At 45.1% G+C, this 288,358-nt stretch overlaps 1 protein-coding gene across 1 annotated transcript; it reads left to right on the top strand.

Annotated features, from left to right (window-relative positions):
• Positions 1 to 67,092: 67,092 nt before the first annotated feature.
• LOC119159896 (uncharacterized) lies at positions 67,093 to 217,433 on the top strand. Its single transcript, XM_075890662.1, has 13 exons — positions 67,093 to 67,172; positions 82,663 to 82,733; positions 88,341 to 88,382; positions 92,310 to 92,422; positions 129,177 to 129,248; positions 129,314 to 129,453; positions 147,888 to 147,934; positions 158,104 to 158,215; positions 161,929 to 162,078; positions 185,587 to 185,740; positions 189,864 to 189,959; positions 207,088 to 207,228; positions 217,233 to 217,433. Exons 2-13 carry the CDS (start codon positions 82,691 to 82,693, stop codon positions 217,257 to 217,259), a joined length of 1,137 nt encoding a protein of 378 aa, XP_075746777.1. The 5' UTR covers positions 67,093 to 67,172; positions 82,663 to 82,690; the 3' UTR covers positions 217,260 to 217,433.
• The last annotated feature ends 70,925 nt before the right edge of the window (positions 217,434 to 288,358 follow it).

Raw genomic sequence — 288,358 nt, forward strand, 5'->3', positions numbered from 1 at the left:
CGACAGTAACGGCCAAAACATGGGTTCTACGCGCGAGCGGCGTTCTTTTTGGGCAGACCCACTAGAAAGCACATAAGAGTTCGACCCACTTCAGTGTTCGGCGGCTTCTGTACAATTACCCCGGGGTCAAAGAGGGAGCCACCTGGCGACCTAACAGCTTGTCACTACGAGCGGGTCATACTAAGCCTTCAGGCGCTCCACGTTGACTACGTCGCGCCCGCGGCGGCGCATGTCCGAAGATTGTTCAATTGGCTCAATAAGATAGTTGACCGGAGCTGTGCGCTCGATCACACGGTAGGGACCTTCATATTTCGGGAGTAGTTTGGAAAAAAAGGCCCGCTACAGAGGTCGGGATTGAGAGCCATACAAGGGAACCAGGAAGGAAGGTGGGCTCAGAAGTGGCGGAGCCATCACGAATACTCTTCTGCCGCTCGTGCTCATGCGTCGTAAATGTCTTGGCAAGCTCGCGACACTCTTCAGCAAGCCTGGCGGTCTCGGAAATAGGTGTACACTCAGATGGATCCGACGTGTACGGGAGTATCGTGTCGATGGTGTGTGACGGGTGCCTTCCGTACAGCAAAAAGAAAGGTGAAAAAAATTGCCCGCAGCTTTCCTCGGGGGAACACTGAGGAGGATGCGGAGCATATAATTGGTTAACGGGGTGTTAAAGTGCGACTTACTTGGGTCGATGGCTAAATTGGTTAACGTGGTTGTGAAATTGGGTGTTAAATTGCGACTTACTTGGGTCGATGGCTAAATTGGTTAACGTGGTTGTAGGAGGGGGTGTTAAATGAGTGAACACGTACACACGTATGCGAAAGGGCGGCGCGAGTCGAAGGGACGTCGATCATTGTGTTTGTGGATTCGTTGGAATTCATTTCACCGCGACCTTGGACGTCGACGCGCCGTACAAACCAACCGACGAGCGGCAACTGAGCGAGCGAGCGCCGACCTTGAGTATATATACAGTGCGACGGCGCATGCACTGTCAGCTGTCGAATATTCTCGAAGGAGAAGCGCGTGCGCGGCACAGATGGCGACGGCGCGACGGCGCATGCGCTGTCAGCTGTCGAATGTTCTCGAAGGAGAAGCGCGCGCGGCACAGATGGTGGGTGACGGCGCGACGGCGCATGCGCGCGCGTCAGCTGTCGAATGTTCGAGAAGCGGTGCGGACGGCGCGGACGGCGCACTACAAGGCGCGAGTATAAGATGCTTCCGCATCTAAAACCAGTCGTGCTCTGAGGGGCGGCGTTGTAGGCGTAGGTGACGAAGGGCAGTATGGTATCCTAACTCATGTGGTTGGCGGCGACGTACATCGACAGCATGTCGCCGAGGGTGCGGTTAAAGCGTTCGGTCAGACCATTCGTGTGCGGGTGGTAAGCAGTAGTTTTACGGTGGACAGAATGGCACTCAGTGAGAATGGCATCGACGACTTCTGACAAGAAGACACGGCCTCGATCGCTGAGAAGCTCCTGGGGTGGACAGTGGCGCATTATAAATCGATGTAGTAGAAAGGACGCAACATCACGCGCTGTAGCCGCAGGGAGAGCGGCGGTTTCGGCGTATCGCATTAAATGATCTACGGCGACGATGGCCCAGCGGTTGCCAGTGGACGTCAGAGGAAGTGGTTCGTACAAATCGATACCTATGCGCCCAAACGGACGGTCAGGGCAAGATAGCGGTTGCAGACCGGCTGCTGACATGTGTGCGGACGGTTTGCGGCGTTGGCAAGCGAGACAGGAGCTAACGAACTGCTGGACGTAGCGGTACATCCCGCGCCAGAAGTAGCGTTGTCTAATGCGATGGTAGGTTTTGAATACCCCAGAGTGCGCGCACTGTGGATCAGAATAGAATGATTCACATATCTCCGACCGCAGACTGCGGGGTATCACGAGTAGCCACTGCCGGCCATCGGCGTCGTAATTGCGTCGGTGTAGGAGGCCGTCACGAATGGCGAAATGGTGAGCTCGACGACGCAAGGCACGCGTGGATGGCGTTGCGGACGGATCAGAGAGCAAGTCGAGCAGTTGGGCGATCCAATTATCTTTTCGCTGTTCGGTAGCGATGATGTTAACATCAATGGCAGAAACAACAACCGAGGATACTGAGCAGAGCACGTTAGCTTCAGGCAGAGGGGAGCGCGAGAGGGCGTCGGCGTCAGCATGCTGGCGTCCGTTGCGGTAGAGGACGCGGATGTCGTAGTCTTCTAAGCGAAGAGCCCAACGGGCGAGGCGGCCTGAGGGATCCTTCAATGATGACAGCCAGCATAGTGCATGATGGTCAGTGACGACATCGAATGGGCGACCATACAAATAAGGTCGAAACTTTGTAAGAGTCCAGACGATCGCCAGGCACTATTTTTCCGTGACGGTGTAGTTTGTCTCGGCTCTTGTGAGCGTACGGCTTGCATATGCCACAACATAATCAGGGAACCCGGGTTTGCGCTGCGCCAGGACAGCGCCGAGGCCTACACCACTGGCGTCTGTGTGCACTTCTGTTGGGACCGTAGGGTCATAGTGGTGGAGAATGGGAGGAGACGTCAACAAGTGGCGGAGCTTCAAGAACGCGTTGTCGCACTCTGACAACCACGAATTGAGGGGCCCGTTACTTCCGAGGAGCATCGTCAGCGGTGGTATATTCGTGGCGAAGTTTCGTGTAAAGCGTCGGAAGTATGAGCACAGGCCCACGAAACTACGCAGTTCTTTGACGGACGCAGGTTTTGTGAATTCGGCCACGGCCCGAAGCTTGGCTGGGTCAGGAAGAATGCCATCCTTGGACACGACGTACCCTAGGATGGTGAGTTGGCTTGCTGCAAAGCGGCACTTCTTCAGATTTAGTTGCAAGCCGGCATTGCTCACACGTGCGAAAACTTCTTTTAGACGTGGAGATGGGTGGAGAAATCTGGAGCGAAGACAACAACGTCATCGAGGTAACACAAGCACGTGTGCCATTTCAAGTTGCGCAGAACGGTGTCCATCATGCGCTCAAATGTCGCAGGTGCATTACACAGACCAAACGGCATGACGTTGAATTCGTACAAGCCGTCGGGTGTGATGAAGGCAGTCTTCGGTCGAGCGTCATCAGCCAGGGGTACTTGCCAGTACCCCGAGCGCAGATCGAGAGAAGAAAAAAATTGAGCTCCGTGAAGGCTGTCAATTGCGTCGTCGATGCGCGGTAGTGGGTAGACAGCCTTGCGAGTGATCTTATTGAGCCGTCTGTAGTCCACACAGAACCGCACAGAACCATCTTTCTTCGCAACAAGAACAACAGGAGACGCCCATGGACTGGCCGAGGGCCGAATGACGTCGCGTCGGAGCATATCGTCAACCTGCTCGTTAATTTGCCGGCGTTCAGCAGGCGACACGCGGTATGGACGTTGCCGTAATGGTGGATGGGCACCAGTGTCAATACGATGCGTAACAGTGGACGCGCGACCGAGAGAACTTCGCCCGACATCGAAAGAAGAACGGTATTCTTGTAACAGGTCTAGAAGCTGGGAACGCTGTACTTACGTAAGGTTGTCATCAATGAATGGGCCAAATACATCAGGAGATGATGGGTCAGAAGTAGAAACAACACTGATGGTACGTGAATCGGGACAACGCGAGTCTTCGGGTACGTCCAGGACTTGTGCGTCGTCGACTGGTTCCACTCTGCCGAGACATTCCCCTCGAACCAAGGTAACAGTGTACGGGGATGGGTTGGTCACAAAAATAGCGGCGTTGCCCTGGGTGATTTGCACGGTCGCGAAAGGTACTAGCAACCCTTTCCTCCTGTAAGCACGGTAGGATGGCGAAACAAGTGCAATGGTGTCGGAGAGACCGGTGCAGTAGACCGATACGCCCATCGTCGAGCTTGGAGGCACTATAGTATCGTCTTTCACAAGAATCTTGTTCAGTGTCGAGGGATCGTCTTCTGGCGTCAAATGCGAGAAGGGCGAGAGTTCAATTTCGGCGGCGGCACAATGAATGACGGCGTCGTTGCGGGAGAGAAAATCCCATCCCAAGATGACGTCATGAGAGCATGCAGGAATGATGATGAATTGGGCGACATACAGAACGTCCTGAACGACAACGCGAGCTGTGCAGCCTGCTGTAGGATTAATACGATGTGAGCTAGCAGTACGAAGGGACAGTCCAGAAATCGGCGTCGTCACTTTTCGAAGCAAGCGGCAAAGGTTTTTGCTCATAACTGATACCGCAGCTCCAGTGTCAATAAGAGCAGATGCATGAACACCGTCCACAAGCACGTCAATGACATTAGATGGGCGGCTCTGGGGGCTTTCACAATGCGACAGCGTCGCAGTCCTTGCTTCTGGGACTGCGACGACTAGTTTTCCCGCTCATGAGCAGAAGAACTTGGCCGCATAGGAGACAGAGACCGACGTCGTGGAGACGGCGACCTTCGAGCAGACGGACCTGGGCGAGACGACAGTGGCACAGACGGCAGTTCCTCGTTATACGAACGGCTAAGGTGGCCAGCAACAGGAGAAGAAGTGGGAGCCGGCTGTAGTCGAGAGCAATAACGGGCTACGTGACCGGCGTAACCGCAAGCAAAGCAGAGGAGCCGGTTGTCGGGTGTGCGCCATTGGTTTGCCGGGGTGGGTCTCGCCCGGAACGGTGGCTGGAAAGGCTGCATGGTGGGCTGAAAATGAGGCTGAGGGGTTGTGCCAACATACGCAGCCGGCATACCCGCTGCAAAGGACGGAGGTCGTGCGGCAGCTTCGGCGTAAGTCACTGGTGCAGGCGCTTGAACGACTGGAGGCGGCCTTGCGACCACTTGGGCGTAACTTGGGGGTGCAGGGGCCGGAAGTTGTTGTGGGTGGTACGCAGGCATGACCTCCGCTATTTCCTGCTCAATCGCTCGGCGGATGGGTGGAAGAATTGTAGTGGCCGATTGTTGAGCAGCCGGTGGGTGGGCAAAGGGCAGGAGAGAGAACTGCCGCGCGATTTCCTCACGTATGAAGGACTTGAGATCTGCCAGCAGTGACACCTGATCACAGCTCGCTTCCAAGCCTGCAAGCCCTGCATCTCGTGGTGTGGAGCGACGGGTCATCGAACGCATGCCGGCGGAGCTCCTCGTAGCTCTGGCACAGCGTGATGACCTCAGCTACTGTGCCCGGGCTTTTGGCAAGCAGCATCGTGAAGGCGTCATCATCAATGCCCTTCATGACGTTCCGGATCTTGTCTGATTCGGACATGCTGTCGTTCGATTTCTTGCTCAAGTCCATGACATCTTCAATGTAACTGGTGAATGACTCACCGGCCTGCTGAGCGCGTTCGCGTAAGCGCTGCTCGGCTTGCAGCTTGCGAACGGCAGGGCGGCCAAAAACGTTGGTGATAGCAGTCTTGAAACTGGACCAGGTTGCAAACTCGGACGCGTGGTTGGTGTACCACAAACTTGCAACGCCCGCAAGGTAGAACACCAAGTTTGTCAACTTGCCGTCCTCGTCCCATCTGTTGGGGACGCTCACGCGCTCGTAAATGGTGATCCAGTCCTGCACGTCAGTGCCATCGGCGCCCGTGAAGATGGGTGGATCGCGGATCCTGGGGACACCGGGACATTGGGGTGGCATGGGAGGAGGCGTTTGCTGAGAGGCGTCGTGGGACATGGTAGATTGCAGCTTACGTGAGCGTAGTTCCAAGGGCATCGAAGGGGATCATAGCGCTCTCCACCAATTTGTTATGGCGTTTATTAGCCGGCACACAGCGAGTCTACACAAGGGCGACAGTGACGGCCAAAACACGGGTTTTCTCTACAATATATATATATATATATATATATATATATATATATATATATATACAGTTAAAAGCAGGCGGAAAAAAAGAGCTGAAGCGTAGATCCCTAGAGAGATGAAACGAAAGTGTAGGCAACTTTAATGTGTGCTCAGGCTACGATAAAGTATGTTGTTCCAGCGCAGTGGCGAATGTTTCCCTGGACGCGGCTACATTTTCATGAGGTAGTTTGTTCCATTGCTTAATTGATCGCGGAAAAAATTGAATATTTAAAAAGGCTAATTCTGGTAGCGAACTCGCGCACTTTAAGGGGGTGATCAGTACGAGCAGATATATACGTAGGATCCCATATGTAGTTTTCTTTGTGAATACCCGTTAAACCATGGAGTATTTTGTGAAATAGAGATAAACGTAAGAATTTGTGCCAGTCTTCAAGAAGAAGCCATCCTAAAGTTATCCTGAATTCGAAAGATCTTTTAGAAAAGTTGTAATCACCCGTGACAGTTTAAAATAGGTTGCGACAGTTTAAAATAAGTTAGGTATTCCCCATTTTTTTCGAAACTAATACAAGCAGCGTTATCAAACTTGACACTCTTTAAGAGTATAGTGTGTTCATAAGGTACATAAGTCATTGCTGCCATAGGGCAAATGTAAAATTATATATAATGGCTCGAAGTTACCATATTGGCGAAAGTGTACTCCACTGAAATTTGAATAATAAAAACCCATCTTCGATTTTTCTTAAAATCTTGTAAATACACAACCGAAGGCCATCATACAGTAATATAGAAAACATGTTGCATTATTTTGTATTTAGCGAGAATATTTGTGGTACGAATAAGAGCTTTTCGGGAATTCGCTGATAAGTTGAGAAATCTAGAAATCGGAATGGAAAAGCGGCAATGAGCTTCAAACGCGAGTAAACATAACCGCATTTGGTGAAAAAAGGCTGTTTTAGCACTGTGACAAATACGTACCCATTAAGGCGTATTTATGCTCCTGACAACACAGCTCTAATGGAGAAAATCATCGACACTGTAACTTAGTTGCAATGAGTACCTAATGAACACACTATAACGTTAAAACGTTTCAAGTTTTAAAACTCTGCTTGCATTACTTTCGGAGAAAAAAAAATGGGGAACAGGTAACCTATTTTGATATGAAATGATATGTGGGGTTTAACGTCCCAAAACCACCATATGATTATGAGAGACGCCGTAGTGGAGGGCTCCGGAAATTTCGACCACCTGGGGTTCTTTAACGTGCACCCAAATCTGAGCACACGGGCCTACAACATTTCCGCCTCCATCGGAAGTGCAGCCGCCGCAGTCGGAATTTGAACCCGCGACCTGCGGATCAGCAGCGGAGTACCTTAGCCACTACACCACCACGGCGGGGCTACGTAACCTATTTTAAACTGCCGCAAAATTAGACATTTTTAAAAGCTATTTTCTTGAGGTCTGCAATTTTGAAACAGTATGAATTCATTCATCATTAGACATCATCATCATCATCAGCCTGTCTACGTCCACTGCAGGACAAAGGCCTCTCCCATGTTCCGCCACTTAACCTGGTCCTGTGCTTGCTGTTGCCAATTTATACTCGCAAACTTCTTAATCTCATCTGCCCACCTAACCTTCTGTCTGCCCATACCCCGCTTCCCTTCTCTGGGAATCCAGTTCAATTCAGTTTATTCCGACATCACAGGAGACATTACAAAAGTCACAACAGTGATGCTGTGGGGCGAAAGCAAAAAGCCATTAAGGCTTGACGAAGGCTTTCGCACCATTCGACAACATAGCAACAGCAACAGCAGCATGAGATCATCAGTTATTATACAATATCAAAAACATGTACTTCAAGGTCATGCCGATTTGCATTTTATTAACACGTTGAAAAAACATTTACAGAACGGAGCAGTATAAATGGTTTATTGTAAGAAACTGTTTAAGGTTAGTGGCAGTAAGTAGCTCATCATCTGGCGACCATAGTTAGTACGTGTGTAAGGAATTTTCCAGTCATCGGTGGCTCGTGTGCTATAGGGGCAAGTATAGGGTGTCAAACGCGCTAAATCAGTAAGAAAAGAGTCGTGATTCTTTAAGGAAGTACGATATCGCTTCATTAAAATTGTATTGTATATCTCAGGCATTGGTTGTAAATTAAGAGCTTCGAAAATGGGTTTGGAATGTTCATCGCGAGGAACACCTGTAATTATGCGCACAGCCTTTTTCTGTAATCTATATATTCGGCCTAAGTTCTTTTCCGATGTGGTGCCCCATACTAGATAGCAATAGCTTAATGTAGATAAAAATAGCGAATTATATAGTAAGAGTTTAATTTTTTGTGGCAAGAGAAAACGTAAGCGCGATAAGATACCTACAGTACGAGAAAGTTTAGCATGGACAAACTCAGCCTGATCCTTCCATAGCATGTTTTCGTGGAAAAAAACTCCCAGAGTTTTCACTATCGGTTCAATCCTTATAGATTCTGAGCCAATCACTAATGATAAATCGCAGTTTACGGGCTTATTTATTGGACGAAAGAGCACAGATTTTGTTTTTGAGGTGTTTATAATTAGCGAATTTCTTATGCTCCAAATGTGCAGCAGTTTCAAGACACTATTTGCTTTGTCAACTAGTTTATGCAAATCGCAGTCTTTAAAAAATAAGCTGGTATCATCTGCATAAATAATAAATGTTGTATTGTTATCGATGTTTGTCAAGTCGTTCACATACAGATTAAAAAGCAGGGGACCCAGAATACTTCCTTGGGGCACGCCATGTGACAGTTTTTTAAAACTAGATGCGTAGCCATTAATATCTACTTTTTGCTGTCGGTATTTCAAATAGGTTTTTATGACACTTATAAAGTTCCCCCGAAAACCATAGTGTTCTAGTTTTTTAATTAATGTAATGTGGTTGATTCTGTCAAATGCTTTTGAGAAATCTACAAAAATTCCAAGTGTATATATTTCCTTTTCAAATGCATCGAGTATGATTTCTTTTTGCATTAGTAGGGCAGTTTCAGTTGAGCGCTGCTTTGTGAAACCAAATTGAAAAGGCGTCATAATGTGGTGCTTGGTTAAGAATGACACTATTCGTTTATGTAACAACTTTTCAATTACTTTAGAAAATACAGGTAAAATAGAAATTGGTCTGTAATTGGTCATGCTATTTTTGTCACCACCTTTGAAAATAATAGAAACTTTGGCTATCTGGAGACGACTAGGAAACGTGCCCAATGAGAAGATTAAGTTAATGATGTATTCTAAAATAGGAGATATGACATGAATAACATGCTTAACTGGACGGATTTCTAGGCCGTCTACGTCACAACACCTGCTATTCTTCAGTGACATGAAATCTGCCGTAACCTCCTGTGTAGTCACTGGAAATAGAAATGCACTTTCGCCTACTTGCGAACCCATGAATCGCGCAAAATTATTGTCGTGCGAGCTCTCTCCAATAGAGGTAAAGAATTTATTGAAAGCTTCAGCAAGGTCATCACCAGTTAGAACGCGGTTGTCTACAATGAGTTTAGTCGGGTATGTGCTATCATCCGAGTGTGGGTGGAGCAACATGTTTAACTTTTTCCAGATGGCTTCGGACGTTTTGGTTTTTTCAGGGCTGAAAAGGTTGCTAAAATATTCAAGTTTGCTTTTCCTTAATAAAGAGTTTGTAGTATTTCTATGTTTTCTAAATGTCTTCAAGTCTTCTTTGTCTCTAGATATTAGAAATTTCTGGTAAAGTGCATTTTTTACTTTTATAGCTTGAAGGCATTCCGAAGTAATCCAAGGCATTCCGAAGTAATCCAAGGCTTTCTTGCCTTGCGTGGTCTGCGTTTTGCTTTGAGCGGAAAGCACTTGTTGTAGGCTTCACTAAAACGTTCGATGAAAACATTATACGCTGTGTCTGCATCAGTTTCACGGAAAACAGCGTCCCATTTTATCTTGGATATATATGCAGCGAACATATCAATTGTGCTAGGACATATGTACCGGAATGGGGTAGGCGGTGGCTTTGCATCCCTAAGTTGAAGCTTCTTTTGACTTAAAATTGAGTAAACAGGCAAATGGTCGCTAATATGTGTCTTAAGGACACCCGAGCAAAGAGGTGCACTTGTGCTATTTGTTATAATGACGTCGATAAGTGTGCAGGATTGGGCATGAAATCGAGTGGGGTGTTTTATAACATTTTTAAATGCGTTTGATTCCATGATATTGCAAAGTTCAAGACGTTGGGGGCTGGAAGTTAGCATATCAATGTTTAGGTCACCCCCGATAGTAAGATTGTAACCATTTTCATTGACCCACGACAGGAAAGTGTCTAGAAACGTAAAAAAGTTGCACATGTTACATTTGGGGGGGCGGTATACCACAGAAAAAATACCCGAAGAACATTTTACAGTCATAATCTCGTAATCGTCAGTAACCACAGAAAAAGCCTCGAGTATTTCACACTCAAACACATCTTTGACCAGGAGCATAACACCACCACCTAATTTATCACTGCGGTTCAAGAAATACGTGGCATAGCTAGGTATACGAAGAACGTCGGATTCATGGCGATACCAGGTTTCAGTAACCATGATGACGTCAAAGGAGAACTCAAACGATTCAAGCAGTATTGCTATCTCATCTGCCTTGTTTCTGGCTGATTGCGCATTTATATGAAGGTAGGAAATGTGGTGTTTTCTACCAGATACCAATAGGCTCAACTGGTGTGGCGTTAAGCAGTCTGCAGCCATTTTCTTTTTGCCCTGTTTTTCTTCTAGCTTTTTTTTTTTTTTTGCTAAAAGATGAAGCTCAACAAATTTAAACAATCTTTTCGAGATCGCTCTCAGTAGTTATCTGAAGCACCCTCGACTTCTCATCCTTTCGCGCAAAAATTTTGCCGCCTTTCGTCCAGGCAAATCGCCATTCGGCTTCCTTCTTGCGCGCTACAGTTTGTCCCAGTAGTTTTTTTAACTGTGGGCATAGGTGTTCATTGACGTAGACAAATGTCTTTCCTGGGAAACCAATATCAGCTGTCGTTAAGCGCAACTTTTTCGCCTTTTCCAGAACTGCGTCTCGCTTAGACCGGTTGTTGAACTGCACAACAATATGAGGGCAAGATGCATCCTTAGCAGTCACGCGATGGCAAATTTCTATGTCATCTTCTTTCACTGATTCGCCGACAGCTTCACCAATCTTCTGAACGACCCTGGTCAACCGTTCACCCTCCATGAAAGGAACATTTTTCACTTCAATATTTCGGTTTCGCGAGTACTGTTTTAGGGCGGTAGTCCTACGTTCATTGTTGAGAACGACCTGCTTCAGCTGACTGCAATCAGTCTTCAGAACATCATTTTGAGCCTTTAGCTCACCGTTTTCTTTTTCAAGCCGCGAGCACAGAGCCGAAATTTCTTCAAACTGCTTATTAAAAAAGTCTAGACTTGTTTTCACATCACGTATTTCCTTACGCAGCTCTCTCTCCAGGGCAGTCCGCATTTCGCGAAACTCTTGTTTCAACTCTTTAAAATGTTTTTCCATTTCGGCTGGCGACATCAAAAAACACTATGGCAGCAGCAGCAGCAGCAGCAGAAAGCAACAGAACACTAAGGAAAGAAACAACGATAGTACTGACCTGTAAAAACAATATGCAATGGTTCAGTAGGCTGTGCGCAGATCCGCTGCTGCTGCCAAAGTGTGGTTCAGTACACCCGGAGATGCTCCGAGCTGAACAGCTATCCAGGTGGCGCTCACAGCGGGGCACAACAAAAACACGACCACGATGATCACAGCCGTGCCCTGATATGATACGGGGCGATGCGTCGAGGCTATTTGAAAGGTCAGCAGTCACTCCCACGATGACCACCGTATTTCCCTTGACACGGGGCAGTGCACCGACGACATGCGCTGCGCGTTGAAAAAAGCACACGCAGCGATGAAAAGCGATGTCAACCTCCAAAGCAGCTGGGACGTTCCGTCAAGAACCCACAGCAACAGCAGTGAAGAACTTTAGTACCTGTAAAAACAATATGCAATGGTTCAGTAGGCTGTGCGCAGATCCGCTGCTGCTGCCAAAGTGTGGTTCAGTACACCCGGAGATGCTCCGAGCTGAACAGCTATCCAGGTGGCGCTCACAGCGGGGCACAACAAAAACACGACCACGATGATCACAGCCGTGCCCTGATATGATACGGGGCGATGCGTCGAGGCTATTTGAAAGGTCAGCAGTCACTCCCACGATGACCACCGTATTTCCCTTGACACGGGGCAGTGCACCGACGACATGCGCTGTAAAAACAATATGCAATGGTTCAGTAGGCTGTGCGCAGATCCGCTGCTGCTGCCAAAGTGTCTTGCTGCCAAAGTGTTGGTGACCCTTAATGACCAGCGGTTATCCTGTCTACGTGCTACATGCCCGGCCCATGTCCATTTCCTCTTTTTTATTGCAGCTATGATATCCTTAACTCCCGTTTGTCCCCTAATCCACTCTGCTCTCTTCTTGTCTCTTAAGGTTGCACCTACCAACTTTCTTTCCATTGCTCGCTGCGTCGTCCTCAATTAAATTGAACCCTCTTTGTGAGTCTCCAGGTTTCTGCTCCATAGCTAAGTACCGGCAAGACACAGCTGTTATATACCTTCCTCTTGAGGGACAGTGGCAATCTACTTGTCATAATTTGAGAGTGCCTGCCGAATGTGCTCCACCCCATTCTTATTCTTCTAGTTACTTCAATCTCGTGGTTAGGCTCTGCGGTTATTACCTGCCCTAAGTAGACATAGTCTTTTACAACTTCAAGTGCACTATTACCTATCGCAAAGCGCTGCTCCTTTCCGAGGTTGTTGTACATTACTTTTGTTTTCTGCAGAATAATTTCAAGACCCACCTTTCTGCTCTCCTTGTCTAACTCCGTAATCATGAGTTGCAATTCGTCCCCTGAGTTACTCAGCAATGCAATGTCATCGGCGAAGCGCAGGTTGCTGAGGTACTCTCCATTAACTCTTATCCCTAGCTGTTCCCATTCTAGGCTTCTGAAAACGTCCTGTGGGCACGCAGTGAATAGCATTGGGGAGATTGTGTCCCCTTGCCTTACACCCTTCTTTATTGGTATTCTGTTGCTTTTTTTATGAAGCACTATAGTAGCAGTTGATCCCCTGTAGATTTCTTCCAGAATGTTTATATATATTTCATCTACGCCCTGATTCCGCAGTGTCTGCATGACGGCTGATATTTCTACTGAATCAAACGCCTTCTCGTAATCTATGAAGGCTATGTATAGTGGTTGGTTATACTCTGAGCATTTCTCTATTACCTGATTGATAGTATGAATGTGGTCATTTGTTGAGTAGCCTGTTCTAAATCCTGCTTGTTCCTTTGGTTGATTGAATTCTACTGTTTTCTTTACTCTGCTAGCAATTACCTTTGTAAATAGCTTGTATACTACAGAGAGCAAGCTGATCGGCCTGTAATTCTTCAAGTCCTTGTCATCTCCTTTCTTATGTATTAAGACGATGTTAGCGTTCTTCCAAGACTCTGGTACTTTTCCCGTCAGGAGACACCTCGTAAATAGAGTGGCTAGTTTTTCTAACACAATCTCTCCTCCATCTTTCAGCAGATCTGATGTTACCCGATCCTCACCAGCACCTTTGCCTCTGTGCCTGCTCTCCAAAGCTTTTCTGACTTCTTCTATCATTACCGGTGGGGTGTCGTTTGGGTTATTGCTAGTTCTTATAGTATTAAGGTCGTGGTTGTCTCGGCTACTGTACAGATCTCTGTAAAACTCCTCCGCTATTTTAACTATCCTATCCATATTGATAGTTATTTTGCCTTCTTTGTCCCTTAGTGCATACATCCGCCTTTTGCCTATCCCAAGTTTCCTCTTCACTGCTTTGACGCTTCCTCCGTTTTTCAGAGCGTGCTCAATTCTCTCCATGTTATACCTTCTTACATCGCATACTTTACGTCTATTAATCATCTTCGAAAGCTCTGCCAGTTCTATTTTGTCTGTTGTACTTGACACTTTCATGATTTGACGCTTCTTAATTAGGTTCTTCGTTTCCTGGGAAAGCTTTCTGGTGTCCTGTCTAGCTACCCTGCCTCCAACTTGCACTGCACACTCCGTGATGATACTCGTCAGATTATCATTCATTGTATCTACGCTAAGGTTGGTTTCCTCGCTAAGAGCAGAGTACCTGTTCTGCAGTGACACTCTGAATTCCTGTACTTTCCCTCTCTGTGCTAGCTCATTGATTGGCTTCTTGCGTATCAGTTTCTGTCGTTCCTTCTTCAAGTCTAGGCGGATTCGAGCCCGTACCATTCTATGGTCACTGCATCTTACCTTGCCAACCACTTCCACATCCTGCACGACTCCTGGGTGTGCAGTCATTATATAGTCTATTTCGTTCTTATTTACGCTATTAGGGCTCCTCCACGTCCACTTGCGGTTTTCTCGTTTTCGGTTGAAGGTATTCAAAATAAGCAGATTATTGCGTTCTGCGAATTCTACTAGTAGCTCTCCTCTGGCGTTTCTAGTGCCGATGCCATAATCTTCTACTGCCTGGTCTGCAGCCTGCTTCTTCCCTACCTTTGCAATAAAGTCGCCCATTACTATAGTATACTGTGTTTTCACCTTACTCATTGCCCATTCCACGTCTTCATAGAAGCTTTCAACTGAAGCGTCATCATGGCTGGATGTAGGCGCGTAAGCCTGTACTACCTTCATTTTGTATCTTTTATTCAGTTTAATTACAATGCCTACCACCCTTTCATTAATGCTATAGTAATCCTCTATGTTGCCAGCTATGTTTCTGTGAATTAGGAACCCTACTCCCAGTTCTCTTCTGTCTGCCAAGCCCCGATAGCAAATGACGTGCCCATTCTGTAGCACAGTATAGGCCTCATCTGTCCTCCTAACCTCACTCAGCCCTATTATATCCCATTTAATGCCTTCTAGCTCCTTGAATAATACAGCTAGACTTCCCTCACTAGATAACGTTCTAACGTTAAACGTTGCTAAGTTCAAGTTCCAATGGTGGCCTGTCCGTATCCAGAGATTCCTAGCAACCTCTGCTGCTTTGCAGATCTGACCGCCGCCGTGGTCAGTTGCTCCGCGGCTGGTGGGGACTGAGGGCCGTGAGTTAATTAACGAATGCCTACGGGAGGGGGTGGCCAGATACTGCACCAGGGTGGCCAATTCTTCTCTTTTGAGATCATCGGTGCGTACCGGCTTTAAGCCGGTACGATCAGACAGTAGTGGGAATGCTCCATGCATGTCTTCCTTATTGTTGTTCAGCAGCGTTGGCGGCCACCCACCATGGAGCCCAACGAGGGGACGTTACATGTTTACAAATGCTGAAACCTGCAGACGCCAGCCGTACAACGCCACTATAACCCAATGCGCCTAGACCAAGGTAGGCTATTTGCACAGGGTTAACCCTAGCCGCCAGGAAGTTTGGAAGTAAAGGAAGAGAGTAGAAGACAGGACAGATAAATAGTAAGAGATAAAGACGAAGATGTAGGGAGAGAGAGATAGGAAAAGGCGACTGCCGATTCCCCTGGGTGGGTCAGCTCAGGGGTGCCGTCTACGTGAAGCTGGGCCAAAGGGGTGTGTTGCCTCTGCCGGGGGGCCTTAACGGTCCAATCACCAGCGTCGGCTCAACCCCCAGGATTCCCTTTTCCTCGGACACGGCAAAGCCACGCACGGCTAGGCGTGGGAGGGAGTCGAAACTCCCCCGTTAGCTCGGGTTCGTGTTGTCGCTACACACCAAACGCCTACTTGCACAGGCACCCCTGCGGTATGTTTAAACATGACTAAACTAAAGTTATTGACTGTTGAAAATTGTGAGTGAACTTCCCGCATAAAATTAAAATTTGTTCATGGATGTTTATTACAACTTTACTTCAAGGGGATGTGATAACATCGGTGTTCAGTTGACTTTATAGTTATTAGTCCAAATTATTATGATAGGCTTATTTACTTGTAACTATCCAAGTTTAGAAACTTCTTGCTCCCAAAAGCACATCAAAGTTGCAACATGGAATCAATAAGGACCCTGCAATTGAAAGCTCGGCAGGCTACCATATTGATAACTATATTATTATCGCAGCAGTTCCAAGCTCCAGTCTATCTTATTTAGCCCAAGTCCGCACTTTGTACGAGGATGACTGCAATGCAGGTGATGTGTCATAGTCACATGTAATCCCCTGTAAAGGCAGTTTCACTGCAGTAAATGGTGTACCAAGTCTTCAAAACACCTTTTTAATGCATATTAACTTGCCTTTAACCTTTTTGTTTAAAAAACATTTCTGGTAAAAAACATCTTCCTTAAAACAAAAATATTTGTCTTTTTATAGCATCTTCAATTTTCGAAAATGACAGGTGACAAAATTGGTGCCTCCGAATTGGTGTAGTTTGATATTTTTTTCTCGTAAGTTATGCCGTTAATCATAAAACGAAGTTGAATTTCTGGCTACTCGGTGAGAGGTGCACGAAATATAAGATACTCAATGAAATGTAAAATATCAACTTATGGACCCGTGTCGAGCTCTCGTGGAATCAGCCTGCTATCATGTTGGAATGACTAGCTCTACTACATAGCATTACTGCAGCTACGAAGAAACCATCGCCCACCTTCTATGCGAGTGTGCACATTTCAACGCGCCAAGACAAAAAATTACTAAATTTTGGATAGACTAGATATTCGACCTTTGTAGGAACAAAAGATTATGGGTCATTGGCCGAATACATCCTCAGCCCAGAAGGCTTTGAAAGCTGTTACGCTTTTTGCGGACAATTGGCCTCAGAGACATACTTTAGTGTGTTATTCTCCAGGATCTTGCTTTTTCCTCTTTCGCTATTAAAGACGATAGTCTTTCTTGGGGACACTAAACGCAAGAACTTTGGTCTGTCTGTCTGGCCGTTTGTCTCTTTGTCCACCCTTAACGCAAAACGGGTACTCTAAACAAAACCAGCCGATACTCTGAACGGCCAACCCCATCCACAGCGCCCACCATTGTTGCTCAAGACTCAGCGTTCATACTTCTGCAATTGTCAATAAAAAAGCAATTATTGCGCATATCTGAGGCACCATAACAACACGTATATATTCTGCATGGGTGTCTTTTACTTCAAAAGGCATACATAATTAATTCTAAGGACCGTAGCGTTCATCACGCTGCGCTGACCATGCAACGCTATCACGAAGAATCGAGTGTTTCCAACGCTTTGCTAAGACAACATGGTGGTGGCATCTACCCGTCGCCTTGCATTCTGTGCCTTATCACGACTTAGACGGGCACGCACGCCTGTCTCAGCGCCACACGCTTCGTTTTCGAAAAAAAAACTGCCAGATGGCGCTCATGTTTTACGTATGACGTGACATGATGCGCTCGTTCGCCTCCGCTGTACGCTCGAGGAACACTAACGCAGCACCTCCGGAAAACCATTCACCAATTTTTTTTTCGCGCAGAACATCAAATAAATGTTTTTTTCCCTCTCTCCACACGAAAGACTATCGTCGTTCGACGACATTTTCAGATTACATGCAGATGCGGGACCAATTTTTTTCTCTCTGTCTTTTTGTGAAAATTCTCTCTTTCATCTTTTATTCCCTCACACCTTTCTCCAGCACAGGGTAGCCAGCCGGTCTAAAAACTGACTAACCTCCTTTTCCTTCCGCTTAATTTTTCTCCTTTAAATATTACCTACTGATTTAGGATTCGCATGACCTTTACCGCTATATGCGATAACTGAAGTGTCGAGAAAACAATCGGACATCTCTGTGTCTAAGCCCCCTGAGTAAAAAAAGAAATGGCCAAGGCCGTCATATAGGCTCGGCAAGCGCCCTTTGACGAAGCAGATGGTCACGGGAAACTGGCCTATAACGTACTGAACGTTAAATGCTTTGTACGCGTTGTCGCCCTTGAAACAGCTCTTGGAGTCAGCCCTTATGTTAAGTCATTTTCTTTTAGAGTGAAGTAAGGTCATCTAGTTGGTATCGACTCACGATAAAGGAACAGGATGCGCACACACGGCCACAGGACAAGGCACACGTCCACTACCATAAATTAAAGAGGGCTCTTTGAGAATAAAGAGCAGAAAAAAAATTTATCTGCGAATTCGCAGGCATGCTGTACTACCTGTCGATCTGGACCTCGTAGTAATTTTCGCGAGATATCAGTATAGCCTTGTGATTCAATTCTTTTTTATGCAAGTTATTTGACGGTAGGCTCACGCACTGTTGCGGCTACTATTATTATGCTGTGCTTCTGATACCAGACACGAGTCTCTAATCTAGTGTCTTCGCTTAACGTCTGTTTTTGTTCCATCTTTGTTTGTTAACACAAGTGCGCTTGTGCTCTACTATAAAAGGCCACAGCTAAAAGACACTTCATCTACGATACTACATATATACGGTAATAAGTAGTAAACTTATTGGTGTGGTGTGCGAGGTGAATATAAGTTTGCTTTTTTGTCGAATGCTGGCATATTTTCTTGCTGCACAACGGCGCATATCTTATCTTATTAGGAGTTTTCATAAACTGGGATGAACCGAAGCATGTAGAGAAAGCAGTTTCCGTTACAGTAACGTCATCGGACACCGACAAGCCGAAATAGTAACGTGCTTCGCACCTACGATATTAAGGATATACTTACTCCCACGTTTTTAACCTTCAGGAAGAAACTTAATGACACGCTTCTTTTAAACAAGCGTGTCATAAGTGATCTTTCCAGAAAAACGTCGATAATACACACACAAATTTAATGCATCGAAGAAGCCGATTGTAAACAATGAAACAGTTCGCGAATTAAGCGATCCGGGTGGTGTAGTCGAACAGGCTGCATGCCAGTGAGGCACAGGCGCTGAAAGTGGTCTAAATAGAGAACTGGACAAGTACAAAACAAGTGGGTCAGTGTCACATTGCAGATTCCGTTGTAGTATAATGACCAAGATCAACTATGAGGGCCACGTTACTGTTACACCTAGAGAACGGTCATGTAGAGTTAAACACAACCTCAAAACAAAGCCTCCATAAAGTAACCTCTTCTCTACCAAGCTCAACTACAAGGAACATGTAAATTATTGGTAAGAAGTCAAATAAGCCTTTACAACGTTAGCCAGGGCCACTCGAAGCAACCACCTAGCACGTACCACTAGATTTGTTTGGACAGCAAGTAATGTTTGGAAACATACTATAGGATATCGTGTGCTGCACCTGTTCGGTTAGGACGAAGGTTTAGCCGAAAACGTTTACAACAGCTCCAGCAACCAGATGCGCAGAGGCCATTCTGTTCCACATTGTGACAAGCTGGCCGAGATAAGCTGGCGGTGTATGATCAACAATTAACTAGAATGTCGGGTTGGCGCCGGGTATTAATGGGCGCATACACAGTAAACTTACGTACACCCAAAAAGAGTTAAAATAAGGTGACGCCTAGTTAACTCGTGTCTATTGTAGACCTAATTAAGTTGTTTCACTCGCAACCAAGGGTGTAAAAAAGGGTGCTTTTACATTAAAGTACTCTTTGCCACTCTCTTTACAGCAATGGATGGTCGATTTTGAAAAAAAAAGCACCATTTTATTTGGATGATTGCCTAGACAAAACCCTAAAATTAGCTCCAAGGGTGCTTTTTGGGCCTGAAAAGGGTTGATTGATTGATATGTGGTGTTTAAGTTCCCAAAACCACCATATCATTATGAGAGACGCCGTAGTGGAAGGCTACCGAAATTTTGACCACCTGGGGTTTTTTAACGTGCAGCCAAATTGTAACACACGGGTCTACAGCATTTTCGCCTCCATCGAAAATGGAGCCGCCGCAGCCAGGATAATATCCCGCGACTTGCGGGTCAGCAGCCAAGTACCCTAGCTACTGGACCACCACGGCGGGGTGCCTGAGAAGGTATCAATGCATCAGATAGAATATGCAGGAAAAGAAGAACACACAATAGTATGTGAGGTTCATGTTCCCAAGTCAAGATGTGGCTATGAGGGACGCCGTAGTACACGTCTGGAGAAATTTTGACCATTTGGTATACTGTATTGTGCGCTGATATCACACAGTGCATGAGCTTCTACAATTTAGCTTTCATCATATTGCGACTGCCACAGCCGGGATCGAACGAATGACCTTCAGATCAGTGGCAAAGCAGCATACACGAACATGTGAATCTTGCACTAAATGACCGCATATTTCACTTATCTTGAGGTATGGCGCTCTCCGAAGACGGAAGAATCTCTGCAAGAGCAAATCGCGTTTCATATGTATTGGTAATTAACTGCAATCCATGTTAAGAGAGCTCTTCTGGCTTTATTTTTTTGTCGTCGATAATCTGCGAGCATGTGTCCTCGAGACTGCTTTACGGTAATTAAATATCACTGTTCAGCATAGCGGTTTGTTTGCCTCCACTATTGCGTTTTGCCAAGGTTGTATTACGAATTGGAATTAATGTTCGATTACAAGAGCGAACGCCATCATGCTCGGCTTGCATATATCAATACGCCATATAAATTGAGGACAGGAAAACATAGCACTTTAAAAGTTCTTAATATATATATATATATATATATATATATATATATATATATATATATATATATATATATATATATATATATATATATATATATATATATATATATATATAAAGGTGACTTCGGCAGTTACTCCTGTGTCATTGAAACACGACCAAGCAACACAAGCTTTCTGCTCTTCTCTCGCTCTATTTTCTCATTCGCTCTAGGGGCGTACGACGGCTATGTGCGAAAGCTGAATGCGGATCATAAACATCAATGTCAACACGATTTATTCGTGTAGAGCTTTCTTTTATTTGAAGGTCCACTGACGACGAGGAAGTCTAATAAATGTCGTCACATGTTAGTGTATCTCACCTTTTACCTGAGTAAATACCAATGAACTGTCTAAAAGATTTACCGCGAAGCCGTAGATGGTTAGGCAAATACAAACTTCGCTTGTCTTATGTGCGCGAAAACTGCTAGCACGTATCAGCCTGAGAAATTGTGAAAGCCCGCCCACTATAAACTGGTTCTTTAAGATGAATACACAAACGCTACGAACACCAATACAATTTCGGCGCATATAAATTCAATAACTGAGGAAGACGTTAATGGGCTGGCGGATTTACCGAGTACAGACAGCGGGGGTGTACGTTTCCATTTCACTTTTTGATGAAGTGTACTGACTGCTTGACTGGTGGTAATTGTTGTATTACAACTGCTTCGTATTCTGTTATCTCTTCGTCACTCGTTATCTCTCCCACTTATTTATTTATTATTTACTTACTGGTACCTCAAGAGTCCTGAGAGACATTACATGAGGGGTGGGTATCATAAGTAAAGAGAGAACGATAAACGATATAACAATAAACATAAATAAGACTAAAATACAAGATGTAGATACAAATGGCGGTAATAAAACTAAGACAATCCATTTCACAAAGGCAAGTCCAAAGGGATCAATTCATGTATGGTCGAAAGTATATCGGAAGCGTGTTGCATCACAGACAAGTGCAACATCTTTTGAAAGGCCATTCTAGTCTCAGGCAGTTCTGACGAAGAATGACTGATGGAATGTAGTGGTGCGGGTACGGGGTAGAATTACTACTCAGTGCTTCACCAGAATCATACTGTAAGGGGACAACCATTAACTGGGCTGGTTAGTTGGTGTCGGTGACCCATTTCACCACACTTGCGAAAATATTACTTTGCAACCAGGTTCAAGTATAACCGTAATTATGCCGACTCCGGCTTAGTTTAGAGCATCCGTCTATCAATACCCGCATATGACGCTCGTGATTTCGGTAATTTTCTAGCTGTCACTGATGCCACGCTTTCTCCAGCAGTGCACTGACCGCAACCAATATGCCCTATTCCATTTGGGTGCTCAGCCGACATTTTGCGATGGGTGTGGTATCAAGATGGCCTACGCTACACTTCGAGTTACTGGCATAATAGTGCCCGCCTCTTCTTGGTGGCTGCTAAGCTGCGGGCTATACACGATCGCGTGAACATCAGCACTTGTTCGATTCATTAAAAGGGTATAATCCTGAGCTTGTAGGCATGGCTTGATCCCGAATAACAGCGTGAATACTGGGCACAAAAAAGTTAACACGACATACACCGCTGAGTCCTGTTGTCTTTCTGGTGCCATATGGCTACACTGTTTTTTTTTACAATGGCGGCATATGTTGTAGGCCCATGTGCTCAGATTTGGGTGCACGTTAAAGAACCCAGGTGGTCGAAATTTCCGGAGCGCTCCACTACGGCATCTCTCATAAACATATTGTGGTTTTGGGACGTTATACCCAACATATCAATGAATCAAATCAAATCAACAATGGAGACATGGCTTTTAACAAAATATACACCCCCGCTCCCCATCGGTGTTGATTCTAGTTGACTAGAATGCGATGGCATATTCAAGAAATATTCATTGCTATTACATATATGTGGATAGTCAAGGCACGTTTGTGCCATCATTGTTGCCATCGTCGTGAGGTTCCGTATGATGCCCAAATCAGTAGCGTTGCCCCGGATGTTCTGTGTGAATGAAGGCATGCAAGGCACCCATTATTCTCCGCCCAAGCGCAGAGGAATCTGCGCAGGTTGTCTTTATCCCGTGAAAGGCGCGCGCGCACACGTTTGTGTGCGTGCGTGCGTGCGTGTGTGTGTGTGTGTGTGTGTGTGTGTGTGTTTGGAGGGGAGTCTAGGAGATACTTAGCTCTTCTGTCGCAACTGCGACTGCGCCCTTTGGCCAGCCATGCGTTGTCGCCACAGGCTGCGCGTGCCGTATCTTTGCCTGGATGAGCAGTTCGTTAAAACGTTAAACCCTTCGCACATAATCTGCCATTTCAGCTTTCAATATCTTAGAAAGCACGAGGATCACTTCGCTGACTATGCAAAGCCATGTGGACGCACAGCAGTGTTTGTTGAGCTACGCCAGGTCACATGCGAAAACAGTGCGGCACTAGTCTTGCTTCGTATAACCTTGAAATTTGTTGCTATCGCATTGGTGGCTGTAGTTGTGCCACGTCATCAGAAATTCCGAGCTTGGGCCGTTTCCTTTATATTGTTCGTTATTGTACCTTTCTGATTCTGCAACTTCTACGCTCTCTGGTGGCTCATCAATAGCCTAACCTCACTCACGGAGTCAACTATTCCTATTTTCTAGAGGCTTGCTGCGGTGTAATGACTGTTCCGAAGAAGATAATCACACCAGCCGTTTTTTTGACCTAGAAAGAAGTTGACATCAATCAATTGTTCGCAAAAATAGAAAGCATTAGACGACATTAGGGAGTGTGCAACCACAATTGAAGACTATGTTTTTCTGCAGGTGCCTCCAACGCCAAAATTACTGATGTCGCTGCTGTCGTAGAATAAAATACACAAAATATAGGAATATATCATCAAACTCTATGCGTCAGAAAGCAGGACTGGTCGTTGATACTTTGTACATCTTGACATATTTAGGTGCGAAGGTAAGATCAGAAGAACTCAGAAATAAAAGGGCATTGAAGAATTCAATACCGGAATAAACATCACTCTTTACGTTGTATAATTATAGTTCGGACTCTCGAAATGAGCCGTTAGATGGCTTCTTGATATCGCTTAGATATTGGTTAATTAACTTTTATAAAAATATTCAAGACAACTAACAGAAAAAGATGCAAACAACAAGTAAAGGGGACGCTCTTAGAAATAATTCTAATCCTGCTGGCCCCAATTACATTTTTTCCCATTTTCCTGTCGTCACATTTACATAGGAATTACTTATAGGATTGTCACCTATAGTTCTCTTGACATATACGTCTGTTGGTTATTTTTATTACTGTGTAACAAAAAATAATTTCTTAGGTTCACTCTTGTTTTCTTTATTCATAGCGATAATCTGGTTCTTGTGAACTGGATGCCTTCACGAGGTATGTGAGGAATCATTCGAAAGCTTGCATATTGCAATAAGGTAACGTGTTACATGACCCCAACAGGCAAAAAAAAAGATTGTTGCGCATTCCCCGTAATACCAGGAGGCGCTGAGTGATGCTCCCACATTTATAGGTTCATATATTCTCTAAATGCACCTATGTACCCCCTGGTTCTCCTTTAAAATAAACTACAAAATATCGATAAAGGAGGGTGTCAGACAAAGGAGTATACTATTTCACCAATGCTATTTACCGCGTGCTCACAGGAGGTTTTCGGAAATCTAGAGTACGCAGAGTTAGGGATACGATGCCGAGTGCCTTAACAACCTGCACTTCGCCCATGGCATTGCTTAGTAACTGAGGAGACAAATTGTAATTCATAATTACTGAATTAGACACGGGGAGCAGAAAGGTAGGTCCTAAAAGTATTTTGCAGAAAACGAAAGTAATGTACAAAAACCTCGGAAGAGAACAGCGCCTCGATATAGGTAATAGTGGACTTTAACTTGTAAAAGACTACGTATACTAAGAACAGGTAATAACCGTGAAGCTGCACTACGAGATTAAAGTAACTGAAAAAATAAGGATAAGTGGGAGCGTGTTAGCCAAGCATTCTCAAATCATGAGTGCTAGGTTACCCCTATTCATCGCAAGGAAGGTATATAACAGCAGCATCATACCGGTAGTTGCCTGCGGAGTAGAAACCTGAAGGCTTACAAAGAGTGTTCAGCTTAAATTGAGGACGACGCAGCGAATGGTGGAAGGGAAATGATAGACGTAACCTTAAGAGACAAGATGAGAGCATTGTGAATCAGGGAACAAACTGGGGTTAAGAATATATTAGTTGAAATTGAAAGGAATGAACATGGGCTGGGCGTATAGCGCGTAGGCAGGATAAGCGCTGGTCATTAAGGGGAACTTACAGGATTCCCAGATTGATTGATGTGTGGGGTTTAACGTCCCAAAACCACCATATGATTATAAAAGACGCCGTAGTGGAGGGCTCCGGAAATTTCGACCACCTGTGGTTGTTTAACGTGCACCTAAATCTGAGCACACGGGCCTACAACCTTTCCGCCTCCATTGTAAATGCAGCCGCCACAGCCGAGAATCGAGCCCGTGACCTGCGGGTCAGCAGCCGAGTACCTTAGTCACTATACCACCGCGGTGGGGCTACAGGATTCACAGAGAAGGCAAGCGGGTGATGGTGACACAGAAAGTTAGGTGGGCTCGCCAGATTAGGAAGTTTGCGGGTATAAAGCAGGAGCAGCAAGCACTGGACCGAGTTGACTGGCGGAACATGAAAGATGCCTTTGTCTGCAGTTGTCATCGTCAGGCTGCTGCTGCCGCTGCTGCTGATGCTGCTGCTGCTGACGACGATGATGATGGTTTACCCAAACAAGTGAACGCATGGTTGATAACTACCGCAGCTCAGTAGTAGTCTTGTAGACCATCGGGCGCGTTATTTGAAAGTCACCGTTCGCATCCTGCCGCTGGCAAGTTATCTTTTTGTTTACTTTTCTTTCTTTCCATTTGCATTACAATTACTCCTAAGGATGTACCATATACTTTTTCTTGTTATTGTCGGCACAATATTCACAGCGTTTGACCTTAATCTTCTTCATCTGTATATAATCATCATCACGAAAAGCGTCTTCTTCGTTCGAAGCGTTGATCAGGCGATTCGGCCTAATAAACGCCGTTGCGATCCGAACGCTGCTACTGTCTTACAGAGTGGTGGAGGCTGCTTAGATCCTCAAGTACTCTCCGACGTCACGTTCCCCTGGAGTTTCGTTAGGGTCGCCGCTTGCTTTCCCCGTCCGCTGTTATGGCTCAAGAACCGCTGCCCGGAACATCCAGCATCCCTGTCCAACAAACCATTCCTGCGTGGATCGTCAACGCCCGGCAGCGCGACCCACCCATCTTCTCTGGTCTTCCATGCGACGACGTCGAGGTATGGCTGAAATGGTCATCTTTTGCTCCACAAGTCCGTAGGATTTTCGCGAAATGGAACATCCATTCCAAAGTGTCGAAATGAAAGCTCGTTGGGCGTAACCAACATCCCGGAGAAACGTACACTTCGTGCTTGGAAGACGTCCTTGCCCTTTGCCACCGCGTGAACTCGGCAATGACAGAAGCTGGTCATGTTCGCCACATTATCAAAGGGATAGGCCACGTCACGTTTAACTCTCTGGCTGTTAAAAACCCTACCATCGTTGAGGACGTCATCACCACATGTCAACATCTTGATGAACACCAAGCCATTCGATTGCACCCAGGCTACCCAGATGCCAGTGACAGCCGGCCTTCCTCGGATGCGAATTTGCGCACGATGATTCGCATTCTGATTCGAGAGGAACTTGGTTGTGATGTGCAGCCGCCCCTCGGCGTCACTCTCCATCTGCTGGTCTGCGCGACATCATCAACAAGGAGCTCTTATCCATGGCTTGCGCTCTTCCATCCAACACTCCGACAACACCAACGCCGCTCATGACGTATGCGCAAGTCGCTGCCATGCCACCCGCCTTGGTTCAGCACGCACATCCTGTTCCTGCGCAACACAACCTAGCAGCAATTGCACCGCACCCAACTCTCCCAGCGCCAGTACCAGCACCTGTCACAGCTCCAGCACGCTACGCCTCTGGTGCTCGCCTCGGCCAATATGTTACTATTGTGGCATTTGGGGCCATATTTCACGATTTTGCTGCAAACGCCAGCGGGACGAACGCAGTGTCTACGACGCTAATGAAAGGGATTTGGAGCCATCCTCGAACCAGTACCAGCGCCGCCCTACGACACGTTCCTTCTCTCCGACTGCTCCATTCGCCACACCTCGCCCTTACTATCCCGGACGCCGCCGGTCCCCTACACCCCTGTGAGACCAGCTGCACCTACTTCTGACACTCACTGATAAAACTAGCTGGTGCAGTTTTTGTAGGGAAAGCTGCATCACTAGAACAAACACCGATACCTCCAGAGGGCCCAGCCAATTAGTTAATAGTGTATGCTGAAGGGGTACCATTTCAAGCATTGGTGGACACGGGGGCTGCTATATCGGTTAATCATGCAGATTTGTGTTCTCGTCTACGTAAAGTTACCACAACTTATACTGGCCCTCTGTTACGTAGCGCAAATGACTCGCAGATACGGCCATCAGCACAGTGCACCATTAGAGTTTTCATTGATGGGATCCAGCACCATATTCAGTTTGCCGTGCCGACTTCTTGTGCTTTTATGCTTATTTTAGGATGGGACTTTTTTCTGTTGCTGCTGCTTCTATATCTTGTCGACAACGACTCATACATATGCTAGAGACGAATGATATCTCCCCAAATTCATCACGCAACCGGCGACGAAAAGCCAAAGACTTTCTTGTGCCACCTAATCGCGAGTACATTATCACTGGTATGCGTGACTCCATTGACCACGGTGACGTCGTAGTCACTCCATCAGCCCGTCATCTATTCAAAAAGATTTAATTTTCATCGAGTCTTGTCCGCTTCTTCAACAGCACCGCCTTTGTCGCTGTACTGATTATCACCAATGAGCCGATTCTGCTTACTGAGGGCACTGTTGTAGTTTCTAGCGCGGATACATAACCTCTCTCTGTAGCGGCTTTGGATACCAGACTGGTGGAACCCCGTGCCAACAGGCGCTTCAGCTACTACGGCTCTCGTCACTGCCATCAGCAGAAATATCACTTCCCCGCAAGCAGATGAACTACTGGCGTTGTTATCTAAGCATAAATCTTCTTTCGAGGTACATTCCACTGCTCTAAGCCAGACTTCTGCGGTGGCTTATCGCATACACACCGACGGAACTTCTATTGTCCGTCGTCGACCATACCATGTTTTTTCCACCGAACACGAGATCATCGACAAGCACGTTGCTGATATGCTCAGGCAGAATATCATTCATCCCTTCTCAAGTACTTGGTCGTCACCTGTCGTTCTCGTGTGAAATAAAGACGGCTCGGTGCGATTCTGTGTTGACTACCACACATTGAACAAAGTAACCATAAAAGACGTATACGCCTTGTCTCGCATTGATTATGCCTTAGATTCCTTATAAGGAGCGGAATATTTTTCTAGTCTTGACCTGCGCTCCGCTTATTGGCAATGCACGAGGATTACAAGGAAAAAACCGCCTTTGCCACACCCGACGGACTTTACAAATTTAACAACATGCCTTTCGGTCTCTGCAATGCACCAGCAACGTTTAAATAAATGATAGACACAGTATTGCGGGGCCTCAAGTGGAAAACATGCTTATGTTACCTTGAAGACATCGTCATACTTTCTTCAACATTCTAACAGCACTTGCAGCGCCTAGATGAAGTTCTGACGTGTCTCGCACATGCTGGCCTTCAACTAAACGCCAAAAAGTGCCACTTTGCAAGCAAAAGTAATAAAGTACTCGGACATCTCGTCAGTAAAATTATAATCCGGCCTGATCCCGACAAGATTACCGCCGCTACTCACTTCCCGGTGCCTCAACGCGCCAAATGCTTCGAAACTTTCCTGGCCTTGCGTCGTACGTATGGCCTGACGAATGCCAAATGACTTTTGACACCTTGAAACGTGCCCTCGCGTCTGAGCCAGTGCTTTGTCATTTTGATAACGCCGCACCCACTCTCCTCCTTACTGATGCCAGCGGACATGGACTCGGCGCTGTACTTTAGCAACGAACAGAGTGTTATGGTGAATGTGTGATCGCATACGCTAGTCGCACCCTCACCGCAGCAGAGAAAAATACACCATCACCGAGCAGGAGTGTCTCGCTGTTGTCTGGGCCATACAGAAGTTTCGACCATATTATCACGGCGGTCACTTTACCGTCGTCCCTGACTACCATGTTTTGTGCTGGTTGTCGACGTTGAAAAATTTGTCTAGACGTCTCGGTCGCTGGATACTTCGTCTTCAAGAATACGAGTTCGACGTTACCGACCAATCCGGCAAAGAACACAACGATGCCGATGCTTTTAGCCGCTGTCCTTTACCATCCTCATCAGGCACACCTGGCCTGTCGCCAACTGTGAGTGAACTCATCAAAGCGTTTTCGTCAGTTCATTCCCTCGCCGCAGTCGACTTTCTTTCAGCCTTCGGCAACGAGACTTTGCACCCCACTAACGCAGCAACACTTACTACCGCTATATAATGGAGTGCCTTCAAGGCTCCTCTCGTCCTCCCAACGCCCGCGCCCATCGGCAGCTGCGGAACTTCAAGACACAAAAATGAATCCTTTACCGCTTTGTCTTCTACCCCGAATGACAGCGCTGGGTTCCTGTCACTCGTCGTTCCTAAGGGCGCAGATTTTAGAGGCGTTTCACGATGACCACAAGGCTGGTCATCTCGGTTTTCAAAAAAAAAACCTATGAACGCATCCGCCGTCGTTTTGCCTGACCTGGGTTTTCCACCTGCATAGCGCGATATGTTGCGTCATGCTCGCTCTGCCAACGCCACAAATGACCCACTTACTCCCCGGACGGTCTCCTACAACCTCTCTTGTGCGCTGACGCTCCCTTTGATGTCATCGGCATTGACTTCTATGGACCGCTACCAATATCAGCTAGCGGCAAGCGCTGGATTGTCACAGTTGACCACTTGACAAGGTACACCGAAACAGGTGCACTTCCTCCAGAATCAGCAGAAGATATTGCCACATTTTTTCTAGATGCAATCTTTCTAAGATATGGAGCATCACGCATCCTGTTGAGCGACTGCGGCAAGGCGTTTCTCTCGAAACTACTCGAGCACGTCCTCCACGCATGTGATACAATTCATAAGACGCCTTCCAGCTACCATCTCCAGAATAACGGCCTGACAGAGTGCTTCCATCGAAATTTGACCGATATGATATCTATGTATATCAACGCCAACCACACCAACTGTGACACCATCCTGCCTTTCGAGAGTTTTGCGTACAATACCACTACTACATGCACCACGGGCTATTCCCCCTTCTTCCTCGTCTATGGCCGTCAACCGACATCTCCACTCGACATCTCCTTTTTCTACGTCTCTGTGAACTCGTCGTCCTCATCGAGTGAGCAATTAGTCTCTCGCCTAACCGATTGTCGCCGACGCGCCCACTTCAATACACAGCAAGCCAACAAGGGCGGAAGACTCGCTACGACGACGTCCACCACGTAGTTCACTTCAATAGTAGAGATGAAGAACTGTTGTGGACCCCAAAGCGGGTTCCCGGCCTGTGTGATAAATTTCATTCACGTTTCATCGGCCCCTACGTCATAGCCGAGCAGACGTCTGTTAACTACCGAGTAACTCCTATTGTCATGCCTTCTAACGGCCGTTTTTGTGGTACGGAGGTTTTTCAAGTGTCGCGCTTAAAACTGTTCGTGCAATGTACACCACCGTCGTAAACAGCGGCCCCGGTGGCCGCTTCCGCGCGAGGAGGAAATTAGTGTAAGCACAATGTTCACAGCGTTTTACCTTCACTTTTTTCATCTGTATATAATCATCATCATGAAAAGCGTCTTCTTCGTTCGAAGCGTTGATCAGGCGATTCAGCCTAATAAACGCCGTCGCGACCCCAACGCTGCTACTGTCTTACAGTATTATTGTTTGTTAGTTCTCATGGATATTGGCTGTAACAAAAAAACGACTCCTTGAACTTACTGCTCTTTCCTTTCTATTTCAAAATGAAACAAGACAGTCTTTCACACAACATACAGCTCTGAAACACTACGAACAGCGTACTCAGGCAAAGTTGGGCAGTTGGCAGTGTATAATAGTGGGATCAGGGCCCACAATAGTCAGAAGTGTTCGTTTTCCAAGCTCTTTGTTTAAAAATTCTGCGCATTATTGTAGGTCACCGATTGTGCAAGACTTATTTATCGGTTTGGACGATATTACTTTTATAAGTATATACCTTATGGGTATATCACTTTTATAAGTATAGTATTTTGGTCATATACGCAATGCCTCTTCGATAACATGAACAAATGTGATTTCCATCGATTTTGTTAGCACAATGGTCACGCATACCGACAAAATGTGATTCCAAATTTTGAGCGAGTACAAATGCGTCCTTAAGGAAGAAACTTGTGCTGCTAAGCACCAGTTGGCATTACATTTCGTGTTCGTTTAGAATCTTTCTCTTAACCTGAAAAACCGTACACCACGATTTGTATTTTGCTTGCACCAAAAATAAATGCCTGTTTTTGATGGGCGCCATGCTTCACAGCTTGTTCGAGAGCACGAAGTGTAAACTTGCTTTACCAACAAGAAAATGGCTCCCAGTTCAATTATCCAATACATGAAGCTCACTTATATTTTTACTGATTCAGCCGTATTTAGGCGTGAACGTGAAACGATAGATGAAGGTGGCGTTCTGATGGCGCTCTATAAGAGCGTGTGGTGCGGAATCGTTTATATCGCTCACACCTCGCAAGTTTGTTTCGTAACAATTTGTGCCCTCAAACCGTTATTAGTCTATTCTATTCGCGTACACTAATTATGGTTTAAGGGTACAAATTGCAAACTCTTTTCCCCGCCTTCATTATTGATTTGTCATATGATGTTGTGCTTTTTCAGAAACTATAACTTTTATCACATAACAAGGTCCAAGCCAGCCCTGCTACTACCAAGCAATAACCCCAAAACTTGCTTCCTTAATATGCGCCTCATTTTCAAATTACCACAACTATTATCGGCCCAACGCGAACAAAAGCCCAATATGCAACCACATTCAACTCAGTTTAACATCTCGTCCAGACAGCGCATCGCCCGTAACACATTTACGAGGATGAAGTAACCGTAATGTTTAGTGCCCACTAAACTCACTTGTCTGCTATACGCCAGGAAAAAGTATTAAAAGGCAAACGAGGCATAATGATCAGACTGCCTATTATAGCATTAACGTCACGTTCACAGACTTCTATAACCAGAATATACCATAATATCTGAAGCGCAATAAATTAATAAACTGGAGACTTCATAAGCACAACAGACGCGTTCTCAGAAAAAGCTTCATCACAGCCAATGCTGAAATAGAACGATAATGGCGTATTTGGTTGGTCGGTCTGGTTCTCAGGCTCGGAGTCGCGATATGCCGAGGCAGCTTGCAATCAAAGCGCTAGAGGCAATGTACCAAGTTGACCTAATAAATCAGCGATCTTTGAGCAGCGCGCCTGTAGCTTCACCGGGCAGCTGGCGCGAGACATCACCGGGTAAACATTCTTGCACTGCATCGACAGATGGCGACCATCAGTTAGGTGCCCATCTTCAACATAGTTGAACGCTGCGAAAGACTTCCTAGCTCAGCACATAAATCTGGTGATCGTCATCGTTCAAGCCGCTATCTTCTAGGCAAAGCGTTGCAGTCTGAGATCTGCCGTAACAACAACATTGGCATTTCTTCCGCGTTTGCTAGCCACCACCTCCTCTTTGACCTGGTGGATAATGGCTTCGTAGATGTGAACTCGCCACTCACACATGCTCGAACACTCGGCTAACAACGCACGTGCACGAAGTATTACGTGCCCGGTAATGTTTCCTTCCGAGAGAGAGAGAGAGAGATAAAGATGCAGAGAAAGGCAGGGAGGTTAACCAGACGCACATCTGGTTTGCTACCCTGCACTGGGGAAGGGATGAAGGGAAGAAAAGAGGTTACAGAGAGATGAGAAGGTACACACGATCACGAGCACACTCGTGGAGCACACACAGTCTACAGGCGGTCGCTCAGGTTTGTTGACTTTAAGTAAAGTAGCAGTGCTTTAGTCGCTTTCTGCGCAACTGAGGCAGATGCCCAAGGTCCTAGTATCTTCCGCACACAAAATGGTCCGGGGTCAAGTTGATTCAAAACCATCCGGAGCTGACATCGCTGTTTGTCGTAGGAAGCGCAGCTTCACAGGACGTGTTCGATGGTCTCTTCAGCTCCGCAGTAGTCGCATGTAGGAGTGTCTGCCATACCAATGCGTAAGGAGTACACCTTTGTAAATGGAAATCCCAACCAAAGGTGGCATAACAGTGTCGCCTCGAAGCGGGAAAGTTGTGATGGTAACTTTATCTTCAGCGAAGGATCCAGTTCATAAAATCGACACCTTTGGAAGCTGGTAGACGACCAGAACGTGCGTGTGAGATCTCGAGTAAGCAGGTAAAGTTGTCTTGCTGCATAATTCCTTGATAGAGGAATCGGGACTACACGGGTTCCTTCATGGGCTGAGCGGGCTGCATCATCGGCTAATTGATTTCCGGTAATACCGATATGCCCAGGCAGCCATTGATATATAATATCATGCCCTCGTGCTAGAGCTTCATGATGGCAATGTCTTATTTCTCGTACCAATTGTTCATGACTCCACCTACGCATGGCAGACTGCAAACTCTGAAGCGCTGCCTTCGAATCACTGAATATGACCCATTTTCCTGGACGTTCTTGAACGACATATTCTAAAGCAGCCCTTATAGCATCAAGCTCTGATGCCGTAGATGTAGTCATATGCGACGACTTAAACTTGATTGTCATTGCTGCAGCCGGAAATACAGCGGCACCTGATGAGCTGCTAGACGAGACGGACCCATCAGTGTATATCTGCGTTCGGTCTAAGTACAACTCATGTAATAATAGCAGTGTTCCTTGCTTCAATGCTACTCTACAGTGATTGCTTTTCTTTTCGATTCCCGGAATTTCTAGACGTGCTTGAGGCTGGTCGAGGCACCACAAAGGACATGCCATTCTCGCAGCTGGCGTATATCCTGATGGAATGCTGTTTAGGTGCTAGGCTATGACGTCTGAAAACGTAGCACGTAGTCTTCCGGGGGGTGGAAGGGCCAAGTAGTGTTCGGGGACACGGCTAGCATGTCGATTGTGCGCTCTGAGGCAATCCACAACTCTATATGTCCTGACCGGATGGTCTTTGGCAAGCATGATTGTGGAATAACTAGAAGCGCATCGGGGCAATCTTAGGCAGATACGCAGTGCCTGACCCTGCAAACTCTCCCATGAATGAGTATTGGATTTGCAAGTGTTAATCAGTACCGGGAAGCTGTAGCGCAATAGACCCAGAAATAAGGCCCTGTACAGCTGTAGCATGGAGGCCACAGAAGTTCCCCATGCTTTCCCGCACATGAATTTCATTATATGCACAATAGATAGCAGTCTCTTCTTCAAGTACGCACAATGAGGGCTCCACGAAAGACTTCTGTCAATTATTATGCCCAGGAAACGATGCGTCCGTGCATATTTCACACTCTGCCTATTGATGCAAACAGGATATGGCGTCATTGGTTTGCGTGTAAACACCATCAACGCGCACTTCACAGTTGATATAGTTAGACCTTGTTTCTGAAGGTAGGCTGTTGTAAGGGTTGCTGCCCGCTGTATTCGTGCACGCACCTGAGGGCGAGTAACTGCAGCACTCGAGAGGCAAATATCATCGGCGTATATGGATAGGCACACCGACTTTGGCAGAACCTTCACCAGACCAATGAGGGCAACATTGAACAATGTGGGGCTTAAAACACCTCCCTGAGGTACTCCGAAGTAGGTGTATTGTTCAGCAGTTGTACCCTCATATGTTTGCAAAAAGAAACTCCTGCCAGTTATATATTCTTTTATTCATTGAAACATCCGTCACCAATGCACATTGCTGCGAGAGAAGTGAGGATGGCATCGTGAGCTACATTATCATATGCACCCTTCACGCCAAGAAAGAGTGCCACTGATATGCGCTTGCAACTTTGTGAACAAATGTCAATAAATAAATGACACAGTCGATGGAGAAGCGGCCCCGACGAAAGCCTGCCATGCAAGAAGGGTATTTGGTGTATCGTTCCAAGTACCACTCGAGACGAAATAGAACCATTCTTTCCATCACTTTTCCGTGGTAGCTTGCGAGGGCAATAGGGCGATACGCTGTCAAGTCCAATTGTGATTTTCCCGATTTCAAAAGTGGTAATTATCGACTTATTTTCCATTCTCGGGAAACACTGCCGCTGCGCCAGGAGTTGTTGAAACATGTTAAAAGTTCTTTTCTGGCTTTTTGTCCAAGGTGTCCCAATACACTATAAGTAATACCATCAGGACCTGGCGATAACATGCGTTTAGAAGCGACTAACGCACCTTCCAGTTCTTCCATGGTGAATGGAATGTCCATTTCGGGTAATCGCGTCTCAGGAACGATCACGGCGCCGATGCTCTCGTTCATAATATTCCCGGCAGCTCTCGTGCCAAATTCTTCAGCCACCTCGAGTTCTGTTTTTTCATGATAGAGTGCCAAAGCTTTAAAAGGGTGCCGTTGTAGCGGAGAGGAGCGAAGACCACGAACTGTTCTCCAGATATATGACAGCAGTTTATGAGGGTCTAGAGATTCGCAGAATGCTTTCCAGCGTTCGCTCTCCAGCTTGTAAATGCGTCGTTGAATCTTTTTCTGGAGCCGTCTTGCTTCCCTCAAATCGTAAATTGATCTTGTGCGTCTGTATCAACGTTCAGCACGCCTTCGTATAGCTCGTAATCTTTCCAGTTCGATGTCAAACTGTGTTATTTAAGACGAAAATGGTAATTTACATTTGGTCGCTTGCATAGCTTCCGCTATGGTATTTTCCAGGCTGCAGGCGAGGCCTTCTTGGCAAGCGTCCTCAACACGCGATGTAAACATCGACCAGTCAGTGCCAATCACAACACCGGAAGATAATTTTTTTATGATACCATCGACCGTCACGTAAGTGGGCATGAGATCACTCCCATGAGTCTCAATATCGCAAAACCATTTAACTTAGTGAGAGAAGCACCTTGACACCAATGTCAGGTCAAGGCAACTGCCATACGCGAGACCACGCAGGTATGTTGGGGTACCATCGTTCATGATGGAAAGGTCGTAATCGGAAGCGAATGTAACAAAGTTCCGGCCCCTGGCATTCATCCTAGTGCTCCCCCAAAGCATGTGATGGGCGTTGAAGTCACCGGTGATGATCCAAGGCCCATCGGTCCTCATTAGGATGTCTTTTAATCTGTCGTAGTCAAATCGCGATGACGGAGATATATATCCACCAATAAGCATGACCGAAACTGCATTCTTCTTTACACGAAGACACACGTGCTGATTGTCATCATTTGAACTTATTGGGTGCGAAAGATAAGTCAAGTCTGTGCGAATGTAAACAATTACTTTGCTTCGTTCTTCGTAAGCGGCTGAACAAAAAGCTTCATAACCGAGATGCACGCTTGCGCTATTGGGGCTGTTCACCTCCTGGCAGCCACCTGATTGGCCGGCTTGTGTCACGTGATGCGTCCACATGGTCAGTTTGTGCCATGTTTTAATTTCAAATTCAGAGCGATTGAGAGCGCTCTAAGTGGGAGGCTGATGCTCCGAAACAGTTCGCTGAAGGTAGTCAGGGAGCTCAAATTCTACTAACCTAATGCGCTGCCTCATTCAAGAGTTATCCAGAGCGCTTGAAAGTGCCCAACTAAATACCCCATAAGTAATAAACTTCTCAGACTTCTTCGTACACATCAAGGGGTGTATCAGTATTATCTTTGCTCAGTGTTCAAAAAAGTGCATAATGTGCAGTAATGTAATCAAGACGTACCCGCAATTCGGTAGAGCGACTTCAAATACTTGCCTCGAAGCAATTACGTGCCTGCCTAGATGCGGGGCGAGGGACTTCGAGCTGCCTTGTAATAGCAGACACTCACTATTCAATTTTTACCATCAATGAAGACAATAGCAACATGACGCCATGTTTTCGCAAAGTAGGCGCACCTCAAAGCGATTTGATCTCCAGACATTAAGAGGATAAAAGCAATGTTAATCAATATATATACAAAAGAATTTCGATAAATCACCAAAATTAATTTCTGAAACTCTGAATTTTACTATCCTCTATGAATCATTACAACGCCGGTAAGCAAACTGATGGTAGATGGCATCAGTGAAAGACACCTGTTCATTCGAGCTGCTGAACAATCAGAGTTTTACAGATATGTATGTGTTACACAGGACACATGCGTGTCTATACAAATGTGTCCAGAAATAGCGCCTCCTAATCATCAACTTTAATAAAAACACACCTCAATACTCTTAGCATGACCCCGTCTCAAAAGCTGACTTATTCATTATTCTGTCTGCTATACAGCAGACGCGATAAAGTGAGCAGTTTTCAGATATCCACAAGGTGCACTAACATCAATCACCGGCACAAATGTGACACTAATCATTAATAGTTTAACATATGAAACACTTAAACGTTTCAGAAAATTAAGCCAGCTGAAACGCCAGACAAAAACCCAATGAAATGCTGTACAATATAACATTCCTGTAAACGCAGCTGCTCATGAAGTGTCATGACACGCACATCGTAATTGTGTTATTGTTTATATGCTAATCTCAAAAAGGAAATGCGCGATAATATAAAGGCAACATATTTTCTATTGGTCAAAAATCCTTGTTTTCTCAAAGCTCCAAGAGGTGCGAGCTGTACCACACTGATCTGCTCACTGAATTCAAAGATACGATAGCTCTAGTTGGAACTCTAGTTAAGGACGCTTTTGTGTATGCACAGCATACTGACAACATTTGTTTACACAGAATTGGCTAAACTAGGGCTCCCTATACTGCATATTTCAACACTTAAAAGCCCACTCCGGCAGTTTTTGGAGATCAAGGAATATCAGAGAAATTTCCTGGGCACGTTACCTCGCACATTACCGTAGTTTATGCCAAATTACAGGCTTGAGAGATGCTTTGATTGTTTTCAAATGAATTTTAAACATTGCCTTGAAACAGCTCACATGGCTTGCCAGACTTACTGAGAACACTGTCTGTGTGTCGTCACGTTTGGCAGGTCAACGAATATGACGCAGCCGGTGGCATCGCTAACTTTGGGCGCTGCAGCGTTTACTGTGCTGACCACAAGGCGGCGGCGGTGGTGTTCGGCTGTGTTCCTCCTTCCTCCGTTGTGTTTAGCCGGCGTTTCGCTGATTTCGCGCAGGATTTTCTGTTCCTGTGGTCGAGTGTGCGATGAGTGGTAGTTGGTGCTGCTTTGGGTGCTGGACAAATCACTCACGCAAGACGCAGAGTGTTTGCTATCGCGAATTTCCACGTGACAGTGCCCTCCGTGAGAAGCGGATTTGCGCGATCAGGTGGGACACCTGGTTACCGAGCAAAGCGGTACGCGTGTGTTCCGATCATTTCTTGTCGCAGTACTATCAGGACAGCGTTCGGCTAGCGTTTGGCCGGCGTCTATCTGTGTATTTATCCTCTGGGCATTCTTCAGTCAGTCTGTGTGTCAATGCGTCCATCCGTCCGGGCTTTCGTACATGCGTCCATCTGTCCATCTGTCCATCTGTCCGTCCATCTCTCTGTCTGCCTGTCTTTCCATTCATTTATGCCTCTATGTATCTGTCCATCCGTTCGTCCATGTGCACCTGCCTGTCTGTCTGTCTGTCCGTCCATTCATTCGTGTGCCTGTCTGTCTATCAGCCCGTCAGTGCATCCGTCCATCTGTGCGTGCATGCTTTCGTTCATGCGTCCATCCGTCCGTCCGTCCGTCTGTCTGTCTGTCTCTCTGTTTGTCTGTATGTCTGTGCGTCTATCCGTCCGTCCATCCGCACACCTGTTTGTCTGCCTGTCCATCCGTCCGTCCGTCTTTCTGACCGTACGTCTGTCCATCCGTCCATCTAGTGAATACTCCAAGTGCCGCTATTTCGCATCTTTTTATGATATATTCATCATGTCAGCAAGCGCAAGCGCACATATTATAGAATAAAGAGAGGCGGCTACCAGCTACTACTACTACTACTACGACTACTACTACTACTACTACTACTACTACTACTACTACTACTACTACTACTACTACATACTACGCGGACGCACGACCCACAGCATGAGGAGCTTCACCCCTAAAACGGCGCGGTAACATCATCATTTTTGTAAGCGTCGCCGCTCTCAGACACATCTGACACCATGTCAGTCTCGGATATGATAGTTGACGCTCGGCGCGTTCACCTCTGCTTCGAGCTGAACTACGGGCGTCTGCTAGGGCCGGCATTCACAGTTTTCATACACCACACCAGCAGGAACAGCATGCCTTGTAGGACATCTGGTTCTAGGATTCTAGCAAACATTACCTCATACGTATCTGTGTGCTCGGTTGGGCTTTGGTTCGCGACTTTTTGCTTATTAAAGTTATTCTCATAGTTGCTGAGCATTTCAGCTATCGGGCGCATGACCTGAGTGTCTCAGAAGGAGAGAACCACCATTACCCTGACACGGTCAAAAAAATCAACGGAGTTCGCCTTTGAATGAATAATAACTGGCCACATTATGACACACCAAGACGTCTCATATAATTGGAACTAAAGGTATTAAACCACAAATTGTTCAGTACAAAGAAACGTCTGGGCCCGTGGCTAACCAGAGCATTACAGACGTACGCTTGAGAAGCGTTAAAATGCTTTTTATGAGACTGTGCCATTGCTGCCACTTATCAGGAAGCTTACATTTAGAGTACATTGAGTTACACTTCTTTTTCTCTTTCACATGCCATAAGGATTCTAAACAGGCAGGTTACAGTAAACGAGGTCAGCGTGAGGTTCTAGTGAGCTAGATGTGCACTGGTTAACAGCAACAAAAATGTAGCAGATAATAAAGAACACTAGCCCTTACAAAATATATTTCGTTTAAACATACAGATTTTAGGAATGATAACAAAGGGAAATCTTTGGAATACAAACACAGCGGGGTATCAAAAAATATTCGTATGATCCGAGATTCGTATCATCAGAAAACATAGAAAATCAAAATACTATATATGAAACCCAGCGTGCGTTTTAATTTATTGTTTCACATTTGCGGGGCGACATCTTGTACAACTCTGAATAATGGCCAGGAAAGTATCTAGACGTCAGTGATGATACTTGTAGTCATATATAAATAAACGACGCGTTCGCGGAACCAGATGTGTTACAACTCTTCACCACTAACAGTGCCTTCCTAATCTTAGCCCGCCTTTCCCCATCAGACCTGAACACACGATGGATGAAGCCCAGAAAATCTTAGAGCGGATGTCCTTTGTGTTTTTTCTTTTATTGTCGGAAGTTTTTTTTTTTGCAGGAAGTTTTTCAGGAGGTTTTTTAAACATTGCAGTCTCTCTCGTGTCACTCGGAGAGTTGGCTTATGGGCGCGTCCCCGAACAATCGTGCTTGTTCGTGGTGCGGTATCTAGATCCTTCGCCAAGTCCTTCCTCTTTCAGTTCTCGTCTACCTTTCGGGAGATATTTGATTTCGAGGACATGGCTTGCGTTGACGTAACTACACGTGTAAACAAAGCAATAAACATGGCAGCCTCAAACACAGCAGCAAGCTATGACCATAAGCAAGTGTTGGGGTGAAAAAAAAACAAAGAAGTGGCGACGCCAAACCCATGTGCAAACTAAAGAGGACGACACGTGAAGGAATATTAAGGCCTCCGAAATTATGCAGAGTTTCCCGTGCCTTTCCTGGCAGCACGGCCGTTACCTATTCAAACCTTAGCGGTAGCCTACATTCGTAACTAACTTTGAGGTGTGAAAAAGGTTCAGAAGAACCGGACTGTAATACACTTTAGGCTAATGGGCCTTGGCTGGTATAGAACCTAAAAGTCTGTACCACCCTGAAGTTAGTACGAGCCGTGATCGTATTAGTGACGTTCCATTGTGATAACTTATAGTATGACATTAAGCGAAGTGTTTAACATTTCTACAAATGCATCTCGATTATTTTACAGGCACAACATCTTGTGGTAGAATATTTAAATAATGAGTGGCACACAACTGCAAAGAGTTTACAAGAAATTAGTATGCGCATGCGATGCTGAAACTTGAAAGGGGTGATCTATAGGCATGGGAAATAATGAGGGGCTGACCATATGTAAGTGGTAGGTGATGACAAATGATTATGATAATGCTTTTGGAAATGACGGTGGTGTCAGCGGTCTTCTTTTGTCTAGTGATAGGAGTTTCCCGATGCTTTCATCATAGTGATGCTCGAATGATATAAGTAGTTTCTCGTCATATATCACGCAGCTTTATTGTTGGATAGATTAACGTTCTTTAATTAAGTATATTTGTTGAGGGTGTCAAATGAATGGGGCATATATCAATTTTAGACCGAAAGAGTGAAGTGTATGCTGCTTTATCGTGCAGTTTTCTTGGTTTAAATGGCGTTGTATGAGTCGAAATGCTTTAAATGCTTCACATGTTATTGCGTCAGTGTGGAAATTTTATGTCAAGTCAGTGGAGTGGTCACACCTAAATAATGTTTTGATTAATCGTGTTTTATCGGCATTGCTTTAATCAGCTAGGATTACAGTTGAGATTGAAAGTTGCTGTAAACGTTATAACTTTTGATTTAGAAGCGCCAATTTTCATTTTAATTTGATTGAAACAATTGGAAATGTTGTTGAGCTCTTTTTTGTAAAGCTCTGTACCATGTGTTCAAAGTTAAGCTTTATGATACTTAAAACAATAGGCACTCATAGGCACGTGAGAACTACTTGTGCAAATAGGTTAAGCGGCCAAGAGGACGGAAAGATAGATGATAAATATTGCTTTCTGCAGCCAAATTAACTTCCATTACATAATGAACATTTTACTGTATGCGGTAAGTTGGCATGTCTATATTGAAAAAAAATGTAAGCAGTGGTGCTTGTACACAGCTTCAGTTGGAATATTGTTTCTAGCCCACCGGTGCTTCGAGACATCCGGCTCCAAAGTTTAATTGTCTTTTGCATGATTACGCATGCAAAGGGTGAGGGTCCACGCAAAGCTCCTCCCTAAAGTGACGCATCTGTTGCGTGTGGTGTTTGAGTGTGAACCATGTGATTGCGATTGTTGGAGCGTATTCACAATTTAGTAGCAAGAGTTCCTCGTTAACTATTCGCCCATTTTCATTAGTGTCATAACAATCGATATTGGTGAGAAAATGATCAGAAAATTGAAAAGCCGCACCAAATCTGCTAGACATCAGCTTGTTTGTAGTCATGCAATTATTTCTGTTTTTCTGGCTTTACCACGTTAATCATGGCAACTCAGTGCAGAAAAGTGTGGTCACTAACACTATTTCTGATATGTCGATGTGCATATTCTGGAGTTTCGTACTGACCAGTCACTAAACGACAGAACTTCCTTGCTGGGGAGGAGAACCTTTTTGTGCCTGGAGAGTTTATCGAAAAATTACATTACTACGGGGTGTCAGAGAAGAATGCAATACGGAAGCAAACTATGTTTAGCAAAGTGCTGTGCAGACTAGACTCCGTCTTCTACGCCTGCCTTCGAATGTAAGCATATTCTTAAAGACATTTTTCCCCGTAACATTTTGGTGAAGAGTCCGGGTGCTCCAAGAATCAACGTCCACGACGATAATACGTAGCGGACGTTCTTTGGCTGCCTCTACGATGCCTGATCAAGAATAAAACGAGGATTAATTAAAAACTTCACTAACCAGAGCTCATTGATATTTCTTGTACCACCGAGAAATGTGCATTTCCGCCAGCCTATTCCTGGTTAATAAAGCCTTATGTAATAATATTCAGAATGTTGAAGGTTTGCACTGAACAAAACTGAGCGAGTCATGCAAATTATTTAGCAATTCTATAGAAGCGTCTGGCAGACGATAGTACACTCCGACGATACAAGTTACTTTTCGTGACAGTTGCAATAAAAGCCACAAATTTTCAAGTGTGTGATTGTGTGTAATAGTTGTGTATAAAAATAACTCTTTAGTTCAATCATTATGCCGCTATTATGCTAGTGTGACATGGTCTTTCTAAACAAATTGAAATCAGAGGACAAATTAGGTGTGCTATTAGACACATCCGCATTTATCCACGTCTCCATACCGAAAACAATATCCGCACTGCAGCATTGAACGAATGTAACAAGCTGACCTTCTATGTTAAAAAGGCCGCGAAGATTTGTTACAAGTAACATTGAATGCGCTTAACTATTCCTGTGTCATGCATTGTTTTCACGTGGTTTGTGCCTTGGTATTTCAACAGTGTGGCTGTCGTTAGCATTTTTAAATACACGCAGTCTATTTCTTAAAATAACCTTATGAAAGAGCAGCTTATACTTTTCGCCAGGCTGTCGTTCTACCTTTTCGAAACGGCGGTGTTTTTTTCTATGATCTGTATTCTTGGTGAGAAGTCCTCCTCTAGCTAGAGTCAAGGTCACGATAATTTTCGCAGCTTGTAGGTGTTTCTCAAAAGGCCACTCGAATTTAAGCTTCAAAATGTTGTTAGAAGAAAAAGATAATATGTATGTCCTATATATACTTGGCACATGTATCATCATATGACATGTATTATACGGATCTGCTCAAGTCTGTGATTTGTTGAATGTTATGCTGCTTGTCTTTGTGAATTCAATTCAAGATGAACAGAGAAATCGCTCCAGACATTATTATTGATCATTCGAATATTTTCTTTTACGTTACGAGGTCTCGTTGTCTATGTGTGTCTATTTTTACATATAGCTGCTCGTGTGTTTATCTTGCATTTACTGCTGGTTGTATATTTATGTCAAGCATTGGAAGCTTAATCAGTTGAATAGGTAAAGAATATTCATCGCCTTTTTTGTGCGTAAACATCTCCCATTGCATCATATCAATAAAAAAATGTGCTTCATTCACACGGTTTCATAACACACTAGAACATAACTTCAAATACTTAGCGCATGAGACACTTAGGTGAAAGAAAAGTAGCCAGCACAAGCAGTAACGTTAAATTAAATTTATTTGGGAACACACAAGAGTACATACTACCGAAAATGACAGCAATCACACACATCACGCGCGTATATGACAGTAAAAGTTCCTTCGGACTACCAAAAAACCATCAATAATACTGAGCAGAATTCGGCACCAATGATTCCCGAAAAATCAATATTAAATAAATAAATAAATAAATAAATAGATAAACAAATAAATAAATAAATCGTCACAGCAAGACAATGATTTAGAAAAACAACGAAATACAAGTCACATATCATGCACGATTTCTGTTCCAAGTGCGATATCAGTTGAGCGCACGACATTCAACAAGTGATTGTTGCCCGAACCAACTGACTTTATCATAACGAGGGCGATATTAGGAAGCTATGAAGCTATGTTAAGGAGTGATAATTCCTTATCGTGGAAGTGTACAGACAGCTGGCTTACGTAGATGGAGTCTTGCCTCCGAATCATGCCAGTCTTGCTTGTGAACCCCAGCTCACTTGTTCAAAAAGCTAGAATCTTAACAACTCTTTGCTGTTCATGAAAGAGAACCTTCTAGAAGATGCAGATTTTGGTGGGGGTGCATAAGTAACCAATTATGCTGCCACCGCCAAATAGTTCTCTACGCAACAAAACAACATGGTTGATCTTTTCGTTATGGGAATCGGTAAAACACGAAAGTAAAACGGGTCCTTACAGAAGTATTTGAATGTCCGCTGTACATTCGGATAGTAATGCTTGTACAATGCCTATAGGTGTTTGGCAGATATAGCACAATTTAACGCAAAGAATCACAGAAAGTGGCATGACAGCCAAAAGAGTTCATTCGTTTATTACGTACCTCAAGGGTCCCCAGGGACATTACATGTGGGTTACAACAAGATAGATGAAACTAAAGAAAGCGAAGCCGCACTAAAATAATAACAAAACAGAAAAACAGCGGAAGGTCATAATTACAAAGACGGTCGTAATTATGACCTTCCATAATTACAAAGAAGGTCGTAATTACGGCGGTTTTAAACTGGGCAAACTGAGGTGACATGCCGATGTGGGTGGGAAGGTCGTTTCAGTCTTGCGCTCTCTGAAGAAAAAATGACATCTGGAAGGTTTTTGTTCTTGAATTTAGGGCATATACACGTTAGGGTGAGAATGAAACGCTTTCAGATGTGCAGGTCTGATTAATGCTTTGCGTGGTGGCAAGGAATGAAATGGCTTCAGAGGCACAAACGTAAACTTTACGGCGAGACTCAAGGTGAGGACGATTAAGTTGAGATTTGGCTGCTTACACACTTATGTTATACGAGTAATTCGAAATTCGAGATAGTTGAGACTCCTTCGCAAACTGGCGTTAGGCAGGCTTGATGTCGGGAGAGCTGTCGCGTCAATATGAGTAATAAAGTGTTTTAGAACAGCAAAAGAGCAACCAGTTGTCACACAATGCAATAGCGCAACGAGTGGGTCGTCGGATGCTCCAACCCATTACAAAAGCTTGGTCTTGTTTATCTAATAACTATGGCGCATACACCATGTAGGGGATCGTTGGTTTCCTTGCTTGATACTTTGTCGCGGCTCTCACCCACTAAGGGGAATTGGCCAAGAAGCCAGCAGTGAATGTAATTCAAAACCCCAAGCTTATTCAGTCTAGGGAAGTAGGATTACTTTGTTTTGAGTTGGCGGGACTATTTTGGCACAGTGTGAAAAAAAGCGAAAGAAAAGAAATATTGGAATTTTTTTGAATAATTGAGTTGTAATCGTGATGTGAAATTTTTCTGAAAATTACGTCATTACAGTGTAATAGCTAAATATAAAAGGTAGACTGGCTAGTAAAAATTGAGAGCTGATCAGGGGCTTAGCAAGGTAATCTTCTTGTGCCGCATATGATTTCGCAGAGAGCCCCGCAGATGTTCCTGTCGCTGGGTCCTAATGAAGCAGCCTCAAAGGACAATATATTTCGAGTAGTAAGTGATCATTCTAGGTTTTAAATAAAAGTTCAAAACAATTATTTCTTTAATTTTTAAAATGGTGTCATTTTTAAGAAAATGGTCAATATTTTCAGGTTCATTACAGCTTGAGCACAGAGGGGATGGCACCAGACCAGACCTGTTTAGGTTGAGCAGAATACAAAAGCTTCTGGCATAATTCTTCATTGTCGTTTGGCAGGCACAGGATAACAGAACAAAAATTGCACAAGTTGCATGCAAGTGTGGAGCGGGTACGAAACTTTTTCGATGGAAGGAAGGAAGAAAAGAAAATATTTTTATTTATCCTGCGGAACATGACCAGGTCGGTTCTCCGAAGATTGACGAGAGACGGCACAGTGAATGCCTGCCTACTAAACAATGATTGATGGCGCGGTGTCTCAGCCGGTACCAGTCACTGAGTCGGTCTACCTTTTCGTAGCCTCTTGTGTGAGGCCCACGGGACGGATTTATTCGCTCCCATAGTAGAGCACCAAATACTCTAAATAATGAACTATTTCTAAACACGCTTCAAGTGTGCTTGCAGCAGCAACTAAAAGCGTGTTGAAAAGACTCGAAAAGGCCGCTCTTCCAGCTTTTTCTGTGACAGTGCTGCGTGTTTCATGCCGGCCTGATGGTGGTTGTTTTGCAAAGCTTTCGCTATCATGTTTCTTCGTCCTGTTCTGCAACTATGGCAACTATAGTACTCAAAGCGAAGTTAGCGGAGATCGACTTGGTTTTTTGTGGTGCCGTGAATGCCGAGTGTGTCTCTCGTTTCGCCGTGCTTGGCGCCGTGTTTGAGGTAAACGCCAATGCCTCAAAGGCGTGTTGCTGCAACGAAATAAAAACGCGTAGCGCACCTAACGTTTAACAGAGGGATTCATTTGATACTTTGTCGTTACTTTCCTGCTAAATCAATGTGCACTGCTGAAATGGCGGTGGCTAAAAGCTGTTGATGAATTATTTTTCGTTTCCACAACTTGCACTGTTGTTACCATTACTCCATCAGCCCTTGAATATTCAGCTTTCTCGAAGCAGGACTCAGTCTTCCTGAAACAGGGGCCGATGCCTTGTAAAAGTGTGTCTGTGCAAAAGCGCCATGCAAGAAGGTTCTCTCTTTCCTGCGGCTGCCAGTGAATTCCGTGCAACTTTGCTTTCACAGGAGAGTGCAATTCATTCTTTTCGTTCTTTTTTATGAGAGTCAACCTTATTATAGAGAAATTATAACTACGTAATTTGTGCACGCAATACGACAAAGTGTGAAAAACACTCTAAACAAAAATAACAATCTGTAATCACATATTGTTATATCTAATACCGTGCCTTAAATAACGAAATATTTTTTCTCGCACAACAATAGTCCTAGCAGCGTCATTCAGTAACGATCACAGCCGATGCAATTGATCGTGATTGAGCATGATCACTGCATTTATCACAATCAACGCAGTGATATTACATAGCTCGTGTTAATTCTTGGTTTTTAAAACCTCACAGGGCATATTTCATGCATGGCGTTGGCGCATCGATCGTGTGGAAGCACTTACGCGACAGGCACTTTAATCTGGCGCATAATTTTGGGCTGGTGGCAATCAGTGCCTTTACGATGACACAGTTGCACCAATACGCACACGTCATGTCATCACACACACACACCGGATGACCACAGTTTGCTTTCTAATGTACGCACTACTGCATATTCTCCCAGTGTTGTTTCAAGGGTAAACGTGAAGACTAGGCAAGTTTATTTACTACCCATCATTTCCTTGGTCACTGAATGATCGCGGTACCAGAATCCGCTCTAAAAATAGAGAAAACTCTATGCTTTCAAAGAAGCTTCTTTCTTCGTCTTCTGATCATGTGACGAACTTCCGTGACAGAAATACGTCATTGAAATCTTAGTGGACCTCAGCATAAAACACTTTCGTAGTAAAATAGGCCCTCGTAGTTGCGCCGGCCACATGCGCATTCGTTTGCGCGTTTCTAAATCAATGATGATCATTGCTCTTTTCATACCAGATTTGTCGGCAATCGGCAGTTTACCTCATCTTTTATCTTCATTATCGAAGTTGCTTGTCATTACGCGTCACCGTATATTATTCTTTGCAAGGTGTTTGCGCACGACCTTCGTTGTTGCCTGAAGCAACTGAAGTGTTGCGCTGCTAACGCGTCGACGACCGCCGAATACCTGCCATGAAGGAAGAAAACAGTTGCGAAAGAGCAATACGTAATCTGACCAATAGAAAAAAAAGCAAAGTAACATACGCTGGAGAGACTCCCACAATAAGCTTTGTTTGCTGCAGTTTTCAAAATAGAAGAGGCGCTTGCTTTTTTTGTCTTATATGGTGCTCGCTTGTTTGTGTTTTTTGTGTCAGTATACATGAGAATATTTACATAAGAACTTGTCACCTACTTTATTAGGGGACAATTACCCACGAATGCAAAATGTCTATAAATATCCACCTTACGCATGATCTGCTTACATAACCGCAGGGTTTATCACTCTGCAGCAGCAGCATCCTCTGTAGGAATGACGAAGGGAACGCCAACCTTCATCAATTTATAAAGTTAAAAGGAACACCTGTGAGCGTTCATATTTCTATAAAAAGGCTTACGCTGTCGCGAATAAGCTGTTTGTTTAGAAAAAGTTATTAACGACTTGGAGTGATTGGTACTCTACTACGGGAGAGCATATCACCGTCCTGTAGGCCTCATGCAGATCATAAATGTCAAAATATAAGCTTCCTTTTCCAAGCCTCAACTTTTCTTCATTCCTATATTATCTATGTCGGCCTTCTAAGTGTTCTCCAATTGAAGCTATCTTTATGGGGATGAATGCAAACAACGAACTAAAACAGCACAGCCACTCGCGCCGGGCATTGCTTCGTGACAGGTGGACAGAGAAGATCACCTTGTTTTTGTTTTGTTTTTTACTTCACTTGCTGCTCATACTCACTGGGGGGATCGGGCCAGCAATTGAGTGGTCTTTTAAAGTCTTATTCTATTTTAAAGTAAAAGATATTACAAATTGAAAATGTTACAACTACTAGAATCAACTTTTGATAATCCCTGATCTGTGCTTACTATAAAGTTTTCTATTAGTAATAGATAATAACTTAGATCAGAGCCCAGCTTAAAAGAAATAAAAAGGGAGGAGTTATGCGTATGTCGACACAGAAGTATAATATTAGTCTGTTAGTCTTTTCGTTTAATTCAGATATTGACGCACTGCCTCGCAAACTTTCGCACTGGCAAACCCAAAATTAGAGGCTCTAAAGAACTGAATCACGGGCATGGATAAATTCATTCCAATAGCACGGATAGGTTTTCTAACTTGGTTCTATAAGCTGTAGTCAATCGTCTACATGTCGAAAAGTAATGATCGATAGTTTCTGGCTCACCACAGAAAGCACACATTAAAAAAAGAGCCTGACCAGACCTGTGTTGGTAAAAATTTAGTTTGGGCGCCCTTCAGCGTGATCTTGTAATTGCGACTTCTAGTTTACGCGTGTCACAAGAGGAACGGTGCCAGGAATATTCTAAGTTCCGACATTCAGTCGAATTTGTGAGTGATGTACCTGTGGAGCTTTCTATAATAGTATGCCTGTGAAATCGCGCAGCCATTACGTAAGCGTACGGTGGAAAATATGGTAAAATTGGCCCACTTATGGCTGACTTGGCTAAAGAATCCGCCATCTTGTTTAGGAGAAACACTTTATGGTCCAGCACCCAAACTAATCTAACTTTTCTCAAATGGGGGGTGATTAATGCACGAAACGTCTTCATTATATGCGAATCAGCACCAACTGAAAAGGCAGTGCAAAGAGACCGCGAATCTGTAATTATAACAGCCGATGAAATTTCTGTGTTTAACTTTAGTACGGCCAGTACCACTGCCAGAAACTCAGCCACAAAAACAAGTATGAAATCAGGTAGTCGGATGCGAACAGGACCAATCCAAGTTCGAGCTGAATATACCAACAGCTGACTTTTCGTCACTCTGTGATGCATCTGTAGCAATGATTACACTTGTTTTGATGCTCTGGAAGTGTTATTGCAATAAACCATCTAGAGTGTGATGGGGGAGCAGCTTAGCATTATTAGGAGAAATGTGGTTAACTTGAATATCAACACGGGTTGAATTATCGCTAGTGGGCCTTATCTCGTTGATACGTACATTCTGCGGGTCCAGTAAACTTTGTACAAATATAATTTGTGGGGTGTGAAACCATGGCTATCTAACACCAAAAATAATTCCGGAGAGGATATGACTATTGTCTGTGGCGGCTGGAGTGGCGACTCATAAATTCTTAAAAATGTCCGAACGGTCAAGGTACCAAATCTGCACGAAAGAGAAGGAAGTCTCGATTATAGGTATAAAACGCAGTTAGAAACTGTTTTAGGAAGACTAAGGCATAAGCGTAGCGTTTCTCTTCCTGAAGGAATGAGAGGCCAGATCTTGTAGGCTGGAGTACCAGACAAACGCACGCATCAAAATTCCAGAAGAGGACGAACGTACATTCGATATATTGTCGCGGGTTATAAATTACAGGGGGTTTATTTAAAAACACGGACAGTGGTACTTGTAAAGACGCTCTCAGAGAAGGCCGCTAAGATTGTCGTCTTCTTCACTCTGCTGCGCTGCGCCTCTCGAGCAAATCCGCGTTCTTCGTTGTCGTTGCAATCTCGCCGCTAAATGCAGCTATGCACGCGGCATTACCCTCCCGCCAGAGCGAGCGTCGTCTCGACGCTCAAGAAGTAGGGATGCGGCCATCGAGTGTTTACATCACTGAGAGTGGTAAAGTTTTATGCGGACCACGTGCACTGTCTCAGGCAGATGCTGGCGACGTTTGGAACAGGAGGAGGCGTCGGGCACAACTTCGTACGTCACGTCGCTAAGACGGCGCAGAACCTTGTAGGGTCCGAAGTATCGGCGTAGAAGTTTCTCTGAGAGGCCTCGTCGTACAGGAAACCAAACCCAGACTCTATCTCCTGGTTGATAAATGACGAATCGATGGCGAAAGTTGTACCGTTGGGCGTCAAGTTGCTGCTGGTTCATTATTCTGACGCGGGCAAGCTGCCTTGCTTCTTCGGCGCGCTCAGTGAAGTCTGCGGCGTCTGTTCCTGAGTCATTGCAATCGTAAGATAGCATGGCGCCCAGCATTGTCGTAACTTCTCTGCCATGAATTAGTGCGAACGGCGTCATTTTTGTTGTTTCCTGGCGCGCCGTATTATACGCGAATGTGATGTACGGCAATATTCGGTCCCAATTCTTGTGTTCTACGTCGACGTACATGCAAAGCATGTCAGCGATTGTCTTGTTAAGTCTTTCTGTAAGCCCATTTGTTTGTGGGTGGTAAGCAGTCGTCTTCCTATGCGCTGTGCCACTGAGCGTAAGCACAGTGTGCAAAAGCTCGGCTGTAAACGCGGTACCTTTGTCTGTTATGACGACAGCTGGAGCTCCATGTCTCAGAACAATGTTCTCAATGGAGAACTGGGCCGCTTCAGCTGCAGTGCCACTCGCGATTGCCTTGGTCTCCGCGTATCGGGTGAGGTAGTCCGTCGCCACTATAACCCATTTGTTGCCGCTGTCCGATGTTGGGAATGGGCCCAGCCGATCCATTCCGATTTGAGAAAACAGGGTTTCTGGCATGGGCACAGGATGTAATAGACCAGCGGGTTTGACAGGTGGTACCTTGCGCCGCTGACAGTCAATGCATGTTCGGACGTAATGTTTAACCTCTGCCGCGATTCTTGGCCAGTAATATTTTTCTTTGATGCGTGTCAGTGTTCTTGTGAAACCGAGGTGGCCCGCAGTGGCTTCGTCATGGCAGACTTGTAAAATTTCCCTGCGGAGAGCTCCAGGAACTACCAGCAGATAGCTTCTACCTGTTGATGAAAAGTTCTTTTTGTAAAGAATTCCGTCCCGTAAACAGAATGATGATAAGTTCTTCGAAAACACTCTTGGTGCATAGGCGGCTCGTTCGTTCAAGAATGCTATAAGCGAGTTGAGCTCCCGATCATCTTGTTGTTGCCGAGAAATGATAGCTGCATCAACAACTCCTAAAAAACCTGGGAGATCATCATCCTCTATAGCCGGTGATTCAATCGGTGACCTTGACAAACAGTCGGCGTCTAAGTGTTGCCTTCCGGACTTGTAAACTACCGCCATGTCGTACTCTTCGAGCCGTAAGCTCCATCGTGCTAAACGTCCAGATGGGTCTTTCATGTTGGTCAACCAACAAAGAGAGTGATGGTCGCTTACGACTTGGAAAGCGTGGCCATATAGGTACGGGCGGAACTTCGCAACTGCCCAAACGACGGCCAGACACTCCTTCTACGTTGTTGAGTAGTTGGACTCGGCACGTGTCAGCGTTCTGCTAGCGTAGGCAACCACTCTCTCCACACCATCTTGGCATTGGACAAGGACAGCACCTAGGCCCACATTGCTGGCGTCTGTATGGATGGCTGTGGGTGCATTCTCGTCGAAGTGAGTGAGGACAGGTGGAGTTTGTAGACGCTGTTGCAGCTCGTTGAATAAAGCTTCTTGCTCTTCACCCCATACAAATGCAATGTCTTCCCTTGTAAGGCGGGTGATGGAGAGGCGATGTGTGCGAAGCCTGCTATAAATCGCCGGTAGTAGGCGCAGAGACCCAGAAAACGCCTGACCGCTTTCTTATCAACAGGCCTTGCGAAATTTGCGACGGCTGCTGTTTTATCTGGGTCAGGCTTCACACCTTCGCGACTGATCACGTGTCCCAGGAACTGGAGTTGTGGCATTTTTCCGGTTTGAGTGTGAGTCCAGCGGACCGTATGGCTTGAAGGACTGACAGTAGCCGCTTTAGATGCTCCTCAAACGTGGCCGGAAAAACGATCACGTCGTCGAGGTACACAAGGCATGTTTTCTATTTCAGGCTGGACAGAATGGTATCTATTAGTCTCTGAAACGTGGATGGGGCAGAGCATAGACCGAAAGGGAGGACTTTGAATTCATAAAGCCCGTCTCGCGTCACAAAGGCGGTCTTTTCTCGGTCACGCTCATCTACTTCTATTTGCCAGTATCCACTTTTAAGGTCCATTGACGAGAAGTAGCGCGCATTCCGTAGCCTTTCCAAAGAGTCATTGATCCGTGGTAATGAATAAACATCTTTTTTCGTAACATGATTCAGCTTACGATAATCGATGCAGAAACGCAAGCTGCCGTCTTTCTTTTTCACGAGTACCACTGGCGATGCCCAAGGACTCTTTGATGGTTGGATAACGTCATCCTCTAACATCTTCTTGACTTGCTGCTGGATTACCTCACGTTATTTCTGAGCGACGCGATATGGGTTCTGTCGGATCGGTCTTGCTGTGTCTTCCGTAATTATGCGATGCTTTGTCAGAGGCGTTCGACCTACTCGTGATGTTGATGAGAAGCAGTCCTTGAACTGGTCAAGCAGCTCAATAAGACGGTATCTTTAAGTCGGTGTTAGACTCGGACCGATGTCAACTGGTGGTGTATGTGGAGGTGATTGAGCTGTGGCTTCGCCTTGCATTAGAAGACAGTCGTGAGAGTAGTCGAGCTCTTCGAAGTACGTCACAGCCGTGCCTTTACTGATGTGCCGGCGCTCATTCGTGAAGTTGGTCAGAAGCACGTCTGCGCGCCCATCCACTAAGCTGACGATACCGCGAGCGATGGCGATGCCTTGGCGAAAAAGAAGGTCAGTGAGGCGTTCGGCTATGGCGTCTTCATTATAGTGCATGGCGCAACACACGGAAACAAGACTACATGACATTGGTGGCACGCAGATGTCGTCGTCGACCACGTCTGGATCAGTGGTCTGGATCAGTGGTCTGGATCAGTGGTCACAGACTTGTCAGCGGCGAATGTGGTCACACCGTCGCGTATGTTGACCACAGCACCGTACTCTCTTAAGAATTCCATTCCCAGTATCATAGGTTTGCAGTACTCCGGTAGGATCAGAAATGTGGCTACAAAAGCCACATTCTCAATAGTGAATCTTGCTGTACATTTTCCCGTGGGAGTCATTATCTGGCCTCCAGCAGTTCGGATATAAGGGCCCGTCCATTCCATCCTGACTTTCTTGAGTTCATCTGCCAATCGTTCACTCATTATGGAGAAGTCTGCACCCGTATCGACTAAGGCCGTCACTTCAACGCCGTCAATCGTCACAGCGAGGTCGGCAGTCACAGTTTTCTCGGCGAAGTCTTCATCGTCGTCTCTCACGTGTTTCGGCAGCAGTGAGGGATTTCCGGCAGTTCGACGGCTTGCAACCTTCCCCCCAGAGGTCGCTGCTTTTAGTTTCCCCGCCGTGGGCTGGGAGACCGACCTCTGACGGCGTCAGCAAAACTACGGCGGCTTGGTGAACCAAAGCGAGCCGGTGATGGTGACCGCGTCCGGAAGGTAGAAGAGCCTTCCCGCCGGCCAGCCTGGTCGTCGTTGATGGGGGCACGGCTTTCGTCGAACTGTCGGCGCGTAGCTGTAGGTGCACTACCGCGGTATTCAGCTCGGCGATGTGGGCAAAAACGGTAAATGTGCCCTGGCTCTCCACAGTTGTAGCACAGTGGTCGACGATCCGCAGTGCGCCATATGTCGGTCTTCCGCATATAGGGTCGCCTGTCAGAATCCTGCTGAGCCCAGGCTGCCACATGATACGGTTCGAGGTACTGCGGCGCTGGCATGGGCGTGGGTCGACGAACAGCGTCTGCATAGCTGTATCCGTTCGCCTGGTATGATACTTCTGGAGCAAATGGACGACGCACAGCGTCTGCATAGGTACACGAGTTTGGACGGTGCGGTGGAGCGGAATATTGCTGAGGAGAGGCAAACGCTTGTCGAAGTTCATGGCGAATGACTTCAGCGACGGAGGCTACCGTGGACTCCTGCTGCGGGGGCGCCTGTGACTGCAATGTGTACTTTGCGTTCTCCTTCGCGATCTCCTCACCCACGATCTGTCTAATCAGGTGGCGTAGAGAAAACTCGTCGTTTTCGGTAAGTGCGTTGGCGCCTACAGCTGCGCCGGTGGCCGGGCGATCGGACTGTCGGTACCGTTGCTGTAGCGCACGCTCTATTGCGGTGGCCTCCCTGGTGAACTCGTTCACTGTTGTCGGCGGATTGCGCACAAGACCAACAAATAGCTGCTCTTTGACGCCCCTCATGAGATGGCTTAGCTTTCGAGCCTCGGGCATGTTGGGGTCCGCGCGGTGGCACAAGCGCACCATATCCTCAGCAAACATGGCGACGATTTCGTGCAGCTGTTGGGTGCGTCCTTCAAGAAGGCGTTGTGCGTTTTCGCGTCGGTCCGCGTTACCGAAGGTGTCAAGAAAGCGACGACAAAACTCCTCCTATGTCGTCAATGTTGCCTCCCGGTTTATAAACCACGTCTTCGCGCCGTCTTCAAGGGCAAAGTATACGTGGAAGAGCTTTCCATCGAGACTCCAGTAACTCGATTTAGCTACCCGTTCGAACTGCTCAAGCCAGTCTTGTGCATCTTCGTTCGGCCGGCCATGAAATGGTTCAGGAATGCGCATATTCTGGACCGTCACCTGTGCAGGACTCCTTGCCATTTCTTGAGTAGGGGTGGTTGTCGGAAGTGTTGCTCCCTTTAAAAGGCCAAATTCTGGTTCAAGACCTTGAAGGCGACGGCTTGAGCGATGCACAGGCGTCTCCACGCGTGGCTGTCTCGTAGGGCTGGACTCGGGGCTTCTCACAGGGGTGCTGATCATGAGGTGGTAGAACCCAGCTCCTCCACCAGTGTCGCGGGTTATAAATTACAGGGGGTTTATTTAAAAACACGAACAGTGGGACTTGTAGAGACGCTCTCAGAGAAGGCCGCTAAGATTGTCGTCTTCACTCTGCTGCACTGCGCCTCTCGAGCAAATCCGCGTTCTTCGTTGTCGTGGCTATCTCGCCGCTAAATTCAGCTATGCACGCGGCAATATCATTACTAGTGTATCTCCTCTCATGCCTCTTTGGTAGTTGCTTATCCTACTAACATGCCGACGGCTCGTGCACACTTTGCAGTTATGTATTCAATGTGTTGGCGCCAGTTTAGAGATGCATTATAAATTACCCGACGATATTTAATCAATTACACCTGAGGTATGTCCTCAGATTGGTAACATAATGAGATGTGCACGGAATATTTCAAGGGGAAGACAAAAAAAAAACACATTTTCTTGGATTTAGTAAAAAGTGACTGTCATCGAGCAAGTTCTCCAGAGTGCTAAGATCAGACTACAGGTGGTCATATAACGTCTGAATGGTGTCTGCCGTGGCAAAAAAGGTGATATCGCCTGCATAAACATAAGTTATGTCCTGGTGACGTGGAATGGTGCTCATTAGCACGATAAGTAACACTAGGGACAGCACTGCGCCTTGCGGTATTCCTTTCGTTTGTTTGTGCAAAGCCGATGAAAAGCCGCCTTTGAAGCAATAGAACTTCCTGTCCGAAAAGAATTTGTGAATCCACGTTACTCTGTATGTCGGAAAATTTAGGGATTCCAGTCGATCTATCAGAATATCATGCTCTACAGTATCGTATGCTTTAGTGATATCCAAAGTAACTAAAGCTGCATATTTGTTGTCCCGTTGGGCTAACTGAATACGACTTTCTAAATCAACATGAGCATTTCATATAGAACACCCAGCCCTGAACCCGATTTGGCAGTGGCTTAGAATTCACACTTTGTCAATAAATCTATTAATTCCAGCATAAATATTTCTCTCAATCGTTTTGACCCAATTTAATGTCAAGGAAATCAGCCTTATGTGGTCCAATCTGCCTACCGTCTTGTTTTTTCAGCAACAGTATAATTTTCGCTAGTTTCTATTTTTGCGGTATTCAAGAGTTCTTCAACGAATAGTTTACAATATTTAAATGAACATTAGGCGATTTTTGAAGTAAAACTTTTAACATGAAATTTGTAATTTCATGTAATCCAGGGGCAGTAATTCATAAACAAAGTACAGTCTCAGTCAATTAAGATACGGAAATTTCTGTGAATTCATGCATAGATACCTGCATGTTGCGAATGATGGAGAGATAAGTCCTAAAGCGACGTTCTAAACCTTTATCTATCTCTTACAGAGAGGCGGTCATCTCTTGTGGCGTCAAGATACATGACTCTAAAGTTAAAGGTGTTCGCAGTACCTTCATTGACCACAGATACGCAAATAGAGTATGCCTATTGTTTGATTTGGACAGGTAATTGAAATGCCGACTGTCATATTCTTTCGCCCGTTTAACAGTGCGCTTGAATACGCCAGCAAAAAAGAAACTGATATTTTTTCCAGCTTGTTGCGCAGTAATTATGCAGAAGCTTCTTCCGAGCGGCTTTCCGTCTTCTGTGATCGCGCGGACATTCACCAGTTTACCGACGAGAGGATGGCCGTTAACTCAATGGAATAACAAACTCTGAATTTTTCCGACACCCCTCTAGTATGTAGCCAATCTTCGATGCAATTTCCTGATCATCGTCATTCTGAAGTTTTGCAATTACCAAACGCAAACAGGTTTGAAATTTATTACGGTTGACATATACTCGAGGTTGTTGCTTTGAAGTCATTCTACATACAATGTCAAAAACTACCGGGAGATGGTCGCTGTTATTTGCAGAGTCAACCACTCATCATGACAAAACAATAATCGCGCTGGTACAAAAAGTCAAACTTAACACTGATTGAGTTTGAGCACGAACAAATGGTACTTGTCCTTTATTTAAACACGAGAAATTTTGGTCAATGGTCTGCTCCCACAGCCGTCTACCACACAGGTCTGTCTTTCTGCCCCAAGACAAATGATTAGATTTAAAGTCACCTGTGAGAATCATTCCCTGTTGACAGGCTGCCAAAGCGCTGCTAAGGTGACTTGTACTCTGAACACCAGTGGGTAAATAACAATTTATAATTTAAAAATGATGGTATCCTGGAATGTACAAATCTAACGCAATTATTTCAAAATTAGAGTCCGACATCCTGAAAGCAGTTTTCGCTTTATGACATAATTTACTTGATATTAGTATCATTGAACGACCACCACGTGTTTGGCCATGAACTTGAAAAGAACGGAATGCTGTAAGATAGTTTTTATTAGCAGTAAGTCAAGCTTCTTGTATAATTATAATATCGGGGTTAAGTTGGTTAGAGAGGCAATGTAAGTCAGTTTCGGCTGAGAATATAGAACGGCAGTTCCACCGAAGTACCTTTAGTTGACTCATGGTGCTGAGCGCACCACAGAGGCGCATGCCTTGTCCTCCTTGGTATCCTTTCTCGCAACCAACAACTCATTCTTTTTAGTTTTTGACTTTAAGTCCTCAGAGATAGGCGGTCGTATACGTTTGTTAGCTCGTATCTCAATTTCCATATCTGTTGCAATACTTGTGCTTGGCTGAGGTGTACAACAATCTGGCTGCACCTGTGGAACAGGTTTCTTAGCATTATGAACACATTCAGACAATTTATCCAGCACCATGCTATGTAGTTCAGTGGCGTCGATGGTGTCTAATTGTTGAGGAACTTCTGGAGCCTGAGCTTGCACTCCTTGCATCATCTGAGTTGAATAGATTTGCGTTAAACTGTCACTGAGGTTAGATATTACCTTATTCATTGCCTTAGCCATTGCCTCTTCAACGGCAGACTCAATGGCTTGTGAATGGTTGATGTCTAGACTAGACATGTTTCGTACTGTGGCACGAGAATAGCCGAACGCCCTGTCTTTAACTATAACAATAGCTTCCCTTCGTGAACAGCGGCGGTGGTCTGTAATCTCTAGGATTGGTATTTCCTGAGAGCGAGCAGAGCATTCGGAATTTCTTATCGGCAAGTTGTGTCCACAAATGTAGCAATGACGGATTTTGTTAGTGTCCCCTCTTTATTAATCAGGTGACTGCAACGGTACATGGAAATTACGCCTGCTCCCAAAAGCCTGTATAGGGTCTCTTCTAAACTCAGTTTGGCATCGACGCCCCTTACGAGGCATTAAGTACACGCAAGGTGAGGCGGAATGAAAGCGTTCACTAGGGTTGACGCGAACGAAGTACACGTAAGCAGATCCTACACACAGCTCTGGTCCGGTGACCTGCACACTATGCCACCTCACTCAAATCGGCGCACGTCGGTGATGATCTGAAAGTGGCTCGATGTGGCCTCATAATCTTTTTGAACAGCCTCAGGGTTCGTGAGCCTGATGAAACTTCCATTTGTATGCATCAGTGCGACAGGAATGTTGCTTACCCCACTGCTAAAGAATAACTCTGACGGCGGTTCATTAGATGACAGTGACGCTGACCAGGTGGTTCGCGCCTGGCCAGGAGAATTTGTCGACATCAGCACAACAGATTGGGGTAGATTCAAAAGCAAAGAAAATGAACTGGAGACTCCAAAAAACACAAAAAAACCTCAGAACTAATACCACTCAATACCTAGGCAGCAGCCCCACAGTGGGACCCGGCGACAGCAAGAGCAAGAGGTGATCACAGCGGTCCTTGATGTGACTCTTCGTAGAGGAGCAAGCTGTTTGTTTGTTTTCCTGGACTCGTGGCTCACACCCACTCAGGGGGATTGGCCAAGAAGGCGTAGTGCATTTTTTCTGTGAGCTTTATAACTATGCGTAATGAATTTGAATTATAATGTGACTAATGTAAGGAAAACAACATAAAAATAGAGAAAACGAAAAAAAAATGGAAAGCCAATTTGAGAAATTTTGAGATTTCATGTGTTTTGATTACCACTCAGTTGCGTTTACTTCACCTCACCATTTCAAATTTTTCTAGATACTAAATAATAAGTATTTGATTGAAGATCACTACGGGATACGTTTGTATGCCTGAATATAATTGCAAACGGCATTGCTAGTGTCCCGAAACTGAGGCCCCAAAGCTTAATGCAGTTTCCGCCGTGAATGTAGCGCCTATTTTAAGAAACGAAATAACCAGAAGTATTTTCTAAGTATAGCGTATCGGCGATAATACAAAAAATAATGTTCAATTGATTCCATTTCTGTGCAGAATGCGCAGAAGGGTAATAACGTCTGACCAGCTCTGTGTAGATACAGGTTTATAGGGGCGGGGGGAGGCACGACATTGAAGTTTAGTAAATAAAACCTTGAGCTTTCTGGACTAACTTCATTGGGGACGCCATGGAAACTTGAGGTGGTTATATTCTGTCCATGTAGTTACTTTTTCTATTATATCAGAGAAGATTGCTGATTTTCGGTATCTTATTGCTGTATTATATTGAACATTTGGTAGTACGGAAAACAACGGGTCATCAAGTGCGACTAGAGCTAAGGAATCGGCCAGTTCATTTAATCCTAATCTACAGTGTCGCGCAACCCATAGTAACCTTAGGAGTCCCAACTGTGGTGATATTAATGTTCTGAATGTCCTTAGAATTCCAGAGTTCTCAGAAGCTGTCAGAGCTGCACAATCTGAAAGAGAATCTGACATTATGACAGCGTTGTTTTTATTTGATTGAAGCCTTGAGCTCAGTTTCACAAACTGGAGTAAAATCATGCAGTCTCACTGAGAAGGACCATTCAAGCGAATCAGAGGCAGTGCCTACACCTGCCTTTTCAATACTTACTTAAGCAAGCTGTTTTGTTTTGTTTTCCTGGGATGTTGGCTCATACCCACTCAGGGGGATTGGCCAAGAAAGTGTAGTGCAGTTTTTCTGTGATCATTTTAGCCATGTGTAATGAATTGGTATTATACTAAGACTAATGTAAAAATAAAAACAACATAAAAAGAGCAAACGAAAAAAAATCAAGTTGAGCAATTTTGAGATTTGAGGTGTTATGATTACCACTCAGCTGCGTTTACTTCACTCTTCCCTGGGGAATAATAAATAATTTTTTGATTGAAGATCACAAAGGTATACGCTTGGTTGCCTGAATATAATCGCAAACGGCATTGAAAGCATCCCTGAGGCAATGTCCCAAAACTGAGGCACCAAAGCTTAGCGCCGTTTCCGCCGTCAATCTAAGGCCTAATTTCCGAAATGGCATAACTAGTAACCTTTTTCTAAGTATATTATAGCGGCGACAATACAAAAAATAATGATCTAGTGATTCCATTTCTCCGCAGAATGCACAGAGGGGTGATGTTGTCTGACTAGCTTTGTGTAGATACAGGTTTAGGGGGAGGGGGGGACACGACATTGAAATTTAGTAATTAAGACTTCGAGCTTTCTGGACGGACTCCAGTGGGGTTGCCATGGAAACATGAGGTGGTTATAGTCTGTCCATGTAGTTACTTTTTCTATCGTATCAGTGGAGATTGCCGATTTTCGATATCTCAATGCCGTGATATATTCAACATCTGGCAGTATGGACAAAACTGGCCCATCAAGTGTGGCTCGTGCTAAGGAATCGGCCAATTCATTTAATCTGAATCCACAGTGTCCCGGAACCCATAGTAATCTCAGGAGTCTCAACTGCGGGGGTACTAATGTTCTGAATGTGCTTAGAATTCGAGAGTTCTCTGAAACTGTCAGGGCTGCACAAACTGAAAGAGAATCCGTCATTATGACTGCGTTGTTTTGATTTGATGGACGTTTTCGAAGAGCTAAAATAATCGCCAAGAGCTCCGCTTCAAAAACTGGAGTAAAATCAGGCAGTCTCACTGAAAAGGACCAGTCAAGCAAATCAGAGGCAATGCCTACACCTGCCTTTTGATTATTTACGGAAGCATCTGTGGCTATTATATTTTTAGTTTCTGCATGCTCTAAGTTATCTAATAATATGTTATTTAAAAATTTGAGGGATTGTAATTTGGCGTTTCGGGGGAATATTTCATCATACTCAATAATAACTTGACAATTCGAGTCATTAGTCTCAATTACATTTCTAATGTTCACATTTATACTTTATAGATTTTTTTGTACAAACATTATCTGAGGTGTGTGAAACCGTGGCCAATGAGCAAGAAAAAAGGCGTCTGGGTTTGCGATAAAAGCATATTGAGATCTTCTTGCCGGTAAGCTATAAAATTTTAAAAATGCTTGTACGGTCAAAATTCGAAATCGACAAAGTAGTGTAGGCAGGCGCGCTTCCTGGTACAGTACGTTGATAGCCACAAATCTAAGGAGTCCAAGACACATTCGCAGTGCTTCTCGCTCCAAGACAACTAGAGGTTTCGTTTTATAAGCAGGGTCACCCGAGAATAATATGCAGCCGAATTCCATGATGGGGCGCATATAAATCTTGTACAACGTTATCAAGGTGTGCCTCCGTAACCCACATTTCTGGTTACTTAGCTTGTGTAGTAAGCCTGAAGCCCGCTGCGCTTTGGTAGTTATATACTCTATGTGTGGACTCCAGTTAAGTTTGTCATTATAATTGATTCCCAAATATTTTATAGAGTCTACTTGCTGGATGAGTTCCTGTTGATATAGAATTGAAATTGAAATTGGTTCTGCAAGCGGAAACGCTATGAGCGCGCTTTTGTTGACATCCAACGATAACGAAATCGACTGCAACCAAATTTCTAATATGTTAATATATCTTTGTAATTTAAGTTGTAGTGAGTAAATACCACAGTCAGCAGCAAAGAGTGCGATGTAATCGGCATAAATGTAGACAGTAACTTTTTGATCTGTTGGAATTGTGCTTATTAAAGCATTAAATAATATTGGAGATAAGACTGCTCCTTGGGGAACTCCGCGCGTTTGTTTAAATCTAGATGAGGAACATCCATCCTTGACGCAGTAGAATTCTCTTAATATTAAGAATTCTGCCACCCACTCTATAAAATATTGTGGGAAGTTCACTCTCTCTAGCGTATTTAACAATATAAAGTGCTCCACACTGTCATACGCCTTAACTATGTCAAGCGTTACTAAAGCAGCGTATTGCCTTCTTTTACGCGCGAGCTGTATTCGGCTCTCTAAATCAGCATGGGCACACCAAATTGAGAAATCACTACGAAAGCTGATTTAGTTCGGTTTTATTACTAAATTGTCTGCTATCCATATACTTACTCGGCTATGTAGGACCCTCTCTACTAGTTTGACCATGTTGGATGTTAGAGAGATTGGTCTGATATTATCGACTGTTAATCCTACACCCGGATTTTTTAGTATAGGAATCACCTTTGCTATCCTCCAATCCTGCGGCACCCATGAGTTTTTTAAGGAGTAGTTAATAACATTGGCGACGTCTCGAGGCGATAAATTGAACAGAAATTTAATCATGGGTACTGTGATTCCATCTGGGCCAGGAGATGCACAGGGTAAATGTTTAATCACGTTGGATACTTCAGTCTGTGTCACTTCTTCAAAGTCAGACTTTGTCGTAGACTTGTGCCAGTTGTTGGGCACTGCTGAAGTGAATCTGCTTTCCAGACCTTTACCGATTGCCTCTAATGTAGTGGTCATTTCTTGTGCCGACAGATTATCACAAGCTATATTAACTGGTGATGGCAAGATTTTCCGAGCTCTCATATATCGGAACAGTGCTTTCATATGTTTAGGCTCCGACAGGTATTCATAATGTCTTCATTCATAATCTTGTTTAGCTTGAACTACCGTTCTTTTAAAGCCCGCAGCAATGAATTTATAATCGGCCCAGTTTTGGGGCGATCGATTATGTAAGAGCTGCTTCCAAGCTGCCTGACGTCGTCGGTGCTCTCTTGTACATTCATCATTCCACCAACGGCTATATAGTCTTTTTGTGGATTCAACAGTGAATTCGGCTCTTTTGTAGGATCTTTTAATGACTGCGTTTATTTTCAGTGCTTTTTTATCATTGCTCTCTTCCGAGTGAAAAGCCAGTGCTGACTTCAGGTCATTCCCAAATTTAGTGCAATTTACAAATACTCTTACATTTGAACAAAATGGAATTATCGGACAAGAAATTTCAAAACTTATCGGTAAGTGGTCACTGTTGGTGCCACAGTCCAGCGCTTTCTAAGAAAAAGTAGTAATGGCTGAACTGACAAAACTTAAATCTAAGGCCGACCTGGAGTGATTACGAATAAATGTGGGGGTTCTGACGTTGAGGCACGTCAGGTCATTAGCCATTGTCCACTCCCACAAGCGTTTCCCACTAAGATCAGTTCTAAAACCCCAATCCGTGTGGTGAGAATTAAAGTCTCCAACTAAAACTTTGTCTTTGCACCACGATTTCGCAGCTAGATCCAAATTTCGCGTGTCTTGAACTCCATCCGGAAAATACATATTAACTGAAGTGAAAAGAGTGCAGTTGGGCAGTGTAATGTCTACTGCCAAAATTTCGCATTCTGGCGACATATGTTTGTATGAGCATTTGACTTTCATACTAATTCTATTATTAATAAAAAGAGCTAGACCCCCACCTCTCGATGAACGGTCTAATCGAAAAGATTGGAAGTTATTTAAATGGAACAAATTATGTACAAATAGCCATGTCTCTTGTAATGCTATTATATCAGGAGCGAATTTAGAAGTCAAGTATACCAAATCCGTAGATGCAGAATGGATTGATCGGCAATTCCAATGGAGAATCTTAAACGACCCTATGGTTTCGAAAGAACTGCTTCCGCTATAGCTTTCTATAGAATGCTTTCTTTCAAGAAATACCTCTTTGAAAGGCTGTTATTTTCTTTCAGATACATTTCGCTCTTTGTTTGTTTCGGGGAGTTAGTTTTCCTTGACACAGGGGATCTTGATCTCTTCAGGGACCTAGGGTCCAAATCCATGTCATCGGAATCTATTGTATATGCAGCTTTGTCCTCACTTACACTCTGTATATCTACTGCAGAGCGTGCTGTAGACGGAGAATACGATGGTGCGGTTTCAAATTCCTCATTTTGGCTGTGGACGCCTATTGCAGAGGCTTCTGCGGGCGGATGATACTATGGTGCAGTTTCAGATTCACCGTCAGCTATTGGTCGTGAACTCTCAACTTGTTGGGATACTAGGCCTTACTCTCCCGTTGTACCAAATATGCGAGTCATCTGGTTAGCCAAAATTTGAGATAGAGAATCGCAAAGGTTAGAAGTCAGTAATTCCATGGCTTTTTCTAGAGCCTTTTCTATGGCCTCCGCTATATTCAGAGAAATCGACCCATTTATTTCCGAGAGATGTCGTGCTGCAACACTGGCATACCCCTGAGTTCTAGTCTGTATTTTCGCTAGGGCTTCTCGTCGAGAACAGCGCCTACGCCCTATAATTTCAAGAATTTGCATATTTGCATTTCTCGAGCCTTTGCTGAACAATCAGGATTATCTGCACAGTGTTGTTCGTTGCAGAGACAAAATTTCTCTTCTTTAGCTTTGCAGTAATTTGTTTCGTGGTTATCACCACACACTCGGCATCTGAGTTCTCACCTGCATCCTTTAATAGTGTGATCGTATCGCCAGCACTTCGTACACTAGAGTGATCGCGGTGATAGCGGTTCCACTCTGTATATTAGTGGCCATGCCTTGATTTCACTTGGGAGATTCGCTCCAGCAAAGGTTACAATTACCGACTCAGTCGGCGTCTTCTGCTTCTCTACTAGTCGTGCACAACTATAAACGGAAATAGCACCAGTCACGGCAAACATCTCTAATACCTCAGACGGGGTCAAGTTGACATCGACACCGCGAACAATACCTTTCACACATGCCAGATGCGGGAGAATAGAGGCGCTCACCGGATTGGTCGCAAAACTCGAGCACTTCAATAGGTCTTGGACACAGAACTGATCAAATGAAAAACATGGAATACCACCTCTGCCGCACTGGCGGACCTCTGTGATGCTGTGAAAGTGAGACGTCGCAGCTCTAAGCTCCGCCTGGATCACTTTCGGATTCTTCATCCGAATGAAGCCGTCATTACTAGGGACGAGGGCCACAGGAACTGCGGGAATGCCGTTGGGTAAAAACTGATCCACTGGTACTTTTCTGTGGCGGAAGTGAAGCAGACCAGAGGCAAGCCCCTGGTCCAGGTGAAGAAAACTGCATCTAAGTGAACTTTCTAGCGCTAAAAGCGCTTACTTAGCTGTAAAAGCACTGTTCTATTCTGCCTCTTCTTTCTCTGAAACGTGCTATATTCATTGTTCTCGTTCCCTTCAGTTTCGCTCCCAGAAAACGCGGGTGGATTTGTGTGGCATGGCATGCAATAATTCTGATCGACGATAGGACGAGCACAGGCTGACAGAAATGAGAAAGGGGTAAAAAAGAAAGAAAATGGTTTTGACGAAAAAAGTCACAGCTTGGCTACAAAAACGAAGTAATGAATGCGATAGTAACAAATTGAAATGCCACGCGAAGAATGGCAAGCAGATCTAAACGTGCTCAAAGTTCATGGTGTAAGATTCAAAAACTTTAGGTGGGGACACTCGCGAGACGCGATCAACCAGATAAAGTAACAACAACGCGCGTCCGTCGGACCTCTGCCGGCAGCGTGCCTATCGGCGAGTATACGCAACTTGAAGACAGAAAGAGGCGTTGCTATAACAACCGGTACATCGCGGGAAATGTGAATTAAGTTGCACATGAGTGTTGTTCGTACCAAAGGGTGGAAACTTATTACTGTTTCCTGCGATCATGACGGAGGCTTGAGTCGCGTGAAAAGCATGATTTATATGCCTCTCTACGGAACGCATGGCCATATTTGAAGTGGTTCTCGAACGTACTCCAAACTTGATACTGCTTGGGGCGTAACAGATACATAACTAACACGTATTCAAAAACCTCGTATCATGCGGTTTCATATTTTGATGCCTTTCTTCGTACCGGCAAGCTGTACCTGCGAAGCTCGCCAAAGGTGTTTGAGGCTTTTGATGACGAGTAAAGAAGAACTTGAATAAGACCACGTGACTGTGTAAAAGGGGAGCAACCATTTAGATACCTTGACCAATTTGTTGGCATGCATTAGATAGATGCCATCCGGTGTTGCACCGTATTCGATAACTAAACGGCAAAATGATGACTGTGTGATTACCTGCTGGAAGACAAGTTTACGGGGAAACCTGCGCGTATCTTCTCACTGATTTCACCAATCCTTCTTACCATGCTCGGAAAGAAGATTACAGTATCTTTTTCGCATTGAACAATCAGCGGACCTTTTTAGAAATGCAGCGCCTCCAGAATACCATTCACCAATTTTCTTGCGCAGAACATCAAATAAACGTTTCGTTCATTCTCTATAGTCTTTCGATGACATTTTCAGCGTAACATGCTGATACGGGGCGAATTTTTTTAACTGTCGTTCTCACCTTGAATGTTGCGGTGAAGCCCACCTATAACTCGATAGCGGAGTTGTCGGTGTGTCGTGGCATATTCTGTAAAGTGGTTTAAATGTTGATGAATGCGTTCACAACCTGACCTTTTGTGCCAACTTGGCCACCGATTTCTCACCCGTGTGCTTTGTGCATAGCAGTTCTGCTGGTCAAACACCTTCATATAGTGGAATGGTTCCTGAAGTTTTTTGAATAAAGTGTGTGGTGAATAGTGAATATCGGAAAACTAACTGATTGTGAAATGCCGAGCTTTACGATTGTCACTGGTTTACCAATATGCCAAGTTCTGTCACGCCTAGCTAAACGCGCCCACCTTTCAAGGGGAAGTAGCAGCAAACGCTGATCGATTCCCAATGATGTCCTACTGAAACAAAAAAAAACAGCCCTGCTGTTTTCGCGGCTAGGAGTGGTAAATAAAAGGGCCAGGTAGTTGCCCTGTACTGATATTTGCCTACTGATATTCGCTTTCGCAAATGTTGCACTAAGATGTCACTTGCAGTTATTAACTTTGGGGAACAGTATAAGTGGAAGCATTCAGCAGGGAACTTCTATCATTATGAACGCCCATACTCGTGGTATGCCAGTCAACTGATAACTTGTTGTTGGGACATTGAACCTCTATCCCCGGACAAGGTTAGTCTACGCCTACGCAATAATATTTTTACTTCGTAATCCTGACATCCAAGCGACCACTAGCATGGCGGGGCTTATTGCACCGTACAAGTGACAGCTGGTACGACAAGACGTATCAATTAGAACATACTTAGGTGGCGTGCACCACTGTTTCATGTGCAACTGCAACTTGCAGCAAAAGCTACGCTGTCGTTTCTTTTTGTGTTCAGGTAATGATCTGTGACTTAGGCTTAAAGTCAGGGTGCCCAGGGGACCCCAGTGCTCTTTCCAACTTTGAAAGAGAGGCTTAACGCCTTCTCCATCCCCTAAACCATCGACTGCAGCTCTGAGGTGATATTTTGACAAACACGGATAGAGAATACAAGTCTTATTCGGAGGCCCATCAGGTGACGGAAGGATTGAGATCAGAACGCAATTTTCGGCGACTAAGAACTTTTCTTTCCGAAAACTCTATACGGACCATACGGCCATGAATGGTTGGTTGTGTATGTCCCCTCACCTGAACCGGAGGTGTATATATGTGTCACCACAATTATAAAGCTCCCCCCCAACAAAGAAAGAACTTAAGCCCTGCATGCGACATCAAAACTTTAGCTACAACTGGAAGAAGTGCGCGATTGCTCAAGGCAATGCTTGCCCCCCGAGACTTTGACAACTCTACACCATCTGTCGTGGCTGGCTGAAGAAAGACCACTCAGTCACAGTCAGTATCAGCCGCCTAAGTCGGCATCCACAGCTGTATATGCCGGATTCCAGTCTGGCCGAGGCCCACAACTGCGAGGGCGACCACCAGACCCACTTGCAGATCCACCAGACAACTCGCAGCGTGGCGGGCATTGGCGGCACCTTTGCAGCCACCAGTCTTGGTCCAGTTTAGACTTTGCTGTCACATTTGGTGCCCGCTCTGGCGGTAGACATTGACCGTGGCGTAGTGGCTGCTGGTCTCGGCCACACTGGCTGAGACCAGCAGCCACTACATGGTAGTTACATGTGTAACTACTTATGCGTCCTGCTAAATGGCCATCGAGAGTTACATGTGCAACTGCCGATGGCCACTTATTAGGACGCATAAGTAGTCGGACGCGTATACGCAGCTTCCAAGAAGTGCATTCGCTTCGGGTCGATGCTCTATCACCAAGCGAGCAAGCCGTAATGTATGGCGCTGCCGAAACAGGGGGGGGGGGGGTGTTGGCTGACTCGTGGTGGTCGGTCCCGGCCACAGGCCACCTCCAAGCTCGGCAGTGCTTGACCCCATGGAAGGGCCACATCTGGCCATAAATTACATGCCCATGCATTCTACTGCCAACTATGAGGCGAGACCGCAACTGTTCAATCTCTTACACGTGGCCTTACTGCGCAGCCCTAAAACAATGGACGCCGCTGTTTCGGCAGCGCCATACATTACGGCTTGCTTGCGTGGTAATAGAGCATCGACACGAAGCGAATGCACTTCTTGGACATGTAACTGTCGATGGCCACTTATCAGGATGCATAAGTAGTCGGACGCGTCTCCGCAGATTCCAAGAAGTGCATTCGATTCATGTCGATGCTCTATCAACACGGGAGCAAGCCGTAATGTATGGCGCTGCCGAAACAGAGGCGTCAATTGTTTTAGGGCTGCGCAGTAAGGCCACGTGGAAGAGATTTAACATTTGTGGTCTCGCCTCCTAGTTGGCCGTAAAATGCATGGGCATGTCATTTATGACCAGATGTGGCCCTTCCATGGGGTCAAGCACTGTCGAGCTTGGAGGTTGCCTGTGGCCGGGACCGACCACCGCGAGTCAGCCAACCCCACCCACCAGAAAAACTGTCAACAGCTCCGCGTGCGTGCAGTCATGGCTATAATGCTATTTGGACAGCCTTATTGAAAGTACTAAAATAATTGCGAGGTCATTCGCATGTGAGGAACAGTACAAAATATCATAAGTGAAAGGCCTTTCGTGACATACTTTGTCGTATATATCAAATTATGCTTCAACTATTGCCGGATGATACCGTGATATATATGACAAAGTTTAATTAGAGTGGCGCCACACATTGGCGTTGAGGAATACATTTATTGAACAAGTGCTTTTACTGCGCATGCATTGATTCAAATTCATGCAAATAAAAACAACACGTAACACCTTTCTTTCGCAGCATGTGTGGAATGTAGAATGGTGAATAAAAAAACAAGTTGCTGTTTTAGGGTGCTCACATATAAAGAAAAATTGCTACGTATATGAGGCATTGCATTGTGATGTGTACAATCGTCAAGACACAGAAAAACATTGCCATGTTGCAAAACGACACATTGAGTTGCGGAAACGTAACAACACATTCACTGTTCATTGATTGTTGAATGATATATTTCTTAAAAGTAGTGTTTGCACTCTCTCTTTGCACTTTGCTCTGTTGGTTTTGTCGGTGAAGTGATGTATTCGTATTTTAACGTAGTGATCGGCAATCCGCTTTGTAAGCTTGTACATTTGGTTATCTAGAGGGCAACAATCAAGCAGGTGATGCTCACTTTTGCAAATCATGACCTTTTGAGAGCCATAGTTTATTAATAAGATCAGTGGTGTACACCTTTTGTCCAATTCTCTTACATCAGTGTGTCACCTGCAGTACCCGGATATTTTTCTAGGCAGCCTCACTAATGTATACTACACCCTGAGATGGTGCCACCAGTCCAGGGACCACAATTTTTCGCTTGAGTAAGTGCTGTAAGTTCTCTTGACTTCAGCGCAGCCACGCACTCTTCGCAAGTCTGCCACTTTGTGCGCCACAAATCCTGCAAGACGTGACACAGGCTTTGTGTAACGTCTACACGATATGTTGTCACGTTTGACCTTGAAGTTCGTCTCAGTAGACGCCATTGCACGTGAGCCAGTCTGCGAGAAGGCTTTCTCCCCGATATCGGCGCCCGGACGGAAGCAAAAAGCACGTGGCTGTCCTGTAGTGGTTCCAGGTAGTTCTCTGTGGTCGGGTCTCAATGAAAGCTTCGCGAGGCAACCCTTCGTTTGAATGGGCTCGAACAGCGTGGGACGGCGCCACTGTGGCTGTTCTCATGAAGTAAACCTATCGACTCGGATATTTTCGTGTACGCGAGGCCATCGCAAAAAACTAGGCGTAGGCTGGTTGCGTCATTGTGTGGTGCACTCGTGATAATCATTGGCCATTCTCACACACGTTCTTCTTCTCACGAGTGGCCAAATTCCTGCATCCTTTCTGGTGGGTGGACCACTGAGACATCACGTTACCTGATTCGGGGCAACAGGGATCACAGCATTCTTTGGACTGCCGTGTCAAGAATCAACGGGCTATAAAAGCCGAAGCATTTTGTAAAGAGGAGCTGAATCCTGGGCTGAATTTCCGTTGTACATAATGCTGAATCTTCTGAAGCTCTGTGCAGTTCCCCTCTTTCAACCATCATGTAAATAAACCTTCGTTCTATCTCTCTTACTTACGCGTCCCCTCACTGGCGAAGATCAGCTACACGGACGATGGCGGGGAGCCAGATACCCTAAAAAATTGTCGTACGCACCAACGGTCTCGAACACTTAACAACTGCCTGGCAGCGGCGCGATGAAGCTCACGATATGGTGCTGTGTTGTGGTGAGTACTTGGTTTTTGCCTTGATATTCCAGGCGTCAATTTTTGAGTGTGCGCTGATTAGTAGCCGGGTTGTGTGTAAATTAGGGAGATCACCTATTTTTGAGTACTGAGTGAGTCGGAGGGATCCCCTACACTTGTGTGGGATGCAAGACTAAAGTAAAACAGCAATCATGGAGGTGAAGACACTGCGAAAATATGGTTTTTGCATATTTGTGAAGACCTAGGTGTAAAGGTAGGGGAAGGAATGGGTAGGTCACAAATTTTAGAGCTAATTTTGCAAAACGCCAGTGAGGAGGATACTTCATACGCGTTAAAGGTTTTCAAAGCGTTGGAGGAAGGTAAAAAGAAAAAGAAAGAGAAAAGAAGAAAGAAAAAAACTAGAGGAAGAAATTGTACTACTGGAACGTCAAGTTGAAGCAATGAGGCGGAAGTTTCAGCCATCCGCAAGTGCCCCGCCGCGGTGGTCTAGTGGCTAAGGTACTCGACTGCTGACGCGCAGGTCGCGGGTTTGAATCCCGGCTGTGGTGACTGCATTTCCGATAGAGGCGGAAATGTTGTAGGCCCGTGTGCTGAGATTTGGGTGCACGTTGAAGAACCTTAGGTGGTCGAAATTTCCGGAGCCCTCCACTACGGCGTCTCTCATAATCATGTGGTGGTTTTGGGACGTCAAACCCCACAAATCAATCAAATCAATCCATGCGCAAGTGTAGCGCAGGAGAAGGGTGACGAACAAAAGAGTGTACAGTCCAGAGCCGTCGAGAAGGCTAGCACGTGCGAAAACTGCAGCAGGTTCGAAGACGAAGTGACTGTAGCCGTGCACATGCCAACCATATAGCAGCAAAAGCGCGACGGCATGAAAAGCAGCTTTCGCTTTCTCTAAAGCGGTGGCGTGAGTGGTGTGAAAAATTTGGATCTGGCGTGGGAAACGGAGCCCCTTGGTGTACGTTTCGGTCGATGGAACGCGGTTACAAGCAACCTGACACTGCAGCGAGCGTTAGGTTATCGATGCAAAGTGGGCCACAAAAATTTGCAGAGCAGGCTGCAAGATTATTTTACCCGAAGTATGAAAGCGCATCTTCTATAGCCTACCCGAAATCGACGAGCTTGAGCCAAGTGCCAAATCCGATATATCCAGCGCTTTCGGCATAGCCGAACTAATGGGAGCAATTGAAACTTCTCACCAAGGATAAACACCTGGTCCCGACGGTATTCCACACCAAGTTTTCAAGAACATGGAAGGTGAAGCTCGCGATGCAGTTCTAGGGGCTGGTAATAAAGTATGGGAAACTGCGGACCTCTCAACAAACTGCAAACACTCAGTTGTCCCAATTCCATAACCCAGAAAGTCTCCAAATAGCCTGAAATCATTACGCCCAATTTCATTGACTGCTCAGTCTGCAAGCTTGCTGAAAAAATGCTGGCCACACGTGTTTCCTGGAGGTTTGAACGACAAAATAAGTACAATCCGGCTCAAATCAGGTTCTGTTCTCCTCTGGGGACTGAAGACGGTCTTTATATCTTGTCGGTTGACATTCTGCAAGTTTCTCTAGACAGCCACGTAGTACGCACTGTAATAGCAATGAACGTAACGAAACCTTACACCAACATAAACCATGACGTACGTAACTTTGTCCAACCTCATCGAGCTCATATTTCACACTTCGGGTAGTAAGATGTATTTACTCTTTTCTTCACAACCGCACATTTGTGATAAGAGTAGACGGAAAGCCAGAACGTTTCTCCATGTTCAACAGAGGTGTCCCGCAAGGATCCGCTTGGCTCCTCTCCTGTTCAACATTGCTCTAATACCTCTAGCATGGCAACTACATTGAGTTCCAGACGTGAAATTTGCAATATATGCTGATGATGTGACTTTATGGTCTATGCCTAAAGAAGCCTCAAGACAAGCACAAATGCTTCAGAAAGCCCTTGCTGTTTTTCAGAGCTACACTCGGAACACAGGATTCGACATGTCCGCCCGAAAATCAAGCTATGTTCAGGTATCTAACAAGCAGGACGCAGAAAACTCAAGCAGTGCCCCTTTATATTTACACTAGGTCTAGTGACCATTCCTAAGGCTGCGGAGGTCCACATGCTAGGTCTTGATATTCACTAGTCCGGCAGTGGAGTGCACTTGCTTCGAAAAGTCAAAGTTCCACAAAACACTTCATCTGATTCGCCACGTTGCATCGAAAGCACCTGGAGCTCGTACACATGTAGGCCGACAGCTTGTTCGCACAGTTCTGCAGCAAAGAATTGCATACCAAGCGCTATTTCAACGGTTAACTTTGGCCCAGTTGACACAGTTCGAGGTATTACCCGTGATGCTATGCGCTCAATAACAGCGTTACCTCGCATCACTCCCATGCCACCTTTACAGGAGCACGCCCAGCTTAACACAGTTGCAGAGCTGATTTCGCAAACAGAAAAAACTCGTGAAATCAAAAGGCAACTTGTGCCGGTTGTTGCTGCGTTGCATGCTCACTTTCAAAGTGTCTCTCGCATTGACAACCAGCCCGAGTCTATCTATGCCTCCCTGAGAATTCACCGTCACATCTGATAAAACATCACTGTTACCGCGCTACGGTATGTCATCTACAATTTACGAACGCTGCATCATGGAGGCCTTATGCGCTAATACCTGCAAACTATATATAGAAGCTGCCATCCCAAAAGATGGCAGAAGAACATCATTCCTGGGTGCTAGGAATACTTTTTTCAGTGGCCAAGAGGGTTATTTATCAACAAAAGCCACTCCTCTGGTGATGGAACTTCAAGCCATCTACGACGCAATCCTGGTTGCTACCTCTAGGCTGCCCACAATTAAGCAGATTGACGTATACACTGATTTCTTAGGAGCTATCAAGGAGCTCAAGAAAGTGCACAAGGCGATGGAGATCTGCGAGGTGATCCATAAGCTGAACTATAATATGACTATTAGCGTAAAAATACATTGGATTCAAGGCCATGCTGCGAACCCACACAACAAGACTGCTGACCAGCAGGTGCACTGCCCTCCAGACGTAGACCTTCCAGTCATTACCCTTCCAACTCAGCCCATAAACTTACTCCATACCCATAAAAACGTTTTCCGGCAGTATACACGTGCTCTCATTCCACCGTGTGTCTGCTCTTACCTCCCTCACCTTGCTAGGGCGAAGGAAGTTGTGCTTAGGAGGCTTCGCGCAGGGGTAGTCCTTACTCCGGCCGTTATATCGTCATGAAACTGGTCACATTTACGAGTTGGTGGTACGTGTTCGTATTGTCCCACTCCTGCGATTAAAGCAGATACATACCACCTATTATGGACATGTAAAGGGTTGCAGCCAGAACGCTCCCGTCACCTCGCTCAACCCGGCCTTCACTACAGCAACACAGTCAGTTACAACAACTGGATACATGAAAACAGATTCTACAAGACACTATACTTCACTTCATACACAACACTGACCTAACAGCACACATTTAACAAAAATATTATGCCTTAAAGGCAACTCTTGTCGCAAAAAAAACGCGGCACGTGGTGCTGGGCCAGTTTAATGCTACCGAAGCAGCTAGGACAGCTGTAGACAAGCTCGTACAAACCTCAACTGTGGTTGTCGCTACGGTGGATTCTGCAAACAAGGTCAAAGTAGTCGAGAACACCGGAGAGTTTTCAGGAGAAGCAGCGAATGCGGAGAGTACGGAAAACAGTGTGCTTGTGGTCAGCTTCCAGCATTGTGAGCTGGATTGCTCAAAGGAAAACAGCGAGACTGTTCCTAAGCGCGTCAAGCTGTCCGCCACTCAAGACTGTGAAAAGAAAGATGATTTGGTCAAAAATAGTTTAGACTGCGCGGGTGAGACAGCTTACGAAATCATTGAGGGTATTGACGACCTTCATATGCTAGCCGGAAGCTCAGAAAGGAGTCGTTAGGAGTGGCGCAGACGCAAGAGACGTCTGAGAGCCATGAGTGAGACAAGTAGCACTACGCGTGTTGAGAAAGGTTCGCAACCTATCTGCGCAGCTTAGAGTTGAGCGCCGGCGTCCAAGCTCATTTGTATGCGTCTGAACTGCCGAACAAAAGAAAAGGGAACGGTGGGTCCTACGCAAATGAAATCAAATTGGATGCGCCAGTTTAGTTGGGTGCGTGAGTACAGTGTTACCACAGATGAAACGGCTCGACATGGCAACAGAGCTAAAAAATTGAAGCGCCTAAGTGGTACAGCAGGCTGTGTAGAAGCGCCCTTTAGTTGGAATTCCACCAATGACACAACCCAAGGTGAATTTCCTGGCAGTGCAGGAACAGTCGGCCGCAAATGTCACCGTAAAGAAGAAGGAAAATAGGGGGGAAAGAACGGTAGGAAGGTTAACCAGCCTATAGACAGCCGCATCTACCCTGCGCATGGGAGAGGGATGGGGGAGATGAGAGATAGTGAGCAGAGAGGGAAGAGAGAAACACAGCACATTCGGCAGCACACGCGCGCACAATCAGTCATAGTCACCGTAAAAAAGTGAAGCATACACCCGCGACAAAGCAAAGGGGTGACAAAGGTGGCAAGCAGCCGAACGAAAGAATGGTAGCTCATCGGCCCGTTCAACGAAGAGGCTTTTGTGGCGTGAAGTAGGGCTCCAACGGCGAAAGGGTAGGCCACAGCGCGCATTTCGTGACGGAATGCAAGCCGGATATTTACAGCTTTGCGGGGACGGAAGTGTCGAAGGGGTCCTAGAAGAAAGGCACAGCAGGTAAACACCACACGGGAGAGAGCCCAAAGAGGGCTTGGGCACTCTTTCCCCCGCATCCCTCGTGTCCCCTTGGTGAACCTGACAGAGCCAGGCTGCAATTGCGAATGAGGCATGACAGCGCGGTTGAGCTGGTAGCACATACAAGTTGTGGTCTCGAGCATTTCGCGACCGCCACGTGTACGATTGAAGAGTGAGGAACAGCTTATGTTGGAGAGTGGGAGATAGTAATTTTCTTGAAAGCATGTTTGTTTGCTTATTTTAGGTTTTAAAATAATATTCCTATGTAATCTCCACTGATACTTTCTCAAGATACAGTTTTTCGCTTCTCTATTTATTAAAGCATTGTGAGATTTTTTAGTTAAGCTGTTAATCGCTATGCGGAAGCAGTGACCCGCATCAGTCAACCGACTGCATAAAATTAAGTTTTTTTTAGATGAAAGCACGTAAGTCATAATTGAAGATCTAGTTAGCCCACTAGTTTTGAAAGCGTGGTATCGTTGTCCAGTGCAGCCGACGCTTGAGAGCTTCGTGCCCTTTTGGTGGTGCGCAAAGGTTAAGAGAGTAAATGAGCATTTTAGATTAGACTAAATGAGCATTTTAGAAACCTTTGTAGTTGGTTGTGTTGCATGAAGTTTGTCATGAAGTTAGCGGACGTGAATTTTAACTTAGTAGCGCGAATGGTAGGAGAAAGCTAGTTTTGAAAGAGTGTGTTTATGGTTATCTGGCGCCAAATTGTATTTTTCTTTGTGTGCTTTTTCCGCACAGCACATTGATCCATCCTTAGTAAGCATCTCTACCTCCATGATTGTTGTAACTTTGGCGTCACAAAATTGTGTCAAAATTTCAGCGGACGGGTTTTTCATTTGCCTGTGTTAGTTGAGAAGCCTGGAAGTTTTAAGCGAGTCCAGTGCACTTGACTGCAGCATGGTATTGTGTTGTGTGGTTTGGTTCACTGTTGTCAATCATTGTGGGGTGCTTTGGGAGTTGGTTGCGATTTCGCAGCTGGAGGTTCTAAGCCAGGTCATCGACCTCGTCACCAGCCATTCTCTTCGTGCCCAGAGGTTGGGAACGCTGACTAGCGAAGATTTTCCAGGCGGTGAAGAAGCTGTTACATTTGTCCCGGCAGTTCGTCTCAGCCTACGTCATTGTGCGTGAGCCGGTGTGCGAGAAGGCTTTCTCCCGGATATCAGCGCCCGGATGGAAGCGAAAAGCACGTCGCTGTTCATTAGGGGTTCCAGGTAGTTCACTGTGGTCGGGTCTCAACGAAAGCTTTGCCAGACAACCCTTTTGTTGAACGGGCTTGAACAGCGTGGGACGGCACCCCTGTGGCTGTTCCCATGACTCGGCTATTATCATGTACGCGAGGCCATCGCAAAACTCCAACTGTTCAGAAGCGTGGGAAGGCGTTGAAATAGCCGTTCTCAGAGATCGTGCGATTGGACAGCCACGTTAGAGAGAGTTTTGGAAGCCTGTAGCCAAAAGCAGCCATGAACCGGTGCTGTGTCAGCGACCATCTCCCTGGATTAGCTCAACTTTCCCTCCCAAGACTGTGCCTCCTCGCCCTGCGGTGCCTTCAAGGCGTGGGCGGGGCACGTCATTGTGTGGAGCACGTGTGATGACCATTGGGCATTCTCACCCACGTTCTTCTTCTCACGAGTGGCCCAATTCCTGCACCCTTTCTGGTGGGTGGACCACTGAGACATCACGTCACCTGATTAGGGGCAACAGTGGTCTCCGCCTTCTTCAGACTTTAGTCTAAAGTATAAACGGGCTATAAAAGCCGAAGCATTTTGTAAAGAGAAGCTGATTCATGGGCTGAATCTCTGTTGTATATAATGCTAAATCTTCTGAATTTCTGTACTGTTTCAATCTTTCAACCAACATGTAAATCAATCTTCTTTCTATCTCTCTTACTTACACGTCCCCTCACTGACGAATATCGGCTATGCGGACGACGGCGGGGAACCAGATACCCTAAAAAGAAACCCCGCCGTACCTACCATAGACCTCGAACCCTTACCAAGGTATACTCATGGTCATCATGAAACGGCTCAGGGACTTAACGCCTTCTATGATGGATGACTGTGGTTAATCTGACTTCACAGAAAGAACTATACACAGACAGCGCTGTTACAATATACCCCGCACAGTTCCCAGAGTTGAATGATTTGACTTCTGTTTGTATGAGAAGACGCTTGTATGCCTATGTGAACTAACAGGCAGCTGGATTGCTGTTGAAGACCCTTTTACCTCTTATGCAACCCCAAAAAGTTTCCAAGTGGTCCTGTTACATCTTGTGTGTCAACAAGTACTTCATTTTGCCTTTCACTACAAGACGTTCAAAGGCGTTTGTAGGGCTGCAAATGCTAATGACCAGGCCGACAAATACCGTTTTCTTCAGGCTCTCAATTACAAGGCACCCATTTTCGTCAGTTAGCTTAGTGATTTAATTGTCGACGTCCTGCCGGAAAGCCTTCCGTGAGGCGCTATTACTTCTTAGTGCAGCTTTAAGAGATTTGGCAAAAAGGTTTTTGCATTAAGCAAGTCAAACAACCTGTGAAAAATGCGTGTAAACTTTGCTCTGGCACGTGCACTTTCGAATTGTGGTAATCACAATGTGAATTCACAGAAGTCTTGGGTGTCTGCCACTGAGGAACAGAGTGTTTCCACAGTAAGCCTTGCTTTCAAGTTTTGTTTTATTCATTCAACATGGATTTTGTTAGCTTATTTTCAAGGCATACGACCTTTTCTAGCTGCATGACTTCTAGTTCTTTTATGTAGTACCGCTAGATGAGACACCTTTAATCATCAACAAGGTGGTCAAGCAATCTGAGACAGTTAAGAACTAACTTGAGCATGTGACTAGGATCTGAAATGATCGACACGCTACTATACCAGTGCATAGAGAAGTCATAACTGGTCGCGAAAAAGGCGACCAGTGGCAGAGATCAGCACCAAGACAGTGGGTCATTGTGAAGTTGAAAGCAACCCCCTCCAAAGTCAGCGACACTGCATCCACTACTGCATATGTTACCCTTGCAATGCACTCTTTGGTTAAATTTTCTCTTGCACAGCCCCGGTAAAAAATTTATCAAAGCTATTTAAGCGGTACTTTAAGCCTCATCTTGAGTGCTACAAGCATGAGCACACAGGCATTAGTTGCAAGTTGTCTCCTGACATTTCTGTGCCCCTGTAAACGTATCCAGCTACTTCGTTGCCGACCAGTTGAATGTGATTCCTTATTGACATGACGTCTACTATCAGCGCCGCCACCGTACTGGTTCCTTCTTGCTCTGTACCATATCTTGAAGGAAATCGAACGACTCCGTTAAGGAAAGCCTGGTCCCCATGAACGATTTTCTACCACTCATGCAGAATTCGTGCTGATGACAACACAATAATAAACTAAGCGCTCACGTATTTGCACGTGGCTGAGGAATAAAAATGCAATGTAGAGGCAACGGCGCACTCTTTTTGGCTATTCTCGAACAATGGTTAGCTACTTGACAGTTCAGGCATGCTCGTCAGATGTATCTGAGGAGTGCCGGCGAGTGGAAACTGTGAAGGCGATAATAGAGAAAAAGGCACTTCATTTCGCGGCTTAGATTACTAGGGGTGCATTCGAAAAGCAGAGGTTGTCACGAGCGGAAGGGTTTCCTCTGGTGGAGCAAAAACTTCTTGAGGTGTGGCGTTATAGACAAGCGGCTGTGAGTTCTACGTGAACGGTGGCTGCGAGACTGGCGAGGCAGGCGTCAGTAGCCGCGAGACTGTCTGCTCAACTTGTGTTGTTAGAGGTGTGGCAAGAAACTGTACCTGGGTCGAGGGTACAGGCCCGAAGTCTCTCTGAGGGCTTCACTGAACCTAGCTGCATAGACCCTTTCGAGCAACTAATCTAGGCGTTCAAGAATAAGGGCCTCTCGAGACTCGGTTGCATTCATTCCCTGGCGACCGAGGTCACTCTGGATAAACTCGATGCTGAGAAGCGCCATGGTGGCAGCGTCGGCTGCATCGCAGTTCTATTCCGACATGATGCTCCCTTGGCCATGGAAGGAAGGCAAGAAGTCACAGGAAATTATGCAAGCATGTCAGTAGCGTAGCGTGGTCTAAAGGTAAGGCGAGGTTCGAAGTTCACTGTGTCAAATCAGAAGGCTGGGCTGGGGCGAGGCTGTAGGCAGGGGCATGGTGGTCGAACTAACAGTATAGCGGCTGAACATAGCCAATTCGTGCATGAGAGCACTACATGAAGGCCGCACATATTCTTCTGTACGCGGGGCTCGTGGTCGGCACCGGCTCTCGCGCTCTCGAGTCCACGAAAAAGGGGAAACGCCTAAAGCCCCTAAAACAGCAGAACACCTACCAGTTTAGAGAACGGAAACTCTACCTTAGGACTGTTGTATCAAAAACACATGCAGATACGCAGTGGCAGTGTACATAATTGCAATACCGCGAGGCGAGATGCCGCTGGTAGTACAATCGTCATCAATAAACAGATGCATTTTTTTCGGCATGTGGGGGCTCGCTGCTGGTTCGCACTGCTCGCTTCCTCTGGTGTTCTTTTTTTTTGTTGGTGAATCGCGGTTTGCGAGTGTAATTATTTCCAGGTGACCTAACTGGCCTATACTGGCAAAAACAACGTCAATAAAGTAAGGTTTGCATCGTTTATTGCGAGTGTCCAAGCCGGTACAAACAATGTATACGGTTGGACCCGAACAAAACATGTCACTCATATATATCCAAAGCTTTCAACCCATGTGTAGAGACTCTTGAAAGCTCACAAGCATATGCATATAATTGAACATTGAGATCGCTGAATGAACGTGGCTCTCATTGTGTAGCGGCATTCAAGTTTAATAGCGTGGCTTCAGGACAAGGGTCCGATTCTGCCGTCAGATGCAGTGCTTGCCCTGTAGTGTTGATCTTGAAGTGAAGTGAATACATGATGTGGAATCGGAGCGGAATTTCGCACATTGCCGATAGTTAGCTCTCGCAGTGAGAGCAATGTAGTGTTGGTAAATTTTGTAAATAAATAATTGCGGGTGCGCGCAGTTCTGAATCTTTCTCTCTCTGGAATGCTAAACTGAGCACTTCACAATTGTGCACTGTCGGGTCGTGTCGACAGGGTAGGAACTATTTTCAATTCTCAGCCGTGAGCCCATAATATTGGTAATATGTATTTACGTGATGGGCCTAAAAATATTTCAGGCTTGCTACATTTATTATTAGAGTTAAGTAACACAGTTAGTACAGCTAGAATTTTTGTCGCAGGTAATGACCGGTCTACTGAGTATGCAGAGAACATGTGTGCTAAAGGAAGAGAGTCATGAGGTGTGTGCTTGCAGATCGAAAAGGCCCAATTCTAAGAAAATAGGCTTTAGGCATGCATTGTACATTTTTGTTGTTTGTACATTTTTGTTGATGCGCTTTCAGTACACTAAACAACTGCTCAGCTCTGAGCACAATCTCTTCTTTTTTCATAGGCATATCGAGAGAACTTTAGCACTCTCTTGTAAGCAAGCACTTCTGAAACGAATTGGTGGTACATGGTGTGCATATGTTCAAATAGGCCATTGCCTGTGGCGGCAAGGCTTCAACGAGGAGCTCATGCTTGCGAACTTCTGACGTGATGCGATGAATGCGAAACTTGTTCTCGAGTTGAATGAATCATAAGGAGGAATCGGCAAGCTACAGCTGTGGTAGCGTCATGGTAGTAGTACCTCCAACAACACCCGAAGAGGGTACATGTCCGGGTGAAGTGGCAGCGGTGCCAGGGCTGAGGCTGTCGAGATATTCACGCTGCTCCATGGAAGGTTGCGTTCGTAGTCCGGGTCATCAATAAATATAGCACTCTGTAACGCGGTTACGAAAATACAGCGCGGTTTATTAATGCCTCTCCGCCATTGTTACAACTACCCCTTGCTCCCCAGCAGACTACCCACTACTAGCTTATGTCCCAAGTGTGTCGTGCCAGAAGAAGAAGAAAAGTATGCCACACTACCATACCATTACCACAAGCAACCACAATCAGAAGGGTTAGTTTATTCATTCATCATGAGCGTTAGGCCTCGGAATGGAGATTAACCAGTATGTGTCCGAGTGGGTCAAACACCAAGAGAGAGTCTGGAATCTAGCTGTCCTATGTCACTAAACAGAAAACAATAAACTACTTCTGCAAGGGCATGATTCACTTTCGTGTAATACTGAGTCCCATATCCGAGAGATCAACCTTTTTTTCTAAATTCGATTATGAATATCTTGAACTGCGTGATTTTTTTAGACTCTTAAAAAACTGGTAATGTAGAAATTCGCTCATACTGCAGCTTTGTATTCTCAATACTTGTTGAGAAGCCAGTAAATAAAAAATAACAATGAATTTTACTAAGTGGCAGCACTGTCATGACAACTGCGGCAAAGTATTTCCAGCTCAATGTGAAGTTTCTGCGCTGAAATGACAAGAGTCTTGTGGTCATAGTATTTTTTAATAAAAAATCTGTGTTGCTTAAGGCACCCTCTCAATGTATAGCTGAAAAAGGGGAATTATAAATAAACCAAACAAACCATAGGAGACATTATTTGTGTGTTTTGAACTATGCAGCATTGATTCTCAATAATTTTAAAGGAAATAAATTGGAAAAATTACCCTTCCAGTTGATGGGATCCTAACTGTATACAGATGTGCCGCGGTAGTTACGTGCAGCATTTGATCTCAAAAGAAGTCGCAAGTCTAGGCTACCATGATAACGGTTGCCTTTTATACTAAAGATAGGTGGTAACAAAAATTGATGGCTTGACACATCAGCCAGAAACGCTGCACAGATCACCACCGTCTTGCATGCGTAATCATCAAAATTCCACTTAAAGTTGAGAGAGTGATATCTGAGGGGGCAGACATGCTTGCAGCATTCTGCCAAGGGTAACCTTGTTATTGGAATTTACCAGCAAGTTGATTATTCGGCATTAGGTAAAGGACGGCCCACAACAGTATTTATTGGATCACTTTGTGTTTGCCTAATTACCAAATTATCTACAACAATGTCTTTAATAATTTTCTGCAGTGCTGAATATTAAGAAAACCCGAAAGCGGAAGCTTTTGAACACACGCTCTATATGTTGCGTTAATTGTGCCGGTGATGAAGTCACATTTCTATTGAAACATTGCCTTCTGTGTTGCAGGAGAGGTGTTTCAAAGACCACACACAAGATGAAGTCTATGAATTTGTGTGCTTTATTTCTCCTTTATGCATGTGAGTTATCCAAGTTTTGTTTTTTTTAACCAACGTCTTTTTTTCTTTCAATGCCAGCAAGATGCATTCCATCCAGTCATTCCCCACCCCCTCCTCAACCACTTTTCTATACGCACGTATCACCTAGCCTTCGCATGTATTTTGCTTTCATGAGGGAGAGTGCCCTTTAGGTGGCGACTGTAAACAGAAGCCATGGAGTAGTTTTTGTTCAGTGGTGTACAGCTTTGTGGCGTGGTGTTTAGCGTGCCTCGTGTTCGGCCACGGTGACTATGCAAGAGACACGGCTGTTTTGAGATTGTGCGTTTCCGTTCGTGGCGCTATGTGGTCAGCCGATGAGTGTAGTGTCATAACTGGGTACCAAACGAGCGCTCTGACATGGTGACGGCATTGCTAAACAAGGAGGGTGCACGAAAGAATAAATCTGACAAACACGGGACACTGGAGACGGAAAGCGGGTCTATCGCATCTTAGGGGGAAAGCACTCGGACGTGTGGGACGCAAGCAGTCGTACCCTTTATATGGCATTACATCACCACCATTCCTACATCTAAGGTGGAACGACGGCTCCTATTAAGGAGCGAGCGTTTGCACTGGCATTAAAAAAAATTAACATATGCCCATAAGGAACCCTCATGGCATGCGAAGCCACAGCGTGGCGCACGGGCGGCGTCACGGGTTGAACGGCGCTAACGCAGGTGCTGCGTGTGTGCTGGAATAATAATTTGAAGGGATGGCTAGCGTAATTCTTGTAGTTTTACCAGAGTGGGCACGTGCGCTGGAGCAGAGCTGGCGCGCGTCTCGTCTCGGCTAACACGGTATTGTGATCAGTGAAGTGGACGTTGAAAAGGTTCCCGCATGCATTTCACGTCGAAGTTGGCAAAGAGCATATCGAGGCGCGTTCCCCTTATCGTGGTGAGTATTTTCCGTTCGGCCAACACGCACCTAAGCGAGTGCTCGACACGCATGTAACAGGCGAACCATTCTCCTCCGCCGTCATCAACGTTGATGTCTCCCGCGACTATAAGAGGTACGCCTTGAACGTTGTAGATGCCGTGTTAAAATATGAGCTTATCCGATAAATGAGCACAGTCAAAACGTTTACTGGCGAATGTTTCTCACATTTTTTCCGCATTTACCCGAAGACATGTAGTTCCAAATATGGCTAATTAGGCATAGCTAATATTGTATTTTACTGCCTACTTAAAAGAGCACTGACATCAAATTTCAAGATCGAGATGTGCCAATCGTTCAATTGCTTTGTATGCATAGGTCTTCTTGGCAAAATTTGAATGGCATCCGTCGCGTAGAAGTTATTTTAATTCGACGTCGTACAGCGTATAAATGCTAAGGAGAAAAAAAACGGGAAATAGACGGCCCTGTGACATCGACACTCGTGCTACATGTTTGGTGTGACACATTCCACAAATACCATCCTGAGTGACGATACGCTAGTAAAAACGACGTCGATAATCTGAGTGTGTTCGGAGCCGACTCCCGGCCATGCTCTCACTAATGGCTCTCCTTGCTGCATTGAAACGTTCGTGGGATTCATCGTGTCGCACTGACTGATTCGCCATGTGCTCCACAGCGTGAGTACGATCATTAAGAGTAACAATACGTGCAAGAATGTCGGAGAACCGCTGCGCAGTCGAGAACCTGCACGTCGAGGCACGAAAAAGCGGAAATTGCGCGCCGTTTCATGCCTTTACAAACCAGGAACCACAACGCAGCCAGTGGGTTCGTACACGCGCACTTCGTACGCACGAATGTACAGAGGAACTCAATGCCTAAGAAGAACAGCCGCATTTGCTCACTTGACATCGCGCAGAGCTACTACAGGATAAATCCTGTGTTGGCGAAGGAGTTTGGTTTCACTGGTAGTACCAGGCCCCTTCTCGAGGCCGGGGCTAAACGGAGAAGGGAAAAACGAGTTGACGCAGCTTAACCTATCCGGTGGCAAACGCATGGAGGGGCTTTAGTCTACATCATCAGAAAGACAGCTGGACTGACTGCACTTGCGCTCTTAGCAAACAAAGTGGCAGTGTGCGTGACGTCGCCGCTTTTTTTTCTGTGAAAAGAGCATCAGCTGTGCAGCAGCCTCGATGTGGCCGCGAGCTAGCGCTGACAGCACAACAATTTTGCGGGCTTTCAACCCATTTTAAACCACGTTCGATAGCGGATAAATTAATAAACATTAAAGATATTCATTCGTACCTAAGATGCGTTCTAGGTCGTGAATCACTACTAGAGGGTTGATAGCTACTCGCTGACGCAAAAATCTTCACATGAGTAAATTTGATGTCAGTGCTCCTTTAAGGTATGAGGTAAGTAGAAAAAGCAAGTTTCTTTCTTAAAATGTCGATATTTGCTTTTTAGTTATGTTAAATGCACAATTTGTCCCCCATCATTTGGCTCCGTAAAGCTTCTGTCTAGGCAGTTTCTTTCAAAATAAGAAAAAAAACGTAAAACCACCCTTCATTTACAAAGCCAAAAGAGGAACTGCCAGTTTCTTCTTCAATATAACATTACTTTGCAGTGTAGTATTTTGTTTGTTATCTTGCAATTATATCGAGTGCTAACGTGTCGAAACGCGATAAAAGCGTGGTCAGCACACCAATTAGAAATATATTAGTCATAAACTACTCCCTAGGAGAACGCTTAAAGTAATTGCTTAAAGTAAGTGTACAAGTCAGCACCACAGCGCGAAAGATTCCTGTCTTGGCACTGATGTACCAAAGCAATTGCTAGACAAAAAAAAAAAGGGTGACTCTCGCGAAAAGGTAAGCAATAGCAAAGTACACAGTGAAACTGGCAACAAGTATTGAGAATTTAAACCCCCGTGATCATCTTATGTAAGCACTGCACCGGGTTCAAATCCTTTTATACATTTTAAGGGATCTCAAATTCTGGTATTTTTCCGTAAGTGAAAATTCGTAACTCTTTGGCTAATGAACACTTTCAAATAAAACTTCGCACACTTCTTTCTCAAACTAGTAGGCAGTGAACTTGAATAAGCAATATTGTACAAGATTTAGTACGGCTCCCTGTTATACGTAGGTGCCACTAGTGCTTGCGAAAAGTGTTTGGTTATTTAACAATATGTTTTAGTAATCATCAGATTTCAATCATTGTGGTTCATTACACAGGCCAAGGTATTTTTCATGTCCTTGTAAAAAAATAAGCTTTTCAGTTAGAAGAACTTGACGTAGAAATGCTCATGAAAGACATACTTTTAATTAAACGTTTAGTTATGAAAAGTTAACAAAAATAAGACTTGCTTTACAATATTGACATGTTCTTAAAAAGATGTATAATGTACTGCAAATTAAGAACCACTAGCGATTATTGTTCTGAAAAATTGTGTCACTTTGCCTCACACCTTATAAATCTAAGACATTTTTGTGCATAGTTACTGTGCGAAAATGTGTTTTTGGTTAAGCTGGTGTACTCTCTTTATTGCTAAATTTTTTTACTTATTAACATATACATGCACTACTATTACTACTACTGCCATGACCACCATCACTACTACTAATACTATTACTGCCACTACTACTACGACTAATAATGTTACTATAATTATAATAATATAAAAATTTATACGTAATAAAAATTTAACAAGATAAATATGTTGCTGCGGAAGTGCATAATGGATGTCATGGCAAGTATACTCATCAGATGACGAACTTGCAACTACAAGTATCATTCTTCAGTTATGTACGCCACTAATCACCAAATATTTGTGTTTACTACAAGTTATGTACTTTCCCTTTTTTCTGTGTTCATTCGAACTCAAGTGACTGTTGTTAGCAGATAAACATTACTTTTTGTATACCAAATTTGAATTGTTTACTTCTGTTTATTTTTAATTACAACTATTACAGTATCACTTATGTATACTTTCAATGGGACTCGCACTAGCCTTTGGCTATGGGACCATACAGTTTGTGCTTATTTTGTATCATTGATTGATTGATTCATTGATATGTGGGGTTTAACGTCCCAAAACCACCATATTGTCACGGGGTCGTGACGTGACCGAAGACAGGAAACTTCGTGTTGGGATTTAACTGTTTATTTGGGCGAACCTGTGCCCGGTAAAGGGAAAGTCTAATTACAGCAGCAGTCTTGCACAGATAGCAGTCTCGGACTGATAGCGGCGAACGCAGCGTCGGCCTTTGATCAACAACTGACAAGCGGCGAAGCGCGTCGGCATTTATACTCTTGCTGTCGAATGTTCTAGCGTTATCGTTGGCGGTGGCGTAGGTTCCAGAAATAACTGCACCGTTCGCACAGTGGGCGTGATCTTATCGAAATGATCTACTACAGTCCGGAACCTTCTCGAAAACTGCAGGCGCGGTTTGCGCTGAGAATCGTGTGGTGTTTTGGGACGATAACAAAAACTTGGGAAATGGAACGTGGCAATATGATTATGAGAGACGCCGTAGTGGTGTGCTCCGGAAAATTCGACCACCTGGGGTTTTTTAACGTGCACCCAAATCTGAGCTCACGGGCCTGCAACAGCTTATTTTGTATAAGATATGAGTGCAATAAAGATCATTCATTCATTCATTCAACTGGAATCACTTGAGGCACAAAAACAAAGGAAGCAGTTGAAGGCTTTTTTTCAGGGCACTGCAAGGCAACTAAAATTTAACAAAGGTATGTACTAAAAGTGCCAGGGAAACGAAGTAGTCGGGTTAATCACGACTGTGTTTTGGTGCCGTACTCTTGTAGCAGTGACGTGTTTTGTTATTCTTTTTTTCCAGCGCCGATTGAGCTCTCGAATGCGAGCAAATACAAGTGATCTGTTCCGATCCGAAAGGTTCTTGGGCATGTATTCGAATGATTGAGCTACCAGATGATAATCCTGCATGTTTTCTTAGTTTTTGCTTCTTTTGTTTTTTTCAGCTATCATTAGGCCCTAAAATGCGTAGCCAGGCATTGCTTTAAATGCAGGCAGTGTTTGTGGATTTGATAAAGCATTGCACATGTGATAATTATTGTGCTGCCACCTGACATACCTGTAAATTGGTTGATTTGTATTTGGTGGCACCCTCCCTGTAAGAGCCCTCAAAAAAAAAATGACTGACACTATTATGAAGAAAATAAATAAATACAAATGCCTATATATTCTTTCCTACTTTTTCGCAGCAACACAATAATAAGCACCTGGTGCGTTGTTTGTGCTTATTGAAAACGTTTCCTCCCCCCTGATGCCGTGTTGTAAGGTGGACAGTGCTTGCGAAATATATATATATATATATATATATATATATATATATATATATATATATATATATGCAAAGCTTAATTTTGCTCTTCTTGTGTAAAGTACTGACGATGTACAGCTAAACCTTCCGGCCTGTTTGTTTTCTTACTCCCTACGTTCCTACATTTCATCATTCAGCAGAGAAAACATTTGTGCGGGTTCATATAGTCTCACGGTGTGGTGTACCTAGCGCTACGCTAATAAAATGGCGAGATAACACAGACGGCACAAGCGCTTCCTTGCTTAGCTGGACTTATACAAAGAGAAACCGTACAATGAGCTGGTGGCTCTCGAACTTGTGGTATGGTTTTACGTGCGTGTCTTTTAATTTCTAGATGCCGCGTGCGGCGAAGAGATGGAAAATGAAGAACGACAAGGTGATTTCACATTTAAGAAGTGACTTGTGGGCAATTTCCATGATGCTTATTCAAGGTCATGTAAAACACAGTATCGCTTTCACAAGACAACTACTTTACCAATCTTTATTATGATTTTGCATTTGAGAAGAAAGCCTAGAATGTGTAAGCTAGAGAATTCAAAATGCAGCAAGCATACATGAATACAAAAAAAACGTGCTTGGTAGCTTACAGCTAGGTCTGTAACTCTTCTGAAAAATCAACGTAGCAGCTATGTCAGCTTTTCAGCATAGATATGAAATTGTTAAAATTCTCATGAAAGGTGCACAGCCTACTCAGCGAATCCGAGTATTCGAAGCACGCCTAGCTATATAACACAAATCTTGGGGGATTACAGTGTGTCATCGTTAAGATATAAACAAAAGCGTAGTGATAATGTATCTTAGTGTCTAATGAGCAAATATGAATTCGATAGAGTTGTTCCGCGAAAATTTCATGAATGCATTAACCGCTTCATAAAAGATTGCATTTCATACAGTACCTGCATAATTTTTATATGCAACATTTTCCGCTCGAATGAAAGACCTGTCATGTTCCTTGGTTTCCAATCATTTCTTTTCTTCCTCTAGCAAAACAAAATTAGATCCTGTCATGCACGTGTTCCGACGACGCCCACAACCACAAAGGTCGTCTTGAATGTAGAAGTGAAATTAGGAGTGGTTTCTGAAGCATTCTCATCCCGCCAGTAGCAAAAATGTGCTTGATAATAAGTCTTTTATTTCTTGTACGCTAGCGCTTCAATTACAATGGCGTGAAGAAAACGAAGTGCATTTTCATATAAAGGGGTCATATGCTAAGGAGAGAGAGAGAATAAAATGATGGAAAGGCAGGGAGGGTAACCAGAACTAGGAGCATCTGGTTTGCTAGCCTGCTCTAAGTTAAAGGCAAATCTAGAAGAAAGTTGAGAAGGACATCAAAGGGTGAAATAGACGCGCGAAAAAGAAGAAAAGTGAGCTGAGGCGCTGGAGCTAATTCAATAAGCCACTACCATGCAAAAAAATTTCATAAGGCCTTTACTGATTTTCTGTGCGAAGACATATCATTTCGCTTTTCAAGCACTGATTGTTCTCACAAAGGTCTTTCGTCAAGGCGAGCTGACGCAGCAGCTAGTGGCAATCTTTGCCCGCTGTGGCGAAGGCAATAACAGACAACGTGCTCTATATCGCTGCCGCAATGGTCGCAAGGAACACTGCCTTCCATGCCTATTCTGAAGGCGAACTCTTTGCTGGAAGCGATACCAGGCCACAGTCGGCAAAGCACCGTTGTCTCAAGTCGAGAAAGCCCAGACGGAGGCCGAAGCTGACGAGACGAGTACAGCCTATGCAGTCACGAGTGCCATAAGCACTCAGCATTCCATGGGAATTGTACTTCTGCATTGGTGATTTTTCGGATTTTTATTGCAGCATGAGCCTTTGAAAGGGGTATAAATTCTTTTTCACCATCTTTCTATGCTGATCTAGCAGCTGCATCAGCATGTTCGTTGCCCAATATGTCGCAGTGACTTAGAAGCCACTGAAACGTGATTTCGTGTCCTTCTTTGAAGAGGTGGTGAAGTAACTCTCTAATTTCCAACACTAGTTGTTCATGAGGTCCCCGGCGTAAGGCGAACACCAAACACTGTAGTGGTGCCTTGGAGTCCACGAACGCGCTCCATTTCTCGGCTCCTTGTCGTTCAATGACTATTTGCACAACGAAGAGTAGCACGTTCTGCAGATGTCGATGGTGCCTGGCGGGATAACCGACAACTAAAGGGTTTGCAAAAGTATACTAGCCTGATTGCTTCAGCCAGCCACTTCCCAAGTGCCATCGGCAATCCCACAAATGCCCATAGATGTCCATATGCAGTTGTGCACATCAAGTAAAGTTGTGACACTTATCGACCGCCTTACGCAAGGAAGAAAGAAGACGTCGTCACAACCAACCACTTGTATGGGAACCTGTGTGCGCTTGGGGCATTTATTTCATTCCTGCTTCCTTTGAGTTGTCGATGAAGTCGAGTAGGTATAGCGCAACTCAGTGGAAGCTTGAAGGAAAGAAAATATAGTGAAAGGGGAAATGACAAGCAACAGAATGAGCGCTTAACCATAACTTTGGGTTTCTTCCCGAGGCCTACAGCACATTATATGGCTTGCTTTCTGTACCTGTGACGATGCACACATTGTAATGCAGCAACTTGCACAAGCTGCAGTACCTGTTGAAGAACTCGCCGTCACACCGCAATATCTCGGGCTCCTGCTTATTTCAATTGGTAGAGTGGCCACTCTCAAACGACCACGGGCCCGGCTTCGAAACCTTGACAAGAGCGAATTTCATTCGTCTTTGCTGTTTTTTTTCTGCGTTTTTGATCTTTTCCAAGTTTTAGTTTTCTTAAGACTGGAAGACCGCATTCTGCTTTCAAGGTGCACCTGTCGTTACGGACACCGTGACAATATCTTACATGAGTAGCTTATGAAGCGCACGACAATACTTTCACAAATATACAAAAAGTAACAAAATATACATTTTAAGCTTTGTAGATTATGAACGAAAGCGAGAGAAGTTTATTTGGAAAGAAGTCATGCAAACAGACAAATTTTCACTGATGCTAGTCATCAAAAGAAGATGAAGAACCAGAAACTAGTAAGCGTAAACCTTTAAAATTATAATCAAAAGAATGTTGTAGATGAGTTTATTGTCTATGAAAACCAAGGATAAGTCTTATTGGGCTGTTGAGCATATTAGTATGGTTTAGTTGTAGCAGTCAGAAGCCAAACGCATCGTAAGATTGCCTGAAAAAAAAAGATGATTTGCAACTAAGCTTTAAAATATGTACAAAAATATTCTCATTTAGAGAAAATATTGAATTATATATAATAACTGTTGGGGTTATGCATCCGAGAATAACGGTATGGCGGCAAGATTTTCTTGTTAGAATGCCCCGGAATTTCAGACCACCTCGGTTCTTTACCGCGTGCCTGAATCTAAGCACACGACATTTAAATTTTCACCTCAGTCAGAATGCAGTTGCCGCATCTGGAACCGAATGTCGTGACATATGAAGCAATAAAAAAGCACCATAATCACTAGACCGTAACGGTGGCGGTGAGTATCCAACATATAAATGTGTGCCTGACGAATATAAAAAAAACTACAAAAAACATGAAACTATGCCAGAGGACGCAGCCAATCACATACCACGAATTCTAGTAAAATCGCTGCATTTACACTGAAGAGTAAACAAGCATCGTTTTTTACTGCTACTGACATATACGGGACAAACTGAAAAATTCGCAGCGAGGGAGCGAGTAAAAAATTTTAGCAAAACTCTGCACAACAGATCTAAATGGGTACTTTGCGTTACATTAGCATTTACGGCGACAGGCATATCGCTTAGCTGGAAGTGAACGAAGCTAATAATGAGTTAGGTAGATCATGTACTGCAAATGAGAAATAAAGGTGTGGCAATTTCCGCGATAAAAATGTAGCGTGAAATGCAAGTGCATTAGGCGAAGGCCAATGGTGGAAGCGCAATGAAATTGTGATACATACGTGCTATCAAAGAATTTGGATCGCCTGAAAGACAGGTTATGGACCCGTACCAGTTACAATCGTCCTGTATTTGGCAGAAATTTGAACTCATGTTGGCGACACCACGTTGATCAAGTCCTCTGTGATGCCCCTAGTAAAAATTTTTATTAATACTTCTTGTGACTTCTCGCTGAACGTCCTAAAGTTTTACTTCAGCCGCCACCTTCTGATCTTCAATCTTTCTGTGAAAACCGCTATCTAAAGCACGGTGGTTGGCCGCTCTTCGTTTAACTGAAATACTGCGTGGCTGGAGTGCAAACTTTCATTCGGATGTTCAACAAGTGCGAACGTTTTAACATTCTGAATATTTTGTTGTTTCAGAGGAAGTAATCAGGTTAGGAATATACTATGTATATGACAAGGAATTTTTGGATCGAGCCCTCTTCATATGGAACAAAAGCTACAATGCCTACTTCGCTGCACTTACAAGAGCCGTAAGCACGCGTCCCTACTGTTTTTTTTTTCTTTTTTGCACGGGGGTATTGAGGAGTGGTGAAAATAGAATATAATCGAATCATGAACCTCGCCTAATAATCTTGAGATCATTGTGAACATTATCCAGTAGCGGTTTTCGGGTTCAATTATGGTAATCATAAAACACTTATCACATATTGCACTTGAGCTTAAAGTTCAAAAACTGTTGCTTTCTCTACAGTATATCTCTCTTCTTTATGTCTATCGCCCATAGTGAAGCGTCAGCATTAATTGCCAACCATACAAGGACCTGCAGAAATTTCAGAATTTGCTTTTGACCAGCTCACTTAAATGCTCCCAGGTTTATTCATATTTATTTCAACGTACTGCGGTACGGTTAAGAATGCCCTTTAAATGGGGTTCAAAGCAAGAAAATCGTATTGCAGATGATATCGACTAAATGTGTAAGCATTCGAACATGTTCAGGATTTACACAAAATACATAATTATACAACTCTGAAATTACTAACAACGCATTAGCACAATATCACCGACTGAAAATAGCAAATATACACGCATTAGAAGAACAAATCCACCCGACTTGGTTAAAAAAAACCAGGCCAGTCACCGGAAGATAACTTGCCATGGCTGTGCTTGTTAGCTACGGCCGCCGATGGACAGCGACGCAGTTTTTGTGTTTGTGACAGGTCTGACGATCCAAGAGGAAATTCACATGACGTCTCGACCTTCAAGGGCAGGTGCACTGAATTGGATGTCTTCCAGTGTCACAATGCTTTATGGACGAAAAAATTCTGCATCTTAGGCGTGCCTGTGACTGTCATTGCCTATCAGTGCGTGCCTGTCATTGGGCTAAATGTTCCTGGCACGACAAAAGCTATCGTGGTGCGCCAAGACTTCGCGTCCTCGCCGGACCAATAATACGATTCCTTCATTCACTCACTAACTCATATCACGTGGCAGGTGGGTGACGTCGTACATACCAATGTGTGCTGATCATTCGGGCCGAAATCACTAAACATATTTAGTTCTCGTAAGTAGTCTTAGAAAAAGAAGTTTTATTATAGATTTTCAATGTAAAAAAAAACATTAGTCCTTCTGTTTGATATTATCTTCATTAAGTAATTCCGCGTTCACGAACACAACTCTTTGCAGTGGGAGGCATTTTGCTTTCTTTGGATATAAGAAGGCTGCTCGCCACTCCGTGAGAGTGGCGAGCAATTTGTGACCTCCTTTTCTGTTTGCGGAATGTGCATCTCTGAGCTGCTTGGGTGCCACTAAGCTTGTTTATTTCCCCACAAAATGGCGCAAGGCGCCTAAGAGCATAGTCATGACTCATAAAGCGTCGCCTCTCCCGCCTTTCGTCAGAGCTTGGAGATGGAATCCAGACAGGCGGAAAAGAAGCGCCACGCTGCTAGAGAGAAATCTTTTTCTTCTGGGATGTAGTAGGCTGTTGTCGGTCTCTTTTCTATAGAGGGCTTATATAAAGGGGTTGGACAAGTAGCTCATAGCCTCTTAAGTGCGGCGCCTTTATCACCGTTTGCACTTGAGTCATATAGAACAGGATGTTCTCTTTGCTCTCTACAGCAACAGTGTTTGCAGTGTCAGCTGCTATTCGTTCATCGCATGTTATTCTAATCTATTGATCTTGCCTTCATTGTTTCACCGTGCTGGCTGACAGTGACTTGTTTGCACTTAGTAGTGACACTACCATTTGTTTCGCCTCTCTGGAGGTGGCTAGAATAGAGTGACCAGCGCAACTGGGCAGGGCAGGAAGGGGAATGCGCCATGATATGGTGGAAGGGAGAAGAAGCCGTATAGCTCAAACAGAACATTGTGCTTTTAGCAGCATAGTTTTTACAGTTTGTAGTCCACCCAGTCAATGCGAGAACTAGCTCGAGCGTGTGTGTGCCTCAGGAACTGGGCAAGCCCCACTACCGATTACAGAAGGCGCAAGGGAAAGCGGCGGCATTAGAAGGAAAGAACGAAGGAAAAATTAGGGGAACCTTAAGCTTCGCCTATAACAGGTAAACGTGATAGCTATATCCTGTCTCTAGTGCGTGCTTCAAACAGTTTGTGCATAGATTTCATTGTACGTTCATATTCCAGAAGTTTCAATATTGAATTATCGCAATGTAAACTGTAAAACTAAAGGAGAGTTGTGTCAAAGAAATTTTGCATATAGCTGCATTCTGTATAATGGGAAGCATGCTTTGAACCACGAGCGATTAGGCGCCTCAAATGTTCTTGAACTTCATATCCCCCCCCGCCCTCTTACGTGATCTTAATGGACTACGCGCAGTAACGAGCGTGTCTTTTGAGATCAGTGGCCACCTTTAAACCACGAAGCCATTATGACACTGACATGTTATCACTCCCGATGGCAATATACACTTGCACAACACAATATTACTGCGATAATACGTGTTATATTGCACAGCCTGCATACAGGACACAAATGTTTGTAAACATGAAAGTTATCTTCCCTGCATGCTTAAACATTATTCACTGTATTTCGAAGCCTACTCGTAGCTGTGGGGAAGAGCAGTTGCTTGCCACGCAGAGGGCATCAGTTCACTAATAATTCTGGCCAGAAAATTTTCTTTTTGATTGTACTTCCCTTTTTCAATTCCTCGGTCATGGACAAGACGATTTTTCTCTCACAACCAATGACGTCCATGCTGACACCGAGGCCCACGCCAAAATTTCTGCAAGAGAAAGAGTGATGAAAGAAAGAGTGATGGGGCACTGAGGGAAAGGAGATTGCAGCCTGCGGTGTGAGAGTTAAACCTTGTAAAAAAATCAGGGGACCATAACGCTTCATCTTTAGGAGTTGAACGCGATAGCGACATTCTGTTACTAGTGCGCACTTCAATCATTTAGTGCATGAAACCTTTTCAAATTTGCTATACATTCACTACGTGACCTTAAGAGAATTGGCACAGGAGCATGGGTGCCTTTTGTAGCGGGGTACCGGCTTTCAACCACGGAGCCATTGTGATAATCACATAATACGACGCCCGTAGGCAAAGGCCGCTTGTACCACGCAATACTACTTAATTTTTCATGCTGCCTTGTGAAGCATGTATAGAGTACACGCGTGTTTGTGATGCCCGAGCTACTCTTACTGCCTTTCCAAGGAGAGAAAGTTCTTTTTTTATTCACTATTTTCCCAGACTGAGGTTTGGACACGTAGCAAAACGTCCGTTTGCCGTGCAAACGATCCGGGTGCGATTCTCACTTGAACCGAAAAAAAGTAAAACCCTCGGGCGGTTCCTACTCTGCTCAAAGAGTTTTCAATAACTATTTATTTTATTTGCATTATTCTTGATTTTTCGGTCACGCATGAGACGATGATATCTCGCTCACAAGCAACGACGCCCACACCTACACCGACGCCCAACTTACTGAAAAACAAGCTCTTTAACGCAATCGCGTTGAGATAAGGGAATTCTTTAGCTTAGCCTTTAAAAGCTAAACACGATAGCGAGATCCTGTCCAGTGCATTCTGTGCAATGAGTAACATACTTTACACCACGAGTATTTAGGTCTGTGAAATGTTTTAGAACTTCCTATGCACCATCTGTTGTCATGAGGGAATACATGCCGTAATGTGTGTGCCTTTTGTAGTGGACGGCTGGGTTTAAGTCCTGAGGTAGTTATGATCTCCTTTTATGACTGACGTCCGATGGCAATATACACCTCGACCACGCATTGTAACCGCTTCATTACATGTACTGTAATTGGTTATTTTTCTCTGCATTTCCAAGCATAAGAAGATCTATTCACAATATTTCGAAGTAAACGAGTTGTTCTGTTGTAGAACAGCTGCTTGCCATGCATATAGTCCGGGTTCCATCCCCACTCGAATGCAGATTTTTTTCATTATTTATATAATTTTTCACTCGTGACCACTGACACCACCACTAGAGTTTCTGTGAAGCAAGCTCGTCAACGTTAACACGAATTTTTCAGGTAACGACTCAGGGGCAATAAAAAGGATGAGCGTTAAAGTGATATTTCGAAAACGTCGCTGCCACGGACCCCAGAGTAGAAAAAGTGGGCAAAGTGCAAAACATCTTTAAGTGAGCGTCAAAACACAACACTCAAACCATGGCCTAGCGAAGCAATATTGTCTTCGATCATGCAATAATGTGTCGCCTAAGTAAGAAAAAAAAACATGCTGAAAAAAACTAAGAAACGTGAGACCTTCACAGAAGGCATAGCAATGTCAGAGTGAAATTTCTAGAAGAATGCCATTTCTAGAACACATTGCAAACTCTCATTGGGTTACTAGTACAAGTACGCTTGCAAAGTACCCTCTAATCCAATATGTTTTTCGACCACCGATGACGATGAAGAGTTATGGCTGAGCCCCCTGTGATAGTTTGGAAGCATTCAACCACCTACTCGTAACGCAAGCGATATTGTGTGAGGCCTGGTTACATGACTCGTATTCTGTGACGCCCGATTGTTTTTTACTCTTCCACCATGTTTTATCGAGTATGTTCATGCGGTTTCTTCCAGACATAACGCTTACATAGGACTTTTGAGGGCAGGATATTTGAGCTGGGGCATGGCTTAGTCAAGCACTGACTGGCTGCGTGGCTGATTGAATGACTGACGAATGTGGTAGCGTTTCTTGTGTCGTGGCTTTTGTAAACCTATATTGCAATCTAACTTGATTGCCCCCTTGTGTGTGACGGCCAAACGGAAAAAAAACTCGGCAAATTCTTCGTAACTTCGGAATCGATGTTATGCGAAGCATGCGGAGGCAAGGTGTCCGTGTTGTAATTTTTTATTAAGTGACAGGTCATAAAATATAGCTATATATCTCTATAATTGTTGCGCTCACAGACATATATGTTGATGATATGCAGATGTTTAAATAACCAGTTGTTTGCACTGGCGCAAGAATACCAACAGGAACTTCAGTATGAGCAACAATATAGAAGTGATACGTTGATATAAGCCCTCGTGCTTGCGAGAATGCTAGCCCTGGACACTGGTACATAAATCAACTCCAGCGTGTGGCACTCAACTAATATCGACTTCACTCGACGGGAGGGCTGTGTCAAAAAAGTACATATGTAAGCTTTATAAAATCCGATAGCGAAGACTGCAAGCTTAAGTGAAGTTTCACGAACATAAGAGTCTATTTCAAAAGCAGTTCCGAGGCCTAGTTCCGAATGCTGAGGTAGAATGCTTGATATAGCCACGCCGAATGCTTTGGTTCAATTCCTGCTGGGACCCGGATTATATTTATTTGGATTAGTGGGGGCAACTTGGCCGACAAGAGGTTTTCCTCAGTTCCAACGCATTAAAAATGCCCATGTATGTTCTCGTCGTTCCTGGGTACATGCAAAACCCGCTCACAGGTACGTGTCACTGTCTGGCGGGAAGAGTTTTACAGTGTACGCGACGCGATTGTGGCAACATTCATGTGTTGACCAGCGCGTCAAATTTGTCATAATATTTTACCCTCCCATATTATTTTGAATGAAGCCAAGTTAAGGGGGTGATAACGAAAGCACCAAGACGTAAACAGATAGATAAACACGGAGGTAAACACGCAGAAAGTTAGACAATAAATACACAGAAAGAAATTCGAAGATAGAAGCCTCAGTGGTTCAATGTTGGGCTAGCACGCAGCGGACCCAGATTCGCTCGTTGCTTCCTCGTATTTTCCATTTCATTTTTTTATTTCAAGCGATAATAGTTACGAATACGAGCGTTTGTGGTGGCGGAACACTACGACACTCTTCTTGGCAGCCTAAGGCGACTTTCGCTGTAAAAACGAAAATTGTTGAAGGCGTATCAGTCCTGCAAGTGCGGAGTGCAACATGTGCTAAAGCTGCGAGCAGACGCTCAGCAAATAGGTGACCGCGCCAACCACGCCACATCATGCCTGCGGCTATCCATGCTACATCCACAAGACCCTTCGAGGTGAATGACAATTACAATTGAGATTCAGATATTCAGATGGTAGATGGTGGTCAACGAGCTTCACCGTTTCTCTTCGTTGAAGCATAACAAATTTTCATTTGTGCTTCCCTGGTTGAGCGCAATGCCGCCAGACGGCTTCTCTTGTTAAACCCGTACAAGTTCGTGGGTGCGAGAATTGGGTAAAATGCTTACGCTGAGAAGTTTACCGTCAAACTATGATGTTTTATTATTGTCAGGGAAAAAACGAAAAAGCGTGTGGAGCCCTGCTTGAGATGACATCTTTAAGAATGATTTTTATTATCAGCAAAGTATCAGCATACCCTAACTGTGACAGATGGCTCAACAAAATCTCATCTTAAAAGTGCGTCGATTTTTTATTGGAATGCCAGAGGCATGAAGTCCCGTGTCTCGAACTTTCGCCATTTTTTCAAGCCAGTCAATTCCCTATACTTGTCATATGTGAACCAAACGTACCAACGTCTTTTAGATTATTTAGGTAATGAAGCTTTTTGTTCAGCCGCTGGCAAAGAACGAAGCTGAGTAATTGTTTACATCCGCATGAACTTTACTTATGTTTCACACCCAATAGTTTCAAATGACGATAATCAGCGCGTGTGTCTTCGTGTAAAAAAGAATGCAGTTTTGTTCACACTTATTGGTAGATATATATCTCTGTTATCGCTATTTGACTGCGACATATTAAAAAACCTCGCAATGAGGACCAATGGGCCTTGGATCATCACCAGTGACCTAAACGCCCATCACATGCTTTGGGGGAGCACTAGAATGAATTGCAGGGGCAGGAATATTGTTACAATTGCTTCCAACTATGATTTTTCCATCATGAACGATGGTACCCCAACATATCTGCGGGGTCTCACGTATGGCACTTGCCTTGAACTGACATTGGTGTCACGGTGCTTCTCTCACAAAGTAAAAATGGTTCTGCAATATTGAGATTGATGGGAGTGATTACATACCCACCTACGTGAAGATCGATGGTATCAGAGAAAAATTTCTCTTCCGGTGTTGTTATTGTCAACGTTTACATCACGTGTTGAAGACGCTTGCCAAGAAGATCTTGCCTGCAGCCTCGAAAATTCCATCACGGAAGCTTTGCAAGCGTCCAAATGTAAATGATCATTCTCGTCTATAATAACACAGTTCGACATCAAACTGGAAAGATTACGAGCTATACGAAGGCGAGCTGAACAATGATACAGACGCACAAGATCAATTTACGACTTGAGGGAAGAAAGATGGCTCCAGAAAAAGATTCAACGACGCATTGACAAGTTGGAGAGCGAACGCTGGAAAGCATTCTGCAAATCTCTAGACCCTTATAAACCGCTGTCATATATCTGGGGAACAGTTCATGGTTTTTGATCTTTTCCACAACACTGGCACCCTTTAAAGGTTTGACAATCCATCATGGAAAAACAGAACTTCAGGTGGCTGAAGAATTTCGCACGAGAGTTGCCGGGAATATTATTACTAGAAAATCGACGCCATGATTGTACTTGAGACGCGATTACCAAAAATAGACATTCCATCCACCATAGAAGAAGTGGAAGGTGCGTTATTCGGTTCTAAGCGCACGTCATCGCCAGGTCCTGATGGTATTACTTATAGTGCTTTGGGACATATTAAACAAAAAGCCAGAAGAGAACTTTTAACATGCTTCAACAACTCCTGGTTCAGCGGCAGTGTTCCCCTAGAATGGAAAATAAGTCGATTAATACCACATCTAAAATAAAAAAATCACTGTTGGACTTGACAGCGTATCGCCTTATTGCTGTCGCAAGTTGCCTCGGAAAAATGATGGAAAGAATGGTTGTATTTTGTCTCGAGTGGTAGTTGGAACGATACAACAACTACCCTTTATGCATGGCAGGCTTCGATCGGGGCCGCTCTTCCATCGACTGTGTCCATGACTTATCGACATTTATTCAGCAAAAAAAGTCGCAAGCGTATATCAGTAGCACTCTTTCTTGACGTGAAGGGTACATATGATAATGTAGCTCCCGATGCCATCCTCACTTCTCTCGCAGCAAGGGACTTTGGTGGACGGATGTTTCAATGGATAAAAGATTATATAACTGAGAGGAGTTTTTTGTGCAAACAGATGAGGGTAAAACTACTGATCATTACACCTCCTGCGGAGTACCTCAGTGAGGTGTTTTAAGCGCCGCCATGTCTAATGTTGCCCTCATTGGTCTGGCGAACGTTCTGCCATAATGGGTGTGCTTATTCATATACGCCGATGATATTTGCCCCTGGAGTGCTGCAGTTACTCCCCTCAGATGCGTGCACGAATACGGCGGGCAGCAACCCTTACAACAGCCTACCTTTAGAAACAAGGCTGGACTATATCAACTGTGAAGTGCGCATTGATTGCGTTTACACGCAAACCAATGACGCCATACCTTGTTTACATCAATGGGCAGAGTGTCATATATGCACGGACGCATCTTTTCTTGCGCATAATAATCGACAAAAGTCTTTCGTGGAGCCCGCATTGTGTGTAGTTGAAGAAGAGACTGCTATCTATTGTGCATATAATGAAATTCATGTGCTGGAAAGCAGGCGGAACTTCTGTGGCTTCCATGCTACAGCTGTACAGGGTCCTATTTCTGTGCCTATTGCGCTACAGCTTGCCGGTACTGACTAACACTTGCAAACTCAATACTCATTCATTGGAGAGTTTGCAGGGTCAGGCGCTGCGTATCTGCCTAGTACTGCCCTGATGTGCTTTTACTGGCGGTTCTACTAATCCTGCTTGCCAAAAACAATTCGGTCAGGACATATAAGAGTTGTGGATAGCCTCAGAGCGCACATTCGACATGCTAGCCATGTCTCCGACCACCACTTGGCCCTTATACTCTACGAAAGACCACGTGCTACGTTTTAAGACGTCATAGCCATGCACCTAAACAGCATTCGATCAGGATATACGACACCTACCAGAATTGCATGTCCTTTGTGGTGCCTCGACCAGCTGCAAGTACGTCTAGAAATTCCGCGGATCAAAAAGAAAAGCAATCACTCCAGAGTAGCATTGAAGCAAGCAACACTGCTATTCTTATATAAGTTGTAGTTGGACCGAACGCAGATATACACTGATGGGTGCGTCTCGTCCAGCAGCTCATCAGGTGCCGCTGTAATTCCGGCTGCATCAATGACAATCAAATTTGAGTTGTCGCATAAGACTACGTCTAGGGCATCAGAGCTTGCTGCTATAAGAGCAGCTTTACAATACGAGAGCGTCCAGGAAATTGGGTAATATTCTGTGATTCGAAGGCAGCACATCAGAGTTTGTAGTTTGACATGCGTAGGAGGAATCATCAACAATAGGTACATGGAATAAGACATTGTCATCATGAAGCTCTAGCACGAGGGCGTCATATTATATATCAATGGCTGCCTGGACATATCGGTATTACCGGAAAGAAATTAGCCGATGATGTAGCCCGCTCAGCCCATGAAGGAACCCGTGTGGTATCGATTCCTCTATCAAGCACTGATGCAGCAAGACAGTTTTACTTGTTCGCTCGAGATCTTACACGCACATTCTGGTCATCCACCAACATCCAAAGATGTCACTTATATGAAATGGATCCTTTGCTCAAGATAGAGCTACTATCAACTTTCTCGCTCCGATGCGACACTGTTATGCCGCCTTTGGTTGGGTGTTGCATTCACAAAGGTGTACTCTTTTCGCATTGGCATGGCAGACACCTCTACATGCGACTGCTGCGTAGCTGAAGAGACCATTGAACACGCCCCTTGCAGCTGCTCTTGCTACAACATGCAGCGATGCTAGCTCCGGATGGTTTTGAATCAACTTGACTCTAGACCATTCCGCGTGCAGAAGATTATGGTACCTTGGGCACCTGCCTCAATTGCGCAGAAAGCGACTAAAGCACTCCCACTTTACTTAAAGACAACAAACCTGAGTGACCGCCTGTAGACTGTGTGTGCTTTCCTGTGTGTGCTCGTGATTGTGTGTACCTTCTTATCTCTCTGCAACCTCTTTTCTCCCTTTCATCCCTTCCCCAGTGCAGAGTAGCAAACCGGATGTGCGTCTGGTTAACCTCCCTGCCTTTCTTGCATCGTTATCATTCTGTTTATGTCAGCTAAGTACGTACCTTCCTCAGAATGTACAGACTACATTATTCACCCTGAGATTGGGCTACAAGGGGCAGCATCGTTGCCACGCTTCTTCAGATAGATGGCTGGTGGCAAGCACCGAAATTTACGCAATGGCGCTTTGTGAGCAGGGCAAACCGATTGTCGGCAAATAGAATTCGTTGACTGCAATAAACTTGTATGTTCAGATGCAAAGCAGCTCTTCAACTCACGTGTGTAACGCTGTATGTAGATGCGTTCCCCTCGCCGCAGATGTTAGAGTGGTGCCAAATAGGTCACGACGCAGCTGCGCGTTGACGTCACGCTTCCCTCTCACGCTTCCATCGCAGGTGCGCGTGACGTCACTCTCTCCTTCACTTTCAGTACGCTTGCCACAGTTACCGCAGATGCCAGCTGCTGCGCTTGCTCACAACACACTTTTTTCTCGCGTCACGCTCTCCACCACCCGCAACGCTCGATCGCACGTCGAGAGCAAACACCCTTTCGGCTCGTTCGTTTGCCATAAAACTTGCACGATATCCAACCCACCTCCGATGTTTTCGCGTTTGAAGCAAACGTTAACTCGAATAAATGTTACACAAAATTTCGCTTGAGCCCGTTAAGGGTTCTCTTCGCGGCGATGCTCCATAACGTTTTCTCTTTATTCTTCAAAATTACCAATCGACAGTTGGCCTGTTAATTTTTTTAATTCGGTAGCCTGAATTGAATCTGTGTAGCAGGTAGGGTATTGTTGGTTGTTTTATTTTTTATATTTAAGAAGAATTGAGGCCTGCACAAACCTTCCGGAATAATATATTATATATGTACACTGTTCGTCGACGCAGCACACTCAGCGTTACTAGTACTTATATACTTATTTATTTGCAATACTGTCAGTCTCTACTGAGACCATACCAGGTGGGCACTCTGTACAGATGCTATGATTGCCTACTATAGTACAAAAAATGTCATACAAAACATAAAAGCAACATCAACATGGAACTTTGTACATTACCAACATTTACACAACATAATAAACAAAATGCAAGTGCATACAAAATGGCAAGTTCAGCAATAAGGGTGCTTACATGGATGTTTACAGAACATACAACTAGTACCTACTGGTTTCATTGCCATTGTCATTGGGTATTTAAAGAAGCTAAGAATTGTTTTCAGCTTCTAACTCAAACTGAGACAGTGACTCGGTGTTAGGGATGTGAGGGGCCAACATGTTCCCTTCGTGAATGAGCGAATGGAACATGTTGGCCCCTCACATCCCTAACACTGCGCACAGTAAGAATCTAACACTCTAACACACCACTAACACTACGTCACTAACACTCTAACAAGTAATACGTACGTATTAAGTATCTATCTATCTATCTATCTATCTATCTATCTATCTATCTATCTATCTATCTATCTATCTATCTATCAGCCTACTACTTTCAGCTTTTTCGCCCATTTCGATAATGGTATCAATGCCAAACTTGGTATGGCATGTCATGACTATATTAAGAACATATTTGATTGGTTACAACATGAAAAGCATGAAATTTATGTCATGTAACAACATTACTACGTTCCATGGTCATGATGCCCTGGCGGCCGCTTCACAAGGTTCACATTTATCAAATTTGGTATTACGGGATGTGAATGGATGACGAAGACATGTGACTGGTACAAACGTGATAATCATGAGATGCGTGTCATATAACAATGTGACTACATGCCCCGCTCATGATGCGCTCGTGGCCGTTTCACTAGATTCACCTATACCAAATTTGGTAATACGGGACCTGAATGAATGACGAAGGTATGTGACTAGTGCAAACATGACAATCATGACATGCGTGGCATGTAACAATGTGACTACATGTCATAATCATGATGAGCTCACGGCCGCAATGGTGGCTTGCCATATGCCAAACTTGGTAATACGTCACGTAAATGAATGACGAAGGTATGCGACTACTGCAAACATCATAATAATGAGATTCGTGCCATGTAAGAACATGACTACATGCCACACTCAAGGCGCCAATACATTTTGACGTGACCCTGTGCGTGTGTGCGCTGGCATTCGTTTCTTCGTGTTACGCCAGTGATGCCGCGCCAGGCACCAATCTGCCTGCCATATGCTCGCAGGCATGCGCCACCATGGGCGCCCGGCGTCCCTTTTTCACGAAGAGAGGCATGTTGTGGCGGAATAGCAGGGAGGCAAAAAACTATCTTTAAAGACGATGACAGAGAGTCAAGACGTACGAACACATCACTAAGACTGATTTATTTTACAGTATGTACACAACTCTCGTTGTGAGGGTAAGGGAAAGCAAAAAGAAGATGCAGAGAAACACAAGTATACATATTGTTACGGTGAGGGGTGTTTAATATACAGGCGGAATGATGGGTGGTTGGCGAAGGAAGGCCTGGCACAGGATACAGTCACTTACTTTTCCTCTGCTCAATTTTGACGAAAGTCCCGTATCACTTTCTCCGTCGCAGACGATGCCCACTGGGCGAGTTCGTGTCACGCATGGTATGGCTTCAACTGAGTGACATGTACGACGTCAGTTTTCCTGGAGAGATGGCCAGAAGATGTGAGGCATGACACCACGAACGTAACGTCGCTAAGGCGCGACAAAATGACGAAGGGACCTGTATACCGGGCCAGAAACTGTTGATGCAAGCCACGCTTGCGGTATGGAGTCCAGCTCCTTCGCTGTACAACACATGTCGATGTCGCTTATCGTAGCGAGTCAATGAACAGTCTTGGGTGGCGTAAGTCTGGAGACGCGCGATGCGCCGTGCCTCCTCAGCACGACAGAGTGTCTCTTGAAGAAATGGCTTTTCTTGCTCTGAAAACGGGAGACTTGAGTTTGAGGTAGTGCGTAGCTCACGGATGTAGAGATGGTAAAACGGGCTAAGGCTGGTGGTCTCTGGTAACGTAGCGTTGTTGTCGTAGGTCATAAACAGTAAAACTTCGTCCTAGTTTTAAATGCGAAGCATATCTCAGCGAAATTCGGCGACTTTGAGCATATCTATCTATATAGCCGCTTACGACTTTTAGCTCTCCTGGCCGTTTCGATAATGCTATCAATACCAAACTTGGTTTGGCATAACATGATTGTATGAAGAACATATTTGACTAGCTGTAACATGAAAATCATGACATGTATGTCAATAATGTCATGATTTACATTTCATAGTCTTGCTGCTCTTGCGGTGGTTTCATTCACATGATATGTTGCAAAACTGGCATGGTACGACATGATAGTATGGCAAACACAAGCGACAGACCCTAACACGAAAATTAGTACAAGCGTTTCATGTAACAACATGACTACATGCCACGCTCATGATGCGCTCACGGCCATTTCGATAGCGTCACATATACAAAATTTCGTATAACGGTACATGAATAAATGACGAAGGTGTGCGACTGGTGCAAACATGATAATCATGAGATGCGTGTCATGTAACAACGTGACTACATGCCATGCTCATGATTCGGTCGCGGCCGTTTCACAAGCACCACTTATACCAAATTTGGTATGACGGGACGTGAAGGGATGATGAAGGTATGAGACTCGTGCAAACATGATAAACATAACATGCGTATCATCTAACAACATGGCTACATGCTACGCTCATGATTTGCTTGCGGCCGTTTCGCTAGCTTCACATATAAAAAATTCGGTATTACGTGACGCCAACGAACGACATAGGTAGATCACACATCCAAACACGATAATTACGACATGCGTGTCTTGTAACAAGACTACATGCCCACTCATGATGCGCTCGCGGCCGCTTCGCTAGCTTCCCGTAAGCCAAATATGGTATTACGTGATGTCAATGAATGAGAAGGTATGTGACTGGTGCAAACATAATATTCATGAGATGCGTGTCATGTGACAACATCACTATATGCCACAGTCAAAGCTCCAATACACTTCGACGTGACACGGCGCGCGTACGCGCCGCCGTTCGTTTCGTCCGTCACGCCGGTGTGGCCATGCCAGGCGCCGGTCCTGCCATATACTCGCAGGCGCGCGCCGAACTGCGTTGCTTTGACACGCCTTCCTCACTGCTGAAGATGGTCAGCGGGATAATGTTGCACGCTGCCATATCGGGGGGTGACCTTTGTACGGAGTCGTTTCGCGGATCAGACATATAGGTGTGACGACGCGACAACACCGGCGTCCTTGAGGCGACGAAGCCCGCAGTGTTGATGGATGCAGGTGGGCGGCCGCATTGCGTAAACGATCTGTGGCCATGTGCTCTCGACAACGCAGCAGCGTCCCACCGATCAAGTTCTTCGCGCACTATTCGTCGTATTGTCCCGCTGCGGTGGTCTGGTGGCTAAGGTATACGGCTGTTGACCCGCAGGTCGCGGGATCATATCCCGGCTGCGGCGGCTGAATGTTCGATGGAGGCGAAAAAAATGCTGTAGGCCCATGTGCTCAGATTTAGGTGCACGTTAAAGAACCCCAGGTGGTCGAAATTTCTGGAGTTTTCCACTACGGCGTCTCTCATAACCACATGGTGGTTTTGGGACGTTAAACCCCCACATATCAATAAATATATAGCTATTCGTCATATTATTGACGCCATATATTTGGTTGAAGGGACCACGTCGATGCTAGCGACTATTGTGACGTTAAGAAGTCCACCAAATTTTGCCAATATGCGCCGAGTTTTAAGAGTCTCAAATGTTCGGCAACGTCGGATGATGTCTTTGTTGACTGCAGGTCATCCTTTCCTATAAGGTAGGGATAGATATCCTCGGCAATGCCCTTAAGGAGATGACTGACCTTATTGTCTTCAGTCATTGGTAGGTTCATACTCTTGCAAAGCTTGAGAACTTCTTCAGTATACGTTGTGCACGTCTCAGACCCTGAGCACGTTGGCTCAGGGTCTGCTCATCACGCTTCTTTATCATGATCGAATCTCCGAAAACACTTTTTAACACTTCTTGATTTCGTCCACGCAGCTCGTCCACGTGGTCCAAATCTCCTCATAGTTCTCGTACCACATCAACGCGGTTCCCTCAAGAAAAAAACTGGCCCCATATCTGCATGTTACACTGCAAATTTCGTCAAAAACGATACTCTTGCGTCTAAAGACAGTGAACGAAACGTGTATTCGATGTTCTGCGCAAGAAAATCGGTGAGTGTATACTGGAGGCGCTGCGTTAGAGTGCATAGAGCGTGCATTGGAGGCGAACGAGCGCATAAAGTCACGGGACACGTGAGACATGAGCACTATCTGGCAGTTATCTTAGAAAACGAAGCGAGCGCGCTCCCTGCGCGCTTGCCTCGGAGGTAATAAGGTGTACAACGCAAGGCAATGGGTAGGTGCCCCCACCGTGTCGTCTTAGCAAAGCGTTGGAAACACTTCCCTTTTCGTGCACGCGTTGCCTGGTCAGTTCTGCGTGATAAAATCTATGGTTCTTATAATTAGTTATGTATGCCTTTTCTAGTAAGGGACACACATACAGAATATTGACGTGTTGTTATGGTGCCTCAGATATGCGCAATAATTGCTTTTAAATTGACAATCGCACAAGTATGAACGCTGAATCTTGAGCAGTATTGGTGGGTGCTGCGGATGGGGTCTGCTGTTTGGATTACTGTTTGGCCACATTACTGCCGGTTAGGGTACCGTTAAGGGCAAACAGACAGACATCTGTACAGACAGGGAAACAGAACAAAACTTTTGCGTCGAAGGTCCCAAAGAAAGACTATCATCTTTAAAAGTGGCTCGTAATTGCGTTGGCCGGTAATGTCCCAGCGCTTATACAGACTTACCCGCCACTATTACCTGAGTCATTCTTCGACTTCCTCTCCAGGTTTCCCAAAGAACGGGCGTGGTGCTCTGCAATGGTGTTCACAGGTGTTAGGCGCAGCTTGTTGAACCTTGCTGTCAGGGATCATGATGACTGGTAGTGGCGGAAGTTTTGCGAGTCTGCGGCTTCCACGAAGCTTCAGGGGTGTGTTTTTTGCCGTACTTGTCCGGTGCTCCAAGGTGTTACCCTGCACTCCCCGCCAATTATGTAACGGTGAGAGATGTTTACTGTATGGGAGAGATGATGGATGGTTGCCGAAGGAGTGCGTGGCACAGAACGCAGTCATTATTTTTTTCTGTTCTCCACTTCAACAAAAGTACCGTATCACTATAGTTAAAAAAATTTGCCGATTGCACGTATAGTGGGAATCGATGACATGCGAAGCACGAATTAAGAAGGTTGTTATATCACTTTCAAATGAGCACGACGTTACGAAGTGGAGGTAAATTATGCCGCATATGACTTCCATGTGATGACTATCACGTTTGAACGTGTCATTTACTTTCATAATCCATTCACGTCACTAGATACCAAATTTGGTGTAAGTGGAGCTAAAAAACGGCCGCGAGCGTGCTATGAACTTAGCGTATAGTCATGTTTTACTTAACACGCATGTTATGACTATCATGTTTCGACGTGTCAGTTGCAATCATCATTCATTCACGTCACGTGATACCAAATTTGGTATATAGGTAACTAGTGAAACGGCTGCGAGCACACTATGAGCCTAGAATGTAGTCATGTTTTACATAACATGCATATCATGATTATTATGTTCAGTGATGTCATTTACTTTCATCCTCTGTTCACGTCATGCTATTTGATATATATGAAGCTAGCGAAACGGCGGCGAGCGCACGTAGCGTTGATGCGCGCGCACGTTGGGCGCAGCGACGCTACGCTAGCGAACCTCGAGCACCCTATATTCTGACTCTAGGTGCGACCAGTGTCTGTCAAGCATAGTTCACACTGAAACATCTGCTTTCTACAGCGACCGAAATTCCCCTGCCGCCGAAACGCATTGTCGTTCGAAGTGGACGCGCCCCGCGCCGCCTAATATGCCATCTACTACGGGGCGAACGCAGGATGGATGCGCTGTCACCCGGTTGTTGTTGCGGCTCGCAAACGCTACTACGCTATCCGGTGGTGTATACTTCGACGATTCTCGTACGCAAGAAGCAAGAAAAGACAGTACTGCTTACTTTTCTGGCAAATGGCTGTCTTGTAGTGCACGAAGAGCAGAAAAACCACCGACGCCAGTGGCGTCGGTGATTTCGTTTTGCTCTGCAAGACCGCAACAGCTCAGTCACGCCAACAGCAAGCTCGGTCATCTCTTTCACGAAATACGGAGGCGAAGTAGGCACAGAGTGGGTTAAACTCCCGTTGGTTTCAACATTCAGTTACGCGCACTGCGGCATAACAAGCGAGTAGGGCTTGGCCGGCATTTTTCGAAATTCTTTGACTGGCGCTCCTATTGGTCCGTGGTGACTGATTGGGCGGCAGACGCCGCAAAAATCGGTCAGAGAGCGATCGGCGTGGAGAGGGCCCTTTCGGTGGATCTCGCCGTCGCCGAACCGGATTTGGAGCACTTTCGGCGGCCGGAATGCTCAGTGTGAAGGCGGCCTCAGTGAGGCCCAGCGGCAACCGGCGCGAAATGCAACACTCTGCATTTAGCGCCGACGACGTTACCCAGACAGCACCGCGTCTACTTAGCTCAGTGACGGAGGGATGCCGCGGGCGCGCTTAAACGCGCATGCGTCAAACCAACGCAGTGCAGAGCATGGCTTCGAGCATATTGTCACGGGATCGGGACGTGGCCGAAGACAGGAGACTCTATGTTGGGGGGGGGGGGGGGTAAACGACAAAAGGGAAGGCAGGGAGGTTAACTAGGCACATGCCAGATTTGCTACCCTACGCTGAGGGAATAGGAAGGGGGCATAAAGATGAGAGAGAGAGGAAAGAGAAGAGAAAGAGAGAGAGAGAAAAAGGAGGATTGTCAGTCAATCGGCTGGCGCGTATGCAGTGGTGGCACTACACAAAAGTTAAAGGTGGTCACATAGGCCTGTAGTCCTCGAAAAGCACAAGACAGCTTTGACTGCTTTTTGAGCCGACGAAAGGCGATGACGGTGTTCCAGTAGCATCTGCACAGAGAGTGGCCGATCGTCCAATTGTCGCAATGCGTCCGAAAGCTTCTGTCTTTCAGAGGCAAATTGAGGGCAATGGCATATCACATGGTCGATGTCTTCTTTGGTGCAGCAGACGGCACATTCCGCATTGTCGGTCAATCCGATGAGGTTTTTATATGCTTTTGTGAAGGCAACCCCCAACCAAAGGCGACAAAGAAGTGAAGCTTCGCGTCGACGAAGTCCGGATGGAGGTCGAAGTTCCAGTCGAGAATTTATTTGGTATAGTCTCGTATGTCTTATGCTTGGGGTGATCTACTCCTGCAGACTCAGACTAAGTGCCAGGTGACGAAGTTGCTTTGCAGCGTCAGTCCTTTACAAAGGAATCGGAAGGATTTGTTGTTCTTAATGCGATGTGCGAGCCGCGTTGTCTGCGGAATCATTGCCACTGATTCCACAATGGCCAGGAAGCCACTAAAACTTGACCTCGTGGCCTGTTTCTGTGACGTGGTGAACGAGCTTGACAACTTCGTAAGTTGATTGTTTATGGCAACCTCGTCGAAAGACTGACTGCATGCTCTGTAGGGCTGGTTTTGAGTCGGAAAACACAGCCCATTTACACGGTTTTTGGGATTGGATGTACTCTATGGCGCCACGCAAAGCCGCAAGTTCTGCCGCTGTGGACGTAGTGACGTGTGACAGCTTGATTCGCAGAGTGATTCCTCTAGCTGGAATCACCACCGCACCACCAGAACCAGACGCTGTGGTTGAACCATCGGTGTATGTGTGCACGGGGTTGTTGTACATTTCGTGCAGATGGCTCAAGCTCAATTGTTTTAGGGCTGATGAAGGCAAATTCGATTTTTTCTGTATTCCTGGAATTGAAACACGTACTTGTGGAACTGTCAGGCACCACGGAGGATACACCAGTTTCTCAGCAGGCGTAAAACCTGACGTAAACGACGCACGATGAGCACAGACAATTGCACTACATTTCGTGCGGGGCCTCTCAGTAGCGAGGGTTGCCAAGTGGTGGGAAAGATTCCTAGCATGTTGCCTGAGGTACGTACGCATCGTATCAATGGTGATGTGCGTCATAATCGAGTAGTCCTGTGCAATGGCAATTGTTTCAGCTGTCGATGCGCAGTGGGGTAAACCAAGGCATATCCTAAGCGCTCGGGCTTAAATATTTTGGACTGTGCGCAGGTTCGTTTTGCACGTGTTAGATATGACAGATAGGCTATACCGCAGGAATCCAGTAAATAATACCTTGTACAGCTGTAACATAGACTCGACAGACATTCCCCAACTTTTCCAAGCAAGAAACCTGAATAAGTGACAAATGGAAGTCAGCCGCTTTTTCACGTAGTTTAAGTGGGGTGTCCAAGACAGGTTTCGGTCGATTACGACTCCCAAGAACCTGTGATTCCGGCTGCATGATACCAACTGCCCGTTAATTGATATGCCGTAAGCGGACATTAGTTTTGTGGTGAAGGCCACGACTGCACACGTCTCACTTGCGATTTCAAGCGCTTGTTTGCGTAAGTGGTACGATGTCACTGATGCTGCCTTCTGAAGTCGAGTGCGAAGTCGAAGTCGAGTCACACCTGATGTCCACACACAGGTGTCATCAGCATAAATGGAAAGTCGTACACTGCTTGGTTGCTTGCCAACTAGTTTAATGAGTGTTATGTTGAACAGCGTCGGGCTTAGCACTCCGCCTTGCAGGACTCCTCGACTGCAGTAATACTCGTGTGTCCGGCCATTCTCTGTCTGCACGTGAAATGATCTATTCTGTAGGTAGCTCTGAACCCACGTATATATCCTGCAACCGAGTCCCACTCCTTCTAGTGCGCTGACAATGGCTTCGTGGGTGACATTGTCGTAGGCCCCTTTAACGTCAAGAAACAGAGCAGCAGATAACCGTTTGCAGGCCTTCTGGTGTTCTGTATATGTCATCAAGTCAACTACAATGTCAATTGACGAGCGGCCTCGTCTGAACCCGGACATGGCATCTGAATATATTTCGTAGAACTCTAAGTACCATTCCAGACGTGTTAAAGTCATCTTTTCTATAACTTTTCCCACACAGCTTGCGAGGGCAATCGGGCGGTAAGAGGAAATGTCCAAGGGTGAATTGCCGGCTTTGATAAGTGGAATCAGGCGACTTGACTTCCATTCCTGTGGAACAATGCCAGTTTGCCAGGAGTCGTTGTGCAGCTGCAAGAGTGCCTGCCGAGCTTGATCTCCTAGGTGACACAGAGCGCGGTAAGTGATGCCGTCAGGTCCTGGCGCTAAAGAACGCCTACACAAAGCAAGCGCAGCCTTTAGTTCGTCCATTGAAAATGAAACCTCCATTCGGGGATCACGAGAGGATACAGAAAAATTGGGCGTCTTTGTCCCAGTTGAATTTGAGCCGCAGGCAATCTTCGACAGAAGGAACCTGCGACATCAATCTCTTCGCAGCGTAACTGAAGTGCCAGAGATTTTAATGGGTAGCGCTGAGTAATGGTTGTACAAAGACCCCGGACAGCTCTCCAGATTAGTGACAGAGGCTTTCTGCGATCCAAAGACTCGCGAAAAGATACCCATCATTGCTTGTCCAACTTGTCCATGTGACGCTGTATTTTCTTTTGTGTGCGTCTGGCCACTCTCAGAATATCAAGTGACCTCGTGCGTCTATAACGTTGTTCTGCACGACGACGAATCGCTCAGAGTTTCTCGAGATCAATGTCCATATCAGTGCGAGATGAGCTCACCGGAAGCGAACGCATCGTTGACTGTAGGGAACTCTTTATTGCGTCCTCTAGGTTGAAAGGTGAGGTGCCAACATAGTCTTCCATGATTAACTTGTATTTTTGCCAATCAGTGCACTGGATGGTTCTGGAGGACTTGAGACTTGGAAAGCCGTCAATCTTCAGGTATGTTGGGATGTGGTCACTACCCCTTGTTTCCAAATCCGAAAACCAGTGCACTCTGCGTGTGAATGAGCGTGAGACGAAAGTGAGGTCCAGGCAACTGCTATAGGCCGATCCGCGCAGATAAGTAGGGCTGCCGTCATTCACGAGGATAAGTTCACATTCAGAAGCAAAAGACACTAACTTTCTACCTCTAGTGTTGACCCTGGAGCTTCCCCATAAGTAGTGGTGGGCATTGAAGTCACCAGTTATCACCCATGGCTGGAGAGTCGAGTTCGAAATTCCGCGCAAGCGCTCTCGGTCTAGACGACTCGATGAATGTAAGTAGGCTCCGATGATGGTGAATGCAGTCTTCTTGTTTTTTACTGTTAGAGAAACGTACTCGTTTTTTTCGTCAGGGGATACAGGGTGATGAACCTAAGTTAAGTCGCGCCGTATGAACACAACGACCTTGCTGCGCTCTTCGTGGGTAGAAGACATAAAGCACTCATATACAGACAGTCTTATCTGGGCTGACAGGTTCGGTTCACAAATCACAATTATGGAGAACTGGTTTGTGAATACATATTGCCGGAACTCGGACATACGCGCCCTAAGTCCTCTGGCATTCCACTAAAGGACAGATGCGTTCTTGATTTCCCCGCGAAAGGATAACATATTGCGGGCCATCGTTTTACCTTAGAGCTGCATGCACCGGACTCAAAGTGTCCAGCACTTGGAGTGCGCTCTGCGCTGATGAGGTGTTCATGTTGCTTAGGAGCATGCGCATTGCGCTCATAAGGGTCTGCAACATGTTGATGACCTGGCGATCCTCAGTTGTCTTTTCATCAGTGGTTCTTGATGGCATCGAGGTTGGCGGGGATCGATGCACCTCTGAAACAGGCTGTGTTCGTGGAAGTGATGGCCACTCTTCACGAGGTGGGAGTCTTGACCTTGATTCTGTTTTAAGTGTATCCGTCTTCGCAGAGCTTGAAGATGGGAGGCCAGTTCTTTTTGCTCGAGATGACGGGTCTCTATCGGCAGATGCCACGTTGCATGATGATCTTCTGTGGTGACGCCGACGTCGCCTGACAGTAGCAGTGGCTTGCCTGTGCATTGAATTGTCGCGCACCATGCGTTTTAGCACCGCGCGTTCATTTCTCACTCGTGGGAAATCTTTAGACGACGCTTTATGAGCGCCGTGGCAATTGGAGCATTTGAACGCAATTGCGTGGCAGGTGTCTTCTGAATGAGATTCGGCACACCGCGGGCACACGACACTGCTGGTACATACTCCTTTGACATGTCCCATCTTGAAGCATCTGAAGCATTGTAGGGGCTTTGGTATGTATGGACGGACCTGATGGCGAACGTGGCCAACTTTGACGTGTGGGGGAAGACTGTCTCCCTCAAAAACAATCTTCAGGCATCGTGACTGACCAAGCCTTGTGATGTGCTTGATGAGGATATTGTCTGTAGTTGGCTTTATCAAGATTGTGAAATCGTCAGCGGGAATGGAAATGTCCGCGTCATAAATGACGCCAACACTGCCCTTACAGTCAGTAAGGATCACTGATTTAACTGTGACTGTCGATTTCCGAGATGTTCTGTAGGCTTTGCAACGCACTACGGTGTAGAACGTCAACTGCCAGAATATTCTTCCGTGAGTTTATCCTGACGTCTTTAATTTCATTTCGAGCGAGTCCTTCGAGGTATGCAGAGAGGACTTGCCTGTTAAGCCGCCGTAGGTTGGCTGAAGGGCCCACAGCCATGAAGAGTATAGTGTGTGGCCAACGCTGCGCGGTAGCCTGCACGGTGGAAATACTCGTCGTCGACGATGTTCGTAGCAGTCTTCTTTTTGCATTGAGGCTCATGACGACTGTGTAGTCGTCATCCGATTACTCGAAACCGTCGGAATAGAGCTCCGTTGCCTCACCGTCTGTGCCACTTGAGGTGGTCCCACGTTTCCTAGCCGCTGCCAGACGTAGCGGTTGTCCACCTCGAAAATACTGAGAGGCTTCATTATCCATTCTCGCAAGGAGGGAGCAGCAGCTCCCAGAATTTGCGGTAAAACAATTAGAAAATCGGAGACAGGGGTACAAGCGTTCTGTGAAATAGACACTTCGTCGTCCTTTCTCCCTCTATGTTGGGATTCAACTGTTTATTTGGGCGAACCTGTGCCTGGTAAACGGAAAATCTGATTACAGTCGCAGTCCTGCACAGATAGCAGTGAACGGAGCGTCGGCCATCGATCAACAACTGACAAGCGGCTATGTGCGTCGGCGTTTATACTCTTGCCATCGAATGTTCTAGCGTTATCACTGGCGGTGACGTAGGTTCCAGAATAATCTGTACAGTTCGCGGAGTCGGCGTGATCTTATGGAAATGATCTACTACAGTCCTGAAGCTTCTCGAAAACTGCTGGCGTGGTTTGCGCTAAGAATTAGGTATTGGGGCAGTAACAAAACTTGAGACCCGCAGGTTGCGGGTTCGAATCCCGGCTGCGCGTGCTGCATTTCCGATGGAGGCGAAAATGTTGTAGGCCTATGTGCTCAGATTTGGCCAGGTGCACGTTTAAGAACCCCAGGTGGTCGGAATTTCCGGAGCCCTCCACTACGGTGTCTCTCATAATCATATGGTGGTTTTGGGACGGTAGACCCACATATCAATCAATCAAAACTTGAAAAATGGGACGTGGCATTGCCTTTCCAGAAAAAGCGATCGTCCCGACGCTTTAATTAAAGATGAAGGTACAACAATAATGCAAGAAAATACAATGAATAAATCACGATACAACAATAATACAAAAAAACGCTGTTTCAGTTTGTTAACACGCAATAAACAGCTTGAGGCGCGCGATATGGGCGACATCAGGTAGCGATAGGCGTCGTTGAGAGTTCGTGATGCCCTCAGGGACAACCTCGTAATCAAGTGGGCCGAGACGTCAAACCACCCTGTACGGTCCGAAGTACCGTCGGAGAAGCTTTTCACTGAGTCCACGTTGGCGTATCGGCGTCCACACCCAAACACATTAACCGGGCTGGTATTCCACGAAGCGTCGTCGAAGATTATAATGGCAGCTGTCGGTCGTGTGTTGATTCTTGATACGGAGACGCGCGAGTTATCGGGCTTCTTCGGCGCGTTGAAGGTACTCACTCACATCGAGGTTTTCTTCGTCAGTGACGTTGGGTAACATGGCATCGAGCGTCGTGGCTGGGCTTCTTCCGTAGAGAAATTGGTATGGAAATATCTTCGTCGTCTCCTGCACCACCGTGTTTTATGCGAAGTTCACGTACGGAAGAATGGCGTCCCACGTCTTGTGTTCGACATCGACGTACATTGCCAGCGTGTCGCGATCGTCTTGATAAGCCGCTCGGTGAGGCCGTTGGTCTGTGGGTGGTACACTGTCGTCTGGCGGTAGTTTGTCTGGCTGTATGAGAAGATCGCTTGAATTAGGTCGGCAGTAAATTCCGTTCCTCTGTCGGTGATAAGGATCTCCGGGGCGCCGTGACGTAGGACGATATTTTCGATGAAGAACTTAGCTACCTCGGATGCACTGCCTTTGGGAAGGGCTTTTGTCTCGGCGTAGCGGGTGAGGTAGTTGGTAGCTACCATGATCCACTTATTTCCGAAAGCCGACGTCGAGAACGGCCCTAGTAGGTCCATACCAATCTGCTGGAAAGGCCGGCAAGGTGGTTTATTTGACTGCAGTAGTCCCGCTAGTTTTGTCGGTGGTGTCTTGCGTCGCTGACAGTCCCGGCATGTCCTCACATAATGAGTGACGTCGGTGGTAAGACGTGGCCAGTAGTGCATTTCTTGTATCCTCGCGAGCATGCGAGAAACACCGAGGTGCCCTGCCGTCGGATTGTCGTGCAGGGCCTGCAGGAGTTCTGGTCGCAGAGCTGAAGGCACCACAAGGAGGTACTTAGCTCGAAGCGGTGAAATGTTTTACTTTTGTAGAAGACCATTTCGCAGGATGAACGACGCAAGTGCGCGCGTGAGTACCTTCGAGACTTCGGTGGTACTACCTTCGAGGTATTCTATTAGGGCCTTAAGTTCCGGGTTGGCCCGCTGTCGTTCAGCGAAGTCATCGGTAGTTGTCGTTCCCAAGAAGTAGTCGTCCTCCGGGTCGTCGGGTGGTGGTTGGTCGACAGAAGCACGAGAGAGACAGTCGGCGTCGTAGTGTTTCTTGCCGGACTTGTAAATGACGGTAATGTCATATTCTTGAAGTCTCAGGCTCCATCGTGCGAGACAACCTGAAGGGTCCTTCAAGGTGGCTAGCCAACACAAGGCGTGGTGGCCGCTGACAACTTTGAATTGCCTGCTGTAGATGTAGGGGCGAAATTTCGACGTAGCTCAGATGATGGCGAGGCACTCCTTTTCTGTTGTGAAATAATTGGCTTCTGCTTCGGCTAGCGATCGTCTGGCATAACTAATAACCCTTTCAAGTCCGTCAGCTCTCTGCACAAGAACGGCGCCGGGGCCTACGCTGCTTGCGTCAGAGTGTATTTCTGTCTCGGTGACTTTGTCGAAATGGGCAAGTAACGGAGGCGTCTGGAGGCGATGTTCAAGCTCCTGGAAAGCGTGTTGCTGTGGCGTTTCCCACTTGAACTCGACGTCGGCCTTGGTAAAGTTAGGGAGTGGATCGGTGATCCGGGCGAAGTTTTTCACGAACCGCCTATTATAGGCGCACAGGCCTAGAAATCGGCGCACCGCCTTCTTATCAGCGTGTGGCGGAAAACCGGCGATGGTGGCTGTTTTCCGTGGATGGGGACGAACTTCAGACTTGCTAATAACGGGCCCCAGAAACAAGAGCTCCTCGTACGCAAATCTGCAAATCTGAAGTACAGCTTCAAGGAGCCAAAGATGCTTGTCGAAACTCGAGGAAAACACGAAGACGTCGTCTAAGTACAGAAGGCAAGTCTGCCACTTCAATCCTGCCAGTACTGTATCCATAACGCGTTGAAAAGTTGCAGGCGCTGAGCAAAGACCAAAGGGCATTACTTTAATCTCGAAGAGGCCATCCGGTGTTATAAACACCGCCTTCTCTGGGTCTCTTTGGTCGACTTCGATTTGTCAATAGCCAGTTTTGAGGTCCATGAAGAGCGATCTTCGTATTGCAGCAGCAGGGTGTTGAGTTCCTTGCTTATGGTTCGGAAGCCTGGGATTGACGTCAAAAGCAGAGGGAGGGACTTGGTTTCTCTGAGCAGGTTCGACAGAATAGGCAAGGGCGACAGCACTGGTATCAATCTAAGATATATCCTACCCAATCTTGCACGCACCGAAGGCGTTGTGCGTGGAGTGGACTCACTTGACGTTATGAAGCCGATCTAGTGCGTCATCTATTCGTGGGAGGGGATACCCGTCCTTTTTTTGTGATTTTGTTCAGGCGGCGATAATCGACGCAGAAACGTAGAGTTCCATCCTTTTTCTTCACTAACATTACGAGGGACGCCCATGAACTCTTGGACGGCTGAATGATGCCGTCCTGTAGCATTTCATCAACTTGCGTCTTTACGGCCTCGCGTTCTCGCGTCGAAACCCTGTCCGGACTCTGACGGAGTGGTCTGGCATTTTTCTCGGTTATGACGCAATGTTTCGTGGTTGGCGTTTGCCGAATTTTTGACGACGATAAAGAGCGATCTTCGTATTGCAGCAGCAGGGTCTTGAGCTGTCCTTGCTTATGGTTCGGAAGCCTGAGATTGACGTCCAAAGCAGAGGGAGGGACTTGGTTTCTCTGAGAAGGTTCGGCAGAATCGGCGAGGGCGACAGCACTGGTATCAATCTAAGATATATCCCACCCAATCTTGCACGCACAGAAGGCGTTGTGCGTGGAGTGGACTCACAATTAAGCCAATCTGAGACGCTTGAGAAATTCTCCTTGGCCGGAGTAGTAGCTATCTACCGGAGCAATCGAGTGGTAGACAAAGTGATGGTAGCCACCGAGTCAGTCATCGCAACTTTCACCAGAACATCGTGCCCATCTGAAATTAAATCTTGGCCACTAATCTTCAGGGTGGAACTATAAGGTATCATGTCCCCTGCAATAAAGCAACTGTTGGCGTTTTGGCTATAGAGCTGGTGGTTGTAAATCTGGAATATGGTGTTGCATTTGTGGTGAGGGTCACTTACACGCTGTTTGCAAAATTTGATTGATTGATATGTAGGATTTAACGTCTCAAAACCACCATATGATTATGAGAGACGCCATAGTGGAGGGCTCCGGAAATTTAGACCACCTGGGGTTCTTTAACGTGCACCCAAATCTGAGCACATAGGCCTACAACATTTTCGCCTCCATCAGAAATGCAGCCGCCGCAGCCGGGATTTGAACCCGCGACCTGCGGGTCAGCAGCCGAGTACCTTAGCCACTAGCCCACTGCGGTGGGGCCTGATTGCAAATAAGCTGAAAAGTTCTGCCTCTGTGAGGGTGCTCATAAAGCAGATTATTCCAGTTGCCTCACTTTCTTTCAACTGAAGAAGCTGTTGGAACTAATGGACAGGCGGCGAGGCTCGAGGAGGAAAACGACAGTTATGAAGGAAAGGACACAAGGCTTTGCTGGGATTGCCAATCGAGAAAATGCAATGGCAGGTGCTAGCTTTGCCTAAACAATTGAGGCCGCAGTAAAAAAAGCAGTATCAAAAGCATTGGACAGGTTATTTACCAGCCTCTCAGAAGGTCTGTATGAGGTAATCAGCGCTCAGGTAACGCAGCTGATGAATAACTCAGCAGCTTCTCCTCAGAAAAGTTCTACGCTGACATCTCAGCAAGAGGCAGGATGCAGCACGAGAGTTGGTAGGGTAATCCCAGAAGACACTCGGGTGATTATTAATCCTGCAGAGAGAGAAGGTCAAATAACTACCATAGATCCTAATGTCAACACTGATGTTGAAATTGATTCGCGTGCCCAGAAACGTCGCCGATCTCCCATAAATCCTTCTTCCGTGTCTTCACAGACAAAAGCAAAAAGGCTCCGCCTAGCAAGGTCGTAAAGGCAAGCATACTAGAGAAGGTTGTTTCGAATGTTGGTATATCCTACTATTGAACCTTTAAATGTCTTACATTGAAAGTGTCGTTCTGTTTTCACAGCTTCCACAAATTTATCTTGTCTCATTGTTGCAACAAAACCGGATATAGCATTGTTACAAGAAACTTGAATAGTTTCAGATCTGTATATTTATGAAAATGAGTATAGATCACTTTGTTTAGATCGATTGTCAAGAGGGGGTGGGTAACTTTTTTATTTTTAGTCTCTAACAGATTTTGCCACAAGACAAAAATAACACTTCTGCTTCTGTCTTCGGAGTACGAAACTTTAGTAATTATTCCATGTCTTCGTTTGTGTAGAACAGTTCACAGCAAATATATATTATCCTTCAGGGGTTTATGACACAGACCTTTTAGATAGTGTAATTTCTAGTAGCAGTAATAATGTTCTATTGGTGGGAGACTTCAACTCCCATCACATAACTTGGGACTCAAGGACAGACTCGTACGGTACTCGATTGTGGGACTGGTCTCAGGGTAATAGTGTCACTTGTCATGAGTCAGATATGTCCACTTTTATCAGAAGAATGTGACCCTCCTCATTGCACTTGACTTTTCCGAGATTAAGCAATGGAATCTTGCCTTGGTCCACTGTTGACTCTGTGACTAATAGCCATCACATTCCAGTTACAATTGACACTGTATGCCCACTAGTATCTGTTCCTGCTAGAAGACTTGCGTGCATAAACTACAGTATTTTCAAAAAGGAGCTTGCGAGGCTTCATTGAGTCTCTGTCTGAGGCAATGGTACAGCAAAAATCGTTGAGCATTTTTTCAGTTATACAGGAGTCGTGTAGCAAAGCGGAATTGGAGGGTCAATTAGTTGAACAAAACTTGTGTCGCGATGGGGGAATGATAACCGTACTCGGTATTTTAGGCGTAGAAAAGCTGCCTAGAAAAAGCTATTACACAATCAGTGTCCAAAAAAGTGGTCAAGATATAAATTTATTGCAGGAACTTTCAAACATACGGTGGCTAAAGCAAAAGCAGGGTATGATGAAAAGCATTTTGAACTTCTTTAGAAATTAAATAAGAAAAGAGCTCTATTTGGATATCTGAGACAAGAAACTAATTGCTCAAGCAGTAAATCCTGGATCTATAGTTTTATCGCCTCAGAAATTAAAGCAATAATTCAAAAGCATAGCTCAAGGTTTGGAAAAGCGATTTTGGAGCAATGTTTATTAGTTTTTAGTAATCTCGCGTTCAAGCGACTGTTTCACTGAAATATCGATAGAGGAAGTGGCAGAGGTTATGAGAAAACTTCCGATGGCGGCTCCAGGCCCGGATAAGTCACTTTAGCAATGCTGAAAATTTTATTCAGTGAGCCATGGGAGCATGTACTTAATGCACTAAGTAATTCGAAAAGAAAAGCTTGGATTTCATGGGAATGGAAAGCCGCGAAATTCATATCTGTCCTAAATAAAACCAGGCGAAGCATACGTTTTTGGCAATATCAGGTTAATTGCACTAACGTCCAATTTTGTCAAAGTCATTGAGAGAGTAGTGCGTGTTCGCATAATGAAATACGTCGATAGAGAGAGAGTTCTTCGCTCATGTCAAATTGGATTCAGGCAGGGATGTTCCATAGGGCAAGCGCATATCGACCTAGAGAGTCGCATACATCTAGCGTGGCGTCAAGGGCAGTACGCAGCCCTAGTTACCATGCACATAACAAAAGCGTATGACAGCGTCAAGCATAGTGAACTAGTCAGTCGTCTGAGAGAAATCAATTTGCTGGATTGTTTAGAAGCATAGATAACGGAATTTTTACGAAATAGAACATTTTACTGTTCGCAAGGTGGTGTTTCGTAAAGTATTTATAAACAAGAAAAAGGAGTACCGCAGGACGCTGTTTTGTCTCCGATACTATTCAATATTTCAATAAGCTCGATCCCATGCAATGCGAATGTTCAGACGTATGTATATGCTGATGATATCACGTTTCTTCGTCAGCTCACGACATTCACGCGCTCTATCAAAACCTACAAATGTACTTATCTGCGATAGAGCACTGGCTTGACGTTATTCATCTACCTCTAACTGTGAACAAGTTTGCATTATTAGTAGTTCCGATGAAAGACCCATTACACATATCTCTCTCATACAAAACTGATGCAATTCCAGAAGTGTAAATCATCAAATATCTAAAAGTGATATACGACAGCTCTCTGGTATGGCTAAACTACGTCGAATATATTGCGGCAAAGAATGTTTGGGCAGTTCGCTTATTACGGAAGATAAGTAAGAGGAGATAAGGAATGCGCAGAGCCGCGTTATTATCTATATACCGCATGTATGTCAGGCCTGTTCTAGAATTTGGATGTATCTTTTACTCCGGGGCACCTGCTTATAAGCTTCGTCCTCTTGTTCTTCTGGAGAAGCAGACACTGCCCATGTGCTTGCGGCTACCTAAATCTGTAGTGAACAACGTTTTATATATAAAAGCTAGAATTCTCTCACTCCTCACGCGATTGAGAATGTTGACAGTAGAAACGTACTTAAGAGCATTTTAATCTCCTTTGAAGCGTATAGAAACAGTTTTGATTGCGTAATCTGTTTTTTTTAACTGTCAATCCTAGGTTTCACACACCTCAAGTAAAGTTTGCACAGTCTGTTCTCGACCGACTGTCCGTGCAAATTATGGATGTTCTGCCAATTTGTATCTCGACAACGTCTCTCCAAATATACTTAAAGAGATTCCCTCTAATACTGCTAAACATTTGCCGAGTAATTTGTTAAGAGCTACTTTACAGGACTACCTGCTAGGGATGCAAGCCCGTGTGATCATTGCTACGGAAGCTTCCCAGCGAGATGAAAAAGGTGGCATCAGTATATTCTGCCCTGTTCTAGACTGGTCCTTTGCCCTCCGAATTCCAGATTTCCCACCTATCTATATTGCAGAATTTTAGCGGTAGTTTTGGCCCTTTGAAAAGTGTCAACATCAGTGAATTCCTCCGTATTATTAACCGCCTCCTTGTCAGTCTGCAGTGCGCTCACGGCATCCGGTGATTCCAAGCATTGGGCGAATTCAACTCCCTAGTACCAAATCACTTAACCCAGGTGTGATTAGTATGGGTGCCGGGGCGTAGAGGCATAACTCTAAATGAAACAGCTGATGCACTAGCGAAAGCGGCGTTATACGGACCAGCTATCAATATTACCACTACAACAGCCTTTATAGTAGCTTCTAGATTTCGGAGGCAAATGATGATGTAAGAATTCTCTACACCATCTTTAAAAAACTCTCTGAATTTTAACCATATATTGAGACCCTGGGAAACTTCCTTATGTCATAACCGAAGCCTGGAAGTTTTAATCACTCGATTACGCTGTCGTATTCTTCCCTTAAATATGTATTTGTTTAGAGCAGGCTTGACTCCATCCCCACTATGTTATTTTTGTGCAGAAGAGGAAACTGCGGAGCACTTAATGAACTCTTGTAGAAGTTTTCGACATTAAAAATGCATCACTAGCAATACCGTTACGAATCCTTGGTTTAGCTTTGACAACGTCAAATTTGCTATTCCTAGGTCCACATACCCTAGGGCACAGCAACGGGAAAGTGTGCGCGGCCGTGCAAGATTTCATAGTACAGCCTAAAAGATTGACCTAATAACCGCGTTACCAAAAGCTTCTCAATTAACTCACGTAGGCTATAAAAACGTTTTCTCTGATATCAGTGACTTATTGCTCTTTCAGTAAGAACTACTGAAGTTCTATTTTTTGGAATTACAATTCACTTATTCCTTTCAATTATTAGTTATTTACCTACTTTATTCGTAGTTCACTTTATAGTTATCCACTCTTATATTCTCTAGATCACTGAATAAATATTTTTTCTTGATCAAATTTAAAAATTTATTTTCCCCGGTAAATAACCACCTGTTTCATGGCCAATTCTCCACAGTGAGTACGAGCCAAGGCATATAGGAACAAGCAAGCAAGCAATGCAAGCCGGCCCAAGATCGGGCGTTGTCTCTGTTTCTCTGAATTACTATCGCGCAGCTCGACTATTCAACCTTGCGCCTTAAGCCACCTGCCTGCAACCTCGTGGGCCGTGGGCAGCGTGGGTCTCTCCCTCATAGGAACGCCGTTCACGCTTCCTCGGCCATAGACTTCACCACCCGATCGCTGCTGCAGCTACCCACTGAATCAACCACGGATGGCATCAATGTTTCTTCGGTGGCTTGAAGGTATGACTTGAAAGAAAGCCATGCACATCCAGGGAACGCGTATAGGCTTGCTTGACGCACTCCGGAACCGCGACGACTGCGCACAGCCTCCTGTTTCTCGGGAACGCTGTTAATGCCTCCCGCGGCGACAACCACCCGCCCACGGCATTTTCACCGCCTGAGTTGCTGAAGGGTGCTACGACAGCTCCGCCTGACAATAGTTGCGTTCGAGTGAGTAAAAGGATTATACCCTACTCCTCGGACATCACCATGGGCTCCGCGTGCGAATCACCGGACAGCGCCGCGGGACTGCGGCGTACGATCAGGCGACTCCGCGTCAGAGTCACTGCCATGACAGCGACGAGCACCACCGTCTTCCCCGCCATTCTTCCGGCATTGAACATTGCTGACGCTATGCTGGACGTAGCCGCCTCACCCGACCTGGAGGTGAGCCCAGCCGAGGTTCGCAGGGAGCTCCGTGAGGTCCTCATGCAGCTCGAGGACCAGCTGGGTGGCTTTGCGTTGACACTCTGTGCTTTTTGAACTGTGGTCCCATCATCGCAAGCCGCCCGCGCAATATCGGAGATCAGCGGCTTTAACGACCACGCCGAAGATTAGGTGGCAACCGTCGACGTTATAGTAGTACGCGAAGCATAGACGGAGCCTCAGGAATGGCCCATGGTTGTGGACCAACTACGAAATGGTGCCGCGGCGTGGCATCGCTACAAAGACATGTGGAAGCAGTGCTGGACAGACTGGAGCAATAAGCTCATAGCTGCCTTTGGACGAACTGACTACCATCTCACTGCTGCCACCAGTCTACCCTAACGGCAAACGAAAATGTACCTCGGTAGGGGCACCTCCTCGAGGCGGCCAGTGCGCACTGCAGCTCACCGGCAGAAAGCCGCGCAGCTAGGCCTAGTACAAACACTGGACTAAAGCCCAGCCGTGTCTCTGACTCGTTGGCAATCGACAGAACATTCATTATTATGGCTGATAGTGTTTGACATCCACAACGAAATCTGCACCCCTGCGCACCATCACTTGAGCACTTGAAGGCACCGGCCCACGTCGCACTGGACGTGCTACCACGTGAGACATGCCTGGCCATGCATTCCGCCAACATCAGCTCTGACCAGTAACAAGTAGATCTACGTGCAAAGCGCTCATTGACCGGTCATTGGCCTCCTTGCTTAAAGACAATTTTTCCCAAAACATTGAGATCTTTAAAAAGCCTAAGGCCACCCAGCACAAGCCTTGTCCTAGTGGACACGGCTTGTAAAGTGTACCAGCCTCCACAAATAAAATATTTCATGTACGGACGCATCAAAAATTCTTGGCTGGAGAAGGCTAGGGAGCCCCACAGTGACAGCTCTGCAGAAGCACAGCACACGTCGCAAGTCAGCGTGGGAACCTGACGACAAGCAGACGTCTGGTCGCACAGGAAAACGTCCCTCGCCTCAGTGCAAAATGCTCAGACGGCCCTGATGGCTGTTTCATGTTGCATTACCGCACCAGCCATTTTCTGCCTTGTTTGGCAGAATGTCTCTGTATAAAGGCAAGCCTTCCGTGGTTTGGCAGCTATGGCGATGCAGTCAAGGCCGCCCACCACAATCAGCGTATACAAGTTGTCGCAAGACGTCGCACCGTGGTCGAGTTCGCTCACAGCGACAAAGTCGATTCCGCCCACCGGAAAACCCACTGACAGATCTCCAAGCAGAGGCACAGCGTGACCGGCACCAACCACCACGGCATTTCCAGACAAAGTCGCAGCGTGACCACGTTCGACGACTGCGAAACAGCCAGTACCGCCCACCGGAGGCTAGCAGGCATGGTCGAGTATGATGAGTAAGAATGACACCGGCGCTTTCGCTCGCGTGGGAGACATGGAAAGTGGAGGAAGATGAATTAGAGAACAGAACAGCCGGCCCAGGATCAGGCATTGTCTGGATTTCTCTGCCTCATGAGGGTCACTGTTCCATTTGTTTGTCAGGACATAACTAACGACTTGCTCCAGAAAGAACAGTGTTATTTTCATAGTCTTTCGTGGCAAAACGCAAGGCTACATACGTTTCGCTAGAAAAGCCAGGATTCAGTAAAGTGATACAATTCGGTATTTTCTCCACGAAGAAGATAAAGTTATCTTTCAGTCATAGTAGGTGATTGTCATCGCTCCGAAAATTAGGAATAATATTAAAATAGAAATTGAATAGCAAAGATAAGGCGTGCTCGACATTTATGTAGGTAACATCTCTTGCGGCCTCATTGTCCAACGACTTCAAGAACAACAAACGTACCTGTTTTTTTTGTACTTGCAGAACAGATGCAGCGTTGTTTATTTTGCCCTGAGATTTTGTCAGTGCTTTATGTCTCCTGTTTTACACCTTGTTAGCCAGTTATTCTACATTTTGACAGAGTTTCAGCTTGCATTATCCACAAGTTTATACACATCTCCATTATGCGGTGAGCCATCCAATTATATAAGTTCCTTAAAAGGAGACGATACCATCTCTATACCCAACTTCAATAATAACCCGCCTCTTCATCGTTAACCCCCATTCCTGCAGCTTTTGGTCATGCAACAGTTTCGTGCTGCATACGCGGCGTAGGATAAACAATTTCTACAATGACTCGATGCCGGCACCCCCCCCCCCTAAAACGTGGCCATTCTTTGAAAGGGTCGACGCCGCCTCACCTTCCGCGCCCGCCATGATTTGGCTCACACGGCGCTTCGTTTACACGTGCTCGTGGCGCCTGCCGCCTTGTCGCCCGTCTGACTCGTTGCAAGTCCTGCAAAATGAGTGAATGCTGCGCCCCATGGTGCACAAATTATTGTACGAATGAAAGAAAGGTTTTTTTTTCTTTTCGAAGCGATCCTGAAAGAATACATTATTGACAGCGAGAATAAAGAGTGCCAAATGCCTGCTGACGATTGCCTCTCGTGTACGCAGTGTAAATACTGCAAGCTTTGCTGCTCTTTTCTGTCACGTTTTCATTGAAAGTTGGGTATTTTTGTGACCAATGTTGAACCGACGTACGTGTATATTACACAGTCACGGATTATACTATTAAGAGATATGTGTGGTTTTGGCTTTGTAATAATTCCCGCACTTGTGGCAACTAAACACAATCGAACGATGAGCGAACTGCTAACTGCAAATGGTTTTGTGGTGTTTGAACCTATCTCATAAATTTTGTATCGTATCGCACAGCGAGAGCTCGTACCGCAGAAATTCCGGTATTGGTTTCGGCGTGAGTGTCGTTGGTTGTGAGCGAAAAATCAATCTCGTGCGTGACCGGAAAATTGAGAAAGATTCAAGTTAAATAAACAATACAAATTCTGGGTCTGAGTGCGGATCGTACCCAGGTTGTTTTTGTGGCAAGCGAGTGTTCTACACCCCTACACTTTTTTCTTTTCTTTGTTGATAATTATTAAATGTCTTCTAAAATGAACAGAAATGACACTGAATGAAACATGAGTACAATCAAACAGAGACAATAAGCTCTCTAGCAATACTGAGGAAACACTCGACGATTGACGAAGTTCAGCACAACAGCGAGAGTTCTTCAAATCGTGCTATACAGATCAGGTGATGAGGCCAAGGACCTCACCAAGATGAGGTACTAGTCCGTTTTAAAGTTCATTAATTCATAAATACTTTTTGGTGAAGAGCCATTTTAAAATAAATATATGCTAGAAGAAATAGGGGGTTCTGCGTTGCGGTCTTGCATACTCGTCTTCCATAGGCTGTGCATACCCGTGAGGAAAAACATGTCGAAAGGCACTTCATCAAAAGATGTTTTTTTAATATTGTTGTCACACGGCGCGCGTCTGCTTGTGAACACGGTGAAAGAAACTTCTATGCTTGAAAATTCAGCCAAATTACCTTACATGCTTTATAAACGCACGCGTTCTGTATACATGCTTCACAACACAACATGACGACTGCTTCTCAAAATAAAAAGTCTTCCTATCGAAACGTCAGCCAGTGAGTATGAGGTACTTCACGTGAACATCTTATCACTATCCCACTACGTTGTTTCCATTTGTCAGCTCCCATCAAGATTTTGGATCACAAAACAACATGAAGGATTGCAGTAGCAATACGTGGTATAAGCGTGCATTGCCATTGGGCGTCATAACATGTGATTATCATAATGACTCATTGTTCATACCTAGTCACCCACTACAAGAGGCATACACATTAATGTGCCTGTTACCTTAAGGGCCGATGCGGGTGCATAGGAAGTTCGAAAATATTTCATTCATTACGTGTTTTCAGTACGCACTAGGGACACAATATTGCTATCGATTTCAACACCTAAAGGCGAAGCTTTAGGTTCCCACAATTTTTCAGGCTATTTAGAGGTTCGTACCCATCGTTACCAGCTAAAAAATGAAGCGAGAAAAATAGCAAGTTATGAATTTAACGAATAACGAAACTGACTATTCTGCAACACCTTTGGCAATATCATCTTGTTATCTGACACTGCCATTCATGCTACAGACAGTGCTTTTTGTATAATAATGTTGGTTGGCATACATGTTTACGAAAGAAGATAAGTTCTAGCATTGTGTACTCTGTCATAGGCCGAGGAGTTCTTCAAGCTACATCAAGATCCTAAAATACTACTCACACTTGTCGGATCGTCGAAACTTCAGGTGAGCGTTATGTTACGCTACACTTTCTAAATGCCGTTAATCATATCGCTTCTTTTGACTCTCAGGAGGAAGGCATAGTTAAAAATACCACTACAAAGGAGAAGAAGTTAAATGCGTCGGAGACTCTGGAAAAACTGGGCGCGGTAATGACTTGGCATAACAACACCCTCTACGCCGATGCGGATGTCATATTCCTCGTAACAGGGTACGTAACAGCAAACTATGATGCCCAAGGGAGATAAGTCGGTTTCTTTTCATCCGACCTAGACAGCATCGACTAACATGGTAGTGATATTCTTGAGTGGATTGTAATAAGTTAAAATATTGTAGTCAGTATCAGATCTTTTTGCGTTTAAAAAATACCGTGATTTTGTAACTAAGTTTCTTCGAGATGCAAAAAAAGTATACATGAAAAAACTGTTTAGTGATACGTACTCCAAGGGTGATTTAGCTTGCTGGGCACTGCATAAATTTCTAAGTCAAAGCCTAAGCACTGAAGAGCTCAAGGTTAGTGAGAATTGGAAACAGCTAAAGGGTGTTGAATTAGCAAACCGCTTCAATCAACACTTTGCAAGTTTAAAATTTAGCGCTCACAGTACAGACGCTCTCAATTACATGGGAGCGCCCAATCTACACACGGCATTTTTTGAGCCCACGACATCTGAAGAAGTTTACTCTGCTTTCATATCTTTAAAGAACAGTAAGGCAAGGGACATTGATGGTCTGAAAATTAAACCAATTAAACTTGCACTAGATATTTAGTGGATGCACTTGCGCACATATTAGACTACGAGGGACGAACAAGTGCCGCTATAAGGAGCTTCGCCCCTAAATATCGGCTAATAACTCCCTACCAATTTGGGTTCCGTAAGGGCCTATCGACAGAATGGGCTGTATTAACAGAAAAGAATTTAATTTTGAATGACTTTGAAGAGAAAACATTAACATTAGGTGTATTTGTTGATTTTTCTAAAATCTTTGACAGGATTAACCATGTTACTTTACTAAAAAATCTAGAACATTATGGATTTCGTGGATTACCACTGGATCTTCTCAGGTCTTACCTGATGGACAGAAAACAATGCGTTTGCATCTCGGGTGAATACTCAGACCCACTGAAGCTGGAAGCTGGTGTTCCTCAAAGAATCATATTAGGACCCGTGCTGTTCAACATCTATATAAATGATTTAGGGAACATTAGCAGCTTACCAGATTATATAATATACGCAGATGACACCAGCTTTTTCTTGCAGTCGCGTAGTACTGATTGTTTATTCCGACAAGCTAACTCTGTTCTCGAAACGCTGTATTTTTGGAGCAAAGCAAATTCTTTGCTGGTTAAATCTAAAGAAACAAAAGCTGTTCTTTTTGCACCAACGTAAAAAATACGTAAATCGTAATCTAAACATATTCTATTGATCAGAACGAATTAAAGTCACGGCTGACGTTAAAACGTTAGGTGTAATCTTTGATTAGCACTTATTGTGGGACAAACTCATCGAACGTGTTGCAACACGTATGGCGAAAGCGTGTGGGGCACTGTGTAGGCTTCGCGATCTTCTTCCATTAAAAATACGGCTACTGTTGTATAATACAATATTTATCTCTCATGCTAATTATTGTAATTTAGTATGGGGAACTATGTCAAAGAAGAATTCCAGGACATTATTTATACTACAAAAAAAGCATTACGGCATGTTGCGTGTGTTCCTTATGAGAGCCATACAAGTCCATTATTTGCTCAGTTTAATCTTCTTCCATTTCGTTACCATTATGAGTTTAACCTTGCCATGAAGTGTAAAGAAAGCGTTAAACGAGACCATGGTGCATTTATTCATCTTTGCAAGTTAAACTAACCACATCAACTCAATTATGACATCAGAGAGCGTGAAACTTGGGCCGTCCCCTTTTCGCGAACCAATCATGGAAGGGACCGGCTACCGTACCGTATATCATTACTGCTTAACGATCTTGAGGGTTAAAACATTACTTTATATACTATTTCACGTTGAAGGTTAAAGAAGTATTTTCTTTGCCGTTCGGCTTTATGTGAGTACTTTTATGTCACATATGCGCTTGCTTTTTCTTTCTTGTTTCTTAGGCATGGTATATCTTTTATTTTTGTGGTGTGTGTAAAGCCTTCCTACATGCTCTTATGTACTTGAAGATCTGTGTGGTTTCACCATGATGCATGTTTTCTACGACTGTGTTTGTAAACCTTGTGAACTGTTAACTAAAAAAAGGTGTCTTCTGTGTAAGGAAAAAGGGAAAGTTTTTGTTGTGCTGTCAATTTGCAACACACATTTCAGTGTTTTATTAGTTTGATTATTTTTTCTCGGAAGACAATTTGTATATCGATGCATTTCAGTTTTTGAGTACGTGTATTGTCTCCTGCCAAATTTTATAGAGGCAGGGGCCTTCGTCAAGCCGCTATTATAGCAGCTTTTTGCTTCTGTCCTAGCATTTGTTGTAAATGAATGCTGAAATAAAGAATCACAATCAGAATGAGAATCAGAACACGCTTATGAAGCAGCCAAGTAAGCAAGCTGCAGTGTTAATGGTAGCCACTCGATAAGAGTTGGCGTTTACCCGTAATTTTGCTGCTTTATGGTCACCATTTCTCCACCTTTCCCGAAGGCGTTTTTAAGGTTCACACGGTTCACACTTGAATAAATTTCAACAGAAAAGGAAATACCACACTGTGGACTCAACAGAACGCACTTGCCCAAACTCTTAAACTCTCCCAATTAAACATGCATCGACGCTCTTTGAATTCACATTAGACAAAAAATAAAATAAAAATGCTTTGGAACACCTAACATACTTTGCACGTGAACGTTCTTCTCATTTATGAGCATATGGATTCACTTTGTTTCTAAAAATAGTAAAAATGTGGGATGAGGAAAGTTGTGTTCACAATAAACTGCACATGTGAATCGTCAGAGTGCCTCGTCTGCCTTAGGTTGGATTACACCGTTATGGGAACGTACTATGAGTCGTACTCTGCATGTTCGGGCGCATGCTTGACATCCACCGTTTATTGCCCGGTGCGCCGAGTCACGCCTAGACTGATTACTTTACTTCTTTCTCCAACGCAAGAGGTATTTCTACACTCTGGGACCACGTAATATGACTTGTAGTAGTATTTAAAAGTTCAATCGACATAACAATGAATGTACGATGCTATCCTGATCGCGCCATGTGCGCACTCGTTTTGTTGTCATCTATGGTCGCAATCTCGTGGTCGCAATACTCTTCAGAGCACGTTTTCGACTCGTGACCAAGGCGACAACAATTTGACGGGCAATAAATAAACATAAGCATGTGGTCTTTGATTAAGGTGTTTTAGGGTTTAATTACAGCTAGCAATAACAATTCGGAGTTTTCGGCAAACAGAGTTCCTTATCAGCATCGTGATTTTGTCTAATGAAACCAAATAAATATAAACATTGTTAGTCATGTTGTCAATTATCGTGATCACGTCTTGTATTGTCACACTACGTTGCTGCTATCGCTTTCGCATTAAGTAAGATAGTATTATTAAGACTTTGCTTGATAGACTATGTGCATCATGAAGAAAGCGCGTGTTAGAAATGCATAAACAGTAGTGTTTCACAGTCGACTGCTGTTCTCACGTTGTGATCTATATGATACAAGTCTCAAATAGGCGTGGCTAAATGTCCTTGCTGGTAGCAAGGGTATCTTCAAATGGTTGAAGCACAGATAAAAACATAATTGAAGAAAAGAGGCACATTCAACAGCATACAACTTTGTTGTCAAAAGCGTCGTTTTTTGTGCGTGGTTGTTTTTGTTTCGTCAGATGAAGGCGTTTTTTGAAAATAGGTGAAAACGTTCTGAGAACAATTTAGGTACACAAAGTGCCACAGAAACGGATATTATTAGATACATAACAATACGCAAACGAAGACCTATAAGCAAGAAATTTAGTTCCCGCTTTTCAGCAGCAGACAGGGGGAAATAAATAGACCAAGTAGAGTTAACTAAAATCAAACAATAAAGAGCGGAGAGTTAGTGCGACAGAGAAAACAAAAGAAGCTGAGTGGTCCACAACAATACCTTGAATTGGGCGAGTTGATGCATGCTTCAACGAATATAGTGTGACTTAGACGAAGGCAGAAGCACAGATAAACACAGAAGAGCCCCGTATCTGTCTATGTGTGTCTCATGTCTTCAGCCAATTCTCGCTGCATTAACTGGATTAGTCTACCACCATAGAGAAAGAAAAAGGCAAGAGAGGGCACTCGCAAAACCAGGCTTCAGGAAGTTCTTCACGACTTCGTAACGAACTAGTGCTCTCACCAAACGTCAGAGGACGCAAGCGCAAAAAAAACAGTTATAATCAATGCAACAGAATTGTTTTTACAAAAAATAATTATACGCCCAAATCTGGTATGTTCTTTATACATAAAAACAATTTATTCAACACACCTTACTCGATTATTTTTCTTCAGCCGTACTGTCATAAACACCATCCACCCAACGAAAAGCCCATCCATGACTGACAGCGGGAAGCTTTCGTCGCTTTCGTCAACGTCGGCTGCGTCGGCGTAGCTATCACGGCAATGGTGTATGCGAAGGTGCTGCCTGCCTCGCCCATCACTACAGCTCAATTTTGTGATCGTATAAACAGGAGTTTCGATGCCTTGAACAGCTCGAGAAAAAAAAGAACTTCACAAAAGCTGCGGCATGCAATCATGAAAAATGATTCAGAGCTGATTGACTTCCTCCGATGCCAGCTTCCCTGGATTGCATCATGGCAGTTTGTTGGCAGGCGTCAACCACAAACCATCGTATGTTGGCAAATTACAATTCAGGCTATTTGCCAACTATGGGACGACCTCTCCAAAAATTACAATTTTGAATATTTGTTAACACGCAGGCTTCAACAGGATCCTCTGATTGATTGTGGGGTTTAACGTCCCAAAACCTCTATATATATGATTATGGGAGACGCCGTAGTGGAAGGCTCCGGAAATTTTGACCACCTGGGGTTCTTTAACGGGCACCCAAATCTGAGCACACGGGCCTACAACATTTCCGCCAACAGGATCCTCTGGAGAACATAATTGGCCACATTAGGCAAAAACAGGGTTGCAACACCAACGCCAATGTAGCACAATTTATTTGTGGCCTGAAGCACATCTGCATAAGAAAACTCTTCAAGCTGTGAGAATACGGAAATGTCGAGGATGATGAATGTGACCTCCTCCAGGAGCAGCTCTCGCCGTTCTCCCTCACCAGTGCGTCTCTTGTGGATAATGAGGAGTGTGCACAGCCACAGCCTGATGACTTTCCCGCTCTAGACTATCTATCTGAACTTGCAACCAACATTCACTCCCATATTATCGATGACTTCGCTGCATATTATGTAGCTGGTTTTCCCATCAAACAATTCCTTCGGAATGCATGTGACGGTTGCAGTTGCCCACAGTTACTGAAAGACGACAGTGAGACGCTTAAGGGTACCCACCAGTATTTCACAATGCTCAAAGCATACCACGTCCCCAGCAAACGTTTTGGGAATCTCACTGTGCCATCCGAAGCAGCTTTTGCATACGTACAACAACTTGAATCTCACTTTCTTGCCGTGATTGAGGCCACTGCACATCACCTGAAAGTGTGCGATGTTTTGTATCACCATCTGTCAAGTGTTGGCGATTTTCATTTCTGCTCTGCTGGGTGTCGCGCGAAGTTTCTGAAAATGTTTTGCCGGGTTCGTTTATGTTGGTATGTGCGTTTTGTGAACCAAAACTTAGGGTTAGGTTCCAGTCTTCAATTTCAGTCATACAGCTTGACAAGTTCGAAGGTTAGCAATTAGCGGTGCGTTTACACTAAAGTATTCGAGTTGAGCCGAATCCTGCAATAGCTTTGTTATGTCATTACTTCGTTACATCAGACTTCATTATGGTCTTATATGCTTATATTCAGTTCAACTGGACTGATCACTCCTTCGTTGCATACATTGTTTTGGTTACCCGCTATGAGGAGTAGGAACACTGCGTATTCACTCGAAGTGATTTGCATAACCTTAAAAAGAATGTTGGGTATCCTGTTTGTATTTTTGTAGCAAATGCGGGAGAACTGTACACTTTACTGTAGGTCGCTTGGTCACTGTGTATGCTTTATCTCTCCAGCTCAAGTAATATATCGATAACAAAACCGCTTGTTGAAATGTCTTCGAGCGGGTAAGGAACACAGTATGAAGTGGGCATGGTTCACGTTATCACGCTTTTTCGTATTTTAGCTTCTCATCAACCTCCTCATCTCGCCCATCAAAATTTTCAAAAGAATACCCAAACTTGTAGCGTTTGATGGGGCGGCGGACGCTGCCATTTTATTTGTATATAGCTTGTGAGTGATAACGTATGATGTAGAGCCTTTGTGAAAAATAATGAGACAAAGTGGTTTCCTTCACCTATTTATTAGCCCTGTAATACCGCTCTCGTAGCACCAATTAAGGTCCACATTTCTGGATAAGTGATGACTACAATCTATTTTAGCTCGCAAGTGTCACAGCAACACCCAGACGCGAATCACTTGGGATGAAGGCGGCGCATAAGAAGAGCCACAAGACCTGCCAGTGTTGTAGCATAAAGTTTGACTTTCACGTAGTGAGCAAGCTGCAAAGCCCTACCGTTCTGAGGACAAGCAGGCATCAAGTCTGTTTTTTTTTCATTTTGGGCTAGCTGTTTTTAAGCACAGCCAGCAGACTGCAGCTTTGCCTTTCTGCTTTATTGTGTCGTGTGGTTTCTGTGCGCTCTTTATTTCTATGCATTATTTCGGTTAACACTAGGCGTGATTCGCGACTTCATTGCTGTGTATATGTCACTTCTTTCTTCTTCATCAGCATTGCGTGCTGTGTTTTTGCCATAGATCCTTACTTACCCAATGGCCCGGTGTGTCATACTTCACCAGCTTCTCGGCTTCTGCCAATTCTAGCGATTTGTGCGTTGTCTGTGTTCTCTTTGTATTTGTTACAATATTTGTTACAATTTATTTTTAAGGCGAGATGCATTTGTTGTATACCTTTGTCATATTGTGCTTTTCATATTCTCAGACTACCTTGCCTTTGAATGAGTCAAATAGACAGAGTATCCGCCTGAAGACAGGCGGATACTCTGTCTATTTGACTCATATATACATTGATCACTTGTTCCAAAAGAAAACCACAAGCGCGATGAATAAAACTGTAGTGAATTATCATTACCTGCATCTCTTTTTATTATAGCTTAATCGAAATAAAAATTACGTCATGACCAATTCACACGAACCACTGAACAAAACAAAACAGGGAATCGCTGAATCAAAACGACCTACAAAAACTATCCATTTGGGCGATGAAAAGTGGTCTGCAATCATGAACTTTCGTCATAGCCAAACGTCGGTTACGCAAAGTAATTCAAAATTTGCGCAAGTGAAACCGAAACAGGAAGCGCACGCCACTTGCTCTCACCAACCACCAGGTGTTCTAGGGTCGATTGGGCCACTGGGGTCTACGGGAGTGTCAACTCTTAACCTTTTTTTATTTCTCTATGCTACCACTGTTTCAGAAACCAAGTAGAGTTCAGGATGCTGAAAAAGTCCCAGATACACCGCAAGGATGAAGTAGTGAAGGCGATAGAAACAAATTGGATCTTAAACGGCGTGAGCTTGCAGTCGACTCTGTTGGACCTGACTGAGCGTAATTCTGAAAAACGGTCATTTAGGCGAATACGGCCGCTCGAGACGGGCGTTCTGGAAGAAGGACGGCCACAGGACATTTCTGCTTTGCATAAGGAGCCATCAGCCTCGCCACATGTCACCACATGGGCTGTTCATGCGATGGTGATCAGCTCGTCCTCTTTCTGCTTCAATACGTTTGTCAGCGTTCGCACGCTTTTGCCGGGGCGGCATCGAACGTTGGATGCGTGCAGCGAAATTATTGTATTGGAAATCATACAAAACATGGCGGTGACGGTCACCGCATATAGTTTCCCACAATACTTACTAGAGGGAACTCTCGTGCTAGTGTCTATGAGAGTTGCAACACACGGCGCTTCAGCGAGCATGCGAATGATGGATAGTACAAGCATTTGTTCAATTTTCGTACTTCAGGCCTGCTTCTGGCTCCGTGTGTGTTCGTGTGGCTTGGAGCTGTTTTTTCACGAAAACATAAATTTAAAAATGTTAACTGTTGCACAACCTTATTGTGAAACGCTGGTTTCACAACCAGCGTTTTACAACCTTATTCTTTTAAGCTTACTATTTCGAATCGAGTCCCTAAGTTAAAAAGGGTTTGTTCTTTCTTTCAAAACAAAACCGTAACCAGTAATAAACGAAGGCACAAGTACGATTCGCCGCCCGCAAGTACGAAAACTAGGCAAATGTGTGTACTAGCCATCATTCCTATGGTTGCTGAATGGTCGCAGCGCCAGAGCGCCCTCTAGTTAATTTTGGGAAACTCTATGGTTCACCAAAGTTACCGACGTTTGCTAAAGTCACAATAGTTCGCTAAAAAAGGCTTCGCATTTAATAGCGCGATCTTCGCATGCGCGCGCATTCAGAGGCTCGGCGACGAAAGATGGACAAGGCTGCTGAGCGGCCTGCGTGCAGGGTGCCGGTGTATCGCGCTCGAAGAAGGGACCCCGATGTGCGGGCACGCGAGGTAGAAGCGCGGCGCGAAGCTGCGCGGTGCCACCACGAGGACCCTGCAGTATACGACAACAGGAGGCCAAAGCGGCGCGGTATCGGGGTGCGTACCCTGCTTCGCCCCACTCTCCATCATTCAACCCGTGGATATACTGTGGCTCAGCACAGCTACTCTAAAGAATGCCCATAAGAAATACGAAGCTGTAAAATATACGCTAACAGATGACCAAGAAAAAACTCGAAGAAATAACAATCCAGCGCCAAGCCAACGGCCCTTCGCGCCTGAACCAAGAGTCAAGCCAACGGCCCTTCGCTCCTGAACGCGCTGCGCGAACCACTAGGTAACATAGAACACGTTCTGCCGCGTTTTATTGGCGAGTTATTTGTATGCACTATTTATTGTTGGCAGTATACCGAGTCCATTGGGTTCAGCGTCTTTCCATCATGATCAGTGAGATGGTACAATAGGCTCGGAGAGCATAGAGCTACTGTGTATGCAACCTAAAGGTAGTATATTAGCATATAGTAGCATATAGAGTAACTATAGATGAGCGCACTTTGAATAATTGGCAGATCTCAATTACAGTGGGAATCGATGATATCCGAAGCATGAATGAGAAATATCGATATGTCACTTTGAAATCAGCACGACGTGACGAAGTGGAGATAATTGATGCCGTACATGACTTCCATGTCATGATTATCATGTTTGGATGCATTGTTTACATTCGTCACCTATTCACATAACGTGATACCAAATTAAGTATATTTGGAGCAAGCAAAACGGACGCGAGCGTGCTATGAGCGTCGTATGTCATCATGTTCCTACATGACACGCGTGTCAGAATTATCATGTTTGCACCAGTATATATATATTGTCATTTATTAACGTCACGTAACACCGAATTCAGCATATGTGGAGCTAGAAAAACGGCCGCGAGCGCACTATGAATGGCCCAATATACTACAATGTAGCGTTGACGCGCGCGCACGATGGGCACAGCAACGCTACGTTAGCAAAACGTGAGCACTTATGGTCTGACGCCAGGCGTGACCAGTGTCCGTAGGCGCGGCCTGGTGGCAACCGGGGACATATGCGACATGCTGCATTTCGCGCTGATGCGTTACCCAGACAACACTGCGTCTCCGTCTTTTTCGTGATGGAGGTGCGCTGGACGCGCTAAACTGCGCATGCGTCAAAGCAACGCAGCGCGGCGCGCGCGACTACGAGTATATGGCAGGACCGCCACCTTGTGTGGCAACGCCGGCCTGACGCTAAAAATGAACGCCGGCGAGCACGCGCACCACGTCATGTCGAAGAGTATTGGCGTCTTGACTATGACATGTAGTCATGCTCTCACATGACACGCATCTCATGATTATTATGTTTGCACCAGTCACATACCTTCATCAATTGGCGTCGTGTAATACCTAGTTTGGCACATGTGAAGCTAGCGAAATGACCGCGAGTGCATCATGAGTGTCGCATGTACTCATGTTGTTACATGACGCGCATGTTGTGATTATCACGTTTGGATGTGTCATTTACCTATGTCGTCAATTCGCGTTGCGTAATATTGAGATTGGTACATGTTAAGCTAGTGAAGCGGCCGCGAGGGCATCATGAGCGTAGCATGTCGTCATGTTGTTACATGACACGCGTCTGATGTTTACCAAGTTTGCAGCATTGATTGATATGTGGGGTTTAACGTCCCAAAACCACTATATGATTATGAGAGACGCCGTAGTGGAGGGCTCCGGAAATTTAGACCACCTGGGGTTCTTTAACGTGCACCCAAATCTGAGCACACGGGCCTACAACATTTCCGCCTCCATCGGAAATGCAGCCGCCGCAGCCGGGATTCGAACCCGCGCCCTGCGGGTCAGCAGCCGAGTACCTTAGCCACTAGACCACCGCGGCGGGGCCAAGTTTGCAGCAGTATCATACTTTCATCATCCATTCATGTCCCGTAATACCAAATTTGGTATAAGTGAAGCTGGCGAAACAGCCGCCGGCGCATGTAGTCATGTTGTTACTGACAAGCATCTCATGATTATCATCTTTGCACCAGTCACATACCTTCGTCATCCATTCACATACCGTAATACCAAATTTGTTATATGTGACGCTATCAAAATGGCGGCGAGCGCATTATGGGCGTGGAAAGTAGTAATGTTGTTACAAGACATAAATGTCATGCTTTTCATGATGTAACCAATCAAATATTTTCTTAATACAGTCATGATATGCCATACCAAGTTTTGTGTCGATACCGTTATCGATATGGGCAGAGAGAGAGAGAGAGAGAATAAAATGAGGGAAAGGCAGGGAGGTTAACCAGATAATGGAGCATCCGGTTTGCTACCCTGCACTAGGGGAAGGGGGAATGGGGAAGAAAGATTGGAAAGAAAGCGAAGAGGGAAATAGACGCGCGCGAAAAAAAAAGGGGGGGGGGGAGCTGGGGTGCTACAGTCTATACAATAGGCCGCTGCCACGCAAAAAGTTCAGTAGGGCCTTCACTGATTTTCTGTGAGCACACAAATCATGTCTTCTTTCCAGCACTGATTGTTCAGACAAAGGTCTGTCGTCAAGGCGAGTTAACGCAGCAGCTAGTTGCCGTCTTTGAACGCTGTAATGAGGGCAGTGACAGAGAACGTGCTCTATAGTTTCATCGCTGCCGCAATGACCGCAAGCAGCACTGTCTTCCATGCCGATTCGGTAGGCGAAAGCTTTGGTGAAGGCGACACCAAGCCATAGTCGGCAAAGCACCGTTGTCTCGAGTCGGGAGAGTCCAGACGGAGGCCGGAGTCGACGAGACGCGTCCAGTCTACGCAGTCGCGTGTGCCGTAAGCACTCGGTGTTCCACAGGGATTTTAATTCTGCATTAGCGATTTTTCGGATGGTCATTGCAGCATCAGTCCTTGAAAATGGTATAGATTTTTCTTCACCATTTTCGTGTGCTGATCGGGCAGCTGCATCGGCATGTTCGTTGCCCAATATGCCGCAGTGACTTGGAATCCACTGAAACGTGATTCTGTGTCCTTCGTCGAAGAGGTGGTGAAGCAGCTCTCTAATTTCCAGCACTAGTTGTTCATGAGGTCCCCGGCGTAAGGCGAATGTCAAACACTGTAGTGCTGCCTTAGAGTCCGTGAACACGCTCCATTTCTTGGCTTCTTGGTGTTTAATGACTTCAATTGCGCTACGTAGAGCAGCAAGTTCCGCAGCTGTCGATGATGTCTGGTGGGATAAACGAAACTTCACCGTTGTCGCTGTTGCAGGAAAGATCACCGACCCTGCAGACCCATCCACTTTAGTTGAAGCGTCAGTATACAGATGAGTATGGTCACTGTATTTTTCATATAACAAGAGAAGGGAAAGCTGCTTTAGCGCTGGAGACGAGAGCCGGGCTTTTGACCCTATGCCTGGAACCGTGAGTTCAACATGTGCACAGGTCATACTCCATGGGGGAGTTGAAATCCTCGATGGAGTTGTATATCCCGCAGGAATGTGTGTGCGATATGACAAGACTGTCTGGCAGAATGAGGCACGTGGTCGGGCTTCTGGCAGTGAAGCTAGATGATGGGCAGGGGCACGAGTAAGATGCCTTACGTGTGCTCTGAGCACTTCCATCATGATATGCGTCTTCAGCGGGTAGTCATTAGCGATCTCGATTGTCTCAGCTGATGATGAACATCGCGGTAGCCCCAGACAAACTCGCAGAGCCATGGCCTGGATACTTTCGAGAGTCCGAATGTTGGTTCTACAGGTGTTGGTCAACACAGGCAAACTGTAGCGCAAATAGCCAAGAAAAAGCGTCTTGTACAATTGCATCATTGCATGTACTGAAGTCCCCCAGGTTTTTCCTCCGAGATACCTGATTAAGTTAGCAATTTCTGTTAGCCTCTTCTTCAAGTGGGCCACATGTGGGCCCCAGCAGAGGTCTCTATCAATGAATACGCCTAGAAATCTGTGCGTCTTGACATACGGTATGACTTGGCCATCGATTGATATAGCGTATGGTCTCATTGGCTTTCGACTAAAAGCAATCAATGCACATTTCGCTGGCGAGATTTTCAGACCCTGGTCCTTGAGGTACAATGATACCAACGTCACAGCTTTCTGAAGTCTTGCGCGTACCTGAGGCCTTGTCACGCCAGATGTCCAGACGCAGATGTCGTCAGCGTACACGGATAACTTGATCACACTTGGTAATCGTTCTATAAGTCCAATGAGAACGAGGTTGAAGAGGGTTGGACTCAAGACGCCACCTTGCGGGACTCCACGATGCGTTGGGTGTTGGGAAGTTGGACCATCTGCAGTGTTCACAAACAAGGTCCGCCCTTGTAAATAGCTGCGTGTCCAACGATACAGTTGTCCGCCTAGGCCCACTGACTCAATGGCTTCAAGGATGGCGTCATGTAGAACGTTGTCGTATGCTCCTTTTACGTCAAGGAACATGGCTGCAGATAGTCGTTTACCTGCCTTTTGTTGCTGGACATATGTGACGAGATCTATAACATTGTCGATCGAACATCGGTGACGGCGAAAACCAGCCATGGCGTTCGGATATATCTCATAGTATTCCAGGTACCATTCAAGCCTGGCCAAGATCATTCTCTCCATTACCTTTCCTACGCAACTTGAGAGTGCGATCGGTCGGTAAGAGGCAATGTCCAGGGGAGATTTGCCAGGCTTAAGGATCGGTACCAAGCGGCTAATCTTCCAATCTTGCGGAACGACGCCAGCTTGCCAAGAATCGTTGAAGATGTTAAGGAGTGTTTCTCGTGCCCGTTTACCAAGGTTGAACAGCATCTTGTATGAGATGTCATCCGGGCCAGTTGACGACGACTTATTACATAAGACGAGCGCCGCATCGAGCTCCTGTGATGTAAACGGTAGATCCATGCGTGGGTCCCGTGAGTGAGGGATTTGATTCACTGTATGTAGGCTTGTGTACGCTGTCTGGCCCACGGTCATAGCGCAGAAATCTTCTGCTACCTCAATTTCATGCCGGCGATGAAAAAGTGCAAGGGCTTTGAAGGGAAAACGCTGCTCTGGAACAGAACGTAGGCCTCGCACAATTCTCCATATCTGAGACAGCGGTTTATGAGGATCTAGCGACGCACAAAGTTTCCTCCATCGTTGGGTGTCTAATTTGTCAAGGCGCCGTTGTATCTTCTTTTGGATGCGCCGGGCTGTCCGTAGATCGTCTGTGGAATTGGTGCGTCGGTATCGTCTTTCGGCACGACGGCGTATCGCACGAAGTCGCTCCAGCTCGAGGTCATATTCAGAGTACTTCGAAGAGCGTATTATTGTGCGCGTAGTCGCATGTGCAGTTTCCTTAATAGCTAGCTGAAGACCATTGGACAGGCCTTCTTCACAAGCATCCTCAAGTTGAGTCTTGAACACACTCCAATCTATTCTTTGTGTTGTGGTAGAGGAGTACGTGTTCGAAATACCTTTGATCTTCAGGTAAGTGGGGATGTGGTCGCTTCCGTGTGTTTCAATGTCCAAAAACCACTTTACCCGTGTAGCAAATCGGCGTGAAACAAAAGACAAATCAAGGCAGCTGCTATATGTAGTGCCTCGTAAAAACGTAGGACTGGCATCATTCAGAAGGACGAGACCATGGCTGGATACCAATGATGCTAGACGTCGTCCCGTTGAATTAAGCCTTGAGCTTCCCCAGATGGGATGATGCGCATTGAAATCCCCGGTGATAACCCACGGACCCGGATGTGCCCTTAATATGCCGTCTAGTTTGTTGGCGTCGAAATGACCTGATGGGGATATATACACGCCTAGAAGTGCGAATGTCACTTTTCCTTTTTTAACAGACAAGCACACATACTGATTGCTGTCGTGAGGTTGCACTGGCTGGACGACGTAAGTAAGCTCCCGGCGAATAAATACAACAACTTTGCTACTTTCGATGTCACTTGAAGAGAAAAATGACTCGTAGCCGGATAATCTGATTGGGTGCGATAATTTCGGTTCACATATAATCATGATGGGAAATCGGTGCAGATGAACAAACTGGCGAAAATCAGATATGCGAGATCTCAGACCTCTTGCGTTCCACTGAAAGATGGACGCTTCTCTGACCTCCTGACGGAACGACTTGTTATTGTCGGCCATGGCTTTACTGGAGGCTTGCAAGGACCGGACTCCACGCGTCCAGCACCTGTAGGCCACTCCTAGCAGTTGGCGTGTCGATGCTTGTCAGAACACTTCTGATGACACTCACAATGGATCGCAGCATAGGAATAATTTGACGATCTGCATTTGGAGCCTCGTCATCAGCAGCATTGGCTTTCACTGGGAGCAGAGAGCGGGAGGGCTGCTCGGAAGGCCGTGCGTTCGCAAGCACCGGCCAGTCTTCAGGGGAGAGAGGCTTCGCCGGTGGAGGTTTTCTTGTACTCTCTGGCTTTCTACTAGATGTTGATGGTGGTGTAGACCGAAGTGGTGCATGAATATCACCATGACTGGAGCGCTTCCGTCGGTGGCGACGTCGACGCCGGATTTTCTGTGAAGCTTCTCTATGGGTTGAGTTATCCCTGACCATTTCTTTCAGGATACCCATTTCTTTCTTGAGTCTTGGGCATTCCTTAGACGTGGCCTCATGCGTACCTCGACAATTGCCGCACCTATAAGTTGTTGCACAACAGGTGTCTACCGTGTGCGCCTCCGCGCACCGGGGGCATACGGTGGAGTTTGTACAGACGCCCTTGACATGACCGATCTTGAAGCACTTGTGGCACTGAAGCGGCTTTGGGACAAAATGCCGTACCACATGCCGGAAATGTCCTACCTTGACGTGCGTAGGGATTGAGTCGCCCTCAAAGACTAGCTTAACGCAGCGGCTGTTCCCGAGGCGGCTTATATGCTTAATGACCACTCCTTCGTACGCTGGTTTTATCAGAATGGGTAGATCCGTGTTTGGGATTGCCAAGTCAATGTCGTAAATGACACCTGCAGTGCAGGTTCCAGTCATCGGTACGACCGCTCGTACTTTGACATCTCCAAACTCTGTCATCATTCGAAGCTTCTGCAGCGTATCTGCATGTGTTGTGTCAACGGCTAAAACGTTCTTACGTGTGTTCAGCCGGACCTCTTTGATTTCATTCTGCGCTATTCCCTCAAGAACATTAGAAATGGCTTGCCTGTTCAATTTTCGAAGGCTGGCGGAAGGATCCACGGGCATGAAGAGAATGGTATGCGGCCAGCGTTCATTCCTTGCCTTCACGGTTGACGTGCTTGCTGGTGATGACGTCTTGATTAGCCTCCTTTTGGCCTTGCGGCTCATCACAGACACGAAGCTGCCATCTGATGAGTCGTCGCCGTCGACTGAGTAGATGTCCGTGTCTTCACTGGAGCTGCTCCAAGAGCCTCGTTTCCTTGCGGAGCTTACAAATGCTGAGCTGTAGCCAGACGGGCCAGCAGTTCGTTCTTCGTCCATGTGCACGAGAGCAGGAGCATCTCTTGAGCCGTCGCTGGTGATGGACCATGAGCCTTGAGCCACAGAAGAGCTTGAGGGCGCTGACATTTGACCACGTGGGCCTGTAGAAGTCGCCGCTGCCATCGCCACAAGGCGGGACGCAGGGAGCGTCCCAGGAATCGTGGAAAATATGACGAAAAACAGTTAGTAGTGACAGACGCGTTCTATCACTAAGTAACTTCGTCGTCGTCCTGATATGGGCAGAATGGGCAGAATAGCTGAAAGTAGTAGGCGGATAGATAGATAGATAGATAGATAGATAGATAGATAGATAGATAGATAGATAGATAGATAGATAGATAGATAGATAGATAGATAGATAGATACGCTCAAAGTCGCCGAAGTTCGCTAAGAAATGCTTCGCATTTAAACGGTGGTACAAGTTTTCTGGACCCGCACGATGGCCACGCGTGCAGACTTTTCTCGCCATGGCAGTGGTTGTTACGTCTCGTGCTCTCACTGCAAGGCTGACAGAGCACGAAGGTCACTTCACTTACTGCAACGCCCGCTTTTAATAAAGACGGTGCCACTCACATAAAGACGTTTCAAAAATTGGTGTTAGTTCGCACTCGTCCTGTGCGCTCGCTTCGAGCGTTATTCTTTCCGTTTCAGCAGTGCGCTTTCATTGCCGAGCTATGACAATTGTTGGTTCAAGCTCATATTGTGCATGTTCTTTCCATGCGCTATTTCTTACGGAACATAAAGTTAGATGGTTAAAGCTGCTTGCCATTTTTCGCGTAACATTACCATTTCTTGCTTAGCATTAATTCCTTCACATTTGTGGCGAGACAATGCAGAATAAACGCTCAGCTACTTGTGTGAAAGCACATTTTACGTGCATGGTATACCGTTTTTATGTGACAGAAGGATCAGACATATTTTTTTTTGCAAAAGACTGCCCATAGGGCACGTAGTTCAAATTACCTAAAATCAAACAAACCCTTTTTAACCACGATGGTCCCTCAGCTTTAAGAGAGCCTCGAGATTCCGGGAACATTCCTCCTGCAATGTGTACCGCAGAAATACTAATCTTGTTGAGCAATGAAGATCGTTATTAGCCGCGCAACTGTTTTAAGGCGGAATAAAACTAACCTTTATACATAGCCTTCATGGATTACGAGAAAAAAATATATTCGGTCGATATATCAGCATTTATGCAGGCGCTGCAAAATCAGGGTATCAACGAAGCCTATACGAACCTACTGGAAGAATTCTACAATAGATCCACATCCTTATAGTACTCCATAAGTGAAACAAAAAACAGCGATAAAAAGAGGCGTAATGCCGGGAGACACGATCTCTCTAATGAAATTCACCGAGTGTTTACTGCTGGTTTTTAGGGCCCTTGAGTGCAAAGAGTTAGGAATAATAGTTACTGGAGAGTATGTTAGTGACTTGCGATTCGCTGATGACTTTGATTAGTAACTCAGGGGACGAATTACAAATCATGAATACTGAACTTGATACGGAAAGCAGAAGAAATAGTATGCATAAAACTGTTGCATTGAGCCACAGTCTCGGCAGACAACAGTGATGTGCGATAGGTGGCGAGACACTGGACCTTGTAAAAATGTTTCGCCTGGTTAGGACCGGTAGTAACCGCGAAACCGAAACATGAGAGTGAAATATCTAGAAGTATATGAATCAGATTAAGCCCATTCGGCGAGTGTTCTGAAATCATGAATGGTAGTCTACCACTATTTCTTAAAAGAAGGTTATAACAAGTGCATCTTACCAGTGCTTACATGCACAGAAAAGCCTCGAGGCTTACAAAAAGGATTCAACTGGAATTTAGGACGATGCAGTCATTGATAGAAAGGAAATAGTAGGTGGGACGTGAAGAGACAAGAAGACAGCAGGGTACGACATGGATAAAACCGGTGTTAAGTACATTATAGATGAAATCAAGAAGAAGAAATGGGCATTGACCGGGCCTGTTTCACGTAGGCAGAATAACCCCTGGCCATCAAAGGTAACTGACTGATTCCTGGAGAAGGTGAAAGTGTAAGAGGGAGACCAAAAGTAAAGTGGGCAGATAAGATTAAGAGCTTCAATATAATAATGCTCTTTTGACAAGTTTGCTTATATAAAGTGGCCGCATAAATCACAGGTCCGGGTTCGTAGGCGAAGCATGGAAGGGGCCTTTGGCCTCCAGTGCGCTTAGTTAAGATGATAAATATGAAAATGATGGTATAATGGCTTTATGTCTGAGGACTCTATGATGGCAAATTTCCTTATCAGATATATGTAATCTAACAAAAACGAGCGAAGTACATTCACCAGTAGATGGGTTCTCCACGTTAAGCACTACTAGCCGCGAAGCCATACTTGTATCTTGTGATTGTAGATCACAATATCACTTGCCAGTGTCCGGGAATAAACTCAGAGTGGTAAGATAAGGTCATCTATAATTTTCTGCGCACTGTAACCATAATTATTCTTTCGACTAAACCGCGGCAGTCTTAACGACGTATCATTTTCATCAATGCAGGTTACAGCTTGATATCAAAGAATCGTGGAGGACCGGGGAGTGGTATGGTAAGAAACAATTAAAATGTCTGTCTTTACTTATTTGATCTTCACGGGGTTCAGCAACTTTTTCAGATGGAGGGCTGAGTTGCTTGAAGCCGACTTGGCGAGAGCTGCACGACAGAGTGGAGGGGGGAGAGGTGGCGTTGCAGTAAATGGCCCAAAATATAAGCAAATCGAGAAGAACGTAAAAAAAAGAGCAATTCAAATATTTAATTGACGTTCATTTTCGACACAAATGTCGAAAAGTCCCAATTTACAAACAGAAGTTACAAGTGTAAAGCCATTTATGTCATAACACCAATGTTTGCCTTCATATGAGAGGTGAGCAGAGGGTAGAGTTGAGACAGCGTGCTGAGAGCCACATTCTATACCACCTAAACGGTTGCACGCAGGCGGGCTGCAACTCGCAGGTTGCCGACACCTTCTTAAGAGATTGTAGTAATCCCTGTGTCACTTACATGGAAGCCGGCTGGTCTGTAATATGGCTAACCTCCCAGTCATTTTGTTCTCCTTTCCTTTTCCCCCTTCTCGTATTCCCAGGTTCTTTGTATGTGTGCGCTATGTTAGTGCAATGTACGAACTCATTGCACAAGTGCTGTGTATGTGTGCTGCCTTTATTCGTTTCGTCGCGGCCTGACGTTGCATGCTCTGTATGTACCAGTTTTCCCGCCAGCATTGTTTCTGCAAAAGTTTGCTGAAGACTCAGGTCACGTGTTTCACTAGTCTGATCATGAATATGTATAATTTAGGACTGTTTGCTTGAATATCTTCAAAGCATAACACAACAGCAGGGACAGCAAAAGAAGAGTAAGTGTGCAGCGCTATGGGTCCTCTTAGAGAAAAGCCACTTTGTCGAAACAGTTATCTTAGTCGCAAGCACGACCGGCATGGACAGGGATAAGTAGGCAAACGCGGTACTCTTGGTAACCCATTTCCAAGCACTGACAAGTAGACAAGCAAAACAGTGTGTACGGCTGATCAAAAAAATATTTCATTGGGGGAATGCGAAATGGTTTCGCTAGTTAGGTAGGTCAGCATGTCCAAGGTTCCGCTGGCTTGTGCCGCCAGCCGGACGTTGTCTAGTCGAGCTAGGGAAGAGTTTCTCCCATCGCTCTTACAAATTTTCTATTCTATACCTACGCTTTAAGCTAAGGAAATTATTTGTCCTCCAAACGCAATTTTACGAGATATGATAGAGGGTCGTCGGCGAGTCGTGATGCCAGACAATTGCGCCCAGACATTGTAGGGAAAGTTTTGTGCGATCTCAATACAATCGGAAAGACCCCTGTTTGAATTCTACAGATGTCTATGGTGCCTCCCGCTGTTAAGAGATTTATTTGGGTCTTCATATTTCTGTCATGCGTATCGCTCACGAGCAAGAAGCTCTCACGTAGCCAGCATAGCTGGGTTACTATTTTACTGCTCGTGAAAGGCATCGTGCGTATTCTGAGGTAGTCGTAACAGAGAGAGACGCTGGTGCTCCACTTGTTTACGCACACTCAACAAGATCGAGAAAGGGCGTAGACTCTATTATTAGAGGGGCTAACAAGGCGGCATTAGGCTTACCGATAGGCACTCCAAGAAACGGGCTTTTCGAGATTGGCGTGCATAACGCATACGCCCAGCTGAAGACAGCCACATTAATCTCTCAGAGGAACCATCTCAGCCAGACGAACTCATAATAATAAAAGTGTTGGGGTTTAGCGTCCCGAAACCACCATATGATCATGAGAGACGCTGTAGTGGATCCCTTCGGAAACTTGAACTACCTGCAGTTTTTAAACGTGTATCTAAGTCTATGCACACGGGTGTCAAGCATTTTCGGCTCAATAGTAATGCTGCTATTGCGGCCGGGATTTGATTCGGGAATCTGCGGTTCAACTGCTAAGTGCCTTAGCTGTGGCGGGTACACGAAGATAGTAATGGAGGTATTGATAAAGGCGGATATTCTACTACACCTCAAACTTGGACAAGTTGCTGGAGGAAATACCAAGACTAGTTCGAAGGCACATTTTGATCACCACTAACCCCAGAAACATAACCACGGAGAGACATAACAAAAGGTGAGAGGAGCAAAAAAAATGAACAAAAAAACTAAAGGCACTTAGAACGTGCTCTACGTTGACGCCTACATATATGATTGAAAGTGCGCCAAAGTCAATAGTGTGCACCTTCATGATAAGTATGATCTCCACTGCATCACTGTATACGTCTTCAATTGGCTAAGGTTGAGTGTTTTGTGATCGCATTGGCGATTACGTTTGTTGCCCACGCATACAGAGCTTGATGTCCGCAAATTAGTGGCTCCTAGATGTGTGGAAATCTTTTAGGGGTCAGGAAGGAAGGAAGAAAAAAATGGTGGGAAAAGAACGGCAGGGCGATTAACCAGCCTATAGGCAGCCGGTTTGCTACCCTGCGCATGGGAGAGGGATGGGGGAGATGAAAGATAGTGAGCAGAGAGGGAAGAGAGAAACACAGCACATTCGGCAGCACGCGCGCGCACACTCAGTCATAGTCCAGTCTTGTCTTTCGTGGTGTGTGACATTGCTATTACAGTCGCTTGTGCAAGTCCGTGTCGCGTAGGAATTTCAACAGAGCTTTCTCCGCTTTCTGTTGCATTGTCTTTTCTCGGGCACTTGACAGAATAGTGTCCACACACATTTGATTGTTGTCGATGCGCGCAAAAGCAGACGCCAGTGACTGTCTCTGGATTTCATACAACGGACAGTCACACAGGATGTGGTGTAGCGTCTCTTCGCAATGACAGGCATCGCAGAGAGCGTTGTTGGCCATTCCCATGACAAAGGAGAAAGATTTTGTAAATGCCACTCCTAGCCATAAGCGATGAAGAAGGGTGGCTTCTCTTCGGTCGAGTCCAGTGGGCATGCGGAGAGCCATCAAAGAGGACAGGTGGTGTTGACGATTCGTATCGATGCTTGGTGGGCACCATAGTGAAAAGGTGATTTCATGCGCAAGTCGTCGAAGATTACTGGCAGCATCGGTCCGCGAAAGTGGTATGGCTTCTTCTCGTGTTTCTTCAAGGGCTGCCCGCGCGGGAGTATCGGCATGTTCATTCCCTATGATGCCGCAGTGGCTTGGCAGCCATTGAAGCGTCACATGATGCCCTTTCTCGTGTGAAGTGTGGAGAAGGCATTGAATTTTGCAAACAAGCTGTTCGTATGGCCCGCGATGCAGTGCTGAGAGCCAAAATTGTAGGGCAGCCCTTGAGTCGCTGAAAATCAACCATTGTTGCGGTGGTTCCCGATTGATAACACAAAGTGCAGCGCGCAAAGCAGCTAGTTCCGCTGCTGTAGACGCCGTGGAGTGGTCAGTCCTAAAGCTGATGGTAACACCTCTTGCTGGGACAACTACTTCCCCTGACGAACACCAGTGGTTCGTGGAACCATCGGTGTATACATGTATGCTGTCTGAATATTTCTCGTGCAAAAGAAGAAGAGACAGTTGTTTCAGCACGGGCAACGAGAGCTCAGATTTCCTCCGGATCCTTGGTACACTAAGATGCACTGTGGGTCGAATAAGACACCAAGGCGGTATGGATGGTTTAGATGCAGGAATGAAGCCCGAGGGAAGTTTGTCGTTGTATTTCACAATCATTTTGGCGAACGATGCTTGGCGCCTGTCTGAAGGCAACAGTGCGAGGTGATGACAGGGAGCACGTGCGGAATGTCTAATGTGCGTTCTTAGGACTTCTACAACAATGTGAGTTTGTATCAGATAGTCACCAGCAATTGCAATTGTTGCCTCTGTTGATGTACATCTGGGCAGACAAAGGCACACTCTCAGCGCTTGGGCTTGTACTGCCTGTAGAACACGAACATTGGTCTTGCAGGTATTGCTAAGCACGGGCAAGCTATATCTCAGGAAACCGAGAAACAGGGCTCTGCAGAGCTCCATCATTGCGTCTGCTAACATTCCCCACGTCTTTCCTGCCAGGAACTTGAATATTTGGGAAATAGGAAATAGCGGTCAGGCGCTTTTTCATATAGGTCACATGCGGACTCCAACAGAGGTCCCTATCAATAATGATGCCCAGAAACCAGTGTGTTTTGGCGTAAGAAATCGGTCGCCCACAGATTGAGATGACATAAGGATGACATAAGGTGTCAGTGCTTTGCGAGTGAAGGCCGCCAGCGCGGCTTTGCGAGTGAAGACCGCCAGCGCGCATTTTTCTGGTGATATGCTGAGACCTTGTTTTAACAAGTAGTTGGCAATCATAGTTGCTGCTTTTTGAAGCCGGGAACGTATCTGAGGACGTGTTACTGCCGAAGTCCAGACAGAGATGTTGTCTGCGTATATTGAGATTTTAATGGTGCTTGGCAAGTATTCAGCAAGGCCAATTAGTGCAAGATTGAATAGCGTCGGGCTAAGCACTCCACCTTGAGGAACACACCTTGAAGTATAGCGTCTCGTAGTTGGGCCATCTTCTGTTACCACAAAGATTGATCTTGCAGCGAGGTAATTCGAAATCCACCGAAAGACTCGACCACCAAGGCCAACGACTGCAAGAGCACCCAAAATGGCGTCATGTAGTACAATATTATAAGCGCCTTTCACATCTAGAAACAAAGCTGCAGATAGTCGCTTACGGGATCTTTCTTGCTCAACGTACGAAACTAGATGAACGACATTGTCAATAGAAGAGTGGTCACGTCGGAAAACAGCCATTTAATTCGGATAAACTTTGTAGTATTCAAGATACCACTCCAGGCGGCCTAGTATCATCCGTTCCATTATCTTCCCTACGCAGCTGGCCAGTGCTATTGGGCGGTATGAGGTGAGTTCGAGTGGGGATTTGCCCTGCTTCAAGATGGGTAACAAGCGGCTTACTTTCCAGTCATCAGGAACATTGCCATCCTGCCACGTGATGTTGTAGAGGCTCAACAGTTCTCTTCTTGCACCTTCCCCAAGGTTGCACAAGGCTCGGTACGGAATACCATCTGGGCCCGGAGAAGTTGAAAGCCTGCAGAGAGCTAGTGCCACCTCGAGCTCCTCCATTGTAAAAGGGAGGACCATGTGGCAGTCACGGGAACGGGGACGTCACCTTTCACTGGAGAATCTGGATGAGTGGCTTGGTTGGCGATCTGCGCACAGAAATCTTCTGCGACATTGATGTCTTGCCTCCTTTGAAATAGAGCGAGCGCTTTGAATGGAAAGCGCTGTTCCGTAGGGTGACGCAGACCATGCACCGCTTTCCAAATGTGTGAGAGTCTAGTGACTGGGCAAACGTTGTCCATCGTTCCGACGCTAATTTATTTATGCGACCTCGAATTTTCTTTTGCATCCTCCTGGCTGCCCTAAGATAATGAATTGATTTTGCACGCCGATACCGACGCTCCGCCCGGCGTCGCAGTGCTCGGAGTCGCTCCAACTTTATATCAAAGTCGTTTCGTGTGGAAGATATTGTCACCATGTGAGTTGCGTTTTCCATTGTGCTCTTAATTGTTTGCTCTAACCCAGATCGTAGGCCATCGCTGCAAGCATCTTCCATGTCATATTTGAAGTTGGTTCATTGAACTTCTCGAATGGTCGTTCATGGACCTTAACTAGACAAACCTTTGATGTTAAGGTAGATTGGAATGTGATTACTTACTCGTGTCTCAACATCTGGAAATCAATTGACGTGTCTCGCGAGGGAGTTGGAGACAAAGGCAAGGTCGACGCAGCTGCCGTATGTCACCCCTCGAAGAAAAGTGGGGCTGCCGTCGTTCAGGAGAGTAAGGCCATAGTTGTTTGCGATGTTTGCTAACCTGCGTCCTCTTGCGTTTGTTCGCGTACTTCCCCAAGCGTGATTGTGCGCATTGAAATCACCTAAGATGACCCATGGTGCAGGACACACTTTCAAAATATCCGCTAATCTCCTGGAATCGAGATTATACGACGGTGATATATAAACGCCTATAAGAGTAAACATGAGTTTGTTCTTTTTCACAGTGATGCAGACATACTGATTGTCATCGTGAGGTGCAATTAATTGCACAACATACATCAGTTCACGACGAACAAAAACGATGATTTTGCTGCACGCACCGTTCGTTGAAGACTTGACAACTTCGTACCACGACAGTCTTATTGGTTTCGACTAATTGGGTTCACAAATGACGATGATGGAAACACGTTGGTAAACACAAACTGACGAAAATCTGAAAGGCGTGATTTTAGTCTTCTGGCAATCCATTGGATCACGCATGCAGCCTTGACTTCTTTACGAAATGATGAGGTGTGAGTAGCCATCTTCCTAGTTGAGAAATTCAAGCACTGGGCTTAGGGCGTCCAATAGTCTAAGTGCGCTTCGAGCAGATGGTGTCTTCATGTCGACTAATATTGCTCGGATGGCTTCTATGAGCGAATGCAGTACCGAGATCACTTGACAATCAGTTTTAGGCAAATCTTCCATCGCTGGAGACGGCTCTGGTGTGCCCACAACCTGCAGAGGTTCCTTGGCAGAAGAGCGCGTCGGGAGCGTGGGCCATTACTCCAGAGAACGAGGCTTCTCTGTTTCTTTTGTACAAGTGGTGGGCCCTTTCGTGGTGCTACTGGATGGAACCACTAAAGAGTGGGAAGTAGCGTCTCGGGAATGTGCCTCTTTTGAAGAATTTCGATGATGCCGACGTCGACGCCGACGCCGGACTACTTCGGCTGCCTCCCTGTGTGTCGAGTTGTCTCGGGCCATTTGTGTGAGAACCACGCGCTCCTTTTGAATTCGAGGACAGTCTTTCGACGAGGCAGCCTGAGGACCACTGCAGTTGGCGCACATCGGAGTAGTCGCCCGACAGGCGTCTTCAGCATGAGGTTCAGCGCAGTAGGGACACAGCCGTAAGTTGGGGCATACGCCCTTGACGTGTCCTAGCTTGAAGCACTGATGACATTGAAGTGGCTTTTGGATGAATGGTCGAACCGGATGTCAGAAATGTCCAACTTAACGTGGGACGGTATGCAATCTCGCTTGAAAAACACTTTTACGCAGCGTGTATTTCCAAGGCGCCGCACTTGCGTAATGACAGTTCCCTCGTTTGCAGGTTTGATGAGGGTAGACAAGTTAGCATTAGGAATGGCAATGTCGATGTCATCAACTACGCCAGCAATTAATTTATCATCCATCGGGATAAAGGGGTGCATTTTAACGCCGCCTAGCTCAGTCATTTGCTGCAGCTGTCCTAGCGCACTCACATCGTGCACGTCTATGGCGAGAATGTTCTTCCTTGGGTTTGCTCGTACGTCTTTAATTTGATGTGGCACCGCACATTCGAGAGCAAGGGAAAGGGCTTGCCAATTCAGAAGCCGTAGGTTGCTTGATGGATCTTCGGCCATGAAGATGATGACGTGCGGCCAGCGCGCAGGCCTTGACTGCACAGTCGCTGTGCTTGCAGGAGCTGATGCTGCTGTATTCGCCCTCCTTCTCTTCGCCCTCTTACCCCGGACATGTATAAAGCTGCCATCGGATGTGTCATCTTCCGACATAGAATAGGAATCGGTCTCCTCAGTGTCACTGGGTTAGGGGTCAGGCTGTCGTATTCTCTCATAGGCTGTCGTCTTCGCTAGGCGTAAAGCAGGCAAAACCCTCTACAGGGTATTTCTGCTAAAAAACATGAAGCAATGAAAAATTGAAAATGAGTGCTACGCGTCTCAAGCTCGAACAGTATTGTTCTTAGCTGTATGTAGCACGTCAGAATAATTTGTGATCCGCCAAGCACGGTAATTAACAAATATTGCCTAATGAACGTTTAAATACTGACTTCATCTTAAACCCAAAAGCAGCCTTTTTAGTAACTCATTCAAATAGTGACTACAGTATATAATGTTTTCGTTTACTAAATGTTGGACCTCCTAGACCCCAGTTTTATACTTTTTACTCTCTGTCCGAATGACCTCGCCAAAGTGCCTGCATGCATGAGCGTCAACAGAGGGTGCAAAAAGGGCTCTTCACCCCTCAAGCAGCGAGAGCATTAGTCTACCACCCAAGGTACTCCAGTGCTTTTTTCTACTCAGCGAAGATGCAATACTTCTTTGCATCCCCAAAGAAGTATTGCGAAGATGCAATACTTCTTTGCACACAACATTCTGCCGACGCCTATGCCCGGATGACAGATCTAGCTAGCTTTTGGATCAAGCTCCCCATGATGATTGATTTGTGGGGTTTAACGTCTCAAAACCACCATATGATTATGAGAGACGCCGTAGTGGAGGGCTGCGGAAATATCGACCACCGGGGGTTCTTTAACGTGCACCCAAATCTGAGCACACGGGCCTACAACATTTCCGCCTCCATCGGAAATGCAGCCGCCGTAGCCGGGATTTGATCCCACGACCTGTGGGTCGGCAGCCGAGTACGTTAGCCACTATACCACCGTGGTGGGGCAAGGTCTCCATGAGTACACCGACAACGGAAGCTGCAAGCAATTCATATCCTAATGACTACGGACATAGGCGTGCGCAATGAGGACAGGGAGGGGGCAGGGATACTTCACTAGTCACCTGAGTAAGATGGATGCGAAGTGTTGGCCGTCTACGTTGACATATCAGGGAGGAGGGTGCTGCGTCTCAGGAGGGGGGGGCTCTCGAAATCAGCCCCCTACGCTGGCATAATAAAGATGGGGTGCTTTAATGAACCTGCACTTCTCCCCCACTCCTGCAGGGGAATCCTGCGCATGTCTCACTTCAGAAAACACTTGCTCCGCGACCACTCAACGAGCATAGGTCGTCAAATGGTCATACAATGGGCAACGTGCCCTTTCCCCCACCTTCGTGCCCTCCCCCTTCATAACAATCTTCTATCCACCCCACCATAAAAAAACATGCTAGAGAAGAGCTTTTATTATTGGTGGCTGTGCATCGCTGTGTTCTATTTGTACGTTTTCTCGTAAGCCTATGCAAAGCATGCACTTCCCGCTATATTGCGTTTCGGCTGGGAGAGCTTATAACCTCGCGTACGAATTTACGACCGTGCACTTTCGAAAAGAAAAGTTAGCGCTCGTCTGTGCAATTTTCTCGTCTTGATTGTGTACGCTGTACGATAGCTTAGGATCGAATACTAACTAATCACTACCCGAACCTTTTGGCAAGCGCCCGTATGGGTAGACCACGGGTTGCTAGGAATAAAAGAAATTTCTGGCTACCTATTTGATACAAATAATGCACGCAAAACATTAGTCTTATTTTTCGTTCCCCCTCGTGGTTGAGTATATAGAAATAATTAGGAAACAGCACCTGATACAAGTTATAATCAACATTATCATCAGCCTGACTATGCTCACTGCAGGATAAAGGCTCCAATGTTCCGCCAATTGACTCGTTCCTGTGCTGGCTGCTGCCACTTTATGCCCGATAACTTCCTAATTTCATCTTCTCACCTCAATTTCTGTGTCCCCCATCACGCCCTTGCCTTCTCTGCGAATCAAATCTGTTACTCGTAATGATCAGCGGTTATCCTGCCTACGCACTACGTGCCCGGTCCATGTCCAATTCTTGCCCTAATGTTCTCTCTGTTGTCCTTGTCTCTCAAGGTTACCTCTACCAATTTCCTTTTCATCATTCACTGTTTCATCCTCAATATATGCTGAGCACTCTTTGTAAGCCAGCAGTCGTCTGCTCCGTAGGTAACTACCAGCAGGGTGAAGCTGTTATACATTTCCTCTTGAGCGATAGTGGTAATATACCAGTTATGATTTCAGAATGCTTGCCCGATGTTCTCAACCCTATTCTTATTCTTCTTGGTATTTCGATCTTACGGTTCGGTTCGCAGTAACTACCTATTTTAAGAAAAACCTACTCTTTTACGACTTGAAGAGCATTGCGACCTACTGCACTGCTTGAAGTGGTGGTAATAGAATGACATTTTTTAAGGTGACCAACTTGCAATACACACACCCGTTTAAAGTGACGACAAGAGTGTTTGAGCATGTGTTCTCCTTCATTGAGGTGATTACCATAGTGTGATCTTTTGAGCATTCCCATGACTTAGACCTAGAGTTCTCTCTCTGCCACTTTATAGGAAACTTTTAAGCTTCCAAAATATGGGACGCGAGCCACATGAGCGCTCATGGGTTCAACGAGCAACGTACGCTGGCAAATAACTGCAGAATACAAGTCTTCAGTGGTATTGATAACGACTGTAACTTGTTTAACATGACAGATGTCACATAGCTATATTTTCGCAGGACTGTCTTATCGTCGATCCATCTGTTTCGGAAACTCTACTGTGGGAATTATCCATGACGATGGGGCCCATTTCAACGGCGTACGCCAGACAGCACTTCAAATAGCCCTTATGTGAGTAAACAAGATACACAAAACTGTTTTTTTTGTATGCATGTCACTGTCGGTACAACGCAGTGTGGGTGACATTCAAAAGACCATTTGCGTAATTTGGTGTACTATAATGAGGAAGTGGGGAATTCAATTCTGTTTCTGTAGCACAGAGAGGCTTTAAATAATTTCAGAAGTGTGGCGAAGAAACAGCGCCTAGAACAGTAACGCAGCCATGATGTGGCAAACCAAGCCTGTGCCATCCAGTCTCCTCCAGCAAAATAGAAAATGCCCCCCCTCCCCTTGAAAGAAATTTCTACTTACGCCCCTTCGCTAGACATAGAGTTTGTTTTCATCTCAAGCAAAACTGGCACATAATGCAAAAGTTGCACAGTCCTTTTCGTCTTGAGTTACACATTGAAGCTGTGTTAATTACATGTTCAGCTGGTGGTTAGAGAGCGCTCTGGCTGTGCTTGAAAGCGGCCAACTAAAGAGCTTTAAAGTTGTACAGCTAGAACAAGGAGGTATGGAAGTTATGCCGCTCCTTACTTGTCATGTAAGAGCCCGCTTGTTTTAACAGGAATGTGTCGTTTCTTTTTTACATAGCCTTTCCAGAGCCTTCACAGAGCACTAAAAGAGCCACTTGAAGGTATAGTATAAATGGAGTCTGTGCTGGCGTGGCCGTTCGCTACACTAATCTTTACATATAGAAGTCAACAATGGGGGTTAGTGGAGGAAAACAGCTAGCGATACTCATAAACACGTCGGCTAAAATCTCTTCTTTTAACGAAAGAGTTCTGTCTCTCTCTCTCTTACAAAAGTTGATGTATTCGCACCACAATGTCTTTTTTGTAATTTTTGTGTGGAGTGATAATCCCGCATTCACGTTTCTGTGACATGAATATAAAGAAATCTGTTTTCAGGCTGTGAATTCGTTTTCCACTATCTCCTATGTCTTGCTGCCGTCGTTTCTTTTCTCCTTTTATTTTGACGAGCACTGAATCTTGACGCGGAGTATACACACGTAGTATTGTCAGAAAAATAAACAAAGTAAATAAAACTAAAATCTTGGGCCATCTACCTTAAGGCATGAGAAGTGGCAGCGTTACGCACGGGTGGCATCACGGGGTAAAAAAAGCTAAAGTGGGTGCTGCAGTGAGCTCTGGAAAATTCGTTTGAAGCGATGGCTGGCGTAGGTCTTGTAGGTGACACGTACAGACATGTTTTATTGCGTCCGACGGGCGTGCGTCTGGTTTATTGCCGCGAACCGACGAGTCGGCTGTGCGTGCGGCGGTAGCGGGAGGCATTGCGGGCGCCGCGGCGAGCGCACGGCAGGCGAGAAAGAAAGTGACATCAGCACGCACTGCAAGAAGGACGGGATGTCAAGGCGCAGCAGTGATGTGGCCTATTTAGCACCGCACCAACACCTGCAGCGTGCGGCGCGTTCGTACGGAGGGACAATGTTATACAAGCTAGTCAAAGAGCGGCATCGCTCCATAAAAATGCCTTTGGCGAATAGCAGTGACTGACTTAGGGAAATGTTTGAACCATGAATATGAGCCCAACGTAATCAAGTAGCATTGAGCGAGTCCTCATGCCTAAAGCGCACACCAGTATTCACCACGGTTCTACATAAAAGAAGATTGTGTCACGACGCTCAGCTATACAGTAGTCTGTTATGGCCCTCATATCACATATACATTCCCACAACACAAGATAATCAAAAGACACCAGGGACCTCCTGTTCTTTCTTGAAGGACATCTCCTGCTTGTTAGCACACTTGATATGACTGGAGTCGCTATATACAGCCCGTTTCACAACGCCGCCGTACCAGTGTTGCTGGAACAGACCAACTTTTCCACTCGACCACGGTAATGTTTCAGGCTGACAAAAAATACGTAGATGAAGAGTGCTAAATACTTTGACACTTTGCGTGCTTTGAACAACCACTACTGTCATTGCTCGTTTATTAAACAAAACTTTCTGATGCCATAAAAAACTTCGTATGTCAGTTTTCGACTGTCACCGGCACTATACTCGTCATCACATCTACCAACCAGTGCTGTGGCCATTCATCATAACCGTAAAGACCACACACAAATAAAAAAAATCTATTTGAAAAATTTTTACTCACTTAGGAGAGAAACCAGTTCGAAACTTGAGATGGAGTGCTTTTCAGTGCGATAGAAAACAAAAAAATGATGAAGAATGGTAGGCAGTCCCAATAAACATTTAGTAATCTTTCAACCGATGTTCCCGCATCATATTTGTGCACGAGGTGGTCTGTATGCGTCGGTCATTGGTAATTTTAGAATCAATATTCGGCATATATTTTAGCTGCGCTCATCCTATAATTTCAGGAATTTTTAAGTGAGCATTTTCAGCGTAGTTACAACTTCCGCTTCAATTTGAGTGGAAGTTGTAAGAACTTCGCTAAAATTTTGTCTTGCCTTAACCAAAAGCGGCCCAAAAGCTTATAAAATTCCTTATTCATGCAGACAAGTTGACTTACTGGAGATACCAAAATCCCCCAGAAAAGCAGTTAAAATGTTTTCTCCTATTTACAAAAAAATAATATGTTATCGAGAAACAGCACGCATGTATTACACTGCTCACACAACATGCTGTGCTCGATGGCTAAGAGTTAAGGGCGCGAGGCTGAGTGCGGCAGCATCTTGACTTTCTTTCTGGCGTTTGACACCTTTTTAGAAAGCTGTAGTTCCTGAATGCTTTTCTCGGAAACATTATCATCACAAAAAAAACTTGACTACTCTAGCCATCACGTCATAAGTATGAGTAGTAACTCGCAAAGAATACACTGGGGACTGCTCCAACCTTTAAAACACAATCCGAAACAGGTCCTCACTTACAGGGTTTTCGACAAAGACCTCAAGCAAAGGTTCCACAACAGCGCTTACTGTGAAAAAAGGGCTCCATAGGGAAGATGTAGGCGGCCTTCTTTGAAAAACGTAACTGAGTGAGGTGTATTTCGAGTGCTTTGGGCAGAGCTGCATACTCGTCAAGGGTACTCGGTGAACATAAGCGTGCGCAGGGTTTAAAAGGGGGGTGTGCCAAGGTTCATTGAAGCGTTTCCCTCCCTTTCAAGTCAATATACGGAGCACACCTGGCACTCGCCTCTTTCAGGTGCCCCCTCCGCGCGCGCGAGCCTAATCTTGTGAAGAATGACAGAGACAGACTTCGCATCTTGTTACCTTTCCTAGTTTTCTGCTAAAGTACCCACAGAGGTAGTACACGACCATGTCCTAAACACTCCAGTTGGACAGGCTTTAGGTATGATTTGCACAGCAAAAGAGATAATACACTGAAGCTTTTTGTGCAGCATTGGTGGTCCCTAAATGAAAATAAAACCAAATCGCATTAACGAGTGCACTTGCCCTTCATAGTGCTCAGCTGATTCAGTGGGAGTGAAGTGACAGAAGTCTGTATGTCTTGCTGAATTTGGGGATGTCATGGTGATTGTACATAGCTTAGTACATGTAGACCGGTATTGAGTGAATTAGCGTCTCCTGCACCCGGAAGGCTCGTTTGCATGATGAATAACGTAGCACAGCAATGGCCACGGGGTACTGCAACACTTTTACCAGTGCGTTACGCTGTAGAAATATTCGTAGAGCGAAATAATAAAGCTATGCACGTTGTCTTACTCAAAGAAATGTTTTGTGGAATTTGTCTAAGCCATAAGCAACAAACCTCTGTTTATTATTTCTTTTTACAGGTTAGGAGCCTCTAAAGATAATGGCAGATGGGGTGAATGTCGCAAAAACGAAGAAGAGGAATACTTGACATCCAACTTGAATGGCGGCCGCATACCGTACTTGTCTGAATGCAGCAGAGAGTCAGTTCGAAGCTTTTATTACCGTGTCAAGTAAGTGGGCCAAGTCATAACCTCTGTGAGAGGCAATACCAACAGAGTGGTATAGCGCATTTTCAGATTGCCCTTTTCTTTATAATAGGTACATTTAAGCAGGTTCTAGTGCCTCATGAAAGTGCAAGCAAACCTGTGGCCTTGAGGAGCAATAAAACCAAAATACTTTAAGAATGAAGTCATAAGAATGCAGTAGTAATGCCGTAGAAACCTCTCAGATGTTTGTTGCTGCGCAAAGCGACAGTGTTGCCACACATACGTCACACGAAAAGATACAGCGTAGAATGGACAAGTAGGTGAAAAAGTTCCTGCAATGTAATTAAACCCATGGGAACCGCTATCTTGTGTGGGGAGAACTCCGCAAGGTCTTCGCTCATGCGACAAGAGATGGAATCGCTGCACTAGGGTAGTGCGTGAACGAAGCCATCTGAAATTTATTCACAGAGCAACATCTTTAGCGTGGTCAGAAACTGATGCTGATCGGTAGTCGAAGCCGCCGAGAGCACATGTGTCAAATATTATAGCACAGCACGGGGCCTAGAATGTTCAATGGATTTCCAATGTCGGGCAAAACCGCTTTTTTTTTCTTTTCTAGTGAGTTGGCGCTACAGGCTCAAAAACCACTGTTGCCTAGGCCCAAGTACAGTGTAATATAAGGGAGCAGTGGAATAAATGAGGCGGCTATGCCGCATCTCGGCTCATTTTTCGGTGGTTGACAGTAGCGGCGGTGCTGTAGTTACATGGTACTGTAGCTTTCAGGAGCGTCTGAAAGGAGCACACGTACCGTAGCCTGTGAAAGCGTCTAATTGGTCGTTTTTAGCACGTTTAATGCGTTTCTGAGCCTTTATGAATGTATGCACACCTGCTTCGTGCAGTGGTGTACGAGTGAATATGCAGGCACGCCGAACTTGTGTCGAGACATTAATTGTTTCAACGGCCTGCCAACCCACCCAGACACACACACAGAGAGAAAAAAACATGTACAATTGGAATTTCCGCGGATCCGCCAAGCTTTTCATTCAAGCGATGCTTTGAGCTACGCTACAATGTAAGTGGCTACTGGCAAACTACAAAGTGAAGAGAAGTATCAAAACCGCAATGAAATCATATGCTCATTTAAGCAGCAGTCTCTACAAAATCCAGAGCATTGTCCTCATATGAGTCCACATGCGCGTGATTGTTTCATGAGAAACTCGAGTATAAGCGACGTTGTCACAACATTTCTATCGGTGACGACAAAGTTTTATTATGTTCTTTTTGTGGAAGATAATTATTATTGCTGTCTGGAAGGCTTATCTTGTTTTACCACGTGCTTTCGCGCAATCTCCAAGTGCTTATAATGCGAGGAGGCCGAGCCACTGAGCCGAGCTGAAGAAACGCGTGTACCTCCGAGTCATGAACTCTACGCGAAAAAGGTTATCTTAAACATATTAAAAAGCGTCTGCTGTAATTCATTTTAACCAGTTCTCATTTTGTATCGACAGCCTAAATTGAGCTGCTTTCCAAATATTCTATTGGTGTAACGCCATTGTAAGCCAGCAAATTTATGAGGATATTCTGTATTGTAGTTGCTGTTATTTTATGATGTGTGAAGTATATGGGAGGCAGTGGTGCATTTTTATTTGAGAAATTTACCCTTTGTATGTACACTATACAATTATACAGCTTAAATTGCGTATATATATATATATATATATATATATATATATATATATATATACATGTGTGTGTGTGCGTGTGTGTGTGTGTGTGTGTGTGTGTGTGTGTGTGTCTGTGTAACGGATGAGACATGGCGTCAGTCAGAACACCAGTTTATTCTGACCCCTCGTCTTCCTCATCTTCCTTCCACACATTCACCTGTGAAGCGTCACACGTTTCCCCCTCCCCCCGAGAGAGCGTCAACTTATTGGGACAATAGTAGCGACGCAGTTTGTTGACGTGCACAATGTCAGTAGTTCTGCTTAACGGAGCTACGCATCGGTCGATCTCATAGTTCACAGGAGAGACTCTGCGAAGAATTGTGTAAGGTCCTTCCATGACGGAACTGAGTTTTCCTTTGTTCGGGTGCCAAGGTGTTTCGTAGAGGACCAATCTTGTGGTAGGAATTTTTTCTCGTAGATTATCTTGTTCTTCTCATGATAGGCGAGCGTGTTCTTGATTGCACTTTTCCTTGCTTCTTGTACACTCTCCATTGGTGCGTCTAAAATTGTGTCGTATGAAGGAATTCCATACATTAGGTACGATGGTGGATATCGTGTTACTTCATGTGGGGTTCTGTTGTAATCATCGACGACATCCGAAAGATGTTTGACCCAAGACTTCTGTGGCTGCTCATTCATTTTGCACTTTAGCCAGGTTACAATAGTCTGATTTGTACGCTCGTTCATGTCATTACATTGAGGGTGCTGGGAGGATGTGAACAATTGGTGGACACCATTGTGTTTTAGAAACTGCTTGAATTTTCCAGCTTTGAAAGCTGGTCTACGATCTGATAGGAACTTCTTGGGTTTTCCTGCTGCAAAGATGGCGGTGATGCACGAAATGTATGCGTCACAAGTTTCATTCTTGTGGGGAAACGCCCAGACATACCGCGTAGCGTGGTCGATCGCCAAGTGAATAAACTTTTTGTCGAGCCATATCTTGAAAAGCCACCTATAGTGTTCATTGCTAAAAGATCAAAGGGTTGTTCTGCAGGTGGTAGTGACTCGAGAGATGCGAATTTCTTGGTTTTCCGCTTCTTGCAACGCTGAAATATGTCACAGTGGTGGACGTAGGATGAAACGTCTGTGGTAATTTGCGGCCAATAGTAGCATGATGACAACAAGCCCAGAGTTTTCTTTACTACGACGTGTCCAAACTGACAGTGTGCTTTCTGCAGAAGGCCCAGTCGAAGCTTGAGAGGAACGTACACTTTGCGAATTCCTTTACGTGTCAAGATAGTGACCCCGTTTTCCGTTGTGTACTTGCAGTGAGGGCAGTCATCCTGGTAAGTTTGAAGTTCTGGTAATGAAAGGAGTTGAACCAGAGGGCTTCGCGAAAATGCATCCGCCTAGATGTTTTCGCTGCCTTTTTGATGTCGAATGTTAACGTCATACATCGACAGATTCAAAGACCATCGAAAGAGCCGGCCATGTGGGTTTTTTATGTTTCTGAGCCATTGTAAAGCAGCATGATTGGTGACAACTGTGAATGGTCGTTCATATAAGTAGCAGTGCCACTTGTCAACAGCGTCAATTATAGCGAGGCATTCGAGCTCTGTAATGGCATAATTTAATTCGTGCGTGGGTAGCTTACGCGAGTGATAGGCAACGGGGTGTTCTTTCCCATCATGATCTCTTTACTTCAGAACTGCACCTACGCCTACGTTAGATGCGTCGCAATAAAGAATGCATGGTTACTCACAAAAAAATTCGTAAAATGGGTTCTTCGGTCAGACAGTATTTCATGTTCTGAAAGGCTTGTTCACATAAGGAATCCCATTCCCATGGTGTGTCCTTCTTCGACAGCTTCGTAAGTGGGAAAACTATGTCACTGAAGTGCGGTATAAACTGGCGGTAAACGTTGGTGATGCCTAAAAACGCTGAAGCTCTTTCGGGGATTTCGGTCTTGGGAATCGCAATACAGCTTCTATGTTTCTTCGTATAGGCGACACTGTACCGTGCGACACTATGTGACCCAGATATTCAATAGAATCTTGGGCAAAATGGCATTTATTCAATTTAAGTTTTATATTCTTCATTTTTAGGGCATGCAATAGAGCTTGGAAGTGCTGTAGGTGCTCAGTAAATGTGTCGAAGAAGACTACGATATCATCAAAATAATTAACGGCAATCTTTAGGTTATGTTTTCTAATAACTGATTTCACAGCTCTTTCAAATGTAGCAGGAGAATTTTTCAAACCTAAAGGCATAACAAGCCATTCATAATGGCCATTCGGCGTGACAAAAGCTGTTTTTGGGATGTCCTCTGGGTTTATTTTGACATGCCAATAGCCTCATGTGATATCCAATGTCGAAAAATATTTCAATTTTCCCAGGTAGTCTAAAACATCGTCTATACGCGGAATAGGTTGGTAGTCAGGCACAGTGACAGAGTTAAGCTTTCGATAATCAATGCATAAATGTGTGCGTCCTTCACCTTTTTTCTCTGCAAGAATGACTGGAGCCACGTATGGGGAAAAAGATGGACGCACTACACCTTGCTTGAGAAGTAAGTCCACTTGATTGACAATTTCCTCTTTGTCTGCCAGGGAGCATCGATAAGGTGGTCTGTGGATAGGTACGTTATTGGTGAGGGCAATGCAGTGTCGTTCATCCACGATACATCCGAAGTCCATCTGAGACTTTGAGAAAATGTCTTCGTAATTCTGAAGCACCTCTCTCAAAGCAGCTTGTTGCGATGGTGGAAGGTGCGTAACATCAACGGCTTGGAGTGGGGGTCGTATCGGCGCTGAAGACACACTTTTGTGTTTGAAAGGGATTCTCTAAAGCTTTGTTGTCTTGAAGCAAAGTCATCGTGTTTAAATGCAGTGACAGGTTGAAAAAGGAGTCGTTCTCCAGGCCTAGCAAGAATTCAGTCTTCATGCCTGGTAGAACGTGTGCTTGAACTGCCCGCTTTAACTTGCCTATTTCCAACTGTATGTGCACGCGGCCCAACGTTTTAGTGGTTGAGGTGACTTGTTGGACACTAATGCATGAATCCTTGAGCAACTGCAGCTTGAGTTTTTTGAACACAACTTCATTGATACAGGTAATAGTCGCTCCTGTATCCAGAATTGCGTTCACCATGTGACCATTCACAAGTGCACCAAAACGTATTAATGAGCTTTTGGGCCGCCCTCTTCGTTTCCCTGGTGGTCAATTAGAGCAGACACCATTTCACGACGAGGGCACTGATTGTGCCAGTGAAACTGATTCGGCAAACCAGCGGATGCACAATGTGGGCACTCACTGTGAGGGGTGCGCATTGATCCTGCAGGGAGCCATGGTCGCGTAGAATGAAGCTCTCGACGCATGAGCTGCCGTTTTGACGAGTGTTGGGAAGCATCTCTCTGGACAGAGTCTTCCGCTTGAAGCGCAGCAGCAAGCCACTTGGCCGGGGTGGTGAGCGTCAATCCAGTGAGGCGTCTTTCGATCTCTTCAGGTACATCATCGGTCAATCCTGATACTATGTGAACGTCTTTAAGCCTTCGAGGCAACCAGGGTGTGTCTTCTCTTCATAGTGGTGCCTGATGCACTGTTCTCTTTTGAGCCTGCAGTGTATGAATTGGCGGAAAGGGTCGCTAACAGGTGCAGAAAATTGTGATATCATGCTTGCTTTGATGCCTTCCCACGTATCTTCTGCGTCGGAAATCTCGGTGAGGTACCAGCGGAATGCCTCACCTTCCAGGTACACGCTGATACAGTCGATGCCATCTCGTTCGGACCAGCTGATGTTGCTCGCCTTTGTTTCGAAGAGGTGCAACCACTTGTCAACAGGGACGTCGTCTTGAGTTCTAGTGTATTTCGGCAGGCTGATGATCTTCTTTGGTGGGCTCATGATGTTGCTGCGGTAGATCCTGTCGACTTAGTGTAACGGATGAGACATGGCCTCAATCAGAACACCAGTTTATTCTTCTGACCCCTTGACTTCCTCATCTTCCTTCCACACATTCACCTGTGAAGCGTCATATATATATATATATATATAGGGTGCAACTCACTCACAACTTAACAGTATTCACGCAGTGCCCCTTAGAGAGAGAGAGATAAAGATGCAAGGAAAAGGCAGGGAGGTTAACCAGACGCACATCCGGTTTGCTACCCCCACTGGGGAAGGAATAAAGGGGAGGAAAGAGGTTGCAGAGAGATGAGAAGCTAAACATAATCACGAGCGCACTCGGGGAGCACACACTGTCTACAGGTGGTCGCTCAGGTTTGTTGACTTTAGGTAAATTAGCAGTCCTTTAGTTGCTTTCTGCGCAACTGAGGTAGATGCCCAAGGTCCTAGTATCCTGTGCACACAAAATGGTCCGGGGTCAAGTTGATTCAAAAACATCCGGAGCTGGCATCGCTGTGTGTCGTAGCAAGCGCAGCTGCTCAAGACGTGTTCGATGGTCTCTTCAGCTCCGCAGTAGTCGTATGTAGGAGTGTCTGCCATACCAATGCGAAAGGAGTACACCTTTGTAAAGGCAACACCCAACCAAAGGCGGCATAACAGTGTCGCATCGGAGCGGGAAAGTTGTGATGGTAGCTTTAGCTTGAGCGAAGGATCCAGTTCATAAAATTGACACCTTGGGAAGCTGGTAGACGACCAGAATGTGCGTGTGAGATCTCGAGAGAGCAGGTAAAGTTGTCTTGCTGCATCATTCCTTGATAGAGGAATCGGGACTACACGGGTTTCTTCATGAGCTGAGCGGGCTGCATCATTGGCTAATTGATTTCCGGTAATACCGATATGTCCAGGCAGCCATTGATATATAATATCTTGCCCTCGTGCTAGAGCTTCATGATGGCAATGTTTATTTCTTGTACCAATTGGTCATGACTCCTCCTACGCATGGCAGACTGCAAACTCTGAAGCGCTGCCTTCGAATCACAGAATATGACCCATTTTCCTGGACGTTCTTGGACGAGATATTGTAAAGCAGCCCTTATTGCAGCAAGCTCTGATGCCGTAGATGTAGTCATACGCGACAACTTAAACTTGATTGTCATTGCTGCAGCCGGAATTACAGCGGCACCTGATGAGCTGCTGGACGAGACGGACCCATCAGTGTATATCTGCGTTCGGTCTAAGTACAACTCAAGTAATAATAGCAGTGTTGCTTGCTTCAATGCTACTCTGGAGTGATTGCTTTTCTTTTTGATTCCCGGAATTTCTAGATGCGACTAGTCGAGGCACCACAAAAGACATGCCATTCTCGCAGCTGGCGTATAGCCTGATAGAATGCCGTTTAGGTGATTGGCTATGACGTCTGAAAACGTAGCACGTGGTCTTCTTGAGGGTAGAATGGCCAAGTGGTGGTCGGGGACACAGCTAGCATGTCGAATGTGCGCTCTGAGGCAATCTACAACTCTATATGTCCTGACCGGATGGTCTTTGGCAAGCATAATTGTGGCATAAGTACAAGCGCATCGGGGCAGTCCTAGGCAGATACGCAGTGCCTGACCCTGCAAACTCTCCAATGAATGAGCATTGGATTTGCAAGTGTTAGTCAGTACTGGCAAGCTGTAGCGCAATAGACCCAGAAATAGGGCCCTGTACAGCTGTAGCATGGAGGCCACAGAAGTTCCTCATGCTTTCCCGCACACGAATTTCATAATATGCACAACATATAGCAGTCTCTTCTTCAAGTACGCACAATGTGGGCTCCACGAAAGACTTCTGTCAATTATTATGCCCAGGAAACGATGCGTCCGTGCATAATTGACACTCCGTCCATTTATGTATTCAGGGTATGGCGTCAATGGTTTGCGTGTAAACGCCATCAACGCGCACTTCACAGTTGATATAGCTAGGCCTTGTTTCTGAAGGTAGGCTGTTGTGAGGGTTGCTGCCCGCTGTATTCGTGCACGGACCAGAAGGCGAGTAACTGCAGCACTCCAGAGACAAATATCATCGGCGTATATGGATAGGCACACCGACTTTGGCAGAACCTTCACAAGACCAATGAGGGCAACATTGAACAATGTGGGGCTTAAAACACCTCCCTGAGGTACTCCGCAGTAGGTGTAATGTTCAGCAGTTGTACCCTCATATGTTTGCACAAAGAAACACCTGCCAGTTATATATTCTTTTACCAATGAAACATTCGTCCACCAATGCCCATTGCTGCGAGAGAAGTGAGGATGGCATCGTGAGCTACATTATCATATGCACCCTTCACGTCAAGAAAGAGTGCCACTGATATGCGCTTGCGACTTTTTTTCTTGTTGAACAAATGTCGATAAGTCAAGCACACAGTCGATGGAAGAGCGGCCCCGATCGAAGCCTGCCATGCATAAAGGGTAGTTGTTGTATCGTTCCAACTACCACTCGAGACAAAATACAACCATTCTTTCCATCATTTTTCCGAGGCAACTTGCGACAGCAATAAGGCGATACGCTGTCAAGTCCAACAGTGATTTTTTTTATTTTAGATGTGGTATTAATCGACTTATTTTCCATTCTAGGGGAACACTGCCGCTGAACCAGGAGTTGTTGAAGCATGTTAAAAGTTCTTTTTTGGCTTTTTGTCCAAGTTGTCCCAACGCTCTATAAGTAATATCATCAGGACCTGGCGATGACATGCGCTTAGAAGCGACTAAAGCACCTTCCAGTTCTTCCATGGTGAATGGAATGTCCATTTCTGGTAATCGCGTCTCAGGAACGATCACGGTGTCGATGCTCTCGTTCATAATATTCCCGGCAACTCTCGTGCAAAATTCTTCAGCCACCTCGAGTTCTGTTTTTCCATGATGGAGTGCCAAAGCTTTAAATGGGTGCCGTTGTTGCGGAGAGGAGCGAAGACCACGAACTGTTCTCCAGATATGTGACAGCGGTTTATGAGGGTCTAGAGATTCGCAGAATTCTCTCCAGCGTTCGCTCTCCAGCTTGTAAATGCGTCGTTGAATCTTTTTCTGGAGCCGCCTTGCTTCCCTCAGATCGTAAATTGATCTTGTGCGTCTGTATCGTCGTTCAGCACGCCTTCGTATAGCTCGTAATCTTTTCACTTCGATGTCAAACTGTGTTATTTTAGACGAAAATGGTAATTTACATTTGGACGCTTGCATTGCTTCCGCTATAGTATTTTCCAGGCTGCAGCCGAGGCCTTCTTGGCAAGCGTCCTCAACACGCTATGTAAACATCGACCAGTCAGTGCCAATTACAACACCGGAAGAGAAATTTTTTATGATACCATCGATCGTCACGTAGGTGGGTATGTGATTACTCCCATGAGTCTCAATATCGCAAAACCATTTAACTTTGTGAGAGAAGCACCATGACACCAATGTCAGGTCAAGGCAACTGCCATACGTGAGACCCCGCAGATACGTGGGGGTACCATCGTTCATGATGGAAAGGTCGTAATCGGAAGCGAATGTAACAATGTTCCGGCCCCTGGCATTCATCCTAGTGCTCCCCCAAAGCATGTGATGGGCGTTTAGGTCACTGGTGATGATCCAAGGCCCATCGGTCCTCATTGCGAGGTTTTTTAATCTGTCGCAGTCAAATAGCGATAACAGAGATATATATCTACCAATAAGTGTGAACAAAACTGCATTCTTTTTTACAGGAAGACACACGCGCTGATTATCGTCATTTGAAACTATTGGGTGTGAAACATAAGTAAAGTTCATGCGGATATAAACAATTACTCAGCTTCGTTCTTTGCCAGCAGCTGAACAAAAAGCTTCAGTACCTAAATAATCTAAAAGGCGTTGGTTCGTTTCGTTCACATATGACAAGTATAGGGAATTGACTGGCTTGAAAAAAATGGCGAAAGTTCGAGACATGGGACTTCATGCCTCTGGCATTCCAATAAAAAATCGACGCACTTTTAACTTCAGTGCGGAATATGAGGTTTTGTTGAGCCATTGTGCTTATACGAAGTTAGCAAGAACTGGAATGAGTGTATCCAGTATTTGCAGTGCACCCTTAGCAGACGGAGATTGTATGCTGCTCAGTAGCGTGAGATTCGTGGCAATTAATGATTGCACGATTGCAGTCACTTGCCTGTCCTGGTTGGAAAGATCTCGAACCGGGATCACGGACTGGCCGTCATGAAACTCCTTCGGTTCGCTTGATGCTTCTTCCCTTTGAAGTGCAGGCCACTCTGTCGCAGTTAGGGTATGCTGACTGGCTTTGTCCTTTACAGCCTTTCCCACGGCATGTGGTCTGGGAGGCAAAGGAGGTGATACTGATGAGGGATCTGGCAAACGTGTCGAGGAGGTAGCGGGCGTCCTTGAAGACCGCCGTCGACGTGAACGACGCCTTCTGACTTCAGCTGCGGCTTCTCGATGAGATGAGTGATCGCGCACCATCTCCTTCAAAATGGCAATTTCTTTCTGAATTCGCGGGCAGTCCTTCGATGTGGCTTTATGGGATCCATTGCAATTAGAGCCTTTCTTCACAGTTGTGACGCACTTATCCGCTTCATGGGGCTCAGCGCAGTGGTGGCATACCACCGAATTCTCACAGACGCTGCTCACATGACCAAGTTTCATGCATTTACGGCACTGGAGAGGCTTTGGAATGAGAGGCCGCACACCATGTCTGAAGTACCCCACCTTGACATCAGAGGGGAGTGATGTGCTCTTAAACGCAATCTTCACACAGCGAGACTTGCCTAGCTGGGTGACATCAACAATTGGAGTATCAGTTGTTGACTTGACAAGAAATTGTAAGTCATTATTGGAAATAGCCACATCTATGTCGTAGATCACGCCGGTTGCTACATCACATCCCAAGGGAACATGAGAGCGCACCTGGTTGCCGTCCAAGTCAGTTATACTGCGCAGAACGCCCAACGCACTTGCGTGCAAAACGTCCGCAGCCAGTATATTCTTTCTGGCGTTCACTCTTACGTCCGTGATCTCATTTGGCACGAGCGTTTCCAGAGACCTCGACACAGACTGTCTGTTAAGGCGTTTCATGCTGACGGTAGGAAGTGCAGGCAGAAACAGGATGGTATTAGTGTTCGATTTTGGCGCTTCACTTACAGTTTGAATAGTTGAGGATGAGGATGTCCTCATGTTTCTCCTCTTCGCTTTACGGCTCAGCACAGGTTGGAAACCGTCATCTGAAAAGTCCTCACTGCTGAGATAGTAAGCATGAGCATCTTCACTGTCGCTGTCACTCGCTTGTCCCATCCGCTTAGAACAGCCACTATTTTTACGCTCTGCGTTTCTCGTCCGCTTACGTTAGACATGAACCAATTTAGAGACCTCATACTGTCGAAAAGGGGAAATTTACAATACTCGCTTGTACAGGCACACGCTATATTCAGCTTCGCCACCTGTACACGCGTGGCACGGGGCTACCAAGGAATTTTTTTGAGAGGGCGGGGAAGAGGTGCAGCAGAACGACAAACTTTGGCAATTGGTGGTGACTGTGAATGCACGTAAATATTTTAGAATACCTTGAAAACCTATATTATGACAAAAATTCGTAGTTTAGGGTGTTAAGATTCCCTTCCTTTCCCCTCTCTTTATGACCTCCTGGCTCTGCGTGCGTTTGACATGCTATTTTTTTCATCTTACAGCTTTCTAAGAGCTGCTTACTTTCAATAATTTGGTTCAGTTATTCGGAATATTGTAGACACTTAACCAACAAAGAAAGAGTCAAGACAAAGAAATCAGAATGAGACACACCCTTGGTAAACAATTTTCGGTCTCTCAAAAGAGCTTCTTTGAAGATCAAACTCAGTAGGTTGGCGTTTCACACTTCAAGGATTACGACATCATGGGTTAAACATGAATGATGAGCAGGTACGAAGAACTCTGCATCAAAAAAGCCGCCGGACAAGCCGAGACGCTTAGCAGTTCGTGCGCACGGCGCGTGGCTCTTTTATTATTATTATTCGACTGCAGCGCCGCTGCTATGGACAACGTGGAAGGCATCAGGCGGCGAGGCATGGTCACGCCACTCAACACTTTGTAGTATCAGCCATTGGCTTATTCGAGCCTGGCGCACTCGGACGTTACAAGGGCCACCGTGGGAGGCCATGACTTGTCCATGTGTTGACATTCTATTGCCCTGAACAACCGCGCCTTCGAAAAAAAGAAGTGCACAAGGTTATGAGAAGCCCGTGGTGTATTTTTTTTGCCTGTGCCATCTCTTCCTGCTTATCTTTCAGCGCTTTCATAGGGACGAAAGAGAGAATGTAATTGCAAAGAGCAATAAATCTTTCTAATGCCGCTCTTAATACACTGATTCTGGAAATTTTAGCGGTGATAATTTCGGGAGGCAACGAGCTGTTTTAGTGACTGCACTATACCGCTTTTTCAAAAAGAGTGACAGAGCCCCTTTAAACACAACCAAAAAATCACCATCCGGTATGCGCGTTACGACACCATTATTATCATCGTTAGCTTTGGAATGCCCCAGGCAACAAAACACATTCAACTCAGCACTAAATTGAATCCTAAAAATTCTGCCTAATCTATCTTAAGTACCTTGGTTATTCCGCGCACTATAATTATACAATAAACAGCGTGAAGTTACGTCAATATATATTTTGTTTAAATGCACTTGGGATCAATCACTTTTTATTTATATTTGGTTCTTGCTGCGTGAACACTCTGTGTAAGTGCGATGAAGATGGAAACTCTAGAAGGTAGGACAACTTGGCTTGACGCGGCTTAAACTAATATGTTAAGGAGAGACAGTAGAAAACTCAATACATGCATAAAACAGCATAAAATGGCTTTTGGGGACGCTCGTAGGAATTTCTCGGACCATTTCTTAGATATTGTTGCTTTGATTTTGCAATATTATATCGTAAAGTCCACTTTGTTTTTTACCTTTGTCGTTGACATAGCCTTGGCATGGCATAACAGGAAGCCCAAATCAAAAGTATATATATATATATACATATATATATATATATATATATATATATATATATATATATATATCAAACTGTATCTTTAATCCTGAAGAAGGGCAGACTCCAGGCCGAAACGTCGAAATAAACCACGTTGTGACCGCCCACGGAGGATCTACTGGAATGTATATATATATATATATATATATATATATATATATATATATATATATATATATATATATATATATATATATATATATATATATATATATATATATATATATATATATATATATATATATAAGCAGACTAGGCTTTTGTGGCAGCAGGTTACAAAAGAACCATCGCACTGAACAGACAGGCAAAACCTTTGTATGTGAACAAAGGATGGCAAAAAAGCACTTGTGCCAAAAATCAAATTCGGCTTTAAAGAACTTATTGAGTAATGCAGTAGGAAGAGGAAAGACAAAAAGTGCCTGTATTCTTCTGTTAGATGAATTCTCTCTCTATTTCACCTAGGACCGGCATCGGTTGAGGCACCGGTCGAAAATAATTTCTAGGGTCTCGTTTGTGCTTACTTCAATCTTATCATATATAAGTCAAAATTGCATTCTCAACATCTTTCAAATCACTGATGTGTGAAAGAAGACAGATATTGGTTTGGTGAAAGAAAAACATGCAAAGAAGGCGCTCTTATCTCTCTCACATAGGAGGGGAGGGGACGGCTCAGCGCGTTTGGGGAAGGGAAGGTAAAGATGAAAGGAAGATAAGAAGTTAGAAAGGAGTAATATGTATGGCAAAATGGTGTCTTTTGGAGCGTTTGTGCTGCCAGCGTATCGTGGGTGGGGCCCCCAGATGGTACCCCCTGACGGGGGCATTCTCGTCTTCTCGGGACCAAATAAATTCTTTGACTGACTGACTGACTGCTGCCAGCGTTTGTGTAGCGTTTGTGTTGATAAGGCGTGGACATTATGGCCATGAGGTACGATGACAGTGCAGTGCTTCGCCGCTTCTTCTGTCTCCATTCGTTCTCTATCCTCCCTGCGACCCACTCTCCCGTCCGAGAGAGTGAAGATGTGCTCCTTACTGTCGAACGTTCCTGACTGGGCGCCTCTCAAGGCGATGACAAAAGTCGGTGAAGGCGAATGTCTGACGGCAACGGTACCCTATCTCGGTGTTTAAAATGCATTCGCGTTTCCTCACGATTCCTTTCAGGAAGGCGGGGGCATTTTTTTGGGGGGCGGGGCAATATTTTTTTGAGAAAGCTTCGTGGAGTCCAACGCAATTTGAACCCTTGAGAACATCAGAACATAAGCATGACAATTGTCCGCGGAATGGATATCAGGGCTGCAAGAACATACTCGCTTGCCCTCACATGCACTTCGCATGTGACTGAGCTTGATGCAGTGGTGACACTGCAGTGGCTTCGGCACAAAAGGTCTTACAGGGTGTGGTGAGTGGCCCAACATTATGTGCCAAGGTAGAGAGTTGCCTCTAAAGTCTATTTTCACGCAGCGTGATGTTCCCAAACAAGCAACCTTGGTGATGACGCTTGCTTCATTAGCTGACTTGAGCAGGCTCCTCTAGTCAGAGCTGGAAATGGCAGCGTCATCGTCGCAGATGACCTCATTGACAATGTTGGAGCCCACCGGGATGTAGGAGCAGACGTTCATTTCATCCATCGCTTTGACGTTTATTTCTTAGTACATGCAGGGCGGCGGCGGCATGCGAAACATCAATCAGCATGACAGTAATACGCAGGTTCTTTGTGATGTCAATGATTTTATTAGGACCAGGTCCTCGAGCAGCGCCGAAACAAATTGCCTTTTGAGGCGCCTAATGAGACTGTTAAACTCTGTGGGGACAAAAATGATGATGTTGGTTTCGGGCCCTCGCGGTGCTCGTTCGTTCAGTGTGTTCGGCAATGAAGAGGCTTTGGTGTTACGTATCTTTGTCTTTCAGTTGGTTATGATTTTGAAGTCATCGTCAGATGGCCGCTCACCAGTCAGTGAGTAGACATCAGTGTCCTCTCTGTTGCTCTAGGGGCTCGTCCACTGGCTGAACGTGACTGATATCAGAGCTTGTCTCTGTACATCGCCGATGAACACTGATGTAGAATTCCCGACGTGCACATGCTATTGCTAAATAAAGCAATAGATACTCATGTCTTGTCTTGTCGCCTAAAAATCTTGGCTGACGCCCAAAAGAGGGATTGGCTACACTGTATGTTATAACAAACATTAAACACAAAACAATGCTTGTTAAACCTGAAAATTCAGAGAAGAACAATATGGATGGTAAGGTACATACAAAAAGTGATAAGGGCAAAATGATTTTAAAATCCAGATTTTAAAGATAGCAAATAGAAGAAGTGGGACGAAGAACTGTTTTCATCTGGCGGTACCTCTAGCAATGTATCTTTTTGGTTGCATGCAAGAACTCTGAAAGGAAGAACTCTTTCTGGTCGCCTGAAAGAGAATAGCACAGCGCCCCGCACCCAACTCACTAGCTCCAAACGACAAAAAGTTTAATTTTTTAAGGAGCGCTGCAATACTTTTTGAGCATAGTCAGGAAATGCTGCCGATTGGTAGTAGAGGGTCCCGACAACACGCGAGCCAAATAATATAGTGCAGCACGTGGCCTGGAATTCACAATAAATTATCAGTCAGCTAAAAGTTGCTTTCTCTTCTCTCGACAAATCACGCAATAAGCTGAAAAATCACTCGTAGTAAGCCCCTCTATCAGTCATTGGCTTGTTTGAACATGACACGCTCGGTCGTTGCAGAGATCACCGCAAGAAGCCGTCACTTGTCCACTTGTGGGCGCGCGATCGCACTGAAAAGGCCACATATTCGAAGAAAAAAAAGTGCTCAAGCTCACGAGGCACGCGTCACGTTTTTTTTGTTTGCCCCTCCCATCTCTGCCTGCTTAGCTTCCAGTGCTTTCGTCGGGACGAGAGAGGAAAGCATGCGATTGCAGCGTGTGGCAAATCTTCGTAACTCCGCTCGTACTGTACAGATTCTCAAAATTTTTGCGGCGTTGAATTTTTGAGGCAATATGCTTTTCCAGTGAATGAACTTCATTGTTACTCAAAAACGTGCTTCAGGGCCCCTTTACATGTTGATCCCAGGATACCAATTGCCCCCCCCCCCCCCCCCGCCCCGAGAACCAATCAGCATGGTGAGGCAAAACGGCGGCATATAAGAAGGAAGCGATCTATGGCTTCCAGTTTATTTCAAACTGCACATAGGTTTGGTAATGAGAATCTAGATTCGTGAAGATAATAATATAACTGAGAAACTCTACAGCGAAAGCTTGTGAGGGTTAACTCACGCTGACGGGAAATGTAATTTGTGGTATTCCATGTGAACTGCGAGTGTCTGAAATCTTCAAATTGTAGGAGTGTTGTTCTGTTGTTTTTAACAAGACCTAGCGTGTCAATATCATTCTGCAGTAATAAAAGAAAACCTTGCAACTACTTGTACCACCGGGAAATTTAAGGAAGGCGAATCAAGTGAGTCAGCAGTTTTATTTAGTATAATTCTAGCCTGCCCGGCGATCCAAAATGAACGAAACTTCTCATAGACTACGCGGTAGGAAAGACCAAAATATCCTGACAAGAGCACACTGCTTGGTGGACGTTAAATGCGTGCAAACAGACAATGCATTCAAGGTAATATTAGCTTTTGATTGCCGAAACGTTAGTGTTTAAAGCCTACTGTAATCGGCAATGATTCTACGAGAAAAAATGGTGAGAACTCAGGCAGTCGGAGCGCAAAACACCGATTAAGCTGACGAGAAAAACTGTCTACTCCGTCCTTCTGAATATTTTGCGCTGCGTCCGTAGAAACCACCACGTGAGGGGTAAAATGACTATAGTCTTGAAGAAGGTCCTCCAGAACACGTTTTGGAAGTAACTTAGCATTTTTTATGAATACCATCGAAGACTAAGTCAAGTTGCAACGAGCACAGGGTTGGGGCAGTTCTGAACAGAAACATGAAGGTTTGATAAAAGAGACTCTACGAAAATCTCTTGGAGCCTTTAATAACAAGAGCAAGGTACTGAAAAAAAAGAATATGAAGATTTGATGAAAACAAATGAAAGACAGCCGCAGAACATGCCTTTCTAGTGATATTGTTACGCACAAGGAGGACCAGGACGTATACGGCTGAAGAGGGCCGTTTATTTTGTTCACGAAGAGAAGCGCCGGAGCGGCCAACAGGTCGATGATCGCAGTGTCGTCGTCTTCCTTCTTCCTCCAGCTTGGGGCAGCCAGCATGTTCACCCATCTTCGTTTTCTTCCAAGGCATGAGTAACATTCCTCCCCTCGCAGACGAAGCCCGCCGGGAGAGGTAACCGATTCACCTTGGTGTGTACAACTTCAGTTGAGCGACTTGGACTGCTTGGGTTTTAGCGGGTCTTCTACCACTTCTCGTGAGGCGAGCTATTGTGTATGTGACTTCCGTGATTTTGTCGAGAACGACAAACGGTCCGTCGTATGTGGCCAAGATCTTTTGGCATAACCCGCGTCTTCGTACCGGAGTCCACAGCCACACTAGGTCGCCTGGGCGGTAAGTTAAAGGCCGGTGGCGGACGTCATAGCGTACCTTCGATTTCTCCTGTGATGCCAAAGTGCGTTGACGAGCAATACGACGCGCTTCTTCTGCAAGGCAGAGGATTTTGGTGACTGAGAGGTTCTCGTGCGCCAAGAATGGCAAAACTGTGTCGAGTGTGTGCCCTGGCGGTCATGCGTACATCAAGAAAAAGGGTTTATAGCCTGTTGTCTCGTGTTTAGCGGTGTTGAACGCGTACGTTATAAATGGTAGCACGTCATCCCAGTTCTTGTGGTCGGATGCCACATACATAGAGAGCATGTTTACAATTGTTCGGTTGGTGCGCTCCGTGAGCCAATTTGTTGGCGGATGGTACGGCGACGAGTGACGAAGGCGGGACTCACTCAATCGAAGCAGCTCTTCTACTATGTCTGCCGTAAATTGTCGCCCACGATCACTGATGATCACCTGAGGTGGGCCATGACGGAGGATAACGTGCTGCAGCAGGAACACAGAGACGTCGCTGACAGTTGCGGTTGGTATGGCCGCCGTCTCGTAGTAGCGCGTGAGGTAATCGACACATACAATTATCCAGCGATTGCCCTTAGCCGACTTTGAAAAAGGGCCCATGAAGTCAATGCCCACCTGTTGGAAAGGTGTGCTTGGAGGTGGCAAGGGCTGTTGAAGACCAGCCGGAGCAGTAGACGGGCGTTTGTGGCGTTGACAATGTGTGCAGCTGGCCACATACGCCTCGACTGACTGTCGCATTCCTGGCCAATAAAAGCGTTCCTTAGCAAGGTAAAGCGTCCGCGCAGAACCTAAATGGCCGGACGTAGGATCGTCGTGCATTACACCTAAAATCGCTGTCCGAAGGGTTTCTGGCACTACCAGAAGAAAACTTGCGCCAGTGCTGGAAAAGTTCTTCTTATATAGGAGTCCGTTGCGTACACACAAATGGTATGCCGTAGGAGCTGTGCAAAGCGATGATAGCCTGGTGTCTTTTCGCTGTTCATCTTTGAAAGTACTGAGGTCGGGAAACTTTGGTGACAGAAGCTACGAGGTGATCGAGGTCATTGGCGGCACACTCTGTAGTGCTCAGTGGCATGCGCGAAAGGCAATCTGCGTCGGCGTGTCGTCGACCACTTTTGTACGAGACTATGAAGTTATACTCTTGGAGCCGAAGTGCCCAGCGCGCCAGACGGCCGCAAGGATCCCAAAGGTTGACGAGCCAACACAATGAGTGGTGGCCGGTGACGGCTGTAAAGGGCGTCCATATAGGTTAGACCGAAACCGCTGAATCGCAAATACTACCGCGAGGCATTCTTGTTCTGTGACAGTGTAATTCTGCTCGGGCCTACTCAAGGAGCGACTTGCGTATGCAATCACGTGCTCGCTGTTACCATAGCGTTGAACTAGGACGGCACCAATTCCTATGCTGCTGGCATCTGTGTGCAGTTCGGTTGGAGCTGATGGGTTGAAGTGTTGAAGAACAGGCCGCGACGTCAGGAGGAACTTCAGTTGACGAAAAGAGGAGTCGCACTCCGGAGTCCACTCGAAGGGAGTATTTTTTCGTAGCAAACATGTCAGCGGATACGCGACATCGGCAAATTTAGGTATAAAGCGGCGAAAATAGGAGCAAAGCCCCAAAAAACTGCGGAGCTCCTTCACAGAGTGCGGCACAATGAATGCTTCAACGGCTGTTGTCTTCTGGGGATCTGGACGGATGCCCTCCTGATCGACTAGGTGCCCGAAAACAAGGGTTTGTCGGTCTTCGAAGTGGCATTTCTTTGAGTTAAGAACAAAGCCAGCGTTTCTTATGCAAGTCAGTACAGTATCCAGACGTGAATTGTGTTCGCTGAAGGTGCGGCCAAAGATGACGACGTCGTCGAGATCATCATCATCATCATCAGCCTGTCTACGTCCACTGCAGGACAAAGGCCTCTCCCATGTTCCGCCAGTTAACCCGGTCCTGTGCTTGCTGTTGCCAATTTATACCCGCAAACTTCTTAATCTCATCTGCCCACCTAACCTTCTGTCTCCCCCTACCCCGCTTCCCTTCTCTGGGAATCCAGTTGGTGACCCTTAATGACCAGCGGTTATCCTGTCTACGTGCTACATGCCCGGCCCATGTCCATTTCCTCTTCTTTATTGCAGCTATGATATCCTTAACTCCCGTTTGTCCCCTAATCCACTCTGCTCTCTTCTTGTCTCTGAAGGTTACACCTACCATTTTTCTTTCCATTGCTCGCTGCGTCGTCCTCAATTTAAGGTGAACCCTCTTTGTGAGTCTCCAAGTTTCTGCTCCGTAGCTAAGTACCGGCAAGATACAGCTGTTATATACCTTCCTCTTGAGGGACAGTGGCAATCTACTTGTCATAATTTGAGAGTGCCTGCCGAATGTGCTACACCCCATTCTTATTCTTCTGGTTACTTCAATCTCGTGGTTAGGCTCTGCGGTTATTACCTGCCCTAAGTAGACATAGTCTTTTACAACTTCAAGTGCACTATTACCTATCGCAAAGCGCTGCTCCTTTCCGAGGTTGTTGTACATTACTTTCATTTTCTGCAGACTAATTTTAAGACCCACCTTTCTGCTCTCCTTGTCTAACTCCGTAATCATGAGTTGCAATTCGTCCCCTGAGTTACTCAGCAATGCAATGTCATCGGCGAAGCGCAGGTTACTGAGGCACTCTCCATTAACTCTTATCCCTAACTGTTCCCATTCTAGGCTTCTGAAAACATCCTGTAAGCACGCAGTGAATAGCATTGGGGAGATTGTGTCCCCCTGCCTTACACCCTTCTTTATTGGTATTCTGTTGCTTTTTTATGAAGCACTATGGTAGCGGTTGATCCCCTGTAGATTTCTTCCAGAATGTTTATATATATTTCATCTACGCCCTGATTCCGCTGTGTCTGCCTGTCTCTGCACATGCAAATTCTCCACTTCAAGCCACGAATAACAGTGTCCATAAATCGCTCGAACGTCGCCGGCGCGTTGCACAGCCCAAATGGCATCACGTTGAATTCAAAAAGGCCGTCAGGGGTTACAAAGGCTGTCTTTTCTTTATCTTCATGATGCATGGGAATTTGCCAGTAGCCCGATCTTACGTCTACAGAGGAAAAGTAAGAGGCCGAATGCAGACAGTCTATGGCATCATCAATACGTAGAAGTGGGTACACGTCTTTTTTTTTTGTTACAGCATTCAATCGGCGATAATCGACGCAAAATCTCCAGGATCCGTCTTTCTTTTTTACGAGAATTACTGGAGCTGCCCATGGACTTACCGACTCTTGAATTACACCGTTTTCAATCATTTCGTTCACCTGCTCATTAATAATCCGCCGCTCGGATGGCGAAACACGGTATGGCTTTTGTCTAATCGGATTGGCCAAATCCGTGTTGATAGTGTGACATGTCCGAGAAGCAGGGATTAGGGGCGCTTTGTCTTTCTGCGCAAAGTCGAATGCAGAGACGTGCTTCGAAAGTACATTGACCAAAGTTCGGCGTTCATTTGTGCTCAGCGACTTATTCACCATTGACAGAAGAGCCGTTTCGAAACTGTGACTACGATGCTCTTCCGGCGCATCTCTAAGCTCGGTCGCCAGTAAGGCCTCGGGTTGGCCACTCACGACGGCTAACTTTAGACCATCTGGTAACATTGGTAACATCACGGGTTCTGTAGAGCAATTGACAGTCCATAAACCAGCGCGTCCACGTCTGATCGACACCACGCAATGTGGGATCAACACATTCTTTTTCATGCAGTTGGTGTACACTGGTTCTACGTTGACATCAAAGTTGGCGGAATAGCTGTCGTTGCAACCAATAGGTACACGAACGGTTGATAACGGTAGTATGATAGTGTCGCCACAGACACACAATGTCGTCTCACCATCCACAGGGTTTTCCAGAAGTGCTGGCGGAACGTGATCACTCAAGACTATTGTCCCTGTGCGGCAGTCGACAGTCGCACCACACTCCTTCAAAAAGTCCATACCCAAAATAACATCAAGTGTCGCGTGCGGGATAATCACGAACTCCGTTGAGATAACGCGGCCTCCGAGAAATACGTTAGCTTGACACACACCAACAGGATGCAGTGCCTCACCACTCACTCCGCAAAACGTCGCAGCTTGATTCCACTTAAATAAAACCTTTCGCCCCAAGGTATCTTTAAAACACGCACTCATGACCGAAGTGGTCGCCCGCGTATCCACCAAAGCCATCACAGGCACACCGTCAACAAAAACACGTACTTTGTTCTTGAGCATCAACACAGGAGGTATTTCTGATATTACCACGTCTCCGTCGACCTCACCTCCATCGGCCGCGCTTGCTAGTTTTCCTGTGGCAAAGGAGACGTGTTGCGGTGCCGTGGTGAAGGAGAACGCGGGGAGGCGTCAAGCTCCTGTCAGTTGTAGGGGAGTGGTTCCGGAAGCTGCGTGTCCAGTAGTCGTCGCGAGGCAGTAGGTGTGTTGCATTAGGGTCGTCGTATGGTCGATCAGACGATCGTGTGAAGTGTTGTGGTGGGCCATAGTACGTTGCTCGCGGGTCATTGCGAAGTCGTTCGGATGGCCGTGCAAAGTGTGGTGGGTAGCCGTACCGTGGGGCTACACGTCGACGGTTGCAAAATCGCGAAATATGTCCTGGTACACCACAGGAGTAGCAAGCTGTGAGAGGTCGAAACTCTCTTTGTTCGTCGATGAATCGAACATCGTCTTCTCTGGCGGAGTGGGTCGGTTCATTCCGTATATCATAGGGATAGACCGGGCGTCGCGAAGAAGGCGGACGCTGGGGGCGTCGGTCATGGCGAGGAGCTGGCAACCGTGGTGCTCTCCTTGGCTGTGGGAGTGCGCTGTACTCAACACCTGCTGCACTAACCATCGATTGCCAAGGGGTCGTAGAAGGCGGCGGCGCAGTCACAGCTTCACGTGGCACATAGACCGAATGTTGGTCGTTTACAGAATGGTGATCAACTGCTGAATGCGTCTGTTCACTATAGCGAAAAAGTTCTTCGCGAACATTCTCTCGAATCGTCAAGGACAGGTCTGGGCAGGTGCTCGTGTCGATGCTGGCAACCGTTGTAACATTTGTGAGCCGGCCGAACTTTGGAGCAACCCTGCGCATTTTCTGCTGTTCGAAAGTTTGGCAATGCCGAATCACGTCGGACACCGAACTCAGGTGCTCTTTTCCGATGAGAAAATTATATTCATCTTCGGCTATGCCTTTCAGCAAATGCCCTACTTTGTCGTCTTCTGACATCTGATCATTGACCACCTTGCAGAGCTTCAGCACATCTTCTATATACGTGGTACATGTCTCACCTAGAAGCTGCGCGCGTTGAGACAATGTCTGCTCTGCCCGCTTCCTTTTGACGCTCGAGTCGCCGAAACACGCTTTCAGCTCTGCAATAAAAACGTCCCACGTCGTCAGTGTGTCCTCGTGGTTTTCGTACCACACTAGCGCAGTATCCTGGTCCTCCTTGTGCGTAACAATATTATAGATCTTAGTTTGTACTCAGCATTTCCAGAAAAAGGAATGCAGCAAGGCTTTAGAACAGGGCGTACGTACAGTTTAATTATCATTATATACTCGAATAGCGTACCTCTAGGCACACAGTTCGTCGTCGTCCTTTTCTAGATTAAAAAACAGAAATTTCAAAAAAATTACTAGCTTACGAGTTAAACGGGGCAATATTCCAAATACCTTTAAACGTTTCCCATGACATGGCGCAAACAATCCCTCCCCAGCCAGACTTCATAAAAATCAAGAAACACTTTGGCAAGTAAGTGGAGAATGATCCCAGGATCTTGGTTATTTTTTACAAGACTCAAATATCGAAAATTGTTTTTATATTAGTCAAGGACAACCAAAGTCACAGAGGTGTGTTGCGTGCTCTCGTCCTGGCGAAAACGCTGCCAGAAATGCAGAAAAGAATGGAACGGGGGAAAGAAGTTACTTCAGCGCACGACAGGACCTTCATCGTGCATAATCAGATGCAGACACTCTCTCCTGTTTTGATTCTTGCTTGCGAGGGAGGCTCACTGTGCAATGCAAGCCAATTATGAGATAGAATACCATCCCACGGCGGCACCACACAGCAAAAAGCAGGCATTATCGGAACGTCGTTTTTGATTGACCCCCGCTATGGGGGAATAGCATGCTCCCCACTGTTTAACGGCATAACAGCGAGCCCATGTAGCAGCGAATCTAGTCAGCGCGGGTATCTAGGAAAAAAGAGCGCCTGAGAAACTATCAAGGTCGCACTCACCTTGTAAACTCTGCTTGCCGCGCTTTACGGTCAGATTTCTCTGGAATATTCATAGCGCTGCTTGCAATCCGCACATGTTTTCGCACCACGTACGAGTGGTGGTTCATGGCTCTTTCAAGGCAAATGTACTAACTGTTGTCGTACGTCTGAATATACCTTGAATCTTTTCAGAGGTGATCATGATATTTGCTGGAATGACAAACCAAAGCCTGCTCTTGACCAGGAAATTGGTTTTCCGAAGGATTTCTACAAGCTATTTCACTGTGATCAATGCCATGTTGCAGAGCACTTCAGAAATAAGACTACCAAACCAATAAATTGCTCGGTAAGCACATTTTACCGCCAGTATTCTTACATTCTCAATAAGAAGTATCTTTGTTGTTCGAGCTTCTCTCTTATTATACACTTACGATGCGATAACCCCGACTTAATTTGTGGTCACCCAGAAGTTGTACTTCCACTTAGACACACCTCTAAAAAGCCCATAAAGACGAAGCCAAAGAATGGTGTCCATGGTATTTACCTAAGCTCGTCACAAACTAAAGAGGGATACCGTTTGATAGCGCCATTTGTGTTTACCATTTGATAAAGTTATTTCCGTTGTAGAGCAAGCTGTCAATTTTTAAAGCTTCATTGTGTACGCTGTAAATCCGGAAATCTCCCCAGTAGAATTAAAATGCTTGTGCTCTAGCCAGCTTCAGTTGAAACGTTTATTGCCATAACAACTATATTTTCGCCGTCACTATGACATCCCGTATTTGTATGTGTATGTATGTAGAGATATATAAAAAATTCAGAACGGAAATAAATCAAACGGAAAAATTCACGTGTCTCCAAGAAGTGAATGATGGCAAGTTTGCGAACCACAATTTGAAGGTCTTTAATGTCTACAATAATGTCACCGACTAATATAAGGCGTTGGGGATTTCGAGTATATTATATTGTTCAGCCACTATTGTGATTGATGGGTGTATCGTGAAACGTTGTTTTGTGTGTGCTTAACCTAAGTTTTGAAAATTAAATTCACTCTTTATATTGATTTGATGAATTTGGAAGAATAAAAAAATTCGCAGGTCCCACGTACCTTGGAAATTGATGTTCGAAGCATGCGTTGTAAATGTGACAGTGTTTTAACATTTTATTGAGCGAGATGTTACGAAATGACACTGAGGATTTGTACAAATGCTCTACTCGCAAACATACGTGAAGCCGTGACATGTTTTCTGTTGCGCAAAGATGCCAACAGCAGCATGACTATATCCGCTTTGCAGAAGCGGTAAGCTGATATGTAGCGCTTGTACCAGTGAGTATGGTGGCTGTGTAAATTTCTGCATAAACGAGCTTAAATGGATGGTGCTTTACAGAAATTGTAGTTAAACCGACGGGACGGTTGTATGATAGGAGTACGTATGTACTGTTTAGAAGAATATATAGCGAACACTACAACCACAGTTGACGTTTCACGAAATTACAGTCCACTTGAGAAGCAGTTTCAAGAAGTGGCATGGGTTTGTGGTAGAATACTTGATTGCTAAGCACAATTCTGGGGCTTGACTGCTGCTGGGACTAGGATATTTATTCTATGCATTTTTTGGGTGAACGCTTCAGGTGCCAGCTTTTAGGGCAAAGCTCCTTAGGGCCAACCTAGTTGGTGTCTATCAGGCCCAGCAACATAATACCTACACAACAAAAACTAAGGCATATGTGTAAACACTGAGCAGCATAAACATGATCACCCGCGCCATTCCTGCGTATATTCGTCCACACATCTATTCACCTTCCATCCATCTTTCCATCCGTGCGTCCTATCTTCCGTGAATACGTCCACCTGTCCGTCCGTCCGTGATTCTGTGTGTTCACATGTGTGTTCATTATACTATTCAGCGAGAAGGACGTAGAAGTTGTGAACCTAAGACCTGCTGCTTCACTTACATTTCGCGTTGACTTCGTGGAATTGCAGATTTTAGATGCGGAAGCATCTTATACTCGCGCCTTGTAGTGCGCCGTCCGCGCCGTCCGCACCGTTTCTCGAACATTCGACAGCTGACGCGCGCGCATGCGCCGTCGCGCCGTCGTCCACCATCTGTGCCGCGCGCGCTTCTCCTTCGAGAACATTCGACAGCTGACAGCGCATGCGCCGTCGCGCCGTCGCCATCTGTGCCGCGCGCGCGCTTCTCCTTCGAGAACATTCAACAGCTGACAGTGCATGCGCCGTCGCGCTGTATATATACTCAAGGTCGGCGCTCGCTCGCTCAGTTGCCGCTCGTCGGTTGGTTTGTACGGCGCGTCGACGTCCAAGGTCGCGGTGAAATGAATTCCAACGAATCCACAAACACAATGATCGACGTCCCTTCGACCAGCGCCGTCCTTTCGCATACGTGTGTACGTGTTCACTCATTTAACACCCCCTCCTACAACCACGTTAACCAATTTAGCCATCGACCCAAGTAAGTCGCAATTTAACACCCCATTTCACAACCACGTTAACCAATTTAGCCATCGACCCAAGTAAGTCGCACTTTAACACCCCGTTAACCAATTATATGCTCCGCATCCTCCTCAGTGTTCCCCCGAGGGAAGCTGCGGGGAATTTTTTTTTTCAATGCTCTGGAATTAAACTACCCAGGTACGTTCGCAACGTTTCTTGGTTGATATAAACTGTCAATTATCTTTGGTGGATGGTGTTTAACTACAGGTTATCTTAACCCGACGTGACGGCGGCAATGTAAGAGTACATACGTAATGGGTATAAAATTGGCAGTCATCACTGCATGCCGAATGCACGCTTCACAAACATTGTGGTCTATTTGAAAAGCGGCTTTGAGACCTGGAGTGTCTCTGTTGTAGATTGCATGGTTACCAGGCAGAATACTGGCGTTCGATTCCTGCTGAAACTCTGACATTTTTTCTTTACCTTCACCGGGTCAACGCTGGTGATGTCAGCTTTTTTAAATGAGAAGCATTTCGTAGCGAACTTCAGTGACTTCGAGCGCATCTATCTACTTATCTATCTATCTATCTATCTATCTATCTATCTATCTATCTATCTATCTATCTATCTATCTATCTATCTATCTATCTATCTACCTGTCTATCTATCTATCTACCTATCTATCTATATATCTATTTATCTATCTATCTATCTATCTATCTATCTATCTATCTAACTATCTATCTATCTATCCGCCTACGACTTCTAGTTCTCTTGGCCGTTTCGAGATTGGTATTGATGCAAAATTTATTATGCCATATCATGATTTTACGATGCGCAAAAGTGACAAGTCATAACATGAAAATCATGATATATAAGTCATAGATGTAATGAGTTACATTTCACGGTCTTGCTGCCTTTGCAGTGGTTTCGCTCACATGACATGTTGCAAAACTGGCATATGGTATGCCATGACTCCATGGTGAACAAAAGCGACAGACTCTAACATGAAAATTATGACATGCGTGTCATGTAACAACATGGCTACATGCCACACGCATATGCGCGCGCTGAGGTTTTGTTAGGTTCACATATACCAAATTTGGTATCACGTGACGTGAATGGATGACAAAGGTATGTGACTGTTGCAAAAATGATAATCATGAGATGCGTTTCATGTAAGAACTTGACTGCACGCCACGCTCATGATGCCCTCGTGGTCGTTTCGCTAGCTTCACTAATACCAAATCTGATATGACGGTACCCCAATGGATGACAAAGGTATGTGACTGCTGCAAACATGATAAGCATCAGGTGCGTGTGATGTAATAACATGACTGCATGCCACGTTCGTGATGCGCTCGCAGCCGTTATAGCTCCACATATAAGAAATTCGGTATCAGGTGAAGTGATTAGAAGACGAAGGTAAATTACACGTTCAAATATAATAATCATGACAAGGAAGTAATGAACGGCAATTTTAACTTAGCCTCGTAACGTTGTGATGATTTTAAAGTGACCGTATCCACCTTCCCCATTCGTGCTTCACATATCATTGATTTCAACTCTACTTGAGATCTGCCAATTTTCTTAAAACTCACGTGTTCAGATTACCCATGTGTGTTCTCGCCGGTTCTGGGTCGACACGTATCAACCACCTGTGGCATGTTACTGACGTTCCGCAGATATATAAACCAAGAAAAAATATATTTAGAACTGCCATATAAAGACATTACATTAAGTAATCAGGGTACCCTCCTTCCTAATTAACGGCCTAATGATCAGATATGCTTCATAAACATTTATATCAGTAATGTTAGTCTGAATATGTGAAACTTAAACTGAATCCGGCCACATTTTGAGACAAGTTTCGTGAGCTGCTGCGTTTCAAATCATCGCTGCATTGTTCATGTGATCGATATCATTCTGGAAAGACTCGGAGTTCAAAATTTGAAATAACGAACGTTCACTAATACGATGTACAAATGCTACCTGTTAAGGTTCATGTCATTTACAGCTATCTACAATTAACCGGAAGATCAACAACTGGCCATCGACGAAAGAGAGCGCCTGGGCCCGTAAAGCAAGGAAACGATATGAACGATGGTACCGGGTGAATGATGCAAATTTCATTTTTTCCACACGACTTAAGCTGTTTCGGTGTCACTGAACACGTATAAATAGATTTTGCGTCGAAATAACTTGGGTGCTTAGACATTTCCCTGCTTGTATATTATTCCTTAGATACGAACCCAAAATGATTATCAACGAACTGTGACATTTTTTGCGCCATTTCTCAAGTGTAATGCTTCGCATTTTCTGTGGTGTTCTCTGGTCCACTGTGCAAGTGAACACAAACGCGAGCTGCCTGGGCAATAGCATACCATAAGTTGGATAGGTCTGTACGATATTTAGTGCACACTTGGGACGAGTCATCCGGTGCAGCCTGATAGGGAATTTACCTAAAACGTATCTTGGTGCCCTTTCATAAATTTCTCGCCTTACGCGTGGCAAAGTACAAATTAAAGAGTAAATAATTGATGTCTGGTGGTATCGCACCGTGTAACCCTTACATTTTTGGCTTTGATGTGGGGTCAGGTTAAATGGGCCCAAGGCACCAAGGCACTAAGTACCCTTTTTTGTATCCGATAGGGTGTACGGCACAATCCTTTCTCATTGCTTTGCGAAATTTTATGGTCGTCAACTGGACATAGCCTAGTTATTATAGTTAATATTCCTACAAGTGCTGTGTTCTCTCTCTATTCGCAAAAATATCACCACGCGCACGCGCGCGCACGTGTGTGTGTGTGTGTGTGTGTGTGTGTGTGTGTGTGTATATAAAACAACTGCTGAGGATTACTTAGCTATACCAAAACATGATTACACAGCAGGTCGCAGAGCGTGATGGTAATTTTTGAACACGTGGAATTATTGGACGTGCACCTACATCTTAGAACCCGGGTGTCCTTATTTCGACCCCAAGAAATGCAGCCGCCGTGACTAGGATGCGAACCCGCGCATTTGTGATTGATAACAATTGATAAGCTATACAGAGGGGCATCTGTGAAGTGTCAACTTTTTCAGTTTCTATAATTTTTTCCTCCTTACCTTGCAATGATTGCTTCTGGGTAGAAAGCTCAATGACCATGTCTTCAGATAATTTTATTCGCATTTGACATTTCGCTTACATCACTCTCTCTCGTGCTGAATCTGCAGCGCTGGCCCATATTTAGCATGAGCGAAGTTGAGCGCTATGCAGGGATGGAGATGCTACATCAATTACACCATTCTCCGACAATCCGGCCTGCTTCTCCAAGTTGAACCTAAACATCCATTTGCGCGTGCGATGCCAAATCTTGCCGAGTCTTATCGGACCGAGAAGAACGCGTTGGTTACAGAAAGGGCACAGCCGCAACCATATCCGTGCAGTTCAGTCTTGGGGTATTTCGGTTCATGCATGGTGCTTACACCATGCATGAATCTTGGGTCACATGAACAAAATGCGCGAACCTTGTTAAGATAGCGTTTGTTTGCAGACCTCATTATGGGAGTTTATCTTTAACAACGAAGCTGTTAGACGGCAGTGGCGTGCAAAAAACTTGCCGCACAGTTTCCGAGCAACCACCGAGCATAGCACGAGATTTTCGATAAAGACAGTCGAAACATAAAAACTGAAAAAAAAATGTTTCCCCGCCAGAGCGATGAGTGAAATTGCGACAAATAGTAATGTAATGGTAATGCCTCACGCGCTCCTTTCTATTTATTTTTGTTACCGCGCCAATATATGAGCCGTTTTTTTGTTCTAAAAAATGCAAATGCCGAAAACGCAACTAGGCTTAATATCTCTGAAAAGTAAAGCATGCCTAAGTATGTTCAATTTCTAGAACAGTTATAATCAAAATGGCGGAGTTCCGTATGGTGACGTGAGCTCAAAAAAAAGCGTCTATTAAAAATTGAGCGAAGTACTCTGTTTCAATCAAAGTGAGTGACATGCGCTAGACCAGCACTGCGCCAACAAACGTGATCAAAACAACCAAGATGGTCCCACCCAAAATGTTTCATTTGTGTGCCTGTTGCTTTGTTATCGTAGTAACGTTCCACAGTTATATATATATATATATATATATATATATATATATATATATATATATATATATATATATATATCATTAAGCACATCTACATATTCATCATCATGAGTGGTCGTGATCTTCATCTGCTGTGGGGACTTGGCTTGTCTGAGTTCTGTGCCTTGGGCGAGGTCGCTTCATCGTGTCTTCTGGGCCTAATAAAGGTTGCCTTCACCGTAACATCACAAGTGGTGGAGTGTGCTCTATGATCTTCCGTCCTCTCCCAGCCCGATCTGCCTCCTGGAGCTCCGCTTAGGTCGTCGTTTGTGCCAGGTGTCCGGTAACATTCCTCAGGACGAGCCAACCAGCGCTTCTGCGTCTACCTCCACAGCCCGGGCTACCGCGGCCTATCCATCGTGGATTATCACCGCGCACCAGGGTGAGCCGCCCAAGTTCACCGGACATCGAGGTGAAGATGTGGAGGATTGGTTGGACCAGTTCGATCGAGCGAGTTCCACTGACAACTGGGATGATTCTACCAAACTTCGTTGGGTTTCTTTCTATCTGACAGGCGTAGCGAAAACATGGTTTTTTAATCATGAAACAGACATTACGGTCTTGACACGTTTCAAGCAACAGCTTCGCCAAATTTTCGGCACCCCGGTGGTTCGTTCAGCTTTCGCGAAGAAGACAGTGGATGCTCGCAAGCAACAAAGCGGTGAGTCCTACACGTCGTACATAGAGGATGTGCTTGCTCTCTGTCACCGTTTCAGCACGTTCATGTCTGAATCAGAGAGAGTTCGTCCTCTATTGAAAGGGATCGGCACGGTCGCGTTCAATGCCTTGGTCATTCAAAACCCGACTACAGTCGCTGACGTTGTTGCCACGTGCGAACGCCTAGAAGAACTTGAATCCCAACGGTTACCGCCGGACAGCGCTGAAAACACCACCACGACTGATGCCTCATTGCGTGCCATGATCCGGGCGATTATACGGGAAGCGCTGCAATTTTTTGGCCTCTCAATGACACCGAGTTTACGTCCCACCTCCATCACTGTTTTGCGTGACGTTATCAAAGAGGAGTTGGCGTCCATCACGGGGCCAGCGTATGTAGACTCTCCAGTACCTCGACTCCAGCCGACGTACGCACAAGTCCTCGCTGGCTCACCACCCGTCGTACAACCGATGCCCGCACACTCGACGCCTGTCCCGCTGGCTTCGTTGACTCCGAGTGCGCCTAGCCAGCCCTTTCACCCACCGTGGCGGCCGCCTCGTCCGATCTGTTATTACTGCGGCTATTGGGGTCACATTGCACGCGTCTGTTGGAAGCGTCAGCAGGACGAGCGTCATGGATTCGACACCTACGGACAGGATGATGGGACAAGCTGGTACGCTTTCCAACGTCGTCCTTATGATCCGCCGCTACGTCGCTCACTGTCTCCAACTGCGACATCTGAGCCAACCAGTTCTTGCCGCTCCACTAGACGCCACTCACCCTCACCCCTCCGCCGCTCCACGTCTCTATTGCGACCTGTCTCGCAATTCACCAACCAACGCCCGGAAAACTAACCTCTGCAGCTTTTGGAGGAAAAGCTGCATTGAATGAAAAGACAGAAATTCCTCCAGTGCGTCTATATAATGCGATATCTGTTTTAATAGAAGTTGTGTACGTGGGCGCTTTAATAGACACTGGTGCTTGTTTGTCTGTGATTGATCGTTCTTTGTGCTCACGTCTGCGAAAAGTCACCACTCCTTATGATAGACCTACACTGCACGCTGCTCAAGGGGACGCCAGAAGACCTGCCGCTGTTGCACCACTCGTGTTTTCATAGCTGGTCTTCTTCATTTTATGCAATTTGCTGTGCTGAGTTCGTGTGCCCACCAGCTTATATTAGGCTGGGATTTTCTGTCTACGGCGTACGGTTCCATCTGCTGTCGAGAAAAGGTTGTTCATATGATGGAAACTGACCATGCCCTGTATGCGGATGACAAGCCCGTTCCCTTGCTCGCTGCTGAAGATACCGAGCTACCACCTGGTCATCAGCGGATAGTTGCCATCACTTCTAATGTGATCGACTCTGGTGACGTGTTTGTCCAACCACCTGCACGCTGTCTTGAAAGAGGTATATCCCTTGCTTCAGGTCTAGCGCGGTTCCACAATGGCTCCGGACTTCTCTACGCTACAAACCAGACTACTGAGAAAATTCACATTCCTAAAGGCACCACAATGGCTTGCGTTTCTGAATATCAACCTGTCTCTGTTGTCCCGCTTATGCCAGCGTGTTCTGACCTTCCTTCTATTGGACGTTCATCAAGCGTTTCCGTTCTTGCTGCGACTGTTAGTCCAGAACTGACTTCTTCACAGACAGATGAGTTGCTTGCCTTGCTACAAAAGCATATGAGATTGTTTGATGCCCATTCCTCATCTCTGGGACAGACGCCCATTATTAGGCATCGTATCCAGACCGATGGCACTTCCATCGTACGCCGTCGACCAAATCGCGTCTCTTCGTCCGAGCGTGACATCATTGAACAAAATGTAGCCTATATGCTGCAACGGAACATTATACGTCCCTCCGCGAGTCCTTGGTCATCCGCCGTTGTTTTAGTAAGGAAAAAAGATTGCTTCGTGCGATTTTGCGTGGACTACAGAGCACTTAATAAGATCACCCACAAGGATGTTTACCCCATGCCGTGCATAGAAGATGCTTTGGATTCACTGCAAGGTGCTCAGTACTTCTCAAACCTAGACCTGCGTTCAGGTTACTGGCAAATGCCCATGCACAATGATGACAAAGAAAAGACAGCGTTTTCAACACCAGATGGGCTGTACGAATTCAACGTCATGCTATTCGGCCTTTGCAATGGTCCAGCAACTTTGGAGTGGATGATCGACACAATTTTACGAGGCTTGAAGTGGTAGAGTTGCTTGTGCTATTAAGACGATATCGTTATTTTCTCATCAACCTTCCTTCAGCACTTGCAACGACTGGACGAATTTCTTACGTGCCTTGCAAACGCAGGCCTTTAGCTGAACACCAAAAAGTGCCGTTTTGGGAACAAGACGATTAAAGTGTTAGGTGACATCGTAAGCAAGGACGGTATTCGTCCCAATCCTGACAAGATCTCCGCTGTCCAACACTTCTCGCGTTCTGAAAAAGCCAAAGATTTGCGCAGTTTTCTCGGCCTCGCTTCTTATTTTCGCCGATTCATTCAAGACTTCGCCTCAATAGCTTCACCATTGCACAAGTTGCTCGGATCAGGCGTCGCCTTTGTGTGGTCTCCGGAATGTGAAGCGGCGTTGGCCCAACTGAAGTGTGCACTCAAATCCGAACCAGTCCTCTGCAATTTCGACGAAACCCCGCCTACGCTCCTGCATACAGATGCTAGTGGTCAAGGCATTGGTGGAATTCTCCTACAGTGAGACAAATCTTCACGTGAGAAAGTCGTCGCATACGCGAGCCGTGCACTGACCCCTGCCGAAAAGAATTATATCATTACCGAACAGGAGTGCCTAGCGGTCGTATGGTCGATACAAAAGTTTCGACCTTATCTCCATGGCTGCCATTTTACTGTGGTTACGAACCATCACGCCTTGTGCTGGCTCTCGACAATTAAGAACTTGTCCGACCGCCTTGGTCGCTGGATTCTTCGCTTACAAGAATACGACTTCGCGATCACATACAAGTCGGGAAACAAGCATCAAGACGCCGACACACTTTCGCGTTGCCCCCTCTCTTCGGAGCCGCTTAACAAACCCGCCACTGCCGCACTCGAGAAGCTTTCGGCCCTACATGTTTCGTCATTAGCTACTGTGGACCCAACTTCTCCAAGCGAGTGTGGTTTGTTCTTATCTCTCCAACGCGCTGACCTTTACTGTCGCCGCATCATAGACAATCTTGACTGAACTTGCCGGCCCCCTAACGCCCATCTTCGCCGACAGCTGACGCAATTCAAGCTCAACAACCACGTACTGTACTGTCATATCTACCATCCTGATGGTCAACTCTGGGTGCCCGTTCTACCTCGCTCTCTTCCTGCTCATGTCCTCAAGACATATCACGACATGGCTGCTGGACACATGTGCTTCCAGAAAACATATGACCACATAAGATGTCACTACTACTGGCCGGGCTTGTCCACCTGTGTCGCGAAGTACGTTGCCTCATGCGCCCTTTGTCAGCGTCGCAAGCTACTTACATCAACGCGAAGTGGACAATTACAACCACTCCCGTGTCCCCTGCAACCATTCGAGGTAGTTGGCATTGACCTGTATGGTCTGCTTCCTATGACTGTCACGGGCAATCGATGGATAGTTACAGCTGTCGACCACCTGACCCGCTACGCCGAAACAGCTCCCGTTCCTTCTGCGTTAGCTTCGGAAGTGGCCGACTTCATCCTTCGAGCAATAATCCTTCTACACGGCGCTCCTCGTGTAATCCTGAGCGACCGTGGAAGAGTATTTCTTTCAGAACTCGTCGAACAAGTGCTCAAGGCATCCGGCTCTACACACAAAACAAGCTCCAGTTACCATCCTCAGACGAACGGTCTGACTGAGCGCTTTAATCGTACACTGTCAGATATGATAGCGATGTATATCGAACCCGACCACAGAAACTGGGACACCATTTTGCCGTTTGTCACTTTTGCGTATAATACCTCTGTACAGCGCACAACCGGTTACTCGCCGTTCTACCTCGTGCACGGTCGCTTCCCCTCTTCTTTCCTCGATGTTTCGTTCTTCTCTGCGCCTGTCAAACCATGTTCATCTTCAAGTGAAGAATACGTGTCTCGTCTACTTCATTGTCGCCAGCTGGCTCGCGTCAACACCGAAGCCAAGCTACAGGATCGCAAGCTTGAATATAATGCCTCTCATCGTGCCATGTCTTTCAGCCCTGGCGAAGAAGTCCTCCTTCTTACACCCATTCGCAGTCCCGGACTGTGCGAGACGTTTCGATTACGTTTTATTGGCCCCTACACTCTCTTGGAGCAAACGTCTCCTGTGAAATATCGCGTAGCTCCCGTTCTTCTTCCGACGAACCGCCGCTACAGGGCAGCAGAAATAGTCCATCTATCGCGCATGAAGCCTTTCATACGGCGTTCATTTTCGCTTTAAACTGCGGCCAAGAACTGCGGTCAGGATGACCGCTTTTACGTGGGGGGGGGAAGTTAGTGTAGGCATTCATTAAGCACATCTACTATCTTTACACATATTCATCATCATGAGTGGTCGTCATCTGCATCTGCTGTGGGGACTTGGCTTGTCTAAGTTCTGTGCCTTGGGCGTGGTCGCTTCATCGTGTCTTCTGGGCCTAATAAAGGTTGCCTTCACCGTTAATCACGATATATATATATATATATATATATATATATATATATATATATATATATATATATATATATATATATATATATATATATGACAAGGGTGGTTGTTTCAACAGTTCAAATATTTAAGAAAAGTCACAGAATGTCTTTGTGTTCACCACAAAGCAAAAGTTCTAATTACCATAATGGCGAAACCAAATTTTATTGCTCCAAAACACATCTTGTGGTGCTCTAGGGCTACTTGTAACTCCCCTTTCACTGCTGCAGAGCTGCTTCAGAACTGCTTTATTTCTTCTCCCTAAGCTGCTCTTAAATACTGCAGCCCGCTTCCACGCTTCTTATCGGAGAAGAAGTTTGAAGGTAGTAGCTCAAGCCTTATCGGACGCCTCCATTTCCGCATCTGACACTTGTGTCGGCCATTCCCGCGCGTGATCGGGACATTTTATTATTATTATTTATTTATTATTTGTTTCGACATACTGCCAATCCCATCAGGGATTTTTGCAGGAAGGGCGTGAATATAAAAATTCGAATAAGTACACAATAAAGACATACATCGCGATAAAGTACAGAATGAAACTAACAGAATCGGATCATTTAACAATTTCAGATCAAAGAAGGCATAAAACATTAGTGTAAAGAAAAGTTGTCAGAAGAAAATAAATGCTGCGACTTGGTTGACACATTGGTTGACATATTGGCATATGCATCAAGAAACACAACAAGAAATCACAGCAATGAGAAACTACCCTACAATATGGCGAAGTATTTCAAGGAAGGGCAAATTTATACACACTGAAAAACAGAAACATGTTCAAGAATCAACAGAGCGATTTCTCTTCACCTGGATTCAGTACTAAAAATTGCTTAAAGAAAAAATATGATGACATGATACTTCGCTCGTACAATGTTCACACGAACACACATATTAAAATCAACCAGGTGATTCCGTTTGCATAATACAAAGTTCATTTTCGACAAGGGTTAGAAATTTTGCTAATTCGGTAGTGCTGGAGATACTCGGATCCAGTTTATTCCATTCATTAGTGGCTAACGGAAAGAATGAATACTTAAAGCAGTTTGTGTTGAAGGAGTATTCGTTAAGTCTCATTGGGTGTTTTTGGCGTGTTGTTCTAGTTTGATCAAACGTAAGATAGGCGGATACATCAATGTTTAAATGACCATGTACTAATTCATGTATGAATTTTGCACGTGCTAACCTTGTTCTATTCATTAGAGTAAGTAATCCAGCTTTTTTCATTAGTTTAGTCGGAGAATCTGTCTGTCTGTACTTGTTGTAAATGAACCTCATAGCTTTCCTTTGTATTCCTTCCAGTTTCGTGATTTGCTGTTTTGTGAATGGTGACCAAATAATATTACCGTATTCAAGTAATGATCGCACAAGGGAAGTGTATGCAAGCAGTTTTAGAGAAGGCGGGGCCTGGCGAAGCCGGTATCTGAGTGTAAACAAGCGGCGTAGTGCAGCTGAAGTAACGTAACTTATCTGTGCATCCCATCTTAGATCTTCAGTTATAATGATTCCAAGATATTTATGCTGACTCACTCTAGTTATGGGAATGTCATTAATGGTGTAAAGAAAATTTGACCTAGTTTTTTTTCGACTTACTGATAAACTTGTACACTTGTTTACATTAAGTGACATCTGCCATTTACGGCACCAGCAGGAAACATCTTGTAAAGCACTATTTAAAGCTACATGGTCCTCCGTTGAGTTTATTTCTCGATATAGCACGCAGTCATCCGCGAATAATTTGATTTTTTCCCTAATATTTGTAGGCAAATCATTAATAAAGAGAAGAAACAAAATTGGCGCCAGCACACAGCCCTGCGGAACTCCAGATGTGACGGAGGTGGTAGCAGAGGTTTCATCGTTAAATTCCACATACTGTGTACGATCAGTAAGATAATTTTTGATCCAGTTAAGAACAGTAGAATTTCCTAAGGTGGCCTCAAGTTTTTGAAGTAGTTTCTTGTGTGATACCTTGTCGAATGCTTTGGCAAAATCGAGGAAGATTAGATCAGTTTGTTTTTGGTTGTCAATACTCTGGGATACCTCATGTGTTAATTCCACTAATTGGGTTATGGTTGAAAGACCTCGGCGAAAGCCATGCTGATAGGGAGATAATATACGTTTTTCTTCTAGGAAAACAGTTATTTGTTTAAGAATTATGTGCTCCAGGATTTTACTGATTGTACATGTCAGGGATATAGGTCTAAAGTTAGATATATCATTTCCGCATCCTCCTTTATGCACAGGAACAACTTTGGCCTTTTTCCACTCTAGAGGTAAAGAGCACGTTGATAGTGATTTGTTAAACATGACGCACAGATATTTAGCTAGCACCTCTGCATATCTTACAAGAAAGATGTTAGGAATGTTGTCAGGCCCTGCTCCTTTTTTGTGTCCAAGTTTAACAAGAGATTTATGACACCGGCCTCATTGACAATAATCGGTTCCAGGGTACCTTCCGCACTAGTGTCGATGTCTGGAATGTTTCCGTCATCAACAGTGAATACAGACTTGAAATAGTTGTTCATTTTGTCTGCAGTGATCGGGTTATCTTTTTCCGGGGGTGTGTTGCTTTTGTTGTTTTTTGCAGGCTTTAGGTAGCTCCAAAACTTGCTGGGGGAATTTTTTAGAAAATTTGGCAACGTTTTTGTGAAATAGTTGCTCTTCGCTGTTTTGATTTTTGTTTTTAGGTCACTCACAGCAGCAGTCAAATTATTTACTGTTACTGCTCCGGGTTTTCGTGTCATTCTCTTTCGTATTCGCTTTACTTTGCGTTTCGCATGTATTACCTCACGTGTTATCCACGGGTTGTGTTTCTTAATTTCTTTCACTCTAAGAGGTACAAAGGTATTAATACAGTGGTGCATAATTTCTTTTAACTGAGACCATAATATTTCAATGGTCGTGGAACTATCATTAGACAATTCTTCGAAGGACGGAAACTTTATAATTAGATAATTTAGTATGCTGGTGTCGTCAGCATATTTAAAATCCGGGTAAGTAATTTTTATGTTCGTTGGTTCTTTTTTATTACGAAAGGGGACAGTGCACAAAGTGAGCTTGTGATCAGATATGCCATCCATAACTTCAATCTTTGTTTCATCGGCTGGGAAGTGGTTACTCAAGAATATAAGGTCAAGAATATTTGAAGTTTCTCCCTGGACACGTGTTGGTTGGTTGACTACTTGGTGAAGATTAAATCGCAGCATTGTGTCGATAAGGACATCTGAGCATGCGGAATGAAATTTCATGGATTGCCAGTCGATATCAGGAAGGTTAAAATCACCCAACAAGATGAATCTTGCGCTTTGTATGTTTTGTTCTATGTAGTTGTAGAGCGATTGCATGCTATCTTCGCCAGAAGTAGGACTGCGATAGCAGCAGCCCACAATTGTTGTGTGAAGGCCAAAATTTAGTTTCAAAAAGACAGCTTCTACACCTTCAACCTCTGGCAGCACAGTGTATTGTATTTCGCGTTTTATCATTAACGCTACTCCACCGCCTCGTGTCGGTCTGTCCTTCCGTATTATATTGTAATTTGGGGGCGTTACTTCACTATCTAAAATGTCATTATTTAACCAGGTTTCGGTTAAAGCAACAAAGTCTGGCTCAAGGTCGAGAAGTAGGCATTCAAGAGATTCTAATTTGTTTAAGACACTTCGGCAATTCACATTTATAAACATCAACTGGGGCGGTTTCGAGTGCGAGACGCCGGCCCGTCGCTTGGCAGGTTTTTTTTTCCAGTTGAGGGATTTTTTGCCTCGCCAATCATCACTTTATCGTTTACAGTGTCATCCCAGCGATAAAGAATACGGTCTATACTAATTTTGTCGTAGACAAGATGTACCTTTTGCCCGGATTTCTTATTTGGTTTCGCCGAGTCCCACAATTTTTTCCTTATATTACGCACACGCTGGGAAAAGTCTTCACTAATTGATATGTCAGTATCCTTTAGTTTATGACAGTTTTTCAAAATCTTTGTTTTGTCTCGATAATCAAGGAGTTTGAAAATTATTGGTCTAGTTTTGTTCGAGCTCGGTTTACCGAGCCGATGTATCCTTTCGATTGAAACAGGTTCAATTTTCAGAACACCTTTCGCAACTGTATTGTTTATTACTTGCTCTAGTGATTCCTCGTCTTCTTTTTCATCCTCAGGGATGCCATACACTATCAAGTTACTTCTTCTTGACCGGTTTTCTAATTCATCCAGCTTTAATTCTAGGCCTGATACTACTTTTTCTAAGGCGGAAACTTTTGTGGTGCAGTCCAGTATTTTTTCATCTAAGGCAGCCAGTTTTTCTAATTTGGACTCAATAGCGGTTAGTCGTTCTTCTTTAATTTTTTTAATATCACCAGCGATTTGCGTTAGTTGTTGAGAAATTAGTTTTAAGTCGGGCCCGGGGTTTGTCTCGACGTCACCTGCTAGTAATAACAGGTCCCTCAAATAGCAGGACAAGTTACACAAGGGATCACAAAGGAACCTTGGGCACGGCAGCACAATCAAGAAGAGGCAGTCAGAACGTATGCATTCGCCGTAGCGTTTTCTCACCTGTACGACATACAAGAAGGGATTAGCGCTCTGCATGCTTCGGGTGCCGCCGTGCCCATTAATCACCGTCGCTTGGGGGGCCGTATTTATATCCAGGGTTGTCGACGTTGAGTGAGGCACCGAGGGGGCGCTGAAAAATGCATTGAGTGAAAAGACGCGAGCCCTCAAGGAGAGGGGATCTTTAGTTGTTTAGGGTAATTTAAATATACTAGCAAATATGTTTGTTGTTCAGTGACCTTTAGCTACCCCAAGAGCTTTTATCGGAGTGCAAGTTGACTCTGCTATGCGGTGATCGTCGCCTAGCAGTTTAATAACGTGGCTTTTTCGACCCCTTCAGCATCGCATCACAAAGAATTCTTAGGCTTCACTCTAGATGTTTCGTCAGTCCTTTGATTAAAAGCAAATGCCCTGAAACCCTATACTGCAGTGTTTGGTGTGTTTTATTCATGCTTACATTTGTGAGTAGCAAGTGAAAAAAAATGTTGAAGTACATGTGAGCCTCACCTCAAGTGCAGAAGGCGGTTGCATAATCGGAACCCATTCGATCACCTTCTAAATCACTCACCTAGGTTGGCTTCCCATTCAATACCTTAACCATGCCACAAAGAATGCAACGATTGTGCGAGTTACACTGGGCATTTAAAACAACCTTACAATACCCGCTGCGAGTACACAGTTGCGATGTGCCCGCTAGGCCACATTTCTTACTTTCGCGAAATAGCGTAGTGCCCACATCTCGTCAAATGACAAAGCATGCATCAATGCAGCTGCTCATTGAATTGCTATTTTTGCGGATTATGATAAATAAATATCTTTGAGTCCTTTGTATAACGTGGATCAGTTGAAAGATCCACTCGTTGCACTATTCACGTTTTGACGCCCGGCGCTATTCTGCGCTTTTGCCACGCCACACTACGTCTATTAAGGAGGTGTACCATACGTAACATTTTTGAGGAGCTTTTTTTTAGCAACAGCTTCAAGCAAAGGCGTGGCTTTTTGACAGAGAACTTGCTTACTGAGCAGAGGGTGTGGATTCAATTCCCACACGGATTAGACATAATATAAATTTATTTGCATGCATCAATGACGAAATTTTTCTCCCGACGAACGACGCCGATACCGACACAAAAGTTTTTCTGTGAGCTCTAGGTTTGAAACGTGTGGGCTAAAAGCATACACCTTGGTATAACATTCTCTATACCATAAAACGAAAGCAAAAATATATACTATTGTTACGGATGGGATGGGTTTATTTACACAGAAAAATGTCGCTCGAGAGCGTCTGATTTCTTCTTCTTCCTCGCTCTTTCAGTCCGCGTTACTTTTCTTCCGGGCCAGACGAAGCTCACCGAGCGAGTAGAAGCGATCGGTTGTTGTAGTGCTTCAATCGGGCAATGTGCACAATTTGCGTCTTGCGCGAACGCCGGTTCTGGGCTGTCACTTTCGCAACAACGTAAGTAATGTCACTTAGGCACTGAGTAATGACGAGTGGTCCTGAGTACTTAGAAAAAAACTTCTGGCAAAGTCCCTTCTTTCGCTAGCGTCCACAGCCAGGCCAAATCACCTGTAGCGAAAGTCACGGGCGGGTGTTTTGCGTCGTAACGGTCTTTCGCGTGAGCGTGGGCGGAAAGAGTTTGGAGCCGAGCAAGTCGACGAGCTTTTTCGGCATGACACAAAGTCTGCGCGACACTACCGTTTTCGTTCATAGAAAAAGGAAGGATGGTGTCAATGAAACTTTGGGGATTACGAGCATACAGAAGAAAGAAAGGCGTATAACCTGTGACTTCGTGTTTCGCGGTATTAAAGGCGTATGTAACAAAAGATAATACGACATCCCAGTTCTTGTGATCCGCTGCGACGTCCATTGAAAGCATAATGACGATAGTACGATTAGTGCGCCCAGTGAGGCTGTTGGTCTGAGGGTGGTATGGTGTGGAATGGTGATACTGACACCCGCAAAGCCGTAGCAACTCTTCGACAACGTCAGCGGCGAACTGCCGGCCGCGATCACTTATCACCACACGAGGGGCCCCATGACGGAGTATGATCGAGTGCAGAAGAAATCATGACATATCAGATGATGTGGCTGAAGCAACCGCCATTATTTCAGTATACCGCGCCAGGTAATCTACGCACACAATAATCCATCGGTGGCCGGTGGTAGACTTCGGGAAAGGGCCCAGTAAATCTATGCCGACTTTTTCGAATGGTAATATCGGTGGCTTAACCGGCTTCAGTTGGCCGGCCAATGGTGTGGTAGGTTGTTTGTGTCGTTGGCAGACATCACAACTTGCGACGTAGTGCTCGGTGGTCTTTCAGAGTCGAGGCAAGTAAAAACGTTGTCGGATACGGTGAAGCGTTCGGGCAAATCCCAGGTGCCCAGACGTGATGTCATCGTGCATGTCTTGGAATACCGCAAGACGCAGGCATTATGGCACGACGAGGAGTAGTGTGGAACCATGGCTGGAGTAATTTTTGCGATATAGTAGGGCATGAGAAATTACGAATGGCGTGGTGCGTTTAGAGCTACGAGTCACATCAATCATTGGTTTCACGAAGGGTCACGTTGTTGCTCGTGACGGAAGACGTCCAAATTTGGGAAGTTGGATGAGATTGCGGCCAGGTAGTTGTCGAAATCATCATTAGCATCTACAGTCGGAAATGGAAGACGAGATAAGCAGTCGGCATCTGCGTGACATCGACCGCTCTTGTAGGTCACAGAAAAGTTATAATCTTGAAGCCGTAAGGCCCAACGAGCCAACCAACCAGTTGTGTCGCGTAGTCCGACGAGCCAACAAAGAGAATGATGATCTAGGACAATCTCGAACTGCCGGCCGTACAAATACGATGGCGGTGCAGGCGGCCGTCTGGGACAGAAGCGCGAAATATGCGCTGGGAGACCGCATGTGTAGCAAACGGGGACTTGTCGCCTTACATTAGCAGGAGCAGAGGTGGCAGAAGTACGCGGAGACGGGTCGTGTTCCACAGAAACATTTTGCGATGACGCAAAGTAATGCTCTGGTAGAGACCTGGCTGACGATGGTCGGAGGTCCGCAGCGGCACGTTGAGATGATGACATCCGGTGGTGGCCACGACCCGTCGGGGAAAACGGAAGCTGCGGGGTAAAATCTGCAGTTTCTGTGCGTGGTCGGGTTTCGACGTGGCACTCTCGCATCCAGTAGGGAGGTAGTTCGGGGCACGCTGCAAATGAGCATTGGTGGTGAACGTCACCTGCTTGAAGTCGTACGAGCTCTTCTCGTACTACCCGACGTACGAGAAAGGGAATGTCTTCGCAGGTGGCGACGTCCATACTTACAACAGTAGGAACATTGTCCAAGCACCCTAACTTGGGTAAAATTCGCCCGGTCTTCAACGCTTCGAATGCGTGACACTACCGCCTGAAAACGGAAAGAGTGTTCAAGTTTTCTTTCGTTATCAAAAAAAATTGCGCACGTCCTTGGCGATGCCTTTTAACAAATCACTGACTTTGTCTTCGTCAGACATATTTGCGTTGACAATCCCGCAAAGCTTCAATATTTCTTCAATGTAAGTTGTGCACGTTTCGCCTGGCAACTGAGCCCTACGTGACAGCGTTTGCTCAGCTTTCTTTTTCATAGAACTCGTGTCCCAAAAGCAGGCCTTAAGTTTCTTAACAAATATATCCCAAGTGGGGAGGACATGTTCATTGTTCTCAAACCAAAGCAAGGCTGTCCCGGCACGGAAGACGACTACGTTCACGAGCTTCGCCGGTGCGCCCCATACGTAGTAGAGGCTCACGTTGTCATAGTGTTTTAGCCAAGCATCCACGTCTTCGTCAGTTTTACCTGAGAAAATTCGTGGCTCAGGTGTCCAGTAGTGTAGTTGTCGAGGTCGACGGCCACCTTGTGCCGTGTCGGTGGCACTAGTGGATGCAGCCGCGTAGTATGCCAATGGGATTGCTCTGTCGTCGTTCATGCTGATGTTGTCCGGGGGTAGGCCAGCTAAGCGTCTGCTTGTTCGAAGAACTTCTGCTGCAGGGTCCACGATGGCAAGTTACCCAGCACCTCCACCAAAGTTGTTACGGATGTGATGAGTTTATTTACACCTCCACCAAAGCTGTTACGGATGTGATGGGTTTATTTACAATGAAAAATGTCAGCGCTCTACCGTCACTGCCGAATCACCATCGCTTGAGAGCATCCGATCTCTTCTTCTTCCTCGCTCTTTCAGGCCGCGTTGCAATATTAATGCATGACATCATGCACAACAAAGAATGCACCTACAAAAAAAACCGGCGCAGAATAGGCTCAAAGACTCAGCGGCATGTTGCTCAGGGATACACAAATGGCAAACGCAACTTTTGAATCCTGTACTTGTGCTTGAGATGGAGTCAGTGCGAAATACGCGGACACTATGAGGCATATGTTAAAAAGCCACAGACACACAATGTGAGTTGTATTAGAAATTAGGCAAGTTGGTAACAATTTATTTATCAAGGTAAACAGTGCGAAAAACGAAGGCAGAAAAGTAGGGAGACACAAGAGGAGCGCTGACTTTCAAATAAAAAAATTAATGAAGAAACATCATATATACATACAGTTATTCGCGCATGATTTTACAGCAATTATTATAGTTTATTTAGTTTTAGTTTTCTCGCCATGCAAGAGCATGCATGCGAATAACTGTATATAAGTGATGTTTCTCCTATAAATTTTTCAGTTAAAAGTCGGTGCCCATCTTGTGTCTGGCTACTTTTGTGTCTTCGTTTTTCGCGCTGTTTACCTTGAAAAATGACACAATGTGTGAGGTTCATCAAGGGCGGCTGGTGCGTACTCGCATTTTGAACCTGTCGTATAAAAAATATGATGTACCATTCAGCCGATGTGATCACACTGCCAGACAAGGAGGATTGGAGATCTCCCGTTAGCAAGGTGAGGACGAAGATTATTGCCAATTAGAGGATAACATACCATCTTGCTCGAATATGAAATGTAGTATTGATTGATATGTGGGGTTTAACGTCCCAAAACCACCATATGATTATGAGAGACGCCGTAGTGCAGGGCTCCGGAAATTTCGACCACCTGGGGTTCTTTAACGTTTTAACGTGCACCCAAATCTGAATATAAAATGTATTATACCTGTGAGTACAGGCTGCATAATGATGACCTAATAATGCACTTTATTGAATAGCGTTTATTTCGGTATTTCAAGTAACTTTTACCAAAACATACATTTTCTAATTGTATGACACTGTGCTTCTTTTTCCCTCTTTTTTCATTAGAAACACACGACAACCGTTTCACCTTACCGCGCCTGCACACAGGAGTGCTGTCGGTTCATGCGTTATAAAGACAGATATGGTGGGTGGTGGGATTGCTGGGATACTCGTGCCGCTGACGGCACAGTATGTGACTCGACACGGGTGAGATACCTATTTATTACCTTTACATGTGCAAATTTTCACATGATATTATTGCATTATAGGCATAAAAGTTTGACTATCTTATTTTTATTTTGAAAGGATTACGTCACACAATTATATGTAAAAGCTTCATTTTGTTTGGAATCATGTAAAGATAAGATACTTAAACACTCAAAACAAAACAGTAAGGCGTCACATTACCTATGATTGCGCAACTGACACCACAAGCGGTTACAACATGCCGATTCGCTTGCGACCGGCACCCAGGAAACGGGAACAATGCTATACGTCTACTCGCTAGGCAGAGCAAGAACTGCTGGTATAATTCTGGGCAGAGTGCCGTAAGTGAAACAAGAGCATTCACTTACGAACAGCTCGAGCATAGAGCTTTTCTTGTGCCTTTTTTTTCGCAGCAGCGCACTTTTACGTTGATGATCAGTACGTTCTCTGTGTTTTTTTTTCAGTTTCACAGAAGCGGTCGAGTTTTAGCCGTGCGAATGTATCGAAAGTGAATGGACGGAAATCAGCCAAGTAGTGTTATTTGATACTTTGAGTTGTGAGCGACAAATACAGGCAGTCTTGTAGTGTTCCTACTTAAAATAACGGAACAGCATTAAAGCTTCAGTATGGAACTGGCGTCCATCTTAATCTGCTTTATTTTTCACTTCATCCTCCTTTTCTTTCCTGCCGCGGCTCTCGTGCTTCTTCATCTTCTGTCCAAAGGCTCATACCGCTTCACCCTTCCCGCTTTCTTTTAATTACCCCTCCTGGGGTAATACTTGAAGACATTCCCAATTGAAGCACATTCAACAGATCCACGTTCACCAGTGTACCAGACAGTCTTCAAAATTCCGTTCTGGGTGGCTGTCTTGGTCACAGAGTAAGGCCCATAAAATTTGGCACTGGAATCTCTTATTCCTTTTCTCACTAGTACGAGGTCGGTGACTTGAATGTTTGGCATGTCTGCTCGATGCCTCTTGTCGAAATTCTTTTTCATTCGTTTTCGGTACCTCTCCTCCTGTGATTTTTGTTGCCTCTCCTCGACAATCTTGAGGTTTTCCAAGAGTCCCAACTCACGGTCTGCCTGCAGAATAGGGGTCTCTCCTGTAGAAGCGTACTGTGGACTGCACCCCAAGCCACTTGTGTAGGATCGGTTATGATGTTTTACGGCTGCTTCTAAAGAACATTTCCATCCCCCAGGAAAACTATCGTACATCTTGATGTATTGTTTCACGTCCCGTATGGCACGTTCTGCAAGCCCATTCGCCGCAGGATGGTATGGCGCACAGAACTTGATCGATACATTGTGATCTCGAGCCCATCTTACTAGCTTTTCACTCTTGAACGCGGGGCCGTTATCGCATATGATTGTCCGCGTAGTTCTAAACATGTCTCTTTCGAGAAGGGTTATGACGCTATTTGCATCTTCTTTTCCTGCTCGTGCCGCGACCATCCTGGTGCATTCATCTATGGCCAGCAGAAAAGCTTGCGTTTTTCTGACTCCTTCCCGTTTCTTGTTAAGTTCGGCGAAATCCAGGTGAACTACTTCAAAAGGCACGTTCGAGTGGCAAGGTAGTATCATGGTGTCCGTAGGCTGTTTATACTTGACTTTGTGTACTTGACACACATGGCATGAACGAACGTATTGACTGACGTCTTTCTTCATGTGAGGCCACGTAAACCTCTTGACCAACTTGTTGTAGGTACGCCAAAAGCCGTCGTGTCCTCCAGATTCTGGGCTATCGTGGTACAAGTAAAGCACTTTGGAAACAAGAGTTGGTGGGACTTGATACCGACCTTCAGTAAAAACCAGTTGTTCTGAGCCTTCCCACAGCTTCACTTCATTGATTTCTTCAGATTTTTCTGTGTTGTTTTGTACCATCAATCTTGATAGAGCATCTGCATCGGTTAAAAGCGGTCCTGGTCGGTGCGAGATGGTGAAGTCAAATTGCTGCAAGTAATTTACCCATCTGGCGATACGCCCTTTAGTTTGGGTCATATTCAAGAGATGAGTGAGTGCCTGGTGATCGGTGAACAAAGTGAACTTCGTACCTTCCAGGTACGTGCGGAAGTAGTCAACGGCCTTCAGAACCGCCAGTGCTTCCTTTTCCGTAGTAGTGTAGTTTGTTTCAGACGGCTTGAAAGTGTAACTGTAGTAACCTACTACGTGTCGCTTTTCTCGGCCAGATGCTTCAATACATTTTTGATACAACACTGCACCAGTCCCATAATGTGAGGCGTCAGTGTTCAATTCAAAGGGTAAAGTGAAGTCTGGTATACGCAGAACTGGGTCAGAAGAAATTCTGTGCACCAAGTCACGGTAGACTCTCTCACATTCGTCACTCCATTCAAAGGGAACTTCTTTCTGCGTTAAGCGCGTGAGGCATCTAGTTTTGACAGCAAAGTCCTTTATGAAAGATCGGAAATGTCCTGCCAATCCCAAAAACACACGCAGTGAATGGACGTCATATGGTTTCTTCAACTGGGAGATCTTCTCGACGGATTCTTGTTTTGTGCTTTTGGTGTTCCCATCGAAGACTCTTCCAAGAAACACAACTTTTTGTTGAAAGAATGCACTCTTCTTAAAATTAACCTTGAGATGTGCCAAGCTCAAGGCGTTTAACACCTGAGACAGATGGTCCTGATGCTCAGCCTCTGTTTTGGAGAAGACTATAATGTCGTCTATGTACACATTACAAAAAACACCAAGGAATGGCTTTAGGACGTCGTTCATGATCTTCTGGAACCACGCTGGCGAGTTTTTCCAACCGAAAGGAAGCCGGTTGTATTCGTAGAGATCGAATGGCGTGATAAAAGCGGTGTACATTTTTGTTTCTTCGGTTAGTGGGATCTGCCAGAAACCTTTGCATAAATCGATGCGGGAAAAATGTCGGCAACCCCCGGTCTCATCTATAATTGTGTCGATCTTCGGCATAGGAAATGGTATGAGTTCTGTCTGACGATTGAGAACCCTGTAGTCGGTGCATAATCTGAAGGTTCCGTCTTCTTTCGGTGCGATCGTTATGGGAGAAGCGAAGGGTGATACCGAAGGTCGTATGATATCAGCATCTAGCATCTCCTGCAACTCTTTCTTGAGCCACATCTTTCGCTCTCTTGACATATTGTAAGGTGCTTTTCGGATGACGGTCTTGTCAGCGAGTTCGAAAGGAACCTTGTGGGACTTCATCGCCTGAGGATAGCTTCCTATGCATACAAGTTCAGGGTAGGTCGTTGCGATATCCTCCGCGCACTTGACAACTCGTAGATTATCTTGTCTACCCTGATTTGTCTCGTTCCTTGCTACTCCTTCGACTAGAACCACATCGTCCCAGTACACGTTGATCTTTAGTTTCTTTATATCTGGTCTTGATAGCAAAAAGTCGTACGTTACCCCCTCTATCACCAACACTTCGCTCTCTATTTGCTGACCCTGGAACTCGATGTTTACAAAGGCCCACTGATCATGCAACGTTACTTTTCCATCATAGCCTTGTACTCGTAGGATTCTTCCACTATGCAAGCGATTTGCATCCACCAGCTTGGCATTTATAATGGACACAGAAGCACCGCTGTCTACCAGAGCCATCATATGTTTGTTTCCTACTTTGACGGGAATGTGAAGTAGGCTAGAGCAACTTAAATAAACAGTCTCATTTGGAGTCATCGGGTGGGACTGATCACCCTCGTTTATTAGTTTTTTTCTGTCGAATACTCCTGAGCTTCAGTGTCGATATTATTCACTCGACATCTTGGAACACGCCAGGGCAAGTTATCTGTGCGAGTTGCGAGGTGGCTCGGTTCTCGCTGAGCGCGGCTTGACCAGTCCGCTTTACTCCGACTGAAACAGCTGCTTGACTCGGCGGTTATGCTTGTTTCCGAAGCTGATGGTATGTTCTGAAGACACGCGAGGAGGTCATCTAGAGTCTTTGGTGACAGTATTTGCACTTGCTTCAACACGTTAGTGTGCAATCCATGCATTATTAAGGCAACTACGGCCGTAGATGGAAGCAAAGGCTCCGCCAGCTTTAAAAGACGGCGTTTCTCAAAGAAGTACTCGACAAGGCAACTTTGCTCAGACTTGAAATTAAGCGCCGTGTTCCATCTTTCTACTGGATTGCTTCGGAATGCAGTCAAAAACTTTTTCCTCCACTGGCTCCAAGAGTCGTCACTGTCTTCCAGAATGCATGTTTCATACCACTTTCGCGCAACACCTCTCAAGTAAACGCGCATGTTGGTGATTTTAGCCTCATCAGAGAGCCACTTGTTTTTTCCAGCGGCATATTCGTAGAAATCAAGCCAACTTTCTGGATTTGAAGACACACCGTCGAAAGCATCAGGTTCTACGAATTTAGGTGTCGGTCTCTCAGCATTCAGAGAGCTTATAAGAGATGTCATTATTTGGTTTTGTTGAACCATCTGTTCCTGTTGCAGCTGAAAAGCTTTTAAAACGAGGCTCACCTCTTCCGTCGAAGATCGTGATCCTGAGTGTTGTCGACGCACTGGTTGAAGAACTAGGTCGTTGAAGGTTGCCACACGCAAGTTCACTTTCACAGCACCTTTCCGTCGTAGTTCAGTAGTGTCTACGGCTGCCTTTTCCACAACCAGGTTCACGAGTTCTTCCGAGCTGAGCTCACGAGGTAGGTCTACCGCTGCTTCGTCTTGAACTTGGTACTTCGACAAGATGATCTCCTCGGAGGTCTCGTCTATGAAGAACGTCACCCACATGATGGCTTCGATGGCCGGCTGCGCCAAAATAATGTAGTGTTCCTACTTAAAATAACGGAACAGCATTAAAGCTTCAGTATGGAACTGGCGTCCATCTTAATCTGCTTTATTTTTCACTTCATCCTCCTTTTCTTTCCTGCCGCGGCTCTCGTGCTTCTTCATCTTCTGTCCAAAGGCTCATACCGCTTCAAGTCTTATTGTAGTAACGTGGAAATGAATAGGTTGCGGAAGGGCAGCATGATAAGCTAGTTCGTACGGATTTATCCTAAATGAAGGTAAGGCATTCAAAGACGGAAAGATGAAAAACGAGGGAGCAATGGTTGTCACCGATGTATTAGCGCGAAGTAGCGTTGACTGCCAAATCAAGATTCTACTTGTATGCGATGGTATGCTAACACGCTCCTCTCGTGGTCAGCCACTGCCAACGCCCCAATCATTCATAAGCTTGACGCTTTATTATTTTCGCTTAGAAAAAAAGGCATTCATTTTTTGTTTTGCTCACATGTGCAGCCCGTGCAAGCGTAAAGTTATCACAGCACTTATCGCAGTATAAGGTATGCTGGCCGTGGTAACGCTCCATTGCAATAGTACCGTGCTATTTTATTCGACCGTTCATGCACATGCCCTCACGCGGAATGTGTTCGTGCTTGCAAGTAGATGGCACATGATGTACAACACCTGATAAAAAAGCCAAAATAATGTTGCTGTCGAATTGTTCATCATTTTAGGTTCGAAGCAACTTATGAGCGAGCTTGATCCGGCAGCGTCCATTATCCACTGCACATGCGGGTCCCATCCCGCTCCCTTTCCTCTAGACATCTCTCTCCGCAGCGTTTACACGCCCACTGAAAATACGCGTCTCCTCATCTCTTTTTTTTTTCTCCTACGCATCCCCCTCTCTTACCTCGCAACTCCGAGGCTCAAAGAACTACTGCAAAAGCGTTTTCGACTAACGGTGGACTCGCTTGCTGGATTCCGTGCAAAACGGTTGTGCCCCCGTGTCACACCAGTCCCGTTAAATAGGGAGGCGATCACCGGGCTAATTCTAAGAGCCGAAGTATCGGCCCCCGGAACCGCACCACGAAAGCGTGGACAATTTAGGAGTGATCCTTATTGGCGCGCCAGCAGACGCCGGCTGTGGCCCAAGGAACAAGTCAGAGCCGAGAGTTGATAAACAAACAAAATTATATTCTCAATAATAGCAGATCGACAACAATACACAAGTTTGCACACTCCACAAAAGATGAGGACAATATGTCACCAATCAAACAACGCACTACAAAGTACAATCAGCCACACTCAAAACAACGGACACAGACAACAATACACACTACAATGCAGTCGCATGCATTGAACAACCAAGACACTTGAAGACTAAAGAGACAGAAAATCTATTCAGTCCAACGTCCTGGGAACAGAAGTCTGAATGATACTCTTCCGAGAATCACTCACTCAAAGTCCAGTGCTGTTGTCGTTCCGCTGCCCCCTGAAGTTTCTCTTCCAGGAAACCTCGCGTCCTCAAATGGCCACTCTCCAAGCTTCAATCTTCTTCGCCGGAAACACGTCGGCTTCACACACGCAGCTGTTGCCACGCGTCCTCGCTCAATAGCAGTAAACACACGCTCTTGCCTGTAGCTCGGGCCTTCACCCCTCAGGTGGAAATCATCTTCTTCTCCTGCTTTGTCGCTACCGACAAAACCTTCGCCGACTACACGGCGGAATCCCTACGCGCTCTGGCGCGAACTTCCGTCTTCTCCCGCTCACTCGTCTCGGCCGCTCGATTAAATACCTTCCGCGGGAGATTCCAGAAGGTTCTCGTCATTTCGTCGGCGCGATACGCAGCGAAGGCTGGGGAGAGGCGAGTCGGTTCAACTGCCCTCCACGTCGGATGACTCAACTCGGCGTGGCCACGCCTCCTTCGTTCTAGAAATATCGCGGGCTTGCTGGGCCGCCGATGTGGGGTGAGGAGGTTCGTCAACGAAGCCACGCTTCCGAGGGGAGAGCGCGCGCCCGGGGAGCCTTGGACGTTCGTTTTCTTTTTTTTTCTTTTGACCTCGCGGCGTTTCTCCCGCCCGTTATCGCAAGAATTTGGCGGCGCGCCCATTTTTAGCGCTCGTTCTGTGACACCCCGCAATCTCTGACGACAGCGCAGCTCTGGCTGACTGGTTCGCCCCCTGCCATCTCCTGACGCCGTGAAACTCTCGCTCAGTGGTACCCCGTCCTTGGACTCCTTCGACCGTGTCCCGATCCTTCTCTATCCTACGTTAACTTCTCACTCTATCCTTTTAATCCCTACTTATCCCCTTCCTTCGTGAGCCACTGCTGAGGTGCCACACTTAGATGCAGACAGTTGCGGGGCTCACTTTTCTTTTCTCGCATATAAAATTAACCCCCCCCTCCACCTAACGGCGCTGATGCGCCCCACGTCAAGTTTGGTGTGCCCCACGTCGCACCTAATTGTCGGTAACATTATATGGGCTCAAGAAAAAAGGCACCCCACTTCTTTGGCGTTGGATCCTGCTCGTCGACTATATCTTCTCGTAGATCACCCAAGGGCATGATTCCAGGGCTCGTTCACACCGACTCCCATGGTGTGTTGAACGTCGCTGGTGCCGAATTTCCGGCACATTGTGGGCGTTATGTGGCTTGCGTAGTATATAGGCATTTTGGTGTGTTACTTATTGCGTTACTGTAGTGATTGGTAAAATTTGGCTGGCAGGCTGGCATTATGTGACACGTGATAAAAGATGTTCACTCGTTCGTTAAATTGCGACCCGAAACTCCTCCGACTATTCTGTGAGCGGTAGTCCGGACCGCACAGTATCTATTTTCCTTTTCGCTACACGGCACCCTCTCATTGATAGTCGTCGTTTGTGTTGCCTTGTTCTCCTCTCTTCTAGTTGTGTTTTTGCACTTTTTTCTGTCAGTTTGTTGGAAAGGGCATTATGTTGTGGGTTTGTATTTTGTGATTATCACTTACGCCGACAATATAACTTCCTTTGGCGTGTAACCTCGTTTGTCCACTGATGAAGCCACTGCTTTCCTATCTTTTATCTTCCGCCTAATGTGCATTCATTGAAATTGCTAATATGGTGACGAAACCATATGAATATTCTCAAAACAAGGCCTCTTAGGGCGAGATTTTTTGACAATCTTTTCATTGCATTGCATGACTTTTACCAGCAATAAACTAGTACTCAATGCATCAATTACAATACATTACTATGTTTTAAAGCTTGATAAATAAAATGAAGAGCAGCAAGAGTCACTGTGAAAGATCAAAATACTTCAAATAATCTTCATTTCAATGAAAAAAATTCACGAAAGGGCTACAAATATTGCGGCAACGGTATGCGACAAAACTGCCAATGCAGCTGAGCAGGTTGCCATTACCTTGGCTCTTTTAGATCACCGTCATGAACATATATTTAGTGATTCTAAAGCTGCCATTCGTATTTTCAGTGTCGGAGCTGTCTGCAAAAAGGCCAAAAACATACTCGGTGAGAAGTCTCTGAAGACCTATACCCTGACAAGGTTCGCGGCTCATATGGGAAACATAGACGGAGCAGTTATCAATCTCAATGAGTTGGCCCACTCCAGGACACGAGGGTTAGCTGTCCGTAGCCATGGAGGACCTTTAGGTCGACCTGGAGATTTCGTAAACAGGTGCCTTTTAACTACACAAAATGAAATTACTCAGCATCACGATGTGTAGGGGAAACTTTCCACCTCCACATAGGAAGCTACATAGAGCGCAGGCGCTAACATTGCCTCAGCTGTTTATATAGCTGCAATAACTTAGTTTTTGCGCAGATATATTCAAGAATTGGGGAAGGCTTACCGACACATGCCCTGAAACAACTGAGTCTATTTCTTCTGGAACAAAACTACAGTAACCACGTGCACATTTACACGGATGGCTCTACTACGACGTCTAGCTCAGGTGGAGCAGTGGTTATACCATGACAAGGGGTAACTCAGTGTTTTAAGACTTCAAATGTGACAACGTTAACGACGGCAGAACTCGAGGCACGGCGCAATGCTCTGGAACTCATCAATTTGAAAGAAAGACCAGGTAAATGGGCTGTGTTTTCTGACTCAAAACCAGCGTTACAGTGCCTGATATCAGTTTTCTGACGCGGATGCCGCGACTAGTTGACCTACCAAACCGTGAAACTTCTCGACCTTTTAATACAAAAAGGCCACGACATCGTCTTTCAGTGGTTACCTGGGCATCGTGGTATAGGCGGCAATGATTCTGCAGATTATGCTCCTCGCACGTCACATAAAGAAGCAAACAGCGTTCCGATTCCGCTTTCAAGAGCGGATGCGGTGAGGCAGATACGTCATCTGGCCCACAGTCTCACACTGACTGAGTGGAACACACTAAGCCTACGACGTACAAGACTGCACGAGCTCGACCCTTCGCTACAACTCTGGTCTCCACCCGGCCTACATCCACGTGCAGCTTCGCTTCTCTATCGCCTTTGGCTGCGAGTTGCTTACGCGAAAGCTTATACCACGTTAATCGGAATCACTGATAGTGCGGCGTGCGATGCTGGCGGCACCAACGAAAATATCGAACACCTGCTGTGCCATTGTCCTCGATTTGCCCCAGATAGACAAGTACTTGCCAAAGCAATGCGGCGACTCGATGATCGGCCTCTTTCTGTGCAGGTTCTATTACAGCAACGTCCGCATGCCTCGACAGCCCACAAGGCAGCGAAAGCCCTGCTGTGTTTCCTGAGAAAGACAGGCTTGTGTGAACGCCTCTGACATGCGGTAGAGTTCTACACGCTGCAGTGAAATTACTGTCAGTCTCTCCCCCCTCTTTTGCTTTCTTTTCTCTCTCTTCTCTCTTTCTCATCTTTCTTGTCCCCTTCCTTAATCCCCCAGCGTAGGGTAGCCAACCGAATGTTTTTCTGGTTAACCTCCCTGCCTTCTGTCTTTTGTTGCTTCCTTTCTTTTCCTTTTATCCATGCAATTTGTGTACGAAACGTGATAGTTAAGCCACCTTAAACCACACGCTCTGGGAGTGCCCTTCAGACGCGGCACCGATAGAGCATCGTCCATCAAGTGGGACTCTGCTCTCCGGGGACATAACATCGCACTTTGGGATGTCCAGAAACCCACAAGGTGGTGCTAGGTGTCGGCCTTACTGTTCCGTCTTGGAAGTGGCCTGCCCTGTGCTTGGGTACACACCTTCGGACTTTCATAATAGAGTTTTTCCAAACTAAAGCCAATTAAAAAAGTGAATTATGTGTTTTCATTTTTTGCAGGTGTGCTTAGACGGAGAGTGCGCCTAAATATGCCTTTTTGAGAAAAGCAGACGATTTCTTTGGCGTTATCTTCTTTATATTTTATTTGCTTTTCTTTACGCCCGAAGACCAAGCAAAGTCATCAAATGTCAGCGAAGTATAAACATACTCGGCAATGCGTATGACAATAAAAAGAGCGTTGCTAAATATTTCGAACCACAACTCACGCCTTCCCTTGACTGACTTTGTAGGTGCCTCTGTGGCTCCTAGTTTTACACGACATGCACTTATGCCAAAACAAAAGCCGCCCCTCAAATGAACTGGTTCCGTATTTGCACAATTTACATATGTAATGACATTTCTGGACATAATACTACGTTCATTTAACTAGAAGCTTGAAAGAATTTAATCAGGCCGGCGGCACAATTGCCTAAGCAGGTTCTATTGATGTATACGCACTGAACCTTGTATGACGTCTAATTCAGTACATGGTACTTCTGTATATCCTCGCATGAACGCTGAGTAGGTGTCTAACTGATTATGAATACTTTTAAAGAAGTCAGCAACTACAATCATTCTTTGTGAGCGAGTCGAACTCATCAGCAGGCATAGTGTGAGAAATTCGCAATTCGAATCCAAGCTATCAGCCAAGAACTAACGTAGCTTTGGGCGCAAAATACACAGAAGAGGCGGTATTTTGCGCCAAAATCTACGTTAACAATGTACCAACTCGCCCAGCAAGTCACTCTGCTGGAAGAACGAACAACCACCAGCAAAAACAAACATGCGCTGTTGCCACCGTATTATATGGAAATTGAGTTCCTTGATCACATGAATCAGTGTACCACACAAGGACGAAAGATGAACTAGTACTGCCAATTTATTTAAAGAAACAGACATTGCACGACGCAAACACATAGAAAATATTTTTAACCAGAGAAACTTACCATAAGAAAAGACCATACCTTGGGCTAAATGACACGCAGCTTACCCGGTTACCTGTACAGAAATACAACAATAACACTGTGCTTTTTCAAAGACCACTATGCAAGCACTAAAAGATAAGGCTCTAAAAAAAGAGATAAGAGACCCATAAACTTTCTTTCAGAAGTGCGTACAGTCATTGTCCAGTCAGTCATTGTCCAATACAAGAGAGGTTCAGAAAACATAGTACTTTCAAATTTCATCTTGAAGGTGATTTTGACAGTTGCTTCTGCGGCATTCAAACACGACGAAGCTACTTAAACTTTTTGCTCTTTTTTCACCCTCTTTTAGCAATTCGCTTAACCCATAAACGACGGCTATGAGTGAAAGCTGAAATGTGGACTATAGACACCAATGCCCGCAAGATTTCTTCGTGTACAGAGCCTTCCTTTTATTAATGAGGTCAGCTTACAACGAGAAAGTAATACCTGTCGTCACATGCTGAAATATCGCGTCTTTTGTCTTAGTAAATGTTGCTGAAGTGACTAATAGATTTACAGAGAAACTGTAAATGGCTAGGCAAAACCTAATTTCGCTTGTCCTATGCGGGCAAAAACTGCCAGCGCGTATCTGCCTGAGAAAATAGGAAAGCCCGTCTACTCTTCAATGGTTCATTAGGATCAAAAATACACAAATGTGACCAACACTAACTTAGTTTCTGCGCAGATATATTCAATAATTGGGGAAGGCTTTAGTGGTCTGTCACATTTACTGAGTACTGACACCGGGGCTGCACGTTTCAATTTCGTTACTTGATGAGCTGTACTAGCTGCTTGATTGGTGATAATTGTTTTTGTATTACACGTTCTTCGTGTTCTGTTATCTCTTCGTCACTCATTATCTCTCCCACTCAACGCTTCACCAGATTCATACAGTAAGGGGATAATTATTCATTTGGCTGGTTAGTTCGTGTCCGGAACTATGATGATGATGATATGCCTTAATACGTGGACACGTGGTTGACCACCACCGCAGCTCAATGGTATTCTGGTAAAGGATCAGACGCGTTAATTGAAAGCCGGTGGTTTTTATCCGGCCGGTGGCAAGTTATCTTTTCGTCCGCTTTTTTTTCTTCTCATATACATTACAATTACTTTAAAGGACGTACCCTATACTTTTTCTTGGTATCTTCCTTTGCTAGTTCTCATGAATATTGCCTCGGACAAAAAAGCAGTCTTTACATTTACTGTTTCTTCATTCTTACTTCAAAGTAAGACACAAGCGTCTTTCACACACTAAAAAGTGGACTCAGCCAAATTTCGGCAGTTGGTGTACTATACTAGTGCGACCAGGGCCCATATGAATTTGAAATGTTGTTTTCCCAAGCCCTTGATTTAAAAACTCCGCGCTTTAGTATGGGTCAGCTATTGTGCAAGCCCGAAGACATGAAGGAATTGTTCCTTGTTTATGAAGAACATAGCTTTTTATGTGTTTGGATGCTGTTACCTTTATAAATTTATCATATTCATAGTACTTCGTTCATCTACACCACGCTTCATAGATAACATGAACAAATACAATTTCAATTGTTTCTATTAGCACGATGTACATACCAAGATCATGTGTTGCGCATTTCTAAATTTTGAGCCAATACAAATGTGTTTTAATAAACATTTTCTACTAAGCCGCCTATTGACATTGCTTTTTGTGTTTGTCTAAAATATTTGTGTTAACCTGCAGCACCTAAAACGCATCCTTCGTCATTTGCTTACACCAAAAATAAATGACTGTTTTTCATGTGCGCCGCACTCCACAGCCTCTTTGTAGGCACGAAGTGTAAACTTGATACACTTACAAGAACATGGCTCCCAGTCCAACCATTCAAAACACAAAGCGCGCTTGTGTTTTTACTGATTTCAACGTATTTAGTCGTGAACGTGTAACTGTAGATGGAGGCGGAGTTCTGATCGCGGTCCATCAAAGCGTGTGCTGTGAAATTGTTATATCACTCACCCGTCGCAAGTTCGTTGCGCAGCAGCTTGTGCCCTCAAACCGTTATTAGTATATTCCATCCGCGCACAATAAGTATTCTTTAAAGGTACAAATTGAAGATGCTTCTTTCCACCTTCATTATTTCTTTGTCATGCGCCGTTGTCCATTGTCAGAAACTTTAACTTTCATTACATAACAAGTTCTAAGCCCACGCGGACACTACCAGGCTTTAACCTCGAACTGCCTTTCTTAATACGCGCCAGACTTTCGGATTACCACAACTATTATCGGTCCCAACGCGAACAAATTACCACTGTGCAAAGACATCCAATTCACTTTATCATCTCGTCAGGACAGCGTATCTCCCGTAACGCATTTACAGTGATCAAGTAGCTATAATGTAGTGCCCATTATACTCACTTGTTCACTATACCTCCGGAACGGAAGGACAAAAACGACAAGAAAGAAGGCAGGGAGGATAACCAGGCTCATGCCCGGTTTGCTACCCTACTCTGGGGAAATGAGAAAGAGGAGCATAATGATGATAGAGAAAAGAGAAGATAGACAGAAAAAAAAATCGGCAGAATTAACGTACCTGCGAATCGACGTTATGCGAAGCATGCGAAGCGAAGGTGACCGTGTTGCAATTTTTTTATTGAGCGTCACGTCATGAAATGACGCTAAATATATGTACAAATGTTGCTCGCACAGACAAGTGTTGAGTTGCAGAAATTCATATAACCAGTTTTTTGCACTTGCACAGCCATGCCAACTGGAACATGCGTATTAGCAACACTAGACGCTGATACGGAGCGCTGATGCTCGAGAATATGCTGGCGCTGGACACTGCTACAATAATCAACTTCAACTTGGGGCAAGTAAGCACGATTGGCGTTAACTCGACGTGACGGCTGATGAATAAAGTAGTACATATTGTGAGCATCATTACACGTTTCATCTTTTCATCTGTACATACTCATCATCACCACTACAGTTTAGTTTGTGGGGCACACACTCGAGACAATAAAGAAGAGTATTGAGGGTACTGGACGCCATCTTACAAGTGGTTGAGAGTGCTGCCCGATTACTGCGTCCTCTCGCGCTCTCGAACAACCCCAGCGTCTTCTGGAACACATCCCTGGAGCTCCATTCAGGCCAACGCTTAAACGACCGGGGTTCGGTAATGTCGCAAGCCGACCAGCCCAGTGCAGCAGCTGCGCCACCGCTCCCACCGCCAAGAAACCCTTCTCACCTAGTCACCAGCCCTCAAAAGGATCCTCCGCTATTCGCAGGGCTTCTGGGTGAGGACCTGGAAGACTGGCTCGAAGAGTATGACCGCGTGAGTGCCATAAACAACTGGGATGAGCCTGCAAAACCCACCCATGTTGCATTCCACTTGAGCGGCGTCGCAAAAATCTGGTTTTTAAACCACGCTACAGACTTTTAGACATGGCCCGCCTTTACGCGCCAGCTCCACCAGATTTTCGCCAACCCGCCTGTGTGCTCGGATATCGCCAAGAAAAGGCTTGGTGCACGTGTTCAACGCCCCGGCGAGTCTTACACTTCTTACATTGAAGATGTTCTCGCCCTTTGCTTCCGCATCGACAACCATATGGCGGAAAACGATCGTGTGCGCCACCTGCTAAAAGGCATTGCAACTGTCGCTTTTAATGCGCTTGTGATGCAGAATCCCCAGGCCGTAGCCGATGTTGTAGCAACCTGTCAGCGCCTAGAGGAGCTTCAAACCACTCGGGTGCAACCTGATATGCCTGATCTCAGCTCGAGTCATGACACAACAGAGCTGCGTGCATTGATCCGCTCTATCATCCGCGAGAAACTTCATGCACAGGCTTCATCTTGCCACCTTGATATTCCAACGACGCCACCTGCTACTAGTTTTCGCGACGTCGTGAGGGAGGAACTGGCCTTGATCCCAGGCACACCAGTTCCGAGCTCACATCCCGCGCCCATGCCAAGTTATGCTCACGCTGCTGCAACGACGCCAGCGCCCCACCAAAGCCTGGCCTCGATGACTGTCACACCTGTTCTGAGTTCATATCCTGTGGCCATGCCAACTTATGCTCAGGTTGCTGCTAGGACACCTGCACCCCAGCAAAACTCAATGCAGCTACCAGCACCCGATGTGCATGGTTCGCTCAACTCGCTCGCACCGCGACCATCTTTCCAGCCTCACAACACCTGGCGCACTACACGACCGACTTGCTTTTATTGCGGCATCCGTGGCCATATTTCAAGGTTTTGCCGACGCCGCCAACAAGACGAAAGACGAAGCTACGGTTACTATGAACGGGACGACTTCTACCCAACTGGACCACCCTATCGCCGACTGTATCAGAACAGCACACGCCGGTCGCCATCTTCGCAGAACTTTGCCTCAGTTGGCAGTTTTCGTTTCTCACGTCGTCGCTCACCTTCACCGATGTGGCGTTCCTCCTCTCCCATTAGACCTTCTACTTCGAATCCCTACCGCCAAGTGGAAAACTAAACAGTACAGCTTTGGGAGGGAAAGCTGCATCTTTCGAACTGCGTCAAACACCTGCAGACCGCCCATCAAATGTTTTATTGGTGTATGTTGAAGGTATACAGACAAAGGCACTAGTAGACACAGGCGCATCACTTTCCGTAATTCGTGCAGACTTTTGTGCCCGCTTGAAAAAAGTTAGGACGCCATACGATGGCCCTCCCCTTCGTTGCGCAGAAGGAGTCCCTGTTCAGCCTTCAAGTGTTTCTACACTCCGCGTTTTCATTGATGGCATCCTTCACCGCATTCAGTTTCTTGTACTTCTTTTGTGCACTCACACAGTCCTTTCTTCGGCATCAGCTTTCATATCGTGTCGTTAGCGAGTAATTCATATGTCAGGTACTGAGAGTTCATCTGATGTCGACCCATACAGCTTCCGTTTCGTTGCTGCCGCTTATTGTTTCATTTCGCCAGGAGATGAACGAATTCTCACGATCGCTTCGGATACTATAGTTAACGGTGACGTGTTCATTGCTCCATCAGTTCGCTTCAAACCTGCGGGGCTTACCATTGCACCCGGCCTTGTGCGGTTTAACGACGGTAAGGCATTGGTCACAACCTTAAACCCAACTTCTTCGCCAGTGATGCTGCCCCAGGGCACTGCTGTGAGCTGCTTCGCTGACAGCGAGCCTTTTTCGCTGGTTCCTCTTCACGTATAATCACCGCCTTTGTCTGCTACAATTGATACTAAAGCAACCACTGCTACTTCAAATGCTACCATAAGTCCTCCTCTCACTGCTGAGCAAAAGAGAGACCTCTAAGACCTTCTCCAAAAGCACAGCTTTCGTTCGACGTACATTCCAAAGTTTTGGGCCGCACCTCTGTTGCAGAGCACAGCATGGAAACCAAAGGCAGCTCCATTGTGTGCTGCCGCCCATACCGTCCGTCTTCGGTGGAACGGCAAATGATTGAGAAAAACGTCGCCGACATGCTCAAACGGGATATTATTCAACCTTCATCCAGCTCTTCATCGTCTCCTGTGGTGTTGGTCAGGAAAAAGGATGGCTCTGTCCGCTTGTGTGTTGATTACAGAGCGCTCATTAAGATAACGAAAAAAGATGTCTATCCGTTGCCACGCATAGATGATGCCCTGGACTCCCTACAAGGCGTAGAATAGTTCTCCAGCCTTGACCTTCGATCCGGGTATTGGCGAACACCTATTCGCGAAGTAGACAAGGAGAAAACAGCGTTTGCAACGCCTTACGGGTTTACAAGTTCCACGTCATGCCCTTTGGCTTATGCAATGCTCCAGCAACATTCCAGCGCATGATAGATACTGTCTTACGTGGTCTCAAGTGGAAAACCTGCTTATGCTACTTGGACGACATCGTAATTTATTCTTCTACTTTTCCTCAGCACCTTAAGCGTTTGGTCGAAGTTCTTACGTGCATTTCGAACGCTGGGCTTCAGCTCTTTACAAAGAAGTGCCATTTCGCCAGCAGGAGCATCAAAGTATTGGGTCACCTTGTCAGAAAAAATGGCATTTGACCTGACCCCGACAAGATTGCTGCCGTAATTAATTTTCCACGTCTGGGCAATCAAAAACAATTGCGAAGTTTCGTGGGCCTGGTGTTGTACTTCCGCCGCTTTATCAGTGACTTTGCTGCCATTGCGAGGCCATTACACAAGCTTCTGACGTCAGGAATGGCCTTCACTTGGACTGGCGAGTGTGAGTGTGCTTTCCAAGCCCTTAAACGTGCTTTGACATCAGACCCCGTCCTCCGTCACTTTGATGAGAGCGCACCCGCTTTCCTTCACACAAATACCAGCGGCCACGGAATGGGTGCCGTCCTCCTCCAGCGCAACGACACTTCACGTGAGCGAGTAGTTGCGTATGCCAGCCGCGCACTAACACCCGCAGAGCAGAACTACTCTATAACAGAGCAGGAATGTCTTGCTCTCGTTTGAGCTATCCAGAAGTTTCGACCTTATCTGTATGTACGCCACTTCACTGTGATTACCGACCACCATGCCCTATGCTGGTTGTCCTCGCTGAAGAATTTGTCTGGGCGATTTGGTCCCTGGATACTATGTTTGCAAGAGTACACTTTTGCTGTGTGTGCAGGTCAGGCAAACAGCATCAGGATGCCGACGCTCTCTCTTGCTGCCCTCTGCCACTTTAATCTCCAGCCACGCATCTTCGATGCCCCTCAGGTGATCAAGCGGCTTCCTCTGCATTGCCCCGCCGCGGTGGTCTAGTGGCTAAGGTACTCGGCTGCTGACCCGCAGGTCGCGGGTTCGAATCCCGGCTGCGGTGGCTGCATTTCCGATGGAGGCGGAAATGTTGTAGGCCCGTGTGCTCAGATTTGGGCGCACGTTAAAGAACCCCAGGTGGTCAAAATTTCCGGAGCCCTCCACTACGGCGTCTCTCATAATCAAATGGTGGTTTTGGGACGTTAAACCCCACAAATCAATCAATCAATCAATCAATCAATCAGCTTCCTCTGCATTCCCGTTATCACCCCTGGCAGTTGCTGCGTCACTATCTTTAAACAGCAGCGCTCGGTTTGCCGCGTGCGAACGTGACGACCCATACTGTAACCGCATCATCGGGTTCTTGAATGACTCGCCTTCTCACCTAATGCCAGACTACGTCGTCAGCTACGGCAGTTCAAGCTAAACAAAAATGTCCTGCAGCGCTATACTTACAATGCGGATGGGCATCGGTGGGTTCCAGTACTTCCTCGTTCACTGCGAAAACAAGTTCTCGAAGCACTCCTCGACGACCCATCAGCTGGACACTTGGTTGAGATTTCAGAAGACCTACAACTGCGTTAGGAGCCGTTTCTTCTGGTCTGGTCTTTCTACCTTTGTGACTAATTATGTCGCTTCTTGAGCACTGTGTCAACGCCAGAAACGACCAACTTCTGCTCCTTCGTGATTATTACAATCCATACCATGTCCCGATACACCTTTTGTCGTTGTCGAAATATACCTCGTCGGACCACTTCCCGTAACGCCAGCAGGCCACCGCTGGATCGTCACAGCCGTCGACCACCTCACACGATACATGATGACCGCTCCTCTACGCACTAGCTTCGCCTCAGGCGTTGCCACCTTCTTTTTAGAAGCCATTGTGTTGTGTAATGGTGCACCTCGCACGTTGTTGAGTGACCGGGGCAAGGCCTTCATGTCGACAATTCTTGACGAATTTCTAAAAACTTGTGGCACAGTTCATAAGACCACATCCGCTTACCACCCGCCGACAAATGGCCTGACAGAGCGATTCCACCGGACTCAAATCGACATGATATCCGTGTAAATTGGAGCGAACCATGATAACTGGGACAAAATCTTGCCATTCATAACGTTTGCACACAACACCGCTGTTCAACGAACCACCGGGTATTCAGCTTTCTTCCTCGTCTATGGTCGTGCGCCGACATTCACTATTGACGCCTCTTCCTTCAATGTAACGACAATAACGTCCACGACTACGCCAGAAAATTTCGTCTCCAGGCTCGCTGACGCATGGAAACCTGCTCAACTCAACACGGAGGCCAGTCAACTAGACCGCAAGCAACGCTATGACAGCTTTCATCGAGATGTCACCTTCCGTCCTGGAGATGAAGTAGTACTTTGGACGTCTGTTCGTACACCCGGATTGTGTGAAAAGTTTCAGTCACGCTTTCTCGGACCTTACGTTGTTAGTGAACGAACATCTCCTGTCGAGGGTTCCTCGGACCGTGCTTACCGTGCATCCGAGATAGTTCACATTTCATGCCTTAAACCCTTTGTTCGCCATACCTTTCCCGCCTAAGTCTCAGCCGGGCCGGTCACTCAAGTGCGCGGGGAAAATAAGTGTGAGCATCATTAATCGTTCTTCTTTTCATCTGTACATACTCATCATCACCACTACAGTTTTGGTTGTAGGGCACATACTCGAGACAATAAAGAAGAGTCTTGAGGGTACTGGACGCCATATTATATTATGTAATGTTCCTAAAATGGGGCAGGCAGCACTGTACCCACTATTGACGTTTCACAAAGAACAGCATCTGTTTGAAAAGTATTTCTGCGATCTGGCGTAGCTCTATGTTAAAATGCTTCATTGCCACGCACTATGGTTGGCTTCGATTCCATCTGGGATTCTGGCATTTATTCTTTGCATTCCGCGGGTCGACGCTACCGATGTCGTGTATTTCTTAACACTCGCGCGTTAAAATTGGCCATGTGTGTTTTATTCCTTCCTGGATGAATACTACGAGTCAAAAACCTGTGGAACATACCCGCATACTAGCGGCACATACCTGCCCCTGGGTATGTGCCACTGTCTGGCGGGAAGTGTTTGACGACTTACGCGGTGTCATTGTGACATCTATAATGTCTTGACAAGCGCGTTGTATTCATCAAACCATCGTACCCTTCCATGCTAATTTTGGTTAACGCCAAGTTAGGGTAGGGGGGGGGCACTAGAGCACCCATCCTTAAGCGGTTGGATAGATAGATACGCTCAAAGTCACCGAAGTTTGCTGAGAAATGCTTCACATGATAAAGTCAACGCGCTGATGCATAAGCAGTGATGGCACTACAAAAACGTTAAAGGCGTTCGCGTAAGCCCGTACCCTCAAATTGCGCGAGAGGGCTTTGACTGCCTTTTGAGCCGACGAAGAATGAGCATAGTGCTCCAGCGGCATCTCTACAGAAGCAGGTCACAGAAACGTCACAAAATCGTCACAGAAACAGTTCACGATGTCAAGTTTCAGTGGCTACCTGGTCATTGCGGGATCAATGGCAATGATTTAGCAGACAACGCGGCTCGCACATTAGACTAAGAAGAGCACACCCTCCCAATTCCTTTTTCTGTACCTCAGAAAAAATATTAAAAGGCAAAGAAGGCGTAATGATCAAGGCGACTATTATATCATTTATGCCGCGCTTTAAGGCTTCTACAACCTGAATACAACATATTATCAGAAGTGAACTGAAGGAATCAGCCGGAGACGTTTTAAGCCGAGGAGACTTGTGCTCGGAGAAAGCTTCATCGCAGCCAATACTGCAATAGAATGGCAAATGCGTATTCGGTTGGTCGCTCTGGTCCCCAGGCTCCGAGTCACCAGATTCCGAGGCAGCCCAGAATCAAAGCGCCAGAGGCAGCGTATCAAGTAAACCTATTACGTCAGTGATCTCGGAGCAGCTACCAGGGACTTTAGAAGCAACGCGCCTGTAACTCCACCATGTAGCTAGTGTGAGAAGTCACCAGGTAAACATTTTTGCACTACATCGACAAATGCCACGATTAGTTAGGTGCCCATCTCCAACATAGGTGGACGCAGCGACAATCTTCCAAGCTGAGCACATAATATGGCTATCGTTATCGTCCAAGCCACTATCTACTTGGCAAATGACGTGGCATTCTGTGAGATGCCGTAACGACAGCATTAACGTTTCTTTCACATTTGCTAAACACCGCCTTCTTTTTGACTTGGTGCTATAATGGCTTCGTCGATGTGAACTCGCCACTCACACACGCTCGAACACGCCACCAACAATGCACGTGCACAAGGTAGTACACGCGCGTTGATGTTCCCTTTCAAAATGCGTGCTCATGCTGTTGGCGCTGTTCACCTGCTGGCAGCCACTTGATTGGCCGGCTTGTGTCACGTGAGGCGTCCACATGGTCAAAGTGCGCCATGCTGTAACTTTGAAGTCAGAGTGGTCGACAGCGTTCTTAGTGGAAGGCTGACACCCCCAAAGAACCAACCAAAGGTATACCAGTGCTCAAATTCTACCATCCTAATAAGCTGCCACACTTGATAGTGTTCCAGAGCCTACGCCACCTAGATTACTTCAGGCCTTCAGAGATTTTTCAGGTAGACTGAGAAAATGCTTAACAGCACAAACAACAGGAGGGGATAGAAGAGACGAAAAAAGAGCGCTGAATTAACCAAAGTTTATTGCAAACCAACTGCAATATATAGCAAAGCAGAATTTGCGCATAACCACGCAACATGATCAAAATCACACATACATTCGCCAAACGGCCTACCTCATCAAGAGCCGGGTTATATAAGTGGACTCGATTTAACTAATTTCACAGCCGGGGAGAAAAATTGAAGGTACGCTAACACAGGAAGCACCAAGTTCTTAGTCCAGCGCTCTCTTCTTGTCTTTTTTATCCCCTCCTGTTGTTTGCGCTGTTAAGCAGAGTAATTCAATCATATCACTGAATAACTCTGTTGTTAAGTACTTTTTCGTCTTCCTTCAGGGTCAGTAAACATTCTGCAACTGGCGGTTAGCACTGCGGACTTGTGCTACCTTTGCTTACTTGGGTGATAAAAATGGAAGAAATGCTGTAGCTTCACTCAGTGCTTCGGTTTCGTGCACAGTACTTTCTTCCTGGTGTTCATATCATCTTATTGCAGTAATATTATGGTCAGCACCTTAGTGCAATATATGTCCTTAAAATATAGGTGTGTGTACACACTTACGGTCAAGCGCTTTCTTAATTGGTTTGCAGGTGTGTAATCTCTACTTCAAGCTAGAATAATTATGAATTACTACCAAAAATATACCGATCCAAGAACCGGTAGTTTGGCAAAAGCGCCCACAGGGGCTACAAAGCTTAATACTACTCCAGTACAAGTAGTTTTCTTAGGCCCAAGGTATATGACTGACTACACACCACTATGAGAGGAGCCAGAGCAAAAGAGGAAACGCTGCTTCTTGTGTCAGTCACAAGAGATTTTTGTGAAACGAAAAATTTTGTTTTCTCTTGCAATGGCCATCGACCTGACATTGTGCTGAATACCATTCTTGTGGCAGCAGCACAGACTCTCCTCAATAACTACGTGTCTATGAAAAGAGGTGTTGGAAAGAGTGCAAATAAAACTGCAAGAACTTGGCAAATGAGTTAAACACTGTTTTTCTTCATGCTCAAAATTTTGTGTGCGTGTATGCGTGTGTAAATATTTAAAGAATGAACAAAATTTACCGTATTTATTTTATCAATTTCTTGGTCTATCAAATTTACCTCTCATTGATTGACCACACGTTCGGTAGCGTAAATCTTTGGCTTTTTTTATGGAAGAAATGGCTCGCTGATGAGTCTTCAAATTCTTTAAAGCGCAATACATTACTTAAACCAGTGCCTTTTTTTTACCAAAATGGCAGAATAAAGCTCTTGAGCATGTAAAATTTTCCAGGAACGCCTCGTATTTTAACGCGAGACGATTCTGGCAATGAATTCACTGACTCACGTACGCGCGCTCACTCGGGCAAAACGAGTGACGTCATGGTGGCAGTGAGCAGGCCTGATAATCTTCAAGGTGGCATTGCCAGAGCACTCGCATGTGCCCAAACAAACACCCATTAAGTGAATAAAGTTCTCAGACTTTTTGATGCACCATGAGGTGGATCAGTATCATCTGTGCTGTGTTCACTTTTTTTTAATCCGAAAAAGTGCATAATGTGCAGTAATGGATCACGAAGTTTCCCACACTTCATCCGAGCGATTTCAAAGACTTACAGCTACGAGACACAATGCCTCTCAATTTGACTTCACGCAGCCTAGTGACTTCCCACAGCCTTGTAATACCAAAGACGCACTATTCAATATTTCTAATCGTATGAAGGGAGTAGAAACGTGGCGCCTTGTTCGCAAACCACAAAAATCACTAATTGGCTCTGCAGGCATTAAGAAGCCATAAAAGCAATCCTAATCAATATGTACAGAAAAATCTCAATACATCAGCAAAAAATACGCTATGAAACTATAAATTTAAATATTCCATGAATGTCTGCAATGCCGATAATCAAATTGCCTGTATATGGCATCGGTTGGTAAAAGGCATCTGTACATTCGAGCTTCTAAAGAACCAGTGTTTCATCAGATATGCATGCATTATACAGGACGCATTCATGGCCATACAAATGGCTTCGTAAGTAACACCTCTTCAACATCATCTTTTAAAAAAGCACACCTCAATATTCCAGAATAACCTTAGTTATGTTGGGTGACTCCGTCTCAAAAGCTGACGTATTCATTATTCTCTGTGCTATACAACGGGCGCGATAAAGTGAGCAGTTTCCGAGATCCACAGGGTACACTAACATAGTTCTGCGGTTTGTCGTGGCAATATTTTCAGGTACTAAACATGAAAAACAAACAAAAAAAACAAACCTCCGCCCTAACAAGAAAACTCCAGGAAGCAAAGCTTATTCTGGGAGTGCCTCGAGCACATTTTTTTTATTCCTTCTTTCTATTGGTAACGATACGCATTGCTCTTTCCGAACACTTTCCTTTCTTTATGAAGGGTATTGGACAGTCATCGACAACTCAGCAGCGCAACACTTCAGTTGGTTCAGGTAACATTGAAGCTCGTGCGCTAAAAGGATGTCTGCGCACGTGAATTGACTCGCGAAATATGAAGACGTGGAATGACAAGTCGCTTCGATAAACAAGAGAAAAGATGAGATAACCATATCAGAAACCGCTCATTGCCAACAAGCCCACGATGAAATGAGCAATGAAGGTCATTGATTGAGAAACACGCATACGAATCCGCATGTGGCCGGTGCACTTACGAGGGCCTATTTTAGCACTAAAATATTTTATGCTGAGGTCTACGAAGATTTCAGTGACGTATTTCCGTCCCGGAAGTACGTCACATGATTAGAAGACAAAGAAGGAAGCTTCGTAGAAAGCATTGAGTTTTCTAGAATAATTAGAGAGGTCTCTGATATTGCGATCGTTCAATGACTAGGAAATGATGGGCAATGCATGAATTTGCTAAGTCTTCATGCTTTTATTTGACACCTTTGAAAAAATATGCTGTAGTGCATGAATTAAAAAGTGAATTTTGGTCATCCAGTGTGAGTGTGATTACATGGTGTGTGCGTATTGGGGCAACTGCGTCATCTTGAAAACACTAATGGCCTCCACTCCAGAATTATGCGCCAAATTGAAGTACCCGTTGCGTAAGTGCTTCCTCACGCTTGATGCACAAACGCCAAGTATAAAAAATGCCGTGCGAGGTTCTTCAAACCGATAAATAACATAAGCAATGTAATATCGCTGTGACAATTGTGATTGATTTGCATTTCACCCGTATTGCACGCATTTATTACGTACTGATAATGTGTTTATGTTAAGTTAGAATCCCATGAAGAAAACGAGAAGCATGCAATGCACTCTCCTGTAAAAACAAAGTCACAAGAAATTCACTGGCATCCACAGGTAAGAGAAAGCCTTCTTGCCTAGCCCCTTTGCAAAGTCAAATTTATAGAACGTAGTGGCCCCTGCTCTAGCAAAGCTGGGCTCCGCTGTGAAAAAGCTGAGTATGCAAGGTCTGATGGGGTAGTCGCAACAACATTGCAAGTTGTAGAAGCCAAAACTAATTCATCAACAGCTCAGCTTTTATAGGCCGCAATTTTAGCAGCGTGCATTGCCTTTGCATGAAAATAACGGCAACGTATCAAAGGAATCACACTGTGAAACATTATATGTTTACAGTCTGAACATTATATAATGTTTAACAGTGTGAAATGAAAACGCGTAGCGCATGCGCTACGCGTTTTGATTTTGTTGAAGCAACACGACCGCCCGCCGCAGTGGTCTAGTGGCTAAGGTACTCGGCTGCTGACCCGCAGGTCGCGGGATCGAATCCCTGCTGCGGTGGCTGCATTTCCGATGGAGGCGGAAATGTTGTAGGCCCGTGTGCTCAGATTTGGGTGCACGTTAAAGAACCCCAGGTGGTCGAAATTACCACCTGTTTGTCCTCTACTCACCTAGTCGCGCTTCTATCGTCGGCGGCGTTGATGCCAGTGGTGATAGGTTCCCGACACTTTTCTTTCCAAGTTTTGTGACCCACGTAATTTGACACCGCATTCACTATGCCATCTTTCGTCATTCTTCAGAGTAGCGACCCAGTTGTGTTCCGCAGGATAAAAATTAAATTATTTTCCTTTCTTCTTTCCTTCGTTTGGAGAAGCGCTTTGCCCGTTGCACGCTTGCAAAAAATTCCATTAATTTTTTTTTATCTTGTGGCTGACTAGGATGAAAAATTAGGCCAGAAAATTTCGTATTCTGCACAACCCCTCCCCCCCCCCCCCCGCAGTGGGTATGCGTCATAGTTATTAGGTGAACAAGATCAACCTTTTTTATTGGGTTGGGGCATTCGACGACCCACTCGTTGCGCCATTTCCATGGTGGGACAACTGCTTGTTGATTTGCTGTTCTAAAAGATTTCATCACTCATATTAACACCATTACTTTCCTGAAATTATGCCTGGCTAAGGCTAGTTTGCAAAGGTGTCACAAGCACTGGCGTGACTCAGTGATAGAATACTGGGCTGGAACGCAGGTACCCGGCTCTAATCCCAATGTTTACTTCGTATTTTTACATACCGAGTTGATGTTTTTTTGTGTGTGTGTGTGATATTATTTATGGGCACCGGCGGCCGCGGCGAACAACTACGGCACCACACGCGACCATTGTTGTGATCTGATAACAGTTGTCGCTCTAAAAATGCGCAGCACAATCACAACAAAAGCTGAAAGAGCGGCATTTCAGAGCCTTTTTTCAACACTCTTTGTGGAACTGTTACAAACACTCTTCTAGGGTATCCACTACAATTTAAAATAATGAATGAAGTTTTTATAATAGATTGGAGGATTCGACAACCCACTCGTTGCACGATTCGGATTCCGTGATGCCTGGTTGTGCAAGTGCTGTTCTACGACGCTTTATCACTAACGTTAACGCGATTCTTTTCTGGACATCAAGCCCGCCTAAAGAAAGCTTGTAATGAATTTTGAAGCACCGGCTTGACTCTGTAGTTAAATACTGGGCTATCACACAGAGAACCCTGGTTCAAATCACATGGTATCTGGTGTATCTTTTATTTACTTCTTCACGAAGTTGTGGTTACGGACTCCGCCAGCGGAGAACTACGGTGCACACAACCTCTGTTGTGATCTCATAACAATTTCGCTGTAAAAATAGTCAACTATTCTATCAAATGAGTTTAGCATTCTGTTTGGTTTTCTAAAGCCACAAAAGAACGATTTCTTAATTTTAAACTTTAGGCTAACCATGAAGTGGTTGGTTCAGTGCCCCGATAGGTACTGCACAGAAACGTCGCCCTCGAAAGATATACTCCACTTCTTTGTGGAATCTGAGATAAACGCAGTGGGGGTTGTGATTTAACCTACAGAAGAATGGCTGAGCTGACGCTGAACTTTATATCTTGACAAGCTTTTTATCGAGCTTTGGTTCAGTTATTTCATTATCAATAAGTATTGCAAGATTATGCTTTTATGCATGAAAATTGTTGACATTCCTTAAGAAGTAATGCTTTGTAGCGTGGAGGCATGGAAAATGAGGGCAATGCTGCCTTGCGCGCGAAGCTTATATTTATTCTTAAGTTACGGTAGCTCCACGTTCCCAACATTCACTCGTCCCGCGAAATTTTGAAGCGGGCCAACGGGGAAGGCAGTACACGGGTCGCGTTTTCTAGTGGTCGGGCAGTGGTGTTCAATAACTGTAAGTTGTAACGTAATAAGCGTATAAACTCGTCTGGCTGTCGCATCGCTTTCTGTGATTCTGCTCTCACCGTAAAGCAAAAACAAGCATCTGTGATTACAATGGCTTTTTAAATGACTGATCATGAACATTATTCGAGTGGATTCAGATGCACACCATGGGTCAAAATGGATGCATTCACGTTATTGGTGTTATATCTGCCGAACACCTAAAGGCATTGTACAAGCTCTGTTATTCGAATGTACAGCGAACATTCAACTACTTCTGTAAGGACACGTTTCACTTTCGTGTTTTACCGATTCCTATAACAAAAGGATATACCATATGGTTTTGTTGCGCAGAAAACTGTTTGGCGGTGATGGCAAGATTCGTCAATTATGCGCCGCCACCAAAATAAGCATCTAATAGAAACTTCCCTTCTACCACCAGCGTATAGGTTTGTCAGAACTCCAGCTTTTTCTGAATGTGGGATCTCGGGTTCACAAGCAAGACAGGCATCATCCAGAGCAAGGCTTATATGTGCGTAAGCCAGCCGTCTGTACACTTCGACGATAACGAAGTATGATTACTTAACATAGCTTCCTAATATCGTACTCGACATGAAAACATCAGTTGCTTCAGGCAACAGTTGGCTCACTCACCTGATATCGGACTTGGAATAGAAACTCTTGCATGATATGTGTGTAACCGTTTTTTGTTTTTCTAAAGCATAGGCTTACTGTGCTGTGAAGTTTATTTATTTATTTGTTTATCTATTTTTTTATTATTTAAGCTTTTTTGGAATCATTGGTGGCGACAAAAACGGTATTCTGCTGAATATTACTAATAGTTTCTTGATAGTTTTAAAGAATTATTATTGTCATGATACGAGCGTGATGTGTGAGATCGCCGAGGTATGTGACAGTGTATATTCTTGTGTGTTCCAAAGTAAACCTGGTTTGAAGTTAGTGCTTGTGCTGGCTACGTCTCTTTTGCCTAAATGTCTGATACGCAATACCTATTCGTAGTTATATTCTAGTCTGTTATGGAAGCACGGGAATAAAGCACAGTCTTTTTATCTTATGATGCAAAGGCAGATGTTAATGCACAAAAAGGCCATGAATACTCCTTACCTATTGCGCTGATGGAGCATGCAATGCTTGTCATAAACATACGAACAGTAGTAAATGGAAGATAAACACACGAGCACGCATATATAACAGACACACATATCAAACAACACCAGGGTAACTTAAAAATTATATGAATGATGAATAATAATGTATTCGGCGATTGCTCTGGTCATCTTCAATAAAATCCGCGGATACCAGCAACGTAACAGTCAACACATAAAAGAACTTAGCAGATTCACATAATACTTGTAATATGATTTTACATATACCATGCCTATAGAGGAAATATATATGTTTGTATTGCTCTTATAAAATTTTGAACTTTAAAATACAAGTGGCCTTTTGAGAAACGCCTACAAGCTGCAGAAATCATCGTTCCCTCAATTTTGAGTAAAGAAGGACTTCAAACCAAAGATACAGATGATAAAAGAGACTCTCAGGTTTTCGTAAAGGTAAAACAAAAGCCTGGCGAAAAGTGTAAGCTCCTCTTTCATAAGGTTTTCCTACGAAATATGCTGCATGGATTTGAAGATGCCAACAACAGCCGAACTGTTGAAATGCCAAGTTATAAATCCCGTGTGAATAATCGATGACGCAGAAATTGCTAAGCGTGTTCACTGTGTCTTGTAACAAATTTTCGCACCTTTTTTAGTGTAGAAGGTCAGCTTTTTACATTCGTCGAATGCTGAAGTACGGATTTCGTTACCGGTACGGAGACATGGTCAAATGCTGATGTGTCTAACAGCACACTCTATTTGTCCCGGCATTTTATTATCTTCAGAAAGGCCACCTTATACAAGCATAACGGAAAAATATTGAGTGCCATAAAAAGATAATTTTATGAGCAACAATATACACAATCGCGCCCGTGTAACTTCTGTGATTTTTTTAAATTGTCAGGAGGGGCAACATGTATTGTGCGAGTGTACTATCGTTCCCCAGGCGCTTCTAGCAAATTTTTAAATAATTTCAATGAGTCGCTCAGTTTTGCAGTGCTAACATTGAATATAACCAAGAATATTAGTGAACAATTTTATTATCCAAGAGTGGACTGGTGGAAATGCACACCTATAGGAGGTACAAAAAAAAACCAATGAGGTGTGGTTGATGAAGTTCATAATGAATCCTTGTTCTCTTCTTGGTCAGACATGGCAGAGGCAGGAAAGGAACGTATACCGCTGCGTAGATTCGTCGTGGATGTCGATTCAGGGTGGACCCGCACCCTCCACCAAAATGTTACGGGGAGAAACGTGTATAACAATATATTTAAACTCGAAGCCAGGCGTACAACATTAAGACCAGTCTGCACAAAATTTCACTAAACATCGTTTTATTCGATATCATGTTCTGCTGTGGCGTGCCGTAGTAATGTAATTTCTTAATACACTCAGAATATTTTACATGACACAAGTTGTTTCTCTTCCTATGCACCGAAGTTCTGTTAAGAGTTGTTCTTGGTTCGCACTCACTACCAAACTTTCAAAATATGCCCGTCGACGTACTAGACCGCATTAGCTACCTCACTTTTCTGCAATGCGAGGCTGAGATAAAAGTAGTGAAGCCATAAAAACAAAAAAGTATTGTATCAATAAAAAAAAACTGACGTAGAGCACAGTTTGTCCGACTTCTTATTCTTTCCGATCATTTTCTCAACAACTTGCATTTTCATGACACTGATGAGAACTGGCGGATAGTTCCCAAGAAACTCTTGCAAATAAAAGAAAATGAATACCCCCTTACAATCGCAAACACAAAGTTCACTCTAGCTTGTAGTTCACCTCGCAAGTCAAGCGATGCACCAACGACGAAAAAAGCGACTGTATTCTAAAGTAATGCTCTCGGGCATCGATGCGGATTGGGTAGAGTACAGAAACTGTGCAATGTTAAGTGACAAAGAAAGAGAAATAGCTAGAAATAAGAAACCAGAACGTTATCCCCTCAGTGGCTTACTATTTCCGCGTGTGTTTTATATTCTTGACTATGTGATTCTTCATCTACATAAATTCAAGTGAAATCAGGGTACCGCTAGGCTTAGTACTTAAACCAGTACTTTTTCTTGTCTACATAACAGCATTGCTAAAAACTTTACATCTGTTACTCTATTAATTACCGGCTATTGTGTGATTACGAAAAAATCACTAACCGAACGAGTATACAATGCTTTACAAAAAAAAGCTTAAGAGCATTTCCAGTTGCTGTGATTAACGTAAAATCAAAAGAACGCTTCTTAAACAATAGGTATAACGTTTACAGCGACTACCAATCTCCACTGTAAAGCTGTAAAACTTCAAGAAATTTTCAGTCATTAGGTTACGGAATGCGCAAGGAAGACTTGGCATCCGTGCTTCCTGATACATTACATTCTAACCACGTCTTCTTGGTTCTCAGCAGACTACCCAATACCGATTCATGTCCCGAGTGTTTTAAGCCACAAGAAACGAAAAAAATAGCCGCATTAGCACCTTGTCATCAGAGCAAACAAAGGTGGCCTGACAAGGAAGTGTCGTATGCCCCTAGGCAACTGACTCGCATAGTATATAGAGTGAAGTTCCTTGTACTAATGGTTCTATCCTCATATAACAAAGCGAATTAGAGTCCATGGCCCTCAGCCGGAGATTTTGTTTTCGAGACATTTGGTTATGTCACTACCATGACCCTCATTGATTTAAGACATGCTAACACATAATGAAACAACGCACGGATATGTAGACGAGTCAGTGGTATTGCTTGACCCAGCCTGAGAGTTTGTTTCTAGAATGACAAAAAGGCATAACCTTGGCCGATTTCCAAATGGCATCGCCGAGAGCGCGTACGGGTTTCACTCGAAAAGGGCTGCCTTAGTTCAGTGGGAGAAGTCTCTCTGAAGTATTGCGCGCGTGGTACGGCCGGGAAACTTCGCGTATTACACGGAAGTTCAGCAACTTGGCCGACGTAACATATGTAGCGAGTTTCGACGTGGTTCTATCGACCCGTTGGGAAGTTCAAACGCTGATTCGGCAAATGATGCGCGAACTCAACGGACGTGAGGCGGCTTTACTCCCTGCTCTTCTGGTTTGAGTGCCATTTTCTTCCCGTAAATTAAGTGCGATGTCTCTCCCTGCATTTTATCAAGATGCCCATAGCTTAGCGCCACGTCCAAAAGAGTTATGTCTTACTATCAACGCGTATCCCGATTACGGTTCAACGACAGTTACATGCACCACCTGCAGTTCTTCAAGATTGAGATAACAATGCCCTCTAACTTTCTGCTGACCAGTCCAATCAATTCCCAGAGTGACTCGTTTGCTTAAACAAAACTGGGCCCAAAGTCATATGCTGGGCAGCACTGCTGAAAGATTATCCATACTGTGTCTGAAAACGCCTAGCTACAACTCCCAGGCTTGGGCATAAGTGGCGTCACTGCATTGAGCTGATAAGACAGAATGTCAGCTGTAAATAAAATTTAGTGATGAAAGCGGCGTTGAATGTCATGTAGTTTTATGATAAAAGGTCGACATACCTACAGAGTACCTAACGGTCACCAGATACATACACATGCTAGATGCACATTAGCTGTTAACGCGTAATATATATGTTCCGCCACCCGCACTAAAAGGGGCTATACATAATGAGTATAAATACCGGTTGCAGTATGAATGGTTGCCTGTAGCGCGAGATGTATATGTTCAGTATTGCTGTTTGCTGTGTTTGCGTGCGAATATATTGCGTATGGTAATATCTGCGTGTAAGATGATGTAAATTAAAAGCAGTATGTTATTACAAAACGCTCGACATGTTTTTTTTCTTGAGATAATAGTCCTAGCGCAGCAGGAATGTTTCATTCTTGGGGGGAGGTGATGCACTCAAGCCCAACTAGATTGTAAAGCTCTAAGAGAGAGTAGCGCAACTCCCGCAGACGGTGCATGAACTCTATTTCAGAAGCGTGACTGCACTCGGGCGAGAAGCTTGTTCACTCTTGTTCAGCCAGAGTAGTGGCACTATGTCGTGAGAATGTGCCTACTCTGTGCAGCAGAGAGTACCCAGCGCTCCTGAAAAGATAGTGAAATATGTGACAAGCTTCCACTCCTGCAAAGAGAGTTACCAGCACTCACTTGGGCCTGTGAGTGTAGCGTGTCAGCAACTTCTCCGTGGAGCTTCACGCAAGCGCAGGTCCACATCTCCTCGACGGTTTTAGGGGCGAAGATCCTTAAAGTGGCACCAGTTCGGCTCTCGTAGTAGTCATAGTCGTAGTAGTGTGTAGTCTTACGTTTTGACCTCCAAGCTGGTGCAAGTGGGAGATTTCTCCTGTGCGTTGTTGAAAAATCAAAATTCGCAGCGTGCACGTTAACTAAAAGCCGAATTCTCCAGGCTCTCATTCCCCATTAACAGCCATTGGCATGTACATTGAGCCCTATTTGACAAGAAAGGATTGCTACGTTATACTCGCTGGGTGCAACCTCCTTAGTTTTAGAAAGGTTTAGCGAGCGTTGGGGTGCAGGGCCATGAATACAGTATACTAGTATATACCGTGAACTTGAGGTGGTTAAAGGTGGGAAGTAGACGCGAAGCGCGAGCCGTAAGAAAGTGGGTGTGTGCCACCTCTCGTTTAGTCCTTGGAATGTCCGCTGGATGGCGGTGCTTCTATATGGGGAATATATGATGAAAGGATGCGGGGTGGTGGTACTTAGAGTGTTGAATAGATGGACGAACGGGCACACAGGCAGATGCATGGACGGACGCACGGATGGCTGTACGGAAGATGGAGGCATGGACGGACGCAGGGTTGATTGCATGGACGAACGCAGGGATGAACGCAGATTGACGTGTGGACGCAGGGACAGACGCACGCACGGGCGGGCAGATGGACACATGGACAGACTGAACCAAGAACGATTGAACTTACGGATGCTTCGCCCCACCTCCATCATTCACTCCGTGGATATGCTGCCATTTTTTTTCAAGTAGTCACCGTGGCACTTGAAACGATGTGGCACGACCACTGTAAACGTGGTCAGGATTCATGTTCGGCTATCGTATGTCTTCAGCAGTCAACGTGAGTCATAAATAAATTCATGTTTAATGGGTCCTGTTGCTATGTTTGCCGTAGTTTACATGGCAGCAGCGTGTTCTTCCTATCAGCCTAGATATCAAAATGCACACTAGCTCGGCCGGTGATGATCGACTGCTTAAACATTAAGGGATTTGAATAAAGTGTGTTTCTGTCTATTTGGCGTGCGTGCCGCGAACGCATATTTTTCCAGTATTGGGTACGATGCCGAATTCACAGGGTTCAATAAATCTACTCATGGTGTAGATCTTGACCCCGATTGCCTACAAGAGTGCGGTATGCCTCTTGGCAGCGGCACCGGTGACCTTTCTTTCTTTCGGCCCAGCAGCCCAGCTATAGTAGCTTGAGAGGACACCCCGGCTATTTAAAATTGGTGGCATGGAACCACCACACTAGTTATCCAGGTAACCTCCCTTTTTTTTGGGGTGGGGGGGGGTGGATGAAAGAAAAAAGTCACAGTTTTATTCCAAAAGCGAAGCAATGAGCGCTATAGCAACAAACTAAATGGTCACGCGTGGAATAACAAGCACATCTAATCGTGCCCCGCGTTTCTCACGCATCATTGACGCACCAAACGTACTCACAGGCACAAATAAACGTGATTAAGCGTCGGAGTTGTTACTTCACTGCGTCTGAAAGGCATGTTCATTTCGCAAACGATGACTATGCAACGATTGCAGCGACCTTTTTGCGCCAGGTAACTACAATTTAATCGTTCCAGTGAAAGCCCAATGCCAGCCAAGACGTAATATTCTACTCACCGCGAGATAAGGACGCCTGAGTGAGCATCCTTTCCACGCCCTTTCGCACGCGAGTCAAAGTACGCGTGGGAAATAAGAGCGCTTGCGACTGCGTCATGGCGATGTGGCGACGCGCGCTCCTTCCGCCAGCTTGCTGGCAATGCTGCAAAAACGACAGCGGTGAGTGGTAGATACGCCTTTGAACGTTGAAGGAGGTGCTGCTCAGTAGGCCAGTGGTTAGCGCCTCGCACTGACGACGCAGAGCTCCTACATTCGATTCTGTCCGCCTTAGTTTTTTCTCAATTATTTTTTACTTGCATTTCCATATATGTAGTTATGTATGAAAAAGTCTTTTTTGAACATGTGTATTGAAAAGGCATCAGTCGATTATTTTTTGTGCAGCATGCACTGACATTCACTGTGATTGCGACGTCAAAGTGTATTTTTTCGTCCTATTTTTAGTTCATGTATAAACTTATCTAGTTTGTTTCCTTTTGTGCTCTATCTCTTAGTGCCACTTTTATTTTTTTTTTTTTTTTTTCCCCTTCGATGTTACAATTTTTTGACTAAGTTTCTTTTTCTGTGTATTCCTTATAGTGTTTTCATTTACTTCAGCCCCTCCCCTCTACAATGCTTCTTGTAAGCCCTGAGGGTACCAATAAATAAATAAATAAATAAATAAATACATATACGATGATTGAAGGCGACGCCGACGCCAGCGCCGAAATACCGTGGATAGTGTACGTATAATTTATATCGCAATAAAAAAAACATGTATATCCAGTTGACCGAATCGATGGCGGTATCAACTGTCTGCGTTTAACATCCAAGTTTTCTTCTGTAGATTTCAGATTAAGATTACTCTGTTGAATTCTAAGGGTCACGGGCTGTGTTCTCATGAACAAACTGTTTCGCAACTCTTGGACCCCGAACTATGACATGCACTGCCTAAGCCCTAGTGACTGTATATCATCGTCCCCTCCACTGCTGGAAGGCTTGTAATTTAGAGCACATGTTGTGACGGTGCCTCTCGTTACGTGGGGGCAAGAACCTGGCAAAACGAACATCCTCTAGGCCGGCGCAAAACGTGCCCCACAGTCACAGCAAAAGCTGGAAGAGCGACCTGGCTATAGATCTCCTAAGGGTGAAGCAATGCTTCGCAAATGGCACGCAATATGAGCGTTTCTATCTATCTATCTATCTATCTATCTATCTATCTATCTATCTATCTATCTATCTATCTATCTATCTATCTATCTATCTATCCATCCATCCATCTATCTATCTATCTATCTATCCATCTATCTATCTATCTATTTATCTAGCTGGCTGGCTACGTCTGCGTGCACTCTTGATCGCCATTCTAACTTGTGTAGACAAATCAGTACGGGAGGGAAACAGAGTTTGATAAAAGTCACAAATGCGAGAATCCTGTGGCGTGCTTTGTCAAATTTTTGCCTTCAGACACGTTGACATGTGGCACGTCCCGTACACCATAGGCCACGGTGTGATTATGCGCCACAGGGGATTGACAGTTTATATATACCCAGGAACTGCGAGAACAGCCATTGGTGATTGGAATGCGAGTGAATTAGGAATAACATTGGCAGGGTAGGCCCCATGAATGCTAAAAATAAATATCAGTGTCCCAGAAGGAATGTAACCAAACAATTCTGTGTGGCCACGAAGTGTACTACCACAGAGTGATGCCAGATCTCAAAACAGCTTTAGAAAAAGTCTCTATACATTGCCACCTGGTGTTCTGAGCCAGTGAATAGTAAACCTGTTCTTTGTCAGTTAACGACGTGTCTGACATTTTGACAGTCACATCTGCTTGTAAGTTTGTTCGAGCCCCATTGAACGTGCCAATATGAAGGAGTAACGTCAGTGAAACTTAAACTGTCGTTTCACAGCTGGCTGTATAATTTATTATAAGATACAAATGTACTATTTTGGTACGGGCTTTACGTAGGGTTAACCTCAGTTGTGCACTGAAGCTGATCTGCATAGCACTATATTTATGACTGCCATGCTCGCAAGCACAAGCCGGACATTTTAGGTTAGGCTTATACCCATGTCGTGGTTCACATCGTTACAGAGCCGTAACAATTGATTATGTCAGACATATGAGACTGTTGAACATGAGTCTGAGCGTAGAACTTTTTTACGTCATTTCGCGTCATTTTGTAACGTGTCAGCGAATAAGAGAGAGAAAAAAAATCAGGATGGCAGGAAGGTTATTAACTAGACTAAGACAAGTTTGCTGCCGTACATGGGGGAGAGGGGAATGAGGAAGCCAAAGATATAGAGAGGAGGAGGTGGAGATACACATATACCATAACACAAACACCACACACACAGTGCAGGTTTCACAGGTGATCGCACAGTGATGTTGGCCTCAAGAATTGTAGAAGGGCTCGTGTGGTTTTCTGGGCTGATGTACTTGAAGGCCCCACACCGAAGTTCTTTTGTACAGTAATAGATCGATCATTTGGTCTCCTTGAAGCACACTGAAGAGTCCGGCGGTTTTATTCTAAATCTGGACAATGGCACAGGACTTGATTGAGAGTTTCTACGCAATGAGAGTCATCACAGTTGGGGGAGTCAGCCATACATACCAATGCGATAACTGAATGAATTGGTAAAGGTGACGCCGACCCTCAACTAACACAGCATTGTAGTGTCCCGTCGCGAAGTCTTTGATGACAGCTCTTATTGGAGTCATGAAGCGAGATTCTGTGTGCATAGGGTGTACTTCAGTGGAAGATTTTAGTGTGCAAATGTGGCATTATGCGCAATTTCGCGAAGTTCTCTTGCGGCGTCAACCATTGACAGGGGTATGAGAGGTGTGGGCGCTCCGTCGTGTCGACCATTCAGGAAAACACCAGAGTCAGCGCATGCTTAGCATTACATTGATTATACAACAAGTACACCTACGTGGTACGCACTGCACCAAAATAATCACCATAATTTTGCTGATGTAGAGAAGCGCACACTATTTCACAACTTTGTAAAAAAAATTACTCTCAGTTCGGAGTAAAAAGCTCGTCCTCTAGAGACCCTCCTTTTCGGAGGGATTTTTGCTCCGGACCTGATATTTCACTGATATTTCACTCTGGCCAGCCGACAAGATTGCGTGGCGCCACAGGAGCGTTTTTACCGGCATTTCGCTCCCGCTTGCTGCAGACGAAGTAATTGCGTGGCGCCACCGGAGCATTTTTTTAGCGGTCTTTTACTACGGCTGGCCGGCGTGATTACGTGGAGCCTCCGGAGCATTTTTCGTCGGTTTTTCACTTCGGCTATCTGGACCTTTTTGCGAAACAGCTGTGGAGTATTTCACCAATGTCCTTACTTTGTTCGGAGGAAATTTGAGTGATATATAAGTATTTTTAGGTGATTGCTCCTCTGTTTATTAATTCGATGCTGATCGCGTCACGCGTCGGTTGGATGAAGGGATTCTCAATTCTGATGCAAGCTCTGCCGAGGTACTTTGCGGCTTTTTCCACAGAGCTCTAGCAGATGAAATTCAAGAAAACACTTCAGTTCTTATTCTTTTATTTATTCAAAATAAGCTGCCACTTTTTTTTTGAGGTGAGGTATTCTTTATTTATTTATCGTGAATACATTGAAAGGCTGACGACAAAAGCTGCATACAAGCAGCTTGACAGGCCCGTCAGCCCAATTCAAACGTCAGCAGCAGACGGCAGATATGCATGCTGTAGAAATTTACAGTAGTAGACAACAATTTACAGTAATAGACACAACACACCAAAGTATCACAATTCTATTGCGATAACAAAAATATGCAAGTAAAAAATATATGCACGCTAACAGCTAAACAAAGAAACAATATTGTATTCGAAAAACATGAGAACGCAACAAACAAGAAAAAGAGAAACGACGAGGCAATACTGAAACATAGAAAAGTGCAAATAGTGTCAATTTACAAAAACAAAGATGCACCGGTAAAAGAAAGACTGATAATAAAAAGTATACATATGAGCTACTACAAACAACAAAACAGGAATAAGCGCTTCAAAAAAAAAATGGTTACACCAATCAGGGTATCACCCACACTGAGATGCATATGCACTAAAATGTTACACATAGGAAAACCAACGGCTAGTAATTGAAGGGCCGAAAAATTGGATGCACAATGCATTAAAACTGCACACACAGGAAAAAAAGTAATGTTTGTTGTTGAAGGCGCGAAAAATTTGAGTAGCAAAGAGAAGGAGTAAAAAGAAGGTCTGTAACGAAGGTCGGCAAGGCAGAATCGATAGACACTTGGCGATAACAAAATGGGCGACGTAAAAAAAAAAGAAACCTTACCAGGATGACGCTATCAATCTACGCACTTCCTTTTTGGGAGTACGCGTTATGTCTATGTTTCTTGCTTCCAGTTTGTTCAGTAAGCGCGGCAAAGTGTTTGCAGACGTATGATGTACGAAAGGTGGGCACGTGCCATCGTTCAGTGTTTCTACTGAAGTGCACTCCTAATACCTTCAGGCATTCCACGATTTCTATTGAGTCAGAACCAAATTTAACATACTGCGGAACAATGATTTGTTTATTTCGGGGTCGAAACAGTACAGCTTTAGACTTGTTTGCGTTTATTTTTAATCGATTAGTAATGGACCAGCATTGAATAGACTGCAAGACAGCGTTAGTTTCCCTTCTGATTTGGTCAGACGAGTACAACGAAAAAAGTATGGTCATATCATCGTCATACAAAATGCGCTTAGCTTGTTGACATAAGCTTAAAATATCATTAATATATAAATTAAACAACAAAGGTCCTAATATACTCCCCTGTGGAACTCCAGCTATTATACGCTTAACAGATGATTTGTGGGTATCAATACAAACATACTGTGTGCGACTGGCTAAGTAAAAGGCGAGTAAAGAGTGAACACAACCGCGGAAGCCGTACCTATCAAGTTTTGATAAAAGTATGTTGTGATTAATGCAATCGAATGCCTGAGAAAAATCTATGAACACGCCTAGAACAACTTTCTTTTCTTCAAAGGAGCGTAATATGTATTCTTTTGTTGAAGTAGCGCTAATTCCGTAGATTTGTGTGTTACAAAGCCGTATTTATCGTCAGAAACTAATTTATGAGTTTTACAAAATGATGACATCCGAGTCTGAATTATTTTTTCAAGCCCTTTAGAAAATACCGGCAATATTGACACGGGTCGATAGTTTGACGCACATCTCCTGTCTCCCTTTTTAAAGAGGGCGGACACTTTTGCCTTTTGCATTTTGGTGGGAAAAACGCCTTAATTAAGGCAGAGGTTAAAGATGTCTAAGTATTGGGGTTAATATATCAAGGACGTATTTCACCGGCTTTATCTGGACGTCATCTGCATCCCGGCTTTGAGTATTTTTCATATTCATAAAAACAGAATAAACTTCTGAGCATGTCACTGGGTTCATAAACGTGCAATTACTGTTATAAAAATAGGAATTTTCATTTGGCGGTACAGCACATTCAGTCCTGCGGCTAACAAAATGATCGTTAAATGCATCACACATGTCTTTGCCCGTGAGGCTAGCTCCATCAACAACGATCTCAACGGGAGCTATGACATTGTTCGACTGCAAAACTACCGTATTTATTTGTGTCCATATTTTTTTCACGTCATCTTGACAGGATTCAAACAGAGCGTAATAGTACGCATCTCTTGCCTGTTGTAATTATTTGTTGAGTTTATTTCTGTATAGTTTAAACTGCGAAAATAGTTCTTGATTACGCTGTTCAACAAATTTTTTGTACATTTGATTTTTCTTCCGAATTTTTTTCAATAAGCTTGACGTAATCCACCTTTTTTTGTTTTTTTAGATGGGAAACAGGCGCGGGTTGGAAAATAAGTATTGTATATTTCTACAAATTTTCCAAAAAAAGTGTTGTATGCGACATTTGCATCCGTCATGGCGACGCCGTGAGCCCAATTCACACAAGCAACTGCCTCTCTAAAGGCCTCGAGTCCATTTCCGGTAACGCATTGTACTAGACGCTGCCTCGGCACCGTCTTGTTTACTTGTGTTTTAACTGCGAATAGAACTACAAAGTGGTCGCTAATACCGTAGCCAACCACGGAACTTAAATAACGATTCTCATCAAAGTTTGTAATAAAAAGGTCAATAAGAGATTCGGTTGTAGGTGTAATTTTTGTTGGTTTAGTAACGGAATTGGCGCAGCCATTGGCTGAAATAACTGCAAGAAAATCTCTGGTAACGTTACTATTAGAAAGCAAATTTATATTAAAATCACCTCCTAACACCACGTGATATTTTTTGAGATTTACATAATTCAATAATTTATCTAAAAATGAAAGAAAATTCATGATACGACCAGCCGGAGGACGGTAACAAACCGCAATAACCATGCAGCTCGGTAGTGTACAAAAAAAATCATAATCAGGTGTAAGTTCACAAAATTCAAGCAAGGGGTCACAAGCAATTGATTTTTCAACCAGGACACAAACTCCACCACCGGCACCAACTGTTCTATTTAAAAAAATAAGAGTTACAATTCGGAAGCTGAATAACTTGTTCCGGACAGGTATACCAAGATTCAGTTAACATAAAAACATCCATCATGTCAAGCTCATTGAACAGTTGTTCGAGGGTTGCCGACTTATCAACGGCCGATTGCACGTTGAGGTGGAAACAGCGAAAAAATGTGTCACACAGGATTGGTTGATTTTTCAATTGATCAAAGGTATCGCACTTAACTGTGGCCATTATTGTTGAGAGTATCCGTTAGCCGAAGCATTCTTTGTCTTACTTGCTCTTGAACAGCGACTGGTTGTCGTGCTTTATCATATGTACTTGACACACAGACCAGGCTACACACCATAAGCAGGAATATTAGGGGGCGTTGGTAGCTAACTACTCTTTCGCGTGTTCCTTTCTGCGCTATTTGTTGCTAACTGTACAGAAAAAACAGGCGAAAAAAGCATTAGGCATGACGAAAAATAAACAAAAAACAGTGTTTGAGCTGGGGATAGAAAGTTCATCCGATTGTAGTATTTGAGTGGATGGGCCGTTCATTCGGGGAGGTGCAACTGTGAGGACTAACGGTTGCCCGGTAAGGTGTGAATATGGGGATTAACAGTTGCCATATAAAGTGCGAATGTGAAGACTAAATGTTAATCCTTTGAGGTGAATTGTGGGTGTACCAGTTACACATTAAGGTGCAGAAGTGAAGACTAAATTTTAGTCCCTTGAGCTCGTCTGTGGGGACTAACTGTCAGACCCGATGCCGTTAATGGCAGCCCCATTTGTCTCCAAAGGACGAACCACACACCCTTTTAACACCCTTTTGCGTTAGAGTGTAGTCTATAACTAGTAACCTGTTTGGTCTCCAAACCAACTTTAGCCAACCTTAGAACTACCTGAGAAGTATAACCCAGATAATTCAAGAAGAGCTCACTCACCATTTTTTTCGGTGCACCAGCGACCACCGGGTCACTCAAAACTCACGAGACCTCACTGTGTCCTTTGCTGCCACGAACCATTCATTACACGATTACCGTTCGCACATCTCTCTTGTGTCGATGATAACCTTCGTTGCTGCTTGTTGGTGCTTCATGTCCAGAAGGTGCAAAGAACGATTTCCTTTTCTCGAACGTGGCCGAATGCTTCGCACAATCTTCACTGCACCGGCTTTGTCTGCGTCATGTTGGTTTGTGGGAAACGGCTTCCCGGTGGCGAGGCTTCCTATGTCAGTACTCGAACAGCCAATAAAGGCCACTAAGTGATGAGCCGGAGGATTTGCGGAGAATTCACCGGGGCAAAAGCGCTGTGCTAGAGGATTTCCGGAGCAACCACGGGAGCATAATGAAGGGATTGGCCTCGTTTTCCCCAGTTTTTTTTTTTCGGGCGGCACCAACCGCAGAAGAGCGGTGGAAAACAAATGTATTTTCTCCGGTACTATCCGGTTTGAGGGAGGCCACTGGAGCAGAGAGAGCGCATCATTTCTCGATTGCTCCCAGCTAGGTATATTTTTGTTTACACTGTAGGGTTGCTCATTATTCGAAAACGCATGGTACCGCTACGTGCCTGTAAGGTGTGCTTTGTCGATGCTGCGAATGACAACTACGAAGAATTATGTATATGTCATTTATAATCAGCTGGAAGCAAAGAACGGCTCACTAGTTTCGCAAGTTGCATAGTGTGACACATAAGCGTCGCCTGACTTCTCTGAAATGCTTGATTACCTATGCTGACGCGAGTCCTTAGCCGACAAAAAAGGTCAGTTTGCAACAGAGTTTCAAGCTCAAGTGAGCCCTGTGAAAAACACTGGGTGTTCACGCAATGGTCTTGAATTCGAATCCTGTTCTATATTAGGTATTTTTGTCTATTTCGTTTTTTCGCTTATTTCATGTGATAGCGGTAACGAAAACCGGCAGTGGCCTACTACTACGGCGCTGAAATTCGCCTTTGTTCTGATCTCATTATTGATTTCACTATAGAGTGGAGCTCAGCCCAAAAGAGATCAGTGTATAGTTATCAAATTTCAGGCCGACTAGAGAGACGCGATGTGGTGGTTGAGCGAATTCGTCCAACTGTTCCCACGTGGTAGCACCCCGCGGTGTCACCCGAAGGTGTGGCAAGTATCAGGAATATTGAAGTAAGCTGCCTCGTGTCGTACTGCAAACGGGCTATCTACAGATACTAGCGCGCTCCTCTGAAAAAGAGAAAACAGCTTTTGTAATGCGAGACGGTTGGCTTGAATTGAACGTCGTGCAGAGTGCTTCGTTCAACGCGCACTTCTGAAAAGTTTCTGGGCACTGTACTGGGTGGCCTGAAATAGGAGTTTTGTTTATGTTGTCTCGACTACTGCCGAACTTCGAAAGGCACATTTATTGACATGAATTTGTTCTAACGTGTAATTGGAAGATGCCCTAACGCTCAATAAAAAAAATTGGCAGATGCGACGTACCTTAGGAATCTATGTTGTTCGAAGCATGCGAAGGGAAGGTCACTCTGCTATAACATTTTATTAAGCGAAACGTCACAAAATGGCACTAAAGGTATGTACAAATTTTGCACTCACAGATATATCTTGAACAGTCGCGTGTTTATTGTTGCGTAACGATGCCAACAGTAACTTGGGTATTAGCAACACTAGAAGCGGTAAGCTTATATGTAGCGCTTATGCTTGCTAGAATGGCGGCGCTGCATAATGCTAGATAAATGAGCTGGTTCAGTGATTGCCACTTCACTACAATTTTCCTTAACCCGGTGTGACGGCTTTATGATAGCATTACGCATGTACTGTTTATAGAATTGAATAGACAAATCACAGTTAATGTTTCACGAACGTTACGGTCTATCTGAAAAGCAGTCCAGAGATCTGGCGTGGCTCTGTGGTAGAATACTTGATCGCCACGCAAAAATGTTGGTTTAGATCGCTACTGGGACCATGATAGTTATTTTACGCTTTATTGGGTCAACGCTACCAATGCCAGCCTTTAGCAGTGAAGCTCCTTACGGCCGACCTCGTTTGCGTCTATCACGCACCCGAAAACCCTAACCGAAGCTGAACGCCTGCACAACAAACAGGAACCGAAGTGTAAACAACCCACTTTACGTGTGATCGATTATCCGACAGCTCAGTATATGATTACCAGCGCCGTCGTTCTGTCCGTCGGCCCAGGCATTTCGCCGTCAATCCATTCATCCACGCATCTCTCCATCCCTCTTTGTGTCCATAAATGCGTCCACCTGTCCGTCTTTCTATACGTTCGTCCGTCCTTTATACCAGATAGCCACTTCACCGTAGCCATCAGAAGCTTAGAGCCTATAGCATTGCCTGTCGCCCTCATTCACTTCGTTAGGATGCACTGATTTTTCTTAACGTGCTCGAACTAAAATTTTCAATGTCTGTTCACACTGTTCCTTCGTTCATATAAACTGTCAATCACCTTCAGTGCACTGCACCTAACTGTATCGGCTGTATTGTAGGAGTACGTTAAGTAATGTTTATAAAATTGGATAGCCATCACTGCATCGTAAATTGACGCCTCACAGCTATTACGGTCTGTTTTAAAAGCAGTTGAGAAAGCTAGCGTGACTCTGAGGTAGAATGACGGAATGAACGTGTTTTTTTTTTGAAGTCCCGCACTTTCCTCCGGGTGAAGTGGGGGAAGAGAGGATTCACTTCTGCCTCTTCCCACTCTCCGTCGATTATAATGGCGGTGCCTCAGGTGACCGCCGGAAGTCCTTGGACCCAGCTGGTATCTTCGGCTTTCTGGACAGCCCAAACCGGGTAGGCCAAGTCGTGGTAGAATACTTAGTTGCCACGCAGAAAGCTGAGGTTTGATTCCAGCTGGTACGTTTACATTTTTTCTTTACATTTGTGGGGTAAGCGCAGCCGACTTCTGCTTTTTTTTTAACGCTAACACGTTAGAGTTGCTTTTTCGTGTTCTCGCCGTTCCTGGGTAGATATAAATTTCAATCACCTGTGGCACATACTCACGACGTACGCGATTGAATTGTTACATTATTCATGTCGTGATCAGTGAGTCGTATTCGAAAAACCATCTTACCCACCCTTCGTTATTGTCGTTTAGCCTAGTTAAGGGGTTAATAACGAGAGCGTCCGGATGTAGCCAGACAGACAGACAGACAGACAGACAGACAGACAGACAGACAGACAGACAGACAGACAGACAGACAGACAGACAGACAGACAGACAGACAGACAGACAGACAGACAGACAGACAGACAGACAGATAGATAGATAGATAGATAGATAGATAGATAGATAGATAGATAGATAGATAGATAGATAGATAGATAGATAGATAGATAGATAGATAGATAGATAGATAGATAGATAGATAGATAGATAGATAGATAGATAGATAGATAGATAGACAGACAGACAGACAGACAGACAGACAGACAGACAGACAGATAGACAGATAGACAGATAGATAGATAGATAGATAGATAGATAGATAGATAGATAGATAGATAGATAGATAGATAGATAGATAGATAGATAGATAGATAGATAGATAGATAGATAGATAGATAGATAGATGCAAAAGGGCTGGCAGTACGAAAAGAAATGCTTCACATTTAAAAGGCAATTAAGCCAACGAGATGCGCTAATAGTCTGACATACAGTACACAGCTATTGCATGTGGTCAGACCAGCAAAGAGTCACTGCATTCAGCAGTTTTAAACATCCGTAGTTATGCTGCTAACTAAGATGTTTGAAAATTCTTGTGTGCTTTGTCGTACTTACGTAGAACTTGGCTGATATTGCGCACCCTGCTATTTCTTTCTTAAGCAAGGATATTTTGCTTGACCAGCAGACTGCGATTCCTCGCCTTCTTGAATAAGCCTTCTTTCATTAACGTGCTCTTCCCGGATCGCTACTTCTTGGGAGGGGTGATATGCGCTATATTTGTCCCTAGAAAAACACCCCAATTGAAATATGAACAAGTTTCAGATAAAGCCGCATAAATCGGTCATTTACACACAATTGCCAGTGCTTCCCACCCATATGTAAAACTTATGTGTGTCTACCGGTGTATTTTAGTGAGGTATGAAATGTGCAAAGCTTATCGTTTTGTTTAAATCTGGAGACAGAAACAGCCTTTAATGTTGTCGGCTGATAGCAGTGTTTGAAAAATAAAAAAAAAATACTCATGCAAATAACTTTTAAAGGGGTTGTGTCATTCTGTGAGAATCATTACCTGTTAATTCGGGAATTCAAATTTTACCAAGCCATGTCAAGATAAATGCTCAGGAAAACAGCGCAAAAACGGGATAAAGTAGTGAAATGACTCTGTCAGCGCAAAAAGATTGCTGAGTGAAAAGGCAGGAAGAAACGAAATTAACGCTCGATGGTTTTGAACGGTTTAATAAAGCTTTCGACAGGACTAATGCCACTGCGTCTCTAAAAAAATGTCACACGAAAGTTATTTCAGTGTACGTGTTAAGTTTATGGGACAAAAACTAGTGTGTTAGACTTTACTAAGCATACAAGCAGTGTTTTCTCGAAAAAGAATAGGGTCTGTACTTCTTAAACTTAAGAACTTGATCAAGACTACGATGAAGCCTAATGCATATTTTACGCTGATGATGGAAGGTTTTATTTCACTCGCACAGTCTGGAAATGCTTCCCGATAACTTAGCGAATATCGCATTACGCAATTTATATACGTGATCAAAATTAAGTTCATTAGAGTTAAAAAAGAATAAATAAGAGTCCGAGAAAGAGGAAAGGCTCGTATGCTAACCACATTAGCGCGACCTTGGACAGGAAGAAGTAATGGGGGAGATTATTCGATAAGAAACTAAGGCTATACTGTTCACACGTACGCAGATATATCTTAGTTGTTATTTTCAAATGTTCTTTGAGAATGAAAGTGCAGCTGATGCTAAAACACTAATGAAGCCTTTTACCAGCAGTTAAAATGGGATGCGCCCCCTCAGCATGAGAGGCAGAAATAGCTTAGGCGTGGCGCACGCTCTGTAAATGCGCTAACCTCTTCCCAAAAAAATAAATGTACTACTTTAAACTCTATAATCCTTTCTTACGCAAACAAATTCAGTAACATGTGGGGGAACGACATCCCGAAGAAATATAGATAAGCAATTGCATCTTACAAAAAAAAAGAAAAGCTTGTCGTCGCGTAACCCAGATTGCACGTTACGCTCGAACAGGTCCCTTATTGTGCACACTCTACGTTTCTTTTTTCGTTTTATTAGCGGCATATTTTCATTCTTGTGATTGTGTACATATATAGCGCAATGACAGCACGTTTCTCAAACTGTGCATCGTAAACATGTCTACGTACTGGCTAACAATATTAGGAATCGGCATGCATGAGGTTCCAGGCTGTAAGACAATAAAACGCAGATTTTCTACGCTACAGAACAATATTTCCAAACAAGATATCAAATTAAAAATTATGATCCGTAGAAAGTAAAGGAACTTTAACAGTGACTGTCTAGATGCAGATTCACATGTTGTAAAGACGATTTTTCTAAATACATTTTTGTTAAACACTGTCAAACCATAAGTAAGGTATATGCAAGTTGTGTTTAAAATTGTGAAAGATAATAATTGTTTATGTTTATACTAGTGAATTTCAGTAGACACGTGTTTGGGTACTTGTTGATACACGTCTGACGCATTTTCATTGTACCTTTTGTTTTATTTTTACGCGTGCCAGAGGCATTTTATCGCAATGTAATAGATACTTTGTGTTTGAAATAATGTTTTCGGTAATAATGTTTAAAAGTAATTTATTACGTCGCATATATTGTGTGTTTTGCTTAATGAAAACTTCTTTGCAAATGTAAGCAAGGCCGGAACTCTTCTTAACCTCTAAGAAAGCGGTCTTCCTGCTCAGGTCTCGGCATTTTATTTTTCCTGCAAGAACCAAATGCCAAATGAACTATGTCTATATAACTGTGACTGTAGCAGTGCGAACTAACGCTGGCGGAGTCGGCTTCTGCGCCATCTTTATTTAGAGTTTCAGTGACGAGCGTGCCTTCACTCACGTCCGCTGTTTAATGAGCAGGGCCAAGAGAATTACGCGCTAACTGAGCGACGAACTTTGTTTTCCTTTGTTCATAATCTGCGAGTGTATTTCCTTGGAGACAAATTAACGGTAATTACATATCGTCATTCACCACGATGATTAGTTTGCCTCCACTATAGCGTCTGGCTAAGGTTGCAGGAATGTGAGTTTGCGTTCGATTACAAGAGCGACCATGATCATGCTGTGCGCACCGTCACAATACGCCACATAAATTACCAGGCAATACAACGCACGTTCGGAAAACGTGGTACTTCCAAATTTCATCTAGAAGGTGATTTTGACAGTTGCTTCTACGGCATTCAAACACGAGCTATTCAAGTTTTTTGCTCTTCTCTCACCCTCTATTACCACTTCCTTTAATCCATGTACGACAGCTATGTGCTAAAGTTAAAATGTGGACTGTAGATATCAATGCCAGCAAGATGTCTTCATGTATAGAGCTCTCCTTTTTTTTTTAAATAAGGTCAGCTGACAACGAGAAAGTAATAACCGTCGTCACATGCTGAAATATCTCGCCTTTTACCTTAGTAAATGTCGCTGAAGTGACTAATAGATTTACAGAGAAACCGTAAATGGCTAGGCAAAACCTAAATTCGCTTGTCCTATGTGGGCAAAAACTGCCAGCGCGTATATGCTCGAGAAAATGGAAAAGCTGTCTGCTCTCCACTGGTTCCTTAGAACCGAGAACACACAAGCGCGACCAACACCAATATAATTTTGGCGCAGATATATTCAATATTTGGGGAAGAATTTAGTAGGTGTCGGATTCACCGAGAACACACACCAGGGCTGTACGTTTCAATTTTGTTACTTGATGAAGTGTACTGACTGCTTGACTAGTGGTGATTGTTTTGTATTACAACTGATTCGTGTTCTGTTATCTCTTTTTCACTCGTTATCTCTCCGACTCAACGCTTCACTAGATTAATACATTAAGGGCATAACCATTAGTTTGGCTGGTTGGATCGTGTCCAAGGCCATCATGATGATGATAATATACCCTAAAAGTGGACGCGTGGTGGACCACCATTACAGCTTGGTGGTATTCTGATAGAACATCGGGTGTGTTATTTGAAAGTCACCGGTTTGCATCCGGCCGGCAGCAAGTTATCTTTTCGTCCACTTTTCTTTCTTCCCATTTACATTAAAATTACTTCAAAAGACATACCCTGTACTTTTTCTTGGTATCTTCGTATGTTAGTTCTTATTAATATAGTCACTAACAAAGAAAACGAGTCCTTACATTGATTGTTCATTCATTCTTACTTCAAAATAAAACAAGGGCGTCTTTAACACACTAAAGAGTGAACTCAGCAGAAGTTCGGCAGTTGGTGTTCTATTCTAGGGCGACCAGGGCCCAGAAGCGTCCCAGAAATAGGTGACGATGTAAATTTTCAGTGACTAACTGGTCATTGTGGGATCAGTGGCAAGGATTCGGCAGACAACGCGGCTCGCACATTTCACCAAGAAGGGACCACCCTTCCAATTCATTTTTCAATACCACAGAAAAAATATTAAAAGGCAGAGGGGGCATAATGATCAAGGTAACTATTATAGCATTAATGCCTCACTCTTAAGCTTCTACAACCTGAATGTAACATAATATCAGAAGCGCACTGAAGGAAGGAACTGGAGATTTTTTACGCACAAGAGACTTGTGCTCGGAGAAAGCTTCATCACAGCCAATACTAAAATAGAATGGCAGTGGCGTATTCGGTTGGCCACTGTGGTTCACAGGCTCGGAGTTACCAGATGCCGAGGCTGCTCGCAATCAAATACTAGAGGCGGCGTATCAAGTTAACTTAATACATCAGCGATCTCGCAGCAGCTACCAAGGACTTTAGGAGCAGCGCGGTTGTAACTCCATCGTGCAGCTAGCGCGAGAAGTCCCCAGGTAAACATTTTACACCAAATCTACAGATGCCGCGATTAGTTAGGGGGCCATATCAAACACAGGGGGAAGCACCGACAAACTTCCGAGCTGAGTGCTGTTGTGCCACAGACATGTTCCTCGTTCGGGAGCACGTCTCACGAGATCGAGCCCTGTTCCGATGAACTGTCTCCCCCCCCCCCCCAACCATGCAGTTCCGGGGATAACGTCGCTTCCTCCGCCGAACCACTTTGCAGTTCCGGGTACGGCTGCGTCTCCTCAGCCGAGCCACTGTGCCGTTCCGGGGAACTGGTCTCGCAGAAGAGTCCCAAAACGCTATTTAAGGCCGTGCCAGTCCCATGTTAGGAGATTTTGCCCCAGCCGACGTTGTCGTGCTGGCCGGCTCTGTACAAACGACAACCTGCTACAGTAAACGCTACTTTTGTTGCTGTTTTCAAAACGGATTGGCTCCCTGTTTCGCCTGCGGGCTAAGGCTCCAGCGAAGTCCGCTCGACGGCTCGCCGCTCTTCGCCACCGCTACCATCGGGACAGAGCAAATTCATAACAGTGGTTGGCAGCTTCGGGATACGATATCCTACGTTTGGCACGCCGGATCGGACCCCTGGAAGCTCGAGCACGACCGACCTGATATTAGCGTTTGAATACGCTGGGGTACGCTACCGCTGTTCTAATCGTTCGGCAAGCTGGGACAAGCTACCCCGAATCTCAACATTGGCAAGTTGGACCGAATCCCTGCAGGCCTGACGACACCCACGGCACTGTTCGAAGGCAGCCACGAGTTGGATCATTGTCGGCTACTTTGGTTGGGTGAGTGCCCAACGTTTACTGTTCATTTCGCCAGACCTCTCTAGCACAGGCAGATGTTAGGAGAGTGTTTTGTTTTGTTTGGGTGGTTATAATTTAATATTCACCTACTTTAAACCACGAGATTAGTTTTAGAGTACGGTGAATATCAGTAGTAGAGCATCACGAGGGACGAGATCGCGATGAAGCAGTACCTGGTGCAGGACCTCCTTGAAATTTGTGGAGCCATGGGGATTTCCGCCGGGTCCGCTGAAACAAAGGAAGCGATTCTCGAGGTGATGCAGGCAGAGAATGTGACGGCCGAGGAGGCTGACGAGTTTTGGGAGCTTATTTGTGAGCAAAAGCAGAAGGCCGAAGAAGCTCAAAGGCACGAACAATGGAAGGCCGAAGAAGCTCAAAGGCACGAACAATGGAAGGCCGAAGAGAGTCGCAAAAGGAGAGAGCATGCTCTCAGAATGAAAGAGCTTGATCGCCAAATTGAAGCGATTAAGTGGCAACGAGCACAATACCGACTTGAACTCTTCAGAATGGACGAGAACATCGTGTCTTTTCTCGTTAATTTTGAAGAGGTCTGCGACGATGTTGGTGTTGGGCGAGACTTATGGTGGGAAAAGCTTGCCACGCTGCTTCCGTGCAAAGTCGCAAGCGTTTTGGGGTGCTTTTCCGCCGAGGAAGCGCATGACTTTGATAGGATTAAATACGCTTTGTTCCGCCACTTTGCTGCTATGAGTACTGCCGACTGTGAAAGTCGAGCATACAAGTACAGCGCTGATAAAGCGTGCAGCAAGGCGCTAGAAATTGAGACCCATCGCAAAGCGCAGGACGCCAACGTGCGTCAGAGAGAGCGAGATGAGGCGTGGCGTAAGGCGATAGAGGTGGAGGCGCGTGAAAACGAGGCTCGCCGAAGAGCGCTAGATGTAGAAGCGCGTCGAGAAGCGCATAAAGATAAGGCATGCCGAAAAGCTATGGAAGCTGAGGCCCGTCGTGAAGCACAAGCCGCAGAAGTGTGCCAGAGAGAGCGAGACGCCGAGGTGCGTCGGATAGAGCCAGACGTTCAGGTGCATCGCAAGGAGTTTGGGGCCGAGGCCCATCGCACGGCTAAGGACGCCGAGGCGCATCGCGAAGCGCTAGAGACGGAGCCGCTTCACAGCACACACTATTCGGACGCATCGCATCAAAAAGAGCTTGACGACAAGTCGAGTCGTAAGGCGCTACAGGTTGACGCCTGTCGACAAAAGCTTGAGCAGGATGCGCGACATAAAACGCTACAGAGTAAAGCTCGAAAAAGAAAGCATGAGGCCGACTTCGAAGGCCAGAGAAAAAGGGCTATCCACGACAGCGATAGACCCCCACCGATTGAAAGCTCTGTAAGCTCCTTTGTTAGCCTTAAATTAATCGGGCCTCCCGTTATGCCACAGGCAGAGACCGCTAGCACCGGGTGCCAGGAAACGCTAGCCAACAAATTGGGAACTTCGACTCCCCACAAAGATAAGTTGGTTCAGCCGCATAGAGTTTTGGCAGAGCCTGTCGGAGGCAGTGCGCTTGTGAATAAGTGTGTCGGGGCTTCCACCATTCCTAGCCATTCGAAGAGGAAAAAGCGTCGGCAAAAGCGTAGCGCGGAGGAGACGAGAGGCATCAAACATGTTAAAGCAGCTGTTAAGTGCGGTGACGTCTTCATTCGATACGCCAGGTTCAGGGCTAGGCGTAGGATCGCAAAAGGGCCCTGCAGGAAATGTTTGAAGCTCAGACCATCACTGAGATGGAGATTAGGCGGGAAGCACGTCAACAAAGACCAAATTTCAAGGAAATCGGAAAGCCGAAATCACCGCCTGGTCTCATCCTTTTTTCTGCCGCGTAGATGCAAGCAAGTGGGGAAACGTTGCGAGCGCTTGAGCTGTAACACAAGCGGTTGTTCCCCACCGTGGCGAAAGGGACACTGGTCGAACGGGCGGTGTAAACGATGCAGTGAGATGCCCCTTTCTTCGAGTTCAGCGGCTGCGGGTCAAAAGTCGCTGCTACTGAGCTCGGCGAACAGGTTGATTCGTCGTCCTTTTGTCCAGACCGCAACCCTCAGAAGCTGTGGAATGCGCGACTCCCCAGAGTTCGCTTGAGACAGTGCCGCCTCGCTAATACGAAGAGTGTATTTTTTGTATTTAATTTTGAGAATAACCCTTTCTAATTTTGTCGCCCTCCTATGAGCTAGGAATGCATCTGAATTTTTGTAAGTTTTCCTTTCCTTCCGATCGAAGAAGCTGACATTGATAGGTTTGTTTGATTAATTTTGTTTTCATAATATTTCAAAAGTAACAGTTAGTGTGTTTTATTTTAACAGATAAGGCTAAGTAAAAGCCCCTGTTTTAACTACCTTTTGTGTTTGACATTACATTTATTATGCGCGTCAGTGTAGGTCAACTTTGCCCTTTGTTTTGTTTAACGTGCGCAAGTTTGATTTTCATTGTTACTTTCTTACTTTTCAAGCATGTTGGGATGCTCATTGGTTGAGCACCTTGAGTTAGGGCTTATCGAATCACTTTGTTTTGTTTAGCGATCTGAAGCTTGCAAGAGACGCCAATGTGCATGATTCGGGTGTTCATGGTATTTTAAATTGTAAATTCGGGGCCAAATTGAGTTAACCTCGGCAGCTTCGATCGTCCCCAATCTGCCCGGGTCACAATCAAGAGTCGCTCACGAAAAAAAAATTATGTTTAGCAGTGTCATGCACTGTAAATAAGTGTCCACATTATGTATTGCTCCTCAGATACATTGCTCGTGATGCTATTTTTTTTTAGCTCAGTTAAATCTCGAAGAAATATTTTCGTTTCTGCTGGTCTGGCGATTTGATCAGCATTTGGAGGGTGCTTGCTTTGGCCAGAGTGGTTTCGCTTTGTGTTCGAGTCCGTCGTTCCAGTGAACCTCTGCAGGCCTATGGAATTCTCAACGGGCGGAGAGAGCGGAACGGCTACCGACGGTCAACCAGCATCCCTCCTTGCGAGCCGCGCTGACGGCTCAAAACTCCGGATGCATTGTCTGGCGGCGGGAGTGCTGTTGTGCCACAGACATGTTCCTCGTTCGGGAGCACGTCTCACGAGATCGAGCCCTGTTCCGATGAACTGTCTCCCCCCCCCCCAACCATGCAGTTCCGGGGATAACGTCGCTTCCTCCGCCGAACCACTTTGCAGTTCCGGGTACGGCTGCGTCTCCTCAGCCGAGCCACTGTGCCGTTCCGGGGAACTGGTCTCGCAGAAGAGTCCCAAAACGCTATTTAAGGCCGTGCCAGTCCCATGTTAGGAGATTTTGCCCCAGCCGACGTTGTCGTGCTGGCCGGCTCTGTACAAACGACAACCTGCTACAGTAAACGCTACTTTTGTTGCTGTTTTCAAAACGGATTGCCTCCCTGTTTCGCCTGCGGGCTAAGGCTCCAGCGAAGTCCGCTCGACGGCTCGCCGCTCTTGGCCACCGCTACCATCGGGACAGAGCAAATTCATAACAGTGCATATAATGGCGATCGACATCGTCCAAGCTGCTATCTTTTGGGCAAATGACGTGGCAGTCTGAGAGCTGCCGTAACGACTGCATTATCATTTCTTTCGCCTTTGCAAGCCACCACCTCTTGCTTTACCTGGTGCAATAAAGGCTTCGTAGGAGTGAACTCGCAACTCACACACGCTCGAGCACGCCACTAACAACGCACGTGCACGAAGTTTTACATGCCCAGTAATGTTCTCTTTCTAAATGTGGGCTCGTGCTGTTGGCGCTGTTCACCTGCTGACAACCACTTGATTGCCGGCTTGTGTCATGTGAGGCGTCCACATGGTCAGAATCACTGCACAGACGTGCCTGCGCTTGATCTCGTCGCTCGACAAACATGGATTTCCATGCCCGACGAAAGTTTTCGTGGCGTGCTAGTGTTCTTGTTGGCGGCTTGAGAAGACCATCGTTTTCTGTGTCCGTGAAGTGCAGCAAGGATATACGATGTGTTTTTGCACTGGATATTCGCAATCTGTACGGCTGGAAATCCGAACGGTTCGGGGATGCTGCGTGGCGAGTTGTCGCGGCAAAGGGACCGATTTTGCGAGTGCTCTTGTTTTTAAGGTTAACCGCGAAGAACAAAATGGGTGCGTTCCGTTCGTAAAGCTGACGTCGACATCCGCTGTTTTCTCCGTGACCTGAAGGCACGTGTGTCCGTACTACATATTTGGAGTGGTTGCAATGGCCTATCACTACCATGTTTTGTTGTTGCGGCAAAAAAAAAGGTGCCACGTTGGCTTCTGACTTGTTGGTGTAGGCCCTGGCACTAAAAAAATAAACGCGCGTAGCAGAACCTTTTCAGAACAGGCGTTTTCCTTCAGGTTTTAACAAAATGCTTGATTGGGCTGGTTTGTGCTGCATGGTTGACAAAGAAAGTGATTACTAGCGCGAACGACAGGAGGTGTAGAAGAGATAAAGACAGAGCGCTGAACTAACAACCAAGGTTTATTGCCACCCTACTGCAATATATAGCAAAACAGAGGCTCTGAACAACAACGCTACATGAGTGATATCGCACATACATGCGCCAAACGGCCTACCTTATCAAGAGCCAGTTTTACAATGGACCTATATAACTAATTTCACAGCCGTGGAGAAAATTCGAAGGTGCGCTAATGCAGGAAGCACCCATTTTTTAGTTCAGTGCTCTGTTCCTGTCTTTTATCTCCTCCAGTCGTTTGCGCTGTTAAGCACTTTTTTCGCCTTCCTTGAGGGTCAGTAAACGTTTTGCAACTGGCGGTTAGCGCCCTGGACTTGTATTGCCTTTGTTAGCTTTAGTGGTAAAAATGGAAGAAATGCTGCTGTTTTACTCAGTGCCTTGGCTTTGTGCATAGTATTTTGTTGCCGGTGTTGATATCATCTTATTAGATTATTATTATGATCAGCACCTAAGTTTAATATAATTTTTTTAATTTAGATGCGTGTAGACACTTAGGGTACAGCGCTTTTTAAGTTGGTTTTCCTGTGTGTAATAATTACTTCAAGCTAGAATAGTTAGGAACCACAACTAAAATATACCAATTCAAGAACCGGCTGTTCGGTAGAAGCGGCCACAGCCACTACATGGTTTAAGAATAACACGGTACTAACAGTTTTCTCAAGCCCTGTGTTATATGACCAACTACGCACCACTGCGAGAGGGACCAGAGCAACAGAGGAAACTCAATAATTTCTTTAAAAGGAATCAGCTTGGGAAACAAAGCTAGTGAGCTCGCATATGAAATGCAGGGGATGTACGCTATAGCAAAAAGATTTAAACCACATCATAATGTTCCAGTGGGTGCCAAGCCACTGTGGAATCACATGAAACGACATAGCTGATCACATTGCACGTGCAGCACAACACGAAAATAATATATCACTTTTACCTCTATCAATGAGCGATGCACAGTGTCGAATAAATAAGCTGAGCGGTCAACTTTTTAAAGAAACCTGGTCAAAAATGGTGCGCAAAACTCTCTGTTGTATGACATTGATCCCGGTATAGAATTGAATATTCCGTTAAAGGTTAGCCGATCGGTAGAAACAGTCACCCATAGGCTTCGACTTGGGACAGCCTACACGAAGGCTTTCTTGTATAGAATAAGGAAACTGGCAGTCCTACCTGCTCATGTGGAGAAGCTCAAGAAGACGTGGAGCACATTCTTCTGCATTGTAAAAATCAAGACGTACCTCGAAAAAACCTTTTTCAAAAACTCAATTTTTTGGATAAGAGACCTACATCAATTGCAAAAACCTGGGGTCCATGGCCAAAACGAAAGCTACAAGCCACTGCAGCGCGTGCAGTCGTTCACTTTCGGGAGAAATCAGTAATAGCTCAAAAGTACTAAACAAAAAACAAATGTTAACCGCGGTATGTTTCAAAACAGTATTTCCATGTTTCACTACAATATTTTTGGGAGAACCTTTCTGAAAACATGTCAGTATTTAAGCGACAAGATCACCTTCAACATTTTATTGAACTTTCACGTTTTTGTGTGAACACTTAAATTGGCGTGATTACTTGCGTTTTTTTTACAAACTCAGTTTGGTGCGCACACAGTTCTATGCAGTGTGGACCCAGTGTGGAAAAAAACGTTAACTCATTGTGTAACTGTTGTGCTATGTACATGTGTATAGCCTTGTGTTTGCTACAAAATGTGCGATGTTGACTTTTGTGCAAGAGAAGAGGAGAAGCCGGCGCCACGCATTGACACCAACCTCTTCTTACATACATTTATTAAAAAAAAGGAAACGCTGCTTGTAGTGTCGGTCACAAGATTTTTTTGTGAAACGAAAGATGGTGTTTTTTGTTGCAATGTGCATCGCCCTGATATTGTGCTGAATACCATTCGTCACACACTCTTCTCAATAACTATGTGTTTATGAAGAGAGGAGTTGGAAAGTGTACAAACAAAATTGCAGGAACTTTGTAAATAAGTTAGGAACCGTGTTTGTGCGTGCTCAAAATTGTGTGTGCGCATATGCGCGTGTAACTATATAAAAAATGAATAACATTTACCGTATTTATTTTGTCAATTTCTCGGTCCACCAAAGTTACCTCTCATAGATCGACCACACGTTCGATAGCGTAAATCTTTGGCTTTTTCGTGGGAGAAAAGGCTCACAAGTGAGTCTCCAAATTTTTTAAAGCACAATACATTACATAAACTACTGCCTTTTTTACACAAAAAGCCGAATAAAGTTGTTAAGCATGCAAAACTTTGCGCAAACGCTTCATATTTTAACACGAGACAATTGTGGCAATGAATTCACAGACTCACGTACGCGTGCTCGCTCGGGCAAAACGAGAGACGTCAAGGCAGCAGTGAGCAGGCCTGATAATCTTCAAGGTGGCATTTCCGGAGCACTCGCATGTGCCCAAATAAATACCCTGTAAGTGAATAAAGTACTCCGACCAGACTTTTTGGTACACCATGGGGTGGATCAGTATCCTCTGTGCTTAGTGTTCACTTTGTTTTAATACGAAAAAGTGCATAATGTGCAGTAATGCTTCACAAAGTTTCTCGCACTTCAGAGCGACATCAGAGACTTGCAGCTGAGAGACTACGTGCCTGTCTATGTGCTTGAAGAGTGAATTCCCGCAGCCTTGGAATACCAGAGACGCACTATTCAATATTCATCGTATTCATTATTGTATGATGGCAATAGAAACATGGCGCCATGTTCGAATAGTATGTGCACCACAAAAATCACTCATTGGCTTTGCATACATTAAGAATGCTTAAAAAATCTTAATCAGGATATACAGAATAATCTCATTTCATTACCAAGAAAATAATGACAGATCCCACGTACAGTGGGAATCAATGATATGCGATGCACGAATGAGGAAGGTTGATATGTCACTTTAAATTCAGCACAACGGTATGAGATGGAGGTAAATTATGACGTACATGACATCCATATCATGCATGATTATCATATTTGAATGTATTTTTTAATTTCGTAATCTATTCACGTTACTTGATACTTAATTTGGTATATATGTAGTGCTAGCGAAACAGCTCTTATAGTGTCTCTTATAAAGGAGTTCGACTGTTCTGCTTAACTTACGGTAACTACAAGAAATAAGGCAAGACGAGCTTTCACCCTGAGAGCTCACTTTACACGGCTTTTACCTTACCCCAGCTAAATCAGTCAACAAGGAATTACGAAAATAAACTTTTAAAAGCAAACTTATCAAATTAAACTGTAATATTTCTTCTTAATGTCATATTCAGCTTACTTCATACAGCATGCCCGAATGCCACTGTGGCTCCTCATTGCTGGCTATTTTGTTTCTCCTGGCACTTTTTATATCCATAAATTGAGCATTGGGCTAGTTGCAGTGTAATTAGATGTTTCACAGTTCAAGAATCGTGGATGACAGTGTGTTTCAATGTCATCCTCATTCCTTGCACTGTGAAACAGTGGATTATGCTGTGCTAACTAGCCCAACACTCTCAACTTGAGGCACAGATGAGCTTTTTCACTGTCCTTACAGCGAAATGCTGTTGCGGCTACGTGCTTGTACGGTCTTGCTGAGTTTTAATAGGGTGCTGTATAGTGTCCAGGAATACTGTTCTTGTTATGATTGCAATGTTTGTCTAGATATATGCTATCCTGTTTGGTTAGCTCTTGGACTGGCATGAACTGGTGGCCTGCATGTGCATCCATGCTCGTTGGTGCATTGCCATATTTGCTGTCATTTGTAGAAAGCTTTCTTTGATGACCATTCGCTTGTGTGCGCTGCAAAAGTTGCTCTCATGTGTGCCAGTTTCCGTAGTTCTGGCAGTTGGGCACGGTTAATTTCTTTATACGCTTGCGATAAAACAATTGAGATGACTTGGAAGATGGTATAAGAAATGAAAATGTCACTATGTTTGTGCACTTCCTATGTATCTTGGGCTGAATGGACAGTGCTCATTATCTATCTCTCTAGCTATCGAAAATCAAGATGGGAGCCGATTGATGGAAACACATAGTGGGGTAATCAGAGTGATTGCGAAAAGGGACATGCGCCATCACCAGGAGGTGATGACACTACTAATTCCCTTAAAACTAACTTGCCAAGGATCACAAGGTGCCTTTGACAAAGACAGGTCCTCCTATAGAAACATCAGCTAGCCTGCCTGAGGTACTTCCACTGAGGCTCTTCCAACAGGGTAAATTTATTGGCATATGTGATGGCCGAAAAAAGAAGCATTTCAGGAGAGAAATCTGTCAGGCGATGACACCGCATGTATGCAATGGAATAGGGTCACTACTACATTAGGAGGAAATGCGTTATTATTGCAGCATGACAGATAACTTGTATTTCATGTTCATTTTTCAAATTAAGAAACATGCTAGAATAAAATGAAGACGAAAGGATACAAACTTGGTGCTAACAACCACATTTTTTATTTCTAACTATATGTCCGGTTGTTTGCATGCTCTTTTATGGACATAAAGCACAAAAACTTTAATATTATTTCACATATTAACACACATGTGTGTACATGAACTTATAAGTAGAACTGACCAATGGGCGAGTTGGTAAGGATTCATAATTATGATGGGGTGCCATGAAATATGATCAAATTATAGAGGAACACACAAAACACATGTGTTGATGTGTTTCAGTGCTCGTGTGTTGTATGTTCCTCTGTGATTGTGTTGCATATTGTGGTGCTGTTTTATAAGTAAAACATACACATATTTCATTCAGTAATGTCATGAAACAGAAATGATGGCCATTTATTTAACCAGCCGTGAATGTATTTAACCAGCCGTGAATGTATTTAACCAGCCGTGAATGTAGAAGATCGTCAATCACACGGGACAAAAATGCGCGGCCACGATCTGTGAGTAATTGTCGAGGAGCGCCATGCTGTAGGATGACGTCGTGGAGCAAAAAGTCCGCAACGTCAGTAGCGGTGCTGGTGGGGAGAGCTCGACTGATGGCATACCTAGTCGCGTTGTCTATAGCAACAGCGACCCACTTGTTGCTCGATTTCGACTCGGGAAAATGACCGAGAAGATCTATACCAACACGGAAGAAAGGTTCGGTTGGGATGGAGATCGGTTGAAGAAGTCCAGCTGGGGGCGCAGTAGGTCGCTTCCTACGTTGGCATTTATCGCAGGAGGACACTTAACGGCGAACAGACCGGGCGAGACCGCGCCAAAAGAAGCGGCCACGCACGCGGTCGTACGTCCGAGATACACCCAGATGACCTGCAGTTGGTTCATCGTGAAGCTCGTGCAGCACAGTTGAACGCAAATTTTTCGGCACGACAAGAAGGAGCTCAGGGCCATCTGGCTGGAGGCTACGACGGTACAGCGTGCCATTCAGGAGGACGTACATCGATGGCGTAGTGGTTAGAGCATCTGCCTCGCATACAAAAGGTCCGTGGTTCAAATTCCGGTGCCGCGCAGCTCCCAACCGGATAAAAAAAAATCCGCGTGGAGATGGAACTGCATTACGAGGCCTGGGGTGCGGCCTCACCGGTAACCACCACCGGGAACGCACTCCCTCACCAGAGAAGGATTGGCCACCCTGGTGCAGTATCTGGCCACTACCTCCCACATGCATACGTCAAATAACTCACGGCGCTCAGTCCCCAGCAGCTGCGAAGCAACTGACCACGGCGGCGGTCAGATCTGCAACGCAGCAGAGGGTGCTAAGAATCTCTGGATCCGGACAGGCCGCCATTGGAACCTGAACTTCGCAACGTTTAACGCTAGAACTTTATCTAGTGACGGAAGTCTAGCTGTACTGTTCGAGGAGCTGGAGAGTGTTAAATGGGATATAATAGGGCTCAGTGAGGTTAGGAGGACAGATGAGGCCTATACGGTGCTACAGAATGGGCATGTCCTTTGCTAATGGGGCTTGGCTGACAAAAGAGAACTGGGAGTGGGGTTCCTAATTCACAGAAACATAGCTGGCAACATAGAGGAATACTAAAGCATTAATGAAAGGGTGGTAGGCATCGTAATTAAACTGAATGATGATGATGAGCGAAACAGCCGTGAGGGAGCATTGAGCGTAGTATCTAAACGTGCTTTAAATAATAATAATAATAATAATAATAATAATAATAATAATAATAATAATAATAATAATAATAATAATAATAACAACAATGAGTTTTTTCCCATCTTTGTGAGATACAGATGAGGGAATTGTAGAAAAAAAGCCGTCTTCGGACAGCTTGACTAGCCTACAGCCCTATGTATTTTGCACTGCGGAAATATTACCACAAACATATACTCTTGCACTTTTACATAATTATACACACACAAAGCCACACGAATATATACATACAGGGGCATATTCTATTGCTTTAACATATTTCAACACACAATTTCTTCTTGAAAGACAACAATATCAAAAACGTGTCTGTATTGCACATTAATGTATGTAGAAACCACATGCATCCTTTTAAGATCTTTGAAATAGGCCGTAAGAAGATAAACTGCGTCGATTCATAGTTGTTTAGGAGTGTAGGTATTGTGTAGTGGGTGGAACATTTGTTTTCCGTAGTTTGAACGCAGTGTTGGTACTAACCACTCCTCTAAGTGTCTGGTACCGTAACTTGGAGCTTTTTGTCGAAGTTTGACAAGATTACGTAATTTGTTTATGTTCTGATAGTAATCTTATCTTTTTATATGTGACTCAAACAATATTGGTACAGATTATGTGCAGGGATCACGCCCGAATTTTAAAAAAAAGTTATGGTCGATGCTGTGTAAGAAGTGGAAGTGTAGTAAGCGTGCCGGAGATACTTTTTGTAACAGGAAAATACTTTCTAGATTAGTGTGTGTTGTGTTACCTCATACTGTTTTACAATAGATTAATTGTGTTGAAAAAAGTGAATTATATAGCAAGAGTTTAACACATGTGGGAAGAATGTAGCGTAGGTGACCTACCACCCTTGTGATATTGCTTGCCTAACTTAGGAAGCAATTAACATGAGTGTCCCATGACATGTTGGCGAAAAAGATAACACCCAATTATTTAAAATTTTCGGTAATTTCGATACTTCGGAAATATAACACAATATCTTGATGTGGAGGTATGCGCTTGTTATTTGGCCTGAATATGACTTCTTCTGTCTTGTCCACATTTACTTTCATTAAATTTATAGCCGACCACACCTTTAGATTTTTCATTGTATTGTTACATTGTTTTATTATATCATCAATATCATTTCCAGTGAAAAATATGCTCGTGTCATGCGCGTAAACAATAAACTTTGCCTCAGGGTTAATATTAATAATACCGTTCAGATAAGTAGTAAAAAGTAGAGGCCCTAAGATACTTCCTTGTGGTACTCCGCAAAAGACAGATCTTACCTTGGAAGTAAAAGTGTCGATTTTGACAATTTGGGTTCATGACATGACACGAATATCATGATCATCATGTTTGGACGTGTCATTTACCTTCGTCGTGTCTTCACGTCAGGTTATACCAAATTTGTTATATGTGAAGCTAGCGAAACGACGGCGAGCGCATCATAAATGTCCAGATGTACTCCGACGTAACGTTGACGAGCGCGCACGCTGGGTGCAGCGACACTACGCTAGGAAAACGCGGATGACCAGCAAAATGCGGAGGAAATGCAGCATGCAGCACTTCGCGCCGATGACGTTACCCAGCTCTACCCAAACAGCACTTCGTCGGCCTCTCTTCGTGATAGAAGGACGCCGGACGCGCTCAAAAGTGCAAGCGCAAAGCAACGCAGCGGGGCACGCACCTGCGAGTACATATGGCAGGCAAATTGCTGTCTGGCGTGGCATCGCCGACGTAACGCGACGAAACAAACTCCGGCGCGCACACGCACTGGGCCACGGCGAAGTGTATTAGTGCCTTCAGTGTGGCATGTAGCCATGTCCTTATACAACACGCATCGCATGATTATCATGCTTACACAAGTCAAATAACTTCACCGTTCTTTCACGTTACGTAATACAAAGTTTGGTTTATGTGAAGTTAGCGAAACGGCCGCGGGCGCATCATGAGCGAGACATGTAGTCACATTCTCACATGACGCGCACCTGATGATTACCATGTTTGCACCAGTCACATACCAACGTCATAATTGGCGTCCCAAAATACTAAATTCGGTATAAGTAAAGCTAGCGAAACCGCCGCGAGCATATCATGAGCGTGGCATGTAGTCTAGTTGTTACATGACACAAATCTCATGAATATCATGTTTCCACCAGTCACATAGCTTCATCATCCATTCCCGTTCAGTAATACCAAATTTGGTATGTATGAAGTTAGCGAAATGGCCACGAGCGCATCATAAGAGTGGCATGTAGTCATGTTGTTACATGACACGCATGTCTTGATTTTCATGTTAGGGTCTCTCGCTTGTGTTCGGCACGCAATCATATCCTAGTTTTGCAACATGTCATGTGAACAACACTACCGCAAAAGCGGCAAGACCATGAAATATAAACCATGACATTCATGACATACATGCCATGATTTTCTCGTTCTGACTAGTCAATTATGCTCATCGTCTAGTCATGTTATGGCATACGAAGTTTTGTATTCATAACATTATCGAAACGGCCAGGAGAGCTAAAAGTCGTAAGCGGCTGGATAGATAGATAGATAGATAGATAGATAGATAGATAGATAGATAGATAGATAGATAGATAGATAGATAGATAGATAGATAGATAGATAGATAGATAGATAGACTTAAAGTCACTGAGGTTCGCTAAGAAATGCTGCGCATTTATTAACATTTGGAACGCTGCATTCAACTATCCTCCATGAATGCTTACAATGCCAGTAATCAAATCGACCGTAGATGGCATCAGTAAAAGACACCTATTCATTCGAGCTTCTGAACAACCGAAGTTTTACAAGATACGTTTGCGTTATTCAGGATACAAATGGGTCCAGAAATAACACCTCTTCAACATCAACTTAGAAAAAAACACACCTTAATGTTCAACAATCACTTTTTTTATTTTGCGTGACCCAGTCTCAAAAGCTGTGATATTCATTATTCTGTGTGCTATACAACAGGCGCAATAAAGTTGGCAGTTTTATAGATCCACAGGATTCCATAACATATTTCTCCGGCACGAACGTGATGGTTCGATGTGGCAATATTCTTATGTACTAAACAGAACAAAGGCAAAGAAACGAGCCTCCACCATATCACAAAAACCGCAGCATCAAAGCTTATTCTAGGAGCATCTCGAGCAAAATTTTACTTGCTTCCTTTTTTCTATCGGTCACATTACGCATTGCTCTTTCTCAACTCTGTCCTTCCTCTGTGGTGGGTATTGGATGGTCATCGACATCTTAGCAGCGCAACGCTTCAGTTGGTTCAGGCAACACCAGAGGTCAAACGCAAACATCTTGGAAAGAAGTTTGCGCAAGCGAATTGAAACGTGAAATATAGAGATGCGGAATGAAAAGACACTGCGATAATTGAGATAAAAGATGAGATAACCATAGCAGAAACTGCTAATGGCTGACAAGCCCACAATAAAATCAGCAATGAACATCATTGATTGACAAACACGCAAATGCTCATGTGGGCGGTGGACCTATGAGGGCCTAATTTAACACTAAAATGTTTTATGCTGGGGTGAACCAAGATTTCAGTGACATATTTCCGTCACGGAAGTACGTCACATGATCAGATGAGAAAGAAAGAAGCTTCGTCGACAGCATAGAGTTAAAAAAAATAGAGGGGACTCTGGTACTGCGATTGTTTAATTAACAAGAAAATTATGGGTAATGCGTGAAGTTGCCTAGTCTTTACGCTTTTCTTTGGGAGAATACGCCGTTGTGCATGAATTAAAAAGCGATTTGTGGTCATCCGGTGTGAGTGTGATTCCATGAAGTGTGCGTATTGGTGCAACTGCGTCATCCTAAAGACAGTGATGATTGCCAGTGCAGAATTAAATGCAGAATTGAAGTAACGTTGCGTAAGCCCTTCCTCACACTCGACGCACAATCACCATCCATGCTTGAAAAATGCCCTGCGAGGTTCTTCAAACTGATAAATGACATGAGGAATGTAATATCGCTGCGTCAATCGTGATCGGTGCACCGATCATGATCAATCATGCTCAATTGCATCGATTGTGATCTTTACTGAAATAGCTCTGCTAAGACTAACATTTTGCAAGAAAAAAAGAATTTGTTTTTAAGCGTTGCAACATATTTACAATATCAGAATCAAAATTTTTATTTTTGTGCAGATTTTTTTGCGTTTCGCCCGTATCACACATTTAGTGCGTACTAATAATTTGTTTATGTGGAGTTAGACTCCCATAAAAGAAAATGAGAACCCCGCAATGCATGCACTTTCCTGGGGAAGCATAGTCACACGCAATTCACTGGCATTCACAATAAAGAGAAACCCTTCTTGCTTGGCGCCTTTGCACAGACACTTTTATAAAAAGTAGTGGTCCAAGTTCCAGCCAAACTGGGCCCATCTGTGAAAAAGGTGAGTATTCAAGAGCTGATGGAATAATAGTAAAAACAGTACAAGTTGTAGAAACGAAAATAAATTTATCAAGAGCTTTTAGCCGCTGCCATTTCAGCAGGGCACATTGCCTTAACAGGAAGGTAACGACAACGTATCTAATGGCTCCCACTGTTCAACATTATGTGCGCCACGCGTTTTTATTTCGTTGAAGCAACACGCCCAACAAAGCATTGGCATTTACCTCAAACACGACGCCAAGCACGGCAAAACGAGACGCACATTCGGTATTCACGGCACCACAAGAAACGAAGTCGATCTCAGATCACTTCGCTTTGAGTCATATAGTTGCCATAGTTGCAAAAAAGGGTAAAGAAACGTGATAGCGGAAGCTTCGCAAAACAACCACCACCAGTCCGGCGCGGGCCACGCAGCACTGTCACAGAAAAAGCTGGAAGAACGGCCTTTTCGAGCCTTTTTAACACGTATTGGGTAGCTGCTGCAATCACACATGTAGCGCACTAAATACGCCCTCGTCCAGTAGGCAGGCTTTCACCAAGGTGTATGAGAACTGGGAGTGTAACTTCTTTAGAAGCGCATGGATCCAGTATTCGGCGAATGGCTGCCACCATCGCAAAGTACGTGAATAGGGGAAAACTAACAACGAAAAAAAAATAAACTAGGATGTCACAAGAGAAAGCGGTAGCGACGTCGCGCAATCGCTCTATAGAAGCACGAAATTGAGTTTTTCTTAATTACTGACCTGCTTTTGCCTTTTTTATGACGCGATTTGATTGCGCCCAGTGCAATGCTAGTTACATACGGGAGAGTAAAAATACAAAGATTGAAAAAACAAAATTGTTTTATTATGCAAATGATGTACTTACAGTATGCACAAAAATCTTCGCAGAGGCAATAGTGAGACAACATAAGTCGTGCACAATTGCATATTAATTCGAAAACTCACGTTTCCCAATCGTCAAAAACCCCTTCAGCGAGACAGCAGCGTTAAAAATATAGCTTTGGCAGCCGTGGAGTAGATCATCTCGATGCTTAGCGTGTCCTGTTCACCGTCACCAAAGGTGAGGGCACGCCGGTCATGTGCCAGCGAATTCTGTCAGCAATCACAAGAGGGGCTATCTACACATTTTCTGAGCTAGTTCAGCTCGGAAAGGTCACAGCAGAAAACAGCACATGAAAAATAAGTAAACTACTGAAGGTACACATGAAACCACCACGGAAAAGTGAGCGATGACTCGTTAGCCTGGCAATGCGCAGATCCAAAGAACACGCCGTACTAAACAAGTTCTGGTAGCAGATTGCACGAATACGCCCCCCCCCCCTCAACATTTATGGCACATGACAAGAAATTGAGGCAAACATTTAGCCAGGTGTGAGATACACCGCAAAGTTTAGAGTTAACTTTGACATATATATACTTACGACTGTTTGAAGAAAACATTATATTGAGTTTTTAGTTTTGGTTGCCTACCTTCTACTAACCTAGTCGAGCTTCTACCGTCGGCGGGTGGATGCCTGTGGCAATAGGTTTCCGATACTTTTCATTTGAAGTTTTGCGACGCATGTAATTTGACCCTGCATTCACTATGACATCATTCTTCAGATAAGCGAACCAGTTGCGTTCAGTGGGCTAAAATCAAGTTCTTTTCTTTCTTCTTTCCTTATTCGGAGAAGCGGGGTGCCCACTGCACACTTCAAAAAATTATGGATTTTTTTTTATTTCGTGCCTGGCTACCATGAAAAATTATGCCAGAAGGTTTTGTATTCTTCACGACACCCCAGTGAGTAGGCGCCAAAATCAATAGGTGGACAAGATCAACCTTTTATAATGGGTTGGGGCAATGGACAACCAACACGTTGCGCAATTCCCATTGAGGGACAACTGTTTGTTTCTTTGCTGTTTTAAAATGATTTAGTACTCATATTAACGCATTTCTTTCCGGACATCATGTCTGGCTAAGGCCTGTTTGCAAAGGTGCCTCAAGCGCTGGCATGGCTCAGTGGTAGAATACTTGGCTGGCACGCAGGTAGCCGGGTTCTAATCCCAGTTTATCTATCGTGTTTTGAATGCGAAGCATTTCTTAGTGAACTTCGGTGACTTTGAGCATATCTATCTATCTATCTATCTATCTATCTATCTATCTATCTATCTATCTATCTATCTATCTATCTATCTATCTATCTTCTGGCCGTTTCGATGATGGTATATCGCTACCAAACTTGGTATGGCATAACATGACTGTATGAAAAATATATTTGACTAGTCATGACATGAAAATCGTGAAATATATGTCCTGAATGTTATGACTTATATTTCATATTCCTGCAGCTGTTGCGGCGGTTTCGTTTACATGGTATGTTGCAAAAATGATATGGTATGACATGAATGCATGGCGAACCCAAGCGACAGACCCTAACGTAAAACTCTTTACATGCGTGTCATTACATGCGAGTCAAGTGAATTCATGGTGAAGTGTACAAGTCCAGTCTCGTTGTGAAATCTTGTTCGCTCCTTCAGGAGCTCCTCCGACGGAAGCGAAGTATGACAGGCATTGCAGACGCCAGCGCACGCAGCCTTGTGTCTGTTATATTCACAAGGCTGCACGTACAATAATTTAGTAAAATAGTTAGACACACGTGACAAAAGATGAAGATGCACGCATATGATAAGTACGTGCACGGTAAGAAAAAAACAAGCGTTAAAATATGACACAAAAATAACTTTACCTTCACTTCTCGCACAGTCCTTCTGAATCTGCTCTGATGAAAGAGATGGATGACAGGCATCGCAACCGCCAGTGCCACAGTCTTCAGCATGGTTGCACAATAAGTATGTAAAATAGTGAGTCACACGTGACAGAGGATGAATACAAATGCATGTGGGGAATACGTGCAAGGTAAATGAAAAACATACGTGAGATATTATATGCTAATAATTTCACCGTGATGTCACATATCGTCAAAGACTTATTTCGATCCCCGTAGCACAACAGCTTAAGAGCAGCGGCCGCGGCCACAACTCCGCGAACCACCGTGCCGCCAACATGTCGGCGAGTTCTAAGTGAGCGACGTCGTTCAGCTCGAGCAAGCGAACGCGAGACCGAACACGGCACTGCACGTAGAGTGTCTGCCACCAGCAAACTTCGAACAGGAGTGTCTTCGGCCACGAACAGCACCGAGCTGGTTTGGAGCTAGCGCTGAAGAAATCGACGGTAATGCGGCCCTTTTCCACAAACTCGAGCGAGTGCAGCGTGCAAACGTGAGTCCGCCGCCGTGGCCAAAGGACAGCGCCAAGCTGCTTGCGACGGACTGAATGGAAAGCCAACTGTAATGGCGACCAATCTTTAGTGAAATCAAACGCTAGCGAAAGCCCCACCAGCCCGTGCTGGTGCACATACAGCGCGCGACATACTACAACCAAGCTCTTTACAAGAACCCGCAACGTGTTTCGACTACTCCCAACACAGCGACGAGGTTTCAGCCTAATATCGTCAACCCGAAGCTCATCGCGGCGGCGAAGACAGGTGAGCACTCGACGAGCGAGCGTACGGGAGGCCGATGGCAATGGCGGCCAATTTCCAGGCGGTCGCCAAGCACAGGTGAACTGCAGACGCCGAAGCTGACGTTCGCGATGCATTTCGTGCGTGCGATATACAACACGACCGAGCCCGTTGCCGGCAAGCGCGATCGATATCGCACACGTGACAAGTAGAGTAGAATAAAGAATGATAACCTACTTGCCTTAGAATCCAGCGCTGTTTTCTGCCCTGAGTTGGACTGAAGTATATATGTGATAGGCCTGTTGTTTTCTCGGCCGCCCTATTGGCCTTTCGAACAGCTACTGTCTTGTGTTGGTAGTGACTATCTTGAAAAAAAATATACAGCGAGGCGTAATGACGTGTTGAAACTTGCTCCAGATTTCTTGGGTGCAGTGAAACGCAAAAGCAGCAGCCAACGCTCATCCAAGCGTACACACAAGCACCACGTCGTAATTCTTAGCTCGTCGAATCTAGGCGACCATGGTCGAGAACTCTGAGCGCGACGCAACGCGAACCATCACCAGCAAAATACGGGGAAAAACTGAGCCACTGGAGAGGGAGAAGAACGGCTAGTCCCCTTGGCGACGTTTTTCACGCTGCCTGCAATCCCTCGGTGGTTCATTTCTGTGGAGCTTGTTTGGAGACTAAGTGGTTTCACGCTCCACGCTTCCCTCTGTGGTTGCTCCTCAACGGTATATCCGTTCTTCGCGCACGCCTATTCGGCTCCGTTACTTCTTTTTCGGGTGATTTTGCCTTAGAGTGTATGCGGAATATGTGATGAAAAGATGCGAGATGGTGGTACTTGGAGTGTTGACTAGATGGATGAACGAACACACAGGCAGATGCATGGACGGACGCACGGATTGCTGCACGGATAGATGGACGCATGGACAGACGCTGGGGCGGATACATGGACGAACGAAGGGATGTTATACTCGCTGGGCATAACCTCCACGGTTTTAAAAAGGTTTAGCGAGCGTTGGGCAGCAGTTAACACTGCGGCTCAACGCAGTGAATACAGTGAACTAGTACTATATACCATGAACTCGAAGTGGTTACATGCGGGAAGTAGACACGAAGCGCAAGTCATGAAAAAGTATGCGTGTGCCACCTCTGTTTTAGTTCTTGGAATGTCCGCTGGATAGCAGGGCTTCTGTATGCGGAATATATCATGAAAAGATACGAGATGGTGGTACTTGGAGTGCTTAATAGGTGGACGAACGGACACACAGACAGATGCATGGACGGACGCACGGATGGACGCATGGACGGTTGGACGCATGGACGGACGCAGAAGCGGATGCATGGACAAACGCAGGGATGGATGCACAGATGGACGTGTGGACGCACGAGCAGACGCACGCACGGACGGGCAGATGGATGCATGGACGGTCACACAGACGAACGCATGGACGGACGGAAGCAAGAACGAATGGACGGACAGATGCTTCGCCCCACTCTTCATCATTCACCCCGTGGATATGCTGCCATTTTTTTATTCACATTATGCAAACGCAGATATTGATGCACTAAAAAGGCGATGGATACTCCTTATCTATTGTGCTGACGGAGCATGCAATGCTTGCCATAAATATACGAAGTAGTAAATGGAAGATAAACACACGAGGACGCATATGCAGGGTGTCCCACGTAACTTTAGGCAGAGTTTGAAAATTTGCCGGAACACAGATCGATGGCGTGACCAAACTCATGTAGCTCATCGTTGCCTGGAGTTAGTCTGAGTAATTTTGTGTTCTCAAATATTTTCAATAAGATATCTTTATATATCTAACCTTTCTAGAAACGAAAATAGATAAAAAATTCAATGAGAAAGTTTTAGATTTGTTAGCAAAACGTCCGATTACACAGTTTTGAAATTTAAATTTTTTAGGTATTAGTGTTTTTCTGCTGCTTACACAAAAAATTCAACATGACAAACCTGCTTGTGTGCCAGTGTGCAAAATGATTCTAGTGCTCACCAACGTTCCGCCTGCGAACGATCATAGTATTTGTCCAACATGCTGTATCGGCAAGGCCGCAACAATGGTGGTGGCTTTAGATGAACACGTTTTGCTATCTGCCAAAAAAAAAAACAAGAACTGCTGTGGCTGCTTATCGCTGCCATGAACCGGTGCGAAGGCAGCCTGTCGTTCATTCGCGGATTTTGATTGATTTGTGGGGTTTAACGTCCCAAAACCACTATTTGATTATGAGAGACGCCGTAGTGGAGGGCTCCGGAAATTTTGACCACCTGGGGTTCTTTAACGTGCACCCAAATCTGAGCACAGGGGCCTACAACATTTCCGCCTCCATCGGAAATGCAGCCGCCACAGCCGGGAATCGAACCCGCGACCTGCGGGTCAGCAGCCGAGTACCTTAGCCACTAGACCACCGTGGCGGGGCCGTTCATTCGCGGAACGTTGGCGAGCATAATAATCATCGTGAGCACTGAGGCGCGAGCGGGTTCTTCACGTGGTATTTTTTTCGTATTTCGCGGGCATCTGTAAAAAGAGAGAAAACCTAAATAATAACAGACATAAAGCTGAAAACTATCTGTTTGGACGTTTTGCAAACCGATCGACAACTTTCTCATTCAAATTTTTTATCCATTTTCGTTCCTTCAAAAGTGAGTTATTTAAGTATGTCTAATTAAGCAATATTTGAAAACTAAAAAAATATAACTCCAGGCAACCCTTGCCGTAAATATACGAACAGTAGTAAATGCAAGATAAACACAAAAGGACGCATATGCAGGGTGTCCCAGATAACTTTAGCCAGAGTTTGAAAACATGCCGGAACACGGAATGACGACGTGACCAGAGAGAGAGAGAAATAATTAAAAGGAAGAGACAGGGAGGTTAACCTAGACGAACTGGTTTGCTACCCTGTACGGGGGTGGGGAAAAGGGTCGGAAAGAGGATAGCTATAGAGAGATATAAAATAAATTAGAAAAAAAACACATGCACACACATTCAGGGAGTTCCAATCACAGTCGTTTGGACAGGCCGGTTGAACGCAAGAAGCGCATGAGCGCCTTCACAGCCTTCTTCTGCGACATAAAGTCCTGTCGGCAGCGCAGGAGTCTTTCTTCCGAAAGAGGCTGGTTGTCCAGTTCATCTAGTGCATTGCAGAGTGACTGTCTCTGCGAGCAGTATTGTGGGCATTCACACAGAATGTGCCAAGTTGTTTCATCCCTGCCACAATGGTCGCAGGCAGCAGTGTCAGCCATTCCTATGCGGAACGCATACGCTTTGGTAAATGCGACGCCCAACCATAATCTGCACAGCATAGTAGCGTCTCGTCGGCGTAATTCCGGAGGAATTCGAAGACTGAGAGTTGGGTCTAAAGTACCTAACCGTGCATGGAAGAAATGGGACTCGTTCCATTGTGACGTGGTGTGCTTGCGAGCAAGCATACGGAGTTGCCGTGCAGCGTCAGTTCTGGAAAGCGGAATTGATATTTCATCGCTTTCAGTATGGGCAGAACGGGCTGCTTGATCGGCCCGTTCATTGCCAATTATTCCACAATGACTTGGCAGCCATTGAAAGGCTATTTCATGTCCTTCCTCAATGAGTTGGTGAGTCTTTTCTGCAATCTTAAATACCAGCTGTTCGTACGGGCCGTGGCGTAAAGGTGATATAAGGGATTGCAGTGCCGCCTTTGAGTCACTGAAAATTGTCCATTTTTGTGGCTGTTGATCTCTAATGAATTGCAATGCGGCACGAAGAGCTGTGAGCTCTGCTCCCGTTGATGTCGTAAGGTGGGAGGTCTTGAATTTTTTTGTCGTGTCTTTTATCGGTATAACAAATGATGCCGTTGAACTCTGTAAAACAGAGCCGTCGGTGTATACGTGTATACAGCCTTGATACGTCTCGTATAACAAGAGCAGAGCAAGCTGTCTAAGAGCAGGTGACGACATATCTGCTTTTTTCTTGATGCCAGGTACAGTTAGCCTGATATTAGCCTGAGTCAGGCACCAGGGAGGAGTCAAAGGCCTGGCGGCGGGTTTGAAGCATGTTGGCAAAGAATCGCGGTATGTGGTGACCTTTTGGCAAAATGACGAACGTGGTCTGTCTGCTGGTAAAGAGGCTAGGTGGTGGCAGGGTGTCCGAGCAATATGCCTTATATGTGTCCGGAGTACCTCAACGTCGATATGTGTTGTGATGAGGTGGTCACCGGCGATAGCTATAGTAGCCATTGTTGACGCACTACGAGGCAAGCCGAGGCAAATCCGGAGTGCCTGGGACTGAACACTCTGTAGCGTTCGAAGGCTTGTTTTGCTTGCATTGGTCAATACCGGTAAACTATACCGCAGGAAACCGAGAAAAAGTACTCTGTACAGCTGTAGCATTGCACTGGGAGACATTCTCCAAGTCTTCCCTGCAAAGAACTTCAGTATATTACAGATGTCTATTAACCGTTTCTTCATGTACGAAACGTGATCGCTCCATGATAGATTCCTGTCAATTATGACGCCCAAAAACTTGTGCGATCGAACGTATGGTACAGTTTGACCATTGATGCTTATAGTGTACTTATCCATAGGCTTTCGTGTAAAAGCTACGAGGGCGCATTTCTCGGAAGAAATTTCCAAGCCTCGATTTCGGAGGTAGTGTAATGTTTCAGTGGCAGCTTTTTGAATTCTTCCTCGTAACTGCAGGCGTGTTACAGCCGATGCCCAAATGCAGATGTCATCTGCGTACATTGATAGCCTGACCGTGCTTGGCAGATGCTCAGTGAGAGCAATTAACGTAAGATTGAACAGCACAGGGCTGAGTACGCCACCCTGGGGGACGCCACGGTGGCTGTAATGTGGAGAGGTTGGACCGTCTTCAGTGCTCACAAAGAAGGATCGCATTGACAAATAACTACGTATCCAGTGATACATCCGACCACCTACTCCTATATCTTCGAGAGCGGTGAGAACAGCTTCATGCGTAACATTGTCATACGCCGCTTTGACGTCTAGGAACAAAGATGCGCAGAGACGCTTACGGCCTTTCTCGTGTTGGACATAAGTGACCAGGTCGACTACGTTGTCAATCGATGCTCGACCACGCCGAAATCCTGCCATGGCATCTGGGTAGATGTTGTTACACTCCAAGAACCACTCCAGGCGTCCCAGGATCATCCTCTCCATAACTTTGCCTATACAACTGGCCAATGCGATCGGACGATAAGATGAGAGGTCCAACGGTGACTTGCCTGGCTTCAGAAGTGGAACTAGGCGACTTGTCTTCCAGCTTGTCGGGAGCGTTCCATCTTGCCAGGATTTGTTGTACAACTCCAAAAGGAGGATTCTCGCGCGTTCACCCAGATGACACAAGGCCCTATAAGAAATTCTATCGGGCCCTGGTGCCGACGTGCGTCCACACAAAGCTAGTGCTGCTCCGAGCTCCACGATGGAAAAAGGCATATCCATGCGGGAATCCAGTGTTTGTGGACAGTTAGCCGAGGGCAATAGGCTATTGGGCGCTGCGAGTGGCCCAGATACTCTGGCACAGAAGTCTTCTGCGACGTCAATGCTGCGTCTCTGTTCAAAAAGTGCGAGAGCCCTGAATGGTGACCACTGAGTGGGTTTTGTGCGGAGGCCTCGTACCGTCTTCCACAATTGGGATAAAGGTTTTCGTGGGTCAAGTGACTCACAAAAAGCAGTCCAACGTTGTGACTCGAGTTTATTTATCCTGCGCTGAATCTTCTTTTGTATACGTCGAGCAATCCGTAAGTCTTCTATTGCCTCCGTGCGTCGGTATCTTCGTTCAGCACGCCGTCGGATTGCTCGAAGTCGTTCTAGCTCGATGTCCAATTCCGTTGCTTTGGGAGAGCAGGTGAGGGTACACGTAGTATCGTGTATTGTGCTTTTAATTATCTCCTCTATGTCGAGGGTTATGCTTGCTTCACATTGCTCTTCCATGCGAGACTGGAATTTCAACCAGTCCACTCTCTGAACACTGTCGCGTATCTTAGCATGGGACAATCCTTCGATTTTGACGTAAGTGGGAATGTGGTCACTTCCATGCGTTTCTATGTCTGGAAACCACTCAGCATGCCTGACGAGGCCTCGTGAGACAAAGGCCAGGTCAAGGCAGCTGCTATACCTTGAACCACGCAGGAACGTTGGACTGCCATCATTTAGCAAGAAAAGTTGGTTGTCGGAGGCGAAGGACACCAACTTTCTCCCTTTAACATTGGTCTTCGAACTTCCCCAGATTGTATGATGGGCGTTGAAGTCGCCAATTATAATGCATGGGTGAGAAGTTGCTGACAGGATACCTTGTAGTCTTGTATGGTTGAAACGACTTGTCGGAGAGAGGTAGGCACCCACAACCGTGATGGTAAGTCTCCTTTTCACTGTTATACTTATATATTGATTGTCGTCGTGGGGTGACACCGGATGATGAATGTAGGTGAGGTCGCGGCGAATAAACATCAGAACTTTGCTATTGTCCGCAGTTGTAGACGACATGAATGACTCATAACCAGAAAGTCTGATTTCTTTCTGCAAATTTGGCTCGCAGATGACAATGATGGGGAACTTATTGGTGTACACGAACCGACGGAAATCGGCGATGCGTGACCTCAGTCCCCGGGCATTCCATTGAATAATCGCTGCTTTTCGGACCTCTTCTCTGAAAGACAGTGGCTGGTGAGCCATTATTTACTGAAGCGCTGCGAGTACTGGACTCAAAGCGTCCAGTAATTGCAATGCACTTCTTGCTGATGGTGTGTGCAAGTTGCTCAACAACAAGCGGATGGCGTTAATTAATGGTCGCAAAAGAGCTATCACTTGCTGATCTGTGTTCCGCAAGCCCTCCATTACAGCAGCTTGCTCTGAAGAAGACGGCTTCTGCTGCGGCTCTTCTGAGCGTTGTGTACGCGTAAGCGGAGGCCACTCATCTGTAGAGACTGGTCTGCCCCTTTGCTCCTTTACAACGTCTGTGTTTGCCGTGCTGTAAACTGCAGCTGGCGATCTTTCCTGATGCGTCGACTTATCGCCTGAAGTTGGCGCTTTCCGACGTGAAGACCTTCGACGGCGACGTCGTCTTCGCCGGATTTTCTCGGCAGCTTCTTTGTGGGTCGAGCTGTCTCGTACCATTTGCCTCAAAATAGAAAATTCTTTCTTTATGTGCGGACATTCTTTCGAAGAAGCCTTGTGAGCACCCTGACAGTTAGGACACTTCAGTGTGGTAGCGCTACAGTTGTCCTCCGCGTGTGGTTCGGCGCACCGGGGGCACGCTGCGGAGCTCCTGCAAACACCCTTTACATGGCCGATCTTCTGACAATTGAAGCATTGCACGGGTTTAGGAATGAACGGTCGAACTTGTTGACGAAAGTGGCCAACCTTCACGTATGCGGGAAGACAGTCACCTTTGAACGTTACTCTCACACAGCGTGTGTTTCCAAGCCGTCCAACGCTGACAATGACGTTGTCTTGACTCACTGGTTTTATAAGCATTGGAAGGTCTGCGTTTGGGATTTCCGTGTTAATGTCGTAAATGACTCCTGATGTGGTCGCACCATCGGCTGGTATGATGGACCTAACTGCAATGTTTCCCAGTTGTGTTACTTGTTGCAGCGTGCTCAGCGCACTCGGGTGCCACACATCGACAGCCAGGATGTTTCTTGTTGTATTAAGCCGTAGGTCTTTAATCTCGTTCGGCACATTGTTCTCAAAATAGAGCAAAAGCACTTGCCTGTTCAGAACACACAGACTTTCGGTAGCGTTCTTTGGCACAAACAGGATGGAATGGGGCCATCGCTGGGGCGCCGTTTTCACGGTGGCTGTACTTGACACCGGCGATGGATTGATGATCCGTCGCTTGGCCTTGCGGTGCAGGACATGTTGAAAGCCGTCGTCTGAGGACTCGTCGCAAGATGCGGAGTACAGCTCAGTGTCATCGCTCTCGCTGGATGTGTTTCCTCGCTTCCTCGAGGTAGTGGCCGCGGTCGAACCGGAGTCAGACGTTGCCTCGTGAGGTTGTACATTCATTACCGCAACCTACGGGGCAATACACCCCACAACTGCAGCAAAAAGTCCACAAAAGCACTGAGACGAGCGAGATGTGTTCTACAAAGAATCACTTCGTCTTCCTCTCTCCTCCTTGCTATCACGACGTGACCAAACGCATGTTGCGCATCGTTGCCTGGAGTTAGAGTATTTTTGTGTTCTCAAATATTTTAATAAGATATATTTATATAACTTGTCTTTATAGAAATGAAAATATATAAAAAAATTCAAGGAGAAAGTTGTAGATTTGCTAGCAAAACGTCCGATTACGCAGTTTTGAACCTTAAATTTGTTAGGTATTAGTGTTTTTCTGCTGATTACAAATACCCGCGAAACACAACAAATACCACGTGACAAACCGCTTCGTGCGCCAGTGCGCACAATGAGTCTAGTTCACGTTAACGTTCCGTGTACAAACGATCATAGCATTTGTCCATTGTGCTGTATTAGCAGGGCCGCAACAATAATGGCGGCTTGACGATGAACACGTTTTGCTGTCAGCCAAAAAAAGAATAACCGCTGTGACTGCTTATCGTTGTCGCGAACCGTTGCGAAGGAAGCGTGTCTTTGGTTGGCGGAACGTTAGCAAGCATAAGAACCATCGTGCGCACTGACGCGCGGGGGGGGGGGAGGGTTCGTCACGTGGTATTTTTTGTATTTTGCAGATATCTGTAAAAAGAAAAACACTCCAATTACTTAACAGATATAAAGGTCAAAACTATTTATTTGGGTGTTTTTCAAACCGATCTACAACTTTCTGAATCAAAATTTTTATCCATCTTCGTTCCTTCAAAAGTTTGTTCTTTAAATATATCTAATCAAGCAATATTGGAAAACATAAAAAAATATTCTGACAAACTCAAGGCAACGGTGAGCAACATGCATTTGGCCACGTCGCAATTACGTGTTCCGGCGTATTTTTAAACTCTGGCTGAAGTTACGCGAAGTACCCTGTATAAGAACAGACACACATATCAAACAAGATCATCGTAACGTAAAAGAAATTATTCAAATGATGAATAACAATGTCTGCCGCAATTGCTCTGGTGATCTTGAATAGAAGCTGCAGATACCATCAGCATAACAGTCAACACATCAAAGACTTGAGCAGATTCATTTAATACTTTTCATATTGTTATACATGTACCATGCATATACAGAAAGTACATATGTTTATATTACTCTTTTAAAATTTTGAACTTTAAAATGCGAGTGATTTTTCGAGAGATGCCTATAAGCTGCAGAGATTATCACCACCTCAATTCAACGTAGAGGAGAACTTCAAACCAAAAATACAAATGATAAGAGAGACTTTCAGATTTTTGTAAAGGTAGAACGAGAGCCTGGCGAAAAGCATGAGCTGCTCTTTCACAAGATTTTTCTGGGAAATAGTCTGCATAGATTCGAAGATGCTAACGGTAGCCATACTGTTGAAATACCAAGGCACATATCCCATGCGCACAATGGATGACGCAGAATTTGTTAAACGCATTCACTGTGTCATGTAACACATTGTCGCAGCCTTTTTAAAATAGAAGGTCAGCTTTTTAGATTCGTCAAATGCTGCAGTACAGATTTCGTTCCTAGAACGGAGACGTGGTTTAATGCTGATGTGTCTAGTGGAACAATTTATTTGTCCCGTGATTTCAATATCTTCAGAAAGGCCATGTCATACAAGCAAAATGGCTGGCATAATGAGTTTCCTAAAAATTATTTTCATGTGCAACTAGTAGACAATATGGCGCACGTGGAAATTCTGTGAATTTTATTGCAGTAGTCACGAGGGGCAACTTGTAATGTCGGAGTGCACTTTCGTTTTCCAGACGCTTCTGCTGAACTTCAAGATAATTTCAATCACCCGCTCAGCTTTTTGCAGGGCTAACATCTAATATTACTTATAGTAACAGTCGAAGATTTTATTATTCAGGAATAGACTGGCGGAAATGCACACCTGTTGGTGGTACAAGAAAAAATCAATCAGCTGTAGTTGGTGAAGTTTCCAATAAATCATCGTTCACTTTTTGGTCAGACATCGCAGAGGCAGGCAAGGAACGTGCCGCTGCGTAGATTCGTCGTAGATGTTGATTCGGGGAAAACCTGCACTCCGCACCAAAATATTACGGGAAGACAGGTGTATACGAATAGGTTTCAACTCGAAGCCAGTCGTACAACATAGGGACCAGTCTGCACAGAATTTCACTCAACATCGTTTTCTTTCATATCATATATGTTCTGCTCTGGCGTGCCGTAGCAATGTAATTTCTTAATACACTCAGAATATTTTACATGACACAAATGGTTTCTCTTCCTACGTGTGGAAGTTCTGCTCCGAGTTGTTCTTGATTGGCACTCACTACCAAACTTGAGAATATGCGTGTCGACGTAATAGAACGCATTAGTGACCACAATAATTGCAAAATGCGTGGCCGAGATAAAAGTAGTAAAGCCGGAGAACGAAAATGTCTTGCACAACCACAAAAAACATACGTAGACCACGCTTTCTCCGACTTTTCATTCTTTCTGATTATTTTCTTACCAACTCGCATTCTTTTAACCCCTATGAAAACTGAGAAATAGTTCACTCGAAACTCTTGCAAATAAAGAAAATTTGTGCCCTTTTACAATCGCCATCACAGAGTTCCCTCACAGCTTGTAGTTCACCTCGCAAGTCGAGCAATGCACCAACAAAAAAGGACTTGTATTTTAAAGTAATACTCTCCACACCGATGCCGATCGGGTAGAGTACAGAAACTGTGCAATGTTAAGCGACAAAGAAATAGAAATAGCTACAGATAATTTTTTATTGAACGCTCCCTTTTGCTGCTTAGAAACAATAGTAAAATTTTTTTGAAAAGTGTAAATTGCTGGGAATTCTCACAGACAGTCTATCCATCTAACTAAAGACAATAAGCTGTTGTCAACGTCAGGGACTCCAGAAGAGCTGATTTTGTTCTTAATATCCGTTCTCACTGTCGAGGAACCCATTTCGGGCAACACCAATTCGACTGGATTATCGCCGTATTGTATGGAATCATAATTACTACAGAAGGTATCAAATCGACTATTGAGCGTCCTCAAGACAACTTGACGCTGTATGTCCGGAGTTACTTGTAGTTACTAGGCCGGTCATACCACGTTTTTGGCTCTATTTCGGCAATTAATTGATACTGGATGAGTGCCTGACACATAGAAAATGCCTAGCGTGACTGCAATATTCAAATCAGGCGATTCATCAAAGCCATCAAAAAGAAGCCTTTTTGATTCACTGGTATACCTGGCAAATTACTAGAACACATCATAACATCCGCCGTAATGAAGTAATTGACCTAGCATAACTACTTGATTTTTAAGCAACATGATTTTTATCACAAAAGTTTTTTGCGATATAAAGTTATTCGTTTTAGTTACCGACCTCCTTCGTGCCGTTCATGCATCTACACTAAATATTGACGCACCTATTGACCTTGACAAAGCATTTGATAATATCTCCCACAACCGTATGATAACGACTGTAAGCAGCCTTCACATAAACCAAAACGTTATCAACTGAGTAACTTACTAATTGTGTAAGTGGCGTGAATTCTTGACTGCAAATGATTCTTTAGCTACATAAATTCAAGTGAATTCGGGGTACCACTAGGGTCAGTACTTGGACCAATACTGTTTCTAGTCTACATTACCAGCATTGCTAAAAATTTTACATCTATTGCTTTAATATTTGCGGACTATTGCGCGATTATAAACAATTACTAACCGAACGACAATAGAGAGCTTTAAAAAAAGCTTAAGAGCATTTCCAGTTGGTGTGATTAGCGTAAGACACATTTAACGCTTCTAAAACAAAATATATATTGTTTACAGCAAACTACCGATCTCCACTGTAGTCCTAGCTTATCAACGTAATGCGAATAGAACACCATTCATCAATGAATTATTCAGGCGTGCACCACTTCGCTGACCAAACATGAAGTCTTCACAATGACGCAATAACATTTGAAGCATCTAAAACATTTCGATAAATACAACGCCCTTTTAACCAAGCAAATTGGAAGATAAATCAGCGTACACCTCAGCCGTTCAGTCTACAATGAAATATGCCTCATTCATTTGCAACCCCCATGAAATATACACAAACAACGAACTTTATTTTATATAAAATAAAGCTGGTTGATACATGACAAGATACTACCAACGTTATTCGAGCATCACTATTATGAAAGCATCACTGAAGCTCCCATCACTACACAAAAGCAGACTTCTCGCACCGCTTTTATTTTCACAAGCTTTATCACTTCGCCTCACGCCACGAACTTCACATTAGGAATCACGGCAGTCCAACGTATATATGTGGTTTTAGTTAAAGCAATTGTTTAAATTTGACGTTGGTGTCACGGCTATTCACTCAAGAAGTGCGATCGTTCACCGATATTGAGACTCACGACAGTGGCCATATTCCTACGTATTTGAAAGTCACAGGTTTCGGAAAATGGTCTTCCTCGAATC

Source organism: Rhipicephalus microplus, chromosome 3 (genome assembly GCF_043290135.1).
Source record: "Rhipicephalus microplus isolate Deutch F79 chromosome 3, USDA_Rmic, whole genome shotgun sequence".
In the NCBI taxonomy this organism is placed as follows: domain Eukaryota; kingdom Metazoa; phylum Arthropoda; class Arachnida; order Ixodida; family Ixodidae; genus Rhipicephalus; species Rhipicephalus microplus.

What these genes read in the sequence shown, in the direction of transcription:
- LOC119159896 (XM_075890662.1), top strand. Translation starts at nt 82,691, where the DNA reads ATGAAGTCTATGAATTTGTGTGCTTTATTTCTCCTTTATGCAT. An exon ending in GAGGACCGGGGAGTGGTATG is followed by an intron (nt 147,935 to 158,103) that starts GTAAGAAACAAT and finishes ATATTTTCGCAG; the next exon opens with GACTGTCTTATCGTCGATCC. An exon ending in GCACTTCAAATAGCCCTTAT is followed by an intron (nt 158,216 to 161,928) that starts GTGAGTAAACAA and finishes TTCTTTTTACAG; the next exon opens with GTTAGGAGCCTCTAAAGATA.